The sequence below is a fragment of the Capricornis sumatraensis genome, chromosome 23 (assembly GCF_032405125.1).
Source record: "Capricornis sumatraensis isolate serow.1 chromosome 23, serow.2, whole genome shotgun sequence".
Lineage (NCBI taxonomy): Eukaryota > Metazoa > Chordata > Mammalia > Artiodactyla > Bovidae > Capricornis > Capricornis sumatraensis.
The window spans coordinates 15710899-15954159 of record NC_091091.1 but is presented as its reverse complement, the minus strand read 5'-3'; the positions used below and the strand labels follow the sequence as shown (position 1 = coordinate 15954159).

The 243261-nt window shown below is 41.6% G+C and overlaps 4 protein-coding genes and 1 non-coding gene across 9 annotated transcripts; 2 read left to right on the top strand and 3 right to left on the bottom strand.

Moving 5' to 3' along the window:
- Positions 1–42413: 42413 nt before the first annotated feature.
- LGI1 (leucine rich glioma inactivated 1) lies at positions 42414–78900 on the bottom strand. Of its 4 annotated transcripts, none has more exons than XM_068961636.1 (8): positions 78686–78900; positions 78210–78281; positions 58826–58897; positions 58655–58726; positions 49724–49795; positions 47018–47187; positions 46583–46747; positions 42414–43249 (listed from the first exon to the last, which is right to left on the bottom strand). In XM_068961636.1, exons 1-8 carry the CDS (start codon positions 78898–78900, stop codon positions 42414–42416), a joined length of 1674 nt encoding a protein of 557 aa, XP_068817737.1. The 4 variants fall into 4 exon arrangements, with proteins under 4 accessions (XP_068817737.1, XP_068817738.1, XP_068817739.1 ...); XM_068961639.1 differs by having other exon boundaries at positions 42431–42468; XM_068961637.1 differs by lacking the exon at positions 78210–78281.
- Positions 78901–100296: 21396 nt separating this feature from the next.
- Positions 100297–100402, bottom strand: LOC138070591 (U6 spliceosomal RNA). The gene has a single exon (XR_011144162.1). It is a non-coding gene; the product is annotated as a U6 spliceosomal RNA (small nuclear RNA).
- Positions 100403–120417: 20015 nt separating this feature from the next.
- LOC138070369 (protein FRA10AC1) lies at positions 120418–160548 on the top strand. Of its 2 annotated transcripts, none has more exons than XM_068961566.1 (15): positions 120418–120509; positions 120694–120763; positions 122492–122568; positions 124163–124258; positions 124372–124417; positions 127427–127503; positions 128536–128619; positions 129196–129280; positions 135173–135218; positions 137115–137228; positions 138956–138998; positions 141216–141334; positions 148924–148962; positions 158010–158088; positions 160200–160548. In XM_068961566.1, the coding sequence occupies exons 3-15, from the start codon at positions 122492–122494 to the stop codon at positions 160240–160242; spliced, it is 948 nt and encodes a 315-aa protein (XP_068817667.1). In that variant the 5' UTR covers positions 120418–120509; positions 120694–120763; the 3' UTR covers positions 160243–160548. The 2 variants fall into 2 exon arrangements, with proteins under 2 accessions (XP_068817667.1, XP_068817666.1); XM_068961565.1 differs by having other exon boundaries at positions 120433–120592.
- A 3870-nt stretch (positions 160549–164418) lies between these two features.
- PDE6C (phosphodiesterase 6C) lies at positions 164419–222846 on the bottom strand. Its single transcript, XM_068961500.1, has 22 exons — positions 222382–222846; positions 213841–213993; positions 213647–213736; positions 212565–212705; positions 211807–211881; positions 210795–210859; positions 210624–210690; positions 202086–202133; positions 197314–197463; positions 196595–196738; positions 195406–195474; positions 189957–190103; positions 189605–189712; positions 188773–188882; positions 186746–186833; positions 173160–173260; positions 171367–171474; positions 171219–171282; positions 168515–168589; positions 168317–168400; positions 167774–167927; positions 164419–164480 (listed from the first exon to the last, which is right to left on the bottom strand). Exons 1-22 carry the CDS (start codon positions 222844–222846, stop codon positions 164419–164421), a joined length of 2568 nt encoding a protein of 855 aa, XP_068817601.1.
- A 12067-nt stretch (positions 222847–234913) lies between these two features.
- Positions 234914–241337, top strand: RBP4 (retinol binding protein 4). Its single transcript, XM_068961333.1, has 6 exons — positions 234914–234988; positions 235196–235323; positions 235419–235555; positions 235730–235836; positions 239255–239467; positions 241007–241337. The coding sequence occupies exons 2-6, from the start codon at positions 235213–235215 to the stop codon at positions 241042–241044; spliced, it is 606 nt and encodes a 201-aa protein (XP_068817434.1). The 5' UTR covers positions 234914–234988; positions 235196–235212; the 3' UTR covers positions 241045–241337.
- The last annotated feature ends 1924 nt before the right edge of the window (positions 241338–243261 follow it).

The following is a 243261-nucleotide window of genomic DNA, read 5'->3' as shown; positions in this document are numbered from 1 at the left end:
TCTGTCCCCACGTCCTATGCATCAGCTCCCGTCTGAAGTACCTAGAGAGCAGTATCTGATGCACACATATTGAGTTGATTTACAGATGCTAAGTGAAAGTGAAAATCGCTCAGTGTGTCCAGCTCTTTGTGATCCCGTGGAGTATACAGTCCACAGAATTCTCTAGGCCAGAATACTGGAGTGGGTAGCCTTTCCCTTCTCCAGGGGATCTACGCAACCCAGGGATCAAAGCCAGGTTTCCCTCATGGCAGGCAGATTCTTTACCAGCTGAGCCACAAGCGAAAAACCCCACCAAATGATGACCGTGAGCACACAGCCCCCAGACCCACTGGAGCCTAAGGAGCCACCTCCAACCAATCAGAGAACTGTCCGTGAGCTGATCACAAACCCTACGACTCCCCTCCCTCTCCGGACTTTTAAAAGCGCTCCCCTGAAACTGATTGAGGAGTTCGGGGGTTCTGAGGACCAGTTGCCCTGGACCCCTTGTTTGCTGCAGGGCACTTTCCTTCACAGCTTGGTGTCAGTTGCTTTGCTGTACTGTGCGCAGGAGAGTGGACCCAGGTTTGGGTTGGTAATACTTCCTCCACCAAACTTCCCCCTTCAACAGGGAACGTTTCCAAAGGGGCGGAGGGGGATGAAAACATTTCAAGCATTTAATATCAAATTTGGCCAGTAGGTGTCAGCATCTATCACGAAAATGAGTGATTGCTTAAGTCAGCTTTCCATTTAAACTCAAAGATTTAAATTGTGTAAAACAAATCAGTTTTTAATCTGCATTATTAGTGCTTAGAAATCTGTAATTCCATTTCCAGACTTCTGTTTTGCTGGAAGTATGTTGCCTTTTAAATATTAGAAGAAATTGCCTTCTAAACATTAAAAAATATAGGGAAAAGTTTGAAGAGAAAAGCTGCCTGCTTGATGAAAAGATTAAGAAAGTAATTTTCATACAGGATCATCCATTCATTGGTCCATCAGCCATTTATTTGGCTACTATAATCTGTGTATTCAATGATAAAGAAGAAACCAAGAGTCTTGTAGCCCAGGATCCTGCAAGCTATAGCATACTGGAGTATTTTGGCTACTGCTGCCCTTTTTGGTAGAAGTTGGCCTTTGCTCTGGTATTTGCTCCTGACCCAATCTATAAGTATTTTGTACAACTTACAAGAGTGTCCTATTTTAAGAAAATGGAGCATATGAGAATCTGGACCAGTGAACTAAAATATTCATTAAGCTCCTATTTTCTGTTCCTTAATGACACCTTGGGTGGATCCCTAGGTGGATTTCTAATCACACTCAGGTATTAAAAAGCCAAGCTGAGTCCAGCCCAGTGAGAAGCTTCAGTTTCCAACTCAATGCTCTATCCCACCTCCCCAGCTTGAATGACCAAGGGGGCTTGCGTGAGGTAGAGGGACACGTCTACAGCAGGGAAGCAAAATTTGCCATCCCAAAGTGTGTCTCTTTGGCAGGCAGATTATTTTGAGCTGAAAATAATCAAGGCCCAAACAACTAAAAACAAAACAAAAACAAACAAAAAGACCACACACACACAAATGCTTTGATCTTCCCCCTAACTGCCTAAAAGAATTTAGATAGAGGACCTGTTCTAGGGAGGGAGCTATCACTACTATAGATGAACAGTGTGAACTAGGCGTGAGATATTTATAGTGTGAACTGTGGTAGTAGATAGGGAGGAACATAGCAGAGTCTGTTAACATTCCTGTCTATGTCCCACTTTCTCTGCAAGGCCAAGCACATTTTTTTAATTCAATTTTTTTTTCAAGCAACATTTTTTTTATCGAACACTTGTTTTTCCATCTTCATGTCAATTGCCTTCCTCCCCTTTGAAGCCCCAAACCACTACCCACAATATCCCCTTTTGTCTTTAGCTGAAGATGAAGGTTTCAGCCATTTTGGTAGTTACTCAGTTTTTCTGGGTCTCTCCCATGTATGCTGCTGCTGCGTTGCTTCAGTCATGTCCGACTCTGTGCGACCCGAGACGGCACCCCACCAGGGTCCCCCATCCCTGGGATTCTCCAGGCAAGAACACTGGAGTGGGATGCCATTTCCTTCTCCACTGCAGGAAAGTGAAAAGTGAAAGTGAAGTCGCTCAGTTGTGTCTGACTCTCAGCGACCCCATGGACTGCAACCTACCAGGCTCCTCTGTCCATGGGATTTTCCAGGCAAGAGTACGGGAGTGGGGTGCCATTGCCTTCTCTGTCTCCCACATATACAAGTTATTAAACTTGTTTGATTTTCTCCTGTTAATCTTGTTGCTGTTCGTCGTTCAGTCGTGCCCAACTCTTCGGGACCCCATGGACTGCAGCATGCCAGGCTTCGCTTGTCCTTCACTGTCTCCCAGAGTTTGCTCAAACTGACTGGCCAGGAGAACCTTAATGGGTAGGGAGTCGTTTCTTTCTCCATGGAAAACTACTGGTACTCCTTCCCGCTCTGCTCTGCATTCACTAGAACGGGAGAAGGCAGAGGAGGGACTACCGCGAGAAAAGGAAAGCCTCTGTGCTGCATAGATGCTGCGTATCCTATCCACCAGAACGTAGCACTTCTAGGTGCAGGGGAGGAAAATGCATCTCTATTCCGAATGACCCAAGGTTAGATGATGTTTTCCAGCGTCACATTTTCTGACCTTTACCCTCAGGCTGTGGGTCCTCTCACTGGCAGGCAGCTGCCTACTAAGAGTACCACTGAGAAGGTTTCAGCTCTGCTAAATTTGGGAAATCAAATGCCTCACAGGAAATGGAAATACCCCTGCTTGAGAAGCTTCAGCATCCCTCCTGTAGGGTAATTCTAATACTCCGGGAATATTTCCTGTTTCCCTCAGCTTTAGGGCTTTGTTGACAATTTCAAGACAACATGGAGTGTTCCATTCAATATCCTGTGACCTGAGGTCCCATATGCAAATATCAGATGCGGAAATAAAGACCAACCCCAAGAGGAAAACAAAGGCTCTTTAGTCAGAACTTGCTGTAGTAAGGGAGTGAACCGTTGTCACTTGTATTTTGGCAGAGACTCAAAGACAGGCAGAGGAGTGCCAAGGCTTTTTAGGGGGAAAAAAGGAAGACATCATATACACACCAATTGAAGGATGTTGACATGAGGGAACTGCAGACTTCCTAAACCAAAACAGAACATCCTGTGTGACTAGGTAAGGGTAGATACTTGGTTTTCTCTGATAGACCCTAAATTGGAATCTATCTCATGGGATAAAAATTAGGAAAGCTGCAGTTATTAAAACCAAGTTCTGGCCATTTGGGGCTGATTATGACAGAGATTATTCTTTAATTTCCTGGATTCTCATTAGAGAAAGCAAGCTGACTTCTTGTAAGTCTGCCTTATAGCAGACTGGCCTCTTACATTGCTTACTGTAGATAAGGAGTTGGTTTCCTGAGCAGGTTGCCACAGATTGTTCTATTTTTATACATGGTCAGGCTGCTGTCTGTATATTTGGTGCCTCAGTAGCAAGCAGTAAACTTGTTTTGGCTTTATCAACTATGGTAGTACCTCATATTTATATCACGTTTTTGCAAGTTTTAAAGTTTGTTAATGTGTGTCTCCAAGACTAATGAGTCTGAAAGGTCTGTAGTACAAAGTTATCTTCATTGTAAAGTTGAGAAATGGGCTCAGAAATAGTCACACAGTTCCTAAAGAGACAAGTAGTATTGTAACCAGACAGTAAAGAGCTCCCAGGAAGAGAACCAGGCATGGCTTTCCTGACATGCTGTTGTTCAGTTCCCCAGTTGTGTCCTACTCTTCGCGATCCCATGGCCGGCAGCACCCAGGCCTTCCTCTCCCTCACCATCTTGTGGAGTTTGCCCAAGTTCATGTTCATTGCATCAGTGATGCTACCCAGCCATCTCATCCTCTGACCCCCTCTTCTTCTTCTGCCCTCTATCTTTCCCAGCATCAGGGACTTTTCCAGTGAATCGTCTGTTCACATTAGATGACCAAAATACTGGAGCTTCAGCTTCAGCATCACTCCGTCCAGGGAATATTCAGGATTGATCTCTCTTAAGACTGACTGGTTTGATCTCCTTGCTGCCCAAGGGACTCTCAGGAGTCTTCTCCGGCACCTCAGTTCGAAGGTATCAATTCTTTGACGTTCTGCCCTCGTTATGGTCCAGCTCTCACAACCGTACATGACCACTGGGAAAACCTGTGTGCTTAGCCGCTCACCTGTGTCCGACTCTTTTCGACCCCATGAACTGTAGGCCAAGCTCCTCTATCCATGCGGATTCTCCAGGCAAGAATACTGGAGTGGGTTGCCACACCCTCCTCCAAGGGATCTTCCCAACCCAGGGATCGAACCCAGGCTTCCCACAATACAGGCAGATTCTTTACCATCTGAGCCACCAGGGAAGACAATAGCCTTGACTTTACAGACCTTTGTTGGCAGAGTGATGTCTCTACTTTTCAACACACTGTCTAGGTTAGTCATCACTTTCCTACCAAGAAGCAATCATCTTCTGATTCCATGGCTGCAGTCACCATCTTTTGGAGCCCAAGAAGAGGAAATCTGTCACTACTTCCACCTTTTCCCCTTCTATTTACCATCCAGTAATGGAGCTGGTCCAGTAACGGACCGACTAAGGTCCATCTAGTCAAGGCTATGGTTTTTCCTGTGGTCATGTATGGATGTGAGAGTTGGACTGTGAAGAAGGCTTAGTGCCGAAGAATTGATGCTTTTGAACTGTGGTGTTGGAAAAGACTCTTGAGAGTCCCTTGGACTGCAAGGAGATCCAACCAGTCCATTCTGAAGGAGATCAGCCCTGGGATTTCTTTGGAAGGAATGATGCTAAAGCTGAAACTCCAGTACTTTGGCCACCTCATGCGAAGAGTTGACTCATTGGAAAAGACTCTGATGCTGGGAGGGACTGGGGGCAGGAGGAGAAGGGGATGACAGAGGATGAGATGGCTGGATGGCATCACTGACTCGATGGGTGTGAGTCTGAGTGAACTCCGGGAGATGGTGATGGACAGGGAGGCCTGGCGTGCTGCGATTCATGGGATCACAAAGAGTCGGATACGGCTGAGCGACTTAACTGGACTGAAATGAATGGAGCTGGATGCTGTGACCTTAGTGTTTTTAATATTTAATCTTGAGCCGGCTCTTTCACTCTCCTCCTTCACCCTCATCTGGAGGCTCTTTAGTTCCTCTTCGCTTTCTGCCATTAGAGTGGTGTCATCTGCATATCTGAAATTTTGATGTTTCTCCCGCCTATGTTAATTCCAGCTTGTAACTCATCCAGCACATTTCTCATGATGTGCTCACATATAGGTTAAATAAACAGGGTGATAGCAGACAGCCTTGTCATACTTCTTTCTCAATCTTAAACCTTAAATCTCAATCTTAAACAGTTACAGGGTTCTAACTGTTGCTTCTTGACCCAAATACAGGTTTCTCAGGAGACAGGTAAGGTAGTCTGGTATTCCCACCTCTCCAAGAGCTTTCCTAGTTTGTCATGATCCACACAGTCAAAGGCTTTAGCGTAGTTGACAAAACAGAGATAGAGGTTTTTCTGAAATTCCCTTGCTTTCTCTATAACCCAGAGAATATTGGCAACTTGATCTCTAGTTCCTCTTCCTTTTCTAAACCCAGCTTGAACATCTGGAAGTCCTTGGTTCACATAATGCCGAAGTCTAGCATGCAAGATTTTAAGCATGACCTTACTAGCATGGGAAATGACTCCCATTTGTTAATTGAGTCCATTGAGTCCATATGAGTCCTATTTGGCAACTGTCCGATGGTTAGCACGCTCTTTGGTACTACCCTTCTTGGGAACTGGGATGACGGTTGACCTTTTCCAGTCCTGTGGCCATTGCTGGGTCTTCCAGATTTGCTGACATGATGAATGCCAAACCTTGATGGCATCCCCCTTTTATGGATTTGAATAGTTCTGCTGGAATTTCATTGCATCCACTAGCTTTATTAATGGCGGTGCTTCTTAAGGCCTGCTTGACTTCGCACTCCAGAATCTCTGGCTCTGAGTGACTAACTACATCATCATAGTAATCCAGTTCATTAAGATCTTTTTTTATACAGTTCTTGCATATATTCTTTCCATCTCTTCTTGATCTCTTCAGCATCTACTAGGTCTCTACATTTTTATCCTTTATTGTGCCCATCTTTCTTGACATAAGAGAAACCATTTTTGGCCTAAGCTATTTTGCAATCTAAGCCTGGCCACAATGCTTGCATTTTCAGTAAGTAATGATCCTAAGGGAACAAAAGAATTTGAAAGCAAATGACTGTTATCAGGCAAGAGTAGTGATAATAGCAAAGATAATATATCAGTTGTAAAGACTCCCATTTCTGTTTCAGTGGTAAAGATTAGCCTGAGGTGCTCACCCGCCAGATCAACTGGGACCTAAGGAATGATAACTCTGGCCTTTTCTGAACCATGTTTTTGAACTGTGGTGTTGGAGAAGACTCTTGAAGAGTCCCTTGGACTGCAAGAAGATCAAAGCAGTCCATCATAAAGGAAATCAGTCCTGAGTATTCATTGGAAGGACTGATGCTGAAGCTGAAACGCCAATATTTTGGCCACCTGATGTGAAGAACTGACTCATTTAAAAAGACCCTGATGCTGGGAAAAATTGAAGGCAGGAGGAGAAGGGGACAACAGAGGATGAGATGGTTGGATGGCATCGCTGACTTGATGGACATGAGTTTGAGCAAGTTCCGGGAGTTGGTGATGGACAGGGAAGCCTGCAGTGTTGCAGTCCATGGGGTCGCAAAGAGTCGGACATGACTGAGCGACTGAACTGAACTGAACTGAAAGTTTGGACCCTGTCGACCACCCGAGTCGCTCTATTAATATGACGTACCCTTAGCTTGAAGCTTCCCCAGTTTTGCTATTCAGAGAGCCACTTATTTGGGGAAGATCTCCAGTGCTCTCCTTACTTGCTGCAAGTACCAAGTCCTCCGTTCTCTGGCTCTTTGACTTGGTTGTGCCTTGGTTCCACACTCATCAAGAGACAAGCGCTGTTTTTCAGATAACAGCATGGTGACTATGCATCCTGATTTTCCTAAGACTGTCTCAGTTCTTTTGTCCTGACACCCCATGCAGCAAGCAGTCCCCTTTACTCTCATAAGTGCCCTGGTTTTGTTATAGCCACGTGTTCCGGGAAACAAACTCACTCAGAAGGACAGTGCAGATAGTGGAGTGCCGTTTATTACACCAGCGGGCCCAAGGCAGAGTCTCCTCTTAGCCAAAGACCCCGACCAGCATTTGTGAAACTCTTTTATGCCCCATGTGTACGTGCCTGAACCCACCACCCCAATTTCCTTGAGACTTACATAAAACAAAGGAAGGGTAAATACAATCACAATAACCCCATCATTCATGTGTTAGGTGTTCAAAATAATCAATAAGCCTGCGGTTACATCCCAATAGATACAGAAAGAATTTATGACCTGTCCGGAGGCAGGGGTGATTAGAGTATGTTTTCTCTTAGGCGATGAGTAACCTGGATGTGATCTTCAAAATTCCCCTGTCCAGAGGGGGTCTCATCCTTCTATTGTAGTTTCCACAGGCGGTAAGCACAGAGTTCAGAGTTCATTGGAGAGGTGGCCAAGCATGATCAGCATGAACAGGCCTAAGATGGGGTCCAGCTCTGTCTGTTTCCTCTTCCAGTTTGAACAGTAAATCATCTGACTATATTATCCCACCCAGCTGGGACTTGAACAGATAACATCTGAGTTCCATGAGCACTGCTCTGTTTACCAGGTTTTGTTAATCCCAGGCTCCCCAGTCACTGTCTCTCCCACCGCCAGTCCTTTGCCAAGGTCACTGAGTGGACTCCAGCCCAGTGATTTGTAGAAACGAAAGTTCTTTTTAAAATCTGCCTCATTGCCCCCTGGTTGATAAAGGCTAGTCACAAAAAGCTTCTGTGAAGAGATAATTAGCAAAATGAAAACAGAAATGTGAAAATAAAACTTGGCATTTAGTAATTTAATGTCCCTAAAAGAACCATCCGTGTGGTTGGTTGAATATTTGTAATAAGCAGGGGAGAAGGAGCTGTGCATTGGTGTCAAATGTTTAACATCTCACTCAGGGCAAACTGTACTAAACTAAGGCCTTTGGATTTTAAAAGCTCACTGAATCCTTTAAGATGACAAAAATTAGAAATTTCCTGGTTGTCCAGTGATTTAGACTCTGCTTTCACTGCTGAGGGTCTGGGTTTAGTCTCTAATCAGAGAAGTAAAATCGTACAAGCTGGGCAGTACGGCAAAAAAAAAAAAAGTGTAAATGAACTGTTTACAGACCCCTTCAAGATTAGTTCCCTTTAACAGTACTTGGAGCAGAAAGTCAGCTAATTCAGTTAATTAATTCCTCCTTTCTTAAGCTGAGCCCTACAGAAAGGCTTTAGAACAAGAAACTGGCTGCATAGTTTATGTTAATACAAACCAGCAGGTGGCAAGCCACTGCTCTTTGGAAGAAGGCGTTTGGCCACTTTGAGACTATGCAATAGGGTCTGGATTTGAGAAAAAGGAAATGCTGAAGCAAGAAATAAATTAGTCACCATGTGATCCCTTTGTGTTCCTTGGGTTCTCCACTCCAGTCAAGCCCTTGGCCAGCCTCCCTCTCCAAATTCTCCTCTCTATGTGACCCTTGAATTAGAGGGATCCTTTAAATCAGTGTCATACTACCCCTACTCCCCAGACTTTCTATAAATCATTCAATGAGAAATTCCTCACAGCAAGAGATGAACCTCTCTTGAGTTCAGCTTTAATCCTGTATCATTGTTGGAACTATAAGACCCAGCCTGGTCCATTCTCTCAAGTCTGCCAAGGAAGATCATAGAGGTGGTACACCCATTCTATTGGTGAGCTATCTCAGTCTTTATGGAAGAGATGAGTGTGAGAGTTGGGTGTGAGAGTTGGGATGCTCTGAAACGTCATTCGTGTGTCCCTGTTTGGACCCTGGGACACATTTTCTCCTTGTTTAAATGTTGACTCAGTTCTCGGGCCCGTTAAAAACCCGTGTCACTGTTAATATTGTAGGAGAGCAAAATTTGCCACCCCGACATGTGTCTCTTTAGCGTGAGGATTATTTTAGGCTGCTTATTTTAAACCCACAGAAGCTTCAAGAAGTCCTTTCTTTTACCTCCCTGTTAGCTGTCTAAATTAATTTAGATAAAGAACTTGGTCTAGGAAGAGCACTATTATTAGAGATATCTGCAAGAGTGTGGGCTAGGCCTGGTGGGAAATCTTGGAGGACTTACAGACAAAAATTCTCGCTGTGTCCTTTGTCTCTGAATGGCAGAGCAGTCCTTTGTTTACCAAACGTTTGTTTTTACAGCTCCATGTTAATTGCCTTCCTCACCTTTGAAGTTTGGGGACTTCAAATCTTACCCACTGCTTCTTTCAGATGGTGTCAGTCAAAAACGAATGCAGGAGACTGCAAATAAGAAAAGAGTTTATCTAGGGTCTTAAGGATTGCAATTCAGGAAACGTAGATTCAGGTAACCCCCCAAATGTTACCGAGTGAATCCAAGCTTGTACTGCTTGCCCAAAGACACGCCAGTCATCGGAGAGACAAGCTAGCAGGGTGAGGAATAGCGACTTTATCGAGAAAACCAACAGACGGAGAAGGTGGCAAAACTAGGCAGTCCTCTGGGATGTCAGTTTGGATGCCCAGGTTTGGATGCTAGTTTCTTTCATGGAACAAAGAGTGGGAGATTAGACGGTAAAGTAACAAGTCAATAAGTTGCTGGAAATGTTTCCTGGTTCCAGCCAGACTCAGGAAAGGATGTGTTACGTTCTTCTTTCTTTCCACCATTCAGGCCTGGTTAGGATGTTTTCTGTGAACTAAACGAAAGTATTTTATTTAACTTAAACTCAGGCGTGGGAGGCAGGATTCTTGGAGATGGAGCATTTATGTATACTTTAAGCGATAGGCAACATCCCTTTAGTGACTGACTTGTAGCAAAAACAATAGAATAGAAAGGTTAAAGTAAAAGAAACAGATCCAATATAGAGTCAGATTTGTTCTTCCCTATCACAAAAATAGAGTCGGGAAGAGAATGAGCATGGGGCTTAAAGAGATAAAAAGCCACGAGGCTGTGAAATTTGCCTGGTGAGAATTACAATTCAGAAAATATCTGTCCTTCAGTAATCACAAGTCGTTTAATGGTAGGGGTCAGTTAAGTAAACAGACTGTCACAGTAATTTTAGAATAAGGATCTGATAGGTATCTTGAGTTTCTGGGAGATATTCTGGATACTTTCATTAGGATAATAAGTGGTCAAAAGGTCAGATTCCTCCCAGGCTGAGATGTGTGCACAGGTCAAACTAGAGTAGTTCCCTGCTTGGTTGTAGAGGGCTCTTAATGATACCAACTCCACTCTGATTTTCTCTCCACTGTGGCATATAGGCCTCGATTGCCTAACATGTCCTTGGTCTCATTTTTTGTGTGGAGGCCCCCATACGTGTGTGATGGAATTTTATTTTCTCCTTTTATTCTATCTTATGGCAATTCTTAGACAGCCAGGAGAACCTAGAAAGGGTGGAAGGAAATTTTTTTCTCTCTCCAACACAATCCTTGAAACAGCCCAGGCCCCTAAAACTTGAGCGTTGGGCCTGACACTAGTTCCAAAGCCTTTCTGAAAGCTAAACCTCAAGGTCTTAGGGAACTTCAAATGAGCCAGGATGTAGAAAAGGAGAAGGAGGCTGATGGAAGAGTCACGATTGGGTCATCAATAGGTGGCTAAGGGGAGCTTTGGCCACTATGGATGGGGAGGAGTACGATGAAGGGGAGTTCTCAGGGATGGGAAGAGTCCAGTGATGAGGCCACAGGAAACCAGTGATGGAGGAGGGACAAAGGTTATTTTATTACAAGCTATTCTTTCATGAATCAGATGATCTGAGAAGTTGTGAAATGCCTACATAAGATTGGGGTAGTGTTTTTTGGGGGGAGGGGGTCCTCTTTTTTACAGCAAAAGAGATGACAGGAACTTTCCTACTCTGCTCCAGATAAATCACTGGATTATATCAATGTATCATCTGAATGCAGCCTTTTCACAAGATAGCTGAGTCCCCAGGATGGCTGATGCCAGATCCCAGGTTGTCACAGGTTGGACTTGCTCCTAGGAGGTGCCTAGATCTGTGAGCTGAAAGCTCTGAGCATTGCCCTCTTAGGAACCCAGGTGTGGGGCATCCTCTGCTCAGCTGGGCTCTGCCTCCAGGACTCTCTGCTGGCTTGGTTGAGATCTGGAACACCCTGACATCCTGTCAGTGGGAGACCAGCATGATCTCTTGGACTTTCTAAGACCCATTTTCAACCCTGATGTCATGGACAGTGAAAAGCCATAGTTTGCTGGACTCACTAGATTGTGGGATTTTAAAAATAAATTTTATTGTTGTTCAGGAACGAGGAGTCCAATTGATCAGGAGATGATTTTTTATGAAAAGATTTGATTGTTACAGTTCCCAAGAGCAGTGGGGAATGGCTTACCATAGCAGTGGGGAAGTACCAGTGTTGGTCAGAAGCAAAAGGAACTTGAGAAAAATGTAGTTTATTGTGGTTTGTGCTGGAAGAAATAGGCAAGGCTGAGGATTGGCTAGCTGAATAATTTAAATGGCCTCTGGGTGTAGGAACTGTCTCTGGTTAGTTTGCATATGGAAAGTACTAATCCCCTCCTGCTGCCGCTGCTGCTGCTGCTAAGTCACTTCAGTCATGTCCAACTCTGTGCGACCCCAGAGACTGCAGCCCACCAGGCTCCTCCGTCCCTGGGATTCTCCAGGCAAGAACACTGGAGTGGGTTGCCATTTCCTTCTCCAAGGCATGAAACTGAAAAGTGAAAGTGAAGTCATTCAGCCAATCCCCCCCTAGTCTTTACTATCTCTAGGAATTTGCTAACCCTTTGAGGGGCAGTTGTCCAGGGTCAGAAAAGTCCCAAGATGTTAAAGCATTGGAAAGGAAGAAAAATTTTAAATGTATGATTCATACAAGTACTCCTTGCTACCTGCTGGCTCAGATGGTAAAGAATCTGCCTTCAATGCAGGAGACCCAGGTTTGATCCCTGGGCTGGGAAGATCCCCTGAAGAAGGGAATGGCAACCCACTGCAGTATTCTTGACTGGAGAATTCTATGGTCAGAGGAGCCTGGCAGGCTACAGTCCATGAGGTCACGAAGAGTTGGACATGACTGAGCGACTAACACACCCACACACTCCTTGCTACAGCAGAAGTGTGGAAGCTGCACTGAGTCCCTTTTAAGCTAAAGTGAGATGCCCCAACTCCTACTCACCACTCTCCCCTCATGGTTCTTAGATAATTTCAGGTACGAGATACTGTGCTTCTTGCTAATAGGGCAGAGGGGTCCCCAAAAATCATTAGAAAAGTGCGGAGATATAACTATGTTTGATGTCCGAATTTCTCAAGTATTTCTTGCTAGGTACAGTAGTTAGGACTCAGTTGGTTAGGCTCAAATATACAGAGGAATTTTAAATGAGTTCTATTTCAAAATATCTCTGGAGCTCTCATTATCCTAATAAAATGAAAGCAAAAGGGAAATGTGTGAAGATTTAAATCAATTTAAAATGCATTATTTAAATAATATGCAGAGTACATCATGAGAAATGCTGGGCTGGAAGAAGCACAAGCTGGAATCAAGATTGCCAGGAGAAATATCAATAACCTCAGATATGCAGATGACACCACCCTGATGGCAGAAAGTGAAGAGGAACTAAAAAGCCTCTTGATGAAAGTGGAAAAGGGGAGTGAAAAAGTTGGCTTAAACCTCAACATTCAGAAAATGAAGATCATGGCATCTTGTCCCATCACTTCATGGGAAATAGATGGGGAAACAGTGGGAACAGTGTCAGACTTTATTTTGGGGGGCTCCAAAATTACTGCAGATGGTGATTGCAACCATGAAATTAAGACGCTTACTCCTTAGAAGGAAAGTTATGAGCAGTCTAGATAGCATATTCAAAAGCAGAGACATTACTTTGCTGACTAAGGTCCATCTAGTCAAGGCTATGGTTTTTCCAGTAGTCATGTATGGATGTGAGAGTTGGGCTGTGAAGAAAGCTGAGCACCAAAGAATTGATGCTTTTGAACTGTGGTGTTGGAGAAGACTCTTGAGAGTCCCTTGGACTGCAAGGAGATCCAACCAGTCCATTCTGAAGGAGATCAGCCCTGGGATTTCTTTGGAAGGAATGATGCTAAAGCTGAAACTCCAGTACTTTGGCCACCTCATGCGAAGAGTTGACTCACCGGAAAAGACTCTGATGCTGGGAGGGATTGGGGGCAGGAGGAGAAGGGGACGACAGAGGATGAGATGGCTGGATGGCATCACTGACTCGATGGACGTGCGTCTGAGTGAACTCCGGGAGATGGTGATGGACAGGGAGGCCTGCATGCTGCAGTTCATGGGGTCGCAAAGAGTCGGACACGACAGAGCGACTGAACTGACTGAGTGAACTGAAAATGCATTAACCTGGGCAGACATAGGGTACTTTGAATAATTCTTCAGGTACTTCACTTTCAGAGAATTACTATTTGATGGAAGATCAAGGCCTGCAATAAAGGGTAACAGAACATGCCATTCCAAAATATCTCTTTACGGTATGGATTGTTTTGAGCTGAAGGCTATTGAGGGCTTCCCTGGTAGCTTAGCTGGTAAAGAAACCGCGAGTCCCTTGGACTGCAAGGAGATCCAACCAGTCAATCCTAAAGGAAATCAGGCCTGAATATTCACTGGAAGGACTGATGCTGAAGCTGAAACTCCAATACTTTGGCTACCTGATGTGAACAACAGACTCATTGGAAAAGACCCTGATACTGGGAAAGATTGAAGGCAGGAGGAGAAGGGGACGACAGAGGATGAGATGGTCAGATGGCATCACTGACTCGATGGACATGAGTTTCAGCAAGCTCCGGGAGTTGGTGATGGACAGGGAAGACTGGAGTGCTGCAGTCCACGGGGTCACAAAGGGTCGGACATGACTGAGTGACTGAACTGAATTGAACTGATCTTATAAATGACCCACCATTTTGTACTTACAGATCTGAGTTGTGCAAACTATCTCTGTCATTTAACATACAGCTCTCTGTTTCAAAAATCTGTAAAACTATGCTTTGACGTCTGACAGGACGAACAGTTCTTGAAATTTTCTGAGAGGCTGTTCCTGGGTTATAATCTTTAATTTGGTTTGAATACAATTTTCCATTCCTTTCTTAGATCAACTGACTAATTTTTTGTCAAAAGAAGGAAGGACATGATAGGAGAGATCAGAGAAAGTATGAGGACCAGATGGTAGGGGATTTAGAAGGCTTTACAAAGACTTTTGCTTTTACTTTGAAATGAATTAGGAACTGGAACATTTATCATCACCATATTAATATGACTATTGCTGTTCTTATTTGCCTACTCTTGGGGGGAAAGGCTTGGGTATTCAGGCATAGGGTATTCAGGACACTGACCAGGAATAAAAATGTCAGGTATGGAGATCAGTGTGATGCTGAAAGTGAGGGAACAAATAGAAGAGGCCAGAATTATAGGACTTGGTTCAACGATCTCCACCTCTGGGAGGTCTCACTGACTCATCTCCCCATGAGAGGTGGGGACGCTTTGGGGGCTGGCCCCATCACAGCATCAGTCCACTCTGTTGTGCTTCTCTGTCTATGAACCTTTACTTGTAAACTTGGCTCATGAGGTCAGGATCCCTGTCTTATTTATTGTTGTTTTTCCACAGTGTCAAATTCCATTCTGGCATATGATATACAGGGAATGATTAGGGAATGAACGCTTACCATGAATTGCTGAGTTCTCACTATGTGCTGGGTATTTATATGTACTAACTCATTTAATGCATTAACCCATTTAATTCTTCAGGTAATTCTCAGAAATAAAGACTATTACTATCCCACTTTACTGAAGAGTAATCGGAGGCTCAGAAAAATTAAGTAACTTGGTCGAAGTTACTCAGTTAAGTGAAAAAGCCGTAATTTCAACCTAGTCTGTGGGACTCGCAGCCTGTGCTATTAACTGATATGAGAGGGGTGGATGCGTGGTTGGGTGGATACATGGACGGATGAATAGATGGGACATGTCTGAATTATAATGCAAAGTTTGAATTAGTGTTGCTAGAAGTTAGCAAAAAAGGGAGAAATATTAAAAATGCCTCCTTACTCATGGCAATTCTATAGTGAACAAAATCCCAGGAGGCTGAAATTATCTGTCTGCGTGAAAGAATACAGGAGGAGGAATGTGGAGGAGGCAAAACAGGCAATAATCCATCTGGATTAACCGGAGGCACTAACAGCCCTCCTTTTGGCTCATGGGCTCATGGGAAGCTCACTCCCAGACTCTGGAACTGCCAGGCTCTATGGCCAAACCTTCTGGGGGAGGATGGGGAATGGGGAGGGGAGGCTGTGCCAGGAAGGCTTCTTGGAGGAGGTGAAGTTTTTTCTTTCGCTTTTATTTTTTTGAGATATAATTCACCTACAGTGTGATGTGCACCAAGTTTAAGAATTATAGTTCAATGGGTTTTGATAGAGAAGGTGAAATTTTGAGTTGAGTCTTGGAAGAACAAATAAGATGCAAAAGGTCAGAAGCAGAGAGCACATGCAGAGCACAAAGAGCTAGGAGAGCATTCAGCTCCTTGTGGGCAGTTTGTGCAAGAACAGCATGCTGCTGCGGTGTGCACACGGGATAAGGCTGGAGAAGAGTCCACAGATGTACGTGCCAGAACTGAAGGCTAGTTTATAGTTCAGTTTTATTGGTATAGTGGGGACCCAAGGTCAGCCACCCAAAATGTGCCTCAATGGCGTATTGATTATTTCAAAGGAGTTACTTAAGAAATGGCCCATGCCAAAGGGACACTCTGCTCCTCCTCTCTGTTGCCCTAAATGCAGAAAATAAATCTCTCATGTGAAAGGTATACTTCCTGCCTGTGGAGGTAGAAGGACACTCTGAAGGAATTTAGGGCTGAGAAGCCCCGATAAACAAACTGTGTCACTTTAATTCACTACCCCAAGCCCAAACTTGTTTAGATTCTTCACTGGTTGGGCACTCAAGCCCCAAATTTCTTTGTCTTGTCAATTCCTCATAAATTTGTTTCTTTGTCTAAAAACTATAAAAGCTGCCTGCTTTGGATACTTCTTAGGTCCATTTCTTTTCTTTTTTTAATTATTTTATTTGGTTGCTCTGGGTCTCACTTGTAGCATGTGGGATCTAGTTCCCTGCTGCTGCTGCTGCTGCTGCTAAGTCACTTCAGTCGTGCCCGACTCTGTGCAACCCCTGAGTAGGGATCAAACCTGGGCCCCCTACATTGGGAGCATGGAGTCTTAGCCACTGGACCACTAGGAAATTCCCCTTAGGTTCGCTTCTATGAGGCCTTCAGCATAATGTTAAAGTCTGTTGTTTTTTTTTTTTTCTCTCCCTGTTCATCTGTCTGTATCAATTTTATTAGCCCAGCCACTAAAACTCAAGAGGAATTGAGGGGGAGATTTCTCCCTCCCTGTCATTATTTTTGTGTGTAAACCCTTAACTTCCAATAGCAAGACCTCTGTCTTCTGCTCTCTCTTTGGAATTCTGTGATTCCTTCCATTTCATCCTGTGCCACATCCATGCAGCTGCAGCTGGTGATGCTTCCCTTCCACCAATGCAGGCTACATATCCAGCCATTTTTGACAGTGCAGAGTCATTTATTCTTGGGGACGTAAATATGTACATCTGCTGATTTGGGATTGCTATTTTGGGCTGTGAATAAGAACATCATTCAAGAGTTATGAGAAGGGACAAGACTTCTACAGAGTAAACACATCATCCCCCCAAATGGAAAAGATATCCCAAACACAATGAGAGCTGAGAAACTCATAGACCATGGTACAGTTACTCAATATGTATGAGTGCTTTCTATCTTCCTAGCCTGCCCCTATCTACTTCTCGTGAGAGGGTGCTCAGTTGCTCAGTTGTGGCCGACTCTTTGCGACCTACTTCTCACTTTTACTCAGATGGCATCTCTCCTTGAGGCCTTTTCCAGCCTCAGTCCCCTGATGCACAGATTTCCTATGTACCGTTCCCTGCTTACCCTTCTCCTTAGCACTCATCACGTTCTAGCAAGAGTACATATTCTACTTATTTATCTTATTCACTGTCTGTCTTCATCACTAAAATACAAGCTCCAAGAAGCCAGGTGTCGTTGTTTAATGCTATTTCTGGAGTAAATTTCAGATCATACCAGGCACTTAAAAATATTTGTTGAATGAATGAGTTGTGCTGAGTTTTGTAAGTAACTCAGTGGCTCTGAAACTGAGGCATTATCTAGTGATGAACAAAGACCCATAACTCATAAGGCTGGAAGGAAAGGGATGAAAAAATAAAAGAACAAAGGCAAACATTTCAACATCAATAATAGAAGCCTAAATAGCCTGCTTTAAGCTTGTTAATCATCTTATAAGTTTGACAACCTTAACCAAATTCCTAAACATTTCTTTAAAAGGCACAGATCATTTAGCTTCCTTTTTCTTTAAAGCAAGGCCTGGTTATAGATGTATAGACTCCATAAGAATAAAGGATGTACAGGTGCTATTTGCCTATTTTTAGAAAAATTCTGCTCTTTGCAGATTCAAAGAAATGACCTTTTGTGACATTCAAAACATAGGAGAATTAAACCTAGAGATGCAGATAACCAAAATTTTAAATATTATCATCTTAAATGTTATGAAGTGGTATGTAATTTCATTGACATGTGGGAGCTTTTAACATTCTATTTTCCAGGTCTTTTATCCTTGACTAAACTCTTGACTTCTTAGTGATTAACTGAATTTGAATTCTTTTCCACATAAATTTTAACAAATTCTTCATTTGAACATATAGATTGTGGCAAGTTTTATTTAGTTTTAAAAATGAGTTTTTATTTATTAGAAAGACTCATTTAAGTCTATTTTTTCTGACATAAAATACAAGAGAAATACACACATGTGTCTAAAGATTTTTTTTCATTTGAACATTTCAAATGTAATGTTCATGAATAATTATTAGCTGTCATATCTTGAATTTATGTTGGATATAGACTGACTTGCTGATTTTCCCCTAAATGTCAAATCATAAAACCCTGTGCAACAATTTGGTAAAGATTTTGCAAGTGCTCAACTTAAAAAATTTTTTTGCAAATGCTCAACTTTTGTCTTTTCCTCCACAGAACTTGTCAGTGGCTTTTCAAATGCAGTTCAGAATTCACAAAATGGTCCACATGAATTTCAAGGAAGAAAGCACACTAAGGGCCCCTGTGGCATAGGTGCTTCTATCATCATAGCTTCATTGTGCTTATGTTTCTCTTATGGATTAACAATGTTCTTGATATTCAGTGAAAAAAAATGTAAGTTCACTCATTCATTTACCAACCATTGTATGGCACACTTAAGGAATGTTAGGAATAATGCTAGGTGAGGGATTGCAGCTGAGAACAAAACTGACATGGACCCAGTTCTCATGGAATTTGTACTATCATGAGGGCAAAGATAGAAAACAGGTGAAAAAAAAGCGACGTGTTTTGGAGCTAGAGAGGAATGTTCCTGAAGCTGCCACCCAGATCCTGAAGCAACGTGTCTGTCACTGAAATTCAGGATCCATCCAACAGAGAGTGCCTCCCCTCATTCCCTCCACACCATGCTTCCTCTGCTAAGCCTGTAGAGTCTCTAATTCTGGAATACTCAGAACTTTCCAATCTGCCCATGTAACCCTGCCTATCATTCAAAGTATCTCTTCCCTGGTATCATTCCCAGCCACTCCGGCTACAGTGAGCCCCTGCGGTGCTCATCATATTACACTCTGACTTAGTACATCTGAATTCTTATACAGCTCTTCTTCCAAAGATTACAACAATCAACCTGATCTAAGAACATACCTCCCATCCAAAGAAGACTCAAGAGGAAGAGGAAAGAGACAGGGCTTGTCCCCCACTATCTAAAGTTATTTGGTGACCACACAGAGAGGCCTTCTCAATTTGGATAAAACTGGCTTTTTTAGTTCAAGGCCACTGTTATCAGTGTAGAAGACTCTCAAACCTTAGGGAGCAGGAGAAACTCCCAGGTAGCTTGTTACAAATGCAGATTGCTAGGGATAGGCTCCAGAGGTCCTTGTTCACTAAAGCTGCTGAGGCCTGGGAATCTGCATTTGCAACCAGCATAACTGGAATGTTGCTTATCTGAGGACATTTTGAGAAATACTTGCATAATGGAATGTAGGAAACCAATGTCCACCTCTGCCTTCTTTGTGTAATATGGTACTCTATCATAAGATCCTAACATTCTCATTCATTCAACAAGCACTTACCTAAACCAAGCACCATATTAGGCATAGGGGGTTGAGAAAAACAATATTTGAGACATACGCACACAGAAGTTCCCTGATTAAGAATGGTTCAACTCACAATGTTTTGCCTTTTCAATGATGAGAAAGCAATTTGCAGTCAGTAGAAACTGTACTTAGAATTTTGACTTTTTCTTGTACTTGCAATATGCCGTATGATACTCTAGTGATGCTTGCCAATGATGGTTCCCAGGCAGCCACGAGGGTGAACCATCAATACACTCACAGTCATTCTGTTTTTCACTTTCAGTACAGTATTCAATAAATTGCATGAGATATTCAACGCTTAATTTTTTTTTTTTTAATTTTTGGCTGTATGGCATGTGAGATATTAGTCCTCCAGCCAGGCGTCAGAACTGAGCCCTCTGCAGTGGAAGCGCAGAGTCGCAACGGCTAGACTGCCAGGGGAGTCCCAAGCTATTCAACACTTTGTTATAAAATAGGCTGTGTGTTAGATGATTTTGCTCAACTTTCAGCTAATATAAGTGTTCTGAACACATTTAAGATAGACTAGGCTAAAGCTATGATGTTCGGTAGGTTAGGTGTATTAAATGTTTTTTTGACATATGACGTTTTCAACTTCTGATAGGTTTATCTGGGTGTAACTCCATTTTAAGTTGAGGAAGATTGTACTAAAAAGTTATCCATTGTTTATCTGAAATTTGCATTTAAATGGGTGTTCCGTGTTTTATCTGGCCGTGCTAGGTGGCAGGGGCAGTAGGAATTGTTGCAGGTTGGGTCTTCCACAGGCACACGCTGAGATGAAGTTCAGTGTGCAGATGTTTACAGGAATCACCCTTGAGATCAACACATGTGGAAGGGATGAGAAGGAAGCTGGATGGAGCTGAGAGAGAAGGAGAACTGAGATGTAGGCCCGACAGCCTCCATCAACCCTACAGGCAACCAAAAGCATCTGAGTTGTCCCACGTTGGGGTGAAATGGCTGGGACCGCATAGCCCTGCTTCCATCCATCATTGGGTATAAGCTGCCTCTGGAAGGGTGTAACCTTAGGCAAAGGAGCTCTCTGTAGGCAAGGCTGACCCGGAAGGAGCTGAGATGGAGGTTCTCTAGGGATAGCACTCCCAGCAGCCAGGCAAATCCTTCCCTGAATGGGGACGTGTGACTTCACCAATCCCTGTGTCCACTACAGGAGCCTAGCTTTCAAACTTCCTCAGCCCAGAAAATAGAGTTCTGAGAAATGAATGAGAGATTCATAGTGAAATTTCTCAAGCTTTAAGAAACAGAGCTGATGAAAAACTGGAATCAGTGGCTAATCATTGGATGATAAACCTCTTTAATTCCTAGAATCCATAGGAACAGTAAAGCGTGACCTATTTACCCAACACCATCCCAGGGTTACCTTGCCTCCCATTCTCCATTCATTCACTCATTTATTCATCCATCCAACAAGTACCAGTTGACCTTATCGATAGAAATAAGGCTCTTATTACCCAAATGTCAGAATTTCTGAGAGCTTTCTATTGGTACAATATGAGCAAAGGTGGAAGGCTATTTTTACTTGGTTATGTTTAGGTTTTTCACTTTTTTCATATCTTCCAGTGCTTCATTTGTTTTCCCTTGAGATAATCATCACAGCTTTTCTTTCCTCTACATAAATAATTTAAAAAAGAAAAAAAAACACTAGTTCCCATAGCAACTTCAAAGATTAACAGCTCATCTAGGCCATAAGAATCTCCAGAAAACTGTGATAGAATTACCAGGTCTTCCAAAAAAAAAAAAATGCTTAAAACATTTAAAAGCTATGAGAACAAACACACACACATAGAGTTGGCTGATGGTGTGACATGGGATTTTCTGCACTCTATCATCTTAGTACAGTGTAGAAATGGGGCAGAATTCCCTGAGAAAAGTAGGGACTCACCATGCTAGGGAGAGGGGCTGGAGATTGAGTTAATAATCAACCATGCATATGCAATACAGCTCTCATAAAAATCCCCAAAGTGTAGGATTCAGAGAGCTTCTGGGTCAGTGAACACATCCCTATGCCCGCTCCTATGCTTGGGATGCTTCCAGACCTTGCCCCATGCTTCTCTTTACCTGGCTGTTCATCTGTATCCTTTATCATGTCCTGTATTATATAATAAACTAGTAAACACAGCGTTTCCCTGAGTTCTGCGACATGGTCTAGCAAACCTGCAGAGGTGGTTGTGGGAACTTCGATTTATTGCTGCTTAGTCAGAAGTCCCAGGGACAACCTGAGCCTTGCAATTGACATCTAGAGTGGGCACATGGGGGACTGAGCCGTTAACTTAGGGGATCTGACATTCACTCCAGGCACATAGTGTCTGAAATGGACTGAACTGTAGGACACCCAGCTGGAAAACTGGTGGGTGTGGGATAAACCCGCATATCCCATGGCAGAAGTGTCGCATGAGAATAAAGGAGACTCGGGGTTTTCCACAGAAAAGTCTGTAGTTCAGTCTGGGGAGAATTAACGTCTTAACAATATTGAGTCTTCCAGTATGTGACCAGGATAGAGATCTCCATTTCGGATGATAGGATTAAATATAAATTGCACCCCATTGTTTTGCATGTGTTCTTCAGGAGTTCCAAAGATTTGTATCCTTAATTTTGTCTTCTGTTTCAACTACTTTCTGTCTGAATCCTTTTACTTCTTTATATCATTTCTATTCTCTTGTTTATTTTTCTGCCTCTCCTCAACACTCTTCATTAAAATTTCATTTGAGTCTGTTCTCTGCTGGATACTTATAATCTAGCCTTCATTCCTAACATAATTTTGTCTTTTCTTTTCCAAGTTCAGCCAACTGATTGTTCAATCACTTTATCTACCTATCTATCTATCATTTTGTCTGTTTCTGTTCTTGAATTTGAATTTTTTTTTTCCTTTGGCTGCCCTGGGTCTTCATTGTGACATGAAGGCTCTTTCTAGTTGTGGTGTGAAATTTTTGAATTTTTTATTTAAAGTGGCTTTTCATATTTCCAAATGCTTGTTTAAATATGTTAATCCATTTGGAATTTTGTGTCTTTTTGGTAAGAATTTTCTCCAGTTGAGATGTTTTTATTCTCATTTTTAACCCCTTTGTGTGGGCTTAGGCTGCTTCATTATGGAGTAGGAGTAATTTGCCATTCTTGGTTCAAGATCACCCTCTTCTGTCAATGTCGTGAAGTACAGTTCCTTTAAGGGGTGGTTTTATTTTTAAGTTGCTGCTGCTGCTGCTGCTAAGTCGCTTCAGTCGTGTCCGACTCTGTGCGACCCCATAGACAACAGCCCATCGGGCTTCCCTGTCCCTGGGATTCTCCAGGCAAGAACACTGGAGTGGGTTGCCATTTCCTTCTCCAATGCATGAAAGTGAAAAGTGAAAGGGAAGTCACTAGGGGTGGATAATTTTTTAATGTTCTTTTAAATTACTTACCTATTCTAGTTTCACAATCCCCTATTCTGATTTTATTAATGTTATCTTTTATTGTTTTTGAAGATCTTAGACAGATTCATTTCAAAGTTCTTTTCAGATTCTTCTTGTATCTCTGTCGCCTCAGAGTATAAATCTCTCCTTTTTGACTACCTCTCATTGTACTAAATGTGTTTCTTACCCTTTCCCGGAAAGCACACTTTGCGTGGGGATTTCCTCCCACGTGTCCCTTGTCTGTGAGGTAGTTTCTTAGCTGCCTTAGCCTTGGTCTCATGAGTTAACCAGACTCAACCCAGCTCAGAGCTCCCTAGTTCCGGAGTGACAGCTCTCCACAGTTCACGTGCCACAGGACAGAGGGGACTCTGCTGTGGATACTGGCCCTGAGCAAGTCGTATGTTTCTACTACAATTCTCCATGCCCAGGTGGAGCTCTATCACCCACTGTTCTCTAATACCCACTGGCAAGCCCAGCTCAGATTCCTATTGCAGAGGTGTGTTTAGGCCTTCCTGGGGAGGCATTCAGCTCCAGTCCTGCTTGCCTGGCTCCAGCTGCTTACCCCTGTGGTTTTACATATTGCTTGCTGTTTAAGTTTTACTTCAGTATTGAGCTGCTGAGATTGTGCTCTTGTGTCAACATTTTGGGAGAAGCATGTAAGCATATATTTTGACCTCTTACCTCTTATTCTTATGGATTTGGAGCACAGGAAATAGGATCATGAGTGTATTTACTCTGAGACATTTATCCAGAGATTTTCACGCCTTTTTAAAAAAATGAGGACAACATGTATCTGAACTCAAAAAAATATATATGTCCTTTGATCCAGTATTTCTGCTTCTGGAAATTTACTTGAGGAACTTACCCAGAAGGAAGGAAAAATGTTCATGCAAAAAGATGTCCATAATTATTCTTGGTTATAAAAATCTGGATATATTATAAATATTTATCAACAATAGGGAAGTATTTCATAAATATATACACTCAATATAATTCTGTGCAGCTTCTGAAAAATAGTAATTTACAAAGAATGTATCATGTAGAAAATGCTTGTTATAACACAAGAGGGAAAATTGCCTTTACCCATTTTTTGTTGTTTCATACAAGTGTGCTAAAAAAATAAACAAAAAGATAGGAGAATGGGAAGAAATGCCACCAAAGTGTTAAAAATGGTTGTCTCTTGGTGATTTTTCTTCTTTTATTTTCTATATTTCCAAATTTTATGTTATGTAGATGGATCATTTTTATAATAGAAAAAGACCTAAGTAAATATGTTGCCCCAAAAGGAATAATAGAAGAGTGGAATTTTAAATAGGCGTGCTTTCTGTGATTACAGAGAATGGATTGGAACACCACAAAGTGGTTGATAACAAATCATGGTCTGATGGGCCCCAAACAGCTGAGGAAGCTTTTGGGTTATGGGATTATTTGTTATGATCAGATCACTTTTCAGTGTAAGGGCATAGGTAGCACCAGATTGGAGATACAGAGCAAGGAGGCAGGACTAGGAGGGGATGGCAGATGGCAGGAACCTACGACCTGTGGACAACTGGCCAGGAGCCAGGCTCCAATAAGGAAAAGGGCAAACTAGGAGCTGGCACTGAGGGTCAGCTGGAAGGAGGCACAGTGGGAGCTGACATTTGTTGAGTTTGTTCCAGGCACTGTTTGGACCATGAAAATACAGATAGAGAAAACTGATATAGTTCTTGCCTTCATGAAATTTACAGTCTAGAGCAGGAGTTGTCAAACTTTTAGGGGGAAAGCACCAATAGTAAGCATTTTAGGTCTCATGGGGCCATGCGGTCTCTGCCAGGACTACGCAGCTCTGCCGCTGTAATGCGAAAGCCATCGTAGATGACAAGAAATGAATGGGAGTGGCTGGCTTCCAATAAAACTTAATTTACAAAAACAGATGGTGACTGGATTTGGTCGTGGGCCATCATTTAGCCAACGCCTGATCTAGGGGAAAAACAGACATTAAACAAACACATCAACACGAATATCAGACTGTGATCATTGTTAAGTAAATAAAGAGCATGTTGTGGAAATGAACTATTCTAGGTGGTCCACTTTATATTTTACCTTTTACTGAGGCCTGATGTCCACACAGCAGAGCATACAAATCTGGAGACATACACAGAATATTCTTAGCACCCCAAAACAGTATCCTAAAGGACCAGAATGATTTATCCCACCAAAGAGCTGGGAAGCATTCCAGGCAAAAGGGAAAGAAAATGCAAGATCCCACGGCAGGGAAAGACCTGGCATTTTCCAGGAGCAGCAAATGTTTCCATGTGACTGGCCGGCAAGGGGCTTGGAATAGAGTGAGATGTGTGGGCGGAAGAAAGTCCTACAGAATTTGCAGGCCACTGTGAACATTTTCTATTTTATTCTCAGTGTAATGAGAGAGCAGTGGAGGGTTTTAAACAGAGTGGCATGATCTGGCTGAAGTTTTAAGATGATTTGTGAGCCAATTTCTTGTCTTGTTTCTGGTGTTTTCTATGGTGGTGTTAGTTTAGGGCTGGCAACAGGGTATGGGAGCTGGGAGCTGAAGAGTTAGTTTAGGGCTGGCAACAGGGTATGGGAGTTGGGAGCTGAGGTGGGATGTGTGAAAAAATCCATCAAAGAGCATCATGACCACCCACCATGTCTTGAACCACAGACATTGATCTGTTTTATGAAAGATTCCTTTGAAATGTTACTGTGACAGGACCTATTGACACCTGTCACTTAATTAGCAGACACCTTAAGAACTAAAAGGCCTAAAAGGCTTGAGAGAAGTACAAGCAGAGAGCTCAGAGGTAGAGTCAACTGGCAAGTGCAAATATGGCAGCTGCAAGAGTTAAGAAGTGAAGTTAGTGCAGAGGCTCACGAGGGAGGCTGGAAGGCATGTTGAAATACACTCAGTTCAGTTCAGTCGCTCAGTCGTGTCCAACTCTTTGCGACCGCATGAATCGCAGCACGCCAGGTCTCCCTGTCCATCACCAACTCCCAGAGTTCACTCAGACTCACGTCCATCGAGTCTGTGATGCCATCCAGCCATCTCATCCTCTGTCGTCCCCTTCTCCTCCTGCCCCCAATTCCTCCCAGCATCAGAGTCTTTTCCAATGAGTCAACTCTTCGCATGAGGTGGCCAAAGTACTGGAGCTTCAGCTTCAGCATCATTTCTTCCAAAGAAATCCCAGGGCTGATCTCCTTCAGAATGGACTGGTTGGATCTCCTTGCAGTCCAAGGGACTCTCAAGAGTCTTCTCCAACACCACAGTTCAAAAGCATCAATTCTTCAGCGCTCAGCATTCTTCATAGTCCAACTCTCACATCCATACATGACTACTGGAAAAACCATAGCCTTGACTAGACGGACCTTAGTTGGCAAAGTAATGTCTCTGCTTTTGAATATACTATCTAGGTTGGTCATAACTTTTCTTCCAAGGAGTAAGCGTCTTTTAATTTCATGGCTGCAGTCGCCATCTGCAGTGATTTTGGAGCCCCCCAAAATAAAGTCTGACACTGTTTCCACTGTTTCCCCATCTATTTCCCATGAAGTGATGGGACCAGATGCCATGATCTTCGTTTTCTGAATGTTGAGCTTTAAGCCAACTTTTTCACTCTCCTCTTTCACTTTCATCAAGAGGCTTTTGAGTTCCTCTTCACTTTCTGCCATAAGGGTCGTGTCATCTGCATCTCTGAGGTTATTGATATTTCTCCCGGCAATTTTGATTCCAGCTTGTGTTTCTTCCAGTCCAGCATTTCTCATGATGTACTCTGCATAGAAGTTAAATAAGCAGGGTGACAATATACAGCCTTGACGTACTCCTTTTCCTATTTGGAACCAGTCTGTTGTTCCATGTATTAGCGCCCAAAGACAATTTGAGGTTGTAGAAACTGGAGAGGTTTGGTTTGATTGTGTGTGGTTTTGTTCTGATTTTATTTTTTGAAGACGTATTGTGGGGGAATAGTTAAGAAATATCCTGTGATACTGAAAAGGCAGAGGCATAAGAAGAGATTGAGTGTGGATAGGTATTTAGAAACTAACCATTTGGGGTTCATAATTTCTCTCCCTTCCTTCTACCTTTCCTTCCTGTCCTCCTTTCTTCTATAAATATATAAGGATGAGAGATCAAGAAGAGATATTTAATCAGTGGGCACCACCCTTATTAGGGTTGTCAAAAATACTAAAATATCATTTGCCATTTATCTGACATTCAAAATTAGCTGTCGTTGTTCAGTCGCTAAGTCATGGCCAACTCTTTGTGACCCCACGGACTGCAGCACGTCAGGCTTCCCTGTCCTTCATTGTCTCCCGGCGTTTGCTCAGATCCATGTCCACTGAGTTGGTGATGCTGTCTAATCACCTCATCTTCTGCCGCCCTCTTCTCCTTTTACCCTCATTCTTTCACAGCATCAGAGTCTTTTCCAGCGAGTCGCATCTTCGAATTAGGTGGTCAAAGTATTGGAGCTTCAGCTTCAGCATCAGTTTCAGTCTTTCCAATGAATATTCAGGGTTGATTTCCTTTAGAATTCACTGGTTTGATCTCCTTACAAAATTAAGTGGGCATTTTGTTTTGTCTTTTTTTTTTTGCTAAACCTGGCCGTCCTGCACTGACGGCTTTGGTTTTGCTGTTTCAGCCTCAGGGAGCTGATCTCCAGCCACTAGGAGGCAGACGGGTGCTGTGCTCAGGCAGACGGGTGCTGTGCTCTGGGCTTGTAGGTCACTCTGAGTTTGTCTGCATTCCTCTTCAACCCTCCTGACACCCACCTCCCGCCACTTAGCTACAACTTTTCACCGTTCACTACTAATCTTGCTTTGTTGGAATAGCTAACATCCAAAGAAACATTTAAAAGCCTTTCCAAATGTAAAAAGAACCCATGATATAATATTCATCCTGCCTTCTCAATGGATTACAGTCATAAATGAATTCTTTCTTCTTTTAAAAACCTGAATTTAGCTGAAAAGACTCATAGTTCCCGTCATTCTCCCCTGTGACCTGGGTGTCCCCCCCCCCCCACCCCCAGCCTCCCTGCATACCGTCCTGCCCTCTGCACTCGATCTTGGCTCCATCTCTCCCCACCCCTTCCTGCCTCAGCTCATCACCATGGTTACACAGGGAGCTGTTTCTGTGGTGCTCTCTTCCATAGCCTGCTTCTGAGATAATTTCCCCAGTGAATTCCATCTCTTCCTGGTTCTCTCTGCCCTAATCCTCCTTCCATGAAGCAAAACAGACAGAGAGGGAGATGGTGGAAGAAAGAACCCCAGCATCTCTGATATCATTTTTTTTTTCTATCTGGAACCAGGAGACTTTCTTCAGCTGATGTTACCTCTTCTTTCTGTTTTCCTTCTTTAGTAGGAAAAGCCACTTCCCATCCCATGCTTCATTTAGGTGTAAAACCTAAATCTACTTTTAATACTTGGTTAACTACATGCCTTTGGATCTCATGGCTGTAATTACAGTTAACAACTGTTTTCTTCTTTAAATGACTCAAATTCTGCAAACTAGAAGGGTCCATTTAGGATGGAAAAAGGAATTTCCTGTCCTGTCCTGTGAGGGAGACATCAAAATAGAAAACCACAGCCTGGCCAGCCTGGGCCACAGTGAGAGGTTTTAAAGGGCAGCCAAAGCCCAGCCAGGAGATGTCAAAGCCAAAGGCCCTGGAAGAAGGAACTTTCCAAGAGAGATGGAGTAGAAATGTCTCCAACAGCTTTAAAGCTGCAAAGATGACTCTAGAAAGCTTTAGGTGTGATAACATGGAAGAGATCAGAAACAGCAGGGTTTTGATAAGTATTTGGCTTCCCATTTGCTTTATTTGGGGGTAATGTGAGATCCTGTGAGTTGGATTATTTTCCACATTCCTCATCAGATTTAGGATAACCTACTCTGATTATGCAAATGCTTGTTCAAAGGACGAGGCCAAATTATGTCAGTTTCTCCTGTAATTCTATGGAAACTATGATTCATAGGGCCCATTCTCAAAGAAGACTTGTTTCAAGTGAATACAGTCAAGCAACATTGTATTTTAATGTCACAAAAGGGCTGTAACCGACAGAAACACTTCATAGATTTCCCATGCACAGCTGCTTCTGGGTCTCTTCCAAAACACAAATTCGGACACGCTCCTTCAGCCTAATCTGTCAGTTTCTGTGTTATTCTCCTCCGGTTCTGCTTGAGAAGAGTCCCCAAAATAGGACTCTGTTGAGAGGACTTGGGGAGAGGAAGAAATTGAGTAGAAGGAGGCAGAATTTTCTTTAGGTTTAGAGCCAGGACTTGACAGCGACAGTTTTGCCTAGTTAGACTAACAAAGTGTCATCAAAATAATTTCCTTTGGGACTTCCCTGGTGGTCTAGTGGCTAAGACTTTGTGCTGCCAGTGCAGGGGGTCTGGTCAGGGAACTAGATCCCACATACAGCAACTAAGAGTTTTCACGCCACACCTAAAGATTCTGCGTGCCACGATGAAGATCGAAGTTCTCCCATGCTGTTGCAACTGTGACTCGGTGCAGCCAAATAAATCAATAAATATTTTTTAAAATTTCCTTTACTGCTCTGACCCATTAGGAATCTCATCTCAACTAACAATAACTGTGAGTGATACTTGGTAACTAACCCAACACACACAAGGCTCGATGTTTCTCTCTATATTTAAGGGCAGTAAAATTCAATTACATATAGTCATCTCTAGCTTAACCAAAGAAGAAAGGGAGGCAACCAAGTAGACCCTCTCTCTGACTGTATGATCCTCACCGTGCTCAGCATCACCTGAATGAGAACACTGACCCTCTGGAGAAGAGGATGGAGGGTAGGCGATCTACTGGGAAGATGTTATTTATCTCTCTTTGTTGTGAGGCTGGTGGACATTGGTGACCCAGGTGAAGCAAAGATAAACCTGCTAAGGCCTGCAGGGTAGGATGGGTGGCTGTTTGAGACTGAATTTAATTAATTGCTTATATCTTGGGTGAATCATTAGGAGTTTATGTTCTAGCCTTCAGGTCTGCATGATCCAATTTGCTGCTCTGATGGTTCCTCTTGGGATGACCAGGCTTTGGAGGATTAATCCAGTCTCTCAGGAGGCGTACCAGCAGATTGATTTCAGAACATCGGCTTCAAGAAGGACAAACCTTCTGGGGTGTTGCTTTCCCCCTGATAAAGTATGTTTATAATACTAAAGCAAGATGCTATTTAAATATCTTTCCTCAGTTTCAGATTCTTTCTCTGGGCCTCCCTGCCTTCTTCAACAGGCTGAAACAAGACCTTGGCAAAATTTATTCAGCAAAATTTTAATTATTATTCTAGCTCTTGAACCCTGGGAGCCCCTGGAACTCTGTTCTTAGAATTTCCAGAACAGTTTCAGGAAAGGAAATCTCTTTCCCCAAACCTCCTTTCCCACTTCAGTTGTATTTTTTCCAGGCACCACCCTTTGCAGACATGATCTCCTGAACTCAGATGTCCACAGCAGCTGCCACAGTCTCTGGGGCCACCTGTAGGGGGAATCTGGTTCCGCTGCCCTCTGCTGACCACAGTGGGCTTGTTCTGCCTGTTAACCGTTGGGTCACATCCCCCCTCACCACAAAAACTGCAGTTCTTATCTGCCAAATTCTCCTTCCTCAGCAGTCCTTAACAGATACCAAGACCTCTTGTTATTAAGGAGCATGGCAGGAAGCCATGTTGCAGCTTCCAGGTAGAGTTTATCTCACATGCTCGGTGAGTGATTCTGGCTCCTATTATAAAGGATAATGGGTTATTTCTGGGAAGGACCCTGAAATATGACCAGAAAATGTCTGAGCTCATCAACTCTGCCCTGCCTCTCATTCGATTTGTTGTCAGATGGTAATATCTCTTGACCTTGCCCCCATATTTTGTGATAGTTCCTATTGGGGGGCCTCTAAACACAAAGTGACTCACTACAGCATGATAATAATAATTACTATTGTTACGCTTTATCTGCTACAGCATCCTTGAAGTGGTAGCTGAGCACTGCAGAAATTTCAGATATCAGCGTCAGGTTGACCCTTTAAACAGAAAGCAAAGGGGAAAAGATTTGGAAAGCTCCTAATGGCGGTAAAATTGGGTACTTGGAAATAAAGGACACTAGGTTTAAATGCCCCAACATACTGGGTTATCAGGGACCATTAATACGTGTCAAATCTTATTTTATAATGTGGACTTCTTCAGAGTCTTGGGTTGGTTCCTCTTATCCTTCCCAGCACACTGATGCAGGCTGGAGTGAGATAACTGGGATGAACTTCTGGGAGGATCCACCTAAACATAGCCGTTTTTGTTTGTCCTAAGAGAGCATTTTAGCAGATGAGTGCATTTAAAAGTGGTCTGTGCTCTGCCCCCACACCAGTGTAAATATTGTAAGCATGAACATCTGGTTCATATCACTGATGACTACAGGGCATATTTACCTTAGATTAGGGGGATGAGACAGCAAAATCCTCATCAAACCAATAGTGACATCTCTAAGAGACGGCTGGGGTGGGGCAGTGAGGGAGCTTAGTCCCCTTGAATCTCCATTTTTGGGAAAACGTTCCTTTTAAAAAGTTTTTTAAGTATTATATGAAAATAGATTTTTAAAAAGTCAAATAGAGAAATTGCAACAAAAATAGTAGTAGCAGCCAGTGCACTTTGTTGAGGCTCTTTTCACCTCTGATACAGAGTAACGTTCATGAAATAGTTATTCCATCAAAGCATGCATCAGCCTACAAAGATTATAATGACCTGGAGCAGTACTCTCAGTAGCATGAAGAAGACAGAAACCTTTATTATTTTAAGCCAGTAATATCTGAGTTCTTCCAAAGGACTACCATCTACCCCAGCCTATTTTGACTGATACAATCGATGCAAGTACAGTGGTCAATCACTAGGGCTCTGATTTCAGATGGATTTGTTTGTTTGTTTGTTTGTTTTTAATTGAAAGAAAGTGAAAGTCACTCAGTCATGTCCACCTCTTTGTGACCCCATGGACTATATAGTTCTCCAGGCCAGAATACTGGAATGGATAGCCTTTCCCTTCTCCAGGGGATCTTCCCAACTCGGGGATCGAACCCAGGTCTCCTGCATTGCAGGTGAATTCTTTACCAGCTGAGCCACTAGGGAAGCCCTTTTTAATTGAAGTATATTTTATTTACAATATTGCATTAGCTTCAGTTGTACACCATGGTGATTCAGTATTTTTGCAGATTATATTCCACTATAGGTTATTATGTACTATACAGTATATCATTGTTATTTATCTATTTGATGTACAGTAACTTGTATCTGTTAATCCCGTACCCTTCATTTGTCCCTCCTCCCTTACCTCTCCCCTTTGGTAACCACAAATTCATTTTCTATGTCTGTGAGATACAGACCTGGATTTGAATCTGGGCTCTGCTGTCTCCTAGCTGTATGCCTTAGACAGACTTCTGAAACTTCCTGAACTTCATGTCCTTCTCTAGAAAATAGTGATAATCATGGGATTTTTGCAAGGCTTGTAAAACATTCAATACATGTTCTGCACAGAATAAATGCTCAGTAAGTGGTAGCTCTCGATGATTAACAGTGCTTTTAGCCCATTTAACACCAGTTCACAGGTAACATGGGGATTCCCAGGTGGGGCTAGTGGTAAAGAACCGCCTGCCGATGGAGGACACATAAGGAATGCAGGTTCGATCCCTGGGTGGGAAAGATCCCCTGGAGGAGGGCATGGCAACCCACTCCAGTATTCTTGCCTGGAGAAGTCCATGGACAGAGGAGCCCGGTGGCCCACAGCCCATGGGGTCACAGACTCGGACATGACTGAAGTGACTGAGCATGCACTCACAGGTAACATAAATACAGAAAGAATGTGTGTGAGCTGGCAGAGCTATTGCATTAGATGGAGTACCGCCTTTTAGGAGATATAGAAGAGAGTAAGTTCTTCAAGCTTTGTGGTGAAAATAAGTGCACATATGACTATTTTGTGATAGTGGAGAGGAAGGGGCCTTTATATTTGGTCTTTCCAAATAGTGTCTCTGCTTGTTCACACTCCATTCAGAGAACAAGTCTTTTCTACTAAACCTTGATGAATTCTGTGCTAAAAATACTCTATTCCCATTTGGTGCAGTGAAATGTCATATCCATTAAACACCAACATACCAAATGCTGCGCGCAGAGCCTCAGCCCAGCAAATTCAGATCAACGGGATATTGTGCTCATCCTCATCTTCTTCATACTGTGCGTCTCAGCAGATAATTCTGAAGGATTATCTAAGGCTTAATTGTTATCTTAATCTTTTAAATTTTAAAATTAAAGAACTCACGTACTCCAACGAATTCACTTTTATAATTTTATTTATTTTTGGCTGCTCTGGGTCTTCGTGGCTATGTGGGCTTTTCTCTACTTGGATCAAGCAGGGGCTGCTCTCTTGTTGCAGAGGATGGGCTCTAGGGGGTGTGGGCTTCAGCAGCTGGGGCTGCTGGGCTCTAGAGCCCTAACTCAGTAATTGTGGTGCTCACAGGCTTAGTTGCTCTGTAGCCTGTGGAATCTTCCCAAATCCAGGATCAAACTCATGTCTCCTGCATTAGCAGGCAGCTTCTTTACCACTGAGCCACCAGAGAAGCCCCCAAATTCCCTTTTAAAGAAAGGAAGTTGTGGCCCGAGGATAAAAATGATTTCTCAAGGTCACAAAAATATAAAAGTGACAGTACTGGGCCAAGATCTCCTAACATCCAAGCTAATTTTTTCCCCATAATAACACAGAGATACAGAACTTGCAGAACTGGAAGGACCTGATCCAGTTCCAATAAATTATAGAGAAAATTGAGGCCAAAAGAAACTTAGAATGTTTCACCCCAGGCAGTACTTGAAGCCATCATGTTCTAGAGTTTCGGGCCAGCACGTTCTAGAGTTTTCGGCCGACTTTTGTAATCACAGTCTTGGTGCTCTTGATGTGTCACTGGTCAGTCCAATGTGATTATTTAGACTAGGGGCCCCAAGATCCCAGTTAATGGACTGGAAATGAGCTATCAATATTAGAATCACCTTAGGGTAAGGAGATACCCCTTGTCCAAGGTAAGGAACAGCGGCTGTGCTTTGCTGGAGCAGCCGTGAAGAGATACCCCACGCCAAGGTTTCCCAGGTAGCTCAGTGGTAAATGCAGAGGACTGCCAATGAAGAGGACATGGGTTCGATCCATGGATTCCAGGAAGATCCAACATGCCACGGAGCAACTAAGCAGCCACAACTATTGAGCCTGCTCTGGAGCCCAGGAGCCACAACCCCTGAGGCCACGTGCTGTAGTTCCTGAAGCCTACGTGCCTAGAGCCTGTGCTCCACGACAAGGGAAGCCGCCACGATGAGAAGCCCGCACGCCACAGCCAGAGAGCAGCCCGTGCTCTCAGCAACGAGAGAAAAGCCCGCGCAGCAACGGAGACCCAGCACAGCCGAAAATAAAATTATTTTAAAAATAAATGCGTTGGTTGTAAAGTAAAATAAAGTAAAAATAAAAATTAAAAAAAAATTAAAAAAAGAATCACCTTAGTGATGTTTAAAAATAAAAATTCCTGGATCCCAGACTTTGAAGATTCAGTTTTAGTGAATCTGAGATGAGGTCCCCAGAATCCATAGGGTTAGTTAGTTTGTTAGTTAATCTGTATAGCTAGTTTGCTTTCCAGCTGATTCTGAGGGACATCCAGATAGAGGAACCATTATTAACAGAAGTCACTGCTTTATGTTCTGTTTTCTGCTGAGACTGACCTGTGATCATTTACAGCTGATGACGAGATACGTATGGGAAAGCTTAGTCAGGGAAAGTCCTGGGCCACCAAGGAGCCTCTGAGATTTTAATCTGCAAAACCAACCTCAAGGTAATTAGAGCAAAGACAGAGCTGCTCTCGCCAGATGGAGATTGATCTGAAATGGAAACACATCCAGGAGAACAGAAAGTGATCTAGGAACACTCGGCCTCATCCCCAGGCACGGGCGGCCACTAAATCAGAATTGGCAGCTTGGCTTCTCTTTCTTGGGAAAACATCCTTTTAAAATAAAGGTTATCCGTTTAAATATTTTAAAGCAGAATATTTGAGAGAACACCATTTTTAAATGTATATAGAAACTGTAACAATGAATCATCATGAATAATAGACAAAGATAGGAGGTTCTGTTTTGTCAAGTTTCACACATAAGAGCTGGAAGGGCTCTCTGAAACCTTTTAGTGAAAGAATTCTAAACACATCTGAGGGTGTGGCTTCTCCTCTGGTAAGTTTTTCTCTAAGCAGAGGATCTCAATAGAGATCACACCTCCTGCTGATGACTTTTGTTATTTTACCTGTATAACATCTTTTCCTTCTTTTTAACAGCACTCTAGTTTTACTTTAGAGAATTGCTCTTACCTTACTGTCATTCCGCATGGTTCTCATCCATGGGTTCCAGGAGTGGGCACCTGACCCAAGCTTGGCCAATCAGAGCACTCTATCCTTAACCAAAGCAACTGCTTCAGGGATGGGCACTTGGCCAATGAGCATCAGCCCCCAACCTTTGCTAGAACTACTGAGAAAGAGGGTATGGGCATGGCTAAACTGGCAATAGAAGGGGGAAAAAGTGGAAGCAGTGACAGATTTTCTTTTCTTGGGCTCCAAAATCACTGCAGATGGCGACTGCAGCCATGAAGGAAAGTTATGGCAAACCTAGATAGCGTATTAAAAAGCAGAGACATCACTTTGCTGACAAAGTCTGTATAGTCAAAGCTATGGTTTTTCCAGTAGTCATGTACGAATGTGAGAATTGGACCATAAAGGAAGCTGAGCACCAAAGAATTGATGCTTTCGAATTGTGATGCTGGAGAAGACTCTTGAGAGTCCCTTGGACTGAAAGGAGATCGAACTAGTCAATCCTAAAGGAAATCAGTCCTGAATATTCACTGGAAGGACTGATGCTGAAGCTGAAGCTCCAATATTTTGACCACCTAATTCAAAGAGCCGACTCATTGGAAAAGACCCTGATGCTGGGAAAGATTGAAGACAGAAGGAGAAGAGGGTAGCAGAGGATAAGATGGTTAAATAGCATCACTAACTCAATGGACGTGAATCTGAGCAAACTCCAGGAGATAGTGAAGGAGAGGGGAGCCTGGTGTGCTGCAGTCTATGTGGTCGAAAAGAGTCAGACATGACTTAGTGACTGAACAACAACATCAACAAAACCGGCAAGAGGCAACATCGGAGCTGCTGGGGGTGTCTTTCTGCCAAGAATGGAGAGACTGCCTTAGGAAGAAGTCAACATGTAGGAAAACAGAGCCAAAAGTCAGAGAGAGACAGATGAATGATAATATCATATTCACACCCAGTCCAGGTTTTTCTGAAACTAGATGCATTTTGATGTTTAAACTAGTTCAGCTGGATTTCAGCAACTGAAAACCAAAAAAATCCTGACCACTGTGTCTCCTCAGGGATCAGAAACTGGGGTTGCAAAATGGTCATGTGTATGTGGGAATTTATACAGATAATTCTTAAATACTCATTAAGTGTGAACAGGTTTGAAGACAGGAAATGGGATTAGGCTTTTCTTCACTAGACCACTAGTAGTTGAGAATGATTTCCTGCTAGCTGAGGAAACTCGGCCAGCATCACACAGCCTCAATACAATAAACCCCTGTGAACCCGATTCTATCTTAGGAAAAAGCAACGGTACATATCACAACAAACCGACTCTATTTGATCATTATTCATATTTTACAGACAAGATTAACTCACCCAGGGTCACAGAACTAATAAGTGGCCACACTGAGATGCAAGCTTGGTCTGTTTGAGTCTGAAACACATGGCGTTACCTACTGCCCTAAAGAGAAAGTTGATGGGGGCACCATCAGGATAGACCTACAGGCAAAAAGGGGGAAATATGAGTCACATTTCACTTCTCGTATAGGACTTACTTTTGCCTCTTTAATTTCTCTGCATGCTGCCTTTTAGAAATAAGCCCCAGTTCAGTTCAGTTCAGTCGTGTCCGACTTCTTGTGACCCCATGAATTGCAGCACGCCAGGCCTCCCTGTCCATCACCAACTCCCGGAGTTCACTCAGACTCACGTCCATCGAGTCCGTGATGCCATCCAGCCATCTCATCCTCTGTCGTCCCCTTCTCCTCCTGCCCCCAATCCCTCCCAGCATCAGAGTCTTTTCCAATGCGTCAACTCTTCGCATGAGGTGGCCAAAGTACTGGAGTTTCAGCTTTAGCATCATTCCTTCCAAAGAAATGTATGCAAATCCTTTAAGTGTAGGGACAATTTCTTGCTCATCTTTGCTGTGAGTTGTATACCATAGTGTTTTGCACATAGTAGGTGGTCAATAAACTTTTTCAGTGAAATTGAACTTTCTCTGTCCGTAGGTGTAGGTATACAGTTTGAGTAGCAGAAAGAAAAGAGACAGAAATATCTAGTACTTGCCATCGTATCTACGTTATAGTACATTGTGCCTAAGTGTTCTGACTTAGTTGAAAATAATTTTGTGACAAGTACAGAAAGTCACACAAAGTAATATAAAACAAAATGTGTATTTGTGTGTATGTATGTAGTGGCTTGTTAATAGAAGGCTACAGAAGTATCTCAAGGAATTCAACAGCAGGGAACAACACCATTGGATCTCATGAGGGATGGAGTGGAAAATGGGCAATCACTAGGAATAAGGGTGCCTCACCCCCCCCCCCCACCCTCTCCCACAACCGTCTTCCTCATCTATCTCCCTCTGGGGTGGATGCTGTGTTGTGCTGCCTAGATCCTCATTCAGGAATAAATGACTTATTTCCCCAGCTTCTGGAACTACCACCAGAAGATGGGTCTCTACTGTCTGCCCTCTTTGGGGATTGCCTTGGCTGAAAAAAACAGCCTCACTAAGGCCATGCTTTCTTCCAGGGACAGCACACCTCTGATAGAGTTATGAAGGTCTGATCCCCTTGGTCCAACTTGGGAAAACTGAGAAAGGACATTTCAGCTCTAGAGCAACCTACAGGGTTGCTTTTGTTAGAACTGCATCACAATGCAGTGGCTCTTTTTGCCAGATCCTAATTCCTTCTCCCTTCCAGGTGTTGTTCTCAAAGGTACTGCCTTAATACTTAACTTCTCAGAGTCTGGTTCTCAGGTGACCCGAGCTGGGACTCCAAGCCTCCCTGTCTTCTTCCCGCCCTCTCTCTGCCTTTCCTTTCAATTTGTTTATTTGACTGTGTTGGGTCTTAGGTGCAGCATACGGGATCTCTATTGCGTCCTGGAGGACCTTTCATTGGGCACACGGACTCTCTAGTTGTGACACGGGGGCTCCAGAGTGCTTGGGCTCAGGGACTGCAGCCCACGGGCTTAGTTGCTCAAAGTGGCATGTGGGATCTTAGTTCCCCAACCAGGGATTGAACCCGTGTTGCCTGCATCGCAAGGCAGGTTCCTAACCACTGGACCACTAGCAACGTCCCCTCCCTCCCTTTCTACTCTGCGCGTTTCCCTTTCCCTTTTCTTACCGCTTCTCTCTCTTCTTCCCTTCTTCTTCCTCTCCCTCCCTCTCTCCCTCAGACTGTGTGGCTCCTCACCCCTGCTTCTTTCTGTGCTTCCGCTTCATTCTCTTCTCCTCTGCTCTTCTGGTTTGTAGACCACTGTGGCTGCGCCAAACTGGAGTGGTGCCTCAGACCCCATCGTTGTAGCATATGCTTTTGGTTACCCACCCAAATGCCCTTTGCTAGGTTGGTGAACTCATCCTGTAGCATGGCTGCTCATACTGGTTCCCATCTCTGGAAGTGCCCTTAGCCAACTGGAAACTTCTCAGCTGGAGATGCCTGAGAGGTTATGCCCACACATCCTGTGATCACTGATCATCAGATGGGGGATATAAATGTCCACCCTCTTTGCCTCAAGGCAGAACACATTCTGTGCTACAATTCATTCATGCTTTAGAGATCCCCTTGGGTTCAGGCTGAAGCCAGACTTCTCCTGAAAGTACATCTGTACATCTTCCCTGCCCTGTGCTCCCCTGTCCCTTACCTAAGAGCACTCCTTCAGTAAATCCCCCTGCTTCAAGGGAACGTGATTTAAGATCATCCCCTTACAGGTATGGTGCCTGGGACCAACTGACTCAGACTCTGCTGCTCTAGTTCCAAATATCCAGGAGGGAGGATGGATTGGCTCAGGCTGAGCCAGCCCAGCTTCTGTATTGGGCACTTAGATTGGGATTTAGGTGTTCAGTCATTTACGGCTGGGTATAAATGACCCAGTTGCATAGTACAGGGTAGATGAGGGGTACAGGGAGAGAGGGCAACTCTCAGAAAAGTCGATTCCTGCAAGAGTGGACCTGACCACATGTCCTCCTTCTCAGGCTTTCTTGAATTTATCGTCTCAGTCAGCCTCCTCATTCCTCACCTCTCTCCCCATCTGCAACCCCAGGTGCCAATCAGAGGGTTAGATTTTGAAAGGTAGTACCATGTAATGGAGAAAGGACTAGGCTGAGTGTCAGGCGGCCTGGGTTGTAACTTGCTTCACATCTGTGGGTCTCAGTTTTGAGGTAAATTAGACAAGTTTCTTTGCTGACTTAAATAGTCAATGCCTCTTTTAAAGCAAATGGCCAGAATCTAGATCCAAAATCTCTGCATCTCTAAAGTCAGCAGAGTGCCTGGCACAGAGTCTGAACACCATTAACATATAGAAAACAGGAGGTAGCCTTTAGAAATGAAACGGCAGTGAATTACATCAAAGCAATAAGGTAGAACATGAGTCCAAAGCATACAATATTCTAGGTGTGGGGCCCACTAGTAATAACTGGTACTTGCACGCTCAGTTGCTTCAGTCGTGTCCGACTCTTTGCAACTCTGGGGACTGTAGCCCACCAGGTTCCTCTGTCCAGGGGATTTCCCAGGCAAGAAAACTGGAGTGGGTTGCTGTTTCCTCTTCCAGGGGATCTTCCCCACCGAGGGAACGAACCCTTGTCTCCTGTGTCCCCTGCATTGCAGCTGGAGTCTTTACCATTTTGTGCTGTTCTCTGCTAAGCACGTCATGTGCTATTCTGATTATTGCTGCTAAAAAGTCACTCCAAAACTTGGCCTTTTAAAATAATGATTTTATTATGCTCATAGATACTGTGGGTCAGGAATTTGGACAGAGCATCATAGGAATGGCTTGTCTCTGCTTCATGATTTCTGGATCTTCAGTAGGGAATATTTGCCAGTCTGTGGTGACTTGACAGCTGAGAGCTGAAATCACCTGGAGGCATCTTCGTTCACAAAATTGGTGGCTGATGTGGCGGTTGGCTGAGACCTCATCTGGGGCTGTTGACCAAAGCTTGGGCTTCCTCAGAGTGGTGGCCTTGGGCTAATAGGACTTTGTATGCAGCAGCTCAGGCCTCCAAAAGAGATCCTTCCAGTTTCACAAGGCAGAATCTTCATTGTTTTTATGACTTCCCTTCAAAACTCAAACTGCATCATTTCCACTACATTTTATCAGTCACCAGGCCATCCAGATGGAAGGATCAAGAAATTAGGCATCATGTCTTGATGGGGTTAGGGCAAGGTTCTCATAGAGCCTGTAGGATGGGAAATATCGCTGTGGCTGTATTTGTAAAATTCAGTTCACCATGTGTGCCTTGTTTCATTTAATCCTTCTGTTGTCCTTGGAGTAGGCATCGTTGTCCTTACAAATGAAGAAACTGAGGCTCAGCGAGGTCATGTAACTTGCCTGTGGACAAAGCCAGTACATGACAGGACAGGACTTAAACCCAATCTGTACCAAGCACGTGTTCTCTAACAGAGGTGCATGCTAAGTTGCTTCAGTTGTGTCCAACTCTTTGCAACAACATGGACTGTACCCTGCCAGGCTCCTCTATCCATGGAATGCTCTAGGCAAGAATACTGGAGTGGGTTGGCATGCCCTCCTCCAGGGAATCTTCCTGACTAGGGGATCGAACCTGCGAGTCTTAAGTCTCCTGCACTGACAGGCATGTTCTTTATCATAAGCACCACCAGGGAAGCCCTCCTCTAACACACATGTGCTGCTTATCGGACAAAGGAACGAAGACAGTCAGACATTCGAAGGCCACATCTCCCTATGTGCAGGATTGGGAGTGGGTGAGTCTTCTTCTTGTCCCGCCATAACCCTGATGTCAGAGTTGATATCTTCCCCATGTGGTAAAGGAATCTGGTTCCTGTGCATAACTCCCCAAGGTGTTGCTTCCTAGAGACTATGTAACTATTAGGTGTACCTTTAATGCCTCAAGTTTGCCAGATACATGCTGCCAGAGTTGCTGTCTGTCCCACCTGCCCCTCTAGTCATTCAGCAAAAGAGTCTAAGGAACAGTAAGCCAGAGGAAGCTCTGATCCCCTCCATGAAGGCAGCACACAGAACCAAATCATGCCAAGAATATCTCCTCTGCCCCGATTCCCTTTTGAAATCATCTCTTCCCTTTATGTTCAAACAAGGACCCCTTCTTCCAGGAACTCATCTTGGGCACTCCTCTAACACTTAAAATCAGAATGTTTAGGTGATGCTTGGCACTCACAGCTTATTCTGTAGTTTTTTGTGTCCTAATCATCCTGTGAGTCTTCTAAGACCCCACAGGTCAAGCACTATGCTCTATTCCTCAGTTTTCCTCCCCAAACCACAGAAAAGATACGCTATTAGTAGGTACTCAGTAAATATGACTGATTAGATCAAAGGGCCTTGTGAAGTTTATTATTTAGTCTATAACATGTGCATCTTCAAAAGTAGTTTTTGAGAACCTACTCTATCAAAGGCATTGTGCGAGGTGCTAACATACCATGTGATCCAGGAGCAGGAATTCAGAAAGTCAGATCTGAGCCTTGTGGGCACTCAGCAGTATGTCAGTAACGTGTCAGAACTGATGTCGAGAAGCAGAGCATCCTCGGTCAGACTGAGGCCTTTGTAGCAGATACATCTGATGCAAGTGCTGTAAGGCTGCAATCTCTGCCAGCTGTCAGGTGATTTGAGAGTCAGACGTTTAGAAGTCCCTGAAGAAGGCTTTAAAAATCCGAAATCTTGAATTTAGCATCTATAAATTCTCCAAATGATGTTTTTAGCTGGAGCTATCAGATAGGAAAGGATGGGCCTAACTGTCTAATTAGCCATCTTGTAACAGGCAAATTTCTCTACTCTTTTTCCATTTGCCGCTATTTCACCCCAAAGTGTTCCCCAAAGCCATGCCCTTGAGAAACACGTTTGAATGTTCAAGCTCAGCTGATCAACCTGTTAATAAATGATAGGCAATCAATATGAATGTTCATCTTCAATCATTATTTACTACATAAATTCTCAATCCAAATATAACCCCACTGTATAAAACTCTTTACTCAACATACTATCACCCAGAATAAAATAACTCCTGTAAGTAATTACCTTTGGGATATGAAAGAAAATGTAAACATTTTATTTGGCAGTTGTTTCTGAACACATGAATAAATAAATGGAAAAGTACATATTCATATTTCTTTTTGGAGTAACAGATACCATTAAACGCTTATTTACACATCTTCACTGCAAAGAACAGTTACACAATTCAGTTTTGTCTTATAAAAGGTAACTTCCCACACCACTGGACTGGACAGGTAAGGATGGAGATACGGGTAGAGCTTGGTTCTAGCAGTCTCAATGTTTGGAAGGCATTCATTTGCAAGTGTGAAAAGAAGAGTCATCATGCATTTGAGTTCATCCGGATCAGGTACTGTAGAAAGTTATTGATGGCAGCCACAGAATTTGGTGTCTCATGCGCTTAAGTCAACTATGACATGTTTGTAAATCTGTGTGTTTCCCTTAAAACTGGAAGCAAAAAGAAAATTGCGTTTATTAATGGACACATGCGTGAATGATCTTGGTGCCTGAACATTTAATTCCTGAAATTTCACAAATTTGGCTTTCTCTGCATCCCAGTTATACACTTGAGTAAAGGAATAATCACTTCCAAGAATTGCATATTGATAGTTATTTATCTGAAGCGGCTGGAACACCATGGATCCTCGTGATGGCATCCTCTGAATATCCTGAAATGAGGAGCCTCCCCATTTCATTACTTTGGAATCACCAATGAATCTTGTCAAGCAAATGTACACATCGCCTTTCACTGAGAAGTGCTTAACGGCATACACATCCTCCATGTTAGGGATGTCAGTTTGGTTAGTGAATAATTGTATTGCTTTGTTCCACTGATAAATGACAGGACGCTGGGAACTACTGGACAGTATTAAATGAGGCGTTCTGAGAGTCTGAGGTGTTCTGGCTATTTCTAGATATTCCACATCAGTATCCCTGTACCATGCATGTAAAGATTGATGGGAGTAGAATCCATTTCCGTTCCATTTATAAATGGTAGTGAAACCAGCTTTTGAACTGTCAGCAACAACGAAGTACCAGTTGTTTTCAATCTTGAATGTTTCAATGTCATTGGGTTTTCGGATTTTGAGGATTTCAATATCCTGGATTTTTATGAATTTATTTGCAAAACTGTCTCGCTTATAGATGTGAGAGCCGCCAAACAGCTGGGCCACAATGACATAGAGCTGAGTTTCAATGACTATAGGCTTGCACACTACAGTGGACGTGCCTGGGAAAGACAAATGAGAGATTAGGAGGATGGCCATCCTCTTTGGGAGCACGTTAATACACAGGCTGAGACCATGCAGCTGCCACCAAAATCTTGTTTCAGCCTGAAATAAGAGATTTCTTTGGTTGATTAGGCAAAGTCAGTTTTTTAATCAGATCCAGTGGCAACAAGACTGTGCCTTTTTGCCTCATGGAGCCTTGTTACCAACAACAGAGTTGTCTTGTCACATCCAATGTGTACTAGACATTCAGGACACATGGCTACAGCTTGAGTTTTCCCTCTCATTTCTTCTTCTTCATTGTCTTTAATTAAAAAAAAATTTTTTTTGGCTGCACCACGTGGCATGTGGGAGCTTAGTTCCCCCACCAGGAGTTGAACCTGCGCCCCATTCATTGGAAGTGCAGAGTCTTAACCTTTGAACTGCCAGGGAAGACGGCCAGTGAAGTCCCTCTTCTTTGTCTTTTTTCTTTTTTTTTTTTGGCCAAGCCACACATGGAACTAAGTTCCCTCAACCAGGGATTGAACAGCGAAAGCAGGGAGTACTAACTACTGGACCGTCAGGGAGCTTCCTCTCCTCTCACTTCTTATAGAAAAGAATCATTGCTTTCCCTGACGTATCATGAATTAGTCACAGTAATTCTAGTGGAAACTGCCATTTATTGAGCACCTACTTTATGCTTTGCCAGATCATCTCATTAAATTTCCCATCAATCTTAAGAGATAAATAGTATTATTACCCTTCCTTTTGCAGGTGAGCAGGCTGAAAGTCAGAGAGGTTTGATGCTGCTATAAGGCAGAGCTGAGATTCAAGCCCAAGGCTACCAGTGTCCCTACGCTTTTAACTTAACCCAGAGTGAGGAGTTAGCTATATTGGGGCTTCCACCTTGGGCTTGGATTCCACAAGGTTCTAGGACAACCTCACCAAGTCTTGAGCAGTGGCCTGGGCAGCCCACGGCTCTATCTTCAATTGCTCTGTTCTCTGTAATGAATGGCTTCTAGCTCTAGAATCAACTAACTTTCCCCTAAGAAAAGAGAGCTGTCACTCGGGATTTTTCTGAAGCTTTAGGTCACCGGTGGCAGAAGAGAAGGAAGAAGAATCCTTAAGAAAAGTGAAAGAGGGGTACAGTCGTGGGTGATGCTCCTGAAAGTTACTTTGGGAAATCTGAGAAAACTACATGGGGGTCTGTCAGAAGCCTAGCTCAGTATCGTTTGTTAAGAGTTTAATTCATCAATAGATTCTGATCTTTTAGAGGGAGGTTTGTTCTCAGAAATCCAAAGAGAGCAAGGCAGATCTAGCCCCAGGTTTTTTCTGACTGCAGCTCTAAGGGCTTTGAGGTAATAAGTTCCGCATCAACTCTTTCTATTAATTGGTTGCATGCACAGGCAAAATTATTCTATTTATGACTCTTCTCAAGACTCAGCTGATTCTGTGACCTTGAAAAAATCTCTTCTCTGGGATTCAGTTTTCCCTTCTATACAATGAAAGTTGGAACTAGATTAGAGATGGCTGCTGCTGCTGATGCTGCTAAGTCACTTCAGTCATGTCCAACTCTGTGCAACCCCATAGACAACAGCCCACCGGGCTCCCCTGTCCCTAGGACTCTCCAGGCAAGAACACTGGAGTGAGTTGCCATTTCCTTCTCCAACGCATGAAAGTGAAAAGTGAAAGTGAAGTCGTTCTGTTGTGTCCGACCCTTAGCGACCCCATGGACTGCAGCCTACCAGGCTCCTCCGTCCATGGGATGGGGTGCCATCACCTTCTCCTTAAAGATGGCTACTAGTTTTCAAGCATGTACCAATATTGATTGATTGATTGGGACCGCCTGGAGAACTGTATTAAGAAGGATTCTGTCCTCTGCAAGAAAGAACATCATGACAGATTAACAATGTCTATATGGGGTGAGGGAGGGGATAGTGACTGTGTATATGACATACATTCATCATCCTGGACTAGATGATGTCATCTGGAAGTTTGCAAATACATGACTCATTTTTCTCTCAAGTGCTTATCTAAAGATCCATTCATAGCAATTGAGAGATTGTACAACATGTAAGAAGAAGCTGGTTTAGACTGTACAAAGCCCTGCTACAATCCACTGGAGAACTGAGGGGGCTTCAGGAGAAAGGGAAGCATAGCCTTCCTCCTTGAGAAGGAAAGAGGATTCTAGGAGGGTCTCACTTTGGAGGGGATTCAGTTATCTGGGCACCTCAGTCTTAGGCAAGACCCAAACCTGTCCTGATCCTTTGAGCAATAGGGTTGATGACTGCCAACAAAATCTAGTTATAACTATCCCAGCCTTGTCAAGTGGGTGACCTTCTATGGGGATGTGGGAGTGCTCTCAGAAGCAAGTTTAAGGGTGTTAGAAGCTTATGCTCATGTGAAGGTGATTTCAGAGGGAGACTCATGTTCTAATTTATGACTTAAACACTTGAAAGTTGTTGAAATGAAGAAGAAACTTAAGAGGTGACCTAAGTAAAAGTTTTCATGGGGAAAAAAAAAAAAGATTTCCATCATCAAATTAAATGCAAAAAATACTAGAAAGAGGTTTGTGTCCTCACTACAGGATTTCTCAGAGCCTCTAATGTGTGTTATTAATTTTGAATCTCCAAGAGGGAGATATGGGTCCCAAATTTACTGGACCATAAAATCCTTATGTCACAAGTCATACATGAACATTTTGCAGAAGTAATGTTTTTGCAATAAAGTTTGAGATTCATCGATCTAAAATAAACTCAGTCTTGTGGTTAAAAAAATGGGCCCAGTGAGAGTGTGGCTTAACTAGTTTGTTTATGGCAGAACCTAGATAGAACTCATAATTCTTAGTCCAGTACTTTTTCTTTCAAGAAAAATAACCCACTTTTTATTGCATATTTACTAAGATAGGTCCCATGCTAAGTTTCTTGAACATGTGCTCTCATTATTTTATAACAGCCCTGCAAGTTAAGTATTAGTATTACCATTTTACAACTGAGGAAATTAAGCTTTAGGGAACAATCTCAAATGGTAGATTTAGGATTCAAATGATTCTAAACCTGGTAGCTCTAAACTGGTAAAGAACTGCCTAAAGTTCTGGAGACCCACGTTTGATCCCTGGATCGGGGAGATCTCCTGCAGAAGGAAATGGCAACCCACGCCAGTATTCTTGCTTGGAAAATCCTATGGACAGAGGAGCCTGGTGGGCTACAGTCCATGGGGTCGCAGGAGTTGGACACGATTTAGCAACTAAACCACAAACCTGCCCAAAGCATTCCCTGATACCACTCATCTTTTCTTTTTGCCCTTGACCCAAGCAGTTTAACTTTCCATTCAAAATACAATCAGCCTTTTCATACCTGTGATGTTGTCATAATTCCGGAAGGTCTTTTCTACATGGTCCCATTCAAGGAAAATGCACTTTCCAGTAAAAGGCTGAGCAATGACGACATACTCATCGTTCATATAAGAAAAAGTGTCTATGGACAGTGATTGATAAGGCAGGTCTTGAGACTTTGCAAACTCTGCAAAAATTGAAAATGATGATTAGTAGCTGTGCTAATGCCTCATTCGTTGGCTAGATCTCAAATGTCCATAAGAAATACATTTATTCTAGAGAAACAGTGAAATGGCAATTTTACTTTGCTTTTAAACACATGAAGTTAATGGTTCATAATATCTTTAAATTGCTCAGTTGGATTTTAATGTATAAAAAATATCAGTTCCTGCATATGTAAAAAAAAATGTAACCCTTAGTTTAATTGTACAAGATGGAATAATTTGGAATACATTACCTGTAATGATGCAATCAAAGTCCTTGGAGGAAAGACTATTGATTTTGCGCTTCTTGTATTCTGGAGGGCCTTCACAATAGATGTCTTCAACAGTTGCATTGGTGTGGCTTAGCCATTCCACCAGCCACTTCAGTTTACAGTCACAATTAAATGAATTACCTCTCAGGTCACTGAAAGACAAACTTCAGCTGCTTTTGATATACAAGGGTCCTTCCTTCACAGGCATGACTCTTACCATAGCAATTACGTGAGCAGGATGCTCTCACCTGGTTTTATATCATGCCTCATAATCTACCTTGAGCCTGTCTGATCATTCACTTTGGGCTCAGAAAGGACCACAGTGCACCCTTGCAAGCCACTCCAGTCAATGGAACCTCATAACTTACTCCCTCTTGGATTCAAAGGTAGTTCAGTCTAGAGCTGTGCTGTCTATAGGAATACAATGTGAACCACATATGTAGTTTAAAATTTTTCTATAGACACATTAAAAAAGCAAAAAGAAACAGATGAAATTATTTTTAATATCATATGTTATGTAACCCAATACATACAGAATTTTATCATTTCGACATATAGTAATATAAAAATTACTTATGAGATATTTTGCATGCTTTTTCTATATTAAGTCTCTGTGGAGTCTAATGTGTATTTTATGCTTACAGTATATCTCAATTTGGATAATAAAATTTCAGCAGAAGTTCCTGATTTGTGTTTAGATTTAATAAAATTCACAGTTGAAAAAAAAAGATTCATACACCCAAATTGTTCCAAGCATACTTAAAAGTTTTCCAATAATTGAGCAGAAAAATCAGATCTTAAATTTAGTTTTTTATTTGATTTTTTTAAAAAAAACTAAGTAAAATTTAAAATTGAGCTCCTCAGTCACACTAGAAACACATTTTAAGTGTGCGGCCACCATATTGGGCAACACAGGCTCTAAAACACAGAATGTAGTGACGGTTGGACTATATTTAATTAAATCAAGTGAGCTATTTGCTTTTCTTCTTCCTCACAGATGTAATTAATCCTGATCCTATTCCATGGTCTTCAAATTCAATTTTAATAGGAAATGACTTCAATACAGCCAAGTTAATGCAGACATACAATAGCTCATGCCCATAATAAACTGCACAGCACAAATAGTTTAAATTTCCACATATGATCCCAACTCATCAGTTCTTTGTTTATTTGCATTGTTTCTGTTCAGAAACCCAATCTCTTTCCTAAAACTCGTCTCTGTCACATAGAATTCCTAAGATAGGTATTGTCTACTTTTCACACAGCACAAGAATAATTTTTAAGTGTTGGAGTGCTAAAAAATGTGTTTTAAGGAATAAAGAAAACCAAGAAAAATCTACTAAAGGGCATATTGGCATGGATCCTTGCACTTCTTAAATAATTCTTGATTTGGGCATATCAAGGTAGGCCAAACCCATGATAAGATTCCTTGGAGAAACTAAGCCCATTTCAAGTGATTTTTCTTTTGCTAGTGTGGGGTTTAGACTGACATAAGGTTGGGCCAGAGGGTCTCCAAATAAGCTATATCCCCAAGTCTGCCATGGAGTTATCTAACTTGCAAGACGTTCGCAGGACTGACTTCATATCCCAAGACTACTCTGACCCAGAAATAATGAGTGTCAACTTTTCTGATCTATTGTAAACCAGAGTGGATAACTGTGGTCTGTCCAAGACTCTTTGGAAGTGTCCTGATTCTGACACTCTCTTGGAAATAAACCATCTTTTAGGAATTGGGGTAATAGGCATGGAGGAGGGGCTGGGGGAGTACTACAAGGAACAAAGAAAGTTTTTCACTAGCCAGCTGATTTGATGTTAAATACTGGGCTTAGGAGAGAATACTTGACAAATTCTGTTGGAGAAAAGTTGTTTTGAATATATATTCTATAGCAAAGTACCTGATAAATATGAACTCTTTTGTTTTCACACATCTTTTGTTTGTTCCTATGTTCTACCTTGTGGCATTTAAATACCTTTCTAATGTTTTGGAAGGCACATATTGAAGCTAAATTGCTTTTGAGATGGTTAGGCATACATTACTTGCTTTGCTTACTGCAAAATATACAAATTCCTTACAAAGATCTTTCACTCTGAGGCTTAAAAGTCAAAGTTTGAAAGCTCTTTTGTTTGAAAAAGGGTCAAAAAAAATTAAGTTCATTCCCTTCCTGGGGCTTAAGCCAAATTCCTGGGGATTAAGCCTAGGGTTGTTGTTCAGTCTAATAAGAGAAAAGGCAAACTTTCCTCCCTTCCCCCACTTCCTGCTCCATTTCTCTGTTGACTGACCAACCCATGGGTGTAACCTTTCATCTTTATTCTGTCAGTTACCCAGACTTCTTTGTGTTTTTCCTTTGTAGTCCCGTTTCCTGAACCCCGTGAGAAAAAAAAAGGCTTCTTGAAATTTCTATCTAGCTCTCCTCTGCCCCATCTCCCCCCAGCTCCCTTGTCATCAGTCCCTCCCATACAGACACACGCTTTATCAAAGGAAAGCTTAGGGATACGTTTTCAAACTATAGTGGAAGAAACCCTAGGAGACTCAAACAGTAGTCCAACTAAATTCAAAATTTAAGACAAATTAAAATTTTAAATTTCTCATTTAATTTAAAGCCAATTAAAAATTTTAATAATCAACACCAGACTTTGTTAACTACTGCAAATTAATTAATTAATCAGTGATTTCTTAGGTCCTCTTACACATTTGTTAAAGAATCCAGGCCTTTGAAAATATCTTTTGGGAGAGTCTGGAGATTGTTGTTTGCAAGGCTCCTGGGAAGAAAAAAAAAAAAGAGTGACGTAAACTGTAGTCATAAACAAAATAAATGTATTTATGGCCCTTTTAAATTTATAGTATTAAACAAAATGAACAAAGAAACACTCCAAAATACCAGTAACAAAATAATGCCTGGGCATCGGTCTTTCTGTTTAGCACTGAATGTGAGCCTCACACTCTTAGACAACCAAGGGCTGTCTTCCCATGTCTGAAGTCTCCATGCGCTCTCCCCTCACACTCAGCCCGCCCTTCCCCTCCTTCCCTCCCCCAACTCGCTCCAGGAGCAGCTCAACCACCAGCTCTTAGAACCCACAGCTCTCAAACTTGAAGGCCTGTCTAACTACCCTGACTCCAGCACACTCTTTTTTCCTGTTCTTTTTCTACATTTTTTTCCTTTTTAGCTCCATTCATTCATTCATCCCTCCTTAGAAAACAGCTTCCTCATAAATGTCCATCTATCCAATCATCCATTCATCCTGTTTAATCATCTCCTTTTTTCCCTTCTTCCAGTTCTTGCTTTATCACAGGAATTGTTTTCTCCTTCTCTATTTGTTCTTCCACATATTGCTAAAATGATTCTGATTTTAATCAAGAGTAATGAGTAGGGGACAGTCCTGATAGTATCGAGGAAAAGGTCATGTGTCCACGCTGCAGAAATGTGCACGTAACTGGGAGCAGATACTGTATAACCGGGAAGGGTGACCAGGTACTGGTGATTTGTACTTAATCAGCACTATACATATACTTGCATTTCTCAGGTGGCTCAGTGGGTAAAGAACCCACCTGCCAGTGCAGCAGACTCAGGTTCAATCCCTGGGTCAGGAAGATCCCCTAGAGGAGGGCATGGCAACCCACTCTAGTATTCTTGCCTGAAAAATCCCATGGACAGAGGAGCCTGGTGGGCTACAGTTTATAGGGTCACAAAGAGTTGAACTGAAGCAACTGAGCATGCATACATACATATACATGTTATACACTTTCCTTAGGAGTGGTTTTAATTTTCGCAATAAAAATTGAAAACTAAAACAAAGGAGCCTATGCTGTCGGCCTCCAAAGCTCTTGAAAATTCTCTCAAATTCATCTTAAAACACTCTCAAAAGTCTTATGTTTCTACCTCTTCTAATTAGTACGAGATTTCTCAAGTGCAAGCATTAAAGACATTTAAAACCTATTTTTAAGTTAATTATGTTGTTTTTCTGCATTTGGGGAATTACCACTAGACTGGATTAGAAAACTTTTTCAATGAACCTTGGCACAGAAGACAGGGAACTGAATCAGAAGGTTTCAGCCTCAGTGACAGTCCATTTTGTGATGAAGGGCATAGCTTTGGAGTCATTCTGAGCTGTTTGAATCCTGACTCCACTATTTACTGGCTGTGTGACTTTGGTTATGTACCTCCTCTGCAACTCAGTTTTTTCATTTTTAAGTGGAGGTAATAATACCTCATATAAGAGTGTTTAAAAAAATGCAGTAACTCAGGATGGTAGCTGGTATATGGACTGCTTTCAATAAAGGGCACTTGGGAGGAGGGGACTGGAAGGAGAAGGGCTTTCATGTGATCATTGCCCCAAAACAGCATTTAGAAAACTGACCATACAAATGAAGTGCTGTGACTGTCTCCCTACATAGTATTAAGAAAATGTTGCTAAAGAAGATTTTGCAAGAGAGCATCTCCACAATTCCTTTTACTGATTGGTGGTTGAATGAAGAAATTTCTTGGTGTCTTGGACCAGTCTAGAGTCACTCTCAAGTTATGTATCTTAAAATATTTGCTGGCACAATTGTGTCCTACAGTGCCTATGCTAACTTCTCCTAAATGGATGTCCCTCTCCCAGACACCAGCACAACCAACTGGCTTCAGGATGCATGCTTGGAGTAGGCTGGGTCTTAGGACAGTGGGAGGGAAGTGATAAAACAGTCTGGTCCTGAATTACTGCAGCCGTTAAAATTACCAAGGAAGAGACACCTGTTTTCCTTGCTGCCCAACACAGTTCTTTAAAAGAGCTGGTGAATTGAGAGTTCCACTTTCTGCTTGAAGAATAAAGCTGTAGGCCTCACATAGCCAGGATGTTAACAGTGAACTTCATAGATACAGAGAACAAATTGGTGGTTGCTAGAGGTGGGGTTGAGGGGTGGGAGAAATGGGTGAACTGCATTTTGTTTGTTTTGGTCTAAAAAAAAAAGATTTTAAAATTCCAAAATTAAAAAAAGAAAAAAAATCAATGCACTTCACTACAGGCTTTACTAAGGGGTAAGATGCTGGGAGGGATTGGGAGCAGGAGGAGAAGGGGATGACAGAGGATGAGATGGCTGGATGGCATCACCGACTCGATGGACATGAGTCTGAGTGAACTCCGGAGATGGTGATGGACAGGGAGGCCTGGCGTGCTGCGATTCATGGGGTCGCAAAGAGTCGGACACGACTGAGCGACTGAACTGAACTGAAGAATGCACTGTATCTGGGTAGCTGATGAGGGGTAGAATTGGTTGGGAGAGAAGTGAAGACAGGGAAGTGAGACATTTCACTGATGTTAACTGTTTTCTAGGATTACTCTGCAGTGAGTACTAGAAGGATGTTTGTCTTAAACCCCGGTGCCTGACATAATGTAAGTCCTCAACAGCTGCTTTTAAATGAATAAATGATTGAATGAATGAGTGGATGAATGGGACAGGATTGAATGGATAAGAGAAAGGGCACCAATCTAGACAGAGAAAAGGGCAGAGATTGCGTCTCAGGCTCCGTACACCAAGACAGTGAGTTAGGGAGAAGCTGCAAAGCCCCGTGAATTACCATTGTCTTACCCTGACATCACTTTCTCCCGATATTCACAAAGTTCCCTCCCTCCTATGAGCCTGGGATCCTAGTTCCTAGCCAAGGTTCAAACCCTGTTGTGAAAGGGCCAAGTCCTCACCACTGGACCACCAGGGAATTCCCTAGGAGGATTCCTTTAATTATTTTTTTTCTTCTTGGCTGCACTAGGCCTTAGTTGCACCATTAGGGGTCATTTAATTACAGCATGTGAACACTTATTTGTGACATGTGGGACCTAGTTTCCTAACCAGGGATTGAACCTAGACCCTTGCTTTGGAAGCTTAGAATCTTAGCTACTGGATCACCAGGAAAGTTCTCCTAGGAGGGTTTTTGAAAGTGTGTCTGCAACTAAGCTCCATTCTCTAAGTCCTGATTCAGAATCTACCTAAGAAACATCCTTTAAAATACCTAGGAAACTGTCCAACTGAACACCTAGCTGCCTTGAGACTGACTGAGAAGGGTCAAGCATTCCTAATGGCAGGCAGGCTTTCCTTCCCAATGGAAATGATGACCATTCCCTCCACTTCGGGCTTGCCTGGTGGTTCAGCTGGTGAAGAATAAACCCGCACTGCAGGAGACCTGGGTTCGATCCCTGGGTTAGGAAGATCCCCTGGAGAAGGGAACGGCTACTCGCTTCAGTATTCTGGCCTTGAGAATCTCATGGACTGTATAGCCCATAGGGTTGCAAAGAGTCGCACACGACTGAGCGACATCTGCTTTCACTCCACTTTGGTGTTTTCGTGGTTTACCTGAGAAAACCTCTAATTATGGCGTATGGAACCTACTGGAAAGTCTTCTTGCTAAGGCAGACCAGACTGGCTCAGACAGCACGTTTGTTTCAGTGCCACTGGGCTCTGCTGCTAAGAAAGCTTCGCCCACGGCCATCTGGGGTGCTCCCAGCCTCCCTGCAGCGCAGATTCTCAGCTTGAGTTGGTGTCTCACTGAATTTGCAGTACTTCAAGTGCAGTTATTTTAATTTCATACAAAATGTTTAAAGGGGATAAATACACTGCAGCATTTGGAGTCCTGATCCAGAATCAGTAGAGGTTAGGTAGCGAAGCTTAGTTTTTTCCTACATGATGGTGTTTGCTGCATACCACGCTCTGTTCTAGGTACTTTACATAGAGTAACTGGTCTAATCTCCTGTCAGTCTTAGAATCTAGGTGTTCCTAAGTATCTTATTATTTTCCATCCCTATTTTTACAGATGACTGTTATCACTTCTGTTTTACACAAAAGAAATTGGAGGCACCATGAAGCTTAGTGACCTGCCTGATGTCCCAGAGCTATTAATGGGCAAAGCCTGGCTTTGAACGCACGCAGTCTGGTGGCAGAGACAACCTCCTCAGCCACTGTATCCCACTGCCCCCTATACACGCTTGTCACTGTGAAGGCTGAAGTGAGGACATCCTGCCTGATTAACTGGGGACACATGGATGCCCTGAGTTTGGGGACTGCCTATATGTCTTTTGCACCTCCACGTTGCAGAACAACCAGTAGCTGCTTCATGACGTGTATAGATCAATGACAGTTTTCCCCAAATGTTTTTATACATACATGCAAACACGCCTGCCTCCACTGGGCCTTAGCCACCATGACACTTATGAGATGCCCAAGGGAATCATTACTAAAACATTGTGGGTGTTAACAGAAACCACTACAAAATGTTTAGAAATTTTGTCGTCATTGGCCATAAACTATTTTTTAATTCATTTTTCCCCTGATTTCAGAAGTAATACATGGTTACCAGAAAAATTCAAACCTTTCTGAAATATATGAACTATTCAAACACTTAAGTTAATCATGTATACTATTAGGACAGTCATTTAGAAGAATCAAGAGAGGCTCTTGGAACTTGACAGGATTTGTAAGGACTTAAATATAAGGAATTCTCTTTTGGGGAGGGATTTTTCTAAAGGAGAGGGGAGTCTGTATAGTAAATTTTAAGTTATCTAAAAATGTCTCTTTAGAAGGCAAGTCTACTGAGATAGATGTATAAGAAGATGAGGTAAGTTCATTGCTTCTTTAGGAATGAACTGAATTTATATCAATGCTCACAAGTTCCCTTGGAGCAGCTTTAATGTTAAGCCAGAGTGGGAACTAGTTGGATCTAAAAGTGAATGTCTACTCTTGTACATACTACAAAAGTACGTACATATTCTACATACTATTGAGAGTATGTTACATGACAGCCTGGATGGAAGGGGAGTTTGGGAAAGAATGGATATATGTATATGTATGGCTGAGACTTGTTGCTGTCCACCTGAAACTATCACAACATTGTTAATCAGCTATATTCCAATACAAAAAAAAATTTTTTTTAAGCCAACAAAAAAAGTATACGTCTAATTCCAGCTAATTGCATTTGGAGACCAAGAGTGAGGGTAGGGCTCCTGTCTTCAGGATCTTCTCTTCCTTCCCCATTTGTGTTTGCTTCTCAGATCATGTCCTGTGGAAGGACCTGCTGCTGCTGCTGCTAAGTTGCTTCAGTCGTGTCCGACTCTGTGCGATCCCAGAGATGGCAGCCCACCAGGCTCCCCCATCCCTGGGATTCTCCAGGCAAGAACACTGGAGTGGGTTGCCATTTCCTTCTCCAATGCATGAAAGTGGAAAGTGAAAGTGAAGCCGCTCAGTCGTGTCCGACTCTTCGCGACCCCATGGACTGCAGCCTACCAGGCTCCTCCGCCCATGGGATTTTCCAGGCAAGAGTACTGGAGTGGGGTGCCATTGCCTTCTCCGTGGAAGGACCTAGCCATTTATAAAGCTCTCTGGTCCTTCTATAATTGACATGGTGGAGATGGCACTAGAGGTCTCATTAAAGATCTTGGAAAACTTCTGGCTTTTACCAGTACTAACTGGGGAGCAGCTTAAACTCAGGGCACACCTCTGAATTCTCATTTGCCAATAGGGTTAGTGTCTGCCCTGTTTCTTTTTTTAAATTTATTTTTAATTGGAGGAAAATTGCTTTACAATGTTGTGATGATTTATGCCATACAACAATGCAAATCAGCCATAATTATACATAAATCACCTCCCTCTCAAGCCTCCCTCCCCTCCCTCCTTCTCACCCTTCTAGATTATCACAGAGCACCTGGCTGGGCTCCCTGTGTTATACAGCAACTTCTCACCGGCTATCGGCTTTACTCATGATAGTATATATATGTCTATGCTACTTTCTCCATAACCCTCCACCTTATCTCTTTCATAAGGTCATCAAGAGACTGTAATAAGGTCTAGAATATGAAAAGCTTTGTAAACCCTTCCTGTGGGTTAGAGGGCAAGGTGATAATTATTTGCTAGTTGAATGATTGCCTTTAATTGAGAAGACTTGGTCTGAGGAAGAGAAAAGTGCACTTTGAAACCTAAAATCTTAAAAAGAAAATTAATGGCTCAAAGAAATGTCAAATGTATGTATAAGTGGTTAATAATGGAAAATGAACTTGATGTGCTGAATAGTCAGAGGGACATTTGGGCTTTAAATCTTCCCTATCTCTTCTGGAAAGGAAAAAAACAAGTAAGGAGAAAAGAAAAAAGGAAGGAAGGAAGGAAGTACCCCTGGAAGAACAGCATAATTAGAAAGGAGGACATGATGTGGGGACAAGGTACTCAGAGAGAAAATATTTGTCTAATTCCTCTTGCTAGACAGAGCTCTTCCAGGTTGGAGCTGGATTTTCTTCATTTTTGTGTGGCACATCCTAGAGACTATTTAGGATGAACCATATGGCAATGCCATTTTTGTAGCTCGAAAACAGTCTCTTTTTGGCACAGTCACTGAATCAACCTAACTATTTGATAAAAATGCAAGAAATCTAAGGGTCATATTCAATCAACTTTGACCTGTTCCCTCCTAACATCTCCCTCCTACCTCCAGCACCTGGTCCCACATGATTTCAGTGGGACTTCCCTTTCATTGTCTGTTTGATCCTTAAAGATTCATGCCCCTCTCTTTGAGGGCTGCATTATGCTTTCACTTGAGCCTGAAAATTTCTAGACATAAGTACATGCTATACCAATGCCTTCTTCTTATACTCTTCACACTTCTAAAGAAGGGGCCTCATAATGACCCAAATTTATATCCATTTCATTTGATGGACATAGTAAGCTCTAGCCAAACAAAATGGATGTTCTTCACAAGAGTGTTGTATAAATTTTTTTCTTCCTCCCTTTCCTGCCTTCCTTAACCTTCCTCTCCTTTTCCCTTCCTTTTTCGCTCTTTCATCCTTCCCTCCCATTCTTTGCATTCTTCCCTCCAGATGAGGTAGGCCTTTAGGCTGGAGAGAAGACACACTTGAGTGAACTAAGGGTCATGGCAAGGCTCTGTCCAGGTTTCCAGAGAGAACCGTGGGGTCTTATGTTCTTCTTTCAGCCCCTCGTGATGCTCAGCCATTAGTCACAGGCCGTGTTAAATGGATTTATGTGAATCAAGTAGATCTCAGGTTGAAGTCATGAGTTTCCATTTATCTGTTTTAGTCTGAAAGTTCAAGCTTGGTGGCGTTTGGCTCTATAATCAAATGGCACAGCATTCCCACGATACACAGCCAATTTTGCAGCACTTACAACATGATGTGAAAAGCAGTGTTGCTGTTTATTTTATAGACAATATTTTCCTCATCCTTTTATAAAGACTATATACAGAAGCCTTGAAAGGTGTAGTGATTTTGTAAAATACATAGGGCCATCAGTTCCCTATTGCTGCAAATCCAAGTAACATTAAAGATAGGAACCAGCAGAGACAGCATGTGGAGTGTTCTCAGCTGGAGAATCCCAGGGACGGGGGAGCCTGGTGGGCTCTCGTCTATGGGGTCGCACAGAGTCGGACACGACTGAAGCGACTTAGCAGAGACAGCATGAGACCATGTGGACACCCTAGAAGAAAGGCTCAAAGGGCAGGCATTTTTACCTGCCTCGTTACCTGATACCTCCTGGGGTCTAGAATAGAGCTAGAAATGAGCTACTGTGAGGCAACATGTTGAAATGGACAGAATGACTGGGATGCTTAGATGGCTTGCCTCTTTATCTAACACTGAGATACATATTAGGAACTTGAGAGATAGTTGTTGAATGGATGAATAGCCACAACAGTTCAGCCTTGGAGTTGATGTTATCATAATTCCTTAACTAGTCAGTTTACTTGTCATATATCCCCTCCAAGCTTCTGTTTCCTCATTTCTAAAGTTGGGGGTAAAAAATAAAATGGGGGTTATTTTGCCTATCTGGCAGGATTGTCGAGATCATTAAATGAAAATTTATGTAAAGTGTACTGACTTCGTTGTAGTAGTAGACACTCAACAAATGTTGGTGCCGTTTCTCCCCATGTCCTTCTATTTTCATTAAAAATATGTGTGTGTGTGTGTAGGGTGTAGTTGAAAATAAGAGAGGTGAGTTATTCAGTTCAGATCTGGTTTCTCAGGCATAGCACTGTGCCATTCCAGGCTGATGAGAGGCTCTCCTATGCACTGCAGGGTGCTCAACAGCACTGCTGTTCTCCACTCACTAAATCCCAGTTACATCCCCTAGTTGTGACAGCCAAACATGTCTCTGTTCCCTGGAAGGTAAAATTATTTCCTATTCAGAACAACTGATGGAGCTCTAATCACCCACTGAATAATTAAGTATTTTACTCCTAAAAAAGTTGTTCAGGTGCTGTGTAGATGTGGCCTGTGGTTCTAGTATATATGTTTAAATGTATATGAAATCAGGGCTTATACAGAAAAAGAGAAACAGCAAAAACTATATAGTCAATTCATGAAGTTGAGTAATGATGCAGTTAATAAAAACATTATTTCATTCACATAATTTCCTTGCATTAGGATATTTTCCTAATTATTGTTGGTTGGGCTAATGTTAATAGGAATGGGTTTCCTGGACACCTTGGCTGAAGACAGGGAGAAAAGGCAAGTGTGCATGGAGAGAAATCATTTGGGTTTCTTAAATTTTCATAGATACCCATAAAGTGGGTTATCTATGATGAATATTAACCACAGATTGTTAAACTGCATTGTCCATTGGCAAGCTCAAAATGTAATAGCAACATTCATACTTACAGGTGAATTAAAGACTTTAGTCCTCGGAAAGTATGTCTTGAAATGGACTTGATGTTGTTGTTTTCTATGAATCTGCAATAGGTTATAATATTTTTGGTCAGACAGCTGTAGAACCTCAGAGCCCTTGTCCTGTATCATTACATTAAAAAAAAAAAAGGTTATTTTACTTACAAATACTCTAGATGTGGGAGACCAATGAAAGCATCATCACTGATCACATCAAAGGAGTTCGATGTGAATAACCTGCCCAGAAAAAGTACACAGTGAAAACGGTTAAACTGGCAGATTGTCAATCTTTGCTGCTTTTATCTTTCAGAGAAATGAGTGGGAGTTGTGCACAGAAAAATGTCTAGATGCCTGCCTTTTACAGTGTTATTTATTCAGGTAATTTTTGTAGCTTTTTTTAACCATCAATTATCTCATCAAACACTCAATGAGGGGGTGCCTTGTGCCCCACTCCTCATAGGGATGAGTGTCACATGGCCTGGGTAACATTTTGAGACACAACCGGGCAAGTATGATAGTCAAAGCAGCCAAATCAACATGTTGCAGGTTTCCATGACAAAGATACCCGCAGAATCTTTCCCTCTTGCTCTGAAACTTCTGGAACATTCTGACCAGCCCCAATAATGGTATCATAGTCACTAACCTGAGAGACCTAGAAACTAGCTCCTTGTCTGGTTGAGCATGTTATTCATAGTAGATAAGCCATTGACACTGGTTCAGTAAAAATCAACTAACCTTCTTTGAAAGTAGAGCAGGCTGAAGATGGGAAACAATGAGGCTTAGGAAGAGTCTCAGACCCATTTTATTACTAAATAGTTGAAAAAGAACACTTTCACTTGGACACATTTATTTGCAATTTCAGTATCCACAGGGATTTGATTTTGAAATAACTGATGAAAGGAAACATCGATCAGCAGTTACCACATCCTGCGTAATTCCTCGAAGAATTTTTATTTTTTCTGAATCAGAGGCTTAACAGAGGTGATTACAAGCCAAATAATACAAAGTTATCTTTTTAGAATGAGTATTAATTTATGGAATTCATCAGATAAAGTGTTGACACAAACTGAAAATAAAGTTTTACATGTACTGATGACAACTTATAATGGGTTCAAGTGACATTCAGGCTACATGTTAAGGTTCTTATATAGGGAAACCTCACTTTTCACTTGTAACTAGTGTCCAAAATGTGACCATTATCATGGGACAGACGGGAAGTTTGACAATTTATGTCTCATACATACTATTTAATTGCACTATGCTAAGTCCAGTATTCTCCGCTAGTAAACTTTTACTTTTGAGGGGTAGGGGTTAAAATTAGCTGCACTCACCAACTTAATGACTAACCCTCTCTGAGCCTGTTAACCAAGGGGATTAAAACTATGAGATCTCACCTTCTGAACAGGTGTAAATAACTTATTTGACATCTGGGATTGCTTAAGAACAATGAGAGGAAGGGATAACAGTGGGTTAGAGACAAATTGAACACGAAGAGGTCATTTTTGAAGCTGGAAGCTTATTTTTACTATCATTTCTACTTTTATATATGTTTGAAATTTTCTGTAAAGATGGGGAGGGAGAGAAAGTAAACCAAATAAGACCAGATGATGTCTTGCATTTCTTCCTAAGCTATAATCCCTGGAATGATGTTGGATTCTCTTCTATCCCTTCTCCTTCTAACGTTATAGCTTTACTCTTAAATGATTCACTAGACTGTGAAGTCAACATTATCAAATAAGTCATACATATTAGATACCCAGAGTTATTCAAAAAATTCAAATTTTTATGATTTCAGCCACAACTTTGGCAATTATCTCTTCTTACGTCATGGTTCTGGGAAACAAGAAGATTGCTCAGCCTTACTCCAAGGTAAGCTACCATCCAAAGTTTTCCTTAGGTTCCAGATTTTCGTTTCATTCTGTATCACTTCAGTTAAGTTGCTCAGTTGTGTCCGACTCTGCGACCTCATGGACTGCAGCACACCAGGCTTGCCTGTCCATCACCAACTCTGGAGCTTGCTCAGACTCATGTCCATCGAGTTGGTGATATCATCCAACCATCCCATCCTCTGTCATCCCCTTCTACTCCTGCCTTCAATCTTTCCCAGCATCAGAGTCTTTTCCAATAAGTCAGTTCTTTGCATCAGGTGGCCAAAGTATTGGAGTTTCAGCTTCAGCATCAGTCCTTCCAATGAACACCCAGGGCTGATCTCCTTTAGGATGGACTGGTTGGATCTCCTTGCAGTCCAAGGGACTCTCAAGAGTCTTCTCCAACACCACAGTTCAAAAACATCAATTCTTCAGCGTTCAGCTTTCTTTATTCTTTTATTTTTTTAATTCTTTATTCTTTTTAATTTATTAAATTTTTTGTTTAAAATTTTTTAAATTTTATTTATTAAATTTTTATTAAATTCTTTTTAATTTATTAAATTTAATTTTTAAAATTTTAAATTCTTTATTCTTTATTTCTTTATTCATTCTGTATAGGCAGAATGATAGAAGGGGGAGGATGAAATAAGGCAGAAATAGATACAGAGAAATACCTCGTATGTTCACTGGCTTGCAAACTGTCCCAGGGACTTAAAAATCGCTCACTTCAAGTCACTGCAAAAAATGACTTCTAACATTCATGCTCCTTATATTGAATCAGATGCAAAACAGAGTACGATATGGATATAAGTGGCCAGAATTAACCCACACATGTCAGGGAAATAAAATAGGGTTTTTGCTAAAATTTTTATCTGCTCATCCATTGCTTATGCCTAGCACCTATAATAGTGCCTCTCCCATAGTGGACATTGAATAAATATTTGTTAAAGGGGAATTTACTTTACATTAAATTCTGGTTATCACTACATTACTAGATTTAATGTTCCTTACAGCAGGGACTTATCCTTATTGATTTTTTTGTCCTCAGTCCTGAGCACAGTTCCTGGCTGAAAGCTATTTGCTGAACTAGTTTTTAAAGATCAAAACTTCTGGCTAAAAGTACAACGATATCCGAAAATATGGGTGAATCTCATAAACCTAAATCCAGGGAAAGAAGCCAAAATGCAATAAAGTACATCCTATATAATTGCTCTTATATAAAGACGAAAGTGAAGGTTGCTCAGTCATGTCCGATTCTTTGGGACACCATTGACTTGCACAGCCCATGGAATCCTCCAGGCCAGAATACTAGAGCGGGTAGCCTTTCCCTTCTCCAGGGGATCTTCCCAACCCGAGATTGAACCCAAGTCTCCCACATTGCAGGTGGATTCTTTACCAGCTGAGCCACCAGGGAAGCCCCAGCAAAACTGATCTATGCTGGCAGAAGTCAAGATAACATTTACATCTTGGAGATGAGAAGAGGGCACAGAGGAAGTCTTTGGGGTAATGATAATGCTTGGTTTCTTGACCTGGGTGCTGGTTACAAGGGTTCTTCACTTTATAAAAAGTCATGAGGAAAGGGGTGGGGTGATAAATAGGCAGAGCAGAGAGGAGTTTTAAGGCAATGAATATACTCTGTATGATACCATAATGATGGATGCATGTCGCTATACATTTTCCCAAACCCATAGGATGCGCAGCACCAAGACTGAACCCTAATGTAGACTCTGGCTGATCAAGTAAGTTCATCAGTTGTAACAGAGATAACACCATGGTGGAGGATGTGGGGGATAGGGGAGGCTATGCATGTCCCGGGGTGAGGAGTCTATGGGAAATTCTGTGCCTTCTCTTCTATTTTGCTGTGAACCTAAAACTGCTCTAAAAAATTAAGTCTTAATTTAAACTCTCAAGATGTACATTTAGGATATGCACACTTTTCTTTATGTAAATTTTATTTGAATAAAAAGTTTTCTTATAAAAGCTAAAACAAATCCCTCTGGCTAAGATAATATTGAATGCATTAGCCCTTAGATTCTAAATTCAATTGTAGTTTTCTGTGGACAAGATATTCCATGGGCAAAGATTGGTAAATTTATACATACATTCTAAACATAGTCGGTCGAACAGCCTATCCACTTTATTATCCCGTGTATGCTTAAGACTTAAAAAGATCCTGTTCTATAAACAGGGTAAAATGCCCATCTTTAATTTTTATCGGTTCCTTTAGAAAGTTTGATTTCAATATCATAATTTGTTATTGAGCCAGATATGTTAAAGAATCCCATAGTCCTTGTTAAAGGAACCTATGTCACCCCACCTCATCTTGATGTACAACAGACCTGGGGCAGACCTGTGTGGCCATGTTTTATACCTCATGACTTCTATCACTTTTCTTAAATTATTAGAACAAGAAGGACTCCTTTTCTCATCCAGAATAGCTGATCCTGAGATCGGTCAGCATCCCACGGCCCAACTAGTCTGGTTCAAAAAGGCAAGTTGGGCTAAATATGAACCCCTTCTTGAGAATTTGGAATCACAGAGATGGAGCCAGCCAGCAGAGGAGCTGAAGGAGGAAAGATGCCTTAGGGCTGAGTCAGCTCCACGGCCGGAAAGCTGTGCAGGGCGCACTCAAAGAGAGCAGAATGTGGAGGAGACCTCACAAAGGGCTGCGTGTGTAAGGCTGGATCAGGGAGATGCCCAGATCTGTGTTTGATCCTAGATCTGTGCTTCTCAATATTAGCTTCACTTGGACTCACCTGAACAGCTTTATAAATACTGTTACCGTGTTCTCACCCTCAAGGATCCTGGTTAATCTGGTTAAATTCTGTACCTGTGATGTGGCCTGAGCATGGGATGTTTAAAAACTCCCCAGGAATCTCTTATATGCAGCCAGGGCTGCATATGGTAAACTTTCTGGTCAGTTACAATAGCCTTCCTTTACCTGTGGCGACCAAGGGGAACTCTGCTCCTCGTAGCAGGTGTGGCTGGAACGGGTGCTCTGATACACAGAGATGTCATAGATTGTCCCTTGCCCCTAACTACAGGTAGCGAGAGTCCATAATACTGTAACTCAGATGTGACGACTGTCCTCACAGTTGCTGCACATGGAGGGGTGGGTGGGGATCAATGTATTGTCTGAACAAACTCCTTACCCTGAGCTCCAAATCAGAGACCTCACCCCATAGATTTGCCAAACAGCCATCCTGTGGGTTTGTACGGGGATAATGTAGAATGCGTCCTCTGTCCCTGGGCCTGTGGGAACATTTGAGGTCTCTGACTCTTTCTTCTTAGGAAGGGGAAAAGGCAGGCATGTTCCCTAGAATGCTGGTGGAGGTGGACACAAGGCTGCACCTTGACCTTTCTGTATCTTAGCCATCAGTCTCATGAATTCAGTATGAAAACAAGGGAGTATAGAAAGGGTGGCGAGGACTGTTTTCCTTTGCAACCAAGGGAATGTATGTTTCCTTACCAAGAAAGATTTAAGACCATACATAGATCAATTGATTGCTCAGTTGTGTCTGACTCTTTTGTAACTCCATGGACTGTAACCTGCCAGGCTCCTCTGTCTGTGGAATTTTCCAGGCAAGAATACTGGAGTGGGTTGCCATTTCCTACTCTAGGGGATCTTCCTGACCCAGAGATTAAACCTGCATATCTTGTGTCTCCTGCATCGGGAGGTGTATTCTTTACCACTAGTGACACCTGGTATGTTTCCTTGCCATGAAACAGATTTAAAACCATACACATCAACTATCAATTCCATGCAGGCAATAGTTCATTCTCTAAATCATCATTGTTGCCTCCACAATAACCTGTATTTCATAAAATGCTGCTGCATTTTCTTACTGGGGCTTTGAAACAAGTAAAGTGGTAGAGTAGGTGTTAATAGCTGTTTGACAGGAACAAACTGTGGCCTAGAGGGCTGTTAAAAGCTTTGACCAAGATCATAAGACAAAATCATAAGACAAGATCATAAGACCCAAGACTCCTGGTCTACTGCCCTTTCCACCCCTTGGGTGGTCTCTCAGTATAGGAGCCGAATCACATAATAACACAACATTCACATTATGACAGACAACTATAATAACACTACTCAGCTTATGCGGATTTAAGAAATCTCATTAAATTATAATTCCTTTTTTTAAAGGAATTAATTAATCAAAATAAGTATCCTAAAACTCACAGTAAGATTAAAAACTTATGTTTTTTTTATCAAGAATTTTAAAAGTCTAAACTATCACAACATTGTCAAGCAGTTATACTCCAAGTTAAAAAAAAGAATTTAAAAAATATGAATGCAGTTTGGTGTATTCTGCTTAAGGATACTATAAGCTCAGTGTAAAAATTCTGGAAAACTCAGAAAAACTTAAAGAAGACAATAAAAATGACTGTCACCATACTACCCAAAGATATGAATATATTATACATAATATCTATATGATATATGCATGTATATATTTATAAAATTTATAAAATTAGAATAATAGTTTTTATTGTTCTGTGTCCTCCTTATTTTTCCAAGAACAATTTCTTATGACAAATTTTCAATATAAAATGTTAACAGATGAGTAAGTCTTATACTATAAATATTTCAGGATTTAACTTTTTTATTGTTGATTCCAGTTTTCACTGTTATAAACACTACCATGACTACTCTCACATGCAAGTATTTTCCCATATCCCTATTTCTTTCCTTAGAGTAGACTTACGATAGATTTTTTTAAGCTGGCATTGTTGGATTATACATGGTTTTTATGTCTCTATTTATTACTAACTTGTTTCACACTACATATTCAATTCTGAATATAGAAATGCCTATTTATCACATCCTTACCAATAGTTAGTATTATCACTTTTGTTTCCTTTTCTATGAAATCATGTCCTTTGACCATTTTTGCTGCTTTCTAAGCACCTTTTATTTATTAAGATATTACCTATTCTTTTCCTTTCTTATATGATGCTGAATGTTTCCCTACTGATTATGGTTTGCCTTTTGAATCATGATTTTTAACATACAGACATTTTACATTTCTAACAAAATATATCAATGTCTATTACAAATTCTTTCTTTGCTCTAATTCTTAAAATGTTTCTTCTTACCTTGATATTAATGAAATATTACTTACTGCTCCCTCTATAACTTTTTTTTAACTCTAATTTATTTGGAGCTTGCTTTTATCTATGATGTGAGGTGAGACACTGCCTTGATTCCTTCCTAGATATTCACTCAAATTTGCCAAAGCCTGTCATTGAATAATTAATGCCCTTCCCACTTGTGTGTACATATTCAGTTCAGTCAGTTCAGTCGCTCAGTCATGTCTGACTCTTCGCAACCCCATGCCAGGCCTCCCTGTCTATCACCAACTCCCGGAGTTTACTCAGACTCATCTCCATTGAGTTGGTGATGCCATCCAACCATCTCATCCTCTGTCATCCCCTTCTACTCCTGCCTTCAATCTTTCCCAGCATCAGGGTCTTTGCAAATGAGTCAGTTCTTCGCATCAGGTGGCCAAAGTATTGGAGTTTCAGCTTCAGCGTCAGTCCTTCCAATGAACACACAGGACTGATCTCCTTTAGGATGGACTGGTTGGATCTCCTTGCAGTCCAAGGGACTCTCAAGAGTCTTCTCCAACACCACAGTTCAAAAACATCAGTTCTTTTGTGCTCAGCTTTCTTTATAGTCCAACTCTCACATCTATACATGACTATTGGAAAAACCATAGCCTTGACTAGACAGACCTTTGTTGGCAAAGTGATATCTCTGCTTTTTAATATGCTGTCTAGGTTGGTCATAACTTTCCTTTCAAGGAGTAAGCGTTTTTTAATTTCATGGCTGCAGTCACCATCTGCAGTGATTTTGGAGCCCAAGAAAAGAAAGTCTGTCATTGTTTCCACTGTTTCCCCATCTATTTCCCATGAAGTGATGGGACTGGATGCCATGATCTTCGTTTTCTGAATGTGAGCTTTAAGCCAACTTTTTCACTCTCCTTTTTCACTTTCATCAAGAGGCTCTTTAGTTCTTCACTTTCTGCCACAAGGGTGGTGTCATCTGCATATCTGAGGTTATTGGTATTTCTCCCTGCAATCTTGATTCCTGCTTGTGCTTCATCCAGCCCAGTGTTTCTCATGATGTACTCTGCATATAAGTTAAATAAGCAGGGTTGACAATATACAGCCTTGATGTACTCCTTTCCCTATTTGGAACCAGTCTGTTGTTCCATGTCCAGTTCTAACTGTTGCTTCCTGACCTGCATACAGATTTCTCAAAAGGCAGGTCAGGTGGTCTGGTATTCCCATCTCTTTCAGAATTTTCCACAGTTTATTGTGATCCACACAGTGAAAGTGAGAAATAGATTTAAGGGACTAGATCTGATAGACAGAGTGTACATATTGCTTCCTTCAAAAATCTGCTATTTTATAGGGTTTTTCCAAAGATGAAATCTTGAATTTACTTAGTATTCCTACTGTTTCCTAATTTATTATTTTATATGCTAATTATTTATTTTCTTTTGAGTTCCTTAGAAAAGGTATTGTTTCATGCTCAATTCATATATTTTTATTCTTTCTGATTTAAAATGAAAGTATTTAGAAATATGACTTTGCCTCTATTTAAAGCGTCCAGTAAGTTTTAATAAGTAGTCTCTTAAAATTGCATTTTGATTTCAACTAGTATTTAGAATAATATTCTTAAAATTCCCTATTGATGATATTTTTTAAATGTTTTCATGAGTTAAAATTAACATTGCCCTAGGACTGAGGAGGATGAGATCTGTAAAATGCCTGCTAACCCTGAGCTCCAGTTTCTCTTCTGACTATTTGCATTCACCTGTCTGTAGGAGTGGGTCACATCTCTCTATAAGCAATAAATGAACACCAAGGCCATCAGGTTATTAGGAGGTTCTTGGACGAAAAGCTAGGATCAGAAGCACTTAATTCAAAAGGAACAGAGAAGTGTGTGATAGGGTTAGCATGGAGGCTGGTGTGCTGAGGTCAGCAGTAGAGGAGAAAAGGAAGAAGCAGAGGATCACAGAATGAGGATCGAACTACATGAGAAGGAGGTCAAGGCTGAGGCTGCCCAATGTCCAGCTGGGGGTCCACAAGAGTGAAATGATTGGGCAGGGACATGTGTCGATGCCAAGACTGAAGGGCTGCTAAAGCAGTTTCCTGCCCTGGCTTCACACCTCTTCTAGGGACCAGGAAGGAGCACCCTGAAGAGGGAATCACAAAGCCTGAGTCTTAATTCCCACTTGGCCATAAATCCTCCGTGTGGCCTTGAGCACATCACTTCTGCTCTCTGTATTGTCAAATGAGGGATCTGAACTAGATAACCAGAAAGATATGTGAGTCTGGGCTTGTAGAGCTGCAGGCTTCATTCATGGAGGAATAGGCATGGGCTCCGCATGAGGAGTGGGAGTCTTGGGTAGGCAGGTCTGCAGATGGTTGAATGGGAGGAGTAAACTTGCTGGAAAAATCTCCCCTTCTCTCAAGCCAGACTGGCCCCCTGGCTCTAATGACACTCCTTCAGACTCCCTTTAGTCACCTGTGACATCTTAACTCCCATCAGAACTGACATTGGCCACAAGTGGTCTGCATCTTGTCTTACAGCTCAAAGCAGATTCTCTAGACTGTGGAGGGGGGATGCTTTAGGGGGCTTTCCCATACAAGCCCCACTCTCTAAGGGCTACTCTGGATGAAGAAGAGTGAGCAGCCAGCCTCAGGCTATCGCTTAGAGATGGCATTGATTAGATACAAAATAGAGAATCTGGTTTCTAAGCTCGTAGCTGCCACTTTTATTACGTACATGATACATCAAGCAGGTAAATCTATTTCTTCATCCATTAAAAGAGGAATGGTAATAACAAAAAGACTTCCTGGAAGATTCTGAGAATTATGTGAGATAATATATAAGAGCATCTCGTCAATGCTTCTGCCAAAGAGTATCTCAGCAAACAGCCCAGACATAATATCAGAGCTGGAAGAGCTGTTAGATCTAGTGAAGAACATTAGTTACGCGGAGAGGGAAACTGAGGTCCAGTGATACTGTCATCTGCCTAAGAGAACTGTTATGAGCCTCATCTAGGGAGTTAGGCAGCCATGGGCAGGGTGTGCAAGCACATTTTGTATACATATGTGTGCCTGATGTTTATATGTGCATTTACATGTAAATGAGAGAGCAAGATGCGCACGCTACAGTTGTTAGAGATTTGAGGGCACAGCTGGAACGGCTGGCCAACTTTTTAGAACTGCCTCTGCTTAAATGATTCATACCTTCTAGTTGTTACTAACATTCTCCTTTATTCAAAAGAACAGGGCTGGTTGAATGATAATTAATAACAGGCGGATGATTCACTTCAGTTGAATGCACACATTCTAAGTGCATGTGCCACGTGAATAATTTTATATTTGAATATATTAAAATAGGCTCTTAAATAGGAAAGCATTAAAATGGGAAGCAACACATATGAGCACATTATGTTCTTTTTGACTCTCATCCTTGGAAAACATTTTCAGTGTAACTCAGAGAACCCTTAGGTAGCCCTCTTCTATCTGGATTGATGGAAAACAACTTTAATTTTGCTCCATGTAAATCTGAGAGGGGGGCAGCCTAGAGAGAGATGCAATTCAATTCTTCAGTTTACAGGTGAGGAAAGCAAGGACCACAAAGTGAGTGACTTACTCAAGGTCACAACTTTTAACAGCAGCAGGGCCAAATCTAAAATGTAGATTTTAGATTTGCAAGGATTCCCTGGGGGTATATTCTTAGCCTGCACATTTGAGCATGGGTTTGATTTGAGCATAGACCTACCCCTCTGGTTTTATAGTTCATCACCTTTCCTGCCAGAAATAATCAAAAGTTTTCCTTTCTAGGAGTTGGCACAACTAGTCACAGCCCACCCTCCCGATGCAGTTTATATATTTGGTCTGTATTTCCCTGCTTCTAAAAAACAAAGAAGGGACTTCAGTTTTTTTTAAAGCCTATTATATGCCAAAATCCTCCAGTGAACACTATAATGTAGGCTTTATAGTCTCCATCTAAAATACAAAGAAACCCGAGGTGCGAGCGGTAAAGTACTTTGAAGCTTGTAACTGGCAGAGCTGGGATTCTGTGCTCAGTCATGATCTTTCCCTGACTGGTAATGGTCAGGGCAAGGCTTTGCTTCCTCTTTTCAGTCCCAGCAGATCCCAGATCTGCCACAATCTAGGTTAGCCTTGCCTTGTAGTTCCCAGAGTGCGGGGAACACAAGGCCTTCATGAGATTGGGAGGTTTTACATGAACGACAAGAGAGGAAAAAATCAAACAAATTCATGTAAATTGGGTAAGTGAAGTTAACTGAGGTTCCTAATTACAGGAATCTTCCTATCTGTAAGTAAACTGAGACTCTTCAAAAGGGATTTAAATACACAGTATCCCTATCTTATTGATAATGTGACCCTTTTATCATTGAGTTTAACTACAATGAATATACCCAGGAAAATGCTGGATTAGCCATCTGAGAAATAGCTTGAGGCAGCCCTCTTAAAACAAAAATAGTGAGAGCATAAATTCAAGTTTAGGGGGCTTTTTCCTGTTGAACGGGCTGCAAGTGATAATGCAGTTACTCTGAAGGATGAAACATCCACTGGGAGGTCCCCAAAGAAGCCGTATGTGCCACACACGCTGCTTGATCAGGTGGAGAGCTTGGCAGTGAGGCACATTCAAAGATAATCACACTCAATGAATCCACACTAACAAAGCTGTCTGAGTCACTCCTTATATGGAGACAGATGGTTTAATGTATCCTTTAAGATGACATTCTTTCTACCTGCCTAAGCTCTGCTAGCAAGCCTCTCGAGAGCAAGGTAAGGTATTCATAATTAAGCTAATAAATAAAATGAACACCAAAAGTGCAGATTCCCAGTATCCTATGGGAGGTTAAGAAAAGGAAAACAACAAGAGATTCCAAAGGTTTTCTAAGCCAAGGTGCATTGGGGGTAGCCAAGCATGAATAGAATGGGCAGTTTCCCAAATTTGTTGAGCACAGAATTTTTTTTTTTTTTCAGGACACGTGTTCCACAGGACACAAGATGAGAAAACATTGGTCTAAGGTATAACTTTAAAGTATATAAGTTCTTTGTCATTTGCCCTTTTCTGTGTCTCTCTCCCTCTCTTTCTTAAAGCTGGGAGACTAGAGCCTACACATACCAATGAAAGCTGAATCCTAGGGATACTCAATGTTATTGCCAGCAATGCTGCCACCCTTTCAAAGGGCTTTTGAAACTCTTTTTCAGTGATTGTCTCCAGGGATCAGGACACAGTCCTCCGAATATCCTCATTAATGGCAAAGGTTGACCCTCTGAGAGGGGGTTTGATTTAGGGAACAAAACTGTGCAAAGTTAAGCCCAGCTATTCATGTTCAAGAGGAAGTAGACAGATGTAGTTAAAAGTGAGGATGTGGGTTTAAACTCCGACTTTACCTCTTATGAGGGGTGTGACATCACAGAGGTTACCTAACTTCTAGGACTCAGTGCTTCATCTGCAAAATGGACATAATCATACTTCCTCACAGGGTTACTGTGATAATGAATAAAAAATGAGACAGATAAAGTGCTTACCACCAAGCAATACAAGTGACAAATGTCCCCTAACAAAGCTTTGCCTGGTTTTATTGTATGACTTGCAAACTAGCAATGAAGACAATTCTCAAAGATCTAGAAATGTTTGGCTATAGAAGCAAAGTTAGGAAGAATCTCTGATCTCCTGTAAGGAATTCTCTGAAAGTCAAGAGTTATTTGTATATATAAATTCTACTCTGTTTATTTTTTAAAGGCTCGGGGGTTTTTTGTGTTTTTTTTAGGATTTTCTTTCATGTGGACCATTTTTAACATCTTTACTGAATTTGTTACAATTTGCTTCTGTTTTATGTTTTGGTTTTATCCCATAAGATGCATGTGGGATCTTAGCTCCCCCACCAGGGATAGAACCTGCACCCCCTGCATTGGAAGGTGAAGTCTTAACCACTGGACTGCCAAGGAAGTCCCCCATAAAGGCTCATTTTTTTAAATCACATTTTACACAGGTCATCTTGCCATTTAAATGGCCTCAACAATTCCTTTCCAGTCCTTGCCCTATAGGAGGGGTATCGAAACACTGTTTTATCATCAGCCACTATGGGAGGTCCTGATAAAGTCCCAGTGGACCTGCTTGGGAAATTGGGAACCACATTATTATTCTACTAATAATTTTATAATAGCCAATTTTATAATGTGAGGCTCTTTCATTGAACAATCTAATTTACTGGTTTGTTAGAACTGATACAATAAATTTTGTCCATTTCCTTAACAAGGTCACTTTCTGTATTATATTAAAGTACCCTGTTTGTAGAACAGAATATAATAGCATGTTTAAGCAGAAAGAAACATAAGTTAATTGAACATGAAGATCTCAAAAATGCAAGTTATGTGTGTTTTGTTTGGTCTTTATTCTGTTCAATAATCTGCCTCCAGATGTCTGCCTTTTTCTGAAAATTAAAAAAAAATATGACCCATCTTCATGTAGCACATTCTCATCAGCAATCATCAGTTGGAGCTGAAGATTAATTTTTAGATAAGACATGTCTTCTCTGGTTTACCCCAGTCACTACCACACCCTATTGTCTTATACTCAACTGTTTCTTTCATTTACCTTATCATCCCAGCCCCCATTGGGCATTTGAGTTTGAGAACCACGTTTTAGTCTATCTCTGGTATTTTATACATACGAAATCTGAAATCCAAGGATACTTGGTCACACAGTCCATTACTGTCTGAACTGTATTTCAAAACCATGTCTCCTGATCTCTACTTCAGGTTTCTCTCCATTTTATCACAGAACTACTCATCCTAAGACTGGCCAGTGTTAATTATTTTTAATAAAACCTGACATGTTTACAAAATATGGTGCCAGTTGTTTTTTTTTTTTCAGGAGTGAGAGGATTCTGCTTCCTCTTTCCCCTCTCATTCTCAGAAAGGTAAATAGTTCACCTTTCTTGTGAGAAGTATTTGAAGAAAGATTTCTTAGCAAGTTCTGATGCAGACTTAGTGTAGAACAATGAAACTTTAAAGCTAGCATTGTAGGCAAACCCAGCCTATACAATCAGATGCTAATCTGATGTTATGGTCATTCAAATTAAAGTGATTTTCAGAACAAATAATAAAAGCTAATGTTTATTGAGTTATAGGAACTGTTCCGAGTGCTTTACATGTATTATTTCATTTAATCCTGACTATAATCCTGTATAACAGATACTATGATTATTGCTCACTTTGTATTAATAGATGCAGGTAATGTAGCCTCTATCAGCCATAAGCTCAACAGTGGGCAAGAGTCAACATCATCACCAATCAACTGAGTACCATTTTGAACAAAATGAGAGAGCTTATCAAGACTACTTTATCATACCTTTGAATACAGGCAAGATAGAATTTACCTTCTCAGGGCTCACCTCCAACTTGGAGCTGCCATGTCAAAGCAGGGAGGGAGAGCTGTCACTCACTCATCTGTGTGTCTCCCACAAAGCCCAGTGCTGTGCCTGCTGCACAGTAGAATCCCAAAAAGTTTCTGCTGAAATGGGAGGCCTCTGCTTTCATTTTGTCACTGCTTGCAGCTATACAATGAATAAACACTTGTTTTAGCTAAGCCACTGTAAATAAAAAGGAAACTATCTTTGTGTTCACAAATTTGGTTTCCATCTTAATAATGCTTAATCAGCATCTTTCTTTGGATGTCCTGTCAGACCAGATAAAGGGGGAGTTTGACCTTTCACAGGAGAGAGGCTAGTCCAACCTGAGAGACAACCAGGGTGGCAAATAAGAGTCTGTGCTTGTCAAAGACCTAGAGGAAATCAGAGGGAGACAGAAGGGATCCAGGCAGTGGGTCTAAAGAAAGATTCTGGATGATTTGTCTTTTAAGTTCTGGTACACTGGAAACATCTGTTGAAGAAGTTTGACATCATAAGATCATGAGCAAATGCCTCTTCATACTTTTGTTTGGTTCAGCCCACATTCCAGTCCTCCACACTATCGGCTCCCGTGAAATCTGATCACGTATATCAAACAAAAGGAAGTGTGAACATGACTGAAACTACTGATAGGAAGACAGAAGTCTCTAGTATAAAATCTATGAAAATATGACTTGAATTCAATAAATATGTAATAAGCAAAGTCTTAATCTAAGCTTATAACATCCTTTCTAGGACTATGGCTATTGAGAACCCTCTGTTAGAGACAAGGGCAGATACAAATAGCTCTAAAAATGATGGGAAGAATTAGAAACATCAGAAAGTCTATAGAACTTGAGAAAACAGAGGTCAAGGAATGAGGTACTTCAGGCTGGCATGGATGGAGCTTGTGGTGAGTGTGTGTGTGTGCGCACATGTGTGAATGTGCTATTGATACTATGAGAGATGACCCTAGACAAATAGCCAAATTCTATTAATACCAACTCAGATATTAGATGCTTCTCTGTTTCTAGGGAGCCATTAAAGGCTTCCAAGCATGAGGGTATCAGGATGAGATCTGCACTTCAGGAAGGTAATGCTAGTGGAGGTGGGGAGGAATGGGGTCCAGAAGCAGAGAGACCAGTGTGACACCTCCCCCAGCAGTCTGTGGACAGTGACTGCAGCCTCAGTTAGGACCATGGTCCTGGGGTCAAGAAGAGATGGCAGATTCTTATGCGGTTTGATGGGGGGCTTTTCCTGTTGAAAGTGGACCGAAAGAGGTAACTCCTAACTTTCCTGGTTGAATAATTGAGAGGATGAAATACACTTTCAGAGAAAACATTTGTTTTACAGGGCTGTGTGCACAGTCACAACAATTCAGTAAGAAGTTGAAAATCAGAGCTATGGGTCACTGGTCAGATTGTAGACAAAACAGCCCAGATGATTGAAATTTTTACTTCTTGGTCCATTGTAGGCCATCACCTGGGCACAAACCAAGACATACTCATCCACAAGCACTAATTCCTCTAGAAGCTGATGGGTTTGGCTTGAGTAATCATGAAGGTCATGAAATGTTTCTTAACACTTGTCATGTAAAGAGGAATAGATAAAGAGGCCAATCACTGTGAAGGTGATATAGGCTATGGACATTTTTGCCTGGACAAATAATATTTTTAAGAACTAACTGATAAAATTATAGTAAGGATGGATGTATTATTTGTCTCGTTCATGCTGTTTACTTCTAGGTTTTTTTGTTTTTGATGTCTTATGAACTATATATTTATGTGTTGATTAATAAAAGAAATGATTATATCCTCCCCCCCTCCACCGCCACCCACCAAGGGATCAGTTCTATTGCTTCAAACAAGATCAGACTTCATTGGAATAAATAGAAAATTTTCCAGCTACCTTGAATTCTTATATAAAGATTTTGTGTGTGTGCATATTAACCGAACCCTGTTACTCCCTGCAAATATAACTCTCTGAAGAGTTCTATTAGATAGCTTTAGTTTATTAAAAATTTTATGAACAAATGGCAATGTGTTCACATTTTATACTTTTAAATTTGAATTTTACTTCTGTAATGAGCCCATATCATTGGGGATTTTAGTCTGTGGTTGAGAAGAACAGGGCTGTCCAGTGTGAAAACACATTTCTGTAAATTCCATTCACTACAAGTACCACTCCCTCTCACTGAAAGCAAACTAGAATGAATAATCATTCCCATTGGTTAAGTTTCACAGCAGGCCTATGGAAAACATGAATGAAATTACATTTGCTGGGGAAAGATTTTTTTTTGCTGTTGTTTAAAACCATAGGTGTTTTTAAAAATAGGCTCATATAATTAATCTGATGAAATTTCATTGAATAATTTTATTCTTTCTCTCCTCTCTACAGAGTGTGGGCTTTTGTTTTTCTTGTTCTCTGACACACATTGCCAGCCACGGCCTACCAGGATCTTCTTCCCCAGAACGTGTAACTTAAGGAGGCATTGCGTCTGTTTCCCTCAGTACCCCAGGCTGACATTTCACAAAGTACTTTTCATCATGACTTCTGCAGAAGGTCTGAAAAAGCATTTGGGGCCATAATGAAATTATCAGATTTTTAGGGTGGGTGATGGGAATGGGTCTTTAATTTTCTTTTTCCACAGCTGAGCAAGAAACCAACTGCCTTTGGACATCAATGGAGCAGAATTGATTCAGAAGTTTATCTCTTCACAAACTATGACAGGTCTGTTTGGTAATCTGCGGTCACAAATGCTATTAGAATCCATTGCAAACCCCAAGCAATGGCTGGTGGGATCCAAGTCTGGTCTGATGGCAAAGGTCATGCAAAGGCAAATCAGACCCCTGGGTCTCCATGTTCCAGTGGGGAGTTTTCAGGGCACTGGATGGCCCCGTCCCACAGAAGAGCTCTTTGTGTCTATGAACCATGCATTCCCACCACTGTTATGATTATGGCATTATTCATACTTGGAGCCTTTTCATTTATTTCCTCCTCAGTGGAAATGCACTTATTAGACCCTTTCCCAAGGACAGGAAGAAACAGAGAACATTGGACAGGAAGAATGGGGAGCAAAATCTTGAGGAAACAGAATCCTGGAGATTAGAGACAAACTTTGACCCCTGCCATGTTGAGTTTAGCCAATGTGAGTTAAGTAAGGACATCCAGGGCAAAAATTACTCTCCCTTTTGTTATTTCTGAAACCTGAACTGCTTTTAGAAATAAGGGTTGGAATGTTCCATAGGAACTCGGAGCATGGAACGCAGGGGCATGGCACACACACTCGGTGCGGGCTATTTAAAAACCAGTTCCTTGGCTTCCCTCTGTGATTCTAAATACGTGTAATCACATTACCCTGCAGCAGCCGGTAACTATTTCTATAACACTGTCCAGCATCTGTGCTTGCTGAGGCTGGGTCCACCCAACGGAAACAAAGTGGAGAGATGCTAACTGATGAGGTTGATCAATCCAGGTGTTCTGTGTCACAACTAACAACCGTCCAATGTTGTTAGTAGCGTGTGTCAAATGACACTTCTTGAATTGATCTATTTAATTATCCTGGGGAGAGAGAAGTGCCTTAGCCCATCAAAAGGATGCTTTTAAAATGAGCCATTTATGTATTTGACAAATAATAACATAGTCACAATTGATCACTTTCTCACATACAACCAATTCCTATCCTATGAAAGGATCCCAGCATTGAGGACTTTGCCTCTTTTTTGAATTTGTTTGATGTACTAAACAAACTAATTTGTTCATTGCCCTAATCAACTATTAGCTGTCAGTCAAACAGATAATCACTTAGGAAATATTCTACTCAATTGGTAATCATTCAAAGACATTAGCTAGAAGAAGGACATTAGTCAACATTATTACATAATGTCAAAACACTTGATCAGGTTTGCAAAATGGAATAGTCAAATCAGTTTGGGGATTTCATATAGACAAAGCAATAGATTGCGTGATTTTTCTCACTTTTTTAGCTTCATGTAAAAAGTTAAAACCCTACCATTTATATAATGTGTAACCACTTGTCATATCCTATGCCAAGCATTTTGTCTACTTAAATCTCATTTATTTCTGATGACAACCTTTCAGTGTCATCACCTCCATTTTACAGATGAGAAGACTGAGGCTCAGAGAGATTTAGTCATTTGCACACAATTACATGTCTAGCTTCTAGGGAGTGGTGGAGTGAGATTTACATACAGCTCTCTCTCATTTCAAATCCATGCTATTTGCTTCTCTGTATGTAAAACTTCAAATAGCCAAAATGGCCAAGTAAGGTAAGAAAACAAAAACCCTAAAACAAACAAGCAAAAAAACTTGAGTCCTGGATCATGCAGTTAAGATAACCACAACTCAGTTGATGGACAATTGGCTGATTTCCCCCCTGGAACCAGTAATGACAAGCCATTCTGTGGCCTGACACCTGAGCACCAGGGGACCTCTTGTCCCCTGTGCGGTCCTGCTCTGAGAACTAGCACTCCAACTGCCAAACATTACATATGAGAACAAGTTATCCGTGTTACATTATGCCTGTGGAAAGATCTGATTTCTTAGTCAAATATTATTTTTTGACTCTTTTCAGACATAGATTGAATATGTGGTTCCCTCATGGCTATCTCAAAACACACAGCAAAGACTAACCCTTTGCACTATCCTATATTAATATTTTCTTTCCCTTCTTATAAGGAGACGAGTTATAAATCAGGTGAGATTAGAAAGCAGTCACTCAAGAATGAATATTTTAAGGAATTACCTAGAAAGAACTGAGATTTTTCTTCCCCACATGGTAAATCATACAGAGTAGCAGCCTGCCCCAGGTCCCCCAGGACAACATCTTGAGCGCATATGTTATGCTGGGTTCTGTATTGACTAATTTGGAAACTCCGGGGTAAAATAACCAAAGTTCCCAAGTCAAAAATGAAAGTAAAAGGGGAGAATGAAGTGAGGATCACTGTTACAACATTCCAACAACTTCACAAATAGCCATGAAAGTAGCCGGCATTACAGGTTAGCAAATTTACCATTGCAAGCATCAACCTGCACTGTTGGCATCAGGTCGCAAACAAGCCCATCTACCTCTCACGTTACTGATAATTCTTTTCCTCTCCAGAAATATAATTACATTTGACAAAATTAATATTGAGATCATTTTACTAGAGGGCTTATCTAAATATATGCTATATTAAAAATAGTCATGATATAAATATTTCTCACAAGAGCTGCAGCGATGGTGTGAATAAAAAACTCCCTTCGGAGATTTCAGTAAAACCAGATCTCACAAAGGATCTGAAAGAAAACAAAACAACAAACAGACACACACAAAGAGACACACACACACACACAGAACACAGAACAAACCTTATGTTAATCCGATTTAGCAAAACAGTCACTATTTGACACTATTTCATGAAGTATGATACTGTGCCTTGCCAGCTAAAGTAGGAGGCATGAATCTGCTGCAGGTTTCTCATAATAATGTTCGGGGAGTGGAAGATATCTAAGCATGTTCTGTAGCAGCTAATAAGAATCAAAATTTCTAAATGCAGCAGAATGTTAGCTCTGTCAAACAGCCAGGCTTGCAAGAGGAATCTCTCTCCCCATGCCCTTTTACCAATACATACAAAGACCCAAATACATCGGCTGGAATTTTAAAATCGTAAATTAGATATCAAAATGCTTACGGGCCTTACAATGAGATAACGTCAGGAGGAACGGTGCGTGGAATGGATCTGGCATTCTCACATAAGGCATTATCTTTGGTACAAGTACACACGGCAGGGCATTTTGGCTTTGCTGGTTTCTTCCCCTCAGTCAGCAGAAGCGCAGATAAGAGACATAGGCAATAAGCAATTCTTTTCAGGGGGATGCAGGCATTTCCCATCCTTTGGCTTCTCTCTGATTCCATGCAGTCGAAAAAATATCCCCAAACATGAACAGGGCTTCTGGAATTCAGATGGTGATTGTCTTGCTCTAAGATCAGGTCACATAAGAGTCCACCCTTTTCCTCTGCCTCTGTCTCTCTGCTTTTCAAAACAGGGACCTGCAGCTGATTCGTGAGCCGCTCCTGGCTCCAGCGAGGCACTGCTGGGGAAGAGACCTGTGAGGTGCTGCGAGATGGGAGGGACCCAACGGCTGGAGGAGAGAGCAGACTTGCATCACCACGAAAACACAGAGCACAGACCAGCCTTCGAAGGCAAAGCGAAGTGATGGAACAGAGAATAAACAGCTTTCTGCTTGCACCGGGAGGCCCTTTAATTGTTACCAAAAATAGGACGGCATTATGTCTTATTAGTGGGTGGGTGGGCGGGTGGGTGGGAGCAGTCATCTTGCCTGGGATCTCAGCAGTCTCGGAAACCTCTGGGAATTTGCTTTTCCGTGTGGCAAACAACCTAGTAAGAAAAACCAGCTTCGGAGCCAGCCCTGGCTGGAAAAATGAAGTGAAATGAAACTCTCCCTCCGCAACCTTTGGCTAAAACCCTTGGTATTTCTTGCTGAGTCCACCTGACTGATGCCATCGCTGAAAGACAAACAACACATGCAGAATGTGACTTTCAGGGAATGAATGTGAGTAAATACTTTTCTGACACTTCACTGTCATAAATTATTGATTTTCATGTCCACCCTCCCCCTTGTGTGAGCCGTTCCCTCCTCCCGTGTGAAGGAGGGAGACGGAAGCACTGACGGCCTCTGTGTCTAACACCCCCTCCTCAGCTCTCACACTCCCCCCTCTTCAGCACTAGAACCAGAAGCCTGGAAGGAAGTCCCTGCCAGCAGGAGGCAGCCGACTTGGGCTTCCAGGGCTCTGGAAAAGGTCTGGCTGAGCCTGAGAGGCTGAGACAGGGTGGGGAAAATGCCAGCCTACGAGCCAAAGACCCGGCTTTTGAGGGTCCAGTTCCGCTGTGAACTAGCTGATGGTGTCTTTGGTCTGTACAATGGGCGTGACCGTACAGATGTTCCATGTATATTACAAACATTACATCCAAATGATAGGATGCCACTGTCCCACGTGATGAGGAAGAGGATGCACCCTTGGAGAAGGAAATTCATTTAAACAAGAGCCCAGGCTCTGGGGCAGGGAGGTATTATCTATGTGCCCGGGGAGGCACTTAGGATAAGGAATAGATGCTTGGGCCTCTTTCCAAGTGGTGGGCAACCATCCCTTAAGCTGGCATAGCTGGCCAGGGATGCCGGTCCACTGTCCTTTTTCTCTCAGCTTTTCAGACTGAAAGGAGTACACGGACTGTGTAAGCCATGGTGCAATCATGACCTAAACTCATCCTACACAGAGCTTGAGTCACTGACAATCCCCCCTTTCCTTCTCATCATAGAGAGCACAAACCCCTCATTTACTTCTCTGTGAGCTCTGTGAAGGGAGGGCGGTGGCAGTCATGGTCATTCCCCAATTTGATTGCTGTCTGTTTACCCAGAAGACTGCAGGCTCCATGAAGGGAGAGATTCAGGCGGGAATCCAGTGCCTGGACAGCACTGTGCACACCATGTACAACCAGCGTGCCCTCCCGAACAGCCAGAGCACGGAGGCTCCTCAAGGTCGAGACACGCTCATCCCAGGAAATTCCAAACGGCTCCTCAGAGTTATCATGAAGGCGGTCAGGGACAATTCCTGAGGCAATGATGGAGCTGACTTGCAAGGTAAGGGGCATGATGGAGAGGGTTGGCGGGAGCATCCCAGATGAGCAGACAGCATCTGCGAAGGCCTGGCCACCACCCAGAGGACTGAGGGTGCCTCTGTAGAGTTCTAGGCAGACAAGGGGTAGAATCTGGTTTGTGCTTCTAAAGGACCTGTAGGTTGCTTTCCTTAAACCAGTTTGGAGCGGGGCGGGGGCGGGGGCGGGGGCGGGGCTGGTGGTGAAGGGGCACATGTGAATATGGTTTTTTGGGTTTTTTTTCTTTCCACAAAACAAGAAAAGAAAGAACCAAGTCCACAAGAAGCAATGATTTTAGAATGCATCTTATTCTTGCTTCCCTGTCCAGGCTCCATGGAGAGGGGGAGTTTATCACAGAGATTTTAGAAACGGGGACTCAGGGGGCAAGCCCCACTTGAAACAGTAAAAGTGTCACTGAAAAGTTGGCTGCAAGTCAGATTTTTGTAAACTGAATCCTGCTTCAAGTGCACAGTGGTAACTTGCTCCGTGGAATAATTATGTGGCAAAGATGGTTATAGAAGATGGTTTTTTGTCAAACAATCACCTACACCCTAAGTTCTCTGACTTGTAAGTGATGCGTTTGGTAGCGATAAAGTTAAAGACCCTGAGAACTTTCCAGGACCTCAGGGTTCTCAGCTCTCGTCTCTGCATGAGGAGACTGAGGTCCTGAGGGGTCACAAGGACAATGAGTGGCAGGGCCACCACTCCGTGTGGGGTGAACCTCTGGCAGATATTTAGTTAAACTGATCCCTGTAGGCATGGCTCAGATGGTGAAGAATCTGCCTGCAATGCAGGAGACCCAGGTTCGATCCCTGGGTTGGGAAAACCCCCTGGAGAAGGAAATGGGAACCCACTCCAGTATTCTTGCCTGGAGAATTCCATGGATAGAGGAGCCTGGCGGGCTAAAGTCCATGGGGTCACAAAGAGTCAGACAGGACTGAAAGACTACACTTTCTTTCTTTTGTGGGGAAACAGGATCCTTCCCTCCCTCCGTTTCACTTTCAAATGTATCAAACTATCAAGATGGCTTGATCAGCCCCTGGCTCTGTACTCTGTAGATATGAAAGGGTGAGCAGTCTTTCATGTCTGACTTGGTTAAGCCGGGAGGGCAAATGAATGAGGGAAAGAAAGCATTGCCATAACTTCACTTCACAGCTATATTTATCCGGCAGTTCAGTTTGTCAGTTCAAGTGGAAAAAGGACCATAGCAGGGGGTGAGGGGGCTGTTCTAAGGACAAATGACAATGGGCATTCTGAAAAGACAGTAACTTTTTCTTTTTGTATGGCATTTAAAGCTCAGACTTGAATTCCCCATTCAATTAAAACACCCACCGAGATGAGGCACAAATTGAACTGTGTAATACAGATAACTGGTATTCTTTTAGGGAGGAGGAACCATTCCAGGCGCCAGAATTGGTCTAAGGAGGGAACTAGTGAGAGGAGGGCAGGTTGTTGCAAGAGTGATGTCTTGAGGGGCCTGGGGATGAGCTCCTACTGCTGACCAAGCTTCCCTGCCCTCCTCCGGGAAGCCTTGGTAGGGCACCGAAAGGGGTTGGGAAGTGGGAGGGTGGATGCTTCCCTCCCCGAGAGGGGTTTCCTCCAGCTTGGAAGTTTCTATCAGTTTTGGCAACCCACCTGTGCATGACGGGGGTGCCTTGGGAGAGGTGCCTAGAAAGGATGAAAGCAGAGCTGGAAGGAGGCCCAGGAAGGTGGGGGAGGCCTGGCCAAGGCCGGCTCCCTGCCCAGTCCCAGCTCTGGAGCAGTAGCTGAGGGACTCCAGGGCTGGCTCTGCACTTGGCCAGCCACGTGACCATGAGCTAGCTATTTCAGCTTTCTAGGCCAGTTTTTCTCCCCAGTAAAATGGGGAGTGAATTTAATAGTGCGTATCATATAAAGTTGGTTTTTAAAAATATATGTTTAATTTATTTATTTGGCTGTGCCAGGTCTTAGTTGCAGCCCTCGGGATCTTTAGTTGCAGCATGCAGGATCTAGTGCCCTGACCAGTGATGGAACCCAGGTCCCGTGCACTGGGAGCATAGAGCCACTAGACCAGCAGGGGAGTCCCATGCATAAAGTTGTGGAGAGAATGAGAGACAATAATGTATTTAAAGTGCTCAGCATGGGGTCTGATATATGGGCATGATCTGTCAACGCCGTCATCACTGTCATCCTTGCAGTGGGACTTGAATTCTGAACCTGTGACTTCTGATACGTGGGAAGCCAAGCTCTCAAATGAAAATGAGTTTATCTTATATATGTTCACTCCAGGAAGCAGGCACTTTCAGGCAGGATGACAGACTGTGGTCTTGCCAAGAGCCTCTACACGTGAGGGAACCAAGAAGCCTCCTTGGGAAGAAAGAATTCCCTTCTAGTTTGGGAGCACCAAGCTTGGTCCAAGGGTAAGAGCCAGGGTTGGACAAAAAGAAGGTGGTTATGAATGAACGTTGGATGGAGTGTTTTTTTTTTTCTTTAATCCGTTGCCCTTGAACATGTGTAATTTTGAGGGTGTAAGAAGAATCTGGGCTTCCCAGGTGTAGCAGTGGTAAAGAATTCACCTGCCAGTGCAGGAGGCACAAGAGATGTGTGTTTGATCCTTGGGTCAGGAAGATCCCCTGGAGTAGGAAATAGCAACCCACTCCAGTATTCTTGCCTGGAAAATTCCATGGACAGAGATGCCTAGTGGGCTACAGTCCATGGGGTCGCAAAGAGTCAGACATGACTGAGCGACTGAGCGTACATGTACAAGAAGAATCTCCTCTGGGATCCCTGTAACAGAGGGTGTTTTCTCTAGTCTGGTGGGTATCACGGCATTGCTCTTGGGCGCTATGAGACTAAACACCATGTTCTGGCACCCAGAGCTGCTATAGAGAAATGAGACCAACCATGTCCCCATCCAGGCCCATGGCTCAGACATCACCCAAATCATTGGATTTTCCACCAGGAGCAACTCATGCTTAGCGTCCCACAGTACTGAGAGGCCCACAGACATAGGAAGTGGCAAATGATCCCAGCAGGGAGCCTAAGCAAAAGAAAGGAAAATGAAGATGTTTGAGAGCGCATGTGCAATGTTCCCTGGCATCCTCAGAAACTGGAAAGGGTCTTTGAGGAGGGGCTGGCAATTCTGAGAGAGCTGATGAAAGCAGAGAGAGCGAGAACAGCCTGTGCCGTAGTTCTGATCCCAGTTTTCCCCTCAGGCTGGTGTGACCTAGGAAACACACATTGTGCAAGTAAACAAATCATTATTATGAGCCTTAAAAGATCCAGCTTGGCCCTGCCTCCTTTTACACTCAGACTTGCAAACTGGTGTCAGTTTAAGCGGCATTCTCAATAGAGCAGGGTTTTTGAAGCGGCAAGTCAGCTGCATTAGTGGGTTGCAAAATCAGTCTAGTAGGTGAAAACAGAATTTTAAAGAATAAAATAGTTTTGAATCTAAAATTGGAGAAGGAAATGGCAACCCACTCCAGTACTCTTGCCTGAAGAATCCCATGGAGGGAGGAGCCTGGTAGGCTGCAGTCCATGGGGTCGCAGAGTCGACACGACTGAGCGACTTCACTTTCACTTTTCACACCTATTAGCGTAGTGGTTGGGATTTTTCTGGGAGTCCAGTGGGCTAAGAGTCTGTGCTCCTGATGCAGGGGGCCTGGATTCAATCCCTGGTTAGGGAACTAGATCCCACATTCCGCAACTAAGACCTGGCGTAAATCAATTAAAAAAAAAAAAAGAGTAGCTATTACTTTGTGAAGTTTTAGTTTCCATTCTTTGGGTATATATATGTGTGTGTGTGCGTGTGTGTGTGTGTGTGTGTGTACAAGGCTGTAATGTAAAAGATATTTCTTACAGTTTATGACCTCCCTCTCTAAAAAAAAGAAGAGAGAAAAAGAAACTACTACCCTACAGGATGTTAAAGATCTTCACCCATCCCAGGAGTCTGTGAAATGGCAGAGAAAGGTAGATCTCAATTCCAGTAAATTTCACTTACCAATTGAGGGCAGCAGTCAGGCCTATTGCAACATCATCTCTGTTATTTACTAGCTGTGTGACCTGGGGCAAGTTGCTTAACTTCTCTGTGCCACGTTTTCCACACTGGTAAAATGGAGGTAAGACTTTTTTTTTTTTTTGCAGTAAATTTGTGTTGCTTTTCTATTTTGATTTATTTTTTGGCCATGCCACAAAGCCTGTGGGGTTTATTTCCTCTGCATGCATGTGTGCTAAGCCACTTCAGTTGTGTCCAATTCTTTCCGACTTCATGGACTGTAGCCCACCAGGCTCCTCTGTCCATGGGATTCTCCAGGCAAGAATACTGGAGTGGGTTTCCATGCCCTCCTCCAGGGGATCTTCCTGACCCAGGGATCAAACCTGCTTCTCTTACAGCTCCTGCATTGGCAGGCGAGTTCTTTACCACTAGCGGTGGTGAGGAGTGGCAATAGAATCTAACCCAGGCATTCTGACTCTGATGCCCAAGGTATTGGTCACTACTGGACACTGCCTCTCTAAAGGACATGTGGGTTACTGGGTATCGCTTTGGCAACTCCTAGCGCCTCACTGGTGGTGCCAGTGGTAAAGAACCTGCCTGCCCATTCAGGAGACATAAGAGACACGAATTCAATCCCTGGGTCAGGAAGATCACCTGGAGAAAGGCATGGCAACCCACTGCAGTATTCTTGCCTGGAGAATCCCATGGACAGAGGAGCCTGGTGGGCTACAGTCCACGGGGCCACAAAGAGTGGGACACGACTGAAGGGACTAAGCACTTAAGCCTACAGTTGCCTCGCTGACTGGGCAGTGCTATTGAACTACAGCTCCCAGCATGCAATAGGCCTACCTTCTTAACCCCTTCCTCACTAAAAGTTCCTCACAGTCTTGGGTAAGAAGTTTTTCAATGGCAAATGTGGTGAAATCCAGTTTCCCTAAATCAAGATTATGCAACGGAAGTATGAACGCAGATATCAGTGGGAGTTGATAGAGGAGAAGGTAAGATTCTAGGTTAAAATATCCTCTGGTGTTTTCAGTGTTTGAAGGAAAACATTGGAGATTATCATGGTAAGGGCTATTTTTAATTTAGAAATGTGTACAGGGAAAATGGCAATAAGGCTGTTTAAAGCACCCATTCTCAAACTTGGCTGCACTTCAGAATCACCTAGAGAATTTAAAAAGATACATAATGGTTAGGTTACATTCCTAGAGGTTCTGATATGATTAGTCTGAAGTGTAACCTGGACCTCGAGACTTTAAAAATCGCATTAAATTCTAAAGTACAGCAAAATTTGAGAATCCTTGTTTTTGAAGGGAAATATTCAGATGTGGTCATAAAGATGAATCAAATTGTTACTAGCTCAAGGAAGCTTTAAGAAAAATGAGGGAGACAGACTAGACTCTAAAAGCGGTGGTTCTCAACCCTGACTGTACATTAGGATCACTTAGGAAATGGTTGCTGTTTTTTTTTATACAGATATCTAACCCCAGACCAATTGAATTAAAATCTCTGGGGATTTATTGCAGTGCTGAAGCAGCCCCAGAACAGTGGTTCTCAAAGTGTGTTCTCAGATCAGCAGCATCCGTATCACCCAGAAACTGGTTAGAGATACTAATTCTTGGGTTTCTGGGGTGGGGGCCAGCAATGTGTGTTTTCACAAGGCTTCTGGGTGATTCTGATACACTTTCAAGTTTTGAGAACCCCTGCCTTGGGTAGACTCCAGGCTGGAACCTGGTTTGACATGCTCACCAGCAAGTCCAGCAAAGTGTGAGAATGTGCTTTTTCAGCCTGTTAGTGGCACTCAGTGAACTACACTCCCCAAGGTCCATGCTCTGTGCCCCCTCCCCTGGAAGCCAGGCTGGTTCTGCTTAACCAACAAAATGTGGCAGAAGTGATACTGTTCCAGCGCCAGGGCAGAGTTCTAAGAAGACGCAACAGCTCCTGCTTTGGGGGTTTTAGGAACCCTGAGGTGCAATGTAAGATATCGGGCTCCTTGTGAAAAGGCCATATAGAGAGTTAGAAATTCTGAGTCTGTAAAGAGAGATCCTGTCACCTTAGCCTCCGGGCTGAGTTCAGCCCCAAATGGATCTACCAGGTGAATGCAGCCACAGAGTGAGTGACCACCGGCAAGAACAGAAGAAGAAACTTTCAACTGAGCGCAGATCGGATTGAAGAGCTGTGAGCAAACAAAATGATTGCTGTTTGAAGCCAGTAAGTTTGGGGTGGTTTGTTAATGTAGCAACAGACATAAAAAAGAAACACTGCTCAGTAAATAGTTGCTGAACTAATGTGTGAAAGTGCTGTAGGAACATGGAGCTGGAACATAGCGCTCCTTCATCAAAAGAGGGAAAACAGGAGCTGGAGAGAAAGAAGGAATGTACTATCCAGCTGATGAAGAGGGTGGCTAAGCAGGGAATTTTGACCAGAAGCCAATGATGCTGTACTCATGCCCAGACAGCAAACGTTTGCAATGCCCAGCCAAGAACAGAACATTTACAGGTACTCACTCTCTTTTAAAAATTGTATTTTATTGATTATAGTTAATTTACAATATTGTGTTAGTTTCAGGTATAAACAAAGTGATTCAGTTACCATGTACATAAATAAAAATATATATATATTCTTTTTCAGATTCTTTGCCATTATATGTTACCATAAGACATTGAATAGAGTTCCCTCTGCTATACAGAAGGACCTTGTTGTTTATCCATCCTATATGTAATGGTTTGGATCTGCTAATCCTAAACTGCCAATCCATCCAATCCCCCAAGCCCCTTCCCCACTGGCAACCACGAATCTGTTCTCTAGGTCTATAAGTGTGTTTCTCTTTCATAGATAAATTCATTTATGCCATACTTTAGATTCCATATGTAAGTGATATCAAATGGTATTTGCTTTTCTCTTTCTGAATTACTTCACTTAGTATGATAATCTCTGGGTCCATCCATGTTGCTATAAATGGCATAATTTCATTCATTCATGACTGAGTAATATTGCATCATATGTATGAACCACATCTTCTTTATCCATTTCTCTGTCAGTGGACATTTAGGTTGTTTCCATGTCTTGGCTGTTGTGAATAATGCCACTAGGAACACCAGGATGCATGTATCTTTTCAAATGACAATTTTCTCTGGATATATGCTCAGGAGAGGGATTGCAGGATCATGCGGCAACTCTATTTTTAGTTTTTTGAGGAACCTCTATAGTGCTGCACCAATTTACCTTCCCACCAACAATGTAAGAGGTTTCCCAAAGGTGTTAACTCTAGCTACCACATATTGAATACTGATTATGTGCCAGGCATATAGATAAAGCATTTTCCCTATATTAGTGTTCACTAACAATATTATATATTTATAATGTATATTGTACATATAATATACATTACATAATATATAAATAACATATAATATTGTATTATATAATTATGTATTTGAATAATATATTGCTTCTTCTCAACAAGTTTGTATGGTAAGTGTTATTATCACCCCATTTTACAGATAAGGAGATGAAAGTCATATAGCTACTACTAATTGGGACTCAACTCATATTTGTCTGATTCCCAAATTTAAGATTTTAAGCCCACAGGGCTTAAAAAGGGCCAACCTATTCAGAAAAACTGTGAGTAGCTCAGTTTTGAAAGGTGATAACAGAGAAGAGTTACTACCTGCCATTGATTGTAAATAAAACGTGCTGTTTTTAGCACAGAATGCATCTCCAGTTTTAGGATAGAGGTCAGTGGAAAAATAGACTGCATATTACAGCTAAATGTAGATATGATGGTAGATCACATCTATTTGGTAAAACAAAGGAAACTAGTAGTTAATCTTAGGCCCAGCCATCTGTAATGAAGAGTAGTTAGATACTTAGGCATTCTGAGAAACATAGCCCCAATTTCTCAATCCCAGAAGTGCGCCACAGTGAAGAAAAGACAGGCCAGATGCAAGCCAGACCAGAAGAGCTTTTCTGGCCTGAAGCTCTTCAAGACTACAGAAAGGTTTTTTTGACCACTTCTTTTAAAATTGTTCTGACATAAGCTTCAGTGTCTTGTGTAGGAAACATCTCACAATTTCCTTTATCAATTCAATATGCCTGCACTTCTTGGTGCATCAGAGCCAAGTACAAGGGAAGGGAAGTCAGTGGGCTCCCTAGGAGGCTTGGAGTTATTTATCTGCCCCCTTTTGATTTCTCTTCATTCCTTAGTTCAACGTGTACCTGTGGATACACTACTGTGTACCAAGCAGTGGGGAAGGCAAGGTAACACAAGACAAAGTCTCTGTCTTCAGAGAGTTCTGTAAACTCGTGAGCTAAAAGCAAATAGAACACATACTTGGATTACAAGATCGCAGACAAGAACTTCCCTGATGGTCCACTGTCTAAGGAACTTCCCAGGTGGCGCTAAAGAATCTTTACCACTAAAGAATCCGCCTGCCGTTGCAGGAGACAGAAGAGACCCAGGTTCAATCTCTCGGTCAGGAAGATCCCCTGGAGTGGGGCATGGCAACCCACTCCAGTATTCTTGCCTGGAGATCCCATGGACAGAGGAGCTTGATGAGCTACAGTCCACGGGGTTGAGAAGAGTCAGACATGACTGAGGACTTACTAAGACTCTCTGCTCCCAATGCGGGGCGCCTGGATTGGGTCCCTGGTCAGGAAACTCGATCCCACATGCTGCAACAGATTCTGAATGCCACAACTAAAACCTGGCACAGCCAAATAAATAAATAAATATTAAAAAAAATTTTTTTAATATCACAGACAGCCATAGTCCCTTCTTATTCTCTGTTTATTTGGGAGGCTGCCATTGGGTTGTGGAATCTGATCTGAGCTCCAGTCCCAACATTGCCACTCCTGGCTGTGGGTCTTGGTCAAATCACTTAACTTCTCTGGGTCTCAATTTTTTGTGTGTAAAATGAGATTAATAATGCTGACCTCACAGGCTTTTGTCAAAGGCTGGGTGAAATTCTGTCAATGAAAGCATTTGAGATGAGTATTAGGGGTTGTGATCTTATTTACTGCTTTGAATTCTACCCTCCCTCCCCAGCTGGCTCTTGTCTCTGATTCTTCCTCCTCCGTTTTCTTTCCCTTTGTTGTAAGGGTACCCAAAATTTGTTTTAATTAGGTGTGGTAAGACATGCAGGCACGTGGGAGGGGGAGCCAGACTCAAGATGGAAGGATATATCTATATATATATAAAACTATGACTGATTCAAGTTGTTGTACAGCAGAAAACAACACAACTTTGTAAAGCAATTATTCTCCAATTAAAACAAAAAAGATACTCAGACATGGAAATGACCATCACAAAGGAAGTTGTGGTCTCAGTTTCCAAAAGTATAAAACAGGAGGCATGGTGCACCATGCAGAGCGGCCAGATGGGGAAGCACTAGGGTTGGTCAGGAGGCAGAGGAGGTGAAGAAAAATGTGGACAAGAGCCTTACGGCACTAGTCTGAATAATCTCAGTGGGCTTTGGGGCATCAGAGCGGTCTCTAATAATCTGGTACCTGCCCCTGAGTTGATCAGCGGTCCGGGATGTGAGGGCCCCGTAGAGGAGGCTGTTGGAAACATGGACTCTGCATTGGTTGGTTTGCATGTGAAAGATTTGTTCACAGGTGAGTCATTTACTATCTCTAGGAATTGGCTAACCCTGGGAGGGGCAGTCTCTCCAAAGTCAGCAAGGGCCTGGATGTCAAACTATCAGAATAAAGAAAATAAAAAGACATACTTAATACCCCTTTCTAGCCACTCCTCAATAGGAAGCAACTGACTGGGCTCTAAGAGAACTGGGAGCAGCATGGAAGCTGCTGGGTAACCACCCCATTAGGAGTGGTGGTCTGCAAGGAAGAGAGAAGGAGGGTCATGAACCCAGTGGAATTTCACCCCAGGCACTACCTAGTTTAAAAGATGTCAAGCCCATCACAGAGTGAAACCTAAGTAAACAGGATGAAAGGCAGAAAACTATACTGCTTATGAAAACCTCCTTGAAGGCAGGACCCACGATTTATTTTTTTATTTCCTTGGTTGAATAATCATTCAATAGGAAAAACAGCTAAAATGGCCTTCAGTTTAGTTCAGTCGCTCAGTCGTGTCCGACTGTTTGTGACCCCATGAATCGCAGCACGCCAGGCCTCCCTGTCTATCACCAACTCCCAGAGTTCACTCACACTCACGTCCATCGAGTCAGTGATGCCATCCAGCCATCTCATCCTCGGTCGTCCCCTTCTCCTCCTGCCCCCAATCCCTCCCAGCATCAGAGTTTTTTCCAATGCGTCAACTCTTCGCATGAGGTGGCCAAACTACTGGAGCTTCAGCTTTAGCATCATTCCTTCCAAAGAAATCCCAGGGTTGATCTCCTTCAGAATGGACTGGTTGGATCTCCTTGCAATCCAAGGGACTCTCAAGAGTCTTCTCCAACACCACAGTTCAAACGCATTAATTCTTCAGTGCTCAGCCTTCTTCACAGTCCAACTCTCACATCCATACATGACTACTGGAAAAACCATAGCCTTGACTAGACGGACCTTAGTCGGCAAAGTAATGTCTCTGCTTTTGAATATGCTATCTAGGTTGGTCATAACTTTTCTTCCAAGGGGTAAGCGTCTTTTAATTTCATGGCTGCAATCACCATCTGCAGTGATTTTGCAGCCCCCCCCCCCCAAAAAAAAAAATCTGACACTGTTTCCCCATCTATTTCCCATGAAGTGATGGGACCGGATGCCATGATCTTTGTTTTCTGAATGTTGAGCTTTAAGCCAACTTTTTCACTCTCCTCTTTCACTTTCATCAAGAGGCTTTTTAGTTCCTCTTCACTTTCTGCCATAAGGGTGGTGTCATCTGCATATCTGAGGTTATTGATATTTCTCCCGGCAATCTTGATTCCAGCTTGTGTTTCTTCCAGTCCAGCGTTTCTCATGATGTACTCTGCATAGAAATTAAATAAGCAGGGTGACAATATACAGCCTTGACGTACTCCTTTTCCTATTTAGAACCAGTCTGTTGTTCCATGTCCAGTTCTAACTGTTGCTTCCTGACCTGCATACAGATTTCTCAAGAGGCAGGTCAGGTGGTCTGGTATTCCCATCTCTTTCAGAATTTTCCACAGTTTCTTGTGATCCACACAGTCAAAGGCTTTGGCATAGTCAATAAAGCAGAAATAGATGTTTTTCTGGAACTCTCTTGCTTTTTCCATGATCCAGCGGATGTTGGCAATTTGATCTCTGGTTCCTCTGCCTTTTCTAAAACCAGCTTGAACATCAGGAAGTTCACGGTTCACATATTGCTGAAGTCTGGCTTGGAGAATTTGGAGCATTACTTTACTAGCATGTGAGATGAGTGCAATTGTGTGGTAGTTTGAGCATTCTTTGGCATTGCCTTTCCCTGGGATTGGAATGAAAACTGACCTTTTCCAGTCCTGTGGCCACTGCTGAGTTTTCCAAATTTGCTGGCATATTGAGTGCAGCACTTTCACAGCATCATCTTTCAGGATTTGAAAGAGCTCCACTGGAATTCCATCACCTGCACTAGCTTTGTTTGTAGTGATGCTTTCTAAGGCCCACTTGACTTCACATTCCAAGATGTCTGGCTCTAGATTAGTGATCACATCATAATGATTATCTGGGTCGTGAAGATCTTTTGGTACAGTTCTTCCATGTATTCTTGCCACCTCTTCTTAATATCTTCTGCTTCTGTTAGGTCCCGACCATTTGTGTCCTTTATCGAACCCATCTTTGCATGAAATGTTCCCTTGGTATCTCTAATTTTCTTGAAGAGATCTCTAGTCTTTCCCATTCTGTTGTTTTCCTCTATTTCTTTACATTGATCGCTGAAGAAGGCTTTCTTATCTCTTCTTGCTATTCTTTGGAACTCTGCATTCAGATGCTTATATCTTTCCTTTTCTCCTTTGCTTTTCGCCTCTCTTCTTTTCACAGCTATTTGTAAGGCCTCCCCAGACAGCCATTTTGCTTTTTTGCATTTCTTTTCCATGGGGATGGTCTTGATCCCTGTCTCCTATACAGTGTCACGAACCTCATTCCATAGTTCATCAGGCACTCTGCCTATCAGATCTAGTCCCTTAAATCTATTTCTCACTTCCACTGTATAATCATAAGGGATTTGATTGAGGTCATACCTGAATGGTCTAGCGGTTTTCCCTGCTTTCTTCAATTTCAGTCTGAATTTGGCAATAAGGAGTTCCTGATCTGAGCCACAGTCAGCTCCTGGTCTTGTTTTTGCTGACTGTATAGAGCTTCTCCATCTTTGGCTGCAAAGAATATAATCAATCTGATTTTGGTGTTGACCATCTGGTGATGTCCATGTGTAGAGCCTTCTCTTGTGTTGTTGGAAGAGGGTGTTTGCTGTGACCAGTGCATTTTCTTGGCAAAACTCTATTAGTCTTTGCCCTGCCTCATTCCGCATTCCAAGGCCAAATTTGCCTGTTACTCCAGGTGTTTCTTGACTTCCTACTTTTGCATTCCAGTCCCCTATAATGAAAAGGACATCTTTTTTGGGTGTGAGTTCTAAAAGATCTTATAGGTCTTCATAAAACCGTTCAACTTCAGTTTCTTTAGCGTTACTGGTTGGGGCATAGACTTGGATAACTGTGATATTGAATGGTTTGCCTTGGAGATGAACAGAGATCATTCTGTCATTTTTGAGATTGCATCCAAGTACTGCATTTCGAACTGTTTTGTTGACCATGATGGCTACTCCATTTCTTCTGAGGATTTCCTGCCTGCAGTAGCAGATATAATGGTCATCTGAGTTAAATTCACCCATTCCAGTCCATTTTAGTTCATTGATTCCTAAAATATCGACATTCACCCTTGCCATCTCTTGTTTGACCACTTCCAATTTGCCTTGATTCATGGACCTGACATTCCAGGTTCCTATGCAATATTGCTCTTTACAGCATCGGACTTGCTTCTCTCACCAGTCACATCCACAGCTGGGTATTGTTTTCGCTTTGGCTCCATCCCTACATTCTTTCTGGAGTTATTTCTCCACTCATCTCCAGTAGCATATTGGGCACCTAACGACCTGGGGAGTTCCTCTTTTGCTATCCTATCATTTTGCCTTTTCATACTGTTCATGGGGTTCTCAAGGCAAGAATACTGAAGTGGCTTGCCATTCCCTTCTCCAGTGGTCCACATTCTGTCAGGCCTCTCCACCGTGACCCACCAGTCTTGGGTTGCCCCGTAGGCATGGCTTGGTTTTATTGAGTTAGACAAGGCTGTGGTCCTAGTGTGATAAGATTGACTAGTTTTCTGTGAGTATGGTTTTAGTGTGTCTGCCCTGTGATGCCTTATGAAAGAGAAAAGAGAACTGTGAACTGGTACTTTTCTTTACTTCTTAAAAAAAAAAAAAACCCACTATTTTGCTCAATTTTTATTCCCAAAGTTAAGTATACTGAATTTACACAATTTCATAATAGTCTTCAGTTTTTAGTAGAAACAGAATTATCAGCGGATTGGAGACCATTGCTTATGTCCCCAAAGGAGGAGCCCCTTCTGGCTCATGCTGGTGGAAGAAATTGAACCAGCCATGCTTTCTTTCCCTGGTTAAACTTCCAGGGAAGGCAAAAGTGTGTAATTGATGATGAAGGTGATGATAATGATAATGATAATTAACACTGATGATGACTTAACACATTTATAATGTGCCAGTCACTGTTGTAGGTGCTTTTGAACCATTACTCCATTTAATCATAATATACATAGTTTGGCTATTATTGACTCCCAGTTTATAAATGAGTTACCTAAGGCACAAAGGGTAGGCAGCCAACCTCCAAGATTAAGAGGTTAATCTTAGACTCTAAACTGAGACATTCCATGCTCTTAATCACTCCACAGCACTGTCTCCTTCCTTCAGAGTGGTTTCTTTAAACAAAGATGATCTCAGCTTATTCACACCATTGCAGGCAAGAGCTGCATAAGTACAGAATCCCAGTGGGGTGATGTGTATTGAGCCTTTGTGCTAGCCTGGGTGTGTAACCGGGATTGATCCTTGGAAGAGCTGTGGCATATGGAAAGTTTGTTTCTGGGGCATGGAAGGAAGAAAAATGGGCTAAGATCTGGTCTGTCATGGGTGAGTTGTGTGTCCTTGGGCACAGCTCTTGACATCTTGTTTTCAAAGGAAGCTGTTGGGCGTGATGATCTTTAAGGGTCCCGTCCATGTCAACGGCCTCTGCCGGAAATACTACTGGACGGTAAATTATTGGAAAGGCAAGGAGAGTGTTGAGCAGGTTCTTGAACATCCAAACATGAGTAGATAATAGCTGTTTGGGTGCCTTGCATGCCTGCTCAGTTGCTCAGTCATGTCTGATTCTTTGTGACCACCTGGGCTGTAGCCTACCAGGCTCCTCTGTCCATGGGGTTTCCCTGGTAAGAATACTGGTGTGGATTGCCAGGGGAGCTTCCTGACCCAAGGATCAAACCTGCATCTCCTGCATCTCCTGGATTGGCAGGCATATTCTTTACAATGGGCCATCTGGGAAGCCCTATTTGGGTGCCCTGAGGAACCTAGCGCTTAGTTGCCTCCTGCTTCATGTTGCACCATATGCCTGCAGCTGGCAAATGGATAACATCACTCACAGTTATTCACAGATGTTCAGAAAACCTGAAAAGAAGAAAAGAATAAGTATTTAGTGAGAAAAATATTACAGGAGACACTGGGGAGAGCAGGATAAAGAGGGAGGACTTTTCATTGTTTTGGTCTCAGAATACGACAGTGGATATTAACTAAAGACAGTACTGCCCTCTTAGGAAGTGTTTGGAAATGGAGAAGGGCATTTCTGCTCTCACCCTGGCTGCAGCTGTTGGACTGGAAATGCTAACATCCTGAAACTCTTGGGACCTCCACCACACACACAAGGAAGAATTGTCCAGGCCAGAATGCTTGGAGCGTTCCCACTGAGGAAGAATAAAAGAAGTTCTCAGAGTGGGGAACATAAAAAACTTCTTTGTGCATTTTTCTGAACATTAATCAATAATCCATTAACTCAGGGAAGCTGAATGCTCTTCACACAGAATCCAGAACAAACTGACAGATTTAAGAACTCTGGAGAGGCTGCTTGGCCTCGGACAAGGCATTTCACATTTCCTCGGTCCTCAGTTTCTCCATCCTTATAGTACTAACATTCTATAACTTCCTAATTCCTGTCATCAGAAAGGAGAAACACTTTGTAAAAGTCAAAGCTTGGAAAGCCTTTGTTTTTCTCATTTTGTGTATGGTAGATACCATACTGCGATTAACCAAAATGCATATGGCAAAGTTTAAACATGAAATATGCAGATGCATGCTTTATTGACTGTACCAACTATAGTTAATAACACTGTGTTGTGCATTTGGAAGGTTCTAAGAGAGTAGATCTTGTAAGTTCCAATCACAGGAAAAACATTTTTGTAACTATGTGTAGTGACAGATGTTAACTAGGCTTCTCGTGGTGATCATTTTACAGTATATACAAATATGGAATCATGTTATACACCTGAAACCATATAACTTTATATGTCAATTATTTCTCAATTTAAAAAAAAGTATGCAGAAGTAAATGATCCCAGAAGATTTTTGATAAAGTATGATTTTAACTATTTAGCATGTTCTCTGGAGATATATTTGAATTTTTCAGAACCAAACAACAAAAGTGCATACAAAACCATGGTAGGGCACCCTTCCTACTGGCTTAAAAAAAAAAGGATGTTAGGACACGAAACAAGCCTAATTCTATGTTTCAGGAAAGGTGAATATAATTGGGCCAGAAGGCAGTGAGTCTGAGAGGTGTTGTCCAGAGAGGGACTTGTTTATTAGAATGTAAAGTTGAAAATATGATTATTCTTCTTCCTTTTGCTTCTACTTTATGCCTGAATTATTCCCCAAATACTTATTAGTAGTTATTTTTTTCTTAAAAGAGACACTCCTTCATTCTTTCAAGGAGACTATTGACTGCTTTTTTGGTTTGTTTTGCTCTATGATTCTGAAATTAAGAGAAAAAGCATGTAACTCAACTGCTCATGCTGGAGACTTAAACTTCATGATGTTAGATTTCAGACTTGTCAGTTTTGTCTTATCCCTTTTGAAAGGCTCAGTTTTACTTGGCTTTCTACTCTCATTCTGGAAGAACTAAGAGCTTTACATTGCTGCCTGTGACTTGTGGCCTGTATTGTACTCATTTGTTTCAGTAGAAATGATGACCCAAGAAGGTTGGAATTTGACCCCAGAAAATGAGAAGGGAATGACGGAACTGTTTTGTTTTTTTTTAATTAATTAATTTTTATTGGAGTATAGTTGCTTCACACTCTTGTGTTAGTTTCTACTATACAGCAAAATGAATCAGCCATACATATACATATATCCCCTCCATTTTGGGCTTCCTTCCCATTCAAGTCATCACAGTACATTGAATAGAGTTCCTTGTACTATACAGTAGGTTCTTATTAGGCATCTGTTTCATGTGTGTGTGTTAGTTGCTCAGTCATATCCCACTCTTTGTGACCCCGTTGACTGTAGACCACCAGGCTCCTCTGTCCATGGCATTCTCCAGGCAAGAATACTGGAGTGAGTTGCCATGCATTTCTCCAGAGGATCTTCCCAACCCAGGGATCGAACCAGGATCTCCTGCATGGCCCGCAGATTCTTTACCATTTGAGCTACTCAGGAAGCCCTATAGGTACTATCATTTTATACATAGTATTAATAGTGTATATGTGTTAGTCCCAATCTCCTAATTCTTCCCACCCATACTTGACCTACTTGAGCCCAGCTTGAGCCACTAGGACTCAAAACTTGGAAAGAAGGCAACGAGAGGGCAGTCTGTCTTCTCAGTGTCAGAATGAAACACTCTTCCAGGCCTACCAAGAATTATTGAATGATCTAGGCTGAAGAGTGGACCTTTGCTTGAGTTTCTGTTTACTATTGGCGAAAGGCCACTTTGAAGTTACATCAGAACCTATAACTTGTACCCAGTAGAGATATAAATGAATTCTGAAAGGTAGAAAGAATAATCCTCAAGTCTATTGCTTGTAGGGCAAGCAATTTTGTGTCTAATCCAACCATCTTATGTCAACAGTCTTTCTTCAATGCTATATAATTGCAATTTCTCTAATTCTCTTTGGAATCAGTTTTACTACCCTTCACTAAGAATTTAATAAATCTCCAACATGTGCTCATTCTATGTTTAAGAGTCATATTTTTGACTTATAGAAGAGCATACTTTGACAAGTACAAAGAATTCTAGTATCACTAGAATATAAAGATCATACTTTAAGGTATATAAGGCCTTCTTGGATTGTAATTTGCTTTTTTATTTATAGGTTTTATCTTTTCCATATTAGCAGTTTTAAAGCACAAAGATTCAAGAAGCACACTAATCTGTTGGTTACAGAAGAATTTGATTCCCTCGATGGGTAGAACAAACCTGAAGGCAAATGTCAGGTTGGTTTTCACCTTTTATTTACTCCTTCTTACCTTCCCACCTTGTCATAACTGACAGAGCCTTTTAATCTGAATTTATTATTCCAGCTCTTTGTTTCAGATGGTAGGAAATGTCTGATAGATTACAAAGTATGAATGATAGCAAGAGATTCTTCCAAGACCAATTGTTTTGAAATAGGTGATAGAGCTTTAACCTACTGGATTTTGGACTGTAGTTCTTAGGCTTATCATGGACTTCTCTAAACTCTCCCTCTCCCTGCTTCTCCTCCCCATAAACACCCTTCAGTCAGAACAACTCCATTTATACTCTGAGATTCAGGTAAAGTTTCATTTGAATGATCAATTTCTTAGGAGATGTATTTAATCCAAAGAAATGAAGTATTAATAATGGCCAAGGCAATCATGGTGTTGTGGGAAAAGTCCTGAAGCCAGGACACATGATAAGTCTTTGCTTTGCCCTTTACACCTGTGTAATCTTGTACAGATGATTTCACAGAGTCTTGAAGTCCATATTTATAAATCTCTACCTTGCAAGAGATTTGTGTGATAAGAGAGATCGCATAAAGCAATGTGTGATTGCGAAGGGTTGCTATGAACACCTTTTCAAGCATTGCCAACATGCAATAAAAATATTTGGGGATCACAGGAGGAGCCCCTAGAACTCCTCAAATCATGCTAATTATAATAGGCGGCCACTTAGTCATATGGCTATTGATTTTAACTTTAGTGTATGAACACTTTCTTCTTCATTACCTTAAATTTCTTTTGCACCCATCTGATTCTCCAGTTTCTAATTGAAATTTGGAAGTTTTGCGAAAACTCGACAGGAGCAGTTTTTGTGAAATGTTTCCTCCAGTGGAGCAGATTGTGCTGCTCATCCGAGTCAGTTCTCAAACAAATTTAACTCTCAGCCCTGTAGCCTTCATGCAGAAAGACAGGGAAAGCAAAAATGGAGCTGTGATGAATGGTGCCAACTGGACTGCCCTGTGCTTCTGACTCATTTCAGAACCATTATTGCGTCAATAGAAGCATCCCCTTTATCCCCATATTTTTTATAAGGGAATGCTATTAGTAGAGCAAGGTCCAGAGAGAAGCAACCCATTAACACTGCGATCAGGCTTAAAGACAAAAAAAGCAGAGATGGCCATCTAGAGACGCCTTGGTCACTGGATGAAAGGGAAAACGTACCATTGGAAAGATGGAAAGGAAAAGTCTATGTACCTAAAGTAGGACTGATATCACACAGTAATAAATAGCTGTTACTTGCTAAACATTACTATGTTCCTGACACTGTGCTTATAAATAAATTATCTTGTTTGATCCTCACAATTGCCCTATTAGTCAGGGTAGGCTAACTGCCACAACAAATAATCTCCAAATCTCAGTGACTTAATAAGCTAAAGACAAATTGATTACTCTTGTCCCCATCTCCTCAGGACCTTGGAGTCCTTTTTTTTTTTTTTTTCTCATTAACCTTTTATTTTTAACTTAGTTTTACAGTAAAGAAACAGAAAAGAAGCAAATCATTAAACAAATACCATAGCTGTCAATCTTAAATTTTAAATGAGGTTCTTGTTAAACAAAGCAGTAACACTGCGTCCTATAATTACATCTTTACTTGTATATACAAGAACTGTGTGCAAAGCGCTTTTCAAACTATAAAATAAGACTTTGGAATAGGATACAAATGATTATCCCTAGGATTTAGTTATCTCCAACTGCTTGTAATGAATCACAACTGCTTACATTCTTACTTTGCATCTTATTTACTTATATACTAAGAGATGACAACAGGGGAAGAGGGCAGCACAGGATGAGATGGTTAGATAGCATTGCTGACTCAATGGACCTGAATTTGAACAAACTCCGAGAGATAGTGAAGGACAAAGAAGCCTGGTGTGCTGCAGTTCATGGAGTCACAAAAAGTTGGACACAACCTAGCTACTGAACAGCAACAACATACTAAGAGAAAAACCACCGTTTTCTGATACCAGATTGATAACTAATTTTTGAAAATAATTCCCAATCCACAGGTCTAAATTTTATTTTTACATATAATTCAGTTACAGGCTTCATTTTTCCCCTAAATAAATAGTGGACAGCTTTTAAAAAGCAAATATTAGCAGATCTCTTTAGACAGACACATTTCAATCAAAATGGGGTTTAAAAAAATCAGTTTATATATAAGAAAAAAAGGAAAGAACAGTCTTCAAGAAAGCAAATTGTATTCTTTAAAATATGGAATGTTTCCCGGATTTGCATACCACCATTGTGCAGGGCCATGCTAACCTTCTCTGTATCATTCCACTGTTAGTATATGTGCTGCCAAAGTGAGCACGTGGAGTTCGGTATCCTCCCGCAGGTGGAGAGACAGGGAGTGCAGGCACCAGGGGAGGATCCCATGGGAAGGCTCTTATGGTCAAGGCCTGGATGTAGAATGTATCACTTCTGCCCGCATTCCATCAACCAGTACTCAGTCAGATGGCCCTACCTAACTGCAAGGGAGGCTGGGAAGTGTCCACTAGGCATCCAACCAAGAAGGAAAGGAAACGAGGCTTGGTGAACGCTAGCCTCTTCTGTAACAATTCATTGCTCCCATTTTACAGATGAAACTTGAGTTTCGAACAAGTGAAGTAACTTGCTTAATAGCACATAGCAAGTGAGCGGTAGAACCTGGATAAGTTCTTGGTATGATACATTCTTGGTAGATCCCAAGAACATGACTGCTGCTCTGCAAGACCGCAGAAGTGGTGGTGATAAATTTTGATTTCTTGCCCCAAGTCTAAAATGTGGTGCAAATGGCATCTTTCCAGGGTATCTTTATATCCCAAAGAAAGAATGGCTACTTCTTAAAATGTTGACCCCTCTGTATTTCCCTATGTTCATCAATTTTAGACCCACCCAAAATGGCCTTGCCTTTCTATGACATCCCAGCTCCCTGCGCCTGAATAAATTTCATAGAAATTTCTTAGTTGAATGAAGTTTGCTTCATGAAATGTCCAGCTGAATGATGGTTGCTTGAGGCCAAGATTACCCAGTACCTCACTGAGGAGAAGGCTCAGGCTGGTGCTGTGCTAATGGGCAGCAGTGTGAGGGGTAGATGCCTGGGCAGCCCCCTCATTGGGGAATCACCATGTATGTTGGACTCACAGATTTCAGGGCTGGCTGCTGGATTGGTGTCCACCATGAGGAGCCACTAGAGGAAAATGATGACAGAATGGGAAATAACACTTTGGATGGCAGGCCAAGTATGGCATCTTTGTCAAGTCATTCATTGTTTCAGAAGGAGACTTGCCTGTGGAGGACTATGGGTTGGATAAGATGTGATGCCTAAGGAAGGACACACCCCCGCCCCAGGTTCTGACCATCCATCAGCCCCTCCCTATGAGTCCCCTTAACCCTCTTCCCTGACCCCATTTCTATTTTATTCACCTTTCCCTTGCCATTGTTTCTTGAGACCTGTGCATTCAACATGCCGGAAACCTGGGGTTGAAAAACTAATTTGTCTTTAGAGATACTATTTGTTTTCCAAGTTTGTCCATCTCCACTTCCTCCTCCCCGTCCTTGGGGTTCTGTTCAAGTGTTATCTCCTTGAACTCAAGCTTGGAGATTTTAGGCTCTTCAGGGAGAATAGATTCAGGAGAGTGTTCTGGAAAAAGTAAAAAGCTGATGCTGGTCCTGCTGATCCAATCACCAGGTACTGTGGACATGCCTTAGGGACAAGGTTGCTCTATGTGTATGAGTGTGTGTAAACTGAAAGCTGTGTACCACATGCATGCTGTAACACCAGAAGCACAGGTCCGTTTGGTGCAGAGGTGGCAAGGGTGGGCATGGACCCAGAGAAAGGCACCATCTCTCGATGCTCCCTAAGCATCTCTTAGGGATGTCAGTAATTGTCTGTTTTGGTGTTGTAGCAATATCTAAAATGAACAGATGCTCGCTCTAGACAACTGACCTTTACTTCCTTTGCATTAATGTAAAGCAGTGCAGACAGCAGAGCCCCTTGGTACACTGACCCCACTTTCTGGTTTCTTCTTCTGTCAGGCAACTTTAACTAATTAACAGTTAATAGGGTAAGCACTTTGGACTCTGTTCTCCTGGAGCTCTTGTTCTTCTTATTCCAGTCTCAGAGTCTCTCCTTTGTGGATATCTGGCTTTGTTAAAGGGAATTCGAAAGCAGTTTAACATTTCCCCCTGAACAGAACAGCAGAAATCAGTACAGAAAGAAGGAAATTGCTACTTTGAAACCTACAAATGGAAGGATGGCTGTCTTTGTTTCACATCTATTTTTCACATGGGAGGAGTCAGCTTCACTGATTATGTACTGTTGAGGATGACCTTTCCATTTTTCTGTCTTGGAAACCTGTAATTTAATGTAAAGCATCTATTGGTGGGCTGATAGTACAAAGACTTCTCAGGAAAATGTGCTTGATTTTCCCCCTTGAAATTCATGTTTATTAAGTGTCTTTTATGAAAGTGGCATGGAACAAGGTGCTTCACATGCATTATCTCATTTAGTCTCACGTAAGCCTCTCAGCTGCCTCTGATGTAGCACCATTAGCCAGCGTTTTCAGACAAGACAAAAGGGAACAAGGAAATGTTCGCTCAGGGCTCTGAAAGTGCTAAATCACTTCCAGGGGGTGAATACGCTTACTGACTAGTTTCTATTTGATGGATTTTCATAAATTTTTAAAATATTAATACCTATGTCACATTTGCAAAATCCTTTTAACTTTCAAAGCACTGTCACCTCTTTCACCTGTCATCTGATGCTCATGCTATCATGTACTGATAATGGTTGAGAACTATTTCATGGCATCTTTTTTTTTTTTTAGCCTAAATCTCTGCAGAGCAGCTTGCTTTGGTTGCCATAGCTAAGGTTCAGAATGAAACCAATAGAAATCTTGCTTTCAGAAATCGAATCTACATTTTCATTTACAGGGTCTCCCTGGGAGGGTGTGATCGGTACAGCAACTCACACTGGTCCTCACCTACCAGAGCCGATTGCCCTGGTTACATCTGTCTCCTAGATTTTAGAAATTTGAGTGTCTTTACTACCCTGTCCTTGTTGGGATGTTCCTTCCAGTTTGCCCCAGTTAATGACAGCCAAAAAGAAAGAAAGAAAGAAAAATAAGAAGGAAAAAAGAGGTTTGTGTGCCTGTGCAATGAGGTGCATTTATTCTAAAAAAAATCCAGAATCCAGCCTAAATGAAGTAGGGAGGGGGTGATGGCAGATGAAGCATAAAGCAGGTGCTTGCTTAATTGCTGCATCTGGCGCCAAGTATTTGGCATAATTTTTCTCCTCATTTCCAATTATTGGCACTGGTGCTTACTTTACTTTTTAGCTGAAGCATCTGAGAAGAGTCTAGGAACTGCTCTGCCTCTCTTGCTTGTACAGGCAGTTTTCTGACAAATATTGTAAGTGAACACAATCCTGGGGTGTTTTTGTTTGGTTTTTTTTTTGCCTCAGAATAACTCATGGATTATGGAAAGAGAGATTGGTCAAGTTAACATGTTATCTGATTCTGACCAAATTGCCATGGGTTTAATTTTTAATTTGTTTCGCAAGACTTGACTCAACCTTTCAGATTCATCTGTGATTTAGATTTCAGAATTGTAGGTCTGAGTCCATAGCTTCCTCAGTTGTTTTCTTTTAAAAAGTAGGTTGTTAAATTCACCAGTTGGGGTGGCACATCCCTTTTACTCTTGGACTTTTCTTCTTTAGCTGAGGAAGGGAAATATTGCAAAAAAATTAGATGCAAGTTATTTGATGCCCTGTCATTCTGCAAATGTTTAGGAAAGGGCCTCCCTGGAGACTGAGTGGGAAAGAATCCACTTGCCAATGCAAGAGACATGGGTTTGATCCCTGGTCCAGGAAGATCCCAAATGCAACTATGACTGTGCGCCACAACTACTGAGCCTGTTCCCTAGAGCCCTTGAGCCGCAGCACTGAGCCCACGTGCTGCAAGTTCTGAAGCCGCATGTCCTAGAGCCTGTGTTCTGCAATAAATGAAGCCACCTCAATGAGAAGCCCATTCACCGAAACTTGAGTCGCCCCTGCTCACCACGACTTGAGAAAAGCTCTCACAACAAAGACCAGTTCAGTTCAGTTCAGTCGCTCAGTCGTGTCCGACTCTTTGCGACCCCATGAATCGCAGCACGCCAGGCCTCCCTGTCCATCACCATCTCCCGGAGTTCACTCAGACTCACGTCCATCGAATCCGTGATGCCATCCAGCCATCTCATCCTCTGTCGTCCCCTTCTCCTCCTGCCCCCAATCCCTCCCAGCATCAGAGTCTTTTCCAATGAGTCAACTCTTCGCGTGAGGTGGTCAAAGTACTGGAGCTTCAGCTTTAGCATCATTCCTTCCAAAGAAATCCCAGGGCTGATCTCCTTTAGAATGGACTGGTTGGATCTCCTTGCAGTCCAAGGGACTCTCAAGAGTCTTCTCCAACACCACAGTTCAAAAGCATCAATTCTTCGGCACTCAGCCTTCTTCACAGTCCAACTCTCACATCCATACATGAACACTGGGAAAACCATAGGCTTGACTAGACGGACCTTAGTCGGCAAAGTAATGTCTCTGCTTTTGAATATACTATCTAGGTTGGTCATAACTTTTCTTCCAAGGAGTAAGCATCTTTTAATTTCATGGCTGCAATCACCATCTGCAGTGATTTTGGAGCCCCCAAAAATAAAGTCTGACACTGTTTCCCCATCAAGCACAGCCAAACTAAATAATAAATTAGAAAAAATGTTTATGAAGAGTGAACACTGTGTCAGAGCCTTATGAAGAACAAACAGTTGTTGCCCCAAACAATGCCAAGAACCATGAGGCAAGCAAAGATAAATACTCTAAGCTCTTTTCCTTTCGGCAGTTTTGGTCCCTAAGAAAAGTGAGACAAGAGCAAGGAGCAACACAACGCAACTCTGAGGGGAGAAACAGCAATACTGTTAAGAAAAGCACGCGGGTCTTTCACTTCTGATGGCAGATACAGCATACAGGAGAAAGGTCTTCATTTCCGTGCCTTAAGGGAATTTAACTGAGTGGATGTGGTTCAATTACTGTATTTAAGGTGATATTTGATTTCTATGCATTTACCTGACCTTTATTCTTTATCTCCTTCTATTGACTCTAATCTACATGTGAATATATATATAATTGTATATATACATGACTTCCCAAGTGGTGCTAGTAGTCAAGAACCCACCTGCCAATGCAAGAAATATAAGAGACTCAATTTTGATCCCTGGGTTGGGAGGATCCCCTGGAGGTGAGCATGGTGACCTACTCCAATATTCTTGCCTGGAGAACTCCATGGACAGAGATGCCTGGCAGGCTACAGTCCAGGTGTCACAGAGTAGATCGCAACTACAGCCATTTAGCACACAAAATAGCACTAGATTTAGAGATCACTTGGGGGTGTCCCAGGTGGCGCTAGCGATAAAGAACCTGCCTTCCAATGCAGGAGATGCAGGAAACACGGGTTCGATCCCTGGGTCAGGAAGATCCCCTGGAGGAGGGCATGGCAAACTACTCCAGTATTCTTGCCTGGAGAATCCCATGGACAGAGGAGCCTGGTGGGCTACTCCTAGTTTATAGGGTCACAAAGAGTCAGACATGACTAAAGTGACTTAGCATGCATGCAGACACGTGTGTTTGTGTGTGTATACATACGGAAAGATATATAGTACAATTTTGAACTGAAATTTTTTAAAATTCTGGAACTTTATTTCAGATTGTGTTTCAGAAAGTAGGAATGAAAGAGGAGAGAGAAGTTGTAGTTCAGAGAGGGCATCAGGACACCTGGGTTCCGGGCTTATTTCCACCTGGCTCACCTGTGTCCCCAGGTCCCTGGGGCTTAGCCTGGGTGACCCCCAAGGTCCCTTTCAGTATAAATGGTCTACATGTGATGCCTTCCACCCCGTGCTGATGGGAGCAAAGGATACTGGAGGCCCGAGTGTGTATCAGACGGGCTGGAATTGAGACAGAAAGAGTGGTATTTGGGTGAGACACCTCGGCCTCTCAGCTTCCTATTTAAATGCCACATCATTTGTAGAAAGCCGTTAAATTCAGAGCCACTCACTGTTTACAGGTGACTTGATTCCTTTTAGTTCCCAATGGGTATAGCACTGGCCCTGAAGAGCGTAGAGCGTGGCCAAGCAAAAGCATGTCTAAAAGACCAACACGCTGGCCGAAGTCTGTGCTGAGTGAGGTCCACAGATAAGCCTTGAAGGCGATAAAGTGAGTTATGAGGAACAGACAGAAGGAAACTGGGGAAAGTGTGGCATGGGGGACAGCACGTCTCTCTGTGGTTCTCTCCTGTCTCATTTCACAGCCAGGAATCGGGCCCAGGCCCTAATCGGCCCCACGCGCAGAGGTTGCTACTGGCCCCCCAATAACCCTCTCCCTTCACACTCTTCCTGTCCAGTTCACACATCACTGTCCTCCCCCAAACAGTCCACTCACCCTGTGTGGTGATTTATTACCAGTCCCTGTTACCTGTAGCACCTCATCTCAGCCTGGGGTCCTGGGTCCTTTATCCAGGAAGCATGGTATTAAAACAGGTGACCTCGCCTTAGCCTTGGCCTTTGCAGCATTAAAGCTGTGCAATTATTGTTGTTGTTTCATCTCTAAGTTGAGTCCAACTCTTTTGTGACCCTATAGACTACAGCCCACCAGGCTCCTCTGTCCATGGGATTTCCCAGGCAAGAATACTGGAGTGGGTGGCCATTTCCTTCTCCAGGGGATCTTCCTGACCCAGGGATCAAACCTGAGTCTCCTGCATTGGCAGGCGAATTCTTTACTACTGAGCCACCAGGGAACCCCTGGCTTTTCACAAAGTGTTAAACTTCCCTTGCCTTTATTTTCCTTATCTCTAAGATGACTGGGGACTGAGGTCTCCAACTATAAATGATCTCTTGGAACTGCTGTTCTAGCATGACAGCCCTGGTCTCACTCGACCTTGGAGTGCCCAGATTCTAATATGTTGGCTCACAGTCCTAGGGGCATCTATAATCTTGGCAGGTCTTGGGTCCCAGGTTTTGGTTTGGGAGATGTCATCGTACTGGTTTTCAAGGCCATCTTCTGGTATTCTCCATAGCATTTCTCTGCTCCAAACAAGTCTGTGTCTCAGGAGCTCTGCATAAGCCTAAATGCTTCCATCCCGTCTGCTCTGGCTCTGTGCCACTGCCACCGCCAGAAAGCTGCTCGTGATCCCCTACACTACCCCACAGCAGTCAATTTCCAGATTAAAGCCCAGCTAATCCTGACACCCCTCGCTGGGTACCTACATCTAACAACAGCCCCTCCTTTCCGTGAGGGCAAGTCTAATGGCCATAGCCATGGCCTCAGTGGCCTTTGGTAATCTGTGGATTTAAAACTTCCAGTCCTTCCCCCAAGAGTGCCTTTTTTCAAACACAATTGTCGTTGTGCAGCCATCCAGCATTGTATCATGGATCTTTTCTCTCTTTGTCTCAGAGTCTTCACAGGGTGTTAATGAATGCCTTGGGACTCTGCTAACTTTTCCCCTATTATTGTTGGGCAAATGCTTAGTCTTTCAATATCATAAATATCTCAGTGTGTGCATGCGTGTGTGCTTCACTCATGCCCAACTCTTTGCAACCCTGTGGACTGCAGCCTGGCAGGCTCCTCTGTCCATACACCCTGCTTTTTGAATACTTGGCGTTATTTTTCTAGTCCACTCAGAGGCATTGTCATTGTAAAACCTAAACTTCTTGGTGGCGTCTTGTAGTTTGGCAGTCCTTGTGTCTGACTCTTGCGTATTCACCTACATCAGGTGTCCCAGACCTCCTTCTCTGTGCCTTCAGCTGCCACTTAGTCCCCCCGCTGCCCTTACCGCTCAGCACATGGTCTTGCCTAAAGCACTACGTAGTTCTGTCTCAGACATCTTTGCCTTTTCAGCTATTCCCTGATTCAGGGGTTCTCAAACTCCAGGTGCACTGAATTGCCTAGAAGACTTATAAAGACACAGGTTGCTGGCCCCTCCCTGAGTTTCTGACACAGTAGGTCTGTGCGGAGTGGAGAGGGAAAGTTGCATTTCTAATAAACTGTGGTGTCCTGACGCTGCTGGACCACAGTCCACACTCTGTAACCTCCTGCTTGGATTCTTTCCTCATGTTTCAGGGGAAATGGGTTAGTTTCCCTAACTTGTATTCCATGCCTCCCACCCCACCCCACCCCTGACTACCTGCCCTCTGAACCATCTTCCCATCTTCTCCTGGACTGGTTCCTACTCTCAATCTCTTTTCTTCTAGTGCTTTCAATCTGCACCACTGAAACTTCCCTTACACCATCCTTTAAGAACCCTCCCATCACTGCTATTTTAGTAATACCTTTCTCTTATTATTACCCAGTTCTACCTAGCAACCCAAATGTCTTTCCTCCTGTTGCAAATTTTTGAGCTTGAACTTGATCTTCATTCATTGCTTCTACTTCTAATCCATGTATTTCCTTTCTAATTCCCAGAAATTTCCCAAGCTGCTCTACGGAAGCTATCTGGAAATTTTAAAATTACCCTTCTTCTCAAATCAAGTGACCTTTCTTTGTCAAGTAATAATAGCAGTTAATGTTCATTGACTTCCACCTGTGTTCCAGGCATTGTACTAAGCACTGCATATATATATATACACACACACACATTATGTATATATATACATTATGTGTATATATATATATATATACACATTACGTATATATATATACACATATGTATATACAGGTATATAATCTCACGTGAAGATTATCCTTATATCAATTCTATGTAGAAGGTATTATTAGAGATTTTAAAAAGTTACGGCTCATAGAATTTAAATAATTTGCCCAACAGTTTAAGTGAAAGAACCAGAATCAGCTCTAGTTCCACATCCCTTGTGCTTAAACACGACCCTGGAAAATACATCAGAATCTCTGAGCACCTAAAAAAATGACAATTACTAGCTTCAGTGACAGAGGTTCAGGTATGGCTGAGGCCTAGGAATCCGAATTTGTAAAAACACACCCCCACTCCCCACCCCACATGGCTCTGAGGTGGGTGTTCCCAGTGACAGATACATTTTGAGGTGCAGTCCCTCTGTATTGACATAATTGGCCACTTCCTTTCTTTAAACACTTCCCTCAGTTGCTATGATACAACATTTTTCTCTGGCTCTGTGGGCTCTTGAGTCTGCCTTTCTCGTCTCCTGCCCAGATCAGTGCCCCAGCTCTGCCCTCCGCCTTCTCCTCCCTCTCCTGACTGTCCCTGTGAGCCCGTCCACTCGCAGCACTCAACTCGGGCAGATGGTTCCCAGCCTTGCTCTTCTCGTGCCAGCATCCTGGTGAGTCGTAGAGCAGCAGGACATGATTCTGGAACATGATGAACTGTTGCGCAGACCGTGGGCAAACGGGTGAGGCAGGTGACGTTGACTACGGCGCTGCATCGCCCCACATCGCCCTTGGTCTTTCCTCTTGCCTCCAAGATCCCTATCCTTTATAGCTTTCTTTCTTTTTTCTTCTTCTTTTTTTTCCTTTATAGCTTTCTAATCAAACCAGTTCAGCAAAAGAGCTGGTTGCTTTAAGCAGTTACACTAATATTTTACTTCTCCCACTCATTTGCATTTTAAAGCCTTTTTTTTCTCTTTTTGTTTAACTTGGGTTTAACTGTTGTTTGCATGATGAAGACATTTCAAGCTTCACTTAGCAGATGGGGGGATTTAGACGGAAACTGGGACCTAAGAGGAAGGGAGGAGGGCCCCTTCTCTTTGCCTTGAAATTGTTTGAACCTGAGATGCAAAGGCAGCTGAAAATACCACCGGAACGGCAGGCCTTGTCCTTTCTTGCCTCCTGTGTACCTAGGCAGGTGAAAGTGAAAGTGAAAGTCACTCAGTCGTGCCGACTCTTTGTGACCCCATGGACTATTCAGTCCATGGAATTCTCTAGGCCAGAATAATGGAGTGGGTAGCCTTTCCCTTCTCCAGGGGATCTCTCCAACCCAGGGATCAAACCTAGGTCTCCCTCATTGCAGGCGGATTATTCACCAGCAGAGCCACAAGGAAAGCCCAAGGGGTAAACAGTAATTGCAGCTGCTGCAGACCTGTCCCTAGAAGAGCAGAGGGTATTTGGCTGGCTTCCTGCCAGGCTCCATGCTCGGAATGGCTGACTTCTCTTCATCTTTCAAGTCTCAGCTTAAATGTTCTCTTCTGAGAAACTAGTCCTGACTCCCTCCTTACTTACATAGGCCCTTCTGGGTGATTCTCTGTGTTGGCAGCTGTTTCCCTTCATTGCATTTATCACAGTTTGTAATTATTGTACTTATTTATTTACTTGCTCTTCCTGTCCCCATTTGGACAGTAAACCTCAAGAGGATAGAGACCAGTTGGCCTTGTTCCTCACTATGCTTGCAGCATAATGCAGGCTTACAGGAAATATTCAGTGTTTGTAGCCAGAGTGGCTGGATAGCTACACCTCCACCACCTGGCACTTAGTGATTAGTTCTTTACCTGAGCTAACTGCCCCCAGTAGCTATCCCAGTGCTGAAAGACTTGAGACAGTTGGAGAACAGCTGGTTCACCTCACCACTGGGATAACAATGTGGGGTGGCCTGGAGGTGGCATTAGGAAAATTTATGAAAGACTTTGAAAAAGACAAAATGAATTACTAGGTATCCTGTCTAGCACCCAATCAAGTTATGAGACTTTCAATGTCTTTGAGCTATTTTATACAACTTTTAAAGTCATATAAAACTGATAGCAATACAAATGATTCCTGTCAGTAGTGATGTGAATGAATTTTGTCTGGTGGAGGTACAACTGATTATTGCCCTGTGGATATTAATCAGGCTTGCTTCCATGTGTAAATTTATATTAATTTTCCTGATTCCCTATATATGTGTTCTTTGCATTTTCCTTTGATCTGGGGGGTAATATTTTGCTTATTGCCTCATGACTTAGGTAAGTAAAATCTCTGATGTGTGTTCATTTTATATTTGTACAAGAGTCATGATTTTAGCCTTTAAAAATATCTTTTTCAATTGAATTTTAAGAAAAGCAAGAACTATCAGGCATCAAAAAAATGCCATCAAGAAAGTGAAAAACAACCTATATGATGGGAGAAAATATTTTCAAATCATTTATCTGAAAAAAAGATGAATATCTGGAATCTATAAAGAACTGAAACTCAACAATAACAACAACAAAAAAACCCAATTCAAAAATAGACAATGGACTTGAATAGACAGTTCTTCAAAGATATAGAATGATGAATGCACATGAAGCGATGCTTTATATTATTAGTCATTAGGGAAATCAAATCAGAACTATAATGTGATACCACTTCACACCTACTAGGATGGCTATAAATAGAAAAGAAGAAAAGGGGGAAATAACAAGCGTTGGTGAGGATGTGGAGAAGGTAGGAATATTAAATGGTAGCTATTGTGGAAAACAGATGGTGATTTCTCAAAGATTAAACATAGAATTCCCATTTGACCCAACAATTCTGCTCTTAGGTATATATCAAAAGAATTCAAACAAGGACTCAAACAAATGTTTGTATACCAGTGTTTATAGCATTATTATTCACAATAGCCAAAAGGTAGAAACAACCCAAGTGTCTGTCAACAGATGAATGGATAAACAAAAAGTGATATAGATCGATAGATAATGATGAATATTATTAGGCCATTAGAAAGCTATAAACTGGGGCACAGGAGCATGTAGATGGTCCTCTGAGCCGTGGAAATGACTGATAGCATAAGGAGAAAGGAACACCCAGCCCCAACCCTGCAGAAAATCAGATCCTGAGAAGACATAGAGTGAGAAAGAAAAACTGAGTGTGATATCATGGAAACCAAGACAGACAGCAACCTTGCAGCAGCTCACTGTCCAGTGACTTGGGGTCACTTCAGTGACTGCTTAATTCTTGTCCTGTGAGAGGGCATCATCCACTAGATAGCACTTCTGTTCATAAACAACATTTTCAACAGCACACTTTATTGTCAAAAATTGTGCAGGATAACATAGGATGCATAATGACATGGTCAAACAAAAAACAAATCTGGACTTAGTTGGGAGAAACTTTTATTCAAAAATATTTTGCCAGGCAGGAAAGGGACTATTGTGATAGGGAAGGACTTGGTCTTTTTTTAATAGAGGGGCATGAACAGGGCTAGAGAGAAGCAAATGTGGGAAACTGGAGTGGAAGGGTGGCATGATCAGACATTAGATCAGAGAAAATTATATGCTGAAGCCAGTCTGTTCTCTGTGTGCTGCTTCAGACTGAGGGTGGGCCAAAGTTCAGGGGCTTGGAGGAAGGAAAGAATCTGAACCGAAGTTTGGTTAACAAGCATCTTGATCCAATTGATCAGTGGGGGTGAGCAGTTCAACTCATCATTTATGAGACAATGGGAATTTGGAGGGTCTGTGTGTAGCTTTGTCATAGGTTAAACAGGGGGCATCTAAGCCTTATCTAAGTCATATGGGAAAGAGAAGTTCTTTGCAGCAAGCTGTTTTCCATATCACAAAAACTGGGGAGTTCCTTTAATTGGTACTGTTTTCCAGGAACAAAGGGCTCAGGCAAAATTCAGCATTGTCACTAAGCACTGGGATGTGAGTTCCACGTGCCCAGTCTGGGTGACACCTGGGGCTTCTCAGTTGGTGTACATGTTTCTGCCCAGGGATGTATAGATCACCTGTTGGTGTGACTAGGCTGTGAGCCTCCTTTCCAAAGTGTTCCAAAGGCTTTTGATTCCTTTCTTGAAGGAGTCTCCATGCATGACTTACCAAGAGCCTGTTTTATTACCAAGAGATTCATCCAAGACAGACTCAGAACCTCTGCTTCCAAACTACCACCTCCCAAATGCACCATACACCTAATATACTAATCCATACACCTCCTCAGGTGTATGGATTAGTCCTTAGAAATCTCATCCCATGGGCTGCATTCAGCTCACAGAAGTGCTTTAGTCCAAAGTGTGTTTGCTTTGATTTTTAAACATGAATTAGATGCCAGTGTTAAAACTCAGAATACTGAATCTAAAAATTCAGCTTGCTAACTTCTCTAGAAAAATAGATTGCTCTAGAAATTCTGGCCTACATTACTATTTTATGCTTCCTGTACTATTGAAAAAATTCCTGACAATAAAGTGTGCCATTGAGAAAATTCTATTTATGGATCCCAGTATTACTTAGATTGCTCTTGCTTTTTATGTGGCCCAAGTAAGGAGAGGCATGAGCCACCCCCATCCCCCCATCTCCTGTTTACCACTGTTTCTCAGAACCTATTCAGTCATTTAGGTTATCTCTCTGTCTATAAGTATTTCCATTTCTGACAATCAATTATCACCTTCAGTATCAGGAGAGCTAAAGGTAAAAAGGGTTTTACTTTCAGAAAATATGTTAATTAAGACATTATTTAGGAAAATTGCTTACTATTTCAGAGAAGGCAATGGCACCCCACTCCAGTACTCTTGCCTGGAAAATCCCATGGACGGAGAAGTCTGGTGGGCTGCAGTCCATGGGGTCGTGAAGAGTCGGATACAACTGAGCGACTTCACTTTCACTTTTCAGTTTCATGCATTGGAGAAGGAAATGGCAACCCACTCCAGTGTTCTTGCCTGGAGAATCCCAGGGATTGAGGAGCCTGGTGGGCTGCCGTCTATGGGGTCACACAGAGTTGGACACGACTGAAGTGACTTAGCAGTAGCAGCAGCAGCTTACTATTTACATCCAGTTGCCTGACCACATAGTGATGATAATGTGTATCCTTAAATACACAACATACGTACTTTCCTGGATGTTTCACTTGACTATACAACATGCTCTGTACACATTTAACTTGTGTTCATGGATTGTGAAATCATGTGATATGTATTCTTATGAAATCCTGTACATATGTACTTAAATATAACTTTCTCCTGGTAAACTATCTCATCAATTTAATGTTTAGGCCAGCCAGAAGAACTTACAAGGGTAGAGGTTTTCTTTCCCTCTCTATAGCCTCAATGAGTGGGGGGATTATGTTTCCCATGATGGTAGGCCCAGTCAGCCCTTGAAGAAGGATCCAGAGTTACAGCAGCAATCAACTTTCATTATTATAGTGAGTCTCCCCACTTTGCAATTTCCTGAATGAGACCTGAAATCTTGATACCAACAGATATTATATGACAAAACATAAATGCATCAGTTTTCCAGTGACATTAATATTCCTGGTCTCTGCTTCTCATCTCATTGACTTGGTAAGTGTCTCCCTATCTCTTAATCAGAAGCCTCCTTATCCACCACTACCTCGGAGAGGGGTTTTATAGACATCCTGTCTCTGTTCTTACCTCCTGGGAGCAGGCCTAAAAATGACAATCAATTCATTTGGCTAAGCAGTATGTTGCTGTCTCTCCACTCTGCTTCCCATTGTCCATCCAGCCACAGTATTCGTGCTCCGGTTGCCACTTCCAGGCACTTTCACAAGTGAGTGGCTGACCTTTGACTGCATTGCAAAAGATAAGTATTAGATTGGGTCTCAGTTCATGGGCTGAGTTGTACATCGGAGGTTGCAGAGTTGCCTTCTGCCAGATCCTGGCTTATAAATGTACAGGAAGTACAGCTGACTGTGCCAAGTGTTCAAGGCCTGGGTACTCTCAGTCCTTTGGGTGCTGACTAGAGTCTTTCTCAGCACTTACAGAGCCCCCTGTCTGTCTCCATCTCTGTGCCTACAGGAAATTCATCTCTGACTACGCAAGCATTTATGTGGTATGAATTCTGAGACCCCAAGAAAACCCATCTATCTACTCCCCTCCCTACTTCTGCCATGCCTGAAATCACTTTAATTGTTAAAATTTCCATTGATCAATTAAAGTTCTACAAACCTCTAAGAACAGTTAAATTTTGTAAATATAAACTCTTTATTGAAGCATAACTTGCAAACATAAAGTACAGAAGTCATAGGTAGAAACGAATCACTCATGCAGTGAATGCCAGGGTCAAGAAACAGAATATTAATATTGCCATTTCCCCAAAAGTCCCCTCCCACTACTGCCTTGTGGCTGCTTCCAGTCACCTCGTGTATGCCCACCAGGGGAATCATTGTCCTAACTTGGAACAGATTACTTTTGGTCTTATTTTTTATATGAGTAGGATTGTGTGATATGTATTCTTTGGCATACACAGAGCTTCTTTCGTTCAGCATCACACTGATGAGATTCACCTATGCTGCTGCATATAGTTGCCATTTACTTGTTTTTATTGCTGGATAGTATTCCAAGGTGTGAATACGTTGTTTATTTAATTATTCTAATCCTGCTGACCGTTTGGGTTGCTTACAGTTTTTTACTTATAAATAGTGCTAGTGCTTTCTAAGTCAGGTGCTTTGATGAATATATGTACAATTTTCTGTTGAAAATACACTGAGGAGTGGAACATATGAGACATAGGACATTTATATTTGGCATTAGTACATACCATCAAACATATTTTCCAAGGTGATTGTACCAATTGACCTTCCCACAACAGCATACAATTACTGTAGTCATACCATGTCTCCATCGGTACTAGACTGGTCTTCTCCCGTTAATTATTCTCTTAGGTGTGCAATGGTGTGCACTGTGTTCTTAATTTTCATTTCTCTGATAACTAGTGAGAATGAGCACTTCACTTTATGTGCACTGGCCATTCAGACATCTTGAACTGTCTATTGAAGCCTTTAGCTAGCTTTTCTATGTTTTTTTTTTTTCCCTCATTTTTCAAGTTCTTCATATAATCTGACAGTTTATCTACCGCAATATATTCTCCCACTCTGTGACTTAACTCTTCACTTTTTAATAAAGTGTTTTAAATGAACAGAAGCCTGTACTTTATTTTTGTATTTTGTGGTTAGCCCTTTGTATATCTTATGTAAGAAAATCTCTCCTGCCCTAAGGAAGAGATCCTGGAATATCATGAAGAGGTTTTCCTACGTTATTTTTGAAGGTGACTAATATGTGTGGTGTGAATCAAGTTAGGAATGAGGGTGTTTTGTTTTTTTTTTACCATAATATTAAATTTGCTCAGAACTATTTACTAAGAAGTTCATACTTAAACCTATGCCATTAATCATGATATTATATAAATGTGAATCTGTTTCTAGGCCATACTCCAGAAGCGGTTAATTGTTAAATCACAAGAATTTCCTCAGGAACTTCCCTGGTGGTCCATTGGTTAAGACTACATGATTCCAATGCAGGGGGTGTGGATTTGATCACTGGCTTTCCTGATAGCTCAGCAGGTAAAGAATACCACTGCAATGTGGGAGACCTGGGTTTGATCCCTGGGTTGAGAAGATCCCCTGAAGAAGGGAACGGCTACCCCTTCCAGTACCCTGGCCTGGAGAATTCCATGGACTGTATAGTCCACGGGGTCGCAAAGAGTTGGACACGACTGAGCGACTTTCACTTCACTTCAGGGAACTAAGATCCCACATGCAGCCAATAAGTTAAAAAAAATAATAATTTCCTCAGTAAATGCTACTTTCCTCAAGTAAAACATTTATTATATTCTTAATATGAAGTATGCATCATTCTAGGCATTTTAGCTTCATTGTTTTGTTTCAAACCTCGTAACCCACTATGAGATAGGTAGTACTATTATTTCCATTTTATAGGTGAGGAAATTAAGACTTGGGCAATTAAAAACTTGCCCAAGATCTCCTGGGCCTCCCTGGTGGACCAGTGGTGAAAGAATCCACCTGCCAATGCAGGAGAGGCATATTTGATCCCTGAGTCAGGAAGATCCCCTGGAGAAGGAAATGGCAACCCACTCCAGTATTCTTTCCTGAGAAATCCCATGAACATAGGAGCCTGGAGGTCTACAGTCCATGTGGTCACAAGAGTCGGACACGACTGAGCGACTAAACAACAGCAACAACCAAGATTTCCTAGCTAGTAAGTGACAGAAACCTGACTTGACTGTGGCTCTGGCTGATTTTGGAGTTCTTTACTATACTGTTTCTCAAAGCAGTATTCCCACCACCCCACCCCGCCGTCAGGCATTAGGAATGGCAGGGAATAAGGGTGTGTGTGTAGGGGAGAAGGGTGACGGAGTGGAGTGGGGACCAACTTCCCTCACCCCCACCACATACCTATTGTAGTGTTTTTGCTTTGAGTTATACAACATTGGTGTCCATATAAATTTTCATATTCATGAAAACAGCACATTTTACAGATTGGAAACTATAGGTTCATGCCAGTTACCAGGCACTTCACTGATAGACTATTTTGTTGTTATTTTTCTATATATTCTTTCTTTGTTACTATTCATCCTTGGAGAGTAAGGAGTGACTTTCACATATTTGTAACCCTGATGACTAGGACAGTGCTCTGTCCAAAGCAGACACATGATAAATATTTGTTGTTTTTTTAGTTGTTGTGTTGTAATGGCTAACTTGAGATTTCCTGATCAGGTAGGTTGTCTCTCCTCTATTAATTGGTTTTAGTTCAGATTATGTGATCTATCCCTAACATACATTTTCTATTTTCTCTCTTTCAATAACTGCTGCCTCAAACAGAGACATGCAAATCTTTGCCTGAATGATCTGGTAACAACAGATCTGAAATTCTTCAAATGTTAGAACCAGAAGCTATTTCTCATACAATTCAGTTCAGTTCAGTACAGTTCATTCGCTCAGTTGTGTCCGACTCATTGCGACCCCATGAATCGCAGCACGCCAGGCCTCCCTGTCCATCACCAACTCCTGGAGGTCACTCAGACTCATGTCCATCGAGTTGGTGATGCCATCCAGCCATCTCATCCTCAGTCGTCCCCTTCTCCTCCTGCCCCCAATCCCTCCCAGCATCAGAGTCTTTCCCAATGAGTCAACTCTTCGCATGAGGTGGCCAAAGTACTGGAGTTTCAGCTTTAGCATCATTCCCTCCAAAGAAATCCCAGGGCTGATCTCCTTCAGAATGGACTGGTTGGATCTCCTTGCAGTCCAAGGGACTCTCAAGGGTCTTCTCCAACACCACAGTTCAAAAGCATCAATTCTTCGGTGCTCAGCTTTCTTCACAGTCCAACTCTCACATCCATACATGAACACTGGAAAAACCATAGCCTTGACTAGACAGACCTTTGTTGGCAAAGTAATGTCTCTGCTTTTGAATATACTATCTAGGTTGGTCATAACTTTTCTTCCAAGGAGTAAGCATCTTTTAATTTCATGGCTGCAATCACCATCTGCAGTGATTTTGGAGTCCAAAAAAGTAAAGTCTGACACTGTTTCCAGTTTCCCCATCTATTTCCCATGTGCACAGTACATCATGAGAAATGCTGGGCTGGAAGAAGCACATGCTGGAATCAAGATTGCCAGGAGAAATATCAATAACCTCAGATATGCAGATGACACCATCCTTATGGCAGAAAATGAAGAAGAACTAAATAGCCTCTTGATGAAAGTGACAGAGGAGAGTGAAAAAGTTGGCTTAAAGCTCAACATTCAGAAAACAAAGGTCATGGCATCCGGTCCCATCACTTCATGGGAAATAGATGGGGAAACAGTGGAAACAGTCTCATACAATTAGTGAGTTAAAAAAGAGAGAGAGAAAGATTTTGATAGAGAGAGAAAGAGAAAACTGGGTCTTGTAGAGAAATAAGTATTCCCAGTTCTAACCCGTCACCAGGCCTGTGGCTCTGAGTTTTGTGCTTTTATTTTTTAGGTGCAAAATGGGGCTAATAATACTGCAAGCAGCACAGGTTGTTGTAAGAGTAAAATGAAACAACAGACAAAAAAATACTAAGAATGGTAGAAAATGCTATTAAAGATCAAATATTGGTAGAAAGTAAATTGAATACCAGGTGGTGCTAGTGGTAAAAAATAACCTACCTGCCAATGCAGGAGACATAAGAAATGTGGGTTCCACCCCTGGGTCTGGAGGATCTCCTGGAGGAGGGCATGCCACCCACTCCAGCCCATGGACAGAGGAGCCTGGGGGGCTACAGTCCATAGGGTTGCATAGAGACCAACTCGACTAAAGCAACTTAGCGAGCACACACAGTTGTGTTTGGTTTTATCAATAATAAATAAAAGAAGTGAGTAGATATTTCAGATATTTACTAAAAAAGGAACTTCTTGTCAAAATAATTCAATATAGTTTAATGTTAAATCATGAAGCTTCCTGCTGCTTTAAATATTTTAAAATTTATTTGTAATTGGATAATTGCTTTACAAAGTTTATTGGATTCTGCTGAACTACTTTAAAATTTTAATAAACATTTTACTGAAGTTTAATCCGACTGCATTTTGAAATTGAATTTACAATAATTTAAGTTACAGATTTTTTAATATCATATTCATTGCATGTGTAAAGCAGGATGAATCTGTAATTTACTCTCAGGGATAGATGTGGCTTGAACGGATAGATATTGTTATCTACCATTTAGTTCAAAAGATGTAAAGTGGTGAGAGTTATGTGCTAAGGTTTTCGCTATAATGAGCCCCTCGTGAGTCAGTGGCATGCCAGTTCAGTTTTCAACAAATATCTAATTGACGCGCGTAATTTCCAAGGAACCGTGTTGGGTACCAAGGAGGAAGCGAAAATGAATAGCATGAGCCGGAGCGGGGATAAGACACGAATCCAGTAACTAAGCTGCAAAACAGAATAGGGCATCATAATTTAGAAAAGGTAAAACACAGGGAAAACACGACAGAGCTTAAAGTGTTTCCCGTCTGCATTTTTTCTTTTCTTTCTTTTTAAAGTAACTATTTAGATCCCTTTTCACCTGTGCCAAGTCACTTGTCTGCAGAGAATTTGCGAGCCTGTGCAATCGGCCCTACCCGCTTTCTTCTTTCTCTCCTGGCATATTCGATGAGCTCCTCTGCCATCAGGACTACATTTGGAATGGCATCTACTGTGTGGGTGGTGAAGCGATGAAAAGCTATTTTTGTTCTAATTATGAGAACTATTGGGGTGGGGGGGTGGCGGAGAAGGCAGAGACTGAGACGCTCAGCGAGGGTGCTGAGAGGAGGCGTTACTAAGGTTACTAGAAAGAGGACGGCAGGTAATATTCAGGAAGAGTTTTTTCCTACAACGAAACAAATTTTCAAACGAGGGGCGTGGGCTTAGTATGAGGAGTGCCACGCGATATTAGATGCTGGGCTCCCGAGAGAGAAATGAAAGGAGGCCCAGAAGAAAAAAAACGAATTCTACGACTTCGGGGAAGCCGGAAGCCTCTGCCTTCCGTCCCGGCCCTGTTCTTCTAGTGCCTTTGTTTCCCGGGGCTGTTCTAGCTGTAGCACAAGGTCTGCGCGCCCGGGTACGGTGTCATTTAAGTGAAACACGCAGCCGAGCCGAGCCGGAAGCAGCGACCAGTCGGGACCCGTAGGGAGAGGCGGGGACCGGCGGCGGCGGTGGCGCTAAGTGTGGTGGCTGTTGTGGAGAGGCTTCACGGCAGGGGCGACGCGGCTGGTGCTGCAGCGGCTCGCTCAGGCCGTGGGTTGTCGCTGCAGACGTGGGCAAAAGAGGGAACGACGACTCAGCGAGCGCACTTGGCAGAGCAGGGAGGAGGGGAAGGGGTGTGTGAGGCGGGCCTTGAGTGTATTTGGGGTCGGGGAGAAGGGCCTCGAAACTTATTCCTTATATGCTACTAGTTGATTGTTCTTTTCTTTAATGGCAGATTTTGGAGACACCCCGCGTCTTCCTTCTCGAATTTCTCTCGGTTCTTGTCAGTTGACTCGTAGTCTAAAGTGAGTGAACTTTTTAATGGAGTTAGTGCATTCAGATGGGTGTGCGATGGATGAGAATAAAAGACGAGACGGGGTGCAAGGGTAGGGGGGTGTGGGAACAAGGTGATGACGGTAGTAGTAATTAATAGGGTTTTACTGTACCTGACACTGTTCTAAAACTCGTTATATATGGTAGCTCATTTATTGACTAACCCTGTGAGACTGGTACTTTTACTAGCCTCACTTTATAGAGGAGGAAACAGGCTCCCAGAGGTTAAGGAGCATGCCCAAAGAAAGATACGAAAAGTGCAGAGACAGGATTTGCGTTCTGGCAGGCTGACCCTAGAACTTACCTCTAAGCTCCCGACAATATTTCTCCCCCATCAGGGTGTGAAGAAAGTGAGGCCATAAGCAGTGAGAGGCTGGTATGGTTTGAATCTATGTGATAGAACAGCTGAAGCAAGTAGTTTACATGATAAAAGGTGTGTGAGATCCAGATGTGTCTTATATGTAAGCAAGAGTAAAGTGGAAACTGACCTAAACCATCTCAGCCTTGGCTAGGGCCTTCCTCTCTATAGAGTTCTGTGGGACAGGGAAGAGAAATATACACCCATACACATATGTTTGAAAATGGAATAATAAAGATCACACTCAACGGATTTAAAGATTGTTTGATGCAGCCACCTTATTTAGCAGATGAAGCCCAAAGAGATGAAGTAATTCAAGGAAGCCGTGACTAGAAACTTATTTTTTGTCTTGGATATAGTGCAATGAAGATTAGGAAGTTCTTTCCTTTTTCTACTGTACTGGTTGTAGTGAATATTAGAATTGTTAAAATTTGACATATTTGATCTGGATTGGTTTCCTCATATCTGTATGAATTGATATTTATGACAAATAGTCAAATAATCCATTCCTCCCCTGTTAATTTACGTTCCAAATTCAATGTAATGCTGAAACCAGGAGCTGCGTCTAAATATCTGAGTGACAATTGAAATCTTTTAGTATTCCTAAGAATTTTTATTTAAAAATGAATAGAAACAAGAGAAAGTTGTTTAGAGCAAAGGACAAGGTGGTTTACCTTGAAAAAACTAGGTTTAAAAGAAAAAGGAACTCATGAAAGTAGTTGAATTTTTTTATCAATTGCTCATGTACGGTTCGCAAATCCAGTAAGTCTAATGGAATGTAGTAATCAAAGTGTTAGCATATTCCAGACAGGCAGTTTATAATAGTTGAGATCGTAGGCTTGAGAATCAAGTAGATCACTTTAGCCATGCCATATATTTCCTCTGTATAATTGATTTGGTTAACTTTGTTCTTGATTTATTCATCTATAAAGTTCCTAACTTGCAGAATTAGAAGCAGTGTTTGTAAAGAAACTAGTATAATGTCTGGAACAAAGTTGATGATGAATACACAGCAACTGTTACTCTGAATCAAATAGAAGTAACGCATTGCTGAAACTTGTATGTAGTGACTTGGCAGCTTCTAGACCTGGTTTTAAAGGGAAAGGTAAAAGAATAGCTTCCCTTGTTGGTATTAAGGTGAAAAATATTGATTCATTTTCTAAAGGGTAAGTCTGTTATTTCAAAATGAATGAGAGTTTTAGATGGCTAGATAGCCCCTGATATACCTACCACAATCCTTTAAAACTATTGTGGCTTTTAAGGATAACTTATATTTGAACTTTTCTGTTTCCAAAACTATGTATAACTTAGGTTCTAAGTAACTGACTGTACTTCTTTATAGATGCATGGTCACGGAGGCTATGACTCTGATTTTAGTGATGACGAACGCTGTGGAGAATCTAACAAAAGGAAAAAAAGGTAAGTAATTTTTTATTGATCTATATTGCCAGTCCTTTCTAGATTGATATGCTACTGCTGCTAAGTCACTTCAGTCGTGTCCGACTCTGTGTGACCCCATAGACGGCAGCCCACCAGGCTCCCCCATCCCTGGGATTCTCCAGGCAAGAACACTGGAGTGGGTTGCCATTTCCTTCTCCAATGCATGAAAGTAAAAAGTGAAAGGGAAGTTGCTCAGTTGTGTCTGACTCTTCGCGACCCCATGGACTGCAGCCTACCAGACTCCTCTGCCCATGGGATTTTCCAGGCAAGAGTACTGGAGTGGGGTGCCGTCACCTTCTCCGAGATTGATATGAGATATAAATAAATAATATTTAAAGTTTTTGGATTGTGTTTACATGTGAAGACAGCAATGCTCTCTACTGAATGAATTTTTATTCATTAAACTATAATGAATTGACTCTAAAATTTGAGAACACTTGTGTGAAAGATAAAATAATATTTATGTTGTGAAGGGATTTGCGGAAAAGGAAACAAAGGAAATCAGTTAAAGCTTTTAAATTTCTCTATTGCGTGTATTTTTCATTCAACTGTCAAGGACTCTACTTGTGACTGTCATAGCTAAGAAGGCACTTGGTGGTGGTCCCGTTTTTAGCACTTGACTTCAAAATGAGGTTAATGTGGAGGATGAGATTGTGATGCAGTGCGATTCTTAAGATTCTGTGAATGAGCAGACTTAAGTGGCCAGAAGAAGGAGTGCAAGGAAGTTTTTATTGAATGAAAGGGATAAAAACTGGTAGCAGATAAAGCCTGAGCTTTAAAAGGAGGCTATGTCTTGGTGGAGTAGCTGTGTTTAGGGGTATTGTGTTCAGCTTTCAGTGCTTAATGGATAATAATTTTATCTGTTAACTTAGGAGTGGTTGACTGATTCATGTTAAGCAAACTTAACAAAAATTGGTTTATTATTTCACACTCAAGCAGTATATTAAGCAACTAATTGGGACTGGACACTTTTGTTGGTACTCAGTCTTCATGGATGACCAGAAGAATAGAAATAATTATGTAATCAATTATATTTTTATGTAATAAAAATGCTTGCATTTTCAAAATTTTTCATTGAGAAATATATTGTTAGAATAGAATTTGAGCAAATTAATTGGATAGTCTTGTGTACTCTAGGATTATACCTGTTTATCTAACTGGGGCTGAGCACCTATAATGTATATCATCTATAATCAGCCCTTCTTTTTTCATGTTATCAATTATTGAAAGCTTTATTATCTCTACTTTGCAAACAAGGAAATTGTGGCACACAAAGATTTAAATAATTTAAGATAATAAATGACAGAGCCAGAATTTGAACCAAGGACCCTAGATGGTATGGCACCAGAGCACATGCATTTATTAGTCTCATCTTCTCCGTTTTATAGGTATTAGATATTTAAGTTATTAATTAAACTGTTGAAGACATAAAATGTATCATTAAAGATCAATGAATCTTTAATAAGAGTTGAATTCTTTAAAACATGTTCCAATTAGGAAAATAATAAAGAAACAGGAAACACCCTTGGCAAAGAATGAACTCTTCTAATAATTTTTCTTCTTAACAAACCAGGACAGTTGAAGATGATTTACTACTTAAAAAGCCATTTCAGAAAGAAAAACATGGAAAGGTGGTTCATAAACAAGTTGCAGCAGAATTGCTGGATAGGTATGATACTTCAAATTAAATTACTTTTTTTTTTCCTTTGTTTAAGATGCTGGTTGTTTGATTATATTAATTAAATACAGACATTTGAATTTGTTTAAAATTTTTCTTAACAGGGAAGAAGCAAAAAATAGAAGATTTCATCTCATAGCTATGGATGCTGTATCCTTTTTATATTCCTAGATTTTATGACTAATACAGTTTTTAAAGTCTGCTGCTTTCCAGGCAGCTCAGATGGTAAAGAATCTGCCTGCAATGTAGGAGAGACCTGGGTTCGATCCCATGGTCAGGAAGATCCTCTGGAGAAGGAAATGGCTACCCACTCCAATATTCTTGCCTGGAGAACCTCTTGGACAGAGAAGCCTCGCGGGCTACAGCCCACAGGGTTGCAAAGAGTTGGACATGACTGAGCAACTAATATTTTACTTTTTTCATAAAATCTTGCGAAGTTAGATGTAAATTTTATAAGATAAGTATTTATTGATGTGGAATTTTGCCTTTTATACTTTTGAGTACAGTTCTCTTTTTACTAATATGTAAGAAAGATTTAGAAACAAAAAATAATAAAATATATTACTAATTTCCTATAAATAGGTTTACAAAGTCCATGAATTTGCATTTATTTTTCTGACCTGTTTTTGCCAAGCTATCGACATCATTTCTCTTCTTTATACTATTATCTTTAGTCTCATCTTAACTCTTATTCTTTTCTGACCTGGTTCGTAGCTCTTTAAGTTCTTATAAAACTGATACTTAATAATAGATCTGTTTGTGAACTATCTCAGGCCTGTTGTGTCTTCAATTTCAGACATGACTTAGGGCTGTCTTTAAGCTATACCTTGTTTCCCTGTTATAGCTATGTCTTAGCCTAACTTTTTGGTAAGACTGTGGGCTTAATTACACTAGTTGCTCCCACTAGATATCCATATTACTTTTGGAAGTATTGGAGAATGAAAATATTTTGGGATATTTATAACTATTGTCAGGATAGAGAGAAGGAGACAGTGGCAATTAGATATACTTGCTATTCTGTAGATACCGCTTTCACTTTATTTTTCCTGATCGTTTAAGTTATAGAAGTTCTTGTCACCAAGTTATTTATTCCACTTATCTCCTAACCCAGTAAGTTAGCTTTCACATGGATATCATCTGCCCCTTGGTCCTTTAACTCTCAACATCTGCTATGCCTTCTATTACACACCATTCAGTTGGAGGTGTTGGGGCATCTAGTTACTGTCTGATGGGGTGAAAGTCCAGATCCCCTTTTCTGGAGTAGGTGGAGGTTGGGGTCATACATTTTCTGAAATGTTTGGCTAGAGTAGAATAGTTATTGCCTACAAATTATCCTGTTAGGCTGCCTCTCTCCTGGTTATTTTGTTAGAGGGAACAGCCTTTTGTTGGAATTCTTTTTTTTTTGGTATCTCCATGTTGCCAGCTTCTTTGCCTCCAAGTCTAGGATTTACTAAGACAAAAGAAAACCTGGGGAACTCACTACCATGTCATACCATGAATCCTGAGGTTCTTAGCTGGTCTGCCTTCTCTTTACCTTTCAGAGTCGTCTTATGTTTGTTTTAAATATAATTTCCAAAGTATTTAGTTCTCAGAGGAATAGGAAGAAGTGCAATTGACCCCTGAACAACACAGGGTTTAAACTGTGTGGGTCCACTTATGTAAGGATTTTTGTTTTACTGTATTACTTGTGTAAGTAAGGGTATTTATTTTACTGTGATACTAATGATCTGCACTTAGTTGAATCTGCAAATGCAGAAGGCTAGCTGTACGTTATATGCAGATTTTGTACCTAGCAGAGGTAGGTACCTCTGTCTGTCCTGTTTAAGGGTTAACTACGCATCTTTGCTCCATCTTCCTGGATGCAAAGTCCCACCTACCACTTGTTCTTGTAAATAAAATTTTTTTTGGAACACAGCTATGTTCATTCATTTAGATGTTATCTGTGCTTGCTTTCATGCTAAAATGGCAGAGGTGAGTAGTTTTGACAGAGACCATATGGCCTGCATATTTTACTATTTACAGAAAAACTTTGCTGACCCCAGTCCTGAATGATTTAGTGACTCACCGGCGTCACATGACCAGTTAGTGATAAACTGAGAACTAGAACCCAGATCTCTGGGTACTTGGTTTTTCTTTTTTTCTTTTCGGAAATGTTAATTGCTTTGTTGCCCATTTTGGAATTATGTTTTGATTTGCTATTCTATTAGTATACATTGTGATCAATTAAATCACTGTTTATCTTTAGTATAGTAGGGTGTGAAAGTGAAAATGTTAGTCACTCAGTCACTCACTCACCCTATTCTTTTGTGACCCCATGGACTGTAGCCTGCCAGGACCCTCTGTCCATGGAATTTCCCAGACAAGAATACTGGAATGAGTTGCCATTTCCTTCTCCAGAGGATCTTTCTGATCCAGGATGGAACCCACGTCCTCTGCAATACAGGTGGATTCTTTACTGCTGAGCTACTAGGGAAGCAAACATAATAGGATGTCGTCACAGACAGTATTATGTCAGTTCTGTCATGTGTGTGTTCAGCTCTAGAGAGAATACCATTGAGCTTTTTTAAACAAGAAGTAAAATGCTCATACATCTTGTTATATTGCCTTGAAAATAAACATGAGTGTAGCTTATTGGATATTAAAAGAGAGCATAAAAAATAACATCTAATTTCTTATATTCTTTTGGAAAGCCTCAGGAATTAATATATAAAAGTTATATCTTCTATTTTGGAGTCTTTATTGTTACCAAAATAGCTAAATTATATTTTACAATAATGGAAGTTAAATTCTACTCCTTGCCTTTAACTTTAGAAACTATAATTTATTTTTATATCATGATGATTAAAATGAATGGTGGTGTGACACCGTATGCAGTTCAACAATAGAATAGGAAACTGTCTTTCTCCCCAGTTATTGCCTGAAAACGTTCAAAGCAATATAAAGATTATTTGATAGAAAGTGAAAGTCCCTCTACTCTAGTGTTCACTCTTAGCAGTTTAATATTTACCCTTTTAGATTTTTTATTTATAACCATCTATAGTATTTGCATATTTAAAAAAAACTAAGTGGACTCATTATGCTTTTCCCCCTACTCACTGATACGTCATTGACGCAGAACTACTCTTGAGCAAATAAAATCCTTAATTTTTTGCATTTCAGTATCAAAGGCATACAAAGTTTGTAAATGACTATATTTTATATTATGGTGGCAAAAAAGAAGACTTCAGACGATTGGGGTAAGTGTCATGAAGTGTATTTTACAATGAGAAATGGGTGTGAAGACTCACAGCTACTGTGTCTTCTCATTTTCTCCTGCCTTCCATTTCGGTTTTGTTGTTACATCGTCAGTGGAGAGGCCATCCATAGCTTCTAACCAACCAGCTCATTGAGAACTAATTTCTCTGGCAACAGGCCTTGGGCCAGATCTGGCCTGCTGAACCAGATCTGATAGGGCAATAACAGCATATGTGAGGAATACTCCTGTGCCTGATTTTCAGTGGTTTTTGTTTTCCACAAGAATTTTTGAAATGAACTTCTTAAACCTCAGGTTTGGATTGCTTTTTAAAAGGTAAGGCAAACAAGAGACCTCACTAATATTTCCTACACATGAAATTTCTTCTTATATCTGAGGCTCTTCTATCAGAGCCTCTTAGTTTTGTGTGGATTTTACTCTCTTGGTTTAATATTTTTCTGAGTTGGTAAAGCCCTAAAAAACTCCATACCAGCTCATCTATTCCAAACTTTTCTCTCAATTTAGGCTATGTTCTCCAACAATCCCTTTTTCTACCCCTAAACTGCTGTCATCTTAAAAAACCATCTTTAGATCTCTTCCTTCTTTACTCAGTCTTCCTAAGAAGCTGTAGTAAAATGAGGTGTGGAAAAGTTCTTCATATATTTTAAAAATTAGATCTCAATAGGATGGTGTTGCTGACTGATTTCAGATTTTGAAACTTAAATTTTCATTTATTTTCCTTGTCCATTTAGTGTTTATCAGATTTCTCATTCTAGCTTTGGAAATTTACCACCCTTTGTATAATTGAACCAGCACTCGAAATGGGTGGATCCCTTATGCATTCAAGTTGTTTGTGTAGCAGCACATTTTTTATAGCTGCCTTTTGAAAATACTGAAATACTTTAAATAAATATGTACATATATATGCTTCATATAAAACTATGTATCTTATTTTTACTCAGATGCCCAAATCCTTACACAACTGTTTAACTTAAATTTGACTAATTTTGTGTTCCCATTGAAATTGGTTTTTCAGGGAAAATGATAAGACAGACATGGATGTTATACGAGAAAATCATAGATTCCTATGGAATGAGGAGGATGAAATGGACATGAATTGGTAATTGTAGCCACGTGAGACATAATAGATCAAATGCTACAGTCCTGTCTCTCCTGCTCCCTGAGTGTTTTCTTACTTGGTCCACCTGCAAAACATTTGGCCCCTGAATGGAACAGTTCTGAATTGAGAACATAGAACCATGCTTCCAATTATTGAGTTTGGTTTGATTCTTTTGGGTAATTGTTAACAATTTTAACTTCTCATTGCTTGACTTTGTCTTTAAAAAACAGTTTATAACATGTTTACAGTATTATTTGTTGTAATATGCTTCTTTTAAAATTTTAAAAATATTTTGGGAAACTGTAAAATCCAAAAATGGTTTTAAAAATTCAAACATTACAGAGGATAAAAAGTAAAGATTAAGTCTCCTTCTCATCTTTGACTATCAGCCTTCCAATTTCCCTCCCTAGTGCCCACTACTAATAGTTAATATTCAGATATTCTATGCACATGTAAATAATAGACCTCTTCCAAGACAATGTTTATATCATATGCCTTTTTTGACATTGCTTCCAAGTAGTGAACAGGGGTTGAATTTCTAAATATATAAAATTTATATTTTTTTAATGAATCTAGGGAGAAGAGACTTGCAAAGAAATACTATGATAAATTATTCAAGGAATACTGCATAGCAGATCTCAGCAGATACAAAGAAAATAAGGTATGCCTTCCATGTATTTATAGGTTTTTATTCATATACTGTATTACTTTTTAATATACTGTTATGCCCCATATTATTATTTTAAGATGCTAATTCAAGTCTAGGTGGTTCTGCATCTTTGAAATACCAGTTGGACCATTTAACCTCTATACCTATGGAATTTACAAAGGGCCTTTAAGTCAAGGGTGCCTCTGTGTGAGCTGAAACATGAAAAGTCTAAAATTAAACACAAGTGGCTACTGGATCTTGTTTTATCCTGACTCTAATCCAGAGCCCTTAGTGATTATAATGAATGATTTGACAGTGCACAGAATTGTCTTGTTTCACAAATGATGTTTGAAATTGGTAGGCTTTATTTTTCAAACTGATCACCATTTATAAAGCAGCAGAAGCACATATTCTTTTATATTAATGTCTTTGTCTATTCTAGTAAAACTAGCTCTCATCATTGTCAGTAATGACAATTTGTCCTTCCTGCTTTATATTTTATTTTAGTTAATATTAAAGTAATTTTTTAAAAATTGAAGTACAGTTGATCTACAGTATTGTATTTCTGATATATAGCAAATTGACTTGGTTATATATATATATTATCTCAATTCTTTTGTGTGATAGCTTATTATAATATATTGAATATAGTTGCCTGTGCTATACAATAAATCTTTGTTGTTTATCTATTTTATGTATGATGGTGTGTATCTATAAGTTTATACTACTAATCTATCCCTTCCCCACATTCCCCTTGGTAACCATAAATTTGTTCTTCTATATGAGTCTGTTTCTGTATTGTAAATAAATTCATGTGTACTATTTTTTATATTTCATATCCAAATGATACATTTGTCTATTTTACTTAGTATGATAATATCTAGTTTAATAGTTGGATAATATCCATCTCTGCTGCAAATGACATTCCTTCATTCTGTTAATGGCTGACTAGTGTTCCATTCCGTGTGTGTGTGTGTGTGTGTGTGTGTGTGTGTGTGTGTGTACGTGTGTACGCACCACATCTTTTTTATCTACTCAACTGTCGACGCTTAGGTTGTTTCTGTGTCTTAGCTGTTGTAAATAATGCTGCTATGAACATTGGGATGCATGTATCTTTTTGAATTAGAGTTTTTGTTTTTTTCTGGATAATCCCCAAGAGTGAGATTGCTGGATCATGCTCAATTTTTAGATTTTTAAGGAACTTCCATAGTTTTTCCACAGTGACTGCACCAATTGGCATTCCTACCAACAGTGAAGGAGAGTTCCCCTTTCTCCACAGCCTCTCCAGCATTTATAATTTGTACATTTTTTGATGATAGCCTTCCTGACTGATGTGAAGTGATAACTAATCGTAGTTTTGATTTGCATTTGTCTAATGATCAGTGATGTTGAGCATCTTTTCATGTGCCTGCTGGCCATCTGTATATTGTCTTTGGAGAAGTGTCTGTTTAGGTCTTCTGCCCATTTTTTGATTGGGTTTTTTAGTTTTTGTTACTGAGCTATATGAGCTGTTTGTATGTTTTAGAAATTAAGCTCTTGTTGGTCTCATTATTACAAATATTTTCTCCTATTCTGTAGATTGTCTTCTCATTTTGTTTATGGATTCCTTTGCTTTGTAAAATTTTTAACTTTAATTATGTCTTGTTTGTTTATTTTTGTTTTTCTTTTTCCTTGTGAAACTAACCTAAGAAAAGTTTGTTACAATTTACTTCAAAGAATGTTTTGCCTATGTTCTCTTCTAGGAATTTTTTTGGTATATCGTCTATATTTAAGTCTTTAAGCCATTTTGAATTTGTTTTTTGTGTGTGGTATGAAGGAGGACTGTTCTACCCTCATTGATTTACATGGAGCTATCCAGTTTTCCCAATACTTTTTGCTAAAGAGACTGCCTTTTCTCCATTGTATATTCTTGCCTCCTTTGTCAAAGATTAATTGACCATAGGTGTGTGGGTTTCTTTTCTCAGGATTGGTTTGGCAATTCTGAGTCTTTTGTGATTCTATATAAGTTTTAGGATTATTTGTTCTAGTTCTGTGAAAAATGTTGTGAGTAATTTGATAGGGATTGCATTAATCTGTATGTTGCTTTGAGTAGTATGGCCATTTTATCTATATTAATTCTTCCAATCCAAAAGTGGGGTATATTTTTCCATTTTTATTGAATCATCTTCTATTTTTTTTGTTAATCTATAGTTCTCAGCATATAAATCTGTTCACTTTCTTGATTGTTTATTCACAGTTTGGTTTTGGATGTGATTTTAAGTGAAATTGTCTTTTACTTTCTGTTATTTCATTGTTACGATGAAGAAATACAGCAGATTTATGTATGTTAATCTTATATCCAAGCTGCCTTGTTGAATTCATTTATCAGTTTTAATAGTTTTTGTATAGTCTAGGGTTTTCTGTATAGAGTATCATGTTATCTGCATAGAGCGACAGTTTTACCTCTTCCCTTCTGATTTGGATACGTTTTATTTCTTTTCCTTGTCTGATTGCTGTGACTAGGAGTTACAGTTCTGTGTTGAATAGAAGTGATGAGTGTGTACATCCTTGTCTTGTTCCAGCTTTAGCAAGAAAGCTTTCAGCTTTTCACCATTTAGTATTATATTGGCTGTGGGTTTGTCACAGATGACTTTAATTATGTTGATGTATCTTCGCACTATACTCACTTTGGTGAGTTTTTGTCATGAATTGATGTTAAACTGTATCAGATACTTTTTTTGCATCTGTTGAGATGATCTTGTGGTTTTTGTCTTTTTTGTTGATGTATCAGCTTGATCGATTCACATATGTTGAACTGTCCTTGTGACCCTGAAATGAATCCAACTTGATTATGGTGTGTGGTCCTTTTTATGTGTAGTTGGATTCAGTCTGCTAATACTTGGTTGAGGAATTTGGCATCTATATATATAAATGTTCCTCAAAGATACTCTCCTGTAATTTTCCTTTTTGTTAATGTCTTCGTCTGGTGTTAGTGTCAGGGTGATGGTGGCTTCATAGGATGGCTTTAGGAGCATTCCCGCCTCTTTAGTCTTTTGGAAGAGTTTGAGAAGGATAGGTGTAAGTTCTTCTCCGTATGTTTGGTGAAATTCCCCAAAGAATCCATCCAGTCCTGGACTTTCGTTTGCAAAGAGTTTTTAAAATTACAGATTATATTTCACTTGTAGTGATTGGCCGGTTTCTTAATTCAGTTTTTGCAGTCTATTTCTAGAAACTTGTCCATTTCTTCTAGGTAGTCCATTTTGTTTGTATATAGTGGTTCATTATAGCTTACTTGATTTTTCTTTATTTCTATGCTATCAGTTATTATTTCTCCTTTTTCATTTCTTATTTTATTTATTTGGGTCCTCTGTTTTCTTCTTGGTGAGCCTGGCCAGAGGTTTGTTGATATTGTTTATCCTTTCAAAAACCAGCTCTTGGTTTTCCTGATTTTTCTGGTGTTTTTTAATCTCTAATTTTATTTCCTCTCTGATCTTTATTATTTCCTTCCTTCTGCTAACTTTCAGTTCAGTTCAGTCACTCAGTCATGTCCAACTCTTTGCAACCCCATGAATCCCTGCACGCCAGGCCTCCCTATCCATCACCAACTCCTGGAGTTCACTCACACTCATGTCCATCAAGTTGGTGATGCCATCCAGCCATCTCATCCTCTGTTGTCCCCTTCTCCTCCTGCCCCTAATCCCTCCCAGCATCAGAGTCTTCCAATAAGTCAACTCTTCGCATGAGGTGGCCAAAGTACTGGAGCTTCAGCTTTAGCATCATTCCTTCCAAAAAAATCCCAGGGCTGATCTCCTTCAGAATGGACTGGTTGGATCTCCTTGCAGTCCAAGGGACTCTCAAGAGTCTTCTCCAACACCACAGTTCAAAAGCATCAATTCTTCGGCACTCAGCTTTTTTCACAGTCCAACTCTCACATCCATACATGACCACAGGAAAAACCATAGCCTTGACTAGAAGGACCTTTGTTGGCAAAGTAATGTCTCTGCTTTTGAATATGCTATCTAGGTTGCTCATAACTTTTCTTCCAAGGAGTAAGCATCTTTTAATTTCATGGCTGCAATCACCATCTGCAGTGATTTTGGAGCCCCCAAAAATAAAGTCTGACACTGTTTCCACTGTTTCCCCACCTATTTCCCATGAAGTGATGGGACCAGATGCCAGATCTTCGTTTTCTGAATGTTGAGCTTTAAGCCAACTTTTTCACTCTCCTCTTTCACTTTCATCAAGAGGCTTTTTAGTTCCTCTTCACTTTCTGCCATAAGGGTGGTGTCATCTGCATATCTGAGGTTATTGATATATATCCCAGCAATTTTGATTCCAGCTTGTGCTTCTTCCAGCCCAGCGTTTCTCATGATGTACTCTGCATAGAAGTTAAATAAGCAGGGTGACAATGTACAGCCCTGACATACTCCTTTTCCTATTTGGAACCAGTCTGTTGTTCCATGTCCAGTTCTAACTGTTGCTTCTTGACTTGCATACAGGTTTCTCAAGAGGCAGGTCAGGTGGTCTAGTATTCCCATCTCTTTCAGAATTTCCCATATGACTTTAGGAAGAAAATAAAAAAAACAGAAACAGAAACGGGCATTTCCCTTGTTTCTGAGGACAGCCTGTATCACTGTGAGCTTCCCTCTAAGAACTGCTTTTGTTGCAGCCCATAGATTTTGTATGGTTATATTTGCATTGTTGTCAATCTTGATTTTTTTTAAATTTCTTCTTTAATTTCATTGTTGATCCATTGGTTTTTAGTAGCATGTTGTTTAGTCTCCATGTAAACATTTTTTAAAATTACGCTGCAGGCGTTTTTAATTTATTCATTTTAATCGTGATTCTGATGGGTCTTTTGTTGCTACACACAGGCTTTCTCTAGTTGTGGTGCCCAGGCTCCTCATTACAGTGGCTTTTCTGGTTGGAGTGCATGGGTTTCTTAATTGCAGTGACCTGTCTTGTTGCACAGCACGGGCTCTAGGGTACATGGGCTTCAGGAGCTGGGCATGAGCTCAGCAGTTGCAGCTCATGGGCTTTGGTACACAGGTTCAGCAGTTGTGATGCACAGGCCTAAGTTGCCCTGTGGCATGTGGAATCTTCCCAGCCCAGGGATCAAGCCCATGTCCCCTCTACTGGAAGGTGAATTCTTAACCTCTGGACCACTAGGGAAGTCCCTTCATGTACTCATGGCAGAACCATGCTCTTTTACGTGTACACCCCCAGTTTTGGTCTGGATCACACTCCAGGCCCTTCAGGCTGCTCCAAACAGTCAAATCGAGTCCAAGTGATAGAAAGAAAGAAAGAAAAGAAAATGAAGTCACTTAGTCATGTCCAATTCTTTGTGACACTATGGCCTGTAGCCCGCCAGGCTTCTCCAGCCATGGGATTTTCCAGGCAAGAATACTGAAGTGGGCTGCCATTTTCTTCTCCTTGGGATCTTCCTGACCCAGGGATCAAACCCAGGTCTCCTGCATTGTGGGCAGACTCTTTACCCTCTGAGCCACAAGGGAATCCCAAGTGGTAGAACTAAGACATAAACCCAAACAATCTGACTCCAAAGACTGTACTCTCTTATATTCTAGTATACTGTTTCTTTATTGTACTGTACTTCTTTTTTTCCTATCAGTGTTACAGAACAGTATCTATTTTTTATTCGTTTACATACCTTGTGCCTGGCACCTATAACTTTTAAACAGGAAGTTTAAAAGAAGATTGTTTCTTAACAGGTTGGTAATTATTCAGATGTATTTTTAAGTACTGGGAATCCTATAAGGAAAGAAAAAACTATTGTTATGGGAATTAGGTTTACTTTTTAGATAAGTATCATATTGTCAGTTGTTGGCTCCATGTTAAGATTTGAATATGGTTTAAATAATGTTTAAGTTTACCCTGGCATACATGTATTTTTTTTTTCCTGATCAGTTTGGATTTAGGTGGCGAGTAGAAAAAGAAGTAATTTCAGGAAAAGGTAATTTTTTTTTAATTTCAGTTTTTAATAGGATACAGTTATTTTGTTACTGAATTGAAGTCATTGGGTAGGATTATTCCTATTGTGATTGTCTACAAAATACAAAGTAAAAGTAGAGAAGGTATATTAAAGATATATTGCTGACAAAGGTCAAAATATAATCCTTTAGTGGTTTTTACCTTTAGAATTTTTGCTTTTAGGATATTAAGTTGCAGATAAGTAGAAAATGTTTAAAAGTTAAAAGCTTCCTAGCAAGGAAACTGTCAATAGATGAAGACTTGAGTTTTTCTCCTAATTGATTTTTGGAGTAATGAGTTGGTATTACTGTATTCTAGTCAAATCTACATTTTGCAAGTAGAAATTAATTTGAGTCTAAATATTTAGTCTTAGAACAAAAGACCAAGCATTTTGTAGACAATCAATCAGTAGCATTTTCTATGCATTGTAATCTGTTCATGAAATTTTTCTGAAATGTAGTATCTCTATACTGTCTCATGTTATAAAATTAAGTCTCTATTGAGCATTGCGTTTTAAGTGTTAATGCTTCTGAAAACTATATAGGAAGATTCATTAAGAAAATAATTTAAGCTAGTAACTTAAAAATCTTTTAAACTGAAAATAAAGGTTTCATTGTTATATGATAGACATTTATGCCATCAGTGTGGTTTATATACATTTTCCATAAATTATAATCAGCCTGAAAGGTACTCTAGAGGAGAAGGAAAAAGAATAATTTTAAAGCTATTTTTTAACTTTTCTTAGCATTACATTTTAGTTTGTGTTCTTACCTAATTGAAATGTCTGTCACAATTTTAAAATTTTGTAGTTTTATTGAGTGGAATTTTTAAGTGATGATAAATAATGCTGCCTTTAAAAAAAATTGATGGACATTCTCTAAATTCATATAATTGAAAAAAGTTTTAATTGAGAAGGGGAAAGAAAGCCATTTGCTGTGATTCATGAAGTTATAATCTTGTGTTTTAACAGTAGACAAATTGCTCAACGTGTACAGATTAATGAACTATTCATTTGGAATGAGTAAAACAATGACAGTTTAGAAAAGTTATCAGCCTTTGGACTGATCGTTTTCAAAATTCATTTTGTTAATCTCTTTTTTATGAAAAGTTCAGATTTGTTCCTGTTGGTACAATTGATTTAGATATAAGTGCTTTTTTTTCATGTTGTACAAATAAATTTGATCTTGTCTTTTTCTGTTGAAGTCAATAATTAATTATTGAGTAGTTTTTTTTTCCCTCTTGGATCATCAATAGTCCTTTTTTACAGAGCTTTTAATATACAGTGAGTATGTAATGTTGATTTTAGTGTCAGGTGATTCTAAAATTTAGAACATTGAGTTTGATTACTTATTCTACTTAATCTCAAAATGCTATAACACTTTAAAATGTGCTTTAAATGTTGTTTTATGCTGGCACTTAAAATAAATACCATATGTTAATACCTTAAAGTATCAATGTTAATAATATTGAAAAAGGTTGACCCAGGTACAGTGCACGTACTTTGGAAAATACATTTTTTCTTTTAAGGTATTAGTGAGTACACTTTTTTAGTGCTTCCGTTTTCCAAAGTGTAAGATTCCTCCAGTCGGAGTCACTAAAAATCTGTTTTTAAATATAAACAGTCAACTTGATAGTCAACTATTTATCAAGTAAGAATTCCGCAACTGATTTTTTTTTTTTTAAACAGTGCATTCAGCAACTTGATTTGACTGTTGAACATACCATAATTATTGTGTTCAGTTTTTTGATGCTGACTTTATAAACTAGGAATTTATGTCATGTATGTAATGTATGTTGAATAAATTTCAGAGATAATACCTGATTGTAGATAAATATTGTCACCAACCACCATAGCTAATATTCCTTCCTTTATTTGCAGGCCAGTTTTGCTGTGGAAATAAATGTTGTGATGAAAAAGAAGGCTTAAAGAGTTGGGAAGTTAATTTTGGTTATACTGAGCATGGTGAAAAAAGAAATGCACTTGTTAAATTAAGTAAGTTGACTTTAGATGGGTTGTGATTGATTCCTTCAAAGTTTAGTAATTTAGATTGAAAATATATAGGCAATTTAAGATTCAATTTAAAATGCTTAAGGTATCTTGGAAACTCTGTTTTTCTCAGAGCTTGCTAAAGTTGCAAAGAACTTTTGAGCCTGAAACTTTTTTCTCAGCATTTCCATGACATTTAGATGAAATAGTTCTAATGCCAAATGTAAACCAGTAATTTGTAAAGTGAAGACCTTTGTCTGTTAATTTGAGAATGTCAATGTAGATTGAGATGCCATGTGGGAGTCAGAGTGATATCAGAAAAGGCACTGTGAAATCTCACATTAGTTAATAGCCATATTGTTATGGTATAGATAATAAATCTGCTCTTTTTGTGTCAAAAAAGAAAAAAAATTTAGGAGGGCAAAGTGTTTGCAATATCTGTCTTAAAAACTTAGGATTATAATCCAGAATATAGCATTTTCTCTTAATAGGCATATTTTAGAATCTGTTGCTCATCCTTTTTTTTCCCCTGAGCTAGTCTTTTGTGTGTCAGCGTCTTCTCTGCATCATGTTAACAACTTTCTCTGGTTCCTAAATAAGTGTGTTATAAGAATGTTGTGCCCCCTCCAGATAGAGGTCAAGGATTTCCCCATATGCTACTTTAGTTCAGTTCAGTCGCTCAGTTGTGTCCGACTCTTTGTGACCCCATGGACTGCAGCACGCCAGGCCTCCCTGTCCATCATCAACTCCCAGAGTTTACTCAAACTCATGCCCATTGAGTCGGTGGTGCCATCCAACCATCTCATCCTCTGTCATCCCCTTCTGCCTTCGATCTTTCCCGGCATCAGGGTCTTTTCAAATGAGTCAGCTCTTCGCATGAGGTGGCCAAAGTATTGAAGTTTCAGCTTCAACATCAGTCTTTCCAGTGAATGTTCAGGACTGATTTCCTTTAGGATGGACTGGTTGGATCTCCTTGCAGTCCAAGGGACTCTCAAGAGTCTTCTCCAGCACCACAATTCAAAAGCATCAATTCTTTGGCACTCAGCTTTCTTTATAGTCCAACTCTCACATCCATACATGACTACTGGAAAAACCATAGCCTTGACTAGATGGACCTTTGTTGGCAAAGTAATGTCTCTGCTTTTTATATGTGCTGTCTAGGTTGGTCATAACTTTTCCTTCCAAGGAGCAAGCGTCTTTTAATTTTGTATGCTACTTAGTACACTCCAATGAAGACTGGTTTCCGAGTTCCTCCTGTAAGTGCTTATGAGGAAGAGTCACCTAGTGTGAACTGAGATTAAAGTAAAAAAGAAACAACAATTGTGGAACTCTTTCAAAAGCTCTTTTCCATTTGAAAAACTCTTAAGAGTACTTCAGAGGAGGTGACTATACCCACCCTACTGTTACTGGATGTCTTTGATTTAAGATACACATTAATGCTGCCTGTGAATGAAGCAGCTTGCTTTTAGAATAAATTGACACCATAGTTTTCTAAAGCAATGGCAGAATATTTTCAATTTCTCAAGCATTCTAATACAGTTTTTATTATATATATATATTGTTTTTTTGAGGTGGAAGAGAATCAGATTGTTTTCTTCAGATTATTTTTTTCACCTGTTACAATGAAAGAATGTAAAGAAACATGACAGTTTATGATATTAAAAGTAAAGTAGCAGTGCAGTGATAAAAAATTTAGCAGTTCAGTGGTGTTACTCTTTTTTCCTTTTTTTTAGGATTATGCCAAGAATGTTCCTTTAAATTAAATTTTCATCACAGGTAATATGATCTTTTTAAAATGTGGTTGTTAATCTTGGATGTAGTCGTTACCTGCACTAGCTGTCTGAAGTAAACTTGAGTAGTTGATGGTTTCATTAGTTGAGTGTATACACAATCCAGCATTGCCATATGACCACATAAACCAGGGAACTGTTCGTCATGCCTAACTCTAGCCAAGCAGTGTTAAATGTGAAGGCCTGTGCAGAGTAGCGGGCAGATGCTAGAACTTTTGTTTTGAAATCAGTGTTCAGATACTGAAATATTCTTAGAAACTATATTGTAAATCAGGTCTTCATAATGTGATTCCTACATCTCATTTAAACAGAGTTTATCAGTCTTACAAAGGATTATACTTCTATATTCATTTCAGTGTTTAAAGTCAGGCTCCTACTGAAGGAGCTAGACTGTCTGCCATATTGAGTAGGGGAGGAGGATCAGTGCTCTGAGACATGCAGCATATACAGATCATGGGCTTTGAAATCAGACCCCTGTATATTCCTCTCAGCTGCTCTACTTATAGTCATATCCTTGGGAAAACTGCTTAACCTTTATAAGACTCAATTTTATTATCTCTAAAAATGAGGATACTAAGTTTATTGTGGGGATTAAATGAAAATGCATATAAAATGCTTGACACAGTGTCTGGCATATGGTAAACAGAGCCTAATGAAATCCCAGGCATTGAAGATGCTCAAGCGAAATCTGTATGACCTGGCATGATTGTGGCAGTTGGGTTTCATGTTCTGAATAATGCTTGAAAGTCTTAACATAAGATTCTGCAACTTTATAAAATGTATATATATTTATTATCAGCTGTGTTGTGAATGACCCTTATCTAGTATTTAGCTATTAATAATAAGTAAAATTTTTTTTAATTCTTAAAATTAGCAATGTTTTTCAGATTTCTCTTCTCCATCAATGATTCTGAAAGATACCAAAGATGTTCTTTTGACCTTGAGTTTCAAACTTCATTTCAAAATTGAATTATTCTTACAAGAGACAAAAAGTTATTACTGTCTTAAACAGTATTGTAATATTTGGTATAAGTATCTTAATTTGAAAGCTTTGATAAACAAGTTTCTTGAAAGTAATCCTCTCTGTTGTCTCTTCATCCTTTTTCCCAGTCTCAGTTTCAGCATTATCACCTTTTCCTCTTTATGTTTCTTTTCTTCGTCATTCAGTCGCTCAGTCATATCCGATTCTTTGTGACCCCGTGGACTGCAGCACACCAGGCTTCTCTGTCATTCACCATCTCCCAGTGTTTGCTCAGACTCACATCCATTGAGTCGGTGATGCCATCCAACTGCCTTATCCTCTGCAGTTAACATCAATCACTTGCCAGCTATGGTACCGACAGCCTTATAAACCTGGCCTAAAAAAAATAAGGGGTTTCCAAGGTGTTTCAGTGGTAAAGAACCCACCTGCTAGTGCAGGAAACACAGGGTTGATCCCTGGGTCTGGAAGATCCTCTGGAGAGGGAAGTGGCAACCCACTCCAGTATTCTTGCCTGGGAAATCTCATGGACCAAGGAGCCTGGCAGGCTACAGCCCATGGAGTCACAGAAGAGTGGGACACGACTTAGTGAACAACAAAAAAGGTAAACCTGTAGCAGTGAAAAGATAAGTAAGTGGTCTAAAGTAGACGTGTGAGTTAACAGTAAGCCCTTCCGTTCTCATTCCTTTACACCTCTATTTTATTCTCCTTTATTATTAAGAGAATAATTTTCTATTTACTGGTTTAGAACTGTACAGTGGCTTCTTTTGTTCTATGTGTTTTTCAAAGTGTAGATAGGTAATGAATTATGTGGAGGGAAATGAGATTTGTTTTTGTAATTTTTTAGAATGGCTAAATGATAGGGTCACAGAGTCAGACACTACTGGGTGACTGAACAACAACAAAATGATAGAATCTAAAAAGGAAATGAGTAAAACTATGATTACATTTACTAAGGTTTTATATATAGAACTTATAAAAAATAATTTTGTCTCTGAGTACTCATTACCTTATATTTGTCTCAGACTTTGTAATCTTATAGAAGTGTCTAAAGTAATATACTAACCTACAATATTTACAGACTCATTTAAGCATTCCTTATTATGTAAATTACATTTTAAATGAATACTTCAACTAATTTAACTTTTTTTGCCCACTGATTTTTATTTTTTGTAAAGCTTAGTTGAAAAAGTTGTTTTTAATTTTATATTGTTCAACATAAAGGAGGAAAGAAGTCAAGTCAAAAAAAAGAAAAGATAAAGCCAAAAAAGATTCCGAAGAGTCAACACACAAAAAATCCAGATTATCTTCTATAGAAGAGACCTCTAGGACAAAGGATAAAGGTAAATGGGAATTAAAATATAATATTTATTCATATTTCTGAACATAAAGGATAATCTGCTATATGTCTTAAATTAAGAATTTAGTGAATGCATTTACAATTCTGTTTTATAGTTTTTGAAAGGAAACTGGTTGGAGAATTTAGAGACAAATTTATAGTAACTTATAGAAGTTTCAAGAACAAGATCGGTTTTGATTCATTTTTCCAAATGGTATAATATTGTAACAGCACTCTGATTTCTGGATTTGTTAGTTATAGACCTGTTAAATTAAGCAAGTTACTGAATTTCTTGAGTTTTACTTTCCCTATATACCTACATAGTAATGATGTGACTACCTGGTTTCTGTACTGCTGGTGCTTATGGTGAAGAATCAAAGAACGTGAAAGACATTTTGAACACTGTAAATCAGTACATAATTATAAGTCAGTATAAAATTATAGCATTGTGATTTCAATTATCATGGTCTGTTTGGTTTTTCTCCCTAGCTAATGGGCTTCTTGAAATGATAGAGATTGATATGTATGTGTCCTCAGCCTAACATGGTATTGTGCACATACAGTTAGTAAGTAATTGTTAAATTCAAATCCAAGTCAACTGCTTACTTGTTCCTCAGCAGTCCTTAAGCTGTGCCTTAGTTTAGGCAGCGGTCATGATAATTGTACCTTAGCTCAGATAATGTATGTAAGCCGTTTGCATAGTACTTGGTACATAGTTATTATGAAGGTTGCTGTGGGTTGTTTTCTCAGCCCATAATAGAGTCAAATTAACTGTAACTTAGAGTGAATTGGATTAAATTAGGTAGGTAATGGTAGATTGAATTAAATTCCAGCCAGTGTTAACATAATACTTGAACAAGAGAGGGCTCCCTTGCTCCAGCTCTGAAGATCATTAGACATGTTATGTTCTTATGTACATCTTTTCCTTCCAACATGTCATGATACGTTCAAACATACAGTATTGCCAAGTTTTAGACTTGGTAAAATTGATAGATGATGAGAAGAAAAATACTGGTATTCTACTGTTTATTGAGAAATGGTATTGAAACAGAATGTCTTTTTTGTCTATAAATCATGTTCTAAACTTCAAAATAAATTTTAATTAATAAATGTGAGAATCTCATTTGAGATTTAAAAGTTTTTTATTTATCCTCATGTTCCAGTAAAATATTTAATGTAGTCTACTTGAGGATTTTGTAACGTTGACTGTTACAGAAAATGTTTATGTCATAATATGACATCATGTTAGTCATTGAATATTCCAAATTAAAGAATTAATTCCTACAATGTGAAGTTTATTCAGTACCTCCAAAACAGGTAATTATGTAGCTGGATACTTATGACTAAGGATGAGGTTGCATCCCTCAAGTTACATATTCATGTGATCTTCCTTAGAAGATGTTTTTCCTTTAGTGTTCTGTATTTCAGTAGCTGATACGTCTGTTAACCTAAAAGCTAATATCAGAAGTCTGGAAATTATCCTTGGTGTGTGTCAGTTGCTCAGTTGTGTCCAACTGTTTGCAACCCCACGGGCTCTAGCCTGCCAGACTCCTCTCTCCATGTTTATGTAAATCCCATCAGTTTTACCCCAGGTTATGTATTTCTCAAGTTTTCTCTACTCTCATCCAAACTAACCAAGTTTTCTCATCTAGGCTACTACTATATTATCCTTACTGTTTCCACCACTGTCTTGTCATCCCACCTCCCTTTCCTTAATCCATTCTCCATCTAGCAGTGATTTCCTATTGTTCTTAAGATAAAACCAACATCTGGACAAAGCCCAAAGGGTCTAAACGATCTAGCGTACAAGGCTTGTTTCTCACTACTCTTCATGTTACTTTCACACTCCACCCACATAGCCTTTCAATTTCTAGAAAATGCCAAACTTCTTTACATTTAAGGACTGCATAGTTAGTTGCTGCTTCCTTTCTCTCTAAAACCTCCAGGCCCATCCTAACTCATCCTTCAGTTCTAAGCTTAAATGTCACTTCTTCAGGGATCCTTCTCTAACCACGAATCTAAATTAGGACTCCCATTTATAATGCTGTCACAACCCTAGAACTTTTCCCTCATTACACATATGACAATTACATAAAAGCACAAGAGAGCAGGAATTCTGTCTGCTGTGTTCATTGCTCTATCCCCAGCACCACACTAGCACATGTTAGGTATAATTAATAAAGAATAAGAAAATGAAACATTTTGAAGACAGAAAACCCAAGCAAAGCAGAATTGAGACATCTTTCTTATTTACTCTTTATTTGGACATCTTTGATAGAGGGTATAGGATATAGTTCTTTCTTTTTCAGCTTTGGTATGAAGCAGAAAATGACAAAATTTTATCAAACTTTAGGAGGACCATATAAACCTCTTTAATTTTTTGATATTTGTGATTGATCGTCTGTAACTAAGTCAATCTTGATGTGATACTTTCTTGCCAGGCCACCTTAATTTGTCCCAAACTTGAATCAGTTCAGTTCAGTTCAGTTGCTAGGTCGTGTCCGACTCTTGGCAACCCCCTGAATCGCAGCACGCCAGGCCTCCCTGTCCATCACCATCTCCCGGAGTTCACTCAGACTCACGTCCATCGAGGCTGTGATGCCATCCAGCCATCTCTTCCTCGGTCGTCCCCTTCTCCTCCTGCCCCCAATCCCTCCCAGCATCAGAGTCTTTTCCAATGAGTCAACTCTTCTCATGAGGTGGCCAAAGTACTGGAGCTTCAGCTTTAGCATCATTTCTTCCAAAGAAATCCCAGGGCTGATCTCCTTCAGAATGGACTGGTTGGATCTCCTTGCAGTCCAAGGGACTCTCAAGAGTCTTCTCCAACACCACAGTTCAAAAGCATCAGTTTTTCGGCACTCAGCCTTCTTCACAGTCCAACTCTCACATCCATACATGAGCACAGGAAAAACCATAGCCTTGACTAGATGGATCTTAGTCGGCAAAGTAATGTCTCTGCTTTTGAATACGCTATCTAGGTTGGTCATAACTTTTCTTCTAAGGAGTAAGCGTCTTTTAATTTCATGGCTGCAGTCACCATCTGCAGTGATTTTGGAGCCCCCCCCCCCCCCAAAAAAAAAGTCTGACACTGTTTCCACTGTTTCCCCATCTATTTCCCATGAAGTGATGGGACCAGATGCCATGATCCTAGTTTTCTGAATGTTGAGCTTTAAGCCAACTTTTTCACTCTCCTCTTTCACTTTCATCAAGAGGCTTTTTAGCTCCTCTTTACTTTCTGCCATAAGGGTGGTGTCATCTGCATATATGAGGTTATTGATGTATATCCCAGCAATCTTGATTCCAGCTTGTGCTTCTTCCAGTCCAGCGTTTCTCATGATGTACTCTGCATATAAGTTAAATAAGCAGGGTGACAATATACAGCCTTGATGTACTCCTTTTCCTATTTGGAACCAGTCTGTTGTTCCATGTCCAGTTCTAACTGTTGCTTCCTGACCTGCATACAGGTTTCTCAAGAGGCAGGTCAGGTGATATGGTATTCCCATCTCTCTCAGAATTTTCCACAGTTGATTGTAATCCACACAGTCAAAGGCTTCGGCATAGTCAATAAAGCAGAAATAGATGTTTTTCTGGAACTCTCTTGCTTTTTCCATGATCCAGCAGATGTTGGCAATTTGATCTCTGATTCCTCTGCCTTTTCTAAAACCAGCTTGAACATCAGGAAGTTCATGGTTCACGTATTGCTGAAGCCTGGCTTGGAGAATTTTGAGCATTACTTTACTAGCATATGAGATGAGTGCAATTGTGTGGTAGTTTGGCATTGCCTTTCTTTGGAATTGGAATGAAAACTGACCTTTTCCAGTCCTGTGGCCACTGCTGAGTTTTCCAAATTTGCTGGCATGTTGAGTGCAGCACTTTCACAGCATCATCTTTCAGGATTTGAAAGAGCTCCACTGGAATTCCATCACCTCCACTAGCTTTGTTCGTAGGGATGCTTTCTAAGGCCCACTTGACTTCACATTCCAAGATGTCTGGCTCTAGATTAGTGATCATATCATCATGATTATCTGGGTCGTGAAGATCTTTTTTGTACAGTTCTTCTGTGTATTCTTGCCACCTCTTCTTAATATCTTCTGCTTCTGTTAGGTCCATACCATTTCTCTCCTTTATCGAGCCCATCTTTGCATGAAATGTTCCCTTGGTATCTCTGATTTTCTTGAAGAGATCTCTAGTCTTTCCCATTCTGTTGTTTTCCTCTATTTCTGTGCATTGATCGCTGAAGAAGGCTTTCTTATCTCTTCTTGCTATTCTTTGGAACTCTGCATTCAGATGCTTATATCTTTCCTTTTCTCCTTTGCTTTTCGCCTCTCTTCTTTTCACAGCTATTTGTAAGGCCTCCCCAGACAGCCATTGTGCTTTTTTGCATTTCTTTTCCATGGGGATGGTCTTGATCCCTGTCTCCTGTACATTGTCACGAACCTCATTCCATACTTCATCAGGCACTCTAGCTATCAGATCTAGACCCTTAAATCTATTTCTCACTTCCACTGTATAATCATAAGGGATTTGATTTAGGTCATACCTGAATGGTCTAGTGGTTTTCCCTACTTTCTTCAGTTTGAGTCTGAATTTGGTAATAAGGAGTTCCTGATCTGAGCCACAGTCAGCTCCTGGTCTTGTTTTTGTTGACTGTATAGAGCTTCTCCATCTTTGGCTGCAAAGAATATAATCAGTCTGATTTTCTGTTGACCATCTGGTGATGTCCTTGTGTAGAGTCTTCTCTTGTGTTGTTGGAAGAGGGTGTTTGCTATGACCAGTGCATTTTCTTGGCAAAACTCTATTAGTCTTTGCCCTGCTTCATTCCGTATTCCAAGGCGAAATTTGCCTGTTACTCCAGGTGTTTCTTGACTTCCTACTTTTGCATTCCCGTCCCCTATAATGAAAAGGACATCTTTTTTGGGTGTTAGTTCTAAAAGGTCTTGTAGGTCTTCATAAAACCGTTCAACTTCAGTTTCTTCAGCGTTACTGGTTGGGGCATAGACTTGGATAACTGTGATATTGAATGGTTTGCCTTGGAGACGAACAGAGATCATTGTGTCGTTTTTGAGATTGCATCCAAGTACTGCATTTCGGACTCTTTTGTTGACCATGATGGCTACTCCATTTCCTCTGAGGGATTCCTGCCCGCAGTAGTAGATGTAATGGTCATCTGAGTTAAATTCACCCATTCCAGTCCATTTTAGTTCGCTGATTCCTAGAATGTCGACGTTCACCCTTGCCAAATAGTAATTAATAAATGCTTAATATCTCAGCTGCCTTTGGACTGCTAACATTCCTCCAAACAATCTACTTTCTTGACTTTTCTTCCTGTCTTTTTGGTCTCTCCCCAGATGTTTTAGACTATAGTTTCTCCTCAGTCTTACCCTTAGGTGTTGGAATTACTCAGGGCTCTTACAGACCTTTTTTCTCTCTGTTCTCCCTGTGTGATCCTGTCAACTCCTGTAACTCGGGTTACCATCATACAGAATGTTAAATAGGTAAATGGGTAGATAATTGGATGGCTAGATAGCGGAACCAACAGATAGAGAAAATGTAAGAAAGATCAATAACTGGACTTTGAGGACCAGTCTTCTTTGGCAGGTATGAACACAAAGGGATATTTAGGTAAACTCTCTTGGCAGAAAGTTCAAGATCTTAATCTTCCACCTCCACCCTGCCCCCAAGATCAGTTCCTTGAGTAGGCCTTGTCTGATTCCTTTCACTCTACTTTTCCAGGTAAGGCTAGTTCCCTGTTAGCACATTCTGATAGCACCCTGCACTCTCCGTTAGAAATAAATAACACTCTTGGAATAATTTATTTTCTGTTAAGGAAAGGACTATGTGACTTTCTTAATTCTTTCTCCCCAGTTCCTAAGCACAGTGCTTGAGTGAGTCAGTGAAGTCAGCCAATTTCTGTGTTGCAGGGAACATCAGAAATCAGCCCTGGAAATCATGATTGAAAAGATATTCTGTGGTTTTGCCTTTTAAAATATGGTCCTCTGCATTGTCATCACTTGGGAGCTTGTTAGAAATGTATAACCTCAGACCCTTGCAGATCTCCTGAATTACAGTTGACTTCAAGTTCCCAGGATGACTCATATGCACAATAAAGTCTGAGATGCTCTGCTCTTTATCATGTACTTGTTCTGCTTTAGTTTCAACACCTCCAGCGGAAAAGAACCCATTATCCAAAATATTCCTTTACATTTCAGATTGTTGTAATTGCTAGCAGGTTTTTCTTAACATTTAGTCCAAACCTACAACTTCTTCCTTTTAGTTCCAACTGTGTGCCATTTTTAAGATAATAGACACTTGGAAGCAGGTATCATGTTCCTTACATGACAGAGAAAATGACAGAGGATGTTTCTTTTGCTACCGGAAGGCTAACCATGTTTTTATTTGTTTTTTGATGACTGGGAAATGAATAGGAGTAAAGACACAATAACATAAAGCACTTGCGGCAGTCCAGGCCTTGACTTTCTTTGGAATCTTTATCCTGTGTCTCTCACACCCTCTTGTCTGGCCTTAAGGGATCATTTGTGTGACAACTTGGACTAATTATGAGATTTACCCAGAGAGGTGGGCTTCCCTGAAAGCTCAGTTGATAAAGAATCCTCCTGCAATACAGGAAACCCCAGTTCAGTTCCTCGGTCAGGAAGATCTGCTGGAGGAGGGATAGGCTACCCACCCCAGTATTCTTGGGCTTCCCTTGTGGCTCAGCTAGTAAATAATTTGTCCTCAATGCGGGAGACCTGGGTTCGATCCCTGGGATGGGAAAATCCCCTGGAGAAGGGAAAGACTACCCCCTCCAATATTCTGGCCTGGAGAATTCCATGGACGGTATAGGCCATGGGGTTGCAAAGAATCAAACACAACTGAACGACTTTGACTTTCATCCAGAGAGGTTGGAGGAATTGTTACTCTCCATCTGTTATGTTCTTTTTTGACTTAGTAGCCTTCAGAAATATTTCCCCTGAGGTCTTCCAGCAGGACACTGTATATATAATGATAATTTTTTTTAATTACTACATCATCAGTACTTTTCTGTTTCTCTCACTGGGTAACCATTATGGAACTCAAATGTTGTTTTATGATATAATTTTTTGTGTGATTTTCAATTACTGTGAATTCTTGCCTTGCATATGATCTGCAAAAAAGTATTAAGAAAAACTATTTATTTGTAAACTGCTCTTGGATGTTGAAAATCTGTAGATAAAATATTTGTTATATTGTAGGTAATCTATGAGCTTTTCCCCCACTAGCAACATGAGATATTTTTTATAGGTGTTTATTATTTTTTAAGTTTTATGCTAGGTATTCCGGCCTGTACAAGAGCTTAAAATACCCCTGCCTAAAAGGACCTAACATTTTAATTAGGGAGATAAGTCAAAGGAACAGGGAAGATTAGAAGACAGTGAAGTGCTTTCCTGCAAGACTATAAAGGAAAGTTTACTAGACTATAAAGTTGACTAGAAAGTAAACTAGACTACTCGCAAGAATTCTGGTTATAGCTGTGGCTGTTACACCACTGCAAAGTGATTCTTGACAAAACAGTGCTGGTTTGTTTTAATCACATTCATTTTTTATTTTTCCCAGCGCATTCATCCTCAGTGAAATCAGAAAGTTCTGTCAACAGTAAGTATCAAGTTTTTATTTAATAAAAATATATAGATTCAAGTTATTTGCAATTTGTGTTTCCCACAAACTGTGACTTGTCCTATAATTTTTTTTTCTACTGTGTGAGAAAAATCATAGGAAAAAAACCAAAAGTGTATTTCTTCCCCAAATTAAATCATTTAAAAGTTTCTGATTTCAAGTATAGAAGAGCACAATTTTTTTTTTCAGTAAGTAGAGTGGATACACATTTTGATTTCACATTATAGAGTGTGAAGGAAGAGAACCAAAGGGATAAGATGGGGACAGAAAAAGAATTTGGGGAGATGGATTCACATTTAAGTAATGTTGCTCATATTGCACAAGAATGAGTGATCTCTCCTTTGGTGATTTTGATTAATCAAATTAAATATCTGTTTTGTGCATAGAAAGCAGAATGTTAGCAACTGGTTGTTACTGGTCAATTTTTTAATAAATCCTACAGTTTTCACCAGATTGGATTTCATTGAATATTTGCTACAAATTTATTATTGTTTTTTTCCCTGCAGCATTCCAAAAAGTATTCACAATGGTTTACAATAAAATAAGATTTTTTATAAAGATGAAATCAAAATAATGGAAAAATAAGGTAGCATAGGAAAGTAAAGCTAGAGGTAAATTTAATACAGAGAATTGTTTACCAAAAAGTCTTGCATAATTGCAAAGGTAGATCACAAATTTGTCACTGTTCTTCCTAACAACCAAACCAAAGAAAGGATAGTAGAATGATTAATTGTACCCATACAATATTAAAGAGAACTCACAGGGCGTTCAGCTTTTTCCAGGCAGTTTTGAGAGCAGAATCTCCTGTGGGTTCATAAAAGGGGGCATCCATTTGTATATAACAAACAATAATCTTGCATCTCAACAGTAGTACAATCTCGAATTTTTCTTTAAGACCTTACAGTAAATAGGCTTAGGGTCTAAAAGTAAAATGTACTTCAATAGAATATCTAATTTATTTGATAGTATTTAGACGTATAGAGACAGGGGAGCCTGTGGGCTCCTGTCTGTGGGGTCACACAGAGCCAGAAATATAGAAATTCAGAGATTTGAGACTTCTTGGCTTACTTGTAAATTTTTAAACTTGTTTTTTTTTCTGATTTTCAAGGAATATGTCTATGTGGCAAACTCAGGAAGTAACTACTGTAAATCCCACCTTTCAAATTAAGTATTAGCATTTTAGTATATAATTCTTAAGGGGAATTTTTAAGTGTTCAGTAATCAGAAATTTTTTTTAATAAAATTTTTAAGATATTCATTGTTTAAAAATTTACTGAAGAGGGAGATATCAGTGGAGGCATTGCTCTAGTTTAGGAATACAACATATTCTTTATAAATTATTTTGCTAACACCATTTTGTTTTCAACATTTTTGAAGTGTCGTAAAGCAATGATACTTCCTTTCTTCTCATATCAATCCTAATCTATACGTAGCTTCTTCTTCTAAATTAGGTTAAGTTTTCTGACAATGTATAGAACATAGCCAGGCATGTTAAGCTATCTGAGGATGGGGTAGTAAGTATATATATTTTTAGAAAGCATAACAAGTTAAAATAGCAAAATTTCTAGTTTTTGCCTATTTCCAACTATACGTTGCGGTTAGAGGTGTGAAGTCCAATTTAATGTAGAAAAAAAGATTGTCCTTTTCCAATTCCAGTTTTTCATTATTAATCTTTGGGGGAAAGGTCTTTACTTGCCATTTATATTCATTCTTTCATTTTGTCTTCATTCCTTCTCCCTCCCGCTGCCCTCCCCCCACCTCCCCCAGCTCTCCAAATCCCCCATTTCCCAGAAAGAGCCTTAAGTCTGTCAACTCTCCTCAGCTAGGTCAGACTTCTAGTGGTAGGGAGAATACTGTGGTCTGTCTGAACAATATCTGCCTTATCTTGGTTATTGAAGTAGTACCATTTCAAGTAGGAGACAGGTACCTTGTTAGGGTTTGTCAAACCCAGATATCTTCTCAGGTCATCAGTGACCTGTCTTAGGTGGTTTTGGCAATTTTGGAACTCAGATTTTTCTGTTTCTGTATTTCATTTCTATTTGGGAAATATTCAGTTACCCTTTTACCCCCATGTAACATATTGATTGTTAAAACCAAGTCTAAAAAGAAAAGCCCAGTTTCTATGGGGAAAAAGAATTTTAACTTGCTTTTGTTAATTGTCTTAATCGCAAGTAGTTGTGTACCACATTTAATTTTAGTAATGGACACATAATATCCCATTTTGTAGATAAAAGCAAGACCCAGAGAATTTACATAAATTGCCTAAGGTCAGAGCTATGATTAAACACAGGTTTATAACACCAGAGTGTATGTCCTTTTACCTATATCATCAGTAACTTTCATCAGTGAAGTAAGTCCACTCTTTATACCCCAGTTTTGACACATATATTATACAAATTCACATTAAATGATTTGATCTGTGTCTCAGTTCTATCTGTAAAATGGGTGTAAAGAGGCTTGACGTCACTGGATTATTATCAGAGTCAAGTGAAATAATAGACATGTAAAGCATGTTCTATTATAAAGTACGTCTTTGATAACTTGTAGCTATTATTGTTATATCATAGAAAAAGAAAATACTGGACATTAGATTTTGTGTTTGTTTTCTGCAGTAGGTTGGATCAAAAGTCTGTGAAAAGTCTGACCTGTCCATTGTTTTCATAGTTAGAGACTTGCCACTTCTTCAGTAAGCTGAGTTATTTAGGTATATAATATTCAGAAAAACCAAGATGATGGTCTTGCTTTTATTATTCAGAGCATGTAGGGGAAAATTATATGCAGTTTGCATTACATTCTAAAGGGAACATTGAAAACTTAAAGCAGGTCAAGAATAGAACACCCAGCATTGCCAGAACTTGAAATGTTTTTATAGGAACAAGGCTGAAGGAACCTTAGATGTTTAGCTTAGAAAAAAGTGAAGAGGAAGGGGTAAGGAGGTAGACATAGAAACTGTAGATATTTGCAAGACTGCTACTATGTAGGAGACTTATTTTTGGTGGCTGCTTGGCAGAACTAGAGTCTGTGGATAAAAATAGCCCATGGACAGATTTTTGCCTTAATTTAAGGCAAAACTTGTCAATTAGAACTATCTGAAGAATGGAATGGAGGGATAGGCTGCTTCAGGAAGCAGTGAGGTGTTTAAGTATAGATTAAACAGCCACTTGTTATGGGAGTTATTACACTAAGATGTTCATTCATTGGTAAAGAGGTGGACCTCCAAGCTCCCCTTCCAACACAGAATTGGTGACTTAAATTGTGATCGCCACTTGCCAATAATTACTGTGCAGATTTGATGCTGACACAAATGCAAGCATCTATTTTATGTTGCCCAGTCTTCTAATTGTTATTTCCTTATCAACACCTTTCCCACCTCTGGCAGGTTGTAGCAGTTATCAAAGAAATGATTTGTAGTTTCTGTCACCCTCAGGGAACTAGGTATTTTAGATTCATGTGTGTGTCTGTGTGTGTATATGCACATGTGCTCAATCGGGTCCAACTCTTTGCAGCCCCATGGGCTGTAGGCCTCAAGGTTCCTCTGTCCATGGAATTTTCCAGGCAAAAATACTGGAGTGGGTTGCCATTTCCTACTCCTGGGGATCTTCCCGACCCAGGGATCGAACCCAAGTCTTGCTTCTCCTGCATTGGCAGGCAGTTTCTTTACCACTAGCACCACCTGGGAAGCCCTCATAGGGCTAAAAGGGACCTTCAGTCTTGTAGAATTTGATTCTCTCAGACTTTATTTTTTGGGGCTCCAAAATCACTGCAGATGGTGATTGCAGCCATGAAATTAGAAGACACTTACTCCTTGGAAGAAAAGTTATGACCAATCTAGATAGTATATTCAAAAGCAGAGACCTTACTTTGCCGACTAAGGTCCGTCTAGTCAAGCCTATGGTTTTTCCTGTGGTCATGTATGGATGTGAGAGTTGGACTGTGAAGAAGGCTGAGTGCTGAAGAATTGATGCTTTTGAACTGTGGTGTTGGAGAAGACTCTTGAGAGTCCCTTGGACTGCAAGGAGATCCAACCAGTCCATTCTGAAGGAGATCAACCCTGGGATTTCTTTGGAAGGACTGATGCTAAAGCTGAAACTCCAGTACTTTGGCCACCTCATGCAAAGAGTTGACTCATTGGAAAAGACTCTGATGCTGGGAGGGATTGGGGGCAGGAGGAGAAGGGGACAACCGAGGATGAGATGGCTGGATGGCATCGCTGACTCAATGGACGTGAGTCTGAGTGAACTCCGGGAGTTGGTGATAGACAGGGAGGCCTGGCATGCTGCGATTCAGGGGGTCGCAGAGAGTCGGACACGACTGAGCAACTAAACTGAACTGAACTGAAGGATATTTGGTCACTTTTCAGCATGTCCTGTATCAAAGAGAGTTATTTTACAATGTTATTCTAAACCGATTGTATTTTTTTAGTAAAACTGGATTGTCTGATAGCAGAAAGCTGGTGTAGGAAAGCTTGCATATGATAAGTACTCTGGAGCGGGAACAAGAGAACAGCTGGTGGTAAGGCCTTTTGAAATTAGCTGTCCACTTTCAAAAGCCTGGTAGGTTTGTTCTCTGACATCATTAACAGGTTAATACCATAAAGATAACTTTATTAGGCCTAATTAGTTTTTCTGTGCTTTTGTTAACTCAGTTTCAGTTCAGTCTCTCAGTCGTATACAACTATCTGCGACCCCATGAGCCTCCGCACGCCAGGCCTCGCCATCCATCACCAACTCCTGGAGTCCACCCAAACCCATGTCCATTGAGTCGGTGATGCCATCCAACTATCTTATTCTCTGTCCTCCCCTTCTCCTCCTGCCCTCAATTTTTCCCAGCATCAGGGTCTTTTCAATGAGTCAGCTCTTTGCTGAAAGACCAAAGTATTGGAGTTTCAGCTTCAGCATCAGGCCTTGCAATGAACACCCAGGACTGATCTCCTTTAGGACGGACTGATTGGATCTCCTTGCAGTCCAAGGGACACTCAAGAGTCTTCTCCAACACCACAGTTCAAAAGCATCAATGAAAGAAAGCTCAGCTTTCTTTATAGTCCAACTCTCACATCCATACATGACCACTGGAAAAACCATAGCCTTGACTAGACAGACCTTTGTTGGCAAAGTAATGTCTGTGCTTTTTAATATGCTGTCTAGGTTGGTCATACTTTTCTTTCCAAGGAGTAAGCATCTTTTAATTTCACGGCTGCAGTCACCATCTGCAGTGATTTTGGAGCCCCCAAAAATAAAGTTAGTCACTGTTTCTACTGTTTCCCCATCTATTTCCCATGAAGTGATGGGACCGGATGCCATGATCTTTGTTTTCTGATTGTTGAGCTTTAAGCCAACTTTTTAACTCTGCTCTTTCACTTTCGTCAAGAGGCTTTTGAGTTCCTCTTCACTTTCTGCCATAAGGGCCATGTCATCTGCATATCTGAGGTTATTGATATTTCTTCCGGCAATCTTGATTCCAGCTTATGCTTCTTCCAGCCCAGCATTTCTCATGATGTACTCTGCATAGAAGTTAAATAAGTAGGGTGACAGTATAGAGCCTTGACGTACTCCTTTTCCTATTTGGAACCAGTCTGTTTTCCATGTCCAGTTCTAACTGTTGCTTCTTGACCTGCATACAGGTTTCTCAAGAGGCAGGTCAGGTGGTCTGGTATTCCCATCTCTTTCAGAATTCTCCACAGTTTATTGTGATCCACACAGTCAGAGGCTTTAGCATAGTCAATAAAGCAGAAATAGATGTTTTTCTGGAACTCTTGCTTTTTCAATGATCCATCGAATGTTGGCAGTTTGATCTCTGGTTCCTCTGCCTTTTCTAAAACGACCTTGAACATCTGAAAGTTCACGGTTCATGTATTGCTGAAGCCTGGCTTGGAAAATTTTGAGCATTACTTTACTAGCATGTGAGATGAGTGCAATTGTGCAGTAGTTTGAGCATTTTTTGGCATTGCCTTTCTTTGGGATTGGAATGAAAACTGACCTTTTCCAGTCCTGTGGCCACTGCTGAGTTTTCCAAATTTGCTGGCATATTGAGTGCAGCACTTTCACAGCATCATCTCTCAGGATTTGAAATAGCTCAACTGGAATTCCATCACCTCCACTAGCTTTGTTCGTAGTGATGCTTCATAAGGCCCACTTGACTTCACATTCCAGGATGTCTGGCTCTAGGTGAGTGATCACACCATTGTGATTATCTGTGTTGTGAAGATCTTTTTTGTTAGCTCAGTTAGTGAATTTTCATAAAAATAAAGAGCAGGAGACTTTTGTCTTTTTCGAATATGGTTTGGGGACATTGGCAGTTCCAGTGCTGGCTGTCATTGAGTTGGTGGTGCTAGTGTTAAAGAACCTGCCTGCCAATGCAGGAGACACATGAATCAATAATATCTAATTAGTGGATTGCACTAGTGGTAAAGAATCCTCCTGCCAGTGCAGGAGAAGCAAGAGACTAGGGTTCGATCCCTGGGTCGGGAAGATCCCCTGGAGTAGGAAATGACAAAGCTTACTCCCAAAGCTTTATAATTTTATCATCTTTGTGTGTAGATCATTAGAAGTACAACCCCTCCCCCTACCTTTTCTTTTTTTTTTTTTTTTGGTTAGAATTTGTGCTAGAATCAGTTAGGACCAAAGTTCAGATACACATGTTGATTCAAGGATCAAAGTCCAACAGATAAAAGGCTAGAATCACCATGGCAAATCAATGCTGCTTTGTTTTTGTGTTGAGTTTAACTAAGGGACATTCTATGTCAACAAGACAAATTGGTGTCACTTCTTTTCCAGACGAATGATCATTATTGGAGAGGAATTATTTACTAGCATAATTATTTTATGGCATATAATTTTATTGTCTCATGATATGTGTTTCAGTATTTGATAATTTTTAGTTGATTAATATAGGGTGATTCATTTGAAACATCTGTTTTGTTGTATTTTAAAAATACAAGTATCTATCGTTTTTACTGGTCTTTAAAGGTAATACATGATTATTATTTAAAATAATAATAAAAAATTTTGGAAGTGCCTCTTGAGAAACCTATATGCAGGTCAGGAATCAACAGAACTGGACGTGGAACAACAGACTGGTTCCAAATAGGAAAAGGAGTACGTCAAGGCTGTATATTGTCACCCTGCTTATTTAACTTCTATGCAGAGTACATCATGAGAAACGCTGGACTGGAAGAAGCACAGGTTGGAATCAAGATTGCCGGGAGAAATATCAATAACCTCAGATATGCAGATGACATGACCCTTATGGCAGAAAGTGAAGAGGAACTCAAAAGCCTCTTGATGAAAGTGAAAGAGGAGAGTGAAAAAGTTGCCTTAAAGCTCAGCGTTCAGAAAACTAGGATCATGGCATCTGGTCCCATCACTTCATGGGAAATAGATGGGGAAACAGTGGAAACAGTGTCAGAGTTTATTTTTGGGGGCTCCAAAATCACTGCAGATGGTGATTGCAGCCCTGAAATTAAAAGACGCTTACTCCTTGAAAGAAAAGTTATGACCAACCCAGACAGCATATTGAAAAGCAGAGACATTACTTTGCCAACAAAGGTCCTTCTAGTCAAGGCAGTGGTTTTTCCAGTGGTCATGTATGGATGTGAGAGTTGGACTGTGAAGAAAGCTGAGTGCCGAAGAATTGATGCTTTTGAACTGTGGTGTTGGAGAAGACTCTTGAGAGTCCCTTGGACTGCAAGGAGATCCAACCAGTGCATCCTAAGGAGATCAGTCCTGGGTGTTCATTGGAAGGATTGATGCTGAAGCTGAAACTCCAGTACTTTGGCCACCTCATGAGAAGAGTTGACTCATTGGAAAAGACTCTGATGCTGGGAGGGATTGGGGGCAGGAGGAGAAGGGAACATCAGAGGATGAGATGGCTGGATGACATCACCGACTCAATGGACATGAGTCTGAGTGAACTCCGGGAGTTGGTGATAGACAGGGAGGCCTGGGGTGCTGTGATTCATGGGGTCGCAAAGAGTTGGACACGACTGAGCAACTAAACTGAACTGAACTGAGAGAATAAAAATATCCCAGGCCTACATGTAATATAATCACTGTTAAGTTTGGTTATTCCTTACAAACTTATCATTTATATATATATATAATATATATATATGTATGTAGATACAATGTTTTAATACATATTGTATTACACTATGCATGCTTTCTGTAACTTTTACAAATTTTATATAGCATACGTATTGTTCTATTGCAGATATGCTAATGGTTTAAGGGTGTTTTTTTTTAAAAAACAGCCATATAATAATTTATTTAACCAAATCCATAATCCCTAATTGGTGGGGATTTAAGTTGTTTTCTTTGGTTGTTGCTATTATACAATGAACATCTTCATATATATATGTATATATATTTGAGGAGCTTGTTTATTCTAATAAATTTCTTAGAGCATCATTGCCAGTCAAGGGTCTAAAGTGATCTATATTTCCAGATTTTCCTCAAGGAAAGGGTATTTACTCCTAACATTGTATGAGAACTGTTTCTTCATTGAATTGGACTTCTAGTTAATATAATCAGCATTAGTTTTTTAAAAATCTGACAAATTTTTTTTTCATAATTTTACTAGCTAGTCCTGTATACTAGTTCAGTTCTTGAGGTCTTGATCCTAATGTAAATATAGTCTCTACAAAAATCTTAACCTGCATGTCTTTTGTATGATCAATAAAAAGAAGAAACTAATTTAAAGACAACTATATTGCAAGAGGTAATATAACTCTATTTCCCTTTATAATATAGAGTTAATATTGGAATTGTTACTTTAACTCACTATAACTTAGACAAGTTTCCCATGAGACTTTAAATCCGTGGTCTTTTTGCTGAGGCTCTTTGGTATATCTCAGCTTATTATTTTTCAAAATAATTTATTAGTCTGGAAAAGTGAATTAAATTTCCAGAGAGATAAAAATTGAAGCTAAACCAGTTAAATCCAAAGTTAATTGCATTATTGGTGGATAGTTCAAAATGTGTTTTAAATATAATATGCACATTTTTAAAAAATCTCTTTTAAATAAACAGGAAACTCTGATGAGGAAGAAAGTGCTTCAGAGTCTGAACTTTGGAAGGGCCCACTACCAGAGACAGATGAAAAATCACAGTAAGTCCTGATGTTTATAGAAAATGATATTGCATACCTTCTACAGTCTAGAAAGCTATGACCACAGCCATTTTTTGATAACTTAATGAAAAATTTAGCATCATGAATGTTGATTTAAAGCCAAGGACCATGAGATCAGAGTTTATTCCCAGCCATTGTTTATGGCCACAAACAGCCAACTTACCCAGCTCCCTCTTGGTGAGTAATTCTTTCCTCATCTCCCCTTAACAGATGACCCCCTAGACTTCGCTTAGGTTCTTACAGAGAGGTCCTGTTTACTAGCTTCTAGAGTCTATCCATGATGTTCTGATTATCATAAACTTGTACAGAAGAATTCCTCAAAGATATATACAGGTGTCAAAGTTTTCTTGCCCCCAAAGACAGACAGCTCGACACATGCATTGTTCTCTGTTATTGCTTGGGAGAGCTGCTGGGATGTAGGCTGGAATGTTATCAGCCCTTACAAACTGGGATGTTCACCACTTGAGCTTTATCTGTTGAAAGAGGATAAAATAATACCAACTACATAGTTTATTGTGAAAATTTAATATAATTAAGAATATAAAGCATCTGGTACAATACCTACCAATATAATATGTACTCAATAAATTTTAGTCCCATTTTGTTAATCCAGTCTTCTTAGTTCATAATAAGAGATTTATTGAATCAATCATAATTCACTAACTTAAGTTGATGATAAAACATCTTGCTAATTGTATAATATGTTCTCAGTGTAATAGAATTCAAGTGTGTTGAAAAGAGGCCTTAAAAAAAAAAAAGATTGTTTTCTATGATCTTTTTTTTCTTGCCAAATAAAGAATTCCAAAATGAGTGGCCATTATAGATCAGATTTCTAAAAAGGTATTGCTATCCTAGTCAAACTATCAACTGAATTTTGACCATAAAATTTCCCCTTGAAGAGCTGAAAATGAAAGAATAGGTCTCAGAGTCCACTCACCTTTATGGCAGTAAAGATCCATAAGTAAAGCCTAAGAGGGGTTCCATAATCCAGAGCTCTTTGTGACCTTATAAAAACTTGACATCATGTACTAACATCAGTACACACAGAGGTTCAGCTGATTTCATTCGTCTAAGTTTTTATTACAGTTTTTAAAATTCAGCTGCATTTTGCTGTCATGCTTGGGAAAGGGACAGTAGCATGTAGAATACCAAATTGTGGGTAATTCTTAAATCAACTGTATCTGATTCTGTAGTTAATTTTTTTTTAATTTGAATATGGTTGTGGGGGTTATATCCATCACAGTCACTTAAAACAAAATGATGGAGTCTCATTGTGAATTTCTAATCTAAAAGAACATTTTTTAAAGAGATTGGTAGGCAGAATTTGTGTAGCTTGATTCTCTGTTCCCAGAAGGAAGAAAAGCAACTGTACATACACATAATCTTCACAACAGCTCTTTGAGGAAATGTAATGTTCTTTATTATTATAGATAAACTGAGCCCAGAGAAGTTAAATAGCTTGCTTACCTAGCTAGTAGCTGACAGAGCTAGGACTTAAATACTGTCTGACTTGAAAACCTGTGTTATTTTCATTGTACTGCTCTGGGCTCCTAGCACTAATATTTATTTTGTACTTTAATTTTCATATTTTAATATAATTTAGTATCTCCTTTCAGAGTTCTATTCTTTACATATAATCTCCACTGCTACAAATACATATTTACTCTTCTCAGAGTAATAAAACCTGCAGCCTAAGCAGATCGTCCCTATTCTTAGGAGTGAGACTTGTATTTTTCCTTAAAATAGTTTTTTCATTCATTTGAAATGAGAATGAACAGAGTAAGTAATAAAGTCAACCAAAAAAGTAAAGAGAAGCAATGATATAACACAAAGTACTTCAGAGTAAAATCTTAGGTATAAATATGTTTAGGGATACATGCCACCATATACAACACTTTAATCGTCTGGGCATAGTTATGATTATTTTAGAAGCCAAGAATTACTTGATAGCCGAATCATGAAATATATATTTATATAAAAGAACCAGCAAGTATGTTGGTTTGAATTACCTTAATTTCATATAATGTGTCACCTAGTAATTTTTTTCTCTTTTGATTTTAATCAATATGTATACTTTTTCTTTTAAATAGGGAAGAAGAATTTGATGAATATTTTCAAGATTTATTTCTGTGAGATGAAAGAGGGATGCCTACATTCCTTAATGTGAAGTATACTTTGAAATTCTTCACAAAAGTTTTGTGTACAAGTTGCAACTTGAATGTTTGTCTTTGGAAATAAAAGATCCATCTAGGATGGATTGTCAGATGCTTTGAAAGTATTTTCAGTTCCATTGGAGATACTTTTCCCTATCTCTTATATATTTTTTCAGTTGCTTACCTATAACTCTGTTCCATCTGTAGCTAAAGGATGAACCTAGTACACGTCACAGAGATCCATTGTTCCTATTTTTATGGGTTTTTATGTTTTCCCCACCGATTTCACATTTATTTTCCCTTGCCTCAATTAGTTTATTTAAACCTTTAGGGTTATTGGGATCTTACAAAATTGTAAGGTAGATTATGTCTTCAACTTCTTTACTTCCCTTTGACAGACAAGCACCCCTCTTGAGAACCTGTTTTTTCATTAGCTACCTTTTCTTTTTTTCCTTACATTTCTCTTCCTTCTTATCTCTGCCACTTAAGGAAGTTTGTTATAATATGATTTAATTCCCCAGTGTATGGGTAATTTATTATAAAGTAAATTAATAGCACAGGAGGCCAAATGAGATCCCAGTAGTCTAAAGCAGCATATGTGTTCATGAAAGTTGAATCTCCAATAAAGATTGTGCAGTAATATAATTTAACTGAACAATACTGTGTGCATAGAGCTTGTCTCAGATACAGTCATACATAATGGATATACTTATATGCAGAGATATATTATAAAATGTAACTTAATTTAGGGTCCATACCCCCAAGAGTCAATGGATGTGCTTTAAGAGATCTAAAGACGCCTACAATCGATGTGTAAACTTTGGTGATTGTGTGTGTGTTAGGGGAAAAGGATCCATAGATTTCATCAGATTTTCAAAAGGACTTATTGATTTTTTTCCCAAAAGGTCAGACCCATTTTTATAAACAGCAAAGAGATGAATACTGGAAAAGATGCATGATTTGGTGAGTAAGAGAGGACCTATAGAAAACAGGTATTTTGTTGAAAATTAAATGACATTTAAACATGGAATTATTGGCATTAAACTGTAAAATAGTATCTTATTTTTAAATAGTATCAGATTTTCCTTTTATTAGTTATTATTAATCATTAGATTGCTGTTATAATGGGACACTGCTAGACATTGCTACGAAGGAAGTAGCTAGGAAATAATTAGTCATTTCTAAACCATCAGAAAACAGTAAATCAGTGTTGATAACCAACAAATAAATTGTTTGTTGTGTCTTTTTCTTCTCACTACTTTTCGTGAAAAAGAATCTTGGTTTCAGAGGAAAAAGTGTTGAAATATCCAGCAGGAAAACTGATGTTATTAATAGAATATATGAAGCCAAAACATTTTTATGATAAAAATTAGTAGTCATCAGAATATAAAACTCCTGCAAAACTAAACAATGACTGGGAAGAATATTCAAAGACCCTTTTAAAATAGATCCATATATTTGGTATTGCAAGTATGGTTTATGGACATCAAGTTCATTTATAAATTTAAATCATTAAATGTAATCATGGCGTTTAATCCATTCATATACAGTGACAGATAATTGGAGTCATACTTAAAGGAGTCTTTGAGAAGGCCTCAAGATGATGTTTTAAATTTTTTTAATTGAATTTTTATCTTTTATTGGAGCATAGTTGATTTACAGCATTGTTAGTTTCAGGTTGTACAGCTAAATGATTCAGTTATAGTATATCCATTCTTTTATCAAATGCTTTTCCCACATAGCTTGTTACAAAATATTAAGTAGATTTCTTTGTTTTATACGGTAGGTCCTTACTGATTATCTATTATCTAGATTTTAAAGATTAATTCTCCAACAGACCTATCTTAAACTTTGCTGTAGTATACTCAGGGGAGTTCAGCAGACCATTGGCTTGAGATAAGTTATGCTTTCTTATACTTGCTCTTAAGCAAAGTTCCTGTTTTTGCAGACCTTCAGTGGTGGCTCATCTCTGTGCCTCAGTTTCTTTTCTAGTGAATGAGGAAATAGTTTGAGCTGACTGATATTTGGGAGGGTCCAAAATTTTATAAGGCTAAAGGAAGAGGGTTTCTTACATAGTTTCTAAAATAATCCTAAGTGGAGTTTCAGGATTATTTTAAGCAGTGAAAATAAGATGTACATCTGTCACCCAACATGACTTATATAGACAACACTCATTTGGGTGTATGTATATATATATATATATATATATATATATATATATATATACACACACACACGCATATGTTGAGTTTTCTCCGTAAAAATATTAACTTCCAGGCACTCTTCACTTATACCTGTTTGTCTTGATATTTATGCAGAATATCATTTATTCATGTTTACTGAGTGCCTGCCTTGTGCCAGGCACTTCTCTAAGTGTGAGCAGAGCTGTGAACAAAATAGACAAAAATATATCCTCTTATGGACCTTACATTCTAATGTGAGAGGAAGAGTCTTAAGATTCTAAGTACCTAACTTGTAAAAATATAACAAATAATGATTTCTCAGCTGCTTAGAGTTGAACATTATCTCCTTTATAACAGAACATTTGAGGTTGATAGAGCAATTCATTATAATTTAGATGTTTTACAAAAAAAAGTCAGTGGTATAATTAATATTTGGTCTGTTTTATAATTTGGTGTGTCATTATAGATAAGAAAGAAATCTTCCCTTATGTACAGGTGTGTACCATGTTATAGAAATAGTTGATTCTTTAGTTGCTTTTTTAAGTTTATTTGGCTGCATTGGGTCTTAGCTGTGGCATGTGGGATCTCTGCATGTGGTGCAGACCCTCTAGTTGTGGAGCACAGGCTCCAGAGCATGTAGGTTCAGTAGTTGTGGCACACAGGCTTAGTTGCTTCAAAGCATGTGGGATCTTAGTTCCCTGACCAGGGATTGAACCCACGTCCCCTGCATTGCAAGGCAGATTCTTTATTACTGGACCACCAGGGAAGTCCTGTCTTTTTTTCTTGACAATCAGTATTTAGAATGCCTAGTAGATACTTCTAGTAATCACTTTTTTTTAAGTCACCTCTGTTGAAGTCCTTTTAAACTGTTTTTGGTAGTAAAGCTTTTGTATAATCAAATCACATGCTGTTTAATAACACATAATATTTATTAGCTGATTTAACTTGCATTAGGATTATCTAGGTCATATCCTATAAATTGATTATTCTATCAATGAGAATAGTTCTGAATGTAATAATATATTCTTAGTTACACATAATAGATTTCAGACTTGGGAGAAAGGATGGGCATAGGATGACATACTTTTAAGCTGCTGAAAGTGAAGTGGTCTTTACTGTTCCATTATCAAGAGTAAAAGGTGGAGGAAAGAGATAAGCATATCAGGTAGAATAACATTTAATATCTTTTTTCTTTGTTTCTTATATAGTACTTAAATACATTATACATTCTGTACTGCATTTGCTCTTACATTAAGACATGTTGATGAGAGATTTCTGGTTCAGAAAAGGATGTGAGCTATGAATCATGTTATGGGTTGAATTGTGTCCGACCTGAATTCCTATTGAAATCCCGATTCCCAGTACCTTAGAATGGGGCTGTATTTGGAACTAATAAGGTAAAATAAGGTCATATGAGTAGATCCTAATCCAGTATGACTGGTGTCCTTAAAAGAGGAGAATAGGACACAGACACACAAGAGAAAAGACCGAAGACCAGGTGAAGATGGCCATTGACAAGCCAAGGAGAGAGGCCTCTTGAGAAACCAGCCCTGCCAACACCTTAATGTTGGCCTTCTTGGTCTCCAGAACTGCAAGAAATAAATGTCTTTTGTTTAAGACACCCAGTATGGGGCAGCTTTTTTGTTATAGTAACCCTAGTAAATGAATACAATTAATAAGATCTTTTAAAAAAAGAATTGGTGACCAGTTTCAGGATTATATTATTTTTAATTTAAAAGAAATTGGCACCAAAAATGCACTTATTTTTGTCTTATTTTGCACTTTTGTTGAACTTTATTTTACCCTCATGGCTTTCAGGCTAGCAGTATATTTTCTTATGCTAGTCACAGGGTAGCCTTCCTGAAGAGTCTCTGTTACTTGATGGTTTGATGAATGAAATTTGCTGATGTTCTTTTTTAATGTTTTCTTCAAATGTAGAAACAGCATTTGTGATTTAGACTGGTTGGATTGTCTTACAACATTAGACATGTTTTGGATTTCTTGTCATCACCACCACCTCCTGAATCTTCTACAGCTAGTAAAAAGGAGAAAAGCAATATTATTGGGAGTCAGTGGCTATATAGTAAGTTTTTCCTAACATTAGAGTAACTATATAGCCTAATTCATAGTTTTAACCTATATCAAGTACTAAGAGTTTGACCATTTAAAAACTTGAATTTATATTCAGAATTAGTCCATTTGGAAAATAAAATCTAATAAGTGACTAACCATTTAATGTCTCAGTTCTCAAAAGAACCACTGAACTATCCAGTCTGGGAATCTGAGTTGTTGCTTTGTGTTGCCTGGAGATAAAATAATATTCTTAGTTTACAGAGACTTCTCAGTGTAGTAGGAAGAAAATTCAGAAGTAATTTTTTATGCAAATAAAGTATAGAGATCCATATCCAAGATACCAAATACTAAATTTTAAAAAAAGTCAGGAACCACTCAAAGGGCTTGATATACTGTTCATTGTAAAATTCAGATAAAGATTAATTGTACTAAGAAGTAACTTTTTGCTTTTCACTTACTCAGTAAAAATAACCATTTTTGTTATCTTTTTGAAGTGCAGCTCAGATCTTACTGCTTTCATGTTGAAATCCATCCCTCTAAGGACTTCCCGTTGCTCTCTAGAGGACAGATCCATAAGGAGGCCTTCAGGGTAACACACCCATCTGGCAGAGCTGCCTGCATTCCTGGCTTCATCTGGTATTTTGCTCTCTTTGCTCTCTAGACTCCAGCTACAACAGTTTTCAAGTTCTTCAGTGCACCAAGCTTATTTCCACTTCACAGCCTTTGTGTATATTCTGTTCTTTCCTCTCCTTTCCTCTAAAACTCTTCCTCCTTTCTTTGCTTAGAAAAAGCCTGTCTTCAGTGTAGTATAAACATCCTTCAGGAACGACTTCCCTGATGCCCCAGGTATGCTTCTTCTGATAATTATAGTTAAATAATCAATTTTTCACTTGGCGCTCCCCTGCCAGGTGGCAAGCTCTATGAGATAAGGACCCCATCTTTCCCCAGGGCCTGCCTAACACAGGGCCTTGTACAGAATACAGAGCCACTAAACATTTAAGTGAATGTATATCGAGAGTCAGGAACTCCTATTTTTATTCTATTGAAGGATATCTTTAACCCTTTAAGCAAAATGCTTTCTACCTCTGAATTCTTTAAAATATCACTAAACACATGAACCATCTAAAAAGAATGTTGCATTTTTTTAAATAAGGCCTTTCCAGACAGAGATGGTTTCTTTATTAAACAATAAGAATTTCTTAGAAAACCTTTTAAGTCTTGAGCTCTTGAGACAAAATACGAAATGATGACATTAGTATTCCACTTTCAATCATCTGATGAACTAATAGGTGATCATAAGCATCTCAAACTACCACACAATTGCACTCATCTCACATGCTAGTAAAGTAGTGCTCAAAATTCTCCAAGCCAGGCTTCAGCAATACGTGAACCGTGAACTCCCTGACGTTTAAGCTAGTTTTAGAAAAGGCAGAGGAACCAGAGATCAAATTGCCAACATCCGCTGGATCATGGAAAAAGCAAGAGAGTTCCAGAAAAGCATCTATTTCTGCTTTATTGACTATGCCAAAGCCTTTGGGTGGATCACAATAAACTGTGGGAAATTCTGAAAGAGATAGGAATACCAGACCACCTGACCTGCCTCTTGAGAAATCTGTATGCAGGTCAGGAAGCAACAGTTAGAACTGGACATGGAACAACAGACTGGTTCCACATAGGAAAAGGAGTATGTCAAGGCTGTATATTGTCCCCCTGCTTATTTAACTTCTATGCAGAGTACATCATGAGAAACGCTGGACTGGAAGAAACGCAAGCTGGAATCAAGATTGCCAGGAGAAATATCAATAACCTCAGAGATGCAGATGACACGACCGTTATGGCAGAAAGTGAAGAGGAACTCAAAAGCCTCTTGATGAAAGTGAAAGAGGAGAGCGAAAAAGTTGGCTTAAAGCTCAACATTCAGAAAACGAAGATCATGGCATCCGGTCCCATCACTTCATGGGAAATAGATGGGGAAACAGTGGAAACAGTGTAAGACTTTTTGGGGGGGGCTCCAAAATCACTGCTAATGGTGAGTGCAGCCATGAAATTAAAAGACGCTTACTCCTTGGAAGAAAAGTTATGACCAACCTAGATAGCATATTCAAAAGCAGAGACATTACTTTGTCGACTAAGGTCCATCTAATCAAGGCTATGGTTTTTCCTGTGGTCATGTATGGATGTGAGAGTTGGACTGTGAAGAAGGCTGAGTGCCGAAGAATTGATGCTTTTGAACTGTGGTGTTGGAGAAGACTCTTGAGAGTCCCTTGGACTGCAGGGAGATCCAACCAGTCCATTCTGAAGGAGATCAACCCTGGGATTTCTTTGGAAGGAATGATGCTGAAGCTGAAACTCCAGAACTTTGGCCACCTCATGCGAAGAGTTGATTCATTGGAAAAAACTCTGATGTTGGGAGGGATTGGGGGCAGGAGGAGAAGGGGACGACCGAGGATGAGATGGCTGGATGGCGTCACGGACTCGATGGACGTTGAGTCTGAGTGAACTCCAGGAGATGGTGATGAACAGGGAGGCCTGGTGTGCTATGGTTCATGGGGTCGCAAAGAGTCGGACACGACTGAGCGACTGAACTGAACTGAACTGAAGCATCTTAACAAAGGCTTTCTGAAGATTATGTTAAACCTAACTGAGTGACTTCAGGAGTAGAAATTTCATCAGGATAAACAGCACTAAGGAGAAACATCTGAGGCACAGACAAAGTCTTAGGGTACCTTCAAGTCACCCCACTCTGCTGGCCAGCTTTACATCTAGGGCTTCCTTAGATCTGGAAATGAGGCTGGAGATCTGTGAAGCATTCTCATTATAAGGAGAGGAACATTAAGCTCAGATAGGTTAAGCAAGATGCCCAAAGTCTTACAGCTAATACAGACTGTTAGGACTAAAATTATTTTCTCACGTAAACCTGACTGACCCCAGTAATCCTATGGTTTTCATATTATTTCTTAAAATTCAGTATTCTGCAGAGGTACCTCAGGAGCCACTTTATTGACTGGATGAAGAAACCTAACCCTAACCCCAACTTCAACTGGACCAAGCAATTCCATCTTGAATTATAAAGTAAGATCTTGTTCAAGGGGATAAAAACCCTGAAAACCACTACTCAGCTTCGTATAATTCTCAGTCTGTGGGCAGTAAAGCAAATTTCCTGTTTGCATTTACTTTTCATGCTTTTGTTATGTGAGATTCAGCTCTGCTGGACTCCAGCTACTGTACAAGAAGCCAAAACAGATTCCATCTAACCTTTTTCTGTCGTATTTCCTTCTTCCTTCTTTTTCATCTCTTCAATTACCTTCATCTTTTCATCATACTCATCAGCTAGGGATTTCCATTCCACTCTGTTGTTTTGAAGACCATTCAGCATGGGTGTGATTTCTTTGTGAAACCGTGAGAACTCCTAGAGAGAATTTTAGGTCAGAAACTACTTAAATCATTTGGTTCATTTTCAGTACCTTTCATATGCAGAGGAGCCCTAAAGAATTATTACAGTGCTCAGAGCTGTTAGGATGAGATTAATTCAGTACCTTGAAAGTGGGAAAGGTAGCTCTTGTCTTGCCTGCTCACCTAAGTAAGTTTATTCAATTTGCTTACACCTGAGTTCTCTCACCTTTCATTGCATCCTTGAAGGAAAGATAAGGGTAATACCTCAAACTACGTTGGAGAAATGATGACACCCTTAGTGACTTTCCATGAGGGATGAGGGTGACTTTGATTTTAGGTACAGTTTGAAAGAAAAATTCTCATCCAGAAAATGATATATTTCATTCAAATAATCTGTTTACTTGCCTTATATACAAAAGTACAGACAAAGTCAATAAATCCAACTTGAAGTTTGGGTAGTTCATCTTTTTTGTTTCTGTCCATCATAGGCTAGAAAGAGAAATAAATTCTTTAAAGATAATTTTCTAAGATCCAGTGGACAAAACAGACTGATTGTAGCGATAATTTTTAATCAGTAGTGCATTTTTATGTCAGGGTTTTTACAATGGGTTGTTGCTGCAGCACTGTTCTCTCCAGATCTCCTTGTTCCCAAAATTCATTTGCAACCAGGAGTGCTACCTGCAAAGAGGGAGGACATGATTCATGAAAGTCATGATTCATGACTTATTCTAACAGAGAATTTGCATTTTATCATAACATTTTGTCCTTAAATGAGTAACATTTAAGGACAGAGTTTATAATTAATGCTTGAGGTATTGTCATACCATATGTTCTTTGGCTTTAAATGATGTTATTTACAGACTATATTGAAATGGGCAAGGGAGATTTCTCTTCCTACTTCAGTGTGGTAGACTCATTCTGGGCGTGCCAATTTCCTAGCTGCTATTACCACCACCTCTCAACAATAAAAAGGGGAGAAGGGAGGATGTAACTCTATTTCATTATGCTTCAAGCTCTAAAGCTTCCCAGATCCTCCTCTTGTCCTGCTTATCATCTGCCAGCATCTAGCGTGTATCTGCCTGTGTGTTTATGCACATACATGCACAGCTTAGAACACCGCTTCACCTGATTAATAACTCCTGGTGGCTCAGACAGTTAAGCGTATGTCTACAATGTGGGAGACCCAGCTTCGATCCTTGGGTCGGGAAGATCCCCTGGAGAAGGAAATGGCAATCCACTCCAGTACTATTGCCTGGAAAATCCGATGGACAGAGGAGCCTGGTAGGCTACAGTCCATGGGGTTGCAAAGAGTCAGACACAACAGAGCGACTTCACTTTCACCTGATTATGTTGTAGGGATATTTGAGAGTTAATTTATATGGTTTTTTTAAACCATATTTATCAAGTTCGTTGAACACCTTCCAGCTGCCTTACATTGGCATGATCCAGGCTTACCAAGAGGACTTAAAATGTGACCTTGATCTTTAAGATGCTTACAGTCTACTGAAGTCATCATGTAAAGAATGTGGAAAGTTCTATCATATCAACAGTTATCAACTGCTGTGGATCAAGGAGAAAGATAAGGGAGGTTGCATTTATGCTGTATCATCAAGGAAGAAGAGTAGTTTGCCAGGAAAGAAGAAAGGGAAGACTGCAGATAAAGTTGAATGTTTAGGGCTTGTGTGAGTAGGAGCTTAAGAGTGTGAGGCAGTAACATGGGAAATAAGAGAAATAAATTAGGGAATATGAGTTAAGGACAGGTAGCAACAAACCATGTAAGCTTCGCTGGGAAGTTTAACTTGATTCCCTGGGCCAGTAGTTCTTTTTCTTTGCAGTCCCTTCAAAGTGCACAAGTGATACAAGAGTGGATGCCAAGAGAGATTAAAGTACAGTAACTTTGCTCTTTACTCTTACAAAAAGTGATCTATGTACAGCTTTTTGTGCAAGGAAAATAGACATTGCTTTTTTCTTTAAAAAAGGTTGAAAACTTCCAGCAGTGGGGAGTTTAGAATGCTTTTTAAGCAAAGCAGTAGCCAAGCAGAGCTCTATTTATAAGCATTCCAGCAGCAACTCAGAGAAAGGTTGGAGAGTTCATGCTAAGAGAGGATCACTTAGGAGGCTGCCACCATAGTTCTGATGAAAGAGGGAAAGTAAGAACTAGGAGGGTAGCAAGAGTGATGGACAGAAATGTTTTTGAAATGAGGGAGATGGACTCAAGCATGAGCCCAGGTTTTTGGCTTGGGTGACTGTAGATAAAAGAATTGAGGAGGAAGAGCAGGCAGTGAGGAGGGAGCACACGTGTTTGGTTTGGAGCCCAGCTATTCTATCTTAACAGATACAGTCCACATTTACAGTTGAACCCAGGGAATTCTGGCCTCTTCTGCTTAGGATTTTCCCTATGAGTTAACTGAGGGAGAATTCTTTCTACGAATTAACTGAAAAGTGAAAGTGAAGTCACTCAGTCGTGTCTGACTCTCTGTGACCCCATGGACTGTAGCCTACCAGGCTCCTCTGTCCATGGGATTCTCCAGGCAGTAGGACTGGAGTGGATTGCCATTTCCTTCTCCAGGGGATCTTCCTGACCCAGGGATCAAACCTGGGTCTCCCACATTGTAGACGGGTGCTTTATTAACTGAGGGAGAATTCTTTCATCAATCCGCAGGAAACCAAGTGGTAAGCAGTGGCTCCCACTCATTCCCCAAACTCCCCAAGGGTAGGGAAGACCTTCCTTAGAAGACGCCCTTAAACTGAACCTGCAGATAGCACCGTCTCATGACTGACAGCACACCTAGAGGAGACCAGGAGCAAAACCACCCTTGAGGGATGAAGGCACTAATGATTCATCCTTGCCTCCTCATGCTTTATCTCCTCTGCTAGAAACCCAGACACTCCATGAATAATTTTATGTAAACTTCTTACAGCCTGTCCAGTGATAACAGGAATTCCTTCCAGAAAGCATTTTCTTTTTAAGGTTCCTTCTCTTTCCCTTGTCCTGGGCGTGACCAAATGACCTACCGACATTTGTGAGCTCTTGGAAGCTGTTTGCTTTTCTTCTCTTAACAGAAACCCAACAGGGAACATTGTACTTTTGTCTTAACTTCTTAACTTCCTTTTTTCTTCTTTGTAAATTATAAACAGATGGTTTCAGAGGACAGGCCCAGGGTAATGAAGGTAATTGCTTATAAAATATATACTCATATAGTTGGTGGTTATAATTAAATTCTGAGGTTGCCAGATACCTTCACATACACCGTCTCACGGCGCCTAGGCAGAGCCGAGGGCCTGACAGAAAATGGGAACCACTCACCTGACTTTGTACCTCCCAGGGCTTGGTTATAGCTGACAGATCACATGCAGTCATCATCATCGCCCTGTGGAAGAAAATAAAACATGTTAAAATAGAAATATAAAACAAGTTATTTTTGCCAAAAGCAAAATAAAATTTGACTTCTCACATGATGATCTCTTTTTTGGTTGGATCAATGGTCACATATTTGACGGCCTCTTCTTCAGTTTCCATTTTTTCACAGGCATCAACAATTTTTTGAAACATGGTTCTCTTCCTAAAAAAGAGACAACTGTGCGACAATTTTAGCATATAGGACCAGAGGTTTAAAGTGTCTTTAATACGTCCTTTCAGGTTTCACGTTCCCACTCGGCATCAGTCGTCCACATTGTGGACCTAGGGAGGCAAACAGGGAATGGCTGTGTAACCTTGATACAGAACGAGTTTAAGACAGAAATATCACAAGTCAGAACGGAAAAAAAAAATTGGTAAAGTTAAATACATTAAAACTAAGAGCTACATGTGACAAAAAGAGATCATAACAAAGGCCACAGGTTGTGATGAGACATTGTATAAAACTAACCAAATATTAGAACCTAAAATATATGAAAATGTACAAAATTATAAGTGTGAATAATATTCTGTCCCACACTCAAATTACCATATATTTAAATATGCCCAGATCAAGAAGAGTCCAGATACAGAATAATAGGAACTCTTGTAACACTGCTGGTAGGAGTTTAAATTGGCATACCTACTAAGGAGTGCAGGAGTTTTGCCATGTGGTATAAAATTGAAGATATGCAAACCCTACAGCAATCCCATTTCTAGATATGTACTTTACAGAAACTCATATACACAAAGATACACAATGTAGGCAGTGATGAAAAATTGGAAGTAATCTAAATGTCCATGAATAGAAGAATGGCTAAATTAATTATGATAAAATCACACAGTTGAATATACATCTAAAAAGAATGACCTGGATCTCAATTTACCACCAAGCTAAATCTTCAAAATGTTGTGTGAAAACAAGTTGCAGAAAGGTATATACAGTATGATACCATTTATGGAAAAATTTTAAACAATAATGCCATAGAAAACATGAATGGGAAGGATGAATACATAGCAATACCAAGACAGTGGTATCTGTGAAGGAGAAGTGGGGTGGGCGTGTGGCGTTCATGATGGAGTGAGTACAGAACGCCTCAACTGTACTGCTCTCCTTGAAGAGAGATCTAAGACAAAGTCTGAGCATTTGTTGAATCTGGGCTATAGCTATTTGGATGTCACTTATCTATTTCTAAGTATCTGCTTTCATGTTTGAACTATTTAATAACTGAATTTTTAATGAAGGATTGGAGAGGCACAATCTAATACTGCCCAAGTTGTTAACTATTTAGACCCTGTAACTAGTTCACTTTGTCCTAATGCATTTTACTTTATAGTTCACCGACAAGAAAATGTACAGAAGCTTGGAGTATCTGGTCTCCTTGGTAATCATCATTATTATTATAAATAGGCTAATGCCTCTGCTGTATGTAACTAAAATGTTTTAGTTTGTTAATGTGCATCAGTATCACTAAGATTTTTCAGCTCTCAGACTCTGGCAGGATCAAATGTCTGAGCCTGCAACTCTAAATACCAGACTGCAAACTGTGATGAATTCCCCAGGTCAAAAGGCACCGTGTAAAGCTTTATAGCATCACTGTTCTGGCAGTCTATCTACTTTGATGCATATTCTTCAATTGAAATTTCTTCAGATAACTAATATTAGGGGCTTAGCTTTTAAAAGATGTTTCCAGATGTCCAGTAAATCCTCCATCAGGCATCTTAAGGGTATTTATTGGTAATCCAAAAAGAAAATGAAGAAATGTGTCTCTAAATAAATGTCTTTTAACTTTAAGGCAGTGGACCGTGGAAGGCAGAGCCACACAGAGTATAAGGGAGTTCTGTACTTACTTGAAATATAGAGCCAGGTCAGTTGCTATTATTGCAACTTCAAACAAATGAATAACTGTTTCATACTGGCGTTTATTTAGGTTCTGGAAGATGTTTAAACTCTGTAAGATGAAAATTCAAAATAAAGTGCCATCATTAATTTGCCTTTGATTCAACAAACAAACCACCCTGTGATGCTTAATAAGAGCATCTTATTATAGAAAGAAGATAAACTAAGTCTTACTTTTCTTGCTTTCAGTTTTCTCTCTTGGATTAAGTTACCTCTTTACTTATACTTTGAGTAACATAATTTAAACTCTTAAAAGAGATTATTAGCAAATATTCATGTAACCAGTATATAAGTTTTCTTCCAGGACCATTTCAATAAAAACAATAGATTTAAAATTTTCTGTAATAATTGAGAAACTTTAATAAAGAATATCTGGTATTTGTCCAATTGTTAGACATGTTGAATTATTTACCAGATAATTTCAGAGTGATTCTAGAAACTATTGGAGAGCTTTCAGAAGCTGCAGATTACAATAGTCCTCACACATAGAAAAAAGTAAATCTTCCAAGTTGTTTTTAAAATGAAGTCTTGCAATTCTATTTTACAATGACTTATTTCTACCTTTCTTCAAAGAGTTTCCCACTAATAGTCTCCTTATACATGGATCACCCTCAATTTTTAGTGTTCCAGAAAACAAGAGTGTAAATCTGGGAGTGGTTTTTAAAAGATAAGGTACTCCAAAAAGAACATTTTTAGGAATACAGGCCAAAGACAGATGTGCAGTGATAAATGAAGTCAACAGTTAAATACAGAAGAATCCCACTGGAAAGGAGGAAATGTCCATTCACCTATGTAGAGACAGGCAGCATAATGTAGAAAGGAACACTGAATCAAGCACCAAATAACAGCAGACACCGAGTGCTTCCCACTCTCCAGGCACTGTTCTAAGTGCTCTATGGAAACTCTTAGTCACGCAGCATAGAGAGGTTAGGAAACTAGCTCAAGGTTGAACAGCCAGCACCCAGTGGAGCCAGCATAGCAGGGCACTACACTGACTCAGTAAGGAGCCCAGGCTCAGTTCCCAGCTTCCCCACGTGGTGGTTGTAGTGTCCTGGACACCTCACTTAACATCTGTAACTATTTGTTTTCTCAAATGGGGATAATAACAGCTGCCCTGCTAACTGCCTGGCACTCAACCTGTGATCAGTAAATATTTGTGGAATGTTGGTGCAGATGAGATAACTGGCAATGCATTTAAGAACAGTAAATTGCTACAGAATTTAATTATTGCTATATCATTATTACTGGTAAGTTCTGAGGTTATCCCCAGTTTAAAATAGAATTGCAAAACCCAAGACCAAATATAGCTCTGTCATTCCAGGAGACTGAAATACTAGAAAGCAAGAAATGGCCTAGAATTATGTGTGCATAATACAGCCTCCACTTAGGTCAGCTTTTTATAACTTCGAAGTCAAGAAAAATGGTATTTTACATGGCAGTAATAATGAGTTCATAATAGCAACTATAGCTAGACTTTTTAAATTGATAGAAGACATGGCAATTGAATACTCCAAACTACAACAAACAAAAGAAAACTTGTCTAGATCAAAATCCATAACTTGCTTGAAAGAGAGTCCTCAGCAGCACCTGGGGCGTAATCTCTGCCCCAAATATTCTGGATATAGGTTATCTTTAACTGGTCTGGACTGACCGGGAAGAGGGCAGAGTAAGTGGGCCATTTGGCATTTTAATCCCACTTAACCTTCCCTGATTTGGGTACACTGGTGGCCTGCCTTTGGATTGGTGGTGACCCTGTGGCATATTTACATCAGTGAGTCATTGCCCTTTGTTCACGGATACACGTTACACGTTTCCCAGAGTAATGTGTAGTGTGTAATTCCAATGCAGACTTTGTAGATCCAGTAGCACTTCAAGTCATTCTTGACTGCTGTACTAAGGAGAAAAAGGGGGATTGTGTGTGGAGATGCCCTAAGTTTTTACACAAATTATTAGTAACACTTTTAATCACTTTATATGCCATTTTAATCCTTATTATATACTGAAAAAATCTGCTAAAATAGTGGATCTCAGGTCTTCTCATCACACACAAAAAGGTAGTATGTTAATTCACTTGACTATAGTAATGATTTTACTATATATCCATACATCAAAACATCATGTTGTACACATTAAACGTAATTTTTTTTTTAACTAAAAAAGTCAGAAAAAAGCCAAAACATTATAGAATGGGGAGGGGACACACAAGGCAGGCTGCCAAATTTAAACAAACAATCCCTTAGGACAGACTTTGTCGCTACCAAGTGCCAGACTGTACAGAGCACACAACCATCGACCACAGTTATCAATATTTTTTATGTACCAATTACTTTTAATACATGTTGATTTTATTTTTAAACCTGGATACCTTGCTATTTGCTAAATATATGTGTGTGAGAAAAAAGCTGTATATATACATAGAGAAAAATGATACTGTTGTACTCCATTTAAGTCATACCTTTTTCCAATCCAGAACAATAAAACAGCTCTGTTAAAGCAACAGAATGGCAAACGTTCTTTCACTTTACAAAGTAAGTCACTGTTGCATTTTTTCTTTTTTTTTAATATAAATTCATTTATTTGAATTGGAGACTAATTACAATATTGTATTGGTTTTGCCATATGTCAACATGAATCTGCCACGGGTGTACATGTGTTCCCCATCCTGAACCCTCCTCCCACCTCCCTCCCCACATTTTTTTAAAAAAAATGACACACTATTAAAATTAGTATACTTAAGAGAAAACGGTGTACATTCAACTATTCAGTACTGCTTCCTTTGTTGATAGCACAATATTCCTGATTTTCACCTTTTTTTCCCTCACTCATTTTTACTGTACAAGTCTAATTGAAAAACCTTTCTTAATTCAGTATTATTTTTTATTTCCTCTTTTCCTTCTGTCCTAGCAAAAGTTCTTAAAAGAAGAGCTTGTAAGTAGTTTATTTTTCAGCCATGGATATAGATTCACATAAAAGATGCTGTTTCTGTTTTATATTAGTTACTAGAAATCCCTTGACCAAGTTTGTGGCCCATGTCTAATATACCTCTCACTGTACACATTGTGGGCCTGCCCCATACTTCATCTTATTTTTATTTTCCCATTAGCCCTCATTTTTTCTCTAATGTTACACATATTTGCGGAAGCTCCATTAAAAACTTTCTGGAACAAGTTGAGGATTATATATATACATGCATGCAGTTGTTTTTAAGTAAGCAAAGGCAGAGCCAGTAATCTTTTAATTGGAGCAAGAGGTCTTAGAATGTAGACAGGGCACGGAAGAAGGAAGGATGTCCCTCAAAAATCCAGTCTGACACACAGAATAGCAGCAGAGGATGAGATGGGGAAACTGTTCAGACATACATTTGCACTGACTTCTATTGCTTAGTCATCTGTGCCAAAGAGAATGCTTTGGGTAAAAAGGAGTGAAGGCAGGAAGTTCGGCAGCAATGATCAGATCCTAACACAGACCCTGTAGCTTCACAGGCTTGCTTAACATGAGCCTTCCCAAAAGCCCAAATTGGGCTTCTGGAAAGCCCAAATCAAAGAGGTGAGTTCTCTAGACCAAAGAAATAGAATTGGCGAGACAAGAGTTTGAATAAATAGAAAGCTGGTCCTCAGTGCATTCCTGCCCTCCCCTCACAGCAGATGGCAAGTTCCACTAAGGATTGAATAGTTTTCAGAGGAAAACAAGTGTAAAACCTCTGCATAAAGACCACAAGAACAAAATAACCTATGGATTGAGTGCAATTCCAACCAAAATACCAAATTTGTGGATGTGTCTATGTAAATTGACAAACTTTTAAAATGTATATGAAAATACAAAGGTTTAATAAAAGCCAAAGCAATCTTCAAATAGAACAAAACTGGAGAATTTATACTGGAAGGAAGACTATTATAAAGCTACAGTAACCAAGATGACATACTGACAAAAGAGACACACACTGACTAGTGTAATCGAATAGGGAATGCAGAACCAGTCCATGATAATCAGTTACCTGGTCTAGGACAGAGGTATCACTGAAATGAAGTGGGTCAATAAAGGGTGCTGAGTCAACTGGATTTTCTCATGGACAGAAAAAGTATATATAAAACCATATATAAAGATAAGCTGTAAAATGATTGTGGATCTAAATGAGAAATGTAGAACAATAAAATACCTTCATTACCTTGAATAGGCAAAAGACAATACAACTAAAGAATTAATCTTTAAAAAGTTGATCAAATGGACTACATTAAAATTAAGAACTTATTTTCACCCAAATCCAACATTAAGAGAATACAAAGGCAATTCACAGGGAGAAACTATTTGGGATACATATTTCTGATGAAAGATATACATAAACCAGAATAAAGAATTCCTGCAAATCAAGTTGAGAACAAAGGTAGTCCCAAAACAATTTCAAAAGGTTAATATAAAAAATTGTAGTTTATATGTGTTAATGCTATTTAATTTGACACAAATTAGTGCATCCCCCAAGTGACTAAAATGAGAAAGACGGAAAGTGCCAAGTGTTGGAGACGATGGAGAACCACTGGAACTGTTGGTAAGAATGTGTATTAATACAACTATTTTGGAAAACTGCTTGTCAGCATCCACTGAGGCTGAACATATGCTCACCCTATGGCCAAGCAATTCTATTTCCAGGTACATACCAAACAGAAATACACCCATGTGTTCACAAAAAGACATGTATTAGAGAGTCACAGCACACCACATGTAACAACTCTGAATCAGAAGTCACATAAAGGTCTTACAGTAGTTGACTGAATATGTAAATACAGTGCATGACTGCACACACACACACCAAACTAAGAAAAATAACTGGAAGAAAGCAACACAAAAGGCAAATGAAAAATACATCAAAAGAAATACCCAATGGAACATGAAAAATTCACACTAATATCTATAGTTTCAAAACCACAAGAACTCGAAGATTGTAAGACAACAGTAAAATTAATAAACTAGCAAAACTAGTAGTAGAATGAAGAAAATGGAATTGAATATAAAAGCAATATAATCCACAGTAAAGCGACTTGAATAAGCAAGGGACATAGTCCACAGTCTTGAGGAAATTAAAGCAAAAAGGAAAAAGAATAAATTATTTAAAAATATAAATGGCAAGGAGATTCAACATATACATAATTGATATTCCCAATGTATTAGAAAAATGTTTAAAGATACAATGAAAAAAAAGCTTCCCTGAAATTAAAAAAAAAAGACAACAGATTCTATAGATATGTGGACAGGGAGGCCTGGTGTGCTACAATTCATGGGGTCGCAAAGAGTCGGACACAACTGAGCGACTGAACTGAACTGAACCTGTATCAAGGAAAAAATAGATGCAGAATCACCCAGACATTCAAAGTTACTAAAATGTGAAGAATTAAGAATTATATGAACATCTATTCAGAAAAACAAAGTCACCTACAAGGGAGAAAATCAAATCAGCCATTTATACCTCGTTAACACTAAAAAACAGAGGCAATGTCCTCCAGTTTCTGAGAAGAAAGTAATGACCCAACAACATTTATATTCTTCCAAACTGACTTTCAAAAATGTAACAAACAGATCTTCATAGGTGTGTACTTAGCTTCAGTTCAGTTCAGTTGCTCAGTCGTGTCCGACTCTTTGTGACCCCATGAATCACAGCACCCCAGGCCTCCCTGTTCATCACCATCTCCCAGAGTTCACTCAAACTCATGTCCATTGAGTCTGTGATGCCATCCAGCCATCTCATCCTCTGTCGTCCCCTTCTCCTCCTGCCCCCAATCCCTCCCAGCATCAGAGTCTTTTCCGATGAGTCAACTCTTCGCATGAGGTGGCCAAAGTACTGGAGTTTTCAGCTTTAGCATCAGTCCTTCCAAAGAACACCCAGGGCTGATCTCTAGAATGGACTGGTTGGATCTCCTTGCAGTCCAAGGGACTCAAGAGTCTTCTCCAACACCACAGTTCAAAAGCATCAATTCTTCGGTGCTCAGCCTTCACAGTCCAACTCGCATCCATACATGACTACTGGAAAAACCATAGCCTTGACTAGACAGACCTTGGTTGGCAAAGTGAGGTCTCTACTTTTCAATATGCTATCTAGGTCAGTCATAACTTTTCTTCCAAGGAGTAAGCGTCTTTTAATTTCATGGCTCTAATCACCATCTGCAGTGATTTTGGAGCCCCAAAAAATAAAGTCTGACACTGTTTCCCCATCTATTTCCCATGAAGTGATGGAACCAGATGCCATGATCTTCGTTTTCTGAATGTTGAGCTTTAAGCCAACTTCTTCACTCTCCTCTTTCACTTTCATCAAAAGGCTTTTTAGTTCCTCTTCACTTTCTGCCATAAGGGTGGTGTCATCTGCATATCTGAGGTTATTGATATTTCTCCTGGCAATGTTGATTCCAGCTTGTGCTTCCTCCAGCCCAGGGTTTCTCATGATATGCTCTGCATATAAGTTAAATAAGCAGGGTGACAATATACAGCCTTGACGTACTCCTTTTCCTATTTGGAACCAGAAAAGCAAGCCTTCCTCAGTGATCAATGCAAAGAAATAGAGGAAAACAACAGAATGGGAAAGACTAGAGATCTCTTCAAGAAAATCAGAGATACCAAGAGATACCAATACTTTGCATTTCATGCAAAGATGGGCTCGATAAAGGACAGAAATGGTATGGACCTAACAGAAGCAGAAGATATTAAGAAGAGGTGTCAAGAATATATAGGAGAACTCTACAAAAAAGATCTTCACGACCCAGATAATCACGATGGTGTGATCACTCACCTAGAGCCAGATATCCTGGAATGTGAAGTCAAGTGGGCCTTAGAAAGCATCACTACGAACAAAGCTAGTGGAGGTGATGGAATTCCAGTTGAGCTAGTTCAAATCCTAAAAGATGATGCTGTGAAAGTGCTGCACTCAATATGCCAGCAAATTTGGAAAACTCAGCAGTGGCCACAGGACTGGAAAAGGTCAGTTTTCATTCCAATCCCAAAGAAAGGCAATGCCAAAGAATGCTCAAACTACCACACAATTGCACTCATCTCACACGTTAGTAAAGTAATACTCAAAATTCTCCAAGCCAGGCTTCAGCAATATGTGAACCGTGAAATTCCAGATGTTTAAACTGGATTTAGAAAAGGCAGAGGAACCAAAGATCAAATTGCCAACATCTGCTGGATCATACTAAAAGCAAGAGAGTTCCAGAAAAACATCTATTTCTGCTTTATTGACTATGCCAAAGCCTTTGACTGTGTGGATCACAATAAACTGTGGAAAATTCTGAAAAAGATGGGAATACCAGACCACCTAACCTGCCTCTTGAGAAACCTGTGTGCAGGTCAGGAAGCAACAGTTAGAACTGGGCATGGAACAACAGACTGGTTCCATATAGGAAAAGGAGTACGTCAAGGCTGTATATTGTCACCCTGCTTATTTAACTTGTATGCAGAGTACTTAGCTTAGAGACTGTGAAAAACTACCAGATGACAAAAATCTAGCTAATTAAGGTATGAGTCAAAATAAAATACATGGGAATGAACAAGCCATGATAAAAAGTCTGAGGCTAAGTATAGGCCCATACAAAAGTAGAAGTAGGAATAAACAATGGAACCTCTTTGGTCTCAACCATAGAGGAGAGATGACAAAGGGAACACTGTTGTTTGGAAGTAAGACTGTGGTTGCAAGGCCTCCGACCTTCAGAAGCCGACCTATGACCATTGTGGCAACACCGCCAGGCAGAAGAGGAAATGTGACTGGAGTTGCCAAGGCTACAGACGGAACACACCGAGGCCAGGTGAGCGAGGCACCTGCAAAGAGTATCCTGAAGATTCAGGCGTGGATTCTGGGAGAACACCTAACCCCAGCGAGCCGCTGGGGCAGCATCCAGTTCATCTTAGGGATTTCGACCATTAGTCATGCAATAAATGCTCTGGTTTAAAAAAAATAGACACTTAAGGAAATTATAAATTAATTTCATAAATCATGATAACAGTTAAAAAAAATACTGATAATAAATAGCTTACAAAACAGAAGTAGAGATGTGGGAAGCAGTGTAAGTATTTGAATTGTTTCATGTTTTATAGCAGGGAGTTCAGAGATGGTGAAAAGGTAACACATAACCACTGTTATTGATTTTAGTGTTCTCTAAGAACTAATATTTCTTGTGATTAAGGACATAGTTCTCTGAAGTTCTGTAATTCCTTCCCTTAAAAACTGTTTATTCCATTAAACTGAAGTAAAATTAAAATCTTCATTTCAGATAAATGCAAGACCACTCAGCAGTGAAAAGTAATGAATCACTGCTGGCTCATTCACTCAAAATGTACAAATCACAAAATTATTGTTCTGAATGAAAGTCGCCGCCACAAAAGAGTAATTACTGGATGACTGCATTTATATAAAAATCTAGAAGATTCAAACTAATCCGTAGTGACTACAAACATTTCATTGCTTGCTTTGGGCTAGGACGGGAGAGAGGCATAGACTACCAGGGGACTGCTAGCATAGACTACTACAGAAGTGCAGTGTTCTGTATCCAGCGATAGACTCCCAGAACAGTCTTCCTTGTCATCCCGAAGGAGACGGCTGAAGTGTTCTGTATCCTGAGTGTGGTGGGGTAAAACCTATCCAAGTGCAGGGACAGAATTCATAGAATTTGTATGAATAACACATTAAAGGGATGCTGCTTATTATATAAACATTACACTTCAATAAACTCAATTAAATAGATAACCCTAACAACAACAACAAAAATAGTTTGGATATGAGATCCCCTGTTTCTAACCATCCTGCCTATATATAGTCACAATGGGCTACCATGAAGTTCGTTAAATGTTAATGAAATGTCTTATTTCTGAGTGGTAGGATTTAAAGCAATTTTTAAATATTTATCTTTAGAATGTTTCCTATTGCTTGAATTTTCATAGCAGGCACATGCATGTAATTTTTAACAACCACTACTGTCACTAATTTAAGATATCTATGGATGAGTCTATAATATTCCATCTGTGCTTCCAGGGAATTGTGCTGGAAACGTGATGGAGAGACGGGTGCACAGAACGAGAGAGGAGGCCTCCATCCCGGCCAGCCCCACTCCAGCCGGGCCCCCACCTGTTCAGCAGGGCTCACCTGCCCACAGAGTCTAACGTGGCTCTCTACCATCAACGAGCTGCTTTTGTTCTCTTACTGCTATGAAAATGGCACTACATATCTAAATTCGGTGTAGCACACCAAAATAGAAATGGCTCCAATTCATCCTGATGAAGACTCTCAGGGAGGTGAGTTCTAGTCTTCAATGTGGTACATGTTACACCCAAAAGGGAAGACTGCAACATGTCTGTGGCTGGCTGGTGATCATACACAAGATACTTAATTTCTTCATTCCTTCTTTGTATAACATGAAGTCAGTATGAAAAAGCATAAAGTTATAAATTTTATGAAGAAGTGTTCTGAATAATAAAAGTATTCTGTTATTTATGCTAAATAATACATTTTGTCATTCTGACAGTACATTGTAGTATTAAAGTTTATATTCTGAGAAATTTGGCTAACAAGGGTTTTAACCCCTATTCATTAGGTTAAAGGGTGGATTTCTGACTAGTTTAGAATACAGACAGTTCTGTCCTCAAAGCAGGGAATCCAACTCTACTGGGACATAAAGCCGATAATATACAAAACACAATGAGTAATGCCTACAAAATGGCAAAATTGCTAGATAAGGATTTGCCTTATGTAAAAAAAATTAAAGTTTTAAATATAAGTATTTCCTCTGTATAATAAATAAATAGAAGAACTGTACTGTCTTCCAAAAATGTGAAAAGAACATCTGATGTTAAAATTTCATTTTTTTCAGCATTCAGTTTGCCTGCTCATAAAAAGCTCTGTGATCGCATTTATTGCCTAGTGACTCTATTTACAACCCTTAAAAGTCTGCAATTAGCAGGTCAAATAGCATTGTACATGGGTCCTTGCCAAGGTGGCATGGATTACTAGGATGCGATATTCCTTTTTAAAAAGAGTAAGCCTTTATCTAGCCATGAAAACCAATTCATACTGCAGAGTATATAACATTTAAAAATTAAGATGGGAAACAACAACTCTATTTTAAACTCTCAAATCCCAGAAAGTAAAAATATATGAGCTACTAGGAGCCCTTTCATAGTTAAGCATTTAAACATTTGGCTATAAAGGTTTTAGAATATATTTTGCATTAGTAGGTAAACATAAAATTAAATAAATTATTTTTGATACTACCTGCCTGTGGTATATGTAATCAGCTGGCTATATGGAAGATCCTTACTCAAAAATATAAGACCATCACAACCAGTAAGGCAAGACACTTAACAAACTGGGTGGATAACAAGTTACTATCATATTCGTGAACTACTTTCAACTCTATTTTTTCCAACTCTCATAGAACAGATATCTTCATTCTTTTTATGATACTACTGCAGGAACAGGTCCTAGCTACACATGAGAGTGATGAAAACTCTTATTAAAAATGCAGATTCCTAGGTCCAATCCCCAGGGAGCCTGGTAAGTGGGAGATGATGCCCAGGATGTGTTTTTAACCGCCTGCCCCCTTCTGCCCTGTGAAATCGATAATTCAGTGCAGCTGGTCTCTGTCCCCCTGTCTGGATGCTGCATCAATCACAGGCTATTAAAAATATTTAAATCATATGTCTGTTTCCTTTTTCCACTTTTCTGCCTAATTGCCCTTACAAATTTTTCCCACTTGGCTTTTGATTACCTAGAAGAATGTAATATTATCTTGAAACTTGGACGTATTTCCTTGTACCCCTTCCCCTGAGCCTTTAATAAGCGATTATTATCAAAAGTGAAAAAAGCTCCACTCTCCCAGGGCTTATTTATCCTAATGAGTTTGTGTGATTCTAGACAATTTCTCTGTGCAGACAGAAGAATGTTCCCTTCTATCTAACAATGATTCATTCTGGGTTAGAATCTTCTCAGATTTGTTCTCAAGCATAACTAGATTATATTCAAAACTTTTCCAACAAGCCTATATACTCTTTAAATAAAATCGATAAAAAGAAGAATCTTTTTATCGAAAGTTAGTAGTACATGAGATTGTATAAGTCACAATGAATTCAGGACCAAGCTTAACCCACTTCCCGTGAAAAGTTCCCTGATCCCACCCCTCTTTTCCCCTATGCCCCACCCACTCCTGAATGGGACATCTCCCTCATTCACTCGGTGCCTCTGATAGCAGCTGTCTGATCTTACAGCCTGATTTTCATGCCTACCCCCAAACTACCAACACCTGACTGTCTCAAAGAAACAGACAATGCCTTAACAGCACATGCCCTATGACTAAGAAAAGCAGCGGTTGTGTAGCCTCCTCTTTTTCAGTTCAGTTCAGTCGCTCAGTTGTGTCCGACTCTTTGCGACCACATGAATCGCAGCACGACAGGCCTCCCTGTCCATCAACTCCCAGAGTTTACTCAAACTCACGTCCATCGAGTTGGTGATGCCATCCAGCCATCTCATCCTCGGTCGTCCCCTTCTCCTCCTGCCCCCAATCCCTCCCAGCATCAGAGTCTTGTCCAATGAGTCAACTCTTCACATGAGGTGGCCAAAGTACTAGAGTTTCAGCTTTAGTGTCATTGCTTCCAAAGAAATCCCAGGGCTGATCTCCTTTAGAATGGACTGGTTGGATCTCCTTGCAGTCCAAGGGACTCTCAAGAGTCTTCTCCAACACCACAGTTCAAAAGCATCAATTCTTTGGTGCTCAGCCTTCACAGTCCAACTCTCACATCCATACATGACTACTGGAAAAACCATAGCCTTGACTAGACGGACCTTAGTCGGCAAAGTAATATCTCGCTTTTGAATATGCTATCTAGGTTGCTCATAACTTCTCTTCCAAGGAGTAAGTGTCTTTTAATTTCATGGCTGCAGTCAACATCTGCAGTGATTTTGGAGCCCAAAAAAATAAAGTCTGATAGTTTCCACTGTTTCCCCATCTATTTGCCATGAAGTAATGGGACCAGATGCCATGATCTTAGTTTTCTGAATGTTGAGCTTTAAGCCAACTTTTTCACTCTCCACTTTCACTTTCATCAAGAGGCTTTTTAGCTCCTCTTCACTTTCTGCCATAAGGGTGGTGTCATCTGCATATCTGAGGTTATTGATATTTCTTCCGGCAATCTTGATTCCAACCTGTGCTTCTTCCAGCCCAGGATTTCTCATGATGTACTCTGCATATTCCTTGGAAGAAAAGTTGTGACCAACCTAGACAGCATATTCAAAAGCAGAGACATTACTTTGCCGACTAAGGTCCGTCTAGTCAAGGCTATGGTTTTTCCTGTGGTCATGTATGGATGTGAGAGTTGGACTGTGAAGAAGGCTGAGTGCCGAAGAATTGATGCTTTTGAGCTGTGGTGTTGGAGAAGACTCTTGAGAGTCCCTTGGACTGCAAGGAGATCCAACCAGTCCATTCTGAAGGAGATCAACCCTGGGATTTCTTTGGAAGGAATGATGCTAAAGCTGAAACTCCAGTACTTTGGCCACCTCATGAGAAGAGTTGACTCATTGGAAAAAACTCTGATGCTGGGAGGGATTGGGGGCAGGAGGAGAAGGGGACGACCGAGGATGAGATGGCTGGATGGCATCACAGACTCGATGGACGTTGAGTCTGAGTAAACTCCGGGAGATGGTGATGAACAGGGAGGCCTGTCGTGCTGCGATTCATGGAGTCACAAAGAGTCGGACATGACTGAGCAACTGAACTGAACTGAACTCTGCATATAAGTTAAACAAGCAGGGTGACAATATACAGCCTTGACGTACTCCTTTTCCTATGTGGAACCAGTCTGTTGTTCCATGTCCAGTTCTAACTGTTGCTTCCTGACCTGCATATAGGTTTCTCAAGAGGCAGGTTAGGTAGTCTGGTATTCCCATCTCTTTCAGAATTTTCCACAGTTTATTGTGATCCACACAGTCAGAGGCTTTGGCATAGTCAATAAAGCAGAAATAGATGTTTTTCTGGAACTCTCTTGCTTTTTCCATGATCCAGAGGATGTTGGCAATTTGATCTCTGGTTCCTCTGCCTTTTCTAAAACCAGGTTGAACATCTGGAAGTTCACGGTTCACGTATTGCTGAAGCCTGGCTTGGAGAATTTTGAGCATTACTTTTCTAACGTGTGAGATGAGTGCAATTATGCGGTAGTTTGAGCATTCTTTGGCATTCCCTTTCTTTGGAATTGCAATGTAAACTGACCTTTTCCAGTCCTGTGTCTCCTCTTTTTACATTCATACATACCCAAGGTAAACTTTTTCTTCTTACTATACAGACCCATAGAGATTCTGTGACTTTTCATAGCTCTTTCCTCCTCTGTCTCAGCTACTTCCAATTTGATTGTTCAAAAACTATCACAATATAGTCATTTCTATCTATTGACTTCAATAAGGGTGTCTACACTGTCAGCCACCAGCATTCAGGATGATCCTCTTTCTAAGCATTTTCTGTGGGTTAGCACTTTGATCCAGAGCTTGTGAGCTGCCCTAGAGAGAGAGAGACCCACGTACCTCATCCTGCAGGAGTGTCTTACTGTACTCCAGGTGGTGCCTCTCCAAGATGGAAGAGCCGTGAAGCCTTGCTAGCGGAGATGTGGACCTAGGAGGAAAAGGGTCATTTTAGCTATTTAAAGATGACACATAGATCACACAGTACAGAATCTTTGCAATCTGAGGATTTTTTCTTCATGTCTTCCCTCTCCCCTAATGACTGTGAAACAGTTGAAAGTAACATATTGGAAAAGAATTTTTAGATGTAGAACAGAAGAATATGCTCTTAAAAAAAATCTTTTTAAGAAAAACCCTAATTTGTTAAATGCATAAAATGATTTAATTGCTTGAACTACAAAGTTTCTCTCATGGAAAGAAAAGGAAGAAGGTCAGCTCGCCCATCGCTGATGGGACCCACACAGACTCCCAACACCAGGCCAAAGCAGAAGTCTGGGATGTGGTCTCATCTTTTCTGCAAACCTCGGAGATGCCACATCCCATTTGGCTACTCTCTTTTCATCTGTGGCAAGTTAGATTTGACTGTTTGGGACTTGTTTCTTCATCAGTAAAAGAGGGGAATAATAGTACCTACCAGGTGGGAGGGCTACAAGGATTCAAAAAGGCCATAGGTATCAAGTTCTCAGCTGGTCTCCCAGTACACAAGTGCTCAATAAGCATTCATTCCTTGGAAACTGAATTGGCTGAAGCAGTAAGGAGGACGGAAGAGAGCTCAGTCATTGTCAGGAAGGCATTCAGGAATGCGGAACAGCCAGCGCGGGCTGGAGCTCTTAGAGGAAGATGTGGCTTGCCGGAACCTAGACTGGGAATCCCCTCTTCAGGGCAAAGCCTGATTGGTAGAGTTGGTGAAGGTGAAACTGCTACTGCTAAGTCACTTCAGTCGTGTCCGACTCTGTGCGACCCCATGGACGGCAGCCCACAAGGCTCCCCCATCCCTGGGATTCTCTCTAGGCAAGAACACAGGAGTGGGTTGCCATTTCCTTCTCCAATGCATGAAAGTGAAAAGTCAAAGTGAAGTCGCTCAGTCGTGTCCAACTCTTCGCGACCCCATGGACTGCAGCCTACCAGGCTCCTCCGTCCATGGGATTTTCCAGGCAAGAGTACTGGAGTGGGGTGCCATTGCCTTCTCCCTGAAGGTGAAAAGTCACTGCTTAATTCATTGAGTAAATTTCTTGAGGATCTACTATGTAATTTCAGACATATAATTTCAGGTGATTCTCACAGCAGTCTTTGAGAGGGCAATATTGTACCTGTTTAACAGTTAAGAAACTGAATCTCAAACACATTAAGTGATTTACCCAAGATCACTCAACCAGGAAGTGTTTGGATCCCATAAACCCAGACTCCGAAGCTCATTCTCTCTAAAATGTCTCACTTCCTCTGGTACCTTGTAGGTAGTGGGTTATGTGTTGGAGATGAGGATATAGTGCAGCCAAGGCAGGCAGAGCTTCTTAAATGTCACTATCAAGGAGCTAGGTTGGCTATGGCATTGCTGACGAATTTTGAAAGTGCCAATGACATAATAACAGTGATAATAATAATACCTGATAATTATTAACCTCCAAGCACCAACCATGAGCTGACTGCTTTGTATGCATAGCCTTATTTAATCTTTACAATGACCTTAAGTGTTAGGTAGCATTACTACAGTTATTATTTTCCCAGTGAGGAACTCAAAGCTTAGAAAGTTTAAATAATTTGTGAACTCAGTGATTACAAATCTGTCCGAGCTGAGAGGCTGCACTTCTTTTCTTAGGCAAGAGGGGAAGGTGGTGATGATGTTAAGATGCAAGGTCAGCTGGTGGAGGCACAAGGACAAGGGACATGAGAGGTAGTGAGCCCAGGAAGAAATGTTCTCTAGCTTGAGTTGAGGGTGTCACCCAAGGGTGTACAACTGTAAGTCGAAGATCAATGCACCTAAAGGTATGGATTCAATACTTTGATGAAACAAAGTTGAAAAAAGAGCGAAGGCGTTTACAAAGAAGGCAGGGGCACCAGAACTATCGACGCGGCAGCATATGTTCACTTACTTCATCTGATACAAATTATTGGTGCCTCTGTGGTCAATGTCGTGGCAGAAGGCAGCAGCAAGCATGGCAAAGGCTTCAAGGTCTGTGTAGTATTTCTTCAGTCTTCCTGTCTAAAAGAAAATAGACATATATATTCACTTACATTAATATACTTACATTAATACATTATGCAGCATGTGCAGTGAGGCCTGCCTCTGATGGAGAAGGGGGTCTTCTGTGTTTTTAGAGCAAGCTTTCTTTCTTTCTCTTTTGGTCACACCACGTGGCATGTGGGATCTTAGTTCCCTGATCAGGGATCAAACCTTGATCCTTTGCATTGGAAGCATGGAGTCTTTACCACTGAACCACCAGGGAAGTCCCAAACTGGTTTTATTTCTTGTAGCTCATTCTGGGCAGTCACAAACCTAGCAGGTAACTGAATTTTTTCCTTTAAAGACATAAGTACTTGAGTATCAGAGTTATTATCCAGGCAAGCACCCAGGGATACCCACATGCCCTGGCATCATCTCCAGAGGATTTGGGGATTTATGGGATTGTATCCGTGAATTCCAAAATTATCTCGAAAGAGACAGCCTGTATCTATTCTCACCACGTTCAGGAGGAGGCACGCAGGTTTTCACCAACTGCTGTGCTCCATGGCTTCCCTGGCGGTTCAGAGGTTAAAGCTCTGCCTGCAATGCAGGAGACCTGGGTTCGATCCCTGTGTCGGGAAGATGCCCTGGAGAAAGAAATGGCAACCCACTCCAGTATTCTTGCCTGGAGAATCCCATGGACAGAGGAGCCTGGTGGGCTACAGTCCATGGGGTCGCAAAGAGTCGGACACGATACCTACCATCAGCAAAGTGAACATGGTCTGCCCCACATTAAACCCGTGTCGCCAGTTGTGGTACGTGACGGCCCGGTACCCCTTCCTCACCGTGTACATCCATCTGGTGAGAACCTGCCGCCAAAGACGACAATACCACTCAGACTTTGGAACAGAATTCTAAAGGTTAGAAGGTCTGTGACAACCTTATCTGAAAAGATAGGATGGCCTTGTTTACAGGGTTTAAGCGGATATATTGACAAAGTTAATGATAATTTAAGATCTACACTGCAGGGAATCTTTTTGAACCACGGGTAATTTTACACAATGGAGAACTGTCACAGAATCACACTATATTTTAAATTAAATACCATCTAACCTCAACGGGTACTTTGAATTTCTCCACCACGTTTATTTCAAAAAACAGCCGAAGTCCACACTTAATCAGTTCATGCTCTGTGATGGGCAAGTCGCTGAAGCGGAATTCATACAGGTCTGCAGTCCGTGGGTCTGGCAGGTCCTCCTTCTGTTGAAACAAGGACCAAAGGTTCCAGTTTACATTCTTTTTTATCCCTTTAGTCATACACAAAATTACAATGCAATGATGCCGCATGCACTCCCCTCAGCCTCTATATACCCAGTACTGGGTTATGCCCCTATTATCCTCACAACAAACCTGCACAATGACCCTCAGTTTCCAGATGGTTAAACTGAGGCTCGGCTATCCTGAGCAGCTTTCTAAGTGACGGCATTCAATTCCAAAGCAGACCTCAGAGGCTACTTTCTTTCTCTGATGCAAAATAAAATGCTGAATTACAGCAGCAATGGCAACCCACTCCAGTACTCTTGCCTGGAAAATCCCATGGATGGAGGAGCCTGGTAGGCTGCAGTCCATGGGGTCTCTAAGAGTCAGACACGACTGATCGTCTTCACTTTCACTTTTCACTTTCACGCACTGGAGAAGGAAATGGCAACCCACTCCAGTGCTCTTGCCTGGAGAATCCCAGGGACAGAGGAGCCTGTTGGGCTGCCGTCCATGGGGTCGCACAGAGTCGAATACGACCGAAGCAACTTAGCAGCAGCAGCAGCAGCAACAACCCATTTTCAATACTCAACTTCTCTTTTTTCCTCTTCTAGAAATATTTAGTAAACAGTAAATGATGGCTTGATTCAGTTCTATCGTATTTTCTTTACCTGTTTAGTGATGCTTTCCCACTAGTCTGGGTTCCCTAAGGATGGGATCATGGTGTGTTACCTGCTGCGGTAACAGAACCTGAGGGCTTGTCCCACAGAGGTGCTTGGTTAATGTTCATTGAATGAATGAATGAATGAATGCCCCCCAGTGTCCTGGTACACATGCAGACATCTCATTTAACCCACCCCTTGTCAGGATTTAGGACTAGGTGAAAAAACAGTTGAACTAGTCACATGGACATGGCTTGGGAAACAAAAATGTGGGTCTTGCCTTTAAGGACTTAACTTATTGAAGTGGTTAAAAATACAGATAGTGAAAGGTGAGATTCTGGAGGGGTGTGTATTCAGCTGATGTGACAGACGGCAGGGCAGAGACAACCCCACAGGAAGAAAGAAGCAGGCAAGGAAAGGAAGAAGCACACAGCCTGCTGTGTGGTCCAGCACACAAACGTGCAGGGGCAGTCCAGTTCAGTGGGTGTTCACTGAGCCCAGTAAAGCCTTACTACTGTGGCTAAGGGCACATCCCTCAGAGAGTTCAGGCTTGGCCCAGAGGAGGATTCATGTTCTATTTGCACAAATTTCAACACCAAATGCTATATGGCCCTTTTAAGTACAATTATGGTATCTGTTCACCTAACCCCCAAGTCAGAGCTGGCCCTCACACCTTTGCCCTTCTTTGCAGGGTCTTCCAGATTCTCCAAGGAAGAAGAACCCCTTCTCCCCAAGGCCACTCTCAGATGGTCACTTTGGGCAGAGATATCTCTCCTGCAAAGCAATGGTTTTGAGCCAGGAAACTAGTGTTCAGTTCTGGGTTGGGGTTAGCTACATCAGTGTTTTCATCTGTGAAATGCGGATAACAATAGTAACATTTTTGTCTTTGTTGTTTTAATGAAAAAGTAGTACCAATTTTATTTTCACATGTCAAAGACAATTAGAGGGGATTCATCCCATGACCCCTAGGGAAAGTGAAAGTTGTTTAGTCATGTCTGAGTCTTAGCGAGCCCCTGGACTATACAGTCCATGGAATTCCCCAGGCCAGAATACTGGAGGGGGTAGCCTTTCCCTTCTCGAGGGGATCTTCCCAACCCAGAGACTGAACCCAGGTCTCCCGCATTACAGGCAGATTCTTTACCAGCTGAGCCACAAGGGAAGCCCCTAGTAGCACTTCCCAAAGCTCCTTCCTCACAGGGCCTTTCGCTTCCTCCACTGTTCTTCTTAGCACTTTCTCTCTGTCCGGAACCTCCCGGATTCCTTGCCCATGGGAGCTCTTTTTCCCTTCTGTTCATTTTTAATCATTCAACAGACATTTATTGGTTCCTATTTGCGTTGTAAGCATTATGGATAAAACAATATCACTACTTCCTGAAATGCACATTCTTGCGGGGAGAACTGGAGAATAAGCACATGTAAAAATCAGACCGAGAACTGTGGGGTGCAGTGAGGGGTGCCCCATGCCACAGAACCTCCCTGCTGGAAGTCACCTCTGCCCTGCTCTTCTCAGAGTATTATGTAAAGATCAAATGTGAAAACATTTTTTAAAACATTACAGGGTCAGTCACACTAATGTGTAAGTGTGCATTTTTAGCAGGAAACAAAGTAAGAAGTTCTCAGAATTATGACTCCCGGGCCCAATTTGCAGTTATAGGCAAACCATTATAATAATACTATAATACAGAAATCACAGGTTTTGAAAAAACAGCAGTCATACAACAGTGATACAGAGAGATTGATAGAAATCAAGGCTTTTGCTTGGTCTGAGAAGTAGGAACTCTAGCACCAAAGGCTGGTTTTTCTCCTCTTTGATGGAACGCACAGCTGAGATTGAGAAAGAGAGGCGGTAAGCGTGAGAGATTGCGAGAAGTCACCCTCTCTGTAACTGTATGTGAGTGTAACATGGCCGCACTGGCCTCCTGCATCCAGCCAGCTCGCTCCCTCTGCTCCAGAGACCCCTGGCCATCTGAGCAGGTCGCTTCCGGGTCCCAGTGTGCCAGGCTGCCAGGTGTAGTCTTGCCCCGCCCCCTGCCAGGCCTCGCAGGCTGCTCCCCTCTCCCACTCGCTGGGGCTCTGGCCACACCAGCTGCCTTTGGTCTCCGTAACGTGCTCTGTGTCCCCCTACCCTGGCCTGTCTGCTTTCCCTTCTCATCTCCAAGCCCCCATCATCACTCTCTGCCCACCCAGCTCCCGCGTCCCCTTCAGGCCTACACGCCATGGCCTTCATCTCACACTCCATCACCTTCTGCGAGGAGAATCGGGCCCTTGGTGCTCACGCCCCATGAACCCATCCATTCAAGGCAGTGTCATTGCTTGTATTTTCCGTCTCTCTAATAAACAAGGGGTTTCTTGAGCCAGGTAAGAACCAGACCACGTTATCTTTTGCCCTTGGCACTTAACAGTTTCTTGTATCATAGTGCATCTCAATAATTAGTGAATGAACGAAAACAAAACTCAACGAAGGAGGAGTGAATGAGGTACTTCTCTGGAATGTTCTCTCTACATCGTCTATGGTCTGGTAAACAGGAGCTGCAGGGCATCTGTGAGTGACCTGAAATGTCCCAGGAAGCAGGGGGAAGAAGGGGAACAACCTTCCCCACTCCCTCTGCCCGAGCGGCAGGGCTGCTTCCTCAGTCTTCCAGCACAGCCACTCGCACCTGCTGTTACACCCATGAAAGAGGGCCACGCCTTCCCTGAACCAAGAATTAAAGTGTATCCCTGGGGAAAATCATGGTAAGTGAAGACGCATATATGTTTATGCCGCTTGGAAATTACGCCAAGATAGTTCCAGAGTACCCCTCTGAAATACGTGTTTGTTTCTTAAGTTGGGCTTCCCTGGTAGCTCAGCTGGTAAAGAATCCACCTGCAATGCAGGAGACCCTAGTTCAATTCCTGGGTTGGGAGGATCAGCAGTATTCTTGGGCTTCCCTTGTGGCTCAGCTGGTAAAGAATCTGCCTGCAATGCGAGAGACCTGGTTTTGATCCCTGGGTTGGGAAGAACCTTTGGAGAAGGGAAAGGCTACCCACTCCAATATTCTGGCCTGGAGAATTCCATGGACTGTATAGTCCATGGGGTCGCAAAGATGCATATATATATATTTATGCCACTTGGAAATTATGCCAAGATAGTTTCAGAGAACCCCTCTGAAATCTGTGTTTGTTTCTTAAGTTGCATGCACCAGCAATTTAGGATGAGCTTTAGAGCATATCTTGTATTCAAAATAAGCCATTTTGTTGTAAAGCTACTGACTCTGTGCCCATTTCATTGCTTTTCCATCATAAGGCCCTTCTCTCCTCTAAACAGAGAACTAGAAAAATTCTAACAAGTCATGAATATCAATTAAAGCTTTGTTTTACAAAGAAGATGAGTTTTGTTGGGGGCAAATGAGCAGAAGGAAGGGTCATCTTCTGGGCTACATGTGAGAGGAAAGTGCTCAGAAGTTAAGTCAAAGAGAGTGAGAGGAGGAGGAAGAGCCTCAGGTGACACGAAAATATGCAAGGTGTCAAAACATAGAGGTCAAAGGCCACTGGGCTCTGCGGTAGTACAGCCAAAGGCCAGGATGGGAAGACAGAGCTCATAAAAGATGGGGATGGGGAAAGTGAGATATTCAGTATATCTTAGCTCAGAAAAAAAGAACACAGGCTGGAAAGGGGCAGTGGATGTGACACCACTTCAATTTCAGACAGCCTGTATTTAGGCCTCTGGGTTCAAAGGGCTAGGGGCCCTGGTAAACAGTCCAGGCTTGTAGTTGGGCTCCCAGAAGGGCCTCCCTCTAGAAATAAAGATTCTACCCCAGTAGCAAGGGCAAAGCTAAGACAGACCATCCCCAACAGACTCTAAAACCAGCTCCTTCACCCGCCAGAACAAAGTCTAACCCTCTGAAGAGAAAGATAACATCACTCAGAGCCCCTCCAAGTTTTTATCAACAATGTCTGGTTCTCAATGACACAATTATGAAGTATGCCTTAAAATGATCGAATGAGTAAAACTCAAGAGTAAAAATAGACAGTGGAATCAGACATATAGGTGATTCAGGTACTGAGAATTTAAAATCACTATGATGAATAAATTTAAGAAGATTGATGAAGAGAGAAAGTAGATAAAAATGACAGAAAGTTTCAGCATAGAGTTGAAATCTTTAAAAAAAAAAAAAAGTTAAATATACATCCTAGAACTGAACAAGAGAAGCTCTGAAATTAAAAACTTACCTCATGGGTTTAACAGTTGACTGAAGAAAATTTGGGTGAGTTTAAATAGTAGATACAAAATACAGGATTAGTGACTGGAAGAGAAGTTATTTCAACTATAAATAATAGGGGTGAGCCAATGGGAACAATAGGAAAGAAATAATTCCTCCAGGATCCAGAAGAGAAGCTAGAGATGACAGAAATGATAATGGTGCCTCTGAGGGTCTATCTGTAATTCTGCCATGTCTTTAAGGGTGGACATGGTGTAATCCAAAGCTATTAAACCAGGCCATGCTATCCCCTGGAGTCTGTGCCTGAACACTCTTGTGCAGTGGTCTAGATTAGCTGTGATTCTAATTTACCTTTATGGATTGCACTGTGGGGGACAAAGAGGAAGAAAAGCAGGGAACCATATTTTATTTAAAAGGCATTACGGATAGAAGTAAAACACTTACCAAAATTGTGACAAGCTGTTTTTCTTCACAGTCTTCAATTACATCTATATTTAACTTCTCTTTAAATTTCTAAAATGTAAAAGCAAAGAAAGTGTGAAATTCCTATAAAGTCGATTTCTATGTGATTACTTTACTCTTAAAATCAGTTAAAATAAAGCATGGTTTAATGAGTCCCATGACAAAGTGCCAAACAAAGGTCTATAGCACTGGATTATGTAGAATTTTCTCTAAAAAAAAAATTACTCTTTCTTATCCTCCACAATGTAACAGCAGCTGTCTCAAAGAGAGAGGGAAGGAGACATTGATAGTTTACACGTAGGCAAGAAAAGTGAGTGGCTTACATCTGTTTTTCTATTAGTTTATAGCAATTGCCCTGTATTTCCCCAGACATTTTCATCTTCAACATATCGAATTCTCAAATTTCTTTTACATCTCAAACCACCCAGCAAAAACAAACAGGAAAACTATATCAGACATATTCTGAAAGCTAGGGAAATAAAGGAATAGATATCATGGGTGTGTGATTATTTCCCCTTCATTTGGTGATTAGAACACTTCTAGCAAAGGTTCCCCAATCATCCATGATGTCGATTTGGTCATGTTTGTACACTGAACATTTTAGTGAATGTGATAGGAGGGAAGACTTGAAATGAGCTTGCACAGCTGGGCTTGGGGTCTGGCACTTGTCATCACCACGAGAAGAACATCTATCAGGTAGCTGCTGATCAAGGATAACAGATGCAGAGAGCCAAGCAAATACAGCTTACAGCCCAACCAAAATCAGCTAAAGCCTGGGCAACCCACAAATGCATGAGAAATAGATGCTTACTGTCATAAACAACTGAGAGGTCACAGTTGTTATAGAGTATTACATGGCCAACAGCTGACAGTTCCCTCCCTGGAAATATTTTTTTCTGTGCTAATACTCCAATCTAGACCTGACTATTCCAGCTCCTACAGAGCTATTTTAACAAAGAGCTGTTCCAACCAAGAAGCCTGGACATTCAGTAAGGGTCTGTGTACTATGAACCATCCAAATTCTCCCTGACCCCTCCTCCTTCTCTGTTTCCCCCTCCTCAGCCCAGGACTAAACTTATTCTCCTCTGTCAGACCGCTGGGTACTTAGGTGAATTCCAGAAGCCATGGTTAAACAGCATCTAATCTCCACAGGACTGAATTCCTCACTTACCAAAATGGACTTGATTTCATCAGGCGTAGCCTTGGTGTGGTTCATGAGCATTTCTTGGGCTATGTCCTTTCTGTTCTCCAGCTTATTCATTTTCTCATAGGTGTCAGTATTTAAAAGAGACCATCCAAGAAACTGTGTGAGAGTCTGAAATTGATAAACTGTGATTCAATTCTCTAAAATTAAAGGAAAATTGATTTGGAGGCCACAGTCTGCATGCTTTCCTACCCATCAATGTCTCCTCCCCCATCAAAAACCCAGTTTCTTGTTTTAATCTAAGAAAACAATACTAATAGTCAGCCCCAGACAATAAAATTGGCTAAGCCCTCATTTTCAAAGTGCTTCATGCACCATGAATACTTTATTAGAGGAGGGATGACCCAAATCCAAGCAGATAAAGCATGACTTGAATCAGAGAGGGCTGGGGGTGACAGCAAGAGAGGGGGAAAAAAGGGAGTGGGGAGAAAAAGAGAGAGAAACCTTTTCCCCAATTTCCTAGTTCTGGAAAGAATTTTGATTAAGTCAAACATTCACACTTTGGTAGAAAGGAGTGCAGTTTTATGGAGATCAGGAGACAGAAATGACACAATAACAACGTATTGACAGCAAGCGTGTGTGACTCATGTCTTAATTACACTTTGGAAACATCTTTCCAGAATAACAATTATGCACCCTCTATTCATGGATTTCATCTCCCTCCATTATTTTATAATTGCACTCACCTCAGCGATGTTCTCATCATATTCATCAAAAGGCTTTCCATCCTTCCTGTTGTAAAATGTAGCAATGCCCACGATGTCTTCTTTTTTGTTGACAATAGGCAGGGACAAGACATTTTTAATGACCCAGCCAGTTTCATCTACAGGTCCTTTCTACAAACAAAAAAGACAGAGGTTATTTTTCAACTTTTTATTTTGAAATTACTATACATTCACAGGATGTGGCAAGAGAAATGTACTGAGAAATCCCATGTGCCCTTCACCCAGTTTTCTTCATGGTATCATCTTGTGCCACTATGCTACACTAGCAAAACCAGGGAATACATATGGGTATGATCCATGGAGCTTAATCAGGTTTAATTGTGCATGTGTGGGGGTGTGGAGGGCTGTTTTTATGCAAATTCATCACATATGTAGCTATGTACAACGTCCCTGGAATTGAGAGAATTAATCCATGACTAGTGGGCTCACTTGCACTACCCCATTATAGCCATCCCCTTGCTATCCCCCACTTAGGTTGCTTTCAATTTAGATAAAGAATACTTTGGGGGTGTTCGATGCACAATTCCTATGCTGTGACAGAGCACGGCTAGAACTATACAGTCATAAAAGCACTCTTGTACATTTGACTAATTTTCCTAGAACCAAGTGTCTGTATTGTGGCAACCCTACCCTCTCCTCTTTGATCCCTTTCCCAGCCCTACCTCTATTACCTCAGGGCTCCCTGTTCACTTTTTCTGTCCTCCAATACCTATCTAGCTAATTCCTTAAATTCTGTTGAAACATCTAACGTGGCTTCTGTTTTCCTGACTGATCCCCCAAGATGGTCCTTTGTTCTGTGGTGTGGCTCCACTTAGTAAACGTCTGTCAAGTCCCGTGATGTTTCAGGACCTGGGTTAGCTGCTGAGGCGCAGAGATGAAGGAGTCACAGTGCCCAGCCTCGAGATAACAGCTTGTTAGGGGATGCACACACAGAAGTTCAGGAGTGCTTCTCAAAGTGTCGGCCAAGAATCAAGGGCAACAGATCTTTCTTTTTTAGCCAGTTTCATAAATCTCCGGGAGCGTGTCTTAAATAAGCTTCCAAGGAGATTCTGAAGTCCTCGGAAGTCTGAAAGCCATCGCGTGGCACCTGCACAGTACGCAATAAAGCAAAGAGCCAAGTCCCCAACACACCACACTGCTCCTGCTTCTGCCTGCTCTCAGCTTGTTTACTCATCCTGAGAGATGCAGGTTAAGTCTCGCCTCTCCCAGGGAGGCTTCTCTAGCTTTTCACCCCCATGGAACTTTCCTTTTTCAGAATTCCATCAGCACTTTTAGCCTGGATCACACAACTTAGGTACTTTCCAAATGCTTTGAACTGTTGGCTTTTGTCTCTGAGGCTATTTTCTAACCAAAGAGCAGTTCCATAAACTGTTGAATTCTACCTAAGTAATGGGACAGTGCTGGGCATATAAGGGAGGCTCAATAAAAAACTGCTTAATTAGTTGAAGAGCTCCTCTTTATGCTGGTGCTGCTGCTGCTAAGTCGCTTCAGTCATGTCCAACTCTGTGCGACCCCATAGACGGCAGCCCACCAGGCTCCTCTGTCCCTGGGATTCTCCAGGCAAGAACACTGGAGTGGGCTGCCATTTCCTTCTCCAATTCTTTATACTTGGAATGAGAAGCAAAGAAACCAAGGCTCAATTCATGCTTCCTAACGGTCAAAGCTCTGGGGGGGGGAAAGTAGTGCACAGTCGTTTTCAAAATTTTCCGTTTTGGAAAATACAATGAAACATTTATATACTTATACCCTCACACAGATCAGAGACAAAATAACAGAAAGTTATTACCTGTGTGCAAAATAACCTCACAACCATAAGCACCTGGGTGTACATATATTTTTAAAAGCTTCCAAAATAAGTTTTACTGCCTCTGTTTTTCAGTACGTATTCATTACCCGTTCATGTTCATGTGTTTTGCTATTAAATTAGAGCTTGTTCACAGAAAAGCGATAGGAGGAACTTAACACTTAAGAAAAGTAGGATAAAAACTTAAGACTGAGAAAATCCTATGTACTTTTTCTTCTGTGAATTGGGATCACTTTAATTGATATTAAAGGAAGAAGTCCCTACTTCACCTCAGGGAACACCTCGAAGATGTCTACTTGCCAAGGCCTGGAATCTGTGAACAAGTTACTTTGTGTGGAAGGAGTATTAAACTAGCTGATGGAATTAAGATTATTAGTCAGCTGATATTAAAATAGGGAAATTATTCTGGGTTTTCCAGGCAGACACAATATAATCACAAGGATCCTTACAAGTAGAAAAGAGAGTCAGGGTCAAAAATCAGAGAAGGGCAAATGGCAACAGTGGCAAGGTCAGGGCGACGCGATGCTAGTTTCGAAAGTGGAAGGGCACCATGAGCCAAGGCTGCCTCTAGCAGCTGGGAAAGACAAGGAGGCAGGTTCCCCCCCAGATCCTTCCGAAAGGAAGTCAGTCCTGCCAATACCTTGAGTGTTGCCCAGTGTGACCCATACTAGACCTCTGACTCCAGAACTGCAAGATAACTCAGTTTGTGTCACTTTAAGTCACCGAGTAGTCATTGTTATGGCAGCAACAGGAAGCTCATACCTCATGCCACCAAGGAACATAGTTTGAGAACCACTGCCTTTGCAGGTTTGCTCTGACCATAGTTCCCTTTGAATCATTGGTTTTTCCGTTACACTTCTCAGGTGCAAGAGGGACCAGTGAGAATGGAGGTGGGTGTGGGCAGATGGAGAGAGAAGGGGAGGGCAGGTAGGGTGGAGGCTTGGGGAGAAGGGGGACCCTTTCCTGAGTCTGCTCTTTGGGATGATGCAAAAAGGGGAAATGGAGAGGGAGGTTGAGAGCACCCCAAGATGCAGTCCTGACCCCAGTCCAAGGATGGAGGGAGGGATGGATGGAGGGCTGGGTGGGAGTGTCTCCAGCCACGGTGCAGTTCTGAAAGAGTTTGCAGGGCTGCAGGGGACTCCTAGGACCCATGGTGCTGGTTGGAGGAGTCTGGCGCCTCCCAGGAACTGGCCTGTGTTGGTATCCCGGGGCCTGGGATAGTGGAGCCCCTGCCCTAACAGTGGGTTTCTGAGCCCAGCAGCCACTGGACGGTCATCCTTCCCACAGTCAGAGGCCCAAGAAGCGTGTTTTCATAGGCAGTCCACTGATGTTTCTTGGGGAACTGAGAAATTCCTATGGGTTGGAGGTTTACCCCAGGTGAGTGCTCAACTTCCTCTGAACCATCAGAGCCTTGTATGGCTGCTCCCATGGAAGCCACATGAAGCCCCCAGAAAGCACAGGCCCTCACACCTCAGAACACAGCTTGGTTCTTCTGGGCCAGCTCCTGACCTCCCTGTCCAGACAATAACTGCTTAAGGTTCAGACACCTTACAGAGTCCATGCCCCCTTCTTCCTGCCTGCACCCTTTCCTGGCATGCAATTACCATAAACAGAGGGGCCAGGGCTGGGCACCGTGTGGTCACACTCAGGCCTTCAACTACAAGGAGGAAGGACCTGGAACAAGGGCTCTGATGGTTCAGAGGAGGTTGGGCACTCACCTAGGGTAAACCTCCAGCCCATAGGAATCTCCCAGCTTCCACAAGAAACATCAGTGGAGTGCCTGTGAAAACACACTTCTCGGGCCTCTGATTGTGGGAAGGATGACCGTCCAATGGCTGCTGGGCTCAGAAATCCACTGTTAGGACGGAGGCTCCACTTCCTGGCCCCCCAGGATACTAACACAGCCCAGTTCCTGGGAGGCGCCAGACTCCTCCAACCAGCACCACGAGTCCTAGGAACCCACTCCGGCCCTGCTAACTCTTTGACAACTGCATGGTGGCCTGAGTATGGTGTCTGCGTGTTTCCATGTCATCGAGCAGAAGGATGAGCAGGGAGAACAGAGGGAAACCTGCCCTGAAACTGGGCAAGTGGCCACAGGTTCTTCCAGCCTGGACACTTTTGCTGCTGAGGAAACACCTCCGACCCTAGGTCGCCTTCACCCTGGTGTGGGCAGAGATGGGGCTCTGTGGGTGTGTCTGTGTAGACAGGAAGACAGCGCTAGTGGTCCCCACTGGGAAGGCTGTCTCTATTCCTGACTAGACAGGACATGCTTGTTAAAACAGGACACAGAACAGCAGGGGCTAAAAGCCAGAAGACAGGCTGTGGGGCCAAAAGCCAGGCTGTCCCAGTGGTCAGGTGGGGAGGGGGTGAGAGAGGGGACAGGTAGGGATGGGCATCTCTGGATGTTGGAGGAGGAAAAATTAAAACCAAGAGTCTGATAGCATGGGGAGCCCCCAAGAACCCAACAGGAAACTTCTTTTTCTCCTAACGGCAGCAATAAGCCGCTGGGAAGGGTCTGAGAAACCTGTAGAGGGCTGAAGCCAGGTGGTCCGATGTTTTCAGCCAATCACTCAGGCGGAGACCATTTACTGAGCGGCTGTGCTGTGCCCAGACCGCTAGATGACCAGGAATGGGAGAGAACGGAGAAGTGACAGTCCCCCCAGCCATCCCCCCACCCCCACCCCCACCAATGCCAGAGTGACAAACACCCTACCTCCTCTCTCACCCTCCTTTTCTCTTCTCCCCTCTCTTCTTTTTTGCCTGAAGAACCTGCTACGTGGTGGCCAGCCAGGGTGAGCAGGACATAAGCCCTGTGCATGCTTCCTGGTCACCCCTGAGCACCAGGCGGCCTCTAGGGGGGGCGGGGAGGCAGTGCCGCCCCTGCTCCCTGCACTGACTGGGGTGGGGGTGTGTGGCAAAGGATGCTTACCTGAAACGTGAAGTATTCATCCCCCGGGGCGTTCAGCATGTTGCAGATCTGGAAAGCAAAAGGAGCCATTAAACACAGACCAGAAAGAGAAAGGACGTGGGAGCAAAGGATTCCTCCCTAGGCTTCCAGCGCTCGCAAGCACAGTATTCACTCTGGGCCTGGCGAGACCAAATGAGCTAGCGACACACTGAAGTTGAGACAGATGGGCACCGGCCCTTAACCAGAGTGTTTGTCTGAGAAAACGTCTCCTCCAGCAACAAAATACAGAGAAACTCTGCTGCTGCTAAGTCACTTCAGTCGTGTCCGACTCCGTGTGACCCCATAGACGGCAGCCCACCAGGCTCCGCCGTCCCTGGGATTCTCCAGGCAAGAACGCTGGACTAAAAATAACTGCACGCACTCCCAGTTGGGGCAAAACGTAAACAGTAAGATACAAAAAACGTCACAAGCCAATGGCCATTTCTGAGGCGTGGGGAGCAAAAAAGCACTGCCCTCGGGACACAGCACAGCCAAGGGGGTAGGCGGACCCTCTGGCCCAACCCACCAATCCACCCCCAACCTCACCCCAGTTAAGGCACCAGCTCGCCCCACCCAGGGAGCAACCTGTTTCTTGTTTGTGCTCCCTCCTGCCCGCAACAAGAGTGCCAGTAAAGCCTTGCCTGAAGGCTCTGACCAATTGCGCTGGCCTCTGACCAACGATTGATTAAGAGCCGGAGGACCTGTTTGGGTAACCATTGGCTTCTCCTCAGCCAAGTAAGACATTGGATGACGTTTAGCCCCATCTCTGCTCTTCCCTTCTCTTCCTGCCTCTAAGAAATCTACTTCCAAATTCAGAGCAACTAGCTGCTCAGACCAAGGAGAGGAGCAAGCTACGCAGAAAGGCCTGGCAGGTGTGGCAGCAATTCTGGGAAGACTCTATTTTCTTTCTTTTTTTTTTTTTCTTTTCTGATGTGGGATCCAGGTTGGGAGAAGGTGGTTAAGGGCTGGAGGAAAAAACCAGACAGCCTTTTAGGTACACCAGAGTAAATATTCACTATGAGACATGGCTTTACGTACTAAATTCAGAGACGATTGCTCACGTCCATAAGGACAAGGAGTCATTCCATTTTTGTTCATTTTGAATTATCCTTCTATCAGGTCAAACCCACAAATGGGTCTTAATAAAAGGCAGCATCTTTCTTCTCACCAAAATTAAATTACTTTAAATCATAGCATTTTAAAGTTAGAAGGCACTTTGATAATTGTTTAAGCTTTTCTTTCCAAATGGGAAACAGAAGCCCAAAGATGTTAAGTGATTTTTTTAAATTCATGGGATAACAGGAGAACTGAGCTCTCCGGTGAGGGTGCTGTTGGAATCACCTCTCCTGGTGTCGGGAGTGGGGAGCCCTAATTTGCATCATTCACCAATTTCCATGTTGTAAGTACACCCACCATGGGGGATTTCAAACTGACCTAGGATTCACAAGTTGCTCACCAAACTCCTGAAAATGGAAGGTAGGAGCCAGCTTCTTCCTCTATGGTACTAACTCTGCCGGCTCCTCCACCCAAGGGAAGCGCTGTTTGGGAGTGGCTGAGCCATGTCAACCATTGTTTTTCCCCTTACTCATAGAAACCAAATGTGCGGTGCTTAGTCGCTCAGTCATGTCCAACTATGCCACTCCATGGACTGCAGCCCTCCCGCCTCTCCTGTCCATAGGATTTTCCAGGCAAGAATACTAGAGTGGGTTGTCATTTCCTTCTCCAGGGAATCTTCCTGACCCAGGGACTGAACCTTCATCTCCTGTGTCTCCTGCATTGCGGGAGGGTTCTTTACCCGACGACTCTTACAGAGCAGATGTGGCCATCTTTCAAAGTTTTTGTTAGTATATCAGGAATCACTTGTGCTATTCATTAATTTTATGATCTAATCTGAATAAAAAACCATGAATTGATTGGGTCAGCATCCTTCAGGTGTGTATCAAAGAGACAAAAAGCAGCTTAATTCTCTTTTCTGACCTTACCGTCAGCAGCATCTATTTTGGTCCAGGCTTTTGGGCCTTTAGAGAATATCTATAGATGGATCAAGGTCCTTGAGGCCAAGCTTTTCTTTTAACTCAGTATTCAAATATTCAAAAACCTTCTCTACCCTCCCCATTTCTCTCTCTCTCTACAGATCATTTTGATTCTAACTTGGTTTGATCCTGCATTTCTTGCTTCGATTCTACAAATGTAATTCTAGAAACTCATTTTCATTTTCTAATGTTTTTAACTCTAAGAAGTCACTCAACTGAAGTCTAATGTTTCTCATTCAGAGCTGGGATTTACTGGTTTAATGAGAACTCTGTGGGCACATGTTCCCTAAATTCAGCGAGGTCCAACTGAAGGGCCTCTGGGATAGCTCATCCAAAAGCCTGCCTTTATTACAAAGGGTTTATGAAAAAAAAATATCAAGGGAAAGTTTGAAAAGCTAAAAGGAAAAGTTTCAAGCAATTTGGAGGAGCATCATAATTATGATTAAAACTCCAGACCATTTTTATTATTATTAAAGACTTTTCAGTGTTTCATTTCTTAAATAAGTCAACAACCTCTTTTTACAGATGATGATGTTAAAATCCAGACACATCAAGGGATTTGCCATGGGATTTGCCCAAAGCAGGATTGATTCATGGTACCCAGGGATCCTGAGTCATGGCCGTTTGTTCTCTTTACCAGAACCCACCATCATATCACACACAAGTGGCCCCCAGGAATGGCGCTGCTCTGGCTGGGTCTGCTGAAATGTTTGATATCATCCTCTAGACCAGTGCTTCTCAGTCAGGGGTATGTTATCCTCCTGAGGACATTTAGCAACTTCTGAGATGTTTGGATTCTCAGAAGCAGGGTGGTGCTACTAGCATCTAATGGGCAAGGAGGCTGCTAAAAACCCTACAATGTAAAGGACAGCTCCTCACTACAAAGAACTAGCCCACAATGTCAGTAGAGTCCACAAGTTTGAGAAATCCTGTTCTATACACAGAAATTATGTTTTTAACGGATCCTGCCTTTGGAAATATATAGTACAGGGTGACACAGCTGGGAGTGAAAGGAAAGACTTAAAAACTCACAAGGACAACAGTGTAAAGGGAGGTTGTCCCACACAAAGCGGGATGTATGTTCACCCCAATTCTGGAGTCTCCCAAAATGGCTCAAGGTCAGTTCTCTGAAAATCATTTTGGGAATGCTAACTTGTCTAATGAGCGATTTGACGAGAAATGCCTTGCACAAGATTTACACCAGTTTGCCATCAGTCTTGGGCTGCCAGTAGAAAGGATGACATCACGGGTGGGGCTGAGGGCAGGAGCTGAGAGGTGAAAGTGAGCAGTAAGCAAATGCAGTGAATCTGTGATAGAAACAAAATCTGGGGGGAAAAATCCTCCACAGCCTTTGGAATCGATTCTGGCAAATTGGTTACATGGCAAATTGGTGACTTGGCAAATGAACCATTCAATGAGTTGGCTTTTGGTGCATTAGTTTTCTCCAAATTGATTTTTGGACAATAAAATCTTTACCTGGGAAACATCTAGGAGAGAAGAAGTGCTTAAAAAGTGGGGCAAAATAAAAACGCCATTTGCAGCAACACAGGTGGACCAGGAAATTATAATACTAAGTGAAGAAAGACAGAAAGAGACAAGTACCATATGACATTGCTGATATGTGGAATCTAAACGGTACAAATAAACTTATTTACAAAATAGAAATAGAGTCAGAGATGTAGAAAACAAATTTATGGTTATGGGGTGGAGATAAATTGGGGAGTTGGGATTAACATAGAAGTTGAACGGTTCTATGAAGACCTATAAGACCTTTTAGAACTAACACCCAAAAAAGATGTCCTTTTCATTATAGGGGACTGGAATGCAAAAGTAGGAAGTCAAGAAACACCTGGAGTAACAGGCAAATTTTGCCTTGGAATACGGAATGAAGCAGGGCAAAGACTAATAGAGTTTTGCCAAGAAAATGCACTGGTCATAGCAAACACCCTCTTCCAACAACACAAGAGAAGACTCTACACATGGACATCACCAGATGGTCAACACCAAAATCAGACTGATTATATTCTCTGCAGCAAAAGATGGAGAAGCTCTATACAGTCAACAAAAACAAGACCAGGAGCTGACTGTGGCTCAGATCAGGAACTCCTTATTACCAAATTCAGACTTAAATAGAAGAAAACAGGGAAAACCGCTAGACCATTCAGGTATGACCTCAATCAAATACCCTATGATTATACAGTGGAAGTGAGAAATAGATTAAAGGGCCTAGATCTGATAGATAGAGTGCCTGATGAACTATGGAATGAGGTTCGTGACACTGTACAGGAGACAGGGATCAAGACCATCCCCATGGAAAAGAAATGCAAAAAAGCAAAATGGCTGTCTGGGGAAGCCTTACAAATAGCTGTGAAAAGAAGAGAAGCGAAAAGCAAAGGAGAAAAGGAAAGATATAAGCATTTGAATGCAGAGTTTCAAAGAATAGCAAGAAGAGATAAGAAAGCCTTCTTCAGCGATCAATGCAAAGAAATAGAGGAAAACAACAGAATGGGAAAGACTAGAGATCTCTTCAAGAAAATTAAAGATACCAAGGGAACATTTCATGCAAAGATGGGCTCGATAAAGGACAGAAACGGTATGGACCTAAAAGAGGCAGAAGATATTAAGAAGAGGTGGCAAGAATACACAGAAGAACTGTACAAAAAGGATCTTCATGACCCAGATAATCACGATGGTGTGATCACTCATCTAGAGCCAGACATCCTGGAATGTGAAGTCAAGTGGGCCTTAGAAAGCATCACTACGAACAAAGCTAGTGGAGGTGATGGAATCCCAGTTGAGCTATTTCAAATCCTGAAAGATGATGCTGTGAAAGTGCTGCACTCAATATGCCAGCAAATTTGGAAAACTCAGCAGTGGCCACAGGACTGGAAAAGGTCAGTTTTCATTCCAATCCCAAAGAAAGGCAATGCCAAAGAATGCTCAAACTGCACAATTGCACTCATCTCACATGCTAGTAAAGTAATGCTCAAAATTCTCCAAGCCAGGCTTCAGCAATACGTGAACCGTGAACTTCCAGATGTTCAACCTGGTTTTAGAAAAGGCAGAGGAACCAGAGATCAAATTGCCAACATCCGCTGGATCATGGAAAAAGCAAGAGAGTTCCAGAAAAACATCTATTTCTGCTTTATTGACTATGCCAAAGCCTTTGACTGTGTGGATCACAATAAACTGTGGAAAATTCTGAAAGAGATGGGAATACCAGACCATCTGACCTGCCTCTTGAGAAACCTTGTATACAGGTCAGGAAGCAACAGGTAGAACTGGACATGTAACAACAGACTGGTTCCAAATAGGAAAAGGAGTATGTCAAGGCTGTATATTGTCACCCTGCTTATTTAACTTCTCTGCAGAGTACATCATGAGAAACGCTGGGCTGGAAGAAACACAAGGTGGAATCAAGATTGCCGGGAGAAATATCAATAACCTCAGATATGCAGATGACACCACCCTTATGGCAGAAAGTGAAGAGGAACTCAAAAGCCTCTTGATGAAAGTGAAAGAGGAGAGTGAAAAAGTTGGCTTAAAGCTCAACATTCAGAAAACTAAGATCATGGCATCTGATCCCATCACTCCATGGGAAATAGATGGGGAAACAGTGGAAACAGTGTCAGTCTTTATTTTGGGGGGCTCCAAAATCACTCCAGATGGTGACTGCAGCCATGAAATTAAAAGACGCTTACTCCTTGGAAGAAAAGTTATGACCAACCTAGATAGCATATTCAAAAGCAGAGACATTACTTTGCCAACTAAGGTCCATCTAGTCAAGGCTATGGTTTTTCCTGTGGTCATGTATGGATGTGAGAGTTGGACTGTGAACAAGGCTGAGCGCCAAAGAATTGATGCTTTTGAGCTGTGGTGTTGGAGAAGACTCTTGAGAGTTCCTTGGACTGCAAGGAGATCCAACCAGTCCATTCTGAAGGAGATCAACCCTGGGATTTCTTTGGAGGGAATGATGCTGAAGCTGAAACTCCAGTACTTTGGCCACCTCATGTGAAGAGTTGACTCATTGGAAAAGACTCTGATGCTGGGAGGGATTGGGGGCAGGAGGAGAAGGGGATGACAGAGGATGAGATGGCTGGATGGCATCACGGACTCGATGGACGCGAGTCTGAGTGAACTCCAGGAGTTGGTGATGGACAGGGATGCTTAGCATGCTGTGATTCACGGGGTCGCAAAGAGTTGGACACAACTGAGCGACTGAACTGAACTGAACTGATGTATAAAATAGGGCTTCCCAGGTGGCACTGTGGTAAAGAATCTGCCTGTTAATGTAGGATTTGCAAGAGATGTGGGTTCCATCCCTGGGTTGGGAAGATCCCCTGAAGGAGGGAAGGCAACCCACCCTAGTATTATTGCCTGGAAAATTCCATGGACAGAGGAGCCTGGCCGGCTACAGTCTATGGGATGGCAAAGAGTCAGACATGAGAGAGCAACTGAGCATACACATATAATACAGGTAACAGGGACCCTCTGTATAGCACAGGGAACTCTGCTCTAATCCTCTGTAATGACCTATAATGGGAAAAGAATCCAAAAAAGAATGGATGTATGTACAGGTATATCTGATTCACTTTGCTGTCTGGCAGAGACTAACAAGTACATTGTAAATCAACTATACCCCAATAAAAAAAATTTAAGTGGTGCATAAATTCCTTTATACCACCTGTGGCAACTTTGGGAATATCAAACTTGATAAAAAAAAAAACCCAAATGGAGTTTGATAGATGGGCTGCCAGGAAACCAAAGGACAGAAGCCAAGGGCCAAGCTACTTGGCTGTTTCAATGAGGCTGAAAAATTGTGGCATATGTGGGTTCAGTTAGAAATGAATTGGAATACTTTGGTCAATACCACCAGGTCAGGAATGACATTTAAAAATATTTCAGTTATATATAAAAAAAGGGAATTCCCTGGTGGTCCAGTGGTTAGGACTCCACACTTTCACTGTCAGGGATCAGGTTCAATTTCTGGTAGGAACTAAGATCTAGGCAAGCTGTGTCGTTCAGCAAAAAAAAAAAATTCAATTATTTTTTAATATTTGTTAGTATATATTGCTGTTTACTCTTAAAAGACATAAGATTGTCTCTCCTTTTTCTTTTCTTCCCCTTCAACATGTCTCTACACTAAGAGATCATGTCACTTGGTGAGGCCACTTTGTTGCCTAACCAACTAAGCCCAGAGTTAGGCATCCTCCCTGAAACCCTAGGGTAAAGCATCACTACATAGAAAGATTACCTTGCAGTCACAACAGAATTTTCCTTACTCTGTCACCATTCTGAATCCAGAAATATTCACACTAAGCGGAGGCAAATTTGTGACAGTAAAAGAAAAACCATTAAACCACCTAAATTTTGTTTCACTTCCCATGTGACCCCTGAGTCACTGTAATTCACATGCTCATTTACTAAATAATGAAGATGCATGAACAGAATGACCACACTAAAGAAAAAAACAACTATGCAAATACATGCTATAAAAATATGTTTTTGGAAACTTGAGTTTGAAAGGGGAAAGGAAAAATGCCAACATAAAGAAACGTAAAAAACAGGGAACATTCTTGCAGGGAGGTATCTTGATGCCAAAAAAATGACACAGATGGTGGAGGAGCCCCACTAGGGAGAGAAGTCAGACATGAAAAGGAAGGAGATTATGGTCAAGGCCAAGTGGGAAAGCTACTGGTCCTCTGACCTTGAGGTCTATGGGACCCATTGTTGTCTTCCCACCCCTGATCTCTCTCAGCCAGACCTGGCCTACTCTTCCCTCCCACCACACCCCAACCTCACATGAGAGACCAGGGCAAAAATCTTCACCTCCACTATCAACTCAATGGATTTTGCATTGCAATCAAAGGCAAAGTCCTTTCCTTATGTATTTTTTCTTTTTGTCAGTAATTTTCCGAGTTTCAAAAGTCGTGACCAAGGGGAACTATATTTAAGGTCAAACTAAACCCAGCATGAATCATAGTCATGAACTACCAGGATGTCTGAAATTTGTGTGGCTGCAGAATAAGAGGCTGGGAGATGGATCTGTCTTTCTTGTGTTGACTAAATATTTTCTTGCGGAGTCAAGGAGTTTCTAGCTCACATTCATTCTGACTGCCAAGATTCTTCTTTCCTGTGTCCTGTGCCAAAGTGGCCATCTTACCCTTACCTGGTGCGTTCTTGCCTTCACAACTGTTCCTATCTCTTAGCTAATGAGAGTTTCATCCAATATTATTTAAGATTCAAATTTGTTCTGCTGCTACTGCTGCTGCTGCTAAGTCACTTCAGTCGTGTCCGACTCTGTGCGACCCCATAGACGGCAGCTCATCAGGTTTCTCCATCCCTGGGATTCTCCAGGCAATAACACTGGAGTGGGTTGCCATTTCCTTCTCCAATGCATGAAAGTAAAAAGTGAAAATGAAGTCGCTCAGTCGTGTCTGACTCTTAGCAACCCCATGGACTGCAGCAAATTTGTTCAATAACTTACAAATCCATTTTCAGCAACGTATGTTGGCAACCCACTAACGAGAGTCCAGTGGTCCGTGGGAGGTGTCCTTGAGGAAGATGAGAAGAAAAAAAAATCATCGCTATGCAAAGAAATGCACTGAATACAAACATAAAAGGGCAACTCCTGCAGCTGCTCCATGGCAACACTCACGGAATGACTTTGATCTCTTCTTTTCCATGTAAAATGTAATCAATGATTTTATAAAAGATGACTTCCTAAGAGGAAAGAGAGAATATGAGAAAAATCTTACCTCCCAGAGAAAACATTTTTCCTTAATGAACTTTTATTTTAAAATTTAAATATTTTATTTCCCAACCACATTTCTTCACGTAACATAAATTACCAAACTACTCGTGTCCTAATTACAAGCTTATGAGAAAACCAGAAATATCACTGGCCACTTATCCTATGAACAAAACTGCTGAACTAATTTTAGAAAGTTGAATATACCCTGACAACTTCTAGGAGAATCTTCGGTTTTCTTTTAATTTCTATTGTCCAGACATATCTGACTAATACTTCCATAGAACAAATCATGGAATTTCTCAGCCTCAGTCAATGTTTTCCCCTCCCGGCTGTACAGTGCACTTACCCCTTCCAGCACCCTGAATGGGAGCCTAAGAAGCAGGATTCGGTGAACACGTTGTCAAAGCTGGAAGGGACTTGAGAACTAGTCTCTCTGCTTCTTTGGGCAGATGAAGAACCTACAGATTCCATCCTCTGCCTTCCCTTTCCTGTATGCTCGGGATACGGTGGTGGAACAAGCTTCCTATGAAACTTGCAATCAAGGGGGAAAGTAAATCTAAGCCAGCCTTTGCCTGTAGATCCCAGTCCAGCATGTCAGAAGAAGAGCCTGGGCACGGTGTGTTTTAAAAACTATGCAGGAGGCTCTGAAGCTCCCTCCTTGTGGAGAAGCACTGATCCACCAAACCCCAGCTTCACAGAAAAGAAGTTAAACGAGTGAAGGCAAGGGCAACCCAGCTGGTTGGGGCGGAGCTGAAACTTGAACCTCAAACTCCTTGTCCAGTGCTTTCTGCTTCTCCAAGGTCCTCCAGGAAGTCCCAGGACTAGAGCCCAGTCCTTCTTGGGCCAGCGCCCTTTCCTTTACACACAGCCGCTAAAACCAGGCACAGATATTATCAACAAAGATGTCCGCACTCACTCTGCCATCTGGGGTCTTTGGACCTTTGTAAGGCTCGACTTCTCCAAGCTTGACTGGCCACTCATCATAGAATTCCTGGAGGCAAATATATTTAAACACTATTAAGCAAACTGTCCTGTTACCTCCCATATCTGAGTGCCATTGGTTTGCACATTTTATGTTAATTTATAATTCTGGAATTTTAAAGCTCTTTTTCAGTAATGCTGTTTATGAACTTGTGACTGTAAACAAGTCAATCTTTAAAATCTGTAAAATGGAGACAATAACAAAATGCATATTGCAGAGTCATTGAGTGGATTAAATGAATAATTCGGAGCACCTACCCTGCACATAGTTAGAAGGAGGGAGGACAAGAGGAAGGAAAAGAACATGTATGGAAACTCTCTGAACTTCCTGTTCATTTTTTTCTGTAAACCTAAAATTACTCTAAGAGAATATGGTCTACTAATTAATTTTTTAAAAAGAAAAAAAGACTTGTTGAAGACACATAGAGCTAGGAAGTGGAAAAGCCAAGTCTAGATACTTTTTTACTCCAAAAAGTACACTTTCCCTTCTTCTTTTCCATGTAAAATGTAATTGATGATTTTTAAGTTGACTTTATATAAAAGATGAAAGTACCATACTCTCTTGGGACTGATTCTTAAGATCTATCATGACCAGTAGTTCACATAGTATATCCGTTTTTTAATGGATTGCATTTCATGTGATGTGCATTTTATAGCTGGCAGTAGGGGAGATAAAATGTATGGAACAGTGACCTTCTCCTTGGTCATGTCCAGCAGCCCAATGGAGTAGCGTTCGCAGTTCAGGTATGTTCTAACAGTGTAGAGCGCTTTGTGAAACTGTCGCTCAACATCTGTGAGCTCTTCAAATACTTTGTTGGCTGACCACATAAGAATCTGAAAGTAGGTATTACAAAGAAAACAATCAGAACAAAATACAGTATGAAGAGGAGCATTAGAAGAAAACAGGAGATGCATCAAATAAAAGGAACACACGTCAGCAAACAATGCAATTCCATTTTTGCACATGAACTTGTCCAACAAACTACTGAGGGTCTCAGGGTGGGATGATGAGCAGACCTTTTGCAAAGCCATGCGTTTATGAAAGCCATGACTGACCTCCATGTCCAAAATGTTTTGGCTCCAAAGGGCAAGTAATCTAACACAAATGCAGAGACAGTGCCTGGGCAGAGGGTCCAGTATTGGGGGCCCACTGGCTACTGCTGGCCCTTGTGGGAAGAAAGCCACCTGCCTCCTTCCATGTGTCCTGAGCTAGTCTAAGGTTACCTGCCCTGGACAGCTAGCATGGGACAGGGCCTTGGAAGTTCTCTGTCCCAACCACCCTCCCACCATTGTATTGATGAAGAAACCGAGGTCCACACAGTAGTTCAACTCAGGTATCCTGGCTACCAATGTTGTTCTTTATCCCTCTGGCTCAAGGAAGCAATAGAGGAGCAATTTGCTTCTCAATGTAGCACCTTTACTATGTACCAGGAATACACAGCTCTGCTAAGAGCTTTATGTGAACCAATTCATCTAATGACCATTCAATAGTCATAGCAACCATGTGGGGTAAGTACTGTAATTATCATTGCCACCTCAAAGCGGAAGAAACCACAGCCGCCCAGGACATAGCCGGAAGAAAGCAAGCCAGTTGGACCTACAGACAGAGGGGCAGGAAGGTGACAGGGGAGGGGACCACAAGAGGACACCGGGAATGGAAGTTTGGGGATCTGACCCATGGGGTGTGGTTAGGAAGGATCTGCGCTTGTTGCCTCTTAGGGGGGCTCTTTGTCAAACAGGTCAGCATGAAGTAGTCACTGTCACCTTCTCTTTACCTGACTTCTTCGGGATTCAATATTGTACAGGTAGTTGGTATGATGAACCTTTAGGATGATAGAAACAAAGCTGAGGTATTTGGAAAAGACCTACAGATGGCAGAGAAAAACAAATTAGGTGTGACATCTTTCTTCCAGTTACACAACAAATAAATTTCCTGAGTGTCTGAAGGGATGCCCAGGGTTAGCATTACCTCTTCATCCTGTTTGGAAAATTCAGGAGCATCTACTTTGTTAACTGCCATAAACACAGCAAGAACCTCCTTGCCCATCACGATGGGGGTTGCCAGCAAGTTCCTAGTGACATACCCGGTTTGTTTGTCCATGAAGTCAGAAAAATGGCTGTTCTGAAAGATATATTCATACATTTGACATTTGAGAAAGCAGCACAAAACCATGAAGTGTAGATCTAGGAAGGGCAACATACCATTCTCTCTAGGTCGCAGGACAGCGGTCCCAGCCAACATCCCCACCCCCCCACCATCCGCAAGCAGACGGGATGAATAAAGTATAGAATGAAATGGCCCATTTCCAAATGGGCATTCCCACCTGAGCTGTGGCCTATCCGGTTTAGGCTAGGGTAGGGCTAGGAGGAAAGAGGTGATGTTGTGACCAAGTGGAATTCAGAAAAACATCTATTTCTGCTTTATTGACTATGCCAAAGTCTTTGACTGTGTGGATCACAATAAACTGTGGAAAATTCTGAAAGAGATGGGAATACCAGACCATCTGACCTGCCTCTTGAGAAACCTATATGCAGGTCAGGAAGCAACAGTTAGAACTGGACATGGAACAACAGACTGGTTCCACATAGGAAAAGGAGTACATCAAGGCTGTATATTGTCACCCTGCTTATTTAACTTCTATGCAGAGTACATCATGAGAAACGCTGGACTGGAAGAAACACAGCTGGAATCAAGATTGCCGGGAGAAATATCAATAACCTCAGATATGCAGATGACACCACCCTTATGGCAGAAAGTGAAGAGGAACTCAAAAGCCTCTTGATGAAAGTGAAAGAGGAGAGTGAAAAAGTTGGCCTAAAGCTCAACATTCAGAAAACGAAGATCATGTCATCCGGTCCCAACACTTCATGGCAAATAGATGGGGAAACAGTGTCAGACTTTATTTTGGGGGGCTCCAAAATCACTGCAGATGGTGACTGTAGCCATGAAATTAAAAGACGCTTACTCCTTGGAAGAAAAGTTATGACCAACCTAGATAGCATATTCAAAAGCAGAGACATTACTTTGCCAACAAAGGTCCATCTAGTCAAGGCTGTGGTTTTTCCAGTAGTCATGTATGGATGTGAGAGTTGGACTGTGAAGAAAGCTGAGTGCCAAAGAATTGATGCTTTTGAACTGTGGTGTTGGAGAAGACTCTTGAGAGTCCCTTGAACTGCAAGGAGACCCAACCAGACCATTCTAAAGGAGATCAGTCCTGGGTGTTCTTTGGAAGGAATGATGCTAAAGCTGAAACTCCAGTACTTTGGCCACCTCATGCGAAGAGTTGACTCACTGGAAAAGACTTTGATGCTGGGAGGAATTAGGGGCAGGAGGAGAAGGGGATGACAGAGGATGAGATGGTTGGATGGCATCACGGACTCGATGGATGCAAGTCTGAGTGAACTCCGGGAGTTGGTGATGGACAGGGAGGCCTGGTGTGCTGTGATTCATGGAGTCGCAAAAAGTCGGACACGACTGAGCGACTGAACTGAAGGGGAAGGGAGGGAAGGATGAAGGATTATAACAGGGAGGAAGTGCGTGCTCGAAGGAGAGCACAGCTGGGATTCCACAGGGCTCTTCTTATTAATCGCAAAAGTAAAATTTGCCCTTGAAACCTCCCAACCCTCGTAACATAAGGAAAAAATTATTAACTGCCCTCAAACCCCTCCTAATCTCACCTACTTGAAGAAATCTGTATTACAATGCTTGGTGTGTCTCCTTCTATGCCTTTCTCTATGCTTGGACAAAGCATTCTCTTTTTCTTTAATAAAATTTTCTCTCCTAATTTTATGCAATTCATCACTTAACACTATCTTATGGAATTCCCTCCAGACTGGTGCGTATGGACGTGAACTAGTTTTCCAGATTCTGGCATGATATTCCACAGTTTGGGGGCTCCAGTTCTGCTCAACCTATATCTACTGATTTAGTCTGTTTAGAGTTTTCCCCATTGCAAACAATACTGCACTAATCACCCTTGCTTTTACTTTTATTGATGGAGTCCCCAAATGGAAATGTCTTTTGCAGTGTCAACAGGTACATGAAGTTTTGATTTACATCAGTTACTTTTACAAAATGTTGAAATTCTTACCACCCTCTTGACAGCACCAGATATTTAACAGTTTTTCAAAGTCATTTTCTTTTTTTAAAAAAAGTATCTTTATTTTATTTATTTAGGTTGCACTGCACGGCATGTGGATGGATCTTAGTTCCCATACCAGGGATCGAACCTGTGTCCCCTGCAGTGGAAGCACAGAGTCTTAACCACTGAACCACTAGGGAAGTTATTTTCTATCAAGTCAATATCTCTCATTTGTATTTTCTATTTCTTTCCTAGGGGAAAATGAAATGGATCATCCTAGATACAAGCTTCAAGTAGAAGATGCGAGGCATGACTCTAATTCACTAACCATGTAGAGGGCAGAGTGATGAGTCTGGAGAGGCACACAAATGGAAGGGCTTGGGAAGAAGGTCAAGGATAGCAGTTATCTTATTAGCTGTAAGTGAGAGTAACTGTGGTCGGGAGTAACTGTGACTCTGCTTGCTCTGGGTCATGACTAACTCTTCTTTGAGTCTTCATCATTTGAAACTTCAACTGAAATTTCCATCTGGTGCTGTCAAGAAGGTGGTAAGAATTTCAACATTTTGTAAAAGTAACTGATGTAAATCAAAACTTCATGTACCTGTTGACACTGCAAAAGACATTTCCATTTGGGGACTCCATCAATAAAAGTAAAAGCAAGGGTGATTAGTGCAGTATTGTTTGCAATGGGGAAAACTCTAAACAGACTAAATCAGTAGATATAGGTTGAGCAGAACTGGAGCCCCCAAACTGTGGAATATCATGCCAGAATCTGGAAAACTAGTTCACGTCCATATGCACCAGTCTGGAGGGAAGTCCATAAGACAGTGTTAAGTGATGAATTGCATAAAATTAGGAGAGAAAATTTTATTAAAGAAAAAGAGAATGCTTTGTCCAAGCATAGTCAGAAAATGCTTTGTCCAATGGCCAAAAACCAATGTGGTCTTCCTTTCATAAGTTGTATTATGTTCATTTCCCCATGTGCATGTTGCTTCTATAAGCAGCTGCTGCTACTGCTACTGCTAAGTCGCTTCAGTCATGTCCAACTCTGTGCAACCCCATAGACGGTAGCCCACCAGGCTCCCCAGTCCCTGAGATTCTCCAGGTAAGAACGCTGGAGTGGGTTGCCATTTCCTTCTCCAATGCATGAAAGTAAAAAGTGAAAGTGAAGTCACTCAGTCATGTCCAACTCTTAGCGACCCCATGGACTGCAGCCCACCAGGCTCCTCCGTGCATGGATTCTCCAGGCAAGAGTACTGGAGTGGGGTGCCATTGCCTTCTCCAAGCAGCTGGACTTCTATAAGTAGCTGGACTCTGTTCAGTTTCCCAAAGTAAAAATGGAAAAGTCCACTGGTGTGTGACTTTGGGGCCAGGATCGCCCTCAGGGCAGAGTGACTGCTTGGGCAACAGAATCGCAGCCCTGCTCAGAGCAGGAGGCCTGGGCTGAAGCTCCGAATGACCTGCAGACGATGCAGGTTTGCAGACCTCATGGCAGACCTACTGAATGCTAACCTCCTGAAGTGGAAACTGGCTTCCCCGGGAATCTATACTTTCAGTGGATGAATTGATTCTGTAGATGATCCTTAGAAATGTCAGATGCTAAGGAAGTCAGGTGCAGCCCTTGACCCCAGACTTCTTCTATACCCTCCCAAAATGGAACCCCAGAAACCAGCTAATTATGTAGGAGGCAGCATCGCATAATGGTGAAGAAGGTTCCCGAGTCAGATGTCCTTGGCTGAAACCAGCTGCTGATTCACTAGCTGTAAGCCCCGGGCATGCTACTTACCCTCTGCATCCTCATTTTTTAACCTGAAAATGGGAACACTGGATAATATCTAATGTCTATTGTACCTGATGTAAAAAGAGAATAATACAGTGTAGGCAGAGCACTTAGGAAAGAGTCTGACACATAGTAGGTGCTCAATAAATACTAGGAAGCCACACCTGGGACTTTGGGGGCCTCTCTGGATTACAAGGCTTCCCTTGTGGCTCAGCTGGTAAAGAATCTGCCTGCAGTGCAGGAGATCTGGGTTCAATCGCTGGGTTGGGAAGATCCCCTGGAGACGGGAAAGGCTCCAGTCTTCTGGCCTAGAGAATTCCATGGACTGTATAGTCCATGAGGTCACAAACAGTGAGACATGACTAAGCAACTTTCACTTTCATTTCTTTTATTTTCGCTGGATGAGAAGTCCTTCAGGTTTTGCATTACCATTTGGCTTCCAATGATGATGTGATGTGTTAGTTGCTCAGTTGTGTCTGACTTTTTGTGACTCCACAGACTAGCAGCCCGCCAGGTTCCTCTGTCCATGGAATTCTCCAGGCAAGAATACTAGAATGGGTTGCCATTCCATTCTCCAGGGGTTCTTCAGAACTCAGGGATCAAACTCAGGTCTCCTGCGTTGTAGGCAGATTCTTTACTGTCTGAGCTACCAGGGAAGCCCCATCATTTGGCTTCTACTTCTACCTTTTCTAACCAATTCCAATCACTGAAAAAATGAGATGCTCTTAGCTGATGCAGGCCTCCTATGCCTAGAAGCATGCTTGCTCCTGAGGGCTAGCTCTCTGCCCTGTGCCCACAAGAGCCAGGTTTTTTTTCCTAACTGCTGTATCTGTGACTTTCTCTGCCTCTTGCATCATCTTCACTCAGTCCAGAACACCTCCAGACTTTGAAAGGTTCTTTCTCTTAATCCACTGCTATAGCCCAGTCTGGCTTGCTGTCCATTTTCCTCCTAACCTATTATCCATTATAGAAGGTGATCACTTTCATTTACACAGTGAGGCTGGGCATTGAAGGAATAACCAAAATGCCCAAAGCATGCAGCATGGGATGGAGTTGGGCAGCATTTCTTGGCTAACACATTTTACTCTGTAGCCGCAAAACTTGATACTATTTTATTTTAGATTCTAAACACAAGAAGATGTTCTTACATTCAACTGAATGTTTTGAGAAAATGACTTACAAGTTTTAAAACTTAATACTTGCTTATCATCATATCTGAAAATCTTGGATAAAACCATCCATCAAATTTCAGGGTAGGTGAGGCGAGGTTTTCTGGTTTTGTGTTTTCATTGGTTCAAACAATCCTTGGTAAAGTTTCTGTGAGTAAATTCTGTATCTTTTGGGATATGTTAGAGCAGAACGCTTAGAGCAGAGGGCTGCCTGGATCCTCATCCAATCTTAGTACTGTTAAATTCTGATCAAACATCTGGAGATCCAGAGCCAGAAGGAGACAAGGATGGAAAGCTGTAAGTGCAAGCTATAAGCACCCTGTTAATTATTGAAAACTTAGGATTCTCACATGGCTTTCTTTTAAACCACTGCCAGGAGAACCACCCATAGAGTTAATCACCAGCTTTCCCAATAGAATAGGAAATGATTAACTTGATGAGGATATGTCACAGTTTCCTGTTATTAACTTTCCCTGCCTTTAACCTGTTTTAAAAACAAGTGGTGATCACTGACCCGGTTTTGGCTATCTACACCCAGCCCCCAAACTCTCTGGACATTAATATGATATGATCATAGCTGTCATTTATTGAGCACCTCCTGGGAGTCAAGCACTTTATGATTCGGTTCTCTCTATTTCTCTCGTGGAGAAACAGGGTCCCTCATCCACTCTCAGGCCTGGATCTGTACCCAGGTCAACTGATGCCAAAGCTCTCACCTGACACCATGTGGCTTCTCTGCTGCCAAGGCTGGGAGTATCCAGTTCTGCCTCTCCATCTGTGTGCATGCAGGTAGTCCTTCCCTCCCTGTGCCCACACTGCCCACCAGGCAGGAGCTGTGTGTGGTCAGTGCTGTGGCAAAGAAAAAGGGCGGCCTTGCAAGACCCGGATTATGAGCCTAGATCCGCCACATTGTGCCTACCTGACCTGGAGGAGATTCTCACATACACGGGATGGAAATAAAAATACATTCCTGGCCTTCTGCACAAGGTCTTTGCCAGAATCAACTGAAATCAAGAATGAGAGGAATCTTCATCAAGCATCAAGTGCAATGGAAAGGTGAAGAGATGGTAGAAATGTCACTTAAACAGTGACATTTCTAACTCCTTTCTCTGCAGATTTTACCACAGCAACTTCAGTGTGGTGAGCCTGCAGGGCTGCAGGGTGGGGTGAGGGTGTGAACACAGCCTGGAGGCTGCCTGCATCTTCCCCCGTCCCTCTCCTCACCGATCAGACCCTGGACCCTGGGAGAGCTGCGGCCCCCATGACTCAACTTCCTGTCTGCCCAAGGGAAGACTTAAACTAACAAGTCCAGGAGCCCTTCCATCTAATCGTTTACAGTTGGTTTGAAATTCAGTTCCTCCTCTTGCATCTCTTCGCCCAAAAGACCAGTGGTTCTCAACATGGGGTGCCTATTAGAATCACCCGGGTAGCTTTTAAACCATACTCCTGGCTGCATCCCAGTCTCTGAGAGCCTGACGTACTTGGTCTAGTGAGAGTCTCACACATCTGTATTTTTAAAAGAGCTCCCAGTTTGATTTTAATGTGCTTCCAGAGTTGAAAAGCACCATTCTCGGAGGGGGGAAAAAAATGCTTAGAAGCAGTAGAAATGAAGGGCAAATGAGGTCTTTGTCCCTTTTCAGAAGGGAGCTCAGGAGGGCGGGAGGGCAGCTGTCTTCACACATACTCAGTAAAAGGGAGAACCGAGTGACCGTGCCCCCACTTTACCACCACTGTGCCTATGGGGTGTCCATCATGGACGGCAGCAGACCCAGGCCACCTGATCTCTTAAGCAGCTCCCTTCAGTCATTCTGTCCTCAACAGGACTGGCCTCGTTAATAAAAGAGCACAGCAGAAGTTCGGGCTTGCCAGGTGGAGCAGTGGCAACGAATCTGCCTGCCAGTGTAGCCCCTGGAGGAGGACATGGCAGCCCCCTCCAGTATTCCTGCCTGGAAAAGTCCATGGACAGAGGAGCCTGGCAAGCTACAGTCCAAGGGGTCGCAAAGAGTTGGACAAGACTGAGCACACACACACACACACACACACACACACACACACACACCAGAAGTCATTTTATCCATCTCTCCTTTAAAAAAAAAAAACTTATTTTCTGAAAAAAAGTCTTGCATGTCCCTTTCTCAAGTTTGCTGTCCTCGTCATTTTGGAGATGGCCTCAGTCAGAGACTTGCAAGAAGCATATTCCCATGAGAAAACTTCAGGACGTACAGGCAGAGCCTCCTCCCTGGGGTCCAAGAACTTCGCCTTAAGGCCCTTTACACACTAGAAGCAGCTGCAGCGGACCCAGAATCCTACTGAAACCGGATGGAATGCGCTGCAGGGAGGGGTGGTAAAGACCGAGGACCCTCGGGAGCCAACAGCAACCCTTGCCCCTGGGGCTGTTTGCTGAGTGTTGCTAATGTTTGACAACCTCTGCGCCTACTGTGGATCCGCACAGCCCCCCTCCTGTAATCAGCTTCAGGAGGCATGTAGGGGATTATCCTCCAGCCTCCAGCTGCCCTCTCCGTAAGTAAACCTCTACACAGTAAGCGTTTCAGGGGCTGCTCCCAGTCAGTTCTGTTTCGTCATCTGCTAGCTCTCCCCTTTGTTAACAGCAAAGCAAAATGACAGGACGCATGTGTAGGAAAAGGGCTGGCAGGAGAAACTCCAGGCTGGGGCCCTCGGCACTACTGAGTGCAGAGATTCTGGGTGGTTCGCATTTCCTCCCTCTTCATTTGTATTTTCTAATTTTTCTTAGATGAACAAGCATTTTAGTTGGAAGGAGAATGTTCTTGTTAAAACACAATAATTTATGTAGTGTTCAACTGGTCTTCGGGAGGGTTCAAATGTCCCATTTACAGGATTGGAAATTCTTGGTAGATCTGAATTAGGTGGCCAACTGCACTTAATCATCACCTAAATGCATGTATTTTTTATGATTCAGATGGAAACATTTCAAATTTCATGTCTTTTTTTTTTGCACACTTGATCTATAGGTGAGAGAATCATTCCTGAGCCAGTTTACCCCCAAAGAGTCTTCAAAGGACTGTGGGTGAGAGGCGTGCGGAGCAGTTCAGGGGCCTTGGCATCTGGCCTGGTGGCTGATCTCCCCAGTGTGTGGCCTGCTTTACCCTGTTGGTCAGGACAGTGTCCAGAGGACAGAAGAGATGTGCGGGAGCAGGTGTGGACCGCCCCACACCCAGGTAAGGTTGCCCCGCATTACAGGGGACATAACGCTAAAACGTTATCCACTGTTTATCTGAAATTCAGATTGAACTGGGCATCTAGTCATTTTATTTGCTATATCTAGCCACTCTTGGCCTGGGGGTTCCTCTTCTCCACCACTCCCCAGGTTACAGCCAAACCACAGCCACAAAGATGGCCCCTGGAGCCACCCGCATCCCCTCACCCCGCTCTTTCCCATGTTCCTCCCTGAGGCCACCAAGACCTCGTCTCCACTCCACTGTCACCATCAGACCACTCACCTTTTTCACATCTGGCACATTAAAGGTTTTCTTCGTGTGAGCAACCCACCCCACTATCCCGATGTCCAACGGAAACACAGCTTCTCTGTCGGGGACCACCAGGTTGTCCTCAAACCTGGAGGTGGGGGTGACGTCGAGCAGCTTGGAGGCCACCTCCGGCGTGCCGTTGCGGGCGCGACACAAGAACATGCTGCAGCGGTCGGCCTGCAGCAGCTGCGCCAGCCTCCGCAGGGCCCTGTGCACCGCCAGCTCCACGCTGCCCGCCTCCTCCAGCAAGACCTCCAGTAGCTCCAGGTACAGGGCCGCCTCCTCCGCCAGCGTCCGGCCGGGGAAGGAGGCGCTGGCCGGTGCCTGTGCCCCGCCGCTCGGCGCCTCCACCTGCAGCTTCCTGTTGAAATAGTCCTTGGCGAACTGAGGGTTGTCCTCCAGGTATTTCTCCACCGTCTCTTGGCTGATCTCACCCATGGCGTGGCGTGCTGTGCTGCTCTGATCTAGAAAGGAAGAGACCCTCAGAACACCACCAGAGGCAGAGTGCCAAGAAGGAGCTACATCCTGGCCAAAGATACCAGGAAAGCCCTAAGGGGCACCTCGCAGAACCCTCCCCTCAGAGGCCGAGGAGAAAGGCTGTTTAGCAGAGCTTTCAAACTGGCCTGTAACTCTTGTGATGTGACAGAAGGCCCTGGCTTAGAGTGGGATTCAGGAAGCATGAGATTAAAGAGTTCTTCAGGACACGAAATCCCTAAGCATTATTAGCTCATAAGTCCTCAGAGAATCTGCAGAGCATCTTAGATCAGCCAGCCAAGTGACAAGCCAAACTGACTATTCCAGAAAAATAGCTGAACCTTGGTGGCTGTAGGCAATAAGAAGAATGGGAGATATCCATTAATTCTATTACATAGGCATTGACAATACTTGTTCTTTCATGATAGCTCTATGAAATGAAACTGTTTAGACCTCAGAAATGTCTGTTTGTTTATACGGCAACGTCAAGGAACATTTAGGGGAGATCAAAGAGTTTAGCATCCTGGAGAATAAAATGGCAACCCACTCCAGTATTCTTGCCTGGAGAATCCCGTGGACGGAGGAGCCTGGTGGGCTACAGTCCATGGGGTCTCAAAGAGTCGGACACGACTAAAATCAAATATTAAACTTTCCTTTCCTTAAAAGTCCTGTAATCGGCCAGCTTGCTTGGCCTACTCTTTTTCTAGAATCCTCACCTCTCTGTTCCCCTCATTTAAAAACCTGACCTCAGAAATGGTTTACGGGAACAGACCTTGGGCTTATTCTAGAGAACTGAACATGGAAAAATATTTGCCCACAATTTAAGCCTGATCAAGCCACAACTTATATTAATACAATAATCCTTGTCAAAAGACACGATCATAAAAGAAAACCCCTGCAGCTGCCAACTGGGTTTTCCTGCTAAGCATATTAGTTTGGATTTTGTTTTCAATAGTAATAACCAGATCTCATGCCTTTTTGCTCCAAGGTACAGTCAGTTAAATCTACTGGATAATACATGTCTTGTCTGTTGCTAGGATCTTTCACACCTCAGGGCCTTTTGGCATAGGAAAAACACTTAACCACTACTTACTTTTGTTTAATGTTCAGGTTACTAAGCTTTTACATTGATTAAGCACATTTTCCCAAATATTTAAACACTATTATGCAACTAATAAGCCAAACTACACACTTCATGAACCAGTTTCCTTGGCTATCTACAGGCTTACTTCAAATTTAGTCAAAGATCTTTTAAGCATTTCAATAACACTGCAAACTTTATATGGTGAATTCTCTTGAATAAAAACATCTAAGAGTTACAGTGACTCTAAAAGTTAGTTAACACCCACTTTTAAATCCACTTCAAAAACAGCACAGCTATGGGTTTCATTTATTTTTCTAGACTTAAATCTTAGCTTGCTAGGGTGAAAATGGTTATATTAGATAGAAAAGAAGGAGAGATTCACCGAGGCTGCAGTTTCTAGGTCATAAACTGAGAGACTGTTGATGCGAACATGGTTTTCCCAGGGGAACAGAATCCACACTGGCGTTTGTTGAGCCATGTCACCTCTATGGTTGAGTCCACTTGCTCCCTCAAAAGGTCTTGTCAAGCACTTTCTCGCATCTCCCTCCATCAGGCCCAGGTCTCAGGACATCCAGTCTCAGGATGGTCCTCCTAAGAATATTATTTATTTTGTAATATCCTATTACCATCTCATTATAATTAGAGTAACACAGGGGAATCCCCTGGTGGTCCAAAGGTTAAGACTCTGAGCTCCCAATGCAGAGAGCATGGGTTCAATCCCTAGCTGGGGAACTAAGATTCCGCATGCTTCACAGTGAGGCCAAAAAAAAAAAATTTGTAACATATATATATATATATATATATATATATATATATATATATACTTTTTTAAAAAGAGAAGAATGCAGAGGTTTATTTCCTAAGAGAAAGGAGTTGAGTCAGCTGAGTCCCTCCAGTGGGACTATCATCCATCTTCCTCTAACACAGTTGAGGGCACTCTTTCTCCCTGGTTGGTCCATGAGATTACTGTGCAGTTCCTACTTCTCTCGAAAACATGTGTGTGTTCACAATTCCCTGATGCCATCCTTCCCTCTTTACATGCACACAGAGAGAAAACACATGCCTATATCCCATACACAGATTTATACTTTAGAGGTATAAATCTGCGTATGGGAAAAACAAAATGCTCATATATGTTTACATTCCTCTACTTGTAAAAAATGAAAGTGAATTTAAAATGAAGCATATTCTATCAGTCAGCATTCTTATGTTTTGATGACTACATCTAGGTTCATTCACTTGCTTATTCTTCCAACACATGTCTATTGGTGGCCCATTATAAGCAAGACGTACACTAGCTCCTGTGGTAGAGACTCCATGTTCCTCTTTTTCTGATTCTCCTCCCCTGCTAGTTGTGTGGGAAGATTCTTCTTCTCTGCCCTACAACCCCAGTAGGGCCATGTGACTAGTTTTGGCCTATGGGTTGTGAGCTTAAACCTCTCTTCCAGGCAGGAGCAATCACTTGCCACAGTGAGGCCCGGGAGCTCCCCGCTTCTCCCTGCTCCCTCCCAGTTCCAGCTGGAGGGGCCTCCTGGATCCCAGTGAGGATGTCATGGAACAGAGCCCCCTGCTGACCTGAGATGGACATGTAGTGTAAGTGAGAAATAAATCTTTCTTGTGTTCAGCCTTTGAGACGTGAATGTTGTTCATTAGCATGGCATAACCAAATCAGTCCTGTTACAATTCGACTTCAGGGAATATAGGGGATAAATAAGCCTTGGTTCCAGCTTTACAGAACTTGTGGTGCAGTAAAGGAGATAAGACGAGAACAGAAAAAGTTATGATGTGGGACTTAGCTGGTGGTCCAGTGGCTCCTGGTGCAGGGGGCCCGGGTTCGACCCCTGATCAGGAAACTAGACCCCACAAACCACAACTAAAACAGATTCTGCATGCCGCAACAAGGATTCCGTATGCAGCAACGAAGATGCCTTGTGCCCCAGCTAAGACCTGGCGCAACGAAATAGATTTTTTAAGAAAATCATGAGGCACAGAGCATAATAGAATTAAAAGCCAGAAGTGAACTACTTACATATGACTATGAGACTTTATGTGATATGGATATGGAATCATATTTAGAGTAGATGAAAATAGAGAAGAAATCCAAGTGTGAGCCAGGTGGCGGTGATGGCAGAAGCAGTAGCATGGAGAGCAGAGTAACGGGGACTATGGACAGGGGAACGAGAAAGGTACCGGCAGGCCCAGACTGCTGGGGCCTCAAAGTCTAGCTGGGGATTCTAAACCCGGAAACTCTTAGCGGTAAGAAATGACATTAAGGTTCATCTCTACAAGATCTCTTCAAGAAAATTAGAGATACCAAGGGAACATTTCATGCAAAGATGGGCACAATAAAGAAAAGAAATGGTATGGACCTAACAGAAGCAGAAGATATTTAAGAAGAGGTGGCAAGAATACACAGAAGAACTGTACAAAAAAAGATCTTCACAACCTGGATATTCATGACCCAGATAACCACGATGGTGTGATCACTCATCTGGAGCCAGACATCCTGGAATGCGAAGTCAAGTGGGCCTTATGAAGCATCACTACAAACAAAGCTAGAGGAAGTGACGGAATTCCAGTTGACCTCTTTCAAATCCTAAAAGATGATGCTGTGAAAGTGCTGCACTCAATATGCCAGCAAATTTGGAAAACTCAGCAGTGGTCACAGGACTGGAAAAGGTCAGTTTTCATTCCAATCACTAAGAAAGGCAATGCCAAAGAATGTTCAAACTACCGCATAATTGCACTTATCTCACATGCTAGTAAAGTAATGCTCAAATTTCTCCAAGCCAGGCTTCAATAATACGTGAACCGTGAACTTCCAGGTGTTCAAGCTGGATTTAGAAAAGGCAGAAGAACCAGAGATCAAATTGCCAACATCTGTTGGATTATTGAAAAAGCAAGAGAGTTTCAGAAAAAATCTACTTCTGCTTTATTGACTATGCCAAAGCCTTTGACTATGCAGATCACAACAAAATGTGGAAAATTCTTGAAGAGATGGGAATACCAGACACCTGATCTGGCTCCTAAGAAATCTGTATGCAGGTCAAGAAGCAACTGTTAGAACTGGACATGGAACAATAGATAGACCAGTTCCAACTAGGGAAAGGGGTACGTCAAGGCTGTATATTGTCACCCTGCTTATTTAACTTATATGCAGAGTACATCATGAGAAATGCCAGGCTGGATGAAGCACAAGCTGGAATCAAGATTGCTGGGAGAAATACCAATAACCTCAGATATGCAGATGACATAACCCTTATGGCAGAAAGTGAAGAAGTAAAGAGCCTCTTGATGAGAGTAAAAAAGTTGGCTTAAAACTCAACATTCAGAAAACGAAGACCATGGCATCTGGTCCCATCACTTCATGGGAAATAGATGGGGAAACAATGGAAACAGTGACAGACTTTATTTTGGGGGGCTCCAAAATCACTGGAGATGGTGACTGCAGCCATGAAATTACAAGATGCTTGCTCCTTGGAAGAAAAGCTACAACAAACCTAGACAGCATATTAAATATCAGAGACATTACTTTGCCAACAAAGGTCCATCTAGTCAAGGCTATGGTTTTTCCAGTAGTCATATATGGATATGAGAGTTGGACTATAAAGAAAGCTGAGCTCCGAAGAATTGATGCTTTTGAACTGTGGTGTTGGAGAAGACTCTTGAGAGTCCCTTGGACTGCAAGGAGATCCAACCAGTCCATCCTAAAAGAAATCAGTCCTGAATATTCATTGGAAGGACTGATGCTGAAACTGAAACTTCAATACTTTGGCCACCTGATGCCAAGAACTTACTCATTGGAAAAGACTCCAATGCTGGGAAAGATTGAAGGCGGGAGGAGAAGTGGACAACAAAGGATGAGATGGCTGGATGGCATCACTGACTTGATGGACATGAGTTTGAGTAAGCTCCGGGAGTTTATGATGGACAGGGAAGCCTGGCATGCTACAGTCCATGGGGTCGCAAAGAGTCAGACACGACTGAGTGACTGAACTGAACTGAAAAAGGTGAATTGTAGAAAAGAAATACTGGACATTAGGATACAGATTAAGAAGCTATATTGCATTTGGTTCATTATCAAGTATCCTAAAAATGTGTACAAGCTTTGACCCTGCAATTCAGCTTTTATGAATTTATCTTACAATAGTAATTAAGGATGTATATGATTAATGTAGTTATAGGGATGTTCACCAAAAGCACAATTATAAAAGGAAAGGATTAGAAATAGCCTATATATTCAGTAACATGAGGTTGAGTAAATAAATGGCATTACAGCCATAAAATAAGAAACCATACATTAATGAGTAATCCTATCATAAAGCTCTGTTTATTGATATGGACAGATATTTATGATGTGCAGTAAACTGCAAGATCTTATTGCAGTATGATTCCACATACACATACAAATATATAGAGGTGTACACAAGAAATGTTAACAGTGATTATTCCAAAGTGGTAGAATTCAATATAATAATTTTTTTCTTCTCTTTGCCTATCCAATTTTTCTAAAGTATCTACAATGATATCAAAGAAATTCATTCATTCATAAACAAAGCTTTTAAGGCTGTTCTCACAGGCTACAGGTGAGGGTGCTTGGGAAAGAAGGAAGGGACGAATGTGAGACAATTTCAGGCAACAATTGACAGGATGAGGGAATACGTTAGTTAGAAAAGACAGTGAGGAAGAAGGATCCCTGCTGACTACTTTGAGTAGTGGATAACATTTGATAAAGTTTCTTTTAAGGAAATATTGGAAGCTGATCTTTTAGTAGACACACAAATATCCTTCTCCTCCTCCCATGTCCTTGACTGAATCCTGTCATTCCTGCTGCTCTTTTTCTGGGGCTGGTCCTTGTAGAGTCCCTGGCCTGTGATGACAAGACTTTTGAGTATCTGTCCTAGGCGCCGAAAAAATAAAATTTAAGAAAATGTAATATTTTTAAATGGCCAAGCAGAGCACTTAGAAAAAAATTTTAATGATACAAAGTAATTGTTGATTTTGTTAAACTTCACCATTTATGTCACTATTTCCAGTTTGTTTAAAATGTAAGTTTTAAAAAAAATAGAACATTAACTGGTGGGAAGAATGAGGAAAAAAAAGGCCAATATCTGAGATGGTACAGACATTGACAATTATGTGTTTAGATAATGCATCTCAGACACATTGAATAGGTTGGTATGGAAACTCTATTCCATTTACACAGAATATTTTTAGAAAGATAAGCTACATGTAATAATAAGAAAGTGACCATAAAAACAACTAATATTATAATATATAATCCATACCAGATACCTTTCTAGGACCCTTATATACATATCTCATTTCATTCTAACAACAATCTTATGCAGAGGATAACAACAACCTTATGAAGAGAATAACCTTATGAAGAGGATATCTTTACAACAATAATCTTATCAAGAGGTTACTATTATAATAATATTGTACAGGTGACAAATTGAAGCATAAAGAAATTAAGTTGCTCAAGATCACATAGCTAGTGACAGTGACCTACCCCAAACTAGGAATTCAAATAGGAATGAATTTTAAAATGCACCCATGAAGTGTACCATAGCTGCTATAGGGGAATACACAGGACTTTTTCTTTAAGGAATTTAAAATCTAGACCTATATCATAAAATGTTAAATACCAATATAAGAATTAAATGAAAATTCCGCTTAACAAATTTACATTTTTCAATAGTATACTACATTTATGAACACATGCAATATTTAATTGCATCATCACTAAAATTTTCCACTACACTTAAATATTTCTGCAGGAGGTAATGCTTATTTAACAGCCAAAATATTAATAACATTTATATAATGTTGAAGCACTGTCATAAAACTAACAATAATATTCTGGATTAACCAAGTGCATTTTGAATCATTATACTGGACCCACTCTTCAGCTCCACTTTAGCCAAATTCTCTGCTCCTGCCGTTACTCATCACTCAAAGACACCCCCTAATAGCAGTGACCTCAGGCACATCCCAGTAGTCAACCTGCAAAGGTCCCTCTCACCTGGCACATTTGCTCTCATGACAGTTTCTGCCAGCACCTAATTGATGGGTGTGCCAGGTATCTCACAGATAATTTATATAGTGGAATCCATGTTGCTGCTGCTGCTGCTAAGTCGCTTCAGTCGTGTCCGACTCTGTGTGACCCCATAGATGGCAGCCCACCAGGCTCCCCCATCCCTGGGATTCTCCAGGCAAGAATACTGGAGTGGGTTGCCATTTCCTTCTCCAGTGCATGAAAGTGAAAAGTCAAAGTGAGGTCGCTCAGTCGTGTCCAACACTTTGTGACCCCATGGACTGCAGCCTACCAGGCTCCTCTGTCCATGGGATTTTCCAGGCAAGAGTACTGGAGTGGGGTGCCATTGCCTTCTCCAGGAATCCATGTTACTTTCAACTAAATTGATGAAACTGACTGATGGCTTTGTAACCACTGGGAAAAGTCCTCATTAAAAAAATTTAGTTCGACTCTTCGTACCTGAAAACATTGGCTTATCTTTCCTTTTTCCCACCAGTTATTTTGGCATCTTTTAAATGCAGTCAGAAGATAAATGCTACCCGACTTCCTTGTTTATAACTTCTCTTGGCTTCTCTGTCAAGATATGGATACCAACATCAGTTTTCACAAAATGGAGCTGGTTGGACATGCTTAATTCTTATGAGGCTAAGGACACAAATTTCTCACATTCGTCCTTTTTTTTAACTACAGCAAAACATTTTCAATATTTCCTAGGAGTTAATGACTTGCTGCTGTATTGGTTAAGGTAACACCAGCTCCTGTTACAGTAACTACCAATCTCAGCAGCTTAATCAAATGGAAGTTTATTTCTCATTCACATAAAGTTAATCATGGGTGGGGTTCTCAGGCTGAGAGGCTTCACCAGCCTGCAGATGAGGGAAGACAGCAAAGACTAACTACTAGATAGGCAGCTTTTAAAAGCCCCATCTGGGAATGACTCACAGCACTTTCATCTACATTCCATTGACCAGAACATAGGCATGTAGCCTTATAGAACTGTAGGAAGTTAGGCGGTGGTGGGGTAGGGAGGTTGTCTTCCGGCAGGGTGGCCTCTTTGCAACAACTCTAGCCCCCATGGAAGGGGAGTGAAAACTTTTTTGGTGAAAGGACAGCTAGCCCTCCCTGCTACAATTAATAAATACGGGAAATTATTTTCTGGAAAGACTGACCTCTGACTGGGTCTTTTCAAATAAATATTTTATAAAGCTTACTTAAAGTGACTGATTTCAGTAAAACAAATTAAGTCAATATTTACTGATCAAGCATCTACTCTGTGTAAGTCTCTTGATAAATCCTGTGGAAAAGTTGGGGGTGAGACGCATACCAAGGTGAGGGAAATATGATCTGTCTCTCCATGATGTAGACAAGGAAATGAACTTTTGTGTATATTATATACAGTCCACAAGATGTAATTTAGACCATAATTCTACTTCTAGAAGAAAAAATGTCTGCAGAAAGAGTATTTGTTTGATTAAATATTTTCACTGTAAGAAAAATTTTTTAAAAAGGTAGAAATCAACAATAAACTCTCAAATATCCCTAATCCTATCACACAGGTAATCACTGTGAACAGTTTTCTTGTGGATATTATACACACATATATGCATATTTGAAAAAAATATATTTTATGAGGATAGCTTTCAAAGAACCAAAGTTAAAAACACCAGTTGACCTCTACTCACATGTTTGTAATCATGAAGAAATTCGAGACAGAATGCCAAAATAAACTGTTTTTCTTTGCTGGTATCTGGGACACCGAGGGTTACGATATATCATTAAAAGAGAGAGAGGTGGGGGAGGGAGAACAGTTATATCAACTTTTAAGCATCAAACAAATACATTAAAACATATTGCTGCGAAAACAATCCCCGCAAAAATGCATTGAAATCCCCTATATTTATTTTTCATACAGCATAAGCAAGGATCACAAGAATCATTCTGGGAGAAACAGTTGTCAAGGGCTGGGAGTATTAGGAGAACTTTTCTGGCAGTCGTAACAGTCCAAAGGCAATTGGGCTCAGCCAGGAGCTCTCCAGCACTGGAGGTACTGGAGGAGAGGTGGATGGACCTCTATTTTGGAATGTCGAGGAGGGGAAGCACACATTGGACAGGAGATAGAAAGGGGCCCTACCTATAACTAGGGAGCATAGGTAATGATCACATGTATGGCCACACACAGTGGCCCTGCAGGAGAGGCTCTGAAGCAGACCTTACTGGAGCTGTTTGGGATTATGTTGTTATTGTCGTTCAGTTGCTCAGTCATGTCCGACCCTTTGCAGCCTCATGGACTGCAGCACGCCAGGTATTCCTGTCCGTCACCATCTCCCAGAGCTTGCTCAAACTCACGTCCACTGAGTCAGTGATGCCATCCCACCATCTCGTCCTCTGTTGCCCCCTCCTCCTCCTGCTTTCTACGGTTCCCGGCATTAAGATCTTTTCCAATGAGTCGCTCTTTGCATCAGGTAGACAAAGTATTACAGCTTCAGCATCAGTCCTTTCAATGAATATTCAGGGTTGATTTCCTTTATGATTGACTGATTTGATCTCCTTGCAGTCCAAGGGACTCTCAAGTCTTCCCCAGCACCACAGTTCAAAATCTTTAAGTCTTCAGTGCTCAGCATTCTTTACGGTTCAACTCTCTCATCCATACGTGACTACTGGAAAAACCAAAGCTTTGACTACACAGGCCTTTGCTGGCAAAGTAATGTCTCTGCTTTTTAAAACACTGTCTAGATTTGTCATAGCTTTTCTTCCAAGGAGCAAGCATCTTGTAATTTCATGGCTGCAGTCACTGTCTACAGTGATTTTGGAGCCCAAGAAAAATGAAGTCTGTCACTGTTTCCATTGTTTCCCCATTTATTTGCCATGAAGGGATGGGATCGGATGTTGTGATGTTAATTTTTTGAATGTTGAGTTTTAAGCCAGCTTTTTCACTCTCTTCTTTCACCTTAATCAAGAGGCTTTTTAGTTCCTCTTTGCTTTCTGCCGTTAAGGGTGGTGTCATCTGCATATCTGAGGTTATTGGTATTTCTCCTGGCAGTCTTGATTCCAGCTTGTGCTTCATCCAGTCCAGCATTTCTCATGATGTACTCTGCATATAAGTTAAATAAGTAGGGTGACAATACACAGCCTTGATATACTCATTTCCCAATTTTGAACCAGGTGCAATTCTGTTTGGGATTATACATCCTGTGATAAAACTGACCTCACCAAAGAGCTCCTAGTTAGCTGGTAGGCCTGAAACGGGGCTTTCTTAGCAGAAAGGAGGCAGTAGGGAGTTAATTGCATCAAGGTTTGCACTCCAGAGACACCTCCAGACTCAAATGTAGAACAGGAGTGGAGGGGAAGGTGGAAAGTGAAAGCGGACCATCAGGCAGGGAGAGGCCCAAGGGGTCACAGGAAGGTGGCAGGAGCCACAGGTGTTTTTTTCCCAGGAGGCTCGGAAGTAATCCCAGCGCCCTGTAAAGACCATCAACTCTTTATTTCTCTGTTTGGCTGCCACCCTCCTGCACCTCCACCCTCTCTTATTTCAGGTCTGGCGGTAGACAAAGTATTACAGCTTCAGCATCAGTCCTTTCAATGAATATTCAGGGTTGATTTCCTTTATGATTGACTGATTTGATCTCCTTGCAGTCCAAGGGACTCTCAAGTCTTCCCCAGCACCACAGTTCAAAATCATTAAGTCTTCAGTGCTCAGCATTCTTTACGGTTCAACTCTCCCATCCATACGTGACTACTGGAAAAACCAAAGCTTTGACTACACAGGCCTTTGCTGGCAAAGTAATGTCTCCGCTTTTTAAAACACTGTCTAGATTTAAAATGGATCTAATTCATCTTGGCCTTTTCCAATTTGGAACACAACTGATGGAAGGAATCTTACTAAAAGGTGATACCTCTTTGCCCTATCCCTAATTCTCATTCAGTCCAAAGCTGCGTCTTCCAACTGCTTGAATCAGATTAGAGGAGCTCTAACTCTGAATGGAAAGAGAAAAACATGGCCCTGAATTGTGCCACTGGGCAAAATCACACAACCAGTCACAGCATTTCGACTTAATTGACCATTGACGTCACAGACGTTTGTTCCCCTCCCCTTCTCACAGTCAATTCACCTTAGCTGGTTTGGAAACAAAACAAGATGCCACTATGGCTTTGAAATCAAATTGCAGCATAAACAATTGGTAGGTGTGTTTCAAACTGGTTTGAGCGAAGTGCCACAGACTAAGTAGGCGACCACTGAGGTTGCTAAAATATTTCCTGTCCTGACCAGGGTTGCGTTTTTGGAGAATATTTAACAGGGAGGGTTTTAATACTTCTAAAGATGTTGAAACTAAAGAACAAATATTGATCCAAGGGCACCACAACTCCCCTGAAAGAGAGTAAAAGACATCCTTTATATAATGAAAAACTATGCGGCGGAAACAGTCCCAAACTCCTGCACAGCTAGTCCTCAGAGGACCGAGGGGCCACTTTGGCACGGTCAGGCCCGAGCACTAACGCACCCGGGCAGCATCGCAGATGTCCCTCGTTCTGGGAGGCCACGGTCTGGCCTTCCCGCCAGACCTACCCGAGCCTCCAGCCAGAGCAACAGTGCCCCGAGGCCACCCCAGGCCGCAGCTGGCGGCCGCTGGCACGGGCGCCGGGTAACTAGGCCAGGGCTGGTGCCCGCGGCTCGCCGCCGCCCGAGGCTCCGCCGAGGCCACCCCGCGCGGCAGCTGCTCCAGCCCCGGGCGGCGCTGGAGGGGAGGCTCTGGCCCCAAGGCGCCCTCCCTGCGCCCGGGCGGCGGTGAGTCAGGGCGCGTTATGCAAGTGCTGGCCCGCCGGCCCCGGCGCCTCCCCCTCGGTCTTTCACCCCGCGCCGTTACGAAAGCGCGACCCCCTCCCCCCGGAGCTATAAAGCCGCCCGGCGGCCCCCGCGGCGCGCTCGCCTTGCTGGCTCCACGCGCGCTCGGACCCGCGGCCAGGCTCGCGCGCAGCTCCCGACAGTGAGCGGCGGCCCGGCGGGATGGGGGGCCGGCGCGGGAGGGATGGGGGCCCGGGATGGGTGTGATGAGGGTCTGGGGGCGGGCGGGATGGGAAGCCGGGGGGCTGGCGGGACGAGGGCCCCTCGCGGGCAAGATGGAGCCTGGGGACCGGTGGTGGAGGGCCGAGTGGTCCAGCCGCCGGGCGCTCACGGCGCGCGGTCCCCGCAGGCGGACTCCCGAGCGAGATGGAGTGGGTGTGGGCGCTGGTGCTACTGGCGGCGCTGGGCAGCGCCCGGGCGGAGCGCGACTGCCGGGTGAGCAGCTTCCGAGTCAAGGAGAACTTCGACAAGGCTCGCGTAGGTACCGGTGTCCCGGGTGCCCCGCGTTCCCCCTTCCCAGAGGCCGGCCAGGCGCTCCCGGTCACCAAACCCGGCTCTCCTCTCTTCCCCAGTTCGCCGGCACCTGGTACGCCATGGCCAAGAAGGACCCCGAGGGCCTCTTTCTGCAAGACAACATCGTCGCCGAGTTCTCCGTGGACGAGAACGGCCACATGAGCGCCACGGCCAAGGGCCGAGTCCGTCTCTTAAAGTCAGTGCCCTCTGGGGGCGGGAGTGGGAGAGGGCGGGGGCTGCGCTCTTTGCGCGGCAGGGTCCCCAGGCTGAGAGCCAAACCCTGACTGGGGCGGGAAGGGAGCGCCCGGGGTGGCATGGAGGGAGGAAGCCCTTTGCACGGCCTGGCTCAGAATCCCCTTGGCTTTCGCAGTAACTGGGACGTGTGTGCAGACATGGTGGGCACCTTCACAGACACTGAGGACCCTGCCAAGTTCAAGATGAAGTACTGGGGCGTAGCGTCCTTTCTCCAGAAAGGAAGTGAGTACTCAGTTCAGTAGGACTTTCTCGAGGGGGATCGAAGACATACATAGCCAATTGGCTGGGTTTCTTCTCCAGGGGCACCTTAGGGAAAAATGGTCTGTAAGCAGCCAGAACTCTCCGCACGGCTGGAGGCTGGAGGGGTGAGACTGGAAGTAGCTAGGCCCCGTCACCACCTCCCATCCCCTCTCCCAGCTCAGAAACCTGGCCCAAGCTCAAAAGGACCTTGGGCTTGTCACCTGACCACCTCCTGCCGGTCACCCATCCTGCCAGCCCCAGCGTGTGTGGCCTTCCCCTTGCTTGGACCTCCCACCTCCTCAAGACCCAGCTCACACCGCCGCTCAGCCTGGTGCTGCGGCTGCTGCATTTCCTCCATTTCTTTGGGCTGAATCCCTGAAACAGCTTGACTGCTAGGCGCCCCAGCAGAGGCTCAGAGACTCTCATCAAAGGACACAGGGTTGGCTCACTCCCAGGTACCCTACCTGCCCATGCTGGGTGCTGAGATTCTGAGCCAGGCACAGTGTTCTGGGTGGCAGTGACCTCTTCCCTTCCTCCCAAGCCCTGAAACTCATATGGGAGCAGAGTGTTTAAGGACTCTCAGAAAAGCATCCTAAAATTTAACCTGATACAAATTTATGGGAACATGCATTTACATGCTCTTTCTACTTTTTCCTCATCTCTCCTAAGCTTCAAATCTGGAGTCTGCCTGGTACCTAGAGAATAATGCAGGCCAGAGGGGCGTATCATGGAATCTCACTTTTTTTTCTCTTTTGACCATGCTGTATGTCACACGAGATCTTAGATCACCTAGCAGGGATTAAACCTGAGGGTTTAATTTGTTTAATTCCCCCCAAGACACCAGAGAAGTTCCATCATGGAATCTTAAAAATGGAGAGTTACCACTCTGAAGGGGGTTCAATATGCAGATGAATAAACTGAAGTCAAGAGAATGCAGTGGTAGGACTTCCCTGGTGATCCAGTGGTTAAAACGCCTCACTTCCACTGCAGGAAGTGAAGATTTGATCCCTGGCCCAGGAACTAAAATCTCACATGCCTCATGGCCAAAAAAAAGAGGTGGAGAGAGGGGAAAAGATAGTGCTTTGTCCAAGGTCATGCAAACAAGTTTGTGAGAGACAGTGTCAGAAGCCAGGGGTTCTAGCTCCCAGGTCAAAATTAGGTGGTCCTGAACAGCAGGGACCTAATACAATCAGCTTTTACAATTTTACAAAATATTGTTGGAGCTCTTCTGGGAAATAGGCCCCAGGGGCCTGTTCAGGGGGACGCTTAGCTTGGTGAGCCAGGGCAAAGTGTCCTTTCACGTAGCCCAGGTACTCAGGGCAAGCACTCCTCGACTTCCTCTACAGATGTGTTAGATGAAATTTTATCTTTTATCAAATTGCTCATTCAGTATTGATGTACACTATATAAAAGGACTTACTATTCAATAAGGGGAAAAGCTTTTATCCTTAGAGATAAAAGTTTTTTCAAATAACTCAGCAAAACTTCCTAAAGTGATCTATTTAGGATAAAAAATAAACTTCTGATAGTGGATTATAAAAATCGATACCAGGGGGCACAAGATTAGTAATTTTTAGAATCTTCATCTTATCAAACAGATGAACATGGCCACCCCTGAGTGGTCATATGTCTGGCCTTTCCCACTCCAGCCTCTGACACCCACCCTTTGGGAGAGCCTGGGAGGTTCAGGAGTGGCTCAGTCCTCCTCGTGGAGGGGCTGCAGTGAGCTGAAAAGAGGGCTCACCACCCGCTCTGATGCAGCTCTCCTGCAAGGCCTGGTCTTAGGCTGAGCCCCTCCTTGTCAGGGACTCCTGGGGTTCTCAGAGCCAAGAGGCACACCCAGAAGTGACTTAGGCAAGCATTAAAGATCTCCCTTACACCCTCAGTGCTGGGAGCTGAGCGTTCCTCTGCGTTCCTCCAGCACAGGACATGAAATAGAGCAGAGATCATCAGTTGCTTCATGACCTGGCTGTGGAATGAAGACAGAGGCTTTGCATCTCCTGTTTCTTATCCCCTGTGGCCCCCAGTTTACATAATGCCTGGAGACAGTGTGCTGTAGAGGTTAGGCGTGGGGGCTCCAGAGTCAGATCGGAGCTCAATTCTGTCTTGTTCTTTGTGATCCTGGGTGAATTATTTAGTTTTTCTGTGCCTCAGTTTTCTTATCTGGAAAATGAGAATGATAGCGTGCACTTTCAGTCGCCGTGAAAAATAATTGAGATGGAGAAGGAAATGGCAACCCACTCCAGTATCCTTGCCTGGAAAAGTCCATGGACAGAGGCGCCTGGCGGGCTGCAGTCCATGGGGTCACATGACTGAGCATGTGTGCATGAGGGTGGAGGGTGACGGGTTAGTAGCAATAAACTGGTAGAACTAAAAAGAAAAAAAAAAGAAAAATAATTGAGAAAGCACGGCAAGTGTCCACACTGTAACTGACTGACACTAAGTGCTCAGAAAATCCTGGTCGTGGTTATATATCAACAAGAATGTTAAGTAGAGATGTGACACGTTTTACCAAATGTGAGGTGTTTGGATAACAAAGGTGTTATCCCCATTGTTTTTCTCCATGGCAAACCTCTCACCTACATTCTTATGAACGTGGTTTCCCATCCTGCCTTTGTTGACCTTATTACCACCTTTGTTTACACTTACTCTGCATGGCTTACATCCCAGTCTTAGGAAGAAATATAATCTAAATTCTTCAAGGGCTCAACTCTGCCTCTGTCAGGAGAGCTCTGAGCAGTTCTCTAAGGAAGAATATCTGATGTCAAAAGGTGGGCATCTTGCGCCCCTAAGGCAGATTCTAGCCTTTTGCCAGCCTGGAGAGAGAAGTGCGTCAGGTCACCGAGCCAGAATTAGGATGGAGCCAGAAAGGGCATGAACCTGATCACCCAGTGGACTGAGAGGCAGGAGGGCAGTGTGGGTAGCGAGAGGACCGGGAACTGGCCGATACAGATCAGTGCAAAAGACGCCTGCTTATGTTGCGGATCACACATGTTGGTGGCCATCAGCGTCAGCCACAGAGGCACGAGATGCTGTCAGAGAGCAGATGGAGAAGACGACAGTAGATGGGTCTAGTCTGTGGTTTGGATGAGTCCACATTCTCGGTTGTTCTTATGAAAGATGCGATCACGTTTATCATCAGGGAGAGAAACAGTCATTAAAGCAAATGTGGTCCCTCCCGCCCGTGCCACCAACTCCAGGATTCTTTCCTGTGAAGGCCAAGGTCCTCTCTCATGGTCCCAGTTTTCTAATTGCTGTCAGAACTCCCCGTGGTCTCCTGCTTCCTAACTTCTGAACCCAGTTTGGGGAAGTGGCTGGTTTCTGGGGCCCGGCACTAAGTTTCCCTGACATCTGAGTGTCTGAGGGAGATACAGAAGCCCCGTGGCTTTCTGCCCTGCAGACGATGACCACTGGATCATTGACACGGACTACGAGACCTATGCCGTGCAGTACTCCTGCCGCCTCCTGAACCTCGATGGCACCTGCGCTGACAGCTACTCTTTCGTGTTCGCCCGAGACCCCAGCGGCTTTTCACCGGAAGTGCAGAAAATCGTGCGGCAGAGGCAGGAGGAGCTGTGCCTGGCCAGGCAGTACCGGCTGATCCCTCACAACGGTGAGTGGTGGGTGGGAGCAGGCTTTGTGGGTCTGCAGGCCCTGAGATGCGTTACATCTGCAAGCAGAAGAAAACAGGGGAACCTGGGTGCCCCTCTGAGTCCAAGTCTTCATCCTTCATAACCAGATCTTTCACTGGCCTTTTCGTGGGGCTGATGCAGAAGGAGTGGGCAAAAACCTTTTTATCCAAAACCCTGGCCCTTTGAGTTAAGTAAAGGGGACGGTCTCTTCCTTTTTATCTGCTACCTCAGGCCCACTGTGTAGTCACATGATTTTGCTCCTGGCTGCGCTGCCCAAAAAACCATTCTGACCAAATTAATATTGTTTGGGGATTGAGTGGCCCCAGTGAAGAGCTGGGCATCGAATGTGGCCATTGGTGTAAACACTTGAAGAGAGACAAGTTGACTAGCTGGTTTTCTCACGTTTTTTGAGATTCCCAGACCAGACCAGAGGGTTAGTAGCTCAGTGACGTCCGACTCTTTGCAATGCCACGGACTGTGCCTGCCAGGCTCCACTGTCCATGGCATTCTGCAGGCAAGAGTACCAGAGTGGGTAGCTGTTCGCTTTCCAGAGGATCTTCCCAACCCAGGGATCGAACCCATGTCTCCTGCATTGCAAAATGATCCTTTACTGTCTGAGCCACCAGGGAAGCCCCATCGAATCTTTTTATGAATATCACCCTTGGCTAATCTTGCTTTAAAACCCAATAGCATTCCGGAGGAGACTGCACAATTTATTTTGAATAGACATTCCCATGGGAATCTGCATTTCAATATCCAAATAAAGTAATGCTAAATTGTAAGGGAAAACAGAACAAAATTGAACTTCTCTGTTGGTCATCTAACTAGCTAACCCCATACTGTACCAAACAGATATGAACCCAGACCAAACACATAAATAAGATTTTGATGCTTCACCTGGGGATAGCCTAAATATAGGGCAGGCAAAGGATGTCACTCCAGCCGGGCTCCCCGCCAAGTGCTGTGCCTGCCTCATCTCACCTAATCCTGGATATACCTTATGAAGTAGGTTTTCTCATGATCCGCCTTCTACAGATGAGAAAATAGAGGCCAAGAACAAATTACGAAAGTTGCCCAAGATGTTCAGTAGATAACTGAGCTGGATGCAAACCAGGGTTGTTGTGTGACGGTGGAGCCCCTGTGTTACCACGTGGTGACATATGACAGAGGGCACAGTGAACCAGTGAACGTTGTCGCGGTCGGGCCTATTTGGCCCTCACTTCCTGAGTCAGGAGGAGGTACCCTCATCTCTGAAATGCAATGAGGCAAATTTAAGACAAAACGAACACTACTTGATACGGCAGATCCTGTGCTCTCAGCCCATACCCCATCGCCCCCAGAGAAATCAGGGGGTTTCAGAAAACCTCGAAGATGTTTATGTATTACAACTACACCTAGCTGTCCCCTGACAAGAGGCATTTGAACAATGCCAAGTCCTACGGCCATCCTAATATTGACTATCTGTATTGAATACTGGGCCCATCTTTCTGTCACTAATAGCTTTGTTTTCTATATTTCAGGTTACTGTGATGGCAAGTCAGAAAGAAACATTTTGTAGCAACATGGAAGGTGTCCTTTCATTAGGAAACTTCCCATTAACCTTACTCAGCCTCCAACTCTTTGGAGTTTAGTTTGCTTCACCTCCCCTCCCTGCCCTTCCCACCCCTCCCCTCCCCCTCCTACCCCTCCCCTCCCTTCTGTAAACGAAAAAAACCCTTCAGTATACGTAAAAAACATACCTGGGGATCAGTGAATCTGCTTGTACTCAAATGTATGTCTTGTCTGGAGTTTTCTAAGGAATCATTTGAGGCTTAGGATTCCAGACTTTGACTTATTAAAATATGTATAGTTACCCGTTTCCAATGATTTGGGTTTTTATTTGTGTCCACATCCGCGTAAGAGTGAAAAGTCCTGCTGGTGGTAGGGTAAGGTGCGCTTTTATGTACGGGAGGGGTTCTTCTCTTCCAGCTCTGACCTTCGGCCTGTTCTAGCACCTGTCTCCTTTATTAATGACTATGTCTTCTCTCAACTTCCTGAAAAAGGGATTTCCCCATTAACCCAGGACGGCCTTAATGACTGAGGCCTAAAGAGGTGAATGTGAGCCAGGCCAGCAGTTCCAGCCTCAGTCAGCCCAAGGCCTGTGAGGCGGGCGGATGGTGGCCCAGCCTTAGCTGGTCTGAGAGGCCTGGGTCTGGGGGAGCTCTAGGAAAGGTCCCCGGGCCTTATCGTCCAGCACCTAATTCACTTCACACTTCAGGTGTGGGCAAAGTGTTGCGGGAGAGGAGGCCATAGGCTCCCCTGGGAGAATTAGGAGATGGGACCCTGAAACTAAGTGTGTTAGAAGATCATGGCACCCCCTACCTGGAGTGTCCAGGAAAAAGGGTGATGGGGGTGGAAGTAGCCATGCCTGGGGAAGGACACCAGTGTCTTATACCATTAGCAGCACTTGTGAACACTAATATATAATATAACTGCATGCAAAGTCGTGTGCCTCAATTTCCCAGGAGCTCCTAAGAGCCTTTTATCATCTTGAAAAGGCATCAAGGCTTTGGTACCAGAGTCTTGGTTTTGCATCAAAATCCAGCTCAGCTGTAATTAGCTGTATGACCGGGGGCTGGTTGTATGACTTCTCTGAGCCTCACTCTCCTCTTGTGAAACATGGGGAAGCAGTGTCCACCTGCTGGGCTGAAGTGAGGGTTCAGTTAGAGCACTTAGGAGCTGTGCAAACACTGGTGGATGCCAGGCTGACGTTTATGAGGTGTGTCCGGAGGCGGGGAACCTCCCGTGTGTGCAGAGACCTCTGCCTGGGTGCTGCCGTATCAAGGGGCCATGAGGCTCTCAGGGGCCTGAACCACTGTGCTTTGTTCTTCCACTGAAGGGGGAGGAGGCAGGGGAACACGCACAGGAGAGCTCTGCCTGTCATTCACCAGAGAGGGGCTGCCAGAGCTGGGCTCTTCAGCACGGCTGTCCCCCCAGAGACCTGTAAGACAGTCACACGTTGCTTCAAAAGGCAAATTTAATTGACCAAATTTATTAACTAAAGATGAACAAAGGATCCCTGTCCTCTTGTCCTCAAGCTTGTGATAAATCTTACTTCGAAAGTGAGCTGCTCAAGAAATTCCACCAGCAAAGACTACTGGCTCCGACTTCCTGGGTGACAAAGATTGGTTGCGCTCATACTATGCACCAGGCCCCAAGCTACTGTTCCAGCCATTCTCCCAGCTTCCAAGTGCTGGCGTGTCCCTGGGTTCTCTCTGGCTCTGGTTTTTTTCTCTTTTTATTTCGTAAAACCATAGATCTGCAAACATTATCTGATGACTCCCAACACTGATCTTCAGGCCTGTATCACCAGGCTTTGTATGCACCACAGCCCTGCATCCACCTACCGGCTCTCCATTTGGTTCTCACTGGGGTTTCACATGCAGATGCCCCACATGAAACTCTTGGTTCTTCTACCTCTTATCCTCCTCAGTTCAGTTCAGTTCAGTCGTGAACTGACCGCTCAGTTGTGTCTGACTCTGTGACCCCATGAACCGCAGCACACCAGGCCTCCCTGTCCATCACCAACTCCCGGAGTCCACCCAAACCCATGTCCATTGAGTCGGTGATGCCATCCAGCCATCTCATCCTCTGTCGTCGCCATCTCCTGCCCTCAATCTTTCCCAGCATCAGGGTCTCTTCAAATGAGTCAGCTCTTCGCATCAGGTGGCCAAAGTATTGGAGTTTCAGCTTCAACATCAGTCCTTCCAATGAACACCCAGGACTGATCTCCTTT

Coding starts and splice junctions, on each gene's coding strand:
- LGI1 (XM_068961636.1), bottom strand. CDS start 78,900: ATGGAATCAGAGAGAAGCCAAAGGATGGGAAATGCCTGCATCCCCCTG. Junction 58,898..78,209: donor ACACCATCGCTGCAGCTCTT/GTGAGAAATATT, acceptor TTTTCTGGGCAG/GTTATTCACATCGAACTCCT. Junction 47,188..49,723: donor CTGGATTCTTTAACAAATGT/GTAAGAGGACCT, acceptor TTTGTCTTTCAG/TGACCTGAGAGGTAATTCAT.
- LOC138070369 (XM_068961566.1), top strand. CDS start 122,492: ATGCATGGTCACGGAGGCTATGACTCTGATTTTAGTGATGACGAACGC. Junction 124,418..127,426: donor ATCTCATAGCTATGGATGCT/GTATCCTTTTTA, acceptor TTTGCATTTCAG/TATCAAAGGCATACAAAGTT. Junction 128,620..129,195: donor GATGAAATGGACATGAATTG/GTAATTGTAGCC, acceptor TAATGAATCTAG/GGAGAAGAGACTTGCAAAGA.
- PDE6C (XM_068961500.1), bottom strand. CDS start 222,846: ATGGGTGAGATCAGCCAAGAGACGGTGGAGAAATACCTGGAGGACAAC. Junction 211,882..212,564: donor TGGACATGACCAAGGAGAAG/GTCACTGTTCCA, acceptor ATTTGCCTCCAG/GAATTCTATGATGAGTGGCC. Junction 189,713..189,956: donor AATTCAAAGTACCCGTTGAG/GTTAGATGGTAT, acceptor CTTTGGCGGCAG/GTTCTCACCAGATGGATGTA.
- RBP4 (XM_068961333.1), top strand. CDS start 235,213: ATGGAGTGGGTGTGGGCGCTGGTGCTACTGGCGGCGCTGGGCAGCGCC. Junction 235,556..235,729: donor GGCCGAGTCCGTCTCTTAAA/GTCAGTGCCCTC, acceptor TGGCTTTCGCAG/TAACTGGGACGTGTGTGCAG. Junction 235,837..239,254: donor GTCCTTTCTCCAGAAAGGAA/GTGAGTACTCAG, acceptor TCTGCCCTGCAG/ACGATGACCACTGGATCATT.